General features: G+C 44.7%; 9 protein-coding genes and 1 long non-coding RNA gene across 18 annotated transcripts; 6 read left to right on the top strand and 4 right to left on the bottom strand.

The window, feature by feature from the left end:
- Positions 1-11491: 11491 nt before the first annotated feature.
- LOC116418192 lies at positions 11492-16521 on the bottom strand. The gene is made up of 4 exons (XM_031933284.1): positions 15940-16521; positions 15498-15590; positions 14821-15185; positions 11492-14452 (listed from the first exon to the last, which is right to left on the bottom strand). Exon 4 carries the CDS (start codon positions 13887-13889, stop codon positions 12321-12323), a length of 1569 nt encoding a protein of 522 aa, XP_031789144.1. The 5' UTR covers positions 13890-14452; positions 14821-15185; positions 15498-15590; positions 15940-16521; the 3' UTR covers positions 11492-12320.
- A 17516-nt stretch (positions 16522-34037) lies between these two features.
- LOC100115461 (DNA ligase 1) lies at positions 34038-39212 on the top strand. The gene is made up of 5 exons (XM_001600131.6): positions 34038-34708; positions 35446-36031; positions 36113-36380; positions 36534-36891; positions 38061-39212. Exons 2-5 carry the CDS (start codon positions 35462-35464, stop codon positions 38086-38088), a joined length of 1224 nt encoding a protein of 407 aa, XP_001600181.2. The 5' UTR covers positions 34038-34708; positions 35446-35461; the 3' UTR covers positions 38089-39212.
- A 549-nt stretch (positions 39213-39761) lies between these two features.
- Positions 39762-41562, top strand: LOC100115496 (aprataxin). Of its 4 annotated transcripts, none has more exons than XM_008204993.4 (4): positions 39762-39829; positions 40109-40412; positions 40472-40605; positions 40759-41562. In XM_008204993.4, exons 2-4 carry the CDS (start codon positions 40126-40128, stop codon positions 40917-40919), a joined length of 582 nt encoding a protein of 193 aa, XP_008203215.1. In that variant the 5' UTR covers positions 39762-39829; positions 40109-40125; the 3' UTR covers positions 40920-41562. The 4 variants fall into 4 exon arrangements, with proteins under 4 accessions (XP_008203215.1, XP_032457276.1, XP_008203212.1 ...); XM_032601385.1 differs by having other exon boundaries at positions 39774-39840; XM_008204990.4 differs by having other exon boundaries at positions 39800-40032; positions 40759-41546.
- Positions 40472-252838, bottom strand: LOC100115534 (3-phosphoinositide-dependent protein kinase 1). Of its 3 annotated transcripts, XM_031933242.1 has the most exons (5): positions 252800-252838; positions 174581-174619; positions 45492-45803; positions 43985-45394; positions 40472-43890 (listed from the first exon to the last, which is right to left on the bottom strand). In XM_031933242.1, the coding sequence occupies exons 1-5, from the start codon at positions 252821-252823 to the stop codon at positions 43783-43785; spliced, it is 1893 nt and encodes a 630-aa protein (XP_031789102.1). In that variant the 5' UTR covers positions 252824-252838; the 3' UTR covers positions 40472-43782. The 3 variants fall into 3 exon arrangements, with proteins under 3 accessions (XP_031789102.1, XP_008203217.1, XP_032457275.1); XM_008204995.4 differs by lacking the exons at positions 174581-174619; positions 252800-252838 and adding an exon at positions 54215-54947; XM_032601384.1 differs by lacking the exons at positions 174581-174619; positions 252800-252838 and adding an exon at positions 46052-53529.
- LOC107981405 lies at positions 84741-214900 on the top strand. 2 transcript variants are annotated; one of them, XM_031933278.2, is made up of 5 exons: positions 84741-84828; positions 121730-121861; positions 213505-213853; positions 213932-214163; positions 214253-214900. In XM_031933278.2, the coding sequence occupies exons 4-5, from the start codon at positions 213938-213940 to the stop codon at positions 214498-214500; spliced, it is 474 nt and encodes a 157-aa protein (XP_031789138.1). In that variant the 5' UTR covers positions 84741-84828; positions 121730-121861; positions 213505-213853; positions 213932-213937; the 3' UTR covers positions 214501-214900. The 2 variants fall into 2 exon arrangements, with proteins under 2 accessions (XP_031789138.1, XP_016842768.1); XM_016987279.3 differs by lacking the exons at positions 84741-84828; positions 121730-121861 and adding an exon at positions 202597-202743.
- Positions 94170-96561, bottom strand: LOC103315552 (putative ankyrin repeat protein RF_0381). The gene is made up of 2 exons (XM_008204996.3): positions 96379-96561; positions 94170-96275 (listed from the first exon to the last, which is right to left on the bottom strand). Exon 2 carries the CDS (start codon positions 96090-96092, stop codon positions 95325-95327), a length of 768 nt encoding a protein of 255 aa, XP_008203218.1. The 5' UTR covers positions 96093-96275; positions 96379-96561; the 3' UTR covers positions 94170-95324.
- Positions 217290-223967, top strand: LOC116418094. 2 transcript variants are annotated; one of them, XM_031933245.2, is made up of 5 exons: positions 217290-218876; positions 219855-219980; positions 220105-220367; positions 221091-221317; positions 223885-223967. In XM_031933245.2, exons 2-5 carry the CDS (start codon positions 219878-219880, stop codon positions 223907-223909), a joined length of 618 nt encoding a protein of 205 aa, XP_031789105.1. In that variant the 5' UTR covers positions 217290-218876; positions 219855-219877; the 3' UTR covers positions 223910-223967. The 2 variants fall into 2 exon arrangements, with proteins under 2 accessions (XP_031789105.1, XP_031789103.1); XM_031933243.2 differs by lacking the exon at positions 223885-223967 and having other exon boundaries at positions 221091-222815.
- On the top strand, positions 224340-225918 carry LOC116418179. Its single transcript, XM_031933282.1, has 2 exons — positions 224340-224739; positions 224822-225918. The coding sequence occupies exons 1-2, from the start codon at positions 224488-224490 to the stop codon at positions 224999-225001; spliced, it is 432 nt and encodes a 143-aa protein (XP_031789142.1). The 5' UTR covers positions 224340-224487; the 3' UTR covers positions 225002-225918.
- Positions 234932-237573, bottom strand: LOC116418182. Its single transcript, XR_004228269.1, has 2 exons — positions 236914-237573; positions 234932-236834 (listed from the first exon to the last, which is right to left on the bottom strand). It is a non-coding gene; the product is annotated as an uncharacterized LOC116418182 (long non-coding RNA).
- Positions 247053-249578, top strand: LOC100679399. 2 transcript variants are annotated; one of them, XM_032601387.1, is made up of 5 exons: positions 247053-247524; positions 248055-248253; positions 248394-248464; positions 248605-248844; positions 249113-249578. In XM_032601387.1, exons 1-4 carry the CDS (start codon positions 247406-247408, stop codon positions 248636-248638), a joined length of 423 nt encoding a protein of 140 aa, XP_032457278.1. In that variant the 5' UTR covers positions 247053-247405; the 3' UTR covers positions 248639-248844; positions 249113-249578. The 2 variants fall into 2 exon arrangements, with proteins under 2 accessions (XP_032457278.1, XP_032457277.1); XM_032601386.1 differs by having other exon boundaries at positions 247071-247524; positions 248394-248486.
- Positions 252839-253572: the final 734 nt, after the last annotated feature.

Raw genomic sequence — 253572 nt, 5'->3', positions numbered from 1 at the left:
TCGCGGGTCTCTGCGCCACGAGGACCTCATCGAGCCTGTCGATAATCGATATTTCTCGCACGCAGGCGACTAAACAGGCGTCGATACAGAAGTCAATACGCGCGCGATTCGAACCGCGACTCATTCTCTCACTCTCTCACGCCCTTGTTTTCACCATATCTCTGGCTCTGAGCCGCGTACAACGGCGCCAGTATGAACTGGGCTTATGCTTACGCGCGCAGCTGCTGACTCGTCGTGCTGCTGGCCGTGCGGTTTCCCCCTCTCCGCACTGCCGACTCTCCAGCGCTGCTGCCTCGTGGTCTCGGCGCACTTGCTTCCGTTGGCGGAAGTCAAAGCAGCGCTGCTCGGATCCGGGAGTTGCCGCACTGGTCAGCCGAGTGTGCGATTACGTCGTCTGCTCCGGTGGCTGACGTGCGATGAAGCTGCTGGCCACGACTCCTCTCTCCTCTCGTTACTACTACAATCACCCAAAATATTAGCAATTACTGCCATTGGGGCGACTCCAGTAACGAGAGCGAGGCGAGGATTCTGTGCACAGTGAAGACGAGCTAATCTCGTCACACCCCCTCCCTAAACCGGAAATACCTCGATGTATTTACAGGTTTATCAAAAAAAAAGAAAAAGAAATAACTGTGCGCTGCCCTCGCCGCGCTGCTGCGTACTAGAGCCGCTTAGACTTATTAGTAAGCTTATCCTACGTTTAGTTTCTTACTTAATGTGCGGCGATACTTCTTGGCTGACTGCAATTACCTCTTACTTTTCTCTGACCTCTAATCATCTCGACGCGTTCTACTACGTGAAGCGCGTCCTGGTGAATCGCAGAATGTCTGGCGAAGGATGGCGTCCCTGATATCAGACGGCAATCCTCGTAGCTCCTCCATCAGACGTAGGGTGTCTGAGATAGCTCCAAATACTCCCTCTGAAGCCTCTTCTTGCTCCGAAGTTGATGAGGAAGTAGAGTTGGCAGCTCTCTCGCTCTCTCTCTACGGCTTTGGTCCTCGTACGGCGCGGTGCAGAGTGGCTCTTATTGCGTCGTGGAGGAGACGGCGATTGGACGCGTCCTCTACTTGCTGCTGACCCCAATGTCTCTTTAGCAGTTAACTCTGCCTCCTTTCCCACTGTTCTGTCCACCAAGGGGCTCGCCCAGCGGACCGTCTGACTACTAGATCTTCTACCCTGACCTCGATTCTGCGACGGCCTGACTGTCGTCGACTCTTCGCAGTCCCTTGGTCTTGTGGTTTCTTGACGACGTGACTTCGAGTGCGATCGTCCCTGACGATTGCCGCTCAGGAATTCTCGGTGACGATCTCCGCATCTCGGGCAGTTTACCATATCTACCCCCCGACGTCCACAATTATAGCAAAAGGAGTCGGTTTGCGGCACTTCACACTCGAATACCGAGTGCCCCCAATCCCAGCAATTGAAACAGGCATACGGAGGAGGGTCTATCACTGGACTGGTGGGTATCGACTTGAGGTTGCCGAACTTTACTCCGCCTAATTTTACTTTGAGCGGGGCCGAACCACGACGTCCAGTGGACTGACCTCGGGCGTTCCGCTTATCTTGCCGGTCACCTTCTTTACGCGGGCCTGCTCCACGATCGAGTTGACATGTTGGAGGGATCTCCTTCTCGGGGGTGGGCCCATTGGCCTTGTTAGCGCCCAATTCTCCTCCGATCTGCCGAGATAACTCCTCTTGCACCTCACGACTCTCCCTGGCTTCGACACTTTCATCTCCAGCAGAACCAGGGCTGACCGTCAAGTTCGCCCTACTGGCTGATGATGCTGACGATCGAGGAGTGGCTGAACGGGGGCCGTCTGTGCGGGAGGCTCCGGGGCCTAACGTAAGGGCTCCGATTTCTGCTGCTGACATGCGTCTCGGTGCTCGTACCTCCATCTGGTCGACCCACGATGCCGTAGCCTCTTCCAAGTGAGCCTCCTGCTCTCTCTTCTCTCTCTCTAAATGAAGCCGGCGTTCTTCAGCTTCTTGTCGCCGTCGTTCAGCAGCCGCAAGAAGCTCTCAGCGCAGAACCTCAGCTTCGTCTTCGGATGGAGCTGATTGCGCCACTACCCACGAGGAAGCCTCTAATCGGGCTCTGACCGATTCGGGCGAGACAGTGACGAAGTTGGGTGACGTGACCCCGCAGTCTGGCACATGGCATCCGCGGCTTTGTGTACTACGGCTACGGTACGACCTCGACATCTCGACTGGCTCCAATCTAAAATACAATACAGTACGTCTAAGTATATGTGAACGAAACAAAATGAAAATTTTACAAACACAACGACCACAAGCAGGATACATAACTACCCTTACCACTTCTTCGAACTAGGAGGGATTGGGATTGTTGGTCCGGGTCTTACGAGGAGGAATGTATCTTTTCAAATCCATAGCATGCACCTTCGCTACTTTTCGACTTTTCCCTGCCCCGGCCTCCAATATGTAAACGGTTGGGGACTTCTGTTCTATGATTTTGAACGGTCCCTCGAACTTAGGCGCGAGCTTGGCTGAAAACTTCTCGGCCGCGTTTGACAAATTGTGAGTCCTACGAAGTACCTCGTCTCCTACTGCAAAGGTTGCTATTCTCCGTCCGCGATTATAATATTTCCCCTGAACCTCACGTTCGTTATCGATGTACTTGGCCACCAGCTCGCACAGAGCATCTAATCGTTTCATGCGGTCTCCCCATACTGACGGATCTAAACGATGCTTTGGTTGTCCTGCCTCTACTTCGCGACGTAAGCTTTTCACTGGGGTAGGATTCCGACCGTAATTCAAATAAGCGGGTGAAGTCTTAAGGGTGGATTGCGTCGCGGTATTTATGGCATGGCGGAACTCTGGCAAATGTTTATCCCAATCGCGATGGTCTGACTTTACAAAGGCCGCGATCATGGTCTTCAGAATACGGTGATATGGGGGGGGGGGGTTGTTACGTGAATAACCCCGTACTCGGCTAACGTCTCTGACAGGTGTTTGTTTACGAACTCCGTTCTATTATCAGTCAGGAAGTACTCTGGCGTTTCCCAACGGAACAAAACTAATTCCTCAAATGCTTTGGCGACAGATTTTCCGTCAGCTTTCCTCAAGGGCTTGACCTCGATCCAACGAGTGAAGAGGTCTTGAAATACGAGTAGGTACTTGTTTTGAGACTTGCTTCGCGGGAACTCCATCATGTCGGCGGCCACTACCGACCACGGTCTTTCCACAATTCTTTTTCCCATCAAACCGAGAGGGCTCTGTTGGGAGACCTTGTACTGCTGGCAAATCTGGCACGAATTTACGAGTGAACAAACATCATGGTAAACTCCTGGCCAAAAGTAATCACGTGCGACTCGGTCGTACGTTTTCTCGATCCCCAAATGGCCTGCCGCAATGGCACTATGAGCTGTCTGTAATACTCTCTCTCGCCAGTCCTCTGGCACTACTAACTTCCAACCTTCCTCATTGTTAGCAACAGAATCTAGTAAGGGGTCTCTCTTGTATCTGTACAACTGAACGTTCTCGACTCGCCATTGTGGAAATTTTCTTGGTGCTTCTTCTACTTCTCTTCGCCTCCTAAGATACCACTGATCTGTTATCTCTACTGCTGCCGCAATTTCTGTCTCGAACATCCTCGACAAAGCGTCTGGCACTTGGTGATTGGCTCCTTTGCGATGGAGAATGTCAAAATCCCATTGCTGGATCTCTAAGGACCAGCGTGCTAGGCGTCCTGACGGCTCTTTGAGAGATCGTAGCCATCGCAATGCACTATGATCAGTGATCACAGTAAAGTGATAACCCTCCACGTACGGTCGCAACTTTTTGATGGCCCAAACTAGAGCTAAACACTCCCTCTCGGTCGTGGTGTAGTTGCGTTCGGCTGGTGTCAATACTCTACTAATGTAGACTATAGGATGCTCACCGTCCTCGAATTCTTGCGTCAAAACTGCTCCTATGGCGAAATTACTGGCGTCGCACTGAATGCAGAACGGTTTTATGAAATCAGGGCGCGCTAGTACAGGAGCTTGAGTCAGAGCTTTCTTCAATTTCTCGAAGGCTTCTTGTTGCTCCTGGCCCCATTCCCAGGATTGACCTTTTCGTAACAATTTGACTAAGGGAATCTTCATCTCAGAGTGCTCTGGCATAAACCGAGAATACCATCCTACCATGCCGAGAAACCTACGCAGTTCGCGGATGTTTCGCGGCGCTGGGTAATTAAGTACTGGCGCTACTTTTGCAGGATCTGTCCGCAAACCGTCTCTGTCAAGTATAAATCCGAGATATTTAATCTCCCGTACACAGAAAGCACATTTCTTCGGGTTGATTGTCAATCCGGCGGCTACTAGTTTCTTGAGCACGTATTCGATCCAAACCTTATGCTCCTCGAAAGTTTCCGTAGCAATTACTATGTCATCCAAATAACCGAACACATTAGGAGCGTCCTCTGGAGCAAATAAAGAATCAACGAGTCTTTGTAGAGTCATTGGCGCATTAATAAGCCCAAATGGCATACGAGTCAACTGCCACAAACCGTACCCTGGTACCGCAAAAGCTGTGTACTTTTTGCTGCTCTCTTCCATCTTGATCTGGTAGTAAGCCTGTCGGAGATCGATCTTACTAAGGTACCTGGCGTTTCTCAGTCTGTCTAAAATGGCGTCCATCTGGGGCAACTGATAGCAATCTTTCTTCGTGAGCTTGTTTACGTCAGAATAATCTACGCACAATCTATCTGGTCCATCGCTCTTGGGAGCTAACACCGGCTGACTGCAAAAATCACTGGCAGTTCTCTCAATAATGCCTAGGCGTTCAAGTTCTTTCGCTCCTTGTTGAATGGCTTGTATCTTCTTTGGCGACCTCCTGCGAAACTTCTGTCTTACCGGCGTCGTTGACATCAGATGTATATGGTGCTCTGACAAATCTGTAAAACCCAAAGTGTCTGGCGAATAAACCGGCAGAATATGTTCCACTAGATCGTCAATTTGCTTTCTCTCGTCCTCGTCTAAGTCAGAGATTCCAGCGCATTCTGCAAACACTTGATCGTTTTGAGATGGATTCGTGCAGTTGAACTTTCTCCACTCGCCACCATTCGCTCTCCAAAGGCCTCTATGGTCCGTATCGATCTTAAAGACGTCACAAAAATCTTTACCTAACACTATGTCATGATTGATCTCTTTGACTGCCCGCGCTGTAATTGTGGCATTAATACCGTCTAACTCGAAACGGAGTTTCAAGTATCCCAAGACTGGCGACAACCCCCCTGTAATAGTCTGAATTGACGCACTGGCATTAACAAGTCTTTCTCGAAAACGATTCGCAATCTTCGCACCAACTACCGTTATAACAGCTCCCGGATCGAATAGTGTTCGATGAGCTATCCCTCCGAGGATCACTTGTAAATAATCTCTGTTGTGTATTATTACACCAGCCACTTCCGCCTCTGAATCCGATTGATCTATCAACTGAGCTGATAAAGTCAACGGCGGTCCTTTGACCTGTCGGCAATCGAATTTCTCGGCCTCATAGCCCTCCTCTTCTTCAACCAACGTACCATCTTCCATCAACATGTCTACAGCCACCTCAAGCTTCCCTAACCTCACTTCATCTTCTTCCGTCTCCAACAAATCATGTAACTTCTGCTCCTTATCCCTAACCGGCATTTCTTGGAGTAATTGTTTCGCTTCTATGAGACCTGGCGTCTCCGGCGAAATTTCTCGAATAAACGACTCTGGCTTGGCTTCAAAACGCACTTTCTTCTGTGCTTGACCCCGGGTAATGTCATGTGACACCCCGTCAGGCTGTGCTGCATGAACTTGACTCTCGTCTGAATCCATGACTTCAACGAACTCATCTTCTACTACTCTGAGCCCGAATGGCTTTGAATTAACGGCCGTATCATTCTTGGCATTCGACTCCTTCTTCACTCTATCTTCCACTCTCTGCTTGAGGCTCTCAAGGGACTCCCTTGAAAATTGCGCATCCTGATCAGGTGCTGAGCCTCTCGCCTTCAAAATTTCTTTCGACACACAAAACCCTCTCTTCTTGAACCTATTGGCCTCGACCTCGTAGGAGCGTTCAGATTCACTGCTGGAGTCTGATTGGCTTCCTGTCCACAAGGCGAAAGCCTTCGATATTGGTTCATTTTTTTCCACACGCAACTCTGACTTCTCATCTTCACTGCTAGACAGCTGGGCTGTGACAGCTCCGGCGAATGTCATTTTGTTACTCGGCTGGCGTGTTACGCCGGCTTTGGCAACTGATTTCTTCTCGACTTCTACTCCAACTCTTCCGTTGCCCATGTTTTGCCGGACAGGTATGCTCGGCTTCACAATGGGCTTTAACTTCTCGTACTTTCTGGCTTCAATGTCGCTGAACCGGTGGTTTGCACCAGCATACGTAATCTGCTTGAAACACTCAGCTATCTCCTCGATAGCTGAGCCGACAGTGACTGTCAGCGTTCGCAGACTTCTTTTCATTTCGCTCTTCTTCACGAACTACTGGTTTTAGTGGCAATTTGCCACTATCTCCCCCTCCCAAAACTGACGTACCACCTTGAAAAGAAAGTGATGTACCGGCAGTTTTAACTACTGCAAAGGGGCTAGGACATTGAACGATACGGGAGACATGGCCCCCTGTGATGCTCCCGCCTGACCATTTCCCAACATCTGACGTACGGGCAAACAGTTCTGGCAATTCTGGAATGTAACACCTCCACGACCACAAACCTGACACTGCACCGGATTTGTAAATGCCATTGGGCATTCGTTGGCTCTATGGCCTTTCTGTCTACATTTAAAACACTCCGTCTGTGGGCAACGAGCAGCTCGATGACCGACTTGCTGGCAGTTATAACATGCACCCACGAATTGTCTGCCGACGCTACTAGTCGCGGGTTGGACTGGCTGTTGGGCAGTGTTGCTGGCATTAATAACGTTATTTTGACGATTCGCAAGGTTCTGAGCGTACATACTAGTTGTATTCTGCCGCAACTCACCTTGCTTAGTCGTAGTTGCACTGAAGGCACACGTCTGATGCGACTGTGTTAAAGAAACTGACATAGTGGCTTGAATCTCTGGCTGTGCTGGTATGGCCTGTTGCTTGTCCTGCTTTTTCTTCTGCTGTTTATTTTTATTGTTGGGTTTTGGTGCGTTGTTCGTACTGTCATTTACTCCGGCCACTTCATCTACTTCGTCTACCGCTGCCACGCGAGCTTTTGACATAGGAGTCCAAGCCGCTGTTGGAATTCTTGATTTTTCAACGGGTGGTGGCGGTGTGTATCTCGCGTCGTTCTCCACACCTCTTTCGAATCTTCTGTCGTACTTCTTGACGTCACTGTAAGTTTTTATCTTCTTGTTCCGTAGTGCTTTTCGGTATTCTGGCCTTAATCGTCCCAGTAGTATTTTCAACTGGCGTTTCAAACTTAATGGTTTACGCAGATGTTCAACTATATGGCGGAAATTGGCTATATAGGGAGTTATTTTTTCCCCTTTACCTTGGGTTCTCTGGCGCAATTCGTCCATTATATCGTCTTCATTTAGATCGTAAATGTACTGTTGTCGGAACGCCTTTTTAAACTCGCTCCAGGACTCCAAATCTTTCTTCTCGGTGCTGAACCAAACACTTGCGCTTTTAGAAAGAGTTGTGGGAATAACAGAGAGTAACTCTCTGCTCTTCAAATTTAGACTCTTTCTACAGTCCGCCAATCGAGTTAAATACTCTTCTGGATCGTCACGATTTTCACCACTAAATTTTATGTTCCAATTCTGCACTATCTGGAGTATACTAAGCTTGTGCTCCAATTTATGCGACTTCGTTCGCGATCGTTCCGTTTTACTGTGCTTCTTTGACTTTCGCTTGTTCTTCTTATTCCGATCTCGACTACTGCTCCTACTTCTGCTACTATCTCTGCTAGTCGACGAGTAGTATGAGCTACTCTTGGAACTGCAGTACGAGTCGTCACTGGAACTATTGGCTGAACTACTACTTGAACTGTGGCTCGAGCTACTACAGGAACTGCTGCGCGAACTACTGGCCGATTCACTATTCGAACTGTAGGTGCGACTACGTCTTGACTTCCTTTCGTTTTTCTTCGGCCTCAATACTAGTGGAGCTTTCTTACTCGATGTGGTTTTCGTTTTCTTTTTCGTAGCCTTTACTTTCCTAACTGGTTTATTCGATGATCTCTTGGGAGTTATTACTTCTACCTCACTGACTTCAATATTATTATCGTTATCTTCCTCCCCGTCGCTCTCTCCTTCACTACTGTCACTACTACTCTTGACCACCATTTTGACTGACTTTCGAACTGAGGGGGCAAACGACGACGTTTTAAGACTCGATTTCGGATTCTCCTTAGTCGGCTCGATTTCTTCTTCTAACCATGGTACACCAGTGCTCGGTTGAAATCCCAGGCGTGAGGGCTTCAATTGCTTATCTTTTTTAATGCATGGAGTTTTCGGCAACGGAGAAAGTGGCTTGATTGTTGGACTCTTGCGCGTCGCATCTGTCGGGGTCTTCTTTGTTGCACCCGTAGAGATGTTTGGCGCCGATCGATTACTATCCGAATAAGGTTTAATACCTAAAAAGTTTGTGTAGTCGAGCTAATTGCAGGGCTAATTAACGAATCAGTGGGTTGCGACGTCAAACCTGTAGCTTGGGGCTGTTTATTGACCAACAGGTAAGTGGCTGGGTTAAACGTTGAAAGACCAGTGACGTTATTGGCCGAACCCGTTAAAGCGCCTAGCACTTGCGACGATAACAATTGTTGGAATTGTTGAGCCACTGTGCGGTCTAGAGTTGGTTTAGGTTGCTGACTGCTACTGTTGAATGTTGAGATTGTATTAATTTGTTCAATCGCTGAACTCATGGCTTGATCGAGCGTCTCTTCCGATTCCGACTCTGGCGTATTTATACGGTCCACAAGTAAGTTCTCTGTCGATGCTTGCTTTCTCAGACATGGCTTTCTAACAACCTTCTTGCTTAAGAGAGCTTCTTGTGCTTCTCTAGATAATTCGCCACCGTCATCCCACTCATACCAGGGCACTGAAGCTGCAATACCCGATTGCAGTAGCATAGCGCGAAGTAATCTGTCTTTACGTATTTCACGATTGCCTTCTTTGCTAATTTTCAGTGCTACTAATTTGTCCTCAAGTACCTGGTCGTTCATTCGCCGAATATCGTTGCATATGTTCCGGACCTCGCGGTTTTTCTTCAACTCTTCCATACATTGTTGGTGAGAATCCATCTCTCTGTCCGTCATTACTAATATTCGTTTATGCGTCAGTTCGAATTTAAACTTCTGAATTTAAAAAAAAAAATTTTCAGTCTTCAATCTTCTGTGGTATTATTCTGGCCACGACTGGCAATTGTTTAATTCGTGGAAGTATGTATTTAGCGGGGTTGAGGGCCCCCCCTGGGTGAGCAATAAAATATTTTTATTTACGTACTGACCGCAAGGGAACGTAAAAATTTTAGTATCAGATTAAAAAGGTGTCGCACGTAACTAGCTAAGCCTAAGTTTTCCAATTTAAATCTTCACAGACCGCAATCCTGATAATCTTCCTGAAATTTAAACGAATTCCCACGCGTGGTCCTCTCTAATACAGTCCGCACGTAGCGACTAACCCAATGTAAACAATAACAAGGAAAAATTTTCATACACCTCTCTCGCTGGCGATGAGTCGTGACTACGAAGCAATGCTATGTTGTTCGAAACTTGACGAATATAATCCGGCTATTGATTGCGGTGTTGACTCGACCGCGATTTACCAGGAATAAATAAATTCGTTTAAATTTCTTGGCTACCACAACGAACTAATCGTATTATTGACCACGATTTATTCAAGCAAGGGAGAATTTACACAACAGAAAGAAATTATTTCGAGTAGTTACTAAACGTACAACCAGTTAATCGTCTATATATCCAAGATTTAGATCTCTATATTTGACCCGAGCACGCCCAAAAATTAGTCACGAAATATCACAAAACCAGCATAAAGCAAAAGTTCGAAAAATTTCATTCACCACAATTCACACCATAATATATATTTATATATGATAAAATTATTATGCATATAAATGGTAAATGTTCATACAATACCAAATTATCGCAGTCGACCTCTTCATGGCTTTCTAACAACCTTCACAAAATTTTATTGGTCACGTGTTTCGGCTTATACCACCGAAAAAAGAAAAATCCGTTCAACAACGGACTGCGATGTATTTCCTGACGACCACGTGCATCTATCCTCGAAAATTCTGTCCGCAAATAACCAAGTCGTCGATACCTCAGCAAAATAAAATTTTTGTCGTCTCCACGATTCACGACTAATTTTAAATTACTCCAAAAGAGACTCGAAATTTATTCGCACATCAACAAAAATATTCCTCGATTTGCACAACGGTATGGTTTGAAAATACAGGCATCAATTTCTTTATAACACGTTCCACGTAAAACAACTATTTTTATAGATACAATAATCTACTTTAATTTTAAAACTTTTTTTCATTATGATGAAATTAGTTACCTGATGTAGTACATTTCTTTTTGGAGCAATCTGTTTCAACATTAAGAGACTTGTTTTCTTGAAAAGAAGAGTTGGATTCAGTCGGTGGATTGTTTATTGGAGACCAGTTTTCATTTTCTTGTAGAACCATAAATAGCTTGTTCTTCCATTCTATCACCAGAAGATCGTTATCGAGATCAACTCCATCTTCTTCTAAGAATAAAGATTTGCCATCTATCTTGAATTTTGCACTGGCTGCAGAAATTACATCTCTGACTAATGTGGTTGAGTTTTCCTGTACGATGACAGCAAGTCGGCGCAGCCGATCACGGATGCAAACTTTTATTGGCAGTATCTAATAAGAGAAACAATTTATAATTATAAATAAATTCAATAAACAACTTCTATGATAATATTAATTTTTTGCAAGCGCCACTTTATTTGCTTTCGAGCCATTAATAGAATTCGAAGCATAAATAAAAAATAAATAAAGTGCATGAATAAAAAAGTGTATGTTTATACATATATTGTTATATGTATTATATAAATACAAATGCCTAACAAACATGCATGAAATGATAAAAAATTATAGTTTTGTACATTTTTGTACTAAACAATAGTTTAGAAGATATTGAAAATTCTGTCAGTACGATTAACTTCATAATATCATGTGTCATCTACCTACACTTATTAGTCTATAATAATTGAATGTTTCATTGTAAAAATATTAATAGTTAGTATTAAATCTCAAAGTAGTAGTTATTATTTTTGGTGTTGACAGAGTTTCAATATCAGTAGCTTTTGGAAATAAAAGGACTGAAGGAATAAGGAAGTCTGTGCGAGTGATTTTTATATTGCAGCAGTAAAATTAAGATTAGATACACATCACCAATGATCACAATTTAAAATTGGAATCACATATTTTTTAATACACAATTTATACTCACTATTTTTTTTAAGCCATCGGATCAAATGGCAAATATTTCATCAAGTAAACAGGATAGGATTTCAAGTTGTATGTTGGTAAAGGATCAGGTGATAAAAGGTAGGAATACGGAAAGATACTGAGCCATCGGGATCTATTTTCTGAACCTTTGTATTCTACTTTTTCGTAAACTCCTAACTCTTCGAAGGGAATAATCTCATCGGTCCACCCAACAAAGTAAATGTAATTGAATTTATCATTAATTAATATATATTTTATGTTGCAGATAATAAAGTTTCCAAAAGTATTTTTACCTATGCAAATACTCATATTTTCTGAATATTGTATATTGCAAAAAGTAACATTCTTGGCGACATGTGATATTGTCTTTGAATTGCTCGAAATATAATCATTTATTAATGATGAAATTTCAGTTTCGTATTCGCTTGATATATACGGTATTGCATCTTTGGATTCAACGACAATATCATACTGCCGTTCAAGTGAAGCTTGTAATAATTCGTGCTTTTCTGCTAATGTCATATGTATTTTTTTGAAATTTCTCAAGCTTTCTACTATGCTTTTAAAATAACTATGCTTTGATTCAAATCTAAGCGTCCAAACGTGTTTTAATGGCCCGAATTCGTAAAACAGCTTTGGATAGTGCATGAGGAATTCGTGCTTTGGTCTTAGCGGGTTTGTAAAATATGTGCTTCTTGAATATATATACTCAGATATAATATTCGATAAAATTGCTATTTGATTAAAACTTAATGCTGGTGAACTAACTATACAACATATTTCTCTTAAAAGAAGTAGAAGCTTCCAGACTTCGTCATACGGATCCTTTATTCTATCATATAAAGCCAAGGGAAGAATCAACACTAATCTCTTAAGCTGGCTAGCTGAGCCAGTTAATTTTTTTTTGTTGAATTAATTTTAATATAAGGAATAAAATTCTTAGTTTCGTTACTTAACTTGATTGTGTTCAATCTATAATTTAATAAACCTAAGCGTACCCATTTTTTTTTAATAAAATATGTTATTATCAAATGCAGATCATACGAAACTATTCCCTCGAAAAGGTCATGAGCTACGCATGGAGCTAGACCTGGTCCGGCAACATGAAAATTTTGAAGTTGATTTAATGAAGATTTCATTTTGATACCTTTAACTGGTTTTTTTAAATACTCAGCTTCTGCAGCATGTTTATCGTAATTAGCAATATTTCTTAGTTGCTTTCGATCGAAAGGATTTTCGCGAAAATCTTTGAGCATTATTTCACAATATTGACATATGAACTGCGCAGAGCTAAAGTTCTCTACGTAACCACCAATAGAGTGATTACCTAAGTTATCGCCTATACATGCAGCTATGCTTCCAGTGAATTTCATATGCTCTGAGTTGATAGTAATATTTATACCTTCATTTTCCAATGTATGTAAATCTAAAAGTAAGTTTCTTAAAATTTTTTTCCAACCAAATTTAGTTACGAAGTTGTTATTGCATAACATTATCAACTTGATGTTATCAGTTTTTGATCTAAGAAAAGCCGGTAAATTTAGCAAAGTGACATATACTCCGATCAACTTAAACTTGGATTTTGATGCGCCAAGTGGATTGCATACTTCAAAAGCATCTTGGTAAAAACTTAACTGTACAGTATTATTTTTGTTGAAAAATTCGCTATTTTTTATTACATTCCCATCTTTAACATCAAATAAACCTTGAGCAGTAGTACTTTTTCGTGGATTTATGCAAAATGGTCTAACGTTATCATTCAGCAGCCACGTTTTAATGGTTTCTAGTACGGGTACATAGCTGAAATAACATTGCGTTTCTTTGCCGTCATCATCTAAAATCGGTACTTCAATGGGTTGAATAAAATTGTATTCTTTTTTATAATATTGTTTTCTCGTAAAAGTACTTCTTAAAATACCGTTTTTCGGGTCGTGTGAATTAATAAAGCTATTGAAACTTTTACAAAAAATGCTACTAACATTGTCTTTATCATTGAGATTTGAATGAAAAAGTAATTCAGTAAATTTTGCTTTGCATGAATCAAATACAGAATACATTCCATTCATGACCCCTTGAAGAACGGATTCAGTCGCAAAATGTTTGACTGATAATTGTAGGTATATTTTCGCTAAGTTTTGTATGAGATCTACAACTTCAGTTTCATTTCTTTCACACGATATATATTGCTTGACTTCCCAATTCAACGAATTTACTGTCAATGAATTTGGCGTATTTTCGATATTTTCATCATTACGGTCATGGCTTGATTTATTTTTATCAAAATCGATTGATTGTAAAATTGGAAAATCTGCGTTTTCTAACACATCGTTTGATTTTGCCATTACAATTGTAGAGAACGAATGAGTTCTTAAAACCCCATGCGAATAAAGATCAAGTACGGTGGAATTTTCTAAATATTCTGTACGCAATACATCTTTATGATTCATGTCAATTTCATACATTCATTACTTAATTTCATCATTTTTGGCGGATTATGAGAATCATTAGTAAATTTTCCCGTATCGATTTCAGTAAAAGCATTACGTCGTTTCAAAGGATTCAAAATATTGTTTACATTTAATGATTTTGGAAATACAGATATCTCGAGGCTGCTAATTTGTGAATGTGAAATTTTATTGCAAAACTGCGTTTGACATTTGAATGAATTTCTTTATGTTTTTTAAGCATCAATACACTAGTTCATTTATATTGACATCCACTGTGCTTACAACTATAACAAAAATGAGATCTATGAAATCGTACTAAATGTTTTCTAAAACTCAAATAATTTTTTAAAGCAGTACGACAACCCGTATAGACGCATGTTATCTTATTCACTACAGAACTTCTGTGCACTTTTTGATGGTCATTGTATAATATAATACTTGTGAATACTGAAGTACAGTTATCGCACGCAAACATATTGACTGTATTCGGATATATTTATTAAAGGAAAATGAAAGGATTGTTTACTTTTAAAATATTGCCACTATTATAGTTTGGTCAGGCCAAAGTTGATGTATTGCTAGAAAATTGATTTCATAATATAGACATTGTTTGGCTGTAATTCGAGTAGCAGTTATTAGACGTGCCACAAAATATTGCCATTTTTCTGTCGTGTTTACTTCCTACAAAGATTAGCATATATATAAGACAAAGCTATCTTAAATTGTTGTAATTATAACCAGAATATGAATAATTTATCGAGGTACTCTAACAGTTAATCTTACATATATAGAATAACTAGCAGTTCAACTTATTTTATATGTTGCTCTTTGTAGGAAATAACAACAATGCATTATATTATGCATATATTGAAATGCAATACATCCAAAAATATTGACTATGATTTACATCAAAGGTAAATAATAGAAATAATATGTAAACACTCACCACAGCCATTCTTCTTCGCTTTCGTCACTTGAGGCAATGATCACTGTATCTGCCAAGCTTTCTGGGCTAGAATTTACTTCTCTCTCAGAAATGATACGTGATATTCTATCAAGTACGCATCGCATGGAATATATATTTTGGTCGATGATCAATCTCAAAGTGCTCAAGTTAATTTTCTCTTCAAATTGTATAATCACTCTACTTATTTGTTGTGATATTTTTGAAGCAGCTATGATAACTTCTTGAATATCCTTCAAACCTTGCGTGTCAAATTGGGTTTCAAAATGCAGCTTACTATTTAAGCGTACCAAGTAAGTTTTTTGATTGTCTAAAATATTTATAAAATCATCAACTGTGAAATTCATCTGAAAAAAGTTATTTATTTATGATTTACATACTATACATACATTTATTTCAACATTTTAGCATAGATATTTTGCGTTATTTAAAACAAGTTTTATATTTTCGTTATATAAAACAAATTTGTCTGTAATATTCATTAATTACTTATAGCAATATTCTTTAGAAGAATGTTTACTCTTCTAAAGGATTTTATAAATTAGACGCAATACATAACCTCTTTCGTCGTTATTCGGTTTCGCATGAGTTCACGCTTACATTTTCACGGCGAGTTATTATTAATAAAACATAATAAGATATTATTGGCGTTCATTTACCGTTTACTTGAAGATGATGTATAAATAAATTGCTGATTTGCGTGGATGCTTTCTCGTTCTGGAAAGATTTCGATTCGGGTCCCATTGCTCGATCTGTGAAATCCACCAACTCCGGTAAAGTTCACGAATTCGGGAATTGTACTCGAGAGTCGTCGCGCTACTCTCGGTAAAATCACACCGCTGAGCATGGGAAAAATACCGACGATATAGAGGGACCCCCGCTCAACGTGGTAATGTTACAGTCACATGTCACTTTACGTCGTTGAAGCATGTGATTTCGTACATGAAAATGGCAATCTTCCGCAAAACTTTTTACAGTGCACACAATTTTCGTCGCGCCGCGTACTTCGAAATTCTCTCGCGCCACGTGGCATCAATGAATGCTCGTTCCCGGCGGCCACTAGCTTCACTACGAGTTCTCGACACCATGAGTCTTACTAACCTGGCTACCAATTTCCGCACCACAACTGTTACTTCCTCTCCTCCTGATGATGTCTCGTACTCTAAGAAAAGCGAACTCGCGAAGAACTCTCTCGTGCAGTTAATCAAAACCGGGGGGATCTACTCCCGGTTTCGTGCCCGTTGCCGTCCGGAACTACCATCCCGCGTCGCGGGTCTCTGCGCCACGAGGACCTCATCGAGCCTGTCGATAATCGATATTTCTCGCACGCAGGCGACTAAACAGGCGTCGATACAGAAGTCAATACGCGCGCGATTCGAACCGCGACTCATTCTCTCACTCTCTCACGCCCTTGTTTTCACCATATCTCTGGCTCTGAGCCGCGTACAACGGCGCCAGTATGAACTGGGCTTATGCCCTCTACACATTTATCTCAGATGTTAGCAGGCGCGCCTCCACCGGTTGCCAATCGGGTCTTCTCCCTCCACTCCAAAGCAGTCGGGCCTCGGCATACGTATAGCTATACACTCGGCGCGCGCGCGCAGCTGCTGACTCGTCGTGCTGCTGGCCGTGCGGTTTCCCCCTCTCCGCACTGCCGACTCTCCAGCGCTGCTGCCTCGTGGTCTCGGCGCGCTTGCTTCCGTTGGCGGAAGTCAAAGAAGCGCTGCTCGGATCCGGGAGTTGCCGCACTGGTCAGCCGAGTGTGCGATTGCGTCGTCTGCTCCGGTGGCTGACGTGCGATGAAGCTGCTGGCCACGACTCCTCTCTCCTCTCGTTACTACTACAATCACCCAAAATATTAGCAATTATTGCCATTGGGGCGACTCCAGTAACGAGAGCGAGGCGAGGATTCTGTGCACAGTGAAGACGAGCTAATCTCGTCACAATTAATTATAATAAACAAAAAACGTTTTCTTCGCTAGGTGGCGGGTCACTCAAGGTGTGGAGCACTTTTAAGTGAGGCATTTGATTCTGTTTCTTTATCATCGGGCATACCAATTGATCTGCTGTTCTTTTTAGTAGATGAAAGATCATAATTTTCAGGTGAGGTATTTGATTCTGTTGAATGTGACTCCTGAAACTAAAATAGAATAATCAAGTAACATCAGAAATACGGAAAATAATCTTTGTGAAAAGTTGAACGTAAATCAAACGAAAATATATACATATATTGTAAGTATTTTCGTCCATCGTTGGCATACCATTCGATCTGTTTCTGATTTTTGTATTATTTGCTTTCTCATCAGTTAGTATGTTAAATTGATATTTCTAAAAATAACATAAGTTATTATAATGTATACAAACAGTATTCAATAAGATCTAACAATAATTAACAATCAATACATCGATTGAAGCTGCAATAGACCCCATATCTGACGATACCGTTGACTTTATAAAATCTAATTTCCTGAAACAACAATAGAATTATGCAAACACGTGTTACTATATGATTTGTTTATTTTATTACGTACGAAAACTCTTCAACATGTAGCTAGCCTAAAAATTAGAAGCAATGCTACGACTTTAACCTTGAATTCTGCAAATTGAATCGCAGATGCGCCCCTTTCCGCGTGTTTATTGTAGCTGCTGCACTATACTTATTTGTTCAAATTTGTGTAATAATTTTATACGTACTGTAAAAAATTGATCTCGTACTGAGCTTAACTCAGAAGTCAAATCCTTTTTAAAATCATCGATAATATCCATTATCCAATGATTTTCAATCACCTTATCATTCGACGATTTTTCTTTCATTTAATTTTCGTGTCGGAGAATATTTCCAACGTGTCTTCATACACCATGAGACGAAGATTCTACAAAAATTATTATTCAGATGAAGTAAGTAATTGACACTTATCATTTCGATCATTCATATTCAGACAAAACTTGATTTCGAATTTTGAAAATACGGATTTTTGAAAAACTAGAATCTCATTCTAAATTTACGGATGCATGAAAGGCGTAAGAATTCAAACGTGCTCAGTATGAGCATTCTCTGACATCGGATCATCGTTTGCGTACAAAGAGGCGCGGTTTGCTCTGTATATTTTCATGTTTAGTCGCGTGAGTGCTCCGCGTAACGCCTAATAAGTTGACGATTCGATCGAATCGTTAGAATCAAAGCACGTGTAAGAAGCCCTCTCTTATATTATATCACTACTGCATTATATTATACTTATTAAATTAATTGTTTCTTTCATAATGAGTATTTTATTATGTCTATTGAAATTAAAGATTGGCAATTTTCCTACTTCGACACAACGTAGATAACAAAAACAAAACCGAGATACTCAAAATAACACCTGCCTCAAGGACCGCAAAACGAGCCTCAGATTTCTGAAAACTGCACAGATAAAGTACCTCAATCTATGGATTATGAATTTGATCATGTAAATGTATTGAGTTTACTTTCTAATACGTATTAAATACAAAAATTGAAAACAATTAGTTTTTTCCAATACTATAAATGTATTTTCCATGAAACTTCATCAAATTTTATCAAATTCGTAAGCGTAATAAATGTAAACATTTCTAGGAGATATTGAATGACACTACCGCTTATGACTTTGAGGTTAATTCAATATTCGGCTCATTCAATAATCATCCTTAGAATCTATATTTAATGATGAAGAAAATATTCTAGATGCAGACGATCAGACATTTGATAATGATTTTGCTCAAGACGAGGCTGATAGTTTCGAATGGATGAAAAAGAAAGTGTACTGTAGCGAAGATTTGACACTTGGTGAAGCATTTTATAAAATCATGAATTTTTTTGTGCAAAATAGTTTAACGAAAAAATCTTTTGAACATTTGATCATATTATTGATCTTCATTCTGCCAAAACATAATAATTTTCCGAGAACTAAACATGACTTTATGAAATTATTGTTTTCATTAATACCCTCTTCTCAGATTGTAAAGAAACATCAAATTTGTGAAGATTGCTCGCATTATTTAGGTGTTTTCTCAAAACGGTCTCCAAACAATGTTTACGAGCAGTGTAGCAGTGTCAATACAAACGAGTGTTTGTAGAATACGATCTTAAAGGCGTTCTTCGATCTGCATTTGAAGATAGATATTTACACGAACTAATAGATGAACATAGTAGAAATACTAATCTTAATAAAGACCTTATAACAGATTTCAATTCAGCTGAACAGTATCGAAAGTTAAAACAAGAAGTTCTCACAGGGCGATACCATTTGTGTTTATTATGGAATACTGATGGTGCTTTTGTTTCTAAAAGCTCAAAAGGAGAAATTTGGCCAGTTCAAGGGCAAATTTTGAATGACCCCCCCCCCCCCCCCCCCAAAATACAGAAAGAGCTTTCAATTTTTGTGTGGAATATAGTACATTGTATTGTCCACAATCCAAATATGAACTTTTTATTAAGCTTTTTTCAGTCATTTTGAAAGATTTGTTCGAGAATGGCTTTGATTGGCTTAATCGAACAACAAACACGATAGAATACTCTATAGCTATAGCGCCTATAGCTTCTTTAGATCACCCTGCAAGAGCCGCAGCACAAAATCTAATGAAGTATAATGGAGAATGCGGGTCTACCTTTTGCGAGCATCCAGGTCAAACGTGTGCTACAGGTTTGGATCACAATCGTGTTTTTCCTTTCTTAGATAATAAGCCTCTTTTACGAACTCAAGAAGCAATGATACGACAAGAAGATGACGCAATAACTAATAATTTAGCGCACGTAAAAGGTGTCAAAGGACCAACGAATGCAGCTACAATCCCTTTTTTTAACATCGCAACATCTTTTGTACCTCTGGTTCGATAATACGAATCATGGTAGTCCGTTCTACATTAATAAACAAGATTGTGATATAATTAATAGTCATATATTACAAATTGCACCACCAGATTATATAGCAAGAATACCAAGAATCTTGAAGTATCGAAAGTATTACAAAGCATCAGAAATTCAAGATTTCCTCTTATTTTACTTTCCGGTGATTTTCATAAATATTTTGCCTAAACAATATTACGAAAATTTTTTCTTTTAGTTTATGGTATCAGAATTTTGTTAAAATCAAAAATCAGTACAGATGAAATTAATTTGGCTGATTCGTTGTTAGAGTTATTTGCTTCGCAAGTACACAATCTGTATGGACTAAATAAATGTTCGTTCAACGTTCATCAATTGACACATATGGCTGATGCAGTAAGAAGATGGGGACCTTTGTAGGTTTGGCCTTCGTTTCCATTTGAAGATGCTAATGGGTATTTCAAAAAAATTAATCATGGACCAAATAAGGTAGACATGGAAATAGTTAATACTATTAAAATGTTAAACGCATTATACGCTTTGAGAAGTAGAGTTCGTCCAAATTTCTACAATGAAATCAATCTGGTGAAACGATTCTTGGAGCAGTAAAAAAGATATTTTTGCGCGAAGATGAACTAGGAGAACTCCATTTTTGGATTGTTTTAAACAATTTAACAATAGCATCTGACAATTCTATATTTGTTTATGCAAGAGCAAGAATTCATAATAATATTTTCACATCAAAAATGTATAGAGCGAATAAAAGAAGTAATTCTGTTGTAACTTGGGACAATTTTTTAAAATTTGGAGTGATAGAATTTTTCATTTCCGTAAATAACAACATTTTTGCATGCATACAGGAACTTGTTCAAAACTTAACTGAATATCATATCACCCATGAAACAACCAGAATTTGTTTTTCGAAATTTATAAAGCCTGTACACTTAACACACTGTATTTCAATTATATCGTTGAGTCAAATCGAACATAAATTATTATTTTTACTAGGAAATTTAAGTGCGCTTCGCGCACTCCTTATCATGTCATACTTAACATTTAAATTTTGCTACCTGCTTAGCGCCAACAGTTTGAAGCGTTTGTATGTTATATAATAAAATCCGTATTTCTGATTCGCGTTCCTTAATTCTTGTACCAGGCGACCGATTCTCAATTAAATGCTTTACAACAAAGCCCATCACTTTTTTAAGAGAGGATCCAAGCATGTATGTGTACCTGTGAATTCAGTCAAGAAAAAAGTTGTAAAATAAAGAAAATGTTCAATTAATGTATATATTATACATAATTTATTGTTAAAATGAAATTATGTATGTTTTATACACAATTTGTGTATGCTCATTCCCGCATATAAAATGTACATATTCTATGTATAAGTGATTATGTATAGAGCACAGACAATTTAAATTTTATTTTTTTACAGGGTAATTTTTGTTCCGCTTTTATTTTTGCTTCATTTTTTCACTACACTGAGAAAAATTACCTAATAATCATATAATGTGTACCAAGAAGTAAAGTGGGCTTTTTTAGGCCGAGTGTAAAGTTTGCAGTACGAGTGAATTCGAGGGAGTTTACGAGCCGCAGACGAGTACTGCAACCTCGCGAGGCCAAAAAGTCCTCTTATCCCTTGGTGCACACTATATTTTTTGTAACGCATATACTGATTTCCGCATTTACGCACACACACATGTATACATGATCATATATGAACACACACGCATACGTATACATATATTTGACCATTTTCTTTAAAAAAAATTTTAGCGGGCGTTGCTATACCAGTATAGTAAAAATTGCACTCCGCTTTGACTCGCTGTGTTCCGTCAGTACAAAATTAATGACAGAGCTAAAAAATTTGTCGTAACTCAAATCGATGACAGGAATTCGCCTGATCACTTACTGCCACTAGGGGGCGACTCGTAAACTCCACTCGTAAGTAACGAAAAACTGTTCGGTTAGTATATAAGGAACTTCCAGATCAGAACATTATATATAAATATAAATGCGATTAGTCTAGCGATGCATTGATAGGTTGCCTCATGTGTTATATTAGATTTCGATGTATGTAAAGGACCCCGCAATTTCCTTATGGAAACTGGCTTTCGGCCAAATTTTTTGTAATTTCGGGAAATAATAGTTCTGAACTAGTAGATCAAAAATGTTCATGGGCCCAAAGTCCAAATGTCAATAGTTTAACAGATACAGCTCTTCGAAGTTGAAGTTTTATCATACCCATGCACTGTATGGCTTGTACGAACTTATAATGTTCTTGTTAAAGACAGCTCTGCATACATGTGTGTGTGTGTGTATATACATACATACATACACACATATAATCTCATGCAATGGTACTTATTCGGACACTTTCATATATGAATCGGTACTTATGTGGTCTTTTGCGGACTTATGCACTTTTGCGAACTTATGCACTTATGACTGGCGCATAAGTTAACGGCATTTTACCATACATGGAACGTGACTTATGAAGACACAGAGTGATGATTGCTTTAGTGCAACGGTAGTTGTATGGACATTTTCTCATATGTATAGTGACTTATGATTATATACATACATATACATATAAGTACGTATAAGTCAATGTTCCGGGACATTCCATATGCGTAAGTCAACATTCCAGGACTTTTGGTAGTTTCCGGGACCGTCCCGGATCCCCTATATGTTTAAGACCACTTTCAGGGACCAAACTAGAGTCCATACACAGAGGTATGATTGCTTTAGCACTGTACTTACGAGTTCAACTCTTGAAAAAGGGATCGATTTTGACAAAAGTCCTGAAACATGGGCTTAAAACTTCTATATATACATATACATACAAGGTATTCATTCGAACGTCCTTCTTAGGATAGTCGAACGGAGACCCATCGGTCACTTGCATTTCGAACTTTGTCTCATCCAATAGTCCTTTCCAGGATAATTGGTGAGCTTATTCATCGTGTGCTTGCGAGTTACCGAGGCTATTCATTCGAACGTCCTTCTTAGGATAGTCGAACGGAGATCCATCGGTCACTTGCATTTCGAACTTTGGCTCATCCAATAGTCCTTTTCAGGATAATTGGTGAGCTTATTCATAGTATCAAGCTTCACTTGTAAACAGATCTTTTCATCTCAGTTTAAGTAGTTGGCGCATAGTGCCATCGGTTTCTAACAAACGTCAAATAGCAATCACTAGACGAGATAAGCTTAATCAGCCACCGCTAGCTCTAGATGAAAATTCTAGAATATGCCTTAACTGTAATCGATCAATTATCGATGAAATAGCTTTAATAGATGCCGGTCCAGCTTGTTTGCGATTGAATGTTGTTACCCAAACAGCCTCTCAGACTTCCATTATTTGCAATTCTCAAAATGAAATCCATAGATTATCAGTAGAATGCAGGGTTCAGGTATTTATCAAAAGAAATATTTACATCCCAGATAATGTACGTAGCTGTAGACATCATCTGACTGACAATGGTTGCTTCTTTGACTTTCTGTTACCTGGTTTGCGATCTATTAACAGACCATATATCATTAGAGGTCAACAATTACAAGTTTTTCTCCAAGGAATGAGAAACGTGGCAATTCAAAGGGGTACAGGTATTGACTGCGATAACTTGACCGATGAGGAATTTGCTTGCATGTCACCAATAAATAGACAGCAGTTTGAAAATCTTCTCACTTTCTGTGATCCAGTACTACAGAATAATGGAACATTGAGACATGTAAACAAAAAGTATGTATGTATGTATGTATGCATGATCTACACTCCTATATATTCATATATATACATATATACATGTATGCAGAGCTGTCTTTAACAAGAACATCATAAGTTCGTACAAGCCATACAGTGCATGGACATGATAAAACTTCAACTTCGAAGAGCTGTGTCTGTTAAACTATTGACATTTGGACTTTGGGCCCATGAACATTTTTGATCTACTAGTTCAGAACTATTATTTCCCGAAATTACAAAAAATTTGGCCGAAAGCCAGTTTCCATAAGGAAATTGCGGGGTCCTTAGGATATCATGAAATTCTATGCGATACTTCGACGATTTCGACTTTCGACTTCGAGATTAAATGTTAACAAATAAATAAATGAAAATTTGCCCGCAACACCCAACAAACACAAATAAGAGAAAAAGCACCAACAGACAACAAAATAAAGGGGCCAAAAATATTTTCAAAAAGCTTTAGTATCCATAAACTTTGATATGCGATACAGTAAAAATTGCTATGTAGTATAGTAAAATCTGGTGATCTGAAATGTAACTATACCGTATACTAAAATTTAATATAAGTCGAGTTTGGCTCCTCGTTACTATACAGTATAGTAATTTTTGATGAAAATTGTAGGAATATTTAGTGATATATTTCTTTCCGTATAGTCGTGTACAGCCGCATAGAACTATGTACAACCGAGATCGACCGCGCCCAAAATCTTACTAACTTTTGGTATTGTATCGCCATCGTGAGACACGCGGCTTACATTTACAAATAACATTTTTGTCGTTAGCACTATCGAAAATTACTGCAATTTCTTCAACATAGGAAAGTCAAGCATTTCCTTAGTTGTTTTAAAACTATAGAGAAAAACGTACACATGGATGACATTAAATATGTAATGTGAAGTATTTTTTCTTTAATTAATTCTTTACTGTTATCACTATTTGCATCTTCAATAGAAAAACTTCTGTATTATATCTTCACTGTATGGGACAAGACTACATTAAGGTTCAAAAATAAACTGTGAAATCATTGTTGATCAGATATTATGACTTTATTGAAATCTCCAAACGATCAGGTCCTTGTGTGACTTTCTCTCACAAGTTGTCGCCGAGAACTAACGCTCTACTCATTAAACGCCGCCGAAAACTCGGGCCCGCTAAAACAAAGATGCTTTCCCGAGGACTGCCGAAGGGACTCGAAGCAGTGCGCGCGCTACTCTATATCTATAGCTATACACACGCAATCATATGCCCGCGCGAACGTCTCCCGCCACCCGACTCTCTGGCCTGGCAGTCACAGATCGGCCCTTTAGCCTCTCCGCACTGAAAGTGGCCCTCAAAATCCGCGGAGTAAAACTCCTAGAGGGGGTCGTGGCAATCTAGGAATGATTATAAAATCATTCCTAACCGTATTGGCCTGAAGCCACGAATCGCCTTGTCGATTCGCGTATATAAGAGCCAAATGACGGAGAAACGTTCGCTAAAACTACTAATAGGTAGAATATATTATTGATAAAGAATAAATACGTCGCACTTGCTCTTATTCCTAGCAGTCCTCGGTTACGTCCGGAACATTCACTTTCAGTAATTCAACGTTTAGTTTTAAACCTACTGTTAGAGTTAATGTGGGGTAAGTTAATTGGGGCGATTGGCTCGAGAATTGTCGCGATAATTAAAATGTAATCGTAAAGAAACGAATATCTTTTAGTTGAGGTTTAGATACCGACGACAAACATGCGACAAATTTAGTCCCAGCAGAAAAAGCCAAACAACTTCGCCTAGATTTTCCTCTAAACAACGGACTGAATCGCCGTTTTATCCACCATTGATCCCGTTGAACATCTAGCTGATGCATTTGAACACTCGTTGAATAACTCGAAAGACTTATGTTCAGCTAGTAATCCATATTTAGTCAACAGATTGGTCAATCGGCATGGTTAAGATTTAAACAAGTTGTGAGCTTTCATCAGGACTAGGAGAATATAATAATAGGGAAAACGTTTTTCGCTTAGTTCGTGCGCTTCTAGAAGAGGCGCGCTCTGTTGTTGAAAACCTGCTAGCAACAGATAGCGCCGACACCGATTTTATAATGGAAACGCTCGAACTTCGTTTCGGAAATAAAAGTATTATTTTGGAAAAAGTAGTTTCGGGTTTAAAGCAATTACCTAATGTTGTCTCGTCAATGGACGTTTTAGTTTTTTCAACGAAATTACGCAGTGCCGTAATTGCATTAATTTCTCTAAACAGCATCGGATATTTGCTGAGCCGCGACATATTGAAAGAATTGCTAATGAAATTATCTCCTAGTATGGTCGCCGATTATGGCAGATATATACGAAAAATAGGTTCCTCAGATTCGAACTGTCAGATTTTCTGGATAGTGAAATAAAAAAAGTAGACAGTTTGGTTAGAAAATATTTTCAGATTGATTCATTAACCACTGAAAGTAAACAGAGTATAGATCTCACAGATAAATATGCGCTCGATCTTCTAAAAACAAAAAGCAAAAGAGTTGGAAACGCGTGGGAGACGTGCCTATTATTGAAACGGCAGAATATTATAATTCCAGACAGCAGACCAACCATACAATAACCAAACAAAATTAGACAATAATCCGGATTACGCAGAATTATATTATAGAGAAATGGCCCTGGTAGAAGAATTATCTTAGGCGTTGGCTTTCTTAGTAAGAATAACCTTGTTTCTTTCATTAAAAATAACCCAATTTTAAGCTTATAATGAGTTAATATGCGCGTCGAATGCGATTATAACCTATATAAAGTGCAGCGAAAGAGACAACAAATAAGAACTCCATAAATATTTATGGAAAGTAAGGCAGTATCGACGTCGTCTCGAATTAACGAATTTTTTGTCGTGACTCGTTATTGGGGGTTTTCGAGGTCGCTGAACACGAATATAACGACAGCAATGCTCCCGGAGGTACCTAGTGCTCAGGGTGAATAGTATCAACGTCATCTTCTGGAGTTTTATGGGAATTTGATAGTAATTAAGTGAAATACGTTAAAAAAACCCAATCAATGAGTCTCGACGAAATATGTCGTTATTTTCCGTGAAACTCCAGGAGACGACGTTGATACTGCCAACCCATACTCGAGGAGCGTTGCCGTCGCTATATTCGTGTTCAGCGACCACGAAAACCCCCGAGTAATGAGTTTCGACTAATTATGTTTCAAATTCTAACAAAACTCCAGGAGACGACATTAATACTGTTAAGTAGTAACAAAACTGTACTTTCTCTCATCAATATTTACCGCGTTTTTTTGCTTTGCTGCATTATCATTTACATTTGAGGTCACGTATCTCTTCTTTAAAAACAATATGGGCAAAAATAGCCTTATTCTTGCGTTAAAACGATGTCGCTGTTAGCCAATTATAACCCAATATTCTTGGCTTAGATAAGCTAATTCGACACTTAGAAGCTTATTTTTGGGTTAAAATTGGTTGCGATTTTTACCAGGGGAATCGATTAGTAAAATTAGGATATGCGGTCGAATTACCTGTTAGCACTAGCGGAATCCGTCAATCGTATTTATCTCATTTCGGAGTAATACATGCGAATAAACTGGGGAAATTACGATTAGTTTTTGACACCGCAGCTAAAACCATGGATATAAGTCTAAATGATCAACTCTTATCCGGTCCTGATTTATTAAAGTCTTTACTTGGGGTCCTCATGAGATTTCGACAAAGAGCTATTGGATTGATAGGAGATATAAGAGATATGTTCTTAAAAAAATGAATTTCGATGATCAACAGAGTCAAAGATTTTTGTGGCGCGACAAAGATCATTTGTCCAAACCGAAAGAATTAGCAATGAGTACGGTATTTTTTGGAGCCAAATTATCCCCAGCTACTGCCCTTTACATCAAAGAACAAAACGCCGCGGAATTCAAAACATCTAAACCGGAAGCGGTAGAAAATATTTGTAAAAATTCCTATATGGACGATTTTTTGACTAGTACAAATACCGAGAAAGAGGTCGTAAAGTTAGTTTGAGATGTTATTGAGATTAATCAGGCGGCTGATTTCGCGGTGCATGGATGAGCAAGCAACAGTGAAAGAGTACCGAAAACCGAGTTCGGTCAAATTGATACAACTCCGACGAAAGACGTAGATAAAGACGAGAAAGTACTAGGTCTATTTTGGAATACAAGCACTGATGAGCTAAGTTTTAAAATAGATGACAAACATATTCTGTTCAAGATATTCAACTTCCAAAAGAAATCTACGAAACGCGAATTTTTGCGGATAATCATGTTGATTTTTTGTCCACTATAGATTTGAACCCCATACACTATCCAATCGCGAATACTTATGCAGAAGATATGGATCAGTGGAATCAAGTGGGACGAACAAATTCGGGATGACAAGTTTAACGAATGGAAAGTATGGCTATTCGAAACCTAACCAAGATTACCGAATGTAAGATTTCGCGTTTTTATGGTTATAATCGTTTGATCCAAAACGAGATAAATTTACAAGTATTTTGTGATACAATTAAGAAAACATATTCAGCCGTAGCTTATTGGCGTTTTAGCACACCAGACGAATCTTCTGTTCGATTTTCTTTTATTGCCGCTAAAAGTATAGAGTCCCACCCGTAAAGCCAATGTCCGTTCCTCGATTAGAGCTTCAAGCCGCGGTTCTAGCGTGTAGATTAGCGAAATCTATAGAGCAAGAACACGAATATAAAATCACACAGAGAGTATTTTGGAGCCATAGCATTACGGTATTGTATTGACTAAAATCTGTTACGGCGTTACGGGGTATGGCAGCTAGACGAGGATTGCTACTTATAGTTTATAGCGATGATGGCACGAATTTCAGGGGAGCGAGTAAGGAACTAAAAGACGCAATTCCTAGTTTGAATTGTACAAAGTTACAAGAATATAGTCTCACGAGACAATTTCAGTGTAGTTTCAATCCTCCTTGCACCTCTCACATGGGTGGAGTAGTGGTGAAGATTACCTTACAGGTAACTTTGAACGAACAAATTTTACGCAAAGAAATTCTTGTAACAATTTTTGCTGAAATTGAGCATCTCATAAATTCACGCCTACTGACAATAGTGTCAAACTCTCTCAAATATCTAGAAGCGCTCACTTCCAATTATTTTCTCATTGGTTCTTCATCAAGTTCTATAAATTTTCACGGGCAAATGTTTTTAATTTTAGAAAACAATGGGGCGTTGCGAAACATTTTACAAATTTATTTTGGGCGCGTTGGTTAAAAGAATATGTCCTTACGTAACTTGCTCGCCTGAATTGGATGCAGAAAGAAAACCCGTTCAAACCGGGAGTGTTGTATTAATAGCCGATGATCAAATTCCCAGAAACGTTTGGCGCAAAGCTATTGTAACAAAAGTTTTTCCGAATCAAGATGCTCAAGTACGATCGACAGCAGTCCGGACTACCACTAGACTTCTAATCCTCTCTAGCTTCTAATTCACTCAATATTTAACAAGACTTCTTGATTGTGAAGCATACAACTATTTGGTTTTACACTGTGGTGGAGAATGTATATATTTAATTTTATCATTATTTCCTATATTGATTTGTATAAATTATCCGGAACACGATCACAGTAGCTGCCAGATTTTTACACAAACTCTTTTACCAACATTAAAGTAACGTACTTTACGATTTTCCTGAGAATCATTTATTTTGTCCTGAACATAATTTCTGGCCGCACAGATAATTCGCTGTAACGTTTGCCTAGATACTTTTGCACAGATTTAGCAGGCCCAGAAAAATACGCGTCTACCGAGATTTTCTGCGCAGAATCTGCTTGAAATTCAGACAAAGGTAGAAATGTGATGTGAGATGTAAAGGTTAGTATAATCACCAGCTAATAAATCATTTTCATGCAATTGATACATCAATTTATTACATTTGATACAGTCCTACTCCTCTATCTGTACCAAGTTTATATGATACGCATGCATTGCTCTTGATTTCACTGGGAAATTATTTAAAAAATAATGCTTAAATAGAAATTTTTTACTAAGAAAATAAACAATATATGTTCATTTCTTACGTCTTGAAGAATTTTCGTAATTTTGAGAGAAGAACCCTGTTGTTGCCACTCCACTCCTCACAATGTCACTCCATCCGCCTAAATGTTACCCTATCCGTCAAAAAAATCCATTACAAAATAATATGAATATAAAAAACACCATCACCTACACAAAATCGCAGAAAAAAAAGTAAAAAGGTGCCTAAACCAAATATGTAGTCAGATGTCAGAAATCAAACTGCACCATCTCCGCAGCAGCAGCTACATCAACAAAATACGAACCAGGACGAATTAGACTTGTTTTGTCAAGCAACTACTGTTAAAAAAGGTTCAAAACGTGCATTCGATCAACCCGAAACTCTAGCTCCTCGAAATGTGCACCGAAAACTAAACCTATAGTTTAAGAACTATCAGAGTTTTTCTGAAAAATTATTAACGATAATGCTTAGTAGTGACAGATGATTAAAAAAATGCTTGAATAACACTAATCTGAGTAAACAAATTAATTGATATTGTTTATATTAGCATGACAATTGTCCAAAATGTTTTGCTCGAAATATACTTATTGGAACATTCATTGTGGTTTGTCGAGTATGTGACCTGAGTACCGTCGGTGGATTTTCCGTGGAAGGAGTTTCTCCGTAAAATCTAAGATATGTGCAAATCTACGATAGTATTCGACAGTACAAAACTCGGGTGTTGAAAGTTAAGAATTTCAAATTGAGAGCACACCTACTAGACCATCTGGAATAAGACAATGCGCGCGTGCATCGCTTGCTAAACTTTTTTGCGGAGCAGTTGAAATTTTCTAATTGAAATTTAACATGGGGATCATTAACGAAAACCAGAAAATTTCCATTTTTTGTCTGGAGACGCAATCCAAGAATGTGTTTTGATGGAATCGAAGTATTAGAAAAAAAGAATTGATTTGAGGGCTGGTGGGTTAAAAATGGTTGCCTAAGTCAAAAATTGTTTAGGCTTGAAAATAGTAAAAAATCACAAAGAGTAAGATTTTTTATGAAAATTAGCGATTTATTTTTTCTTTTTTTTAATTGTTTTAACTTTTTTCCGAGCGGTCAATTTTAATCACTCAGAGCTCAAATTAAAGCTCTTTTTACCTACGCAACAATTCCTAAATCATCAGCCCTCAAACTAAAGCTCTCTTCAGATACGTCGATCTTAGTTGAACACATTTTTGGATTACGCTTTTATCCAAGTTGAATCGTGACTAGTTTTCAACTACTGCCCCGCAAAAGTTTGGCAAGCGATCGACGATGCACGCGGGCATTTCCTCGCATTGGAAGGTTTGGAGAACCGAAAAAAAAATGGTCTGGTAGGTGTGTACTCAATTTGAAATTCACAACTTCCAGCACCCGAGTTGCGTACTGTCGGTCGTGGATTTGCACATATATCCTACCTAACAAGCAGAAAATTTGACAGATTCTGGACATTAGCTTCTCAATCTTTTACAAGGTCGTGTTATCGCTAGCTATTATAAGAATCTCATCAGTATAAGAAATAATAGTATCGTTTAGCATATCTCTCAGTATATTGATTGCATAAAGAATAAAAAATAAAGATCCCTAAATGGTACACCAATGGAAATTTCTGCCTTAGAGATAGCTGGTTTCTCTTTTTTGAAATTGCGAAAATTAAAAGAGGGGACGGGCCTGATCTGATCACTCCTTAATTATAATTGACGACATCCCCGAAATTCATGGTTTTATTTCATAGGCTCATAGGCTTCCTAGAATATTACAGGCTTTTAATTTTTGTTTACCCGAAAACTTAAAAAAAATTTGAAACACCGTCTCTCGCAAAATTTGCTATACGCCAACTCTGGTAGGAAATTAACCATTTTGTTTGGTTAACGTGTTAATCAAATGAAGGCATTTTTTCTCAAAATGAATATCTGATTTCCTTATAACATTAGGTTATGCATTTGTGTAGAATTTCGCGGTGTATAGCAAATGACGGTGTAAAATTTATTGTGTAAAAACAATACGTATTAGGGAGTATTGTTATAAATAATTATGTTCGATAAGCATTCATTTATTCATCAAATATACATGCATGATCCAAAGAGTTAATTAGCATTTCTAAATAAATATTTTAATTTCTTGATCAGTCACCATCTTCCTTTATTATCGTTTAATATTGTTGAGAACTTATGATATCAATAACTAAAATTCCTAAAACAGAAACGTAATACTGACGGAAATGGCAACACCTCTGTTACAATAGTGGAAGATCGTTGAATTTAATGTATGCAACTGTATATTTTTGGCTGGAATTTTTTTTTTTTTTTTGTTTTTGTCATATTTTTAAAATTCAAAGTTCTCGCTTGAGATATTGTCCTACAGGTTGCTAAAATTTCCTAAACATTCACTTTGCATTAAATGAAAGTTACCGTAAACATAGTGAAACTTCCCAAATCAGTTCATCATTTTAGGCAGAGTTAGATTTTTAAATTTTATGAAATCCCCACTTGAAATTGTTATATAAAATTTTCATGTGATTTTATTAAATGCTGAAATTATCACTTAAAACATATATTTTTGAATTTATTTGGGGAGTTTCATTACCTAGAAAAGAACTTTCAACAATCAGAAACAGAATTATAGCTATTTAAGAGATTTTTTCAACTCGTAGGGCAGAATCTCGGGTGAGATTATTAATAGAGAATCTTACCAGCTAGACTTAAGAATATGTAGTTTGCCGTGAATAGCTCATTATCAGTGATTGGCCCTAAAAAATATGCTGCTTTCGACTATTACATCAGAATCCACACTCCAGAAAATTGTTGTTCAGACAAATCAAACCTTGTCATGGTACCATAAATAACAAGATTTTGACGTTATGAAAATATTATAAGACATTCAACTGCGACCTCCTTTCGCAAATATTTACATTAGACTAACAAACAAACAAATTTTTGGTTTGTTCTAACTCGGTGCTCTGGAGAGACTAAACTAGAACCATATGTTCTGTAACTTTTACTTATTTATTTTGTTCATCATAACTGTTTATTCCATTAAAATTAAATTAATTGATATCATAACCAGATATGTGTAACTTTTAGTAGTAATGTGTAACTTTGTATACAAAAGAATAATATATAAATATGTTAATTAAATAGCATATATTTTATACCTGGAAAATTAAAGTCGCATCGCGAAATTGCATTACGAAAGACTTGGACATCTCTGGATCACGGTCTACTGTATTTAATATTTGAAAGATTAGAAAAAAGAAGAAAATAATTATTTTGTTTGACGTAAATTGTAACTATGCACGTGAATAATATCTTATTTATAAAAAGCAAACTGACCAAAGCAAAACTTCTGCATTTATGTAACTTACATATTTATCTTAGGTTTTAAAAGACAGTTATTCGATTTTCAGTTTTCGATCGGTTATGCTAGCAGAAGGAAATGCGAATACATATGACTTATGATTGAAAATATTTGAGAAATTTTCGATGATATTCTGCATTATTTGACATCTGGTATGCTTTTTTGTTAAACATTTTTTAACGCCTTGAATTAGATTTCGAGTACTGTGTGTAGTATCCATATTTTTACGGGAATTATCTATCAATGACCAATGCCGTCCAATTGTAAACCCATGGAAATAGCAATTTTTAAAAGTGTGTCTTCTGAAGTCAATAACGCGTTCTCAATTTTCATACAGAATCATGTTTCAAACTTCGCTACTCGCATGTTCAGTGTACAGCGTCATCGTTATCCGCTAATACAGATTGTCCAATATGCTAAGCTGATACAAGTTTAAACTTCTTAATATTTGTTAAAATCTGAATCTGGTATTGTAAAAATCGTAAAACCGCTTGCACTTTCTCCAGACGCTAGATGTATGTCAATAAATTTTATGTTCTTCATTGAAAATTAATTTCCCTCGATAAGCTTGCAACAGAAGAAGAATGAAGATAAAAGAGCGTATAAAATGACAATTTAACTTTTATGTAGCAGATATCAGAATCAGTTTTATAGTAAAATATATATTCACGAAACATCACCGAGTTTAGAGCATAAAATACTTGGGGGGGGGGGGGGGGGGCAAGAAGTAGAATTCGAATTTCAGCATTCAGGAATTCAGGGCTGTTTACATAACAAGATGGATGGTTTCTTCGTATGTTTGAGGTCGGTGAGTACGAAACTTTTTTTCTACTGTAGCATATATTAGAAATAAACCGTGGGGGGGGGGGGGGCGCAGACAAACTCGGTGAATGGCAAAATGCTACGAAAAATGATGATCCTCCATCAATTTTTCATAGAGCTGCTCAAAAATATTGAGTTTGATCGGAACGCGCTGGCGCTCGTGAAATTCTGGTTGAGCGTTGATGATAGAGAGACACCGAGGCGTCAGGCAGCAGCGCGCGGAAGAGCAGCCATTATACGCGGCCACATGCCTGTTGTTACTCGCTTGTTTTCATGAAGGCAGAATCAGATGAACAAAGCCTCGAAAACAAAGCTGCAGTCTGAATGCAGCCGAGAAAACAGATCAGCTCTGGAAAATTGACCATCGCTCTCGACTAACAATTCGCTTTCCCAACTGAATTTTCCAGAAGAAAATGTCAGCATCTTGTACGGTATGCGCCCCACACACCACGAGACCAGTCAGCCGCTGCGTAGCGACAAGTTCAGATCTGTCTTTGTCCCGTCTCGCTAACCAAAGTTATCTGCCAAGCAGTGAGCCTCGTTGACCAGAGGCTGGATTAACCAGGTTGAAACGAGCGAGACGACTCAACGGAAGGTGCAGAATCCGAAAAGCACGCGTTGAAATCCAGAAATCCGTAGAATCCGATCAGGCCAGAAACCGTCCCTGGAGAGAGCGAGAAGAAGGGGCCCGGGAGCCTCTTGCGTGCACAGCCCTGTCATCGACGGCGTCGTTCGCCTCAGCGGCAAGAGCGGCAAGATCGGCTCGACCAATAGAAGCTCGCCTTCGATAGTTGGAGAAGCTACCGCGCGCCAACGGCTGCGTCTCGCTCGGCACAGTCGCGAAAAGACGGCGGCGACTCGGCGAGAGAGCGGAATAACCTCAACGGCTCAACCCCGCGCGCCAGTCCTCCCCGGTGACGAGTAGCGTGCTGGTCTTCAAGTCGCTCGTCAGCTCTCCTCGGCAACAGCAGCAGTCCGATAACTCCATCCATCGCTCTTTTTCGCAATTCGCAGTGCTTCTTCTGCACGAGGCCGAGAGCATCGCTCCGTTCGTCGTTGTCTAGCCAGGTTAGTGCCAAAGAGCTTTGCGGCTTTTTTCCGATGCTTTTTATAAGTAGCGCGACTCCAGCTCGAGCGTTTTTGCCGGCGATCCACGCCGGGAGGTTATAATGCCGGAGAATCGTATCGCGCGTCTCTCCGCGTGGCTGATCGAGCCGTTCGCACGGAAACATTATGGCGAAGAGGACGACAAAGGACGCTCGCGACGCGGGTGCGTGTTCTCGCGGGCGGGAAAAAAGTCACCGCGGTCTTATCGTGCATTGTCCTGGGGGGCGAGTAGAAAATATAAGCTACGGAGCTGATGCGTGTGTGTGATCGCTGCAGAGGGGAGGGGGCAAAACATAAACTCGCGGGAAAGCTTGGTGAAATGTCGCGCTGTGGCGGGAAACTTGCCGAGATGAATTCGCTTGCTTTATATGAGTATTTTATATAAGCGGACGCGAGTGTTTTGTTTTTTAAGATGGCGGTTTGAACTTGTGTATCACCTTTTTTTTAATACACAGAGAGAAAGAGAAATTAGGCTGGTTCAAATTTTCACGTTAACTCATTGGGGTACTGTCGGTGTTGCATATTAAAAAAATGTTGCTTAATCATAATGAAAGCACTCTGGAATTAACTCGACGGTACTCACGATGTACGTTCCAGTTGAAATAATATAGTTTTGTAACATGTAATAAATGAGTAGATACGTTTTTAAAAAATTGTAGCCAATATAGTATACTTAAAAATATATTTTCTCTCAACAGGTGAATTTGGAAAAAAATGCGTCGTCTATCCAGAGGAAAGCAAAGAAAGTCAGAGGCTAACAGTGATGCTGAAGAAGAAGTTAGTGGCTCTGCAAAAACTGATAATGACGAAACTGGATCTGGAAACGACGTAGAAGTATCAAATTCCACAGGAAAGAAGCGCAATGCGAGAGGTCGTGTCAAGACAAGTGAAGAGAATCGAGTAGATGATAAGGAAGAAGCAGAGGGACAAGAAAATGGAAAGCCTGCTAGCAAGAGAAGGAAGAAGGACAGCGATGAAAATGTAGAGAGTGAAAAAGCAGAATCAGATAACGAGACTGAAAGGCCAGTAAACAAAAAAAGAAGAGGCAAACTACAAGACAAAGATAGCAGCAAAGCAGAGTCAGAAGAAGAAGCCGAAAAACCTGTAAACAAAAAGAAGAGGGGCAAACAGGATAAGGACAGCGACGTAAGTTATGAAGAGAAGAAGGACAAAACTGAAGAAAATGGAAAATCGGCCAAAGGTAAAAAGAAGGGTAAAACTGCTCGAAAAGAAGATCCTAAAGAAGCCGAGGATGAGGAGGAAGAAGACGAAGAGGAATATGAAGTAAGTACTTTGAATTTTGACCAAAGCACGCATTCCATGGCTACTAATGCTTGAATTAATTATTATAATTTCGAATTACAGGTTGAAAAAATAATTGATCAGCGTACAATTAAAGGTCGACGTCAATTCCTAGTCAGATGGAAAGGCTACACAGCAGAATCTGATACTTGGGAAGATGATAAAGAATTGAACTGTGACAGGTTGATAGAGGAATTCCTGACTGAACAGGAAGAGAAAGATGACTCGCACGAAGATGACGAAAATGAAAGGACAGACAAAAAGGCCAAGGGCAAAAAACCAGATAAAAAGTCTAAAAAAGCAAAGAAATCTGCTGCCAAAGCTAAAAACGGTAAGCTTTATATCATTAAATGAATACTTCAATATTTGTAATGTCGATACAATTCCATTTTGACAAACAGAAACTTTTTAAAGATATTCTGAAGTACATAATTTATTTAATGATAAAAAAATATGTATTTATGAACTTTAATTTGTTTTTTAGGTTCACCAAAGCAAGCTACTAGGCATAAGGAAAAAGAAAAAGACTCAGATGACGATGATGAAGACGAGGACGATGCAAAAGAATACGAAGTTGAAAAGATCATTGAAGTTCACTTCAAAAAAGATAAAAAACGCGAATTTTTAATAAGGTGGAAAGGATTCTCAGCGACAAGTGATACATGGGAACCGGAAGAAAATTTGAACTGTCCCGAACTTATCAATAAGTTCATGGAGAAATTAGATAAAATAAAGAATATAGAATCAAGGGAGTTAAGAATGAATCCTTCACATACAAAACGCTATACATTAACAATGCATGCAGATAAGAGACAATCTCGGCGCCATGCTGATAAACAGAGGTAAAATATAAATAAAATCAAGAAAATACATTGCTTTAATTATTAGGATGATGACGAAACATGCACTTTGTCATTTGCACCCGCATCGAAACACTTTTTTCTTTCATTTTCTTCGTTTCCTGTTGTTTAAAGACGTTGGTTTTTTCTTAACATTAACTCTCAAATTATTGTACTCTTTCCAAAAACAATGTATTTTGTATATTTGTCACAAAATGTTCTTTTTATTCATTCCAATTGCTGTACCACACTTATGTTCTTACCAATAAATATAATAAATTTTATTAATTTTTTTTATAATATTTCATGACAATTATTCTTTGAATTAACATATACTATTTATTTCCAATACACAACTAAATTTTCAAATATATATTAGATAGTGTTGAAAAAAACCTAAGCTATAACATTTAATACTATTCAATAATAATTCTATACAATGTTATATTTACTAAAATAAAAAATTTGCCATTGCAATATGCTGGATTTAGCAGTAATTAAATTTTACGCTTGCAATAAACTTTTAGCTTTACCATTACTAACCAGCTTTTATTATTGCATTATTAATAACCATCGTTTTAAAGGCAATAAAATATTCCCTTTTTTTAAAACTGAATAAAACGTACAATTACAAACTACTGAATTTAATAATAATATGTAGCCTTTTATACTAGAAAAATATAGCTTGGTTGAATCAAGAAAGTTATATCAGCTATAAAGCCTGTAATGTTTCTGGACAAAATCGTTCGTGATTGAAAAAAAATTTGAGATTAAATTTTTGAAAAATGTTGCTGCTTGAGCAGAAAAAACAATATCACAAATAGATCTGTTTTTTGTATTCTATATACTAATTCAACATATTGTCGCTTTGAACAGAGATTGTATATTTGAACAAATTATAACTTTGAATTATAATATTAACTTTGAACAATATTAGAGTAAAATGAATTTATCCAGACCTTGAGGTATTACATAAATAGGACCATACGATCATAATGGCCTTGACGAATTTATTTTATATAAGAACTTTGAAAATTCTAATTGAAAATAAGCGGTTTTTTAATGTGCTTAACTTTTGAAATATTAATAAAAACATTAAAACACTATGTAACAATTGCTATTAATTCTTTTTATACACAAGGCACATTAAAATGTTGGCTTTCGTTTTTCAGAGTAACCTACCATGAATGCGATGCGTGAAAAGGATGATTAAATGGAAAAAACCAAGAAAAGTTAACGACTTCAAAACTGTTTGCTAAATACAAAGTGCAAATTTGTATTTAATATTAAGTGTTTTATTTTCAATTGTATAAACGTTTTAATCCGTTAATAATAACGTTTATTTTCAAAATGTTCACATATATCATACACCTTGAATGCAAAAGTAAAAAATAGGGCTAAATTTCTTTGAAATTTTTGATAAGTTAAAAATATTTACGCATAAGATAAAGCAAGGAAATATGTAAGTGCGCATATTGTGGCTATACAAACTTTCAATGAAAGTTTACACGACTTGTTCAATTTAAGAAATTAGAATTTTACCCATAAAATGATCAGAAATGTCAAATGTGTCCAAAATCTGCGTTGTGACTTGTCAGTCATATATAAATATTATACATAAATATGCTTATTTACACACATTATAAATCAGTAATGTAATTTATAAGTTAAAGCACTATAAGAGAAAAATTATATTATAAAGTGAATTATATTAATCAAATACTAGGTGCAAAGTTTTCAAAAATGTTTGATGTATCTGTTAACCGATATATTTAATCTATAATTTAATATTCATTTTATATATATTTATATAGACTTATTATTCAAGTTTCACATGACTTTTTCAGTTTGAATGATAATTAAATTTTTAAATAATGGTTTTTAAATGTATGAGACTTGAATAATGATAAATTCTATATAGTTTTGTCTACAAATTGTATTATTCTACATAATATATTTCATAAAATTGGAAATTATATTAATACACTGTAGTGAGTTTTTAAAGTTACACAATCCGCAATTTAAAACTTTCTTTTAAATATATAAATGAAAGTTTTTTTGTAAATTACAAAATAATTTTTTATAATTTTTCAAACAAAATTTTAAAGAATTTTGTTCTTAAATTGTTCAATATAATTGTGGTATTTGTTACTTTACTGAATAAACGCAATGAAAAAAGTGAAACTGATTTAAAATATATAGTGAATTTATTGTTTTATTATATCTCTCATTTTAATTTCGTGCATCATACGGATGCTCGTACAATTGTCTCTGTATACCATCTACATTCTTTTCATAAATTTTGTTTAATTCTTTAAAAGCTATATTGAATGACTAATACATTTATTATTACCTTTCTCTGTCTGTTTTTGACTTGATTTTTTGTTTAAGAGTGCTCCACACCTTGAGTGACCCGCCACCTAGCGAAGAAAACGTTTTTTGTTTATTATAATTAATTGACTAACTTTATCATCGTAAATCGAGTTTCAGTACGCGCAATAAGTATTAAGGAATGTTTGAAAAAAAAATTAAATAATAACGGCTTATTTCGTCGGAAAAAGTAAAATTGTAGTTAGCAAAATGGCCACTGCTTCTTAAAATTTGTCCGACGGAATAAAATATGGATTTAAACTTTTACCTAATAAACTTAATTTTGTAATATTCCTTGATACAGACTACACTTGCTGAAACTCACGAACACCCACTTTTCAACCTTTAAGTTTGTTTAAATTATTAATGGTTATTCAGACGTAACGTGGGGGCGCTGCTAAAAATTCGAACTTCTAGCATAAGTGTGGAGCACTCTTAAATGTTTAAAAGTCGACTTGTGCAAGATGAGACTGTTTTATCGACTGCCAATCATAATAGAACCTATTGACTAATATTATTTTTGCCTCTTGTGTATTAACTAATCTCTGGTATTAATAGGATAAGTATATATGTATGTACGATGTAGGTATATGACAGATTTTAGAACGTTAATAATAAGCATACCTACAGTGAATGCTCTATTGAAAGTTTTTTAAACACATATTTTAGAAGATTTCAAAATGCAAAAGTCGGTCAAAAGTACGAAAAATTAATCTGCTTTAGACTGCGCGCATAGCTTTTTTTATAAATAAATTTCTTTTTCTTTAAAGCTTGGTATATAGGTTATGCTTTCAATATTTTAAATTCATTGAAGGGTAATTGTGAATTCCGAAAACATTTCTTTTCATAGGATTGTCTAAGGCTGCAATGTATAAAGCTTCTTGTGTCAAGCAAAATATTTCAAATCTCAAACCTGGACATTGGTCACTCGGTCTGCTTACCTCGATGAATGATCCTGAATCAAAAGTAGAAGAAGATGATCGCATTGCTGTTATAAAAGACAAGTATCCAAAAGCAAGATTTCACTACCTAGTTTTACCAAAGAAGGATATAAGTACTATCAGTGAAGTAACTAGAGACGATATAGAACTTCTCCAGCATATGGAAAACATTGCAAACAAATTTGTTGATATTCACAAGGATTATGAATTTTTGTTAGTACTGTTTGGTATTTAAAACTACTTCAATCTTAAAACATAATTTTTATTTCCAGAGTTGGTTATCATGCCATTCCAAGTATGCATCGCTTACATCTACATGTAATAAGCACTGACTTTGATAGTCGCTGTTTGAAAACAAAGCAGCATTGGAATTCTTTTACAACGCCATACTTTTTGCCTTCTAAAGGTATGACAAACAAATTGTTAAATTTTCAGTATTTTTTAAATTTTCTTGGACAAAATTTAATATTTTTTATTCAAAATTCAAGTTTTCTATATGTTTTAATGACTTCAGCATGAACATTATTAGTGATAGTAAAATATTTTAATTCTTTTCAAGATGTTCGCAAACAACTTGAAGAAACTGGTGAAATAAAAATTAATGCTAAACAAAAAGAAGAGTGCTTGCTGAGAGAGTTAAAATGTCATAGATGTTCTTATACTTCAAAGACTATGCCAGCTCTTAAAAAGCATATTATTCAACACATTACTCAAAAATAGACTGATTTCAAGTACATTAAGTAAATGAACTTAAGGATATTTATTATTTATTAAATTTTGTACTATGAAAAATAAATATTTTCTTAAAGAACGTTAATTTTTATTGCAATATCATTATATTAGTAAACTATTGGTATAAGGTGATAATAAAAATTAGAAAACAGAGTATTTAATGTTTCAGAAACTTTACTATAAATAAACTCGACATATTATGTATTGATAGGACTTACTCTAATTCATGTTACATAACTACTATGTACAAAGTCTTTATTCCGCGTTACGCTTAACATTAAGTTTCGTATCTTCGCACATTTGTCGCTGCAAGTCTACGTATATTTAGTAATACTGTGGTAATAGTTGAGGCGATCCTTCGCGTTCGAAAACTTTCGTTTAAGTTTTTCTTTTTAAGTATTTCACTCGATGCGAAAATGCGCAAAGAAATTTTACAATTACAATTGTCTACTCCATAATAACTATCGCAATAGCAATTTACTTATACGTGAAAAATATTCAAACTTAAAACCAAATTAGACAATGATGACTTATGATTCAAAACGCAAACATAATTTGATCAACAGATCGATCCAGATAAAAGGAATAGGACAACATACGTTAGTGAAAACGACGGCAACGTGCTAAAAAACTTAACTAGCATTTATACATGAAACATTTGGAAAAAGTATTTGCGGTCTCTCAGTCTTTATTTATATGTGAAAGGCGAAAAAGGCCCGTTTCTCGTATTTTTATAACTGAAAAACAATAGCAAACAAACGTAAAAAAATTATCAGTCAATCATAAATTGCGATTCCCGACGAGAAAAAAAATGTTGGATTTTCTGACGATAAATCTGCTATATATTACATAGGAACTGAAAACCGACGATCTTTTCTTCCGAGAATCTGCAGCAGTAATATAGAGAAACTATACACATTTTTGGCCTTTCACTTTCGCAACAGTTTTCTTTTTAATTTTTTTTTTCACCGTTCGTATCGCTACCACGCAAATATTCCTTCTGGAAAAACTGCTGAAACTCGCATCGCGCCACGTTAAAAATCTCCCATCTTTTCAACTAACAATAAATAATTCTAACTATTAAGCTAACAATTGGCTATATACGTGAAACACTGCGCTCGCGGCCATCGGTCGTGGGAAACTCTCGGAGATAGCCATGTCTCGCATCGTCCCGCTCAAATTCGTCGCGCTGCTCGTGTAAGTTTCGAATCCCCCGCCCGATCCGTGCGCAACCCACCAAAAGCGGTCGATTTAGTGAGTCGCTGGGTCCGGGGACAAAATGCCATCGATGGACATTTTTTCGGGGACGCGCCGACACGAGCAGAACATGCCCTTTGAACGCGAGGAGGCGAGACACGACACTCAGGAATTCTTCGACGAGTCGCGAGGCCGACTTAGCGCTCGTTCAGCGAACAAATACCCTGTTAAGTCTTTCCAAGGGCGCGAGGCAGTTTTCGCTTATTTCCCGACAGTTCTGTTCTCCTATTTTGCTATTTTTTTGCGCGTGCAAGTGCACGCTTCGACTTTTATTTTTTGGAGGCTATTAGGAATATCTGTTTATTCGCATTACGAGGTTTCGCGATCGAGGCAAAGGGAAGGTCGCAGGCCGGCTCTTTGCTTTTTATCGCGCATTTACAGCGGGAGCTTCGACTTTCTCTTTGCGCTTCCATTTTCGCGACACACGATTCTTCTTTATCTCCGCAATCGAGCTCGCATTTTTGCACGACGGAACTTACGCGGCTACGAAAAAATAAATGTGACAAACGAACTGACTATGCTTAGCTTACGAATTGCATTTTCTGTGTCTATACTTTATACACTTGCCTCTATGAAACATATTTACAAATCCATAAATAATGACTTAAACACGAAATATTGTACATTATATAACGGATCTCTCGGCTAACAAATTTACAAAGCGACTTTCGACGATCGCGAAATTTATATAATTATTTACAGATTTATATATTCACGTACATATATACATTACGAAGACGTCGGCGTTGGAGCTCGATTGCGACAAAACAGACACATACATACATACCACACTTTATTCAATCGCACACGCAAATTATTCATAGCTAATGACTACAAATTGGCTAGCGCCGATTTTCTTTGAATACGTTTGAGTTTCTGCTAATGTAACGATTCGATAACGCGCAAATAAATAAGTGAATTCGCTAGGACGACGGTCGAAGGTGAAGGAACGCGCCCACGGGACTACTCCTCTCGTACAGTTACTAAAAGCTATAGACTCAAACGAATTTCGCGCATTCCGTAAAGCTACTTTTGTCCTAATGATAACTCGTATACGTGAGCGCTGCGAAGGAGTAGCGGGCAAACGTCCTGCCTCGAGCGTCGCCGAAATCGCGGGGACCGAAAATTCGCGTCGAAGTATAGAGAACTAAAAATAATTGAATCAGCAAATAGAACTAATGACGGAACACTAAGACGGGTCTTCTGATCCTCTCTCCTTTGAACGAGCTACGGTAATGCTTGGAAAGTCTGCAAGGATGCTTTTCAAACGCTCGGTTGTCGTCTATGTCCGTGTCGGTCCCCTTCCGTTACGAAGTAACTTTCTTATCGAGCTAATATCGTTCTATTTCTCGAAAATTCGCTAAGGAATATTTCATGTCTAAACGGAAAAAAGAGAAGAAAACCACTCGGTAAGTCTCTGGTTTGTCGTACACTTTTTCTACGCTGTACAACGGTGTTCAAAGGCTCCTGATCCTCCCAAAGGTGCAGTAACAACAAGTCGATCTCGGAGCTTTTGAAGAGGCAGTTCGTTCCTGGGTTTGTGGTTTTTTTCTCGGTCTTATCTCTCCTCGTGGTCAACGCGGCAGGGACCAGTTTAGGCGGTCTCCTTGACGTCGTAGTAGTGCACGCGCACCTCCTCGATGGCCTGACACCATTCGAGCGCGTAGCCCTCGGGATCTTCCAGGTAGTACGTGCGGTTGGGCTGCAACGAGATAGACATAGACAATTATCAACGACCGTTCGATCGGAAAGGAATAGAAGTGTCAAAGCGAATCGGAATTAGCGTCAAGACTCACCGTGTGCACGAAGAAGATCTTGAAGTTTTTGGGCTCGACCCTGAGTTCCTTGCTCCAGGGGATCTCCCCCTTGAGCACCATATTGACGGGGTCGACGTAGTAGAGGTGCGGTCCGGTGGTGAGCAGCAGCATACGCCGCCTGGCGAAGAGACCCTTGCGCTTGCTGACGAAGCCCTGCTTGACGATGAGGTTTCCGTCGACGAAGCTGTCCCACTGGTTGTTGGCCTTCTGCTCGTCGAGCCTGCGGGCGATCTCCTCCTGGGTGAGGTCCGAGATGCCGGTCTTCTTCTTGGACTTGTCGAGCTTCAGTCGGCGCTGTTTCTCCCTGCGCTCGGCTCTGCGCCTCTGCTCGTCCTCCTCGAGCTTCCGCTGCTGCTGCTCTTTCTGCTGCTGCTGCTGCTGCTGCTCAGCGCTGCTGGACTCGTCGTCGTCGTCGTCGCTGGGCTCGCCGATGCCGAGCCCGAGGAGTCGGGTGAGCTGCTTGTCGTCGAGGCCGGGCTTGAGGTTGTCGGGCACGCGGTAGTGCGAGCGCAGCTCCTCGTGCTCGGAGGTGCCGGGCAGGTAGGGGTAGATGGCCGGGGGCGTCTGCTCGTGGAGGGTCTCGAAGTCGACGTTGGCGAAGAAGGGGTGGCTGCGGATGCTCGGGTAGCCGGCGCCGTGCTCGTCGCTCGCGCCCAGCCGCTCGCTCGGCTCGAGCTTGAGGAGTTTGCTGACGAGGTCGCGGGCGAGCTCGCAGAAGCCGTCGGGGATCTCGTACTCGAGCGCGAGGATCTTCTGGAAGATGAGGTACTCGCTGCGCGAGCGGAACGGCGGCAGCCCGGCGACCATCTGGTAGATGATGCAGCCGAGGGCCCAGAGGTCGGAGGCGCGCGAGGTGGTCTTGTCGGTGAGCAGCTCGGGCGATACGTACTGGGCGGTGCCGACGAAGGAGTTCCGCCTCTCGCGCCTGTACTTGCCGGAGTTGGTCTTGTCGAGCGCCAGCTGCTCGGGGTCCTCCTTGAGGATCTTGGCGCTGCCGAAGTCGGTGATGAGGACGTGCATGTTCTCGTCGAGCAGGATGTTCTCGGGCTTGAGATCGCGGTGGATGATGCCGAGGCCGTGGAGGTACTCGAGGCCCCGCAGGATCTCCGCCGAGTAGAACTTGGTGCACTCGATGTCGAAGCTGCCGACCTTGTTGATGTAGGGCAGCAGCTCGCCGTTCTTGGCGTAGGATAGAACGAAGTAGAGCCGCTCGAGGTCCTGGAAGGTGCAGAACAGCCGGACGAACGAGTGCTTCGCGCCGGCCAGCATGTTCAGCACCTCCTTCTCGCGCTTCACGTACTCGCTCTTCTTCTCCTTGATGATGTGCCGCTTGTCGCACACCTTGATCGCGTACTCCTTGCTCGTGTGGATGTCCTTCGCGATGTAGACCTGCGCGCGGGGGCAGAAGAACGGGGCGTCGTTAGTTTTCGTGCTGCTGTCACGCGGAGTATAGTAAGCGTGGATGAAAAATAAAAAGTGCGCTCACCGTGGAGAAGCTGCCCTCGCCGATGACCTTGCCGAAGATGAAGTCCTTGGGGGTGCGCTTGTGGGTGGGTACGACGGTGGTCGTCGGGGTGGCGGTGTCGAGGCTCTGCTGCTGCTGGCCAGTCGGGTTGTTGAGCTGCTGCTGAGTAGCCGCAGGGCTGGTGGGCAGTCGGGCCGGGGCGACGATGTCACCCGGAGCCGCGACCACTACCCCGTTCGTCACGTCGTTCGTCGGTGGAGACATTTTGAACACCGGCCCCTCCACCGTTACTGCCGGCTGTGGCGAAGCGGTAAGCGTCTGGTTCGCCACACGCTGAAAGACACAAACAAAACGCTCGATTAGGATCGAAACTCGTACTTATGCGTTATAACATCGCCATAATCGTCACATTGCTTATGCCTATATTTCTAATAATATTTCTAATAATAACACGGCGCTGAGAACTTGTTTGGTCACGCTGACAAGGCTGCGCGCGCGCGCGCGCGTTATCGCGACGACGAGCCTCGAAATCAGTTTGCAAAAAGCGCGCGCTAGCTGCCGAGTATACACAACATACATACCTAGGCGCGCGCGCGCCACACACAAAGAAGGCCTCGGCTCTTTTTCTCGCAATGTGCGTATACCTATACAGGCGCGTATAGAGTCGTCGATTACGAAAGGCGCCGAGATATCCAGGTGGACTGATGCGGAGCGATGCGAGTCGCTCGAGAGAAGACACGACACTAGTCACACTAGTCTCGGCGGCGCGCCGAGAGATCGAGTATAGCTGTATGGAAATAATCAAAAAAGCGTAGCGCGCGCGTGCGAGAGAGGGCAGAGATAGAGGGAGGAGAGGGAGCTTATAGAGCATTACGGCGGCGACGAATAGAGAGAGAGAGAGAGAGAGAGAGAGAGAGAGAGAGAGAGAGAGAGAGAGAGAGAGAGAGAGAGAGAGAGACAGACAGAGAGAGAGACAATAGAGCGAGACGGCATCGCGCATGCCATCGCTCTCGCGCTCGCGGAGCGAGATAAGCGGCGCTTTTCGGCTCTTCTCTCATTTTCGGGGCCGAGCGGACGGCCGACACGCACGATGATAAGGCAGTAAATTCTAATTAAAGCTCGGAAGGAAGCGAACTATGTAGCTGCCGGAGCCGCTATCGTTTTCTACGCGACGCAGTCGTCGCGCTCTTGCGAAACCGAGGCATCGCGGTGTGCAGTGCAAACACGGGGACCTCCTCGAGCTGTCGATTATAAGGCAATTAGATAAGCCTATACCGCGAATCTCGTCATTTGTCGCGGGCAAATATCACGCGCCGCCATGTGCCGACAGCTAATGCGTACGAGGAGGAAAGTACAATTAGACAATGAGGATAAGGTGCTGCAGCGGCGGCAACAGCCAGAAATACTGTTTATTTTTGAAGCTCGCGGGAAAAAGAGAGCGCGAGAGAGGGCCGCACGCGTAACCGCCGAGAGTCTCAATGCCAAACAGCTGTTGCTAGGCCAATAACGCGTAAACAAGACACGCGCTCTCTCTCTCCCACTCGAGGCAGCGACGCTGCCGCGCCAAGCGCGGCTTGATCACACGCGCTCGTGGCCAGCGCTCTTTCTCTCTCGCTCTCCAGCGGCTAAAAGTATAAGTATACGCGCGTGTGCGTGCGTCGCTCGTTCCCGCGTGAGAGAGGAGCTCGTTGCCGACGAATGGAAAGGCGGTGACGGCGGGGTCCGTAAACGACCGCATTCCAGCGGATTTTTTCGTCGAGCGATTGGCCGAAGCCGAAAACTTGTATGGTATAATATGAGACGGATTTTTTCACGCTGATATAATGCTCGCGAAGAAACCCGATCTATATATACGATGAAATTGCGCCTTTTCTTGGCCGATGGAGGAAAAATGAAAATCGAGACGGACGGAAGAGTTATCCATGCGTGCATTCGAAATCGAGGCTGTTTATCGAAGGGGGGGGGGGTTTGCGGCAGGTGGGAGAAGGAGCGCTTGCAGTTTGCACACAGGCGCCAAGGCTGAGCTTCGAAAAGTCGTTCAAAGACGGGAATTGAAAGAAGAAACGAACAGCGCGCGACGCGAAGAGGAGAGAAAAACTGATACGTGCGCGTGTGTCGGTCGTTCTCTTTTTTTCTTCGCCTAGCTCGCGCGCGCGCGCGGATACAAAGTATTTTTAATGGCGTAGTAAAGCAGTCCGTCGAGCGTCTATAAAAAGGCGAGTCTCGAGAATCGGCGGAATGCGACCGACCGAAAGAGAAGAGGAAAAGAGACGTGAGAGTACGGCGGATAGAGAAAGTGAAGGACGGGGGCTGCTGGACACTGGAGCCGGGAAGAAAGTTGCGAAGCGAGCCGCGGGAAAAGCCAAGTATAAAGAGAGAGTATTTGTCCAAGATCCACGTGCAGGGATGCGTCCTCGCAGCTTCCGGTCCTCTGGAAAATCGAAAGTGTCGAAAATTCAAAGTCGGTGCGCGAAAAGCGAAAGGATGACGCGCGCTCGAGGCCACAGGACTGAATGAAGCGGAGACCAATTTTTCGACGCGCGGGAGCAGTGAACCGCGAGGAGGTGGAAACTAAATAACCGAGAGCGAAAAAAACCAATGCGAGAGAGAGAGAGAGAGAGAGAGAGAGAGAGAGAGAGAGAGAGAGAGAGAGAGAGAGAGAGACGAGAAGGACTCGGGAGCAGGGCAATCGCGAGAGAGACCGCGAGCGAGCGGCCAGTAAACCCGAGAGTGCGTTCCTTCATTCCACAGCATGCGGGGTCGACGGCCTGACACGCAATGTAGGCACGCTTGACTTGAGAGAGCAACAGCAGCAGCGCGGAGCCTTGGGGCCCGCCTGCAGAGCATTCCTCGCCGCTGCTCTTTCTCACACTCTAATCTGCAGCAGTAGCGCGGCGGCGAGCGAGCGAGAGAGAGAGAGAGAGCCCTCTCTCCCGCTCGCATATCCTGTCACTTTCCTCCGCAGCGCGCCGTCATCTCCCGCGTATTTCATTCATGAACGGCCGATGCCTCTCGACGCGCATTCCTCGCGATCGTAACGCGCGCTATCTCCCTCCTGCGGATGCATATCATGCGCGAGGATACTCTTTGAATTCGCAACCTGCCTGCGCGGAGAACGGGATTAGGGCAGCTACGACACCTGGACACGTGAAATACCGGCTGAGATGCAAGAGAAGAAGTCATGGGAATGAGGACCCGCGAAAGAGAGTAGAGGCGTGACCCCAAGGGGGGCCTTGTACACAAATACGCGCTCCGAAAGAAAGGCGCCAGTTCTCACGTTTTCTCCCACCCCGAGAGAGCGGACGAGTACTCGGCCGCTCGTTTCTCCGGAATCCATGCCGGGCGACTGCTTTTTTCCCCCTCGCTCTCGCGCGCGACACACTCTTCTTATTCCTCAATTTTTTCCCGTCCACGCCCGCCTTTTCCTCCAATCTGGCCCAGCCCGCTCTCCTCCTCCTCTTAGTCCTTTTTTCGGCCTCCCCCTCCCGCTCGTTTTATGCCTGACTTCGCGTCGCATCGCAGTGTTGGATCTCGTCTGGCGGGCCTGAGGTTACAAATTCCTCTCCCAGAGATCGAGTGAGTGAGTGAGAGAGAGAGAGAGAGAGAGAGAGAGAGAGAGAGAGAGAAGGGACCTCGAGTTATTAGAAGCATAATATACCTAGGGACTCTGAAGATTCTTTCTCTCTCTCTCTCTCTCTCTCTCTCTCTTTGCGGGAGCAGTCAGCTGACGCTGAAGTCTGCGCGACTTCTCGGCGGGAAGACGCTCATACGTGGAATTTCTGCTTCACGGTCGGCGCAGCAGCCGACTCTTCCTTTAATGGCCTGCTCTTCTCGAGTGCACGAGTAAAGAAGAAGACGAATGACGTGCTGCTTTCTAGTCCCACGGGAGGCTGAAGTAAATTCTCCTCGGAACGAATCGATCCTCCTCTCTTCTTTCACTTGGCCGCCGCCGGATTGGTTATCGCTCCGAGAGAATCGGGATTACGAGGTGTTTAGCGATGCTACACCGGCTCCGCTCTCCGCAGCAGGAATTTCGGCGCGCAGGTGTTCACACGGTCCTTCACCTCGAAGCTCTCCTATACATATACAGGGGCACACGCCCCCGTGAAATCGAGTTTTCAAAACTCGCCGTAAATTCCCCTCTCGAGTATACAGGTTACAGGCGCACAAGTGGGCCGGGAAATCCGCGCGTGGCCGAAAAAGGTAGAAAATCGAGAGCTAACGCGCCGTAATGCTTTCCATTCGTTTATTTCCCGCGCGACACAACGAGCGCGCGCGCGCAGCCGAGGGTGACGACGAGACACTGTCTGAGGGTCTAAATTATTGTGAGCGCGGGGAGACGGAGAGCTCACGACGAGAAGCGCTATACGGGAAGTGGGAAGGCCGACGACTTCAATTATAACCGCCGCCTCTCTCTCTCTCTCTCTCTCTCTCGCGCGCGCGCGCGCGCTCTCGCTCCCCCGAATTAAAGGTCGAAGATTATTCCAGTCGTGAATGAAATGTTTTGCATACGCAGACGCTGAAACTCTCGGGACGCGCGCGACGCACTCTCTCCCCTCCGCGCGAGCGACGATCTAAATCCGAACGCAGTCGCACGCGCCTCTGATGCAGCCCCGCGGACTACATTCGCGCCGCGCGACGAGACGCAAATAAACCGCAGGCGTCGAGGCGCGCGATTTTCGCCTCACTCTCTCCGCTAGTTCGGCCATACGGGACGACTTACAATTAGCCTCCTCTCTCCGCGTGTACCATCCGCCGTCGCTGCTTTTTTTATGTCTGCGCGCGATAATGGGGCTGAATAGATTATACACGGAGACGGAAAATCCTGCTGTTGTGTTGTTGATATTATTCCGAGAAATGATAATGTTATAATGCGCTGCGGAGACTCGGAAAAGATGGGAATCTCGCGCCGATAAATATTCATCGGCGCTCGGAGGGTGCATATCTAGTCTTCAATATATTATAATACACTTGTGGCTCTCGAGGAAAAAGAGACTCCGGAGGAGGATCATCGATGGGAAATGCATTTTTATGCGATTGTGCGTGAGGCGACACCGAAAATTTCCCTCAATTTAAAATTCTGAATTCCGAGAGGACTCTGCCGAGGCTCATGCATTAAAGATCCTCCCTTGTTCCGTCCTAATTTGCCCCCTTTCTCGCTTTTTCCTCTCATCAGCGTCTTATACATGCACTCCGCGGCAGGACCGAGCAGAGATGCTAATGGATTTCCTTTATGGACTCCTCTCTTTCGTCCGATTCCCAAGACGATGATGCATCGTTTGTAACGCGAGCAAAAGGCTCTGCCGCCACAGCGACGTGGCGCCATCTGCGGCAAGGCCGAGGAACTCGGGTTTGTTTTGAACGCTCTCGCGCCGCGTGCGTTATACATTACGACAAAGTTCATTGTGATCCGCGACAATTCCTTGGGAGAGAAGGAGCTCGCGAGGCAAAAAAGGAATGTAACGGTTGTTTATTTTGATACGATCACCGCTCTCGCAGGCTTGTATGTATTCAGGTATACGCGCTAGGTGGAAAAAAGCGTGAATCACGCCGCGAGTGACTCACGTGCGGACATACTGAGCCGATGCCGTCATCTAATTTCCAAAATAACATTTAATCATCCTCGCGCGCGGGAGCTGCAGAGGCATCCCGAGCGCCGCGGTATCGAACATTCTCTCATCGCAGGCATGTACAGAGAGAGAGAGAGCAGCGACCCTTAGCATCCAGCGAATTTCCAGCGTGCGGAGGAAGGGCGGCGGCCGCGGATATCCGAAGGAATGCAAATTTCAGCACCAGCAGCAGCCGAGAGGCATATCGATGCGAAGGATTCGCAGCCGAGGAAAATGAAAGAGCCCCTTCTGCGAATACCTACTCCGTATAGAGCAGCACGCCAGAAAGAGAAGGACGGCGAGAAAAAGGGACGCCGCCGCCGCCGCAGCCGCGAGAGGGGAGAGAAGACGCGGCGCGCGCGTCCGAGTAGTAGGGATAGGAAGCGTACATACACACACACACACGCACGCGAGTCTAAAATTAGAAATACCCGTTGGAATGCCAAGCTCTCTCTCTCTCTCTCTCTCTTGCTTGCTCGCGGCTATGTGTGTGTACGGCGTAACGGCTGACTTGCATCCGGGCTGCGGAGACGTCGAACTACAATTTTCCACTGCTGCAGAGAAAAACTCTGTGTGACGAACTCTACTACAGTCTACACAGGCGCTGGCCGATCCCCCACCGAAAGGCCGCCGCCCGTGCGTGCGAGCTAGCTTTTCCCCCGCCGCGCTCCACACGGTCGAGGAAATTCGGCGGGCGTGCGAGCGAGATGGAAAGAATGGGCAAAATATTTGTTGTGAGCGCGCGAGGGAGAGCGAGAGAGAGAGAGAGAGAGACGCCGGCGAGAGAGCGACGCCCCCTGCGCTTAAGGTCGTTGACATTTAAATCTTTAAAGCGCCGCGGGGCACGTCAAAACAGCGAGTGCGTGCGGGCTTGCCCGTGTCATGGGAAAAATCCGCACGTCTGCCGAAAGTTTTCGGAGGCTCTCGGAGCGAAATTTTTTCTCGGCGTATTTCCTGGAAGCTCGGATTCGTTGAACTCGAGAGCGCGCATTTGGGAAAACAAGCAGACACAACAAACGAGGCTTTTACAGTTGCCCCGCGCGCGGGAACGAGTCATTAGGACAAACATTTTCTTAAGACACGCACTTGACACTCGTGCCGAGAGCGGCGATAATCAAAGAAAAGCTTATCTCTATTCTCTATAGTGGTAAAGAGGCGCATTAGCCACTCGCGCTCGGACAGTGCTGTGCTGACACACAGTCGAGAGAAATCAAAGGCGGTGGAGATAATCGGGGACAGGAAACGAGAAAAAAATGTTCCTCTCGGAATTCCGGGCGCGAGCCCCGTATACTCACAGACAAAAAACTTCGTGGGAAAGGTTGGCGCGTAATCAATGAATGAAAAACGCGCTGGGGAGATAGTGACCGGCGGAGATTTTCCGTTTTGTAAGTATCGCTCGCTTCAAAATATTTGTTTCCACTCCGCGGGGTTGATCTCTGTACGGCAAAACATGTTGTTTTCGATTTCACGCAAACCAGTCGCGCCGCTGCAATATACTCGACGCGATCGTCCGGGAAAACTGGTAGAGAGAGTCGAAGTGCAGCAAGTGTAATTTGTTTTCGTTCCGAGAGATTTTTCTAATTAGCCGGGACTCGTGCAATAATTACCCGCGGGGACGGCGAATAATTATTAGCGCGAGCGTTGCACAAGTTGCACCGTGCGAGAATGTCGCGCGCAGAATGTATGCAACTGGTACGTGTTTGCAAATACACAGGGACGCGCGATAAGAAATTAGAGCACTTAGAGGCTGCTGCACTCGCTCGCGCGCGCGCAAACACACTCAGAGTGCTAATAGTTCGCAAAACTCGGCATAAAGCAGCCGATAATTCGCCCTCATTATATCCCCCCGAGTTCCACGAGTGCAATTATCATAGGTAAGAATTCGTTGTGCAGAGGAGAGAACAGTTTGGAGCTGCTGCTGCTCTGCCGTCGAGAGAAGATCGATCGCGAAAGTTTTCCCTCCGTATAGAATAGCAAACTCGCTGCCGTTATACCTATAGCACGCCAGACCTACTGCGCGCTGCGACTGAAGAGCTCCCGGTCGCAGCCTTTCAGCTGCAGCCAGCGGTAACTGCGCAGCAGAATAGTCGACCGCTTGCGGAAAATCTAACGGCGGGCTTGCGTGAACTCGCGCAATTTTCCGCAACCATACGGCTGTGTATGTAAAGGGAGAGAAAGAGGTGAAAGAAAATCGCGCGCGAATCGAAAAAAGCCGTTGAGGACGGGAGAGAGAGAGAGAGAGAGAGAGAGAGAGAGAGAGAGAGAGAGAGAGAGAGAGAGAGAGACGGTCCGATAGTATCATCCGAGCGCGCGCAGATATCTCTCGCACGCGAGTTGTTGTTGTTATTGTCGCGCGCTCCTTTTTGCTCGTCCGCAGGCGATACACACGCATACACATCATGATGATGCGAGAGAGAGAGAGAGAGAGAGAGAGAGAGAGAGAGAGAGAGAGCCGCCGGCACGCACATAACGTTTCTTCGGTCACGCGGCGCTCTCGTGATCGAGCGCTGATCGAGACCGAGATCAAAGATCGACCTGCTGCTATGCAGCGCATCACATCTCGAGGGGCTGGGTTTTTACGCTCTCCGCGCGCTATCTCGCCAGCGGGCCATCGTCCTTTCCGTACATTCGCTCGCACCTATACATACAGGTGCGCGCTGTGCCATATAAGTAGGCGCGGCCTCTTTGCGGAAGCGTCGTCGGCGAGAGCAATTCAACGTACAATGTTCAAATCTTTAATCGTCGAACGCCCGCATGCTGCATTTCCTCCAGCGATCTCTTTTTCTTTTATTCGCGCCAAGCGAGCCTCTGTGCTTAGATGCTTTCTGCAGAGACGCTCCGAGCGAGAGAGAAAACATCTCGATTGTGCAACGACGCTTGTTTTCGCCGAGAGGTATGTATGTACATGTTTATCATGCGTTCCTCGAATGGCGCAACGAAACGGAAAATATTGAAGTTCGCAAAGTATGCGCACGTCATCGCCGATCAATAAACGCATGTGCAGCAGCAGCAGCAGCAGCAGCAGCAGAAGTTTTGCGAGGAGCGGAGCAAAACAAGCGCGCGATAGCAATTGAGGGAGCCAACGTGCGCGCAATATGGCTTCGAGACTCGGATGGAATTCGGCAACTCTCTTACCTTGAATAATTTCTTAAGCCTCCGGTAGCCGCGATGTAATCGCGACACGTACTGCTTGTTGGAATCCAGCTTGACTGCTGCTAGCCACACTGAGCCGAACGAAATCAAACGCGCTGCAGACGATGGCTGCTGCTACTGCTGTTGCCTCGCGGCGACACGTCGGCGCTCGGTCCAGCATCCAGTTTTCCGATCTCGGGGAGCTGCCGTGCCTTCAACCGCCGCCGCTGAGTTTTTCCTCGCCTCTTGTATCTTGTTTATCACTCGTCGACCGATGCGCGCGAGTCAACTCGAGAACTTTGCCAATGCGTGCCGCTGTCAAACAAGCCTGGGAACTCCGGTGTGCTGCTCGTTCTTCGAGAGTAGTCGAAAAGTCCGATGAGTTAGCAGATGCGATGTGGGAGCAGAGCGTTCGTTAAAATCGAGAGAGTCTGATTCGAATCACCTCTGCTGAGAGAACCCTGCTGCGCGCAAAGTCCCTCGACAGTTGTACAGATGAACTTGTATAATACTTCCGAGTCTGTGAGTCCGTCCGAGGGGACGGAGTTGGCGAGCGAGAGCTGTCGAAAACAAAACACCGTGTCCGGGGCCTCGGAGTGCCGTTCGCTTACTGAACTTCTCGTGAGCTCGCGTTCGCATTCTCGGCTCTGGCTCGAGCCCGCGCTTTCGCCCTCGACCCCCCTCTCGCACGGCGGCGCCGCCGCAGCCGCCGCCGCCGCCGCCGCCGCCGCCGTCGTCGTCGTTTCCCGTAGTATACTATAGTAGCGTAGTAGTGTAGTTGTAGTAGGCGCCCCCCTCCGCCGAGCGCGTACTAGTACGAAACTGGTGGGGTCGCCGAGCGCCTCGCTCCGCGCCCCACCAACTTTTCCCCTCCGTCGCCGTACGTTCCTCGCCGTCGTCGTCATCCTCCTCCTCTCTCGCAGCCTCGGCGTGTATACGTACGTACACACGATGTTATATAGCTATAGGCGCGCCGCGAGCGACTCCACTACCGGAGCCGGAGTCGGAGAGCTGCTGCCACCGCTCCTTCGAGCGGACGCGCGCGCTTTTTCTCTCCTCGCTTTCACGCCGTGTGCTGTATATACAGTATCTTCTTCCTTCGCTTGGCTCTCGACGTACAGACGGTCAAAGTCTGCCGCGATCGAGAAGCTCTGATTACCGTGGCGTTAATATTGCTCCCTCCTTTTCGTTCTCCCGCAGATTCAGATTAGATTATCGGCGAAATTTATCCGGCCGAAACTGGATTCCCGAGAATTTGCCCCGTGGCTTGTCGGAAATCGTGCAAACTGCATTTTTGGACGCTTGCGCTCGGCTGTGCAACTACCTGCTGCTGTCGCCGTCGCTGATATATACTTAGTTTGCGCAACGTTGTTTAATAACACGCGGCTGAACTTTTTCCCTCCTAGCCGCGCTACCTTGTATTTTGAAAATAAGCGAAACCTGCTGCAAGATTCTAATTTTATAGCTGGCTTGTTCGAATAATTTTATTATGAAACAAACGCGCGGCGCACGTTGTCAAGAGGCTGCTCTTTCTCTCTCTCTCTCTCTCTCTCTCTCTCTCTCTCTCTCTCTCTCTCTCTCTCTCTCTCTCTCTCACTCACTCTCAGGGTTACGTAATTGAGCTTCAACGCGGGCTTCCGATCGCTGCCTTTTTTACATCCTAACATTTGGGTTCCTGGCATAATGCATTCGTAATGAAGAAGCCATCCTCCGCAGAGACGGAACTTTCTATTTCACGGACAGATAATAATATAATGCCTCGTTTCCAGAGTATTTTCGAACATGACGAGGCCTATCTTTCGACGAATTTCACGCCGAGAAAAAACATTCCATGTAAACAAACAAAATCGCTCCACGAGTTTCTTACTCCCGCGCTATTCTGTACGATTACGTTATCAACTCACGGCGCGTTCGTCGGCTGTCGCCGTGATTAAAAAAAATGTCTCCGGCGATAATCGAATCCACAAACACATCTGCATTTCGCAGATTCGTGAATATCACGCCTAGGTCGTGGAGAGCTGAAGGTTTCTTGTATGCACGCGCGGCGCTTCTTCCCGAAACCTATTTTCCTAAGTAAAACACCCGCTGCAGCAAACATATTTTTTCGAATCCGCTCCCGATGGTCGCAGCCACACTCGGTTGGAAGATTGTTGACGAGCAGAAGCGACGCGTGACTCACGCCTCGAGCCAATATAAAATCGGCCCGGATAATAACTCGCGTGTGCAACAATGCGTATAAATAAAACAGCGAGGAGTTCAAATATTTTGCACGGCGGAGATAAAAGTACACCGTCTCGCTGCGATCGAGCCCTTATTCGAGTACGGGCTGTAAACGTAGTATAGGTACAGCCGCATAGACCGCGCTATAGTCGCCCTCCGTCGAAGGGAGCAAGGACCGCGAGAAGCTCGCGTTCCACCCCGCCGTCTCCTGTATTTTCTCCTCGCCCTCCCCCCCCCCCCTTGCCCGCGGACGGCAGCCCTTCCGCAGCCCTATAGGCGCGTATACTTACACAGGAGTATACGGGCGCCAGGCGCGTTTTTCGCGCTTCCTCCGTTTCTTCTTCTCCCGCTTTCGATCCTTTTTCATGGTGGGGCAAGCGACAGCAGCCGGCCTCTCTCTCTCTCTCTCTCTCTCTCTCTCTCTCTCTCTCTCTCTCTCTCTCTCTCTCTCTCCTCCGCGCTGTTGTTGCTGCAGGTTTTGATGGATTTTCGAGGAAGGCTCGAAGAGCTTATACATGCGCTCGAACACGTACAGGGCCCGCCTGAGGGAAGTGAAACAACAACAACGCTCGCGCCGTGTCTACCGATTTCGTCACGATGCCGTACACTTACTGCGTATAGTTAACTTTTTTCACGATGCGGCACCTGCTCGAGAAGCGTAAATTAGGCTAACGCATAAAAGTGCAGCATCGCTGTATGGTTCTAATTAATATAGTGAATTGAAACTGCGGTGCATGTATAGTTTGCGGATAGAGATACAGCTGATGGTACGGAGGCGGTTTTTCCAGGTAACCCCGCATGGCAAAGTAATAATCGAGACGGGCTATATTTCACCACTGTGAGAGCGGGAAATTTCGCTTCGTTAAAGTCAAAAGTTCGCGGAATGTAAGCGAACGTCAATTAGCGGCTCTCGTTCCCAGAATAACAACAAGTCCTTCTGTCGCATCGATCGGCGTAAATAGCAGCGCTGCAATCCCGAATTTATTGAACCGCGATGTTCCTTCTCGTACTTATAATTAGTGTTAAAAACCCCCGCTGAGCATACTAATTAATTGATATTCAATATATGGCACACGGGCGAATATAGCCGTGGCAAGCATAAAGCCGGAGCAATTAAAAGGAGACTTTTATGTTTTTGTTTGGCGCTTCTCTTGCGACTGGCGCGGCTCACAACTTGGTATTATTGAACCCGCGCGCAGCCAGCGCAGATAACGAAACGAGCGAATAGGATGAAAGAGAGCGCGTCGAAAAAAATAAGCCATCAGAGTCCTCGGGTTTCTTCACACGACGAGGGCCACCCTCGACTTCCCACAGATAATTCTCGATATCTCTCGTTGTTTGGGGTCCCCCCTCTTCTCGGGCCCAAACTGCGCAGTGCACTCGAAGAATGCGCTCTCATCTCGGCCGCGCTCTTAATGCGCCGTTATTTTTTAGGTAACGATAACGATGTTTTTGTTTTTCTTCGTACGGGAGAGCTGCGATGCAGGTCCCGAGGAGTGTGTTTTACGGCGACACGCGCCGTACGTCGTCTGCAGGCATCAGAGAGACGCATCGCGGCTTTATTATTTTTACAACGACGCCGCGCGGCTTTCACTTTTGATTGGAGTTTCGAGTAAACGATTATCGAGCATGGAATCAGCAGGTTGCACGAGGATCCGCTGATCGGCGTCGCGGATTAAAAATCTCGACAGCTGCTGCGCAGAGATGCACAATCAGAGGGAATACCAAATAACGTTTCGTAAGGAAACTTGTATATCGGTATGTACATCCTGGAATACATTAAACGCGCGAATTTCTGGAAAACCCGTTGCATAATTTTCCCAGCAGCCGTTTTCTTGCGAATTTCCGATGCCACCCTTTGGCGGATCGAGTTTCATAACACACAAGCGCGGCGCGCGAAAAACAAGCCGCGTAAAAATAGGCGTTTCATCTGCAGCAGCAGCCGACACATCATCGTCGTCATCAGGAGGACAAGGTGAAATTAATTCGACCAAGATATCGCGTGGAAATAAAGTAGTAAACCTCGATTTCTCATAATCATAACAAAGTCGTTCAACCGAAATGTCTGCGCAACAGCGTCTCGGGGAAGTCACCGCGCGGCGGCTGCCGCTTGCAGCGCGTGAAAGATAATCCTACGTGGAAAAATCGGACGTCACGCGTCAAGCGACAGCAGCAGCAGCAGCAGCAGCAGCAGCAGCAGCAGCAGGAGAATGAGCCATAAAAGCGAGGCTGTGCAGGCAGGGGAAGCCACCTCGGCTTCCACGAAATGGCAGAAGCCCAATAAAGTTGTTTACGCCTCGTCTCTTTCCTGCTGCAGCAGCCCACGTCGTGTCGTATATCTGCAGTCCCAGTTCCACTGTTGCATGCGCGCACACATGTTCGGAAGAGGCGGGCTTTTCGAAATCGGGGAAAAACTTGCGCGCGGCTGTTGCGCTGACACATGCTTAGGCTACTAATTGAGCGCTGACGCGCTGGAAATTCCTGGAGACATAAACACTGCACGCGCGTGAATACGGCCGGACACACACACACGCACACACACACACATATATATATATATATATATATATATATATATATATATATATATATATATATATATATATATATATATATATATATATATATGTATATATATATGCGCCATAAACGGCATCGGCGGAGGACAGCTCGCTGCACCGCCTATAAATAATTCGGAGGAGAGAAAAACAGATGAGTCGCAGGGGGGCCGGGAGGAGGAGCTGGCTAGGCGAAATGCGAATGCGTGCCCCCGGAGAAAGCCGCCGCACAGGCGAGCAACAAGTTTCTCTGCTCGCTCGAAAACAAACACGCGCGCACCACGAGCCTCAGCTCTGACGTCATTAATTGCGCCAATAATGCAATAATCCCATACGAGTCGGTCCGTCGTCGCGCTAATGCTTTGATATGCGACACATTCGGGCTATCGAGACGTTTTAATTGAAATATAAGACCTCCCGACGAAGTGTTTGCCCAATACCGCTGGCGCCGCGCAAAACAAACACGAGCTCCTTCATTTCGATGCGTGACGCGGTGCAGCTCCACTTTTGCTTTCTGTCTCCTATATATACTCTAGAGAAAGCATGCTACTTAGCTATTTAATTCTCAAGGGGCTGAAAATTGCAACCTTTTGCGATAAAAATTAGCGCGATCTTGCATCAGGACAATACAGTAGCGGACTGTTTAAACTCTCGGAGTCTCTGGCTAGCGAAGATGTAGACGCTTTTCTATTTCTCTTTTCGTTATCTCCGAGCCCAGAACGTGCATAGAGGTATTTCAACCCATGCCAAAACTGGCTTTTCTAGGGCGGCCCGTTGCCCCGTAGCCCCCAAAATCTCGATTTCGCCTGTGCTTTTAAGAAGCTTATCGACGAAGAATTATTCAATCTGTTTGCTGAGACTGTGTAACCGCATCGATGAGCTGAAATATCGCGACTTAATTAAAAATGAAATTCTCATCGGTAACAAGCAACTTTATCAAAAAATAAGTCCAGTCAGATTACCAAGCGCGAGATTATATTATGTAGTGTTTGTACATCATTTACCCGAGCTCCGCGTGTGAATTACTTTCGCGATATCATTACGATTAGATATATAGCCTATTGCGATTTTGTCGCTTTGTACAGTTTTCAAGTGATGAGTAAACACCTGACATACATTGAATTTATATATTTTAAACGCTTATTCATTGCAAAGGTATATTATCAATTATGAAATCCTATCGCGCGATGACTCAATAGAAAAGTAAGCCGTTTGCGGACTTCTTGCAGCGCTTTTCCTGCTGATGTGGGTATACGCGTGAGTCAGACTTTTACAGCTTTATTTGTACTGTGCACTGTAGGTAGGTATGCGAGCGTAGTTTACTCCCTTACCTTCGATGGCCCAAGCCGCGCGACAAACAAAGTTATTAAGCCAAAGCCGTCTCGAACCTTCGGCGGCCGCCGAATACTCGTCTGTACGCGGCTTATGGATACAATGTAAGCAGGTATACGGCAACTAATACTCGAATATTCTGGGCTTTACCCATATAGGCCTGTCTGGCATCTGCGAATGTGCATTAAAATTTTATTCCCTATCATTTTCGAAATGAAACTTGTATCTCACGAACGTTGTAATATTCGTTTCGCTCGAGTCCAAGTATTATATGCACGAAAAATGTTTGCGAATTCCTAAAGTGCAAGCGCACTGGTAATCCTCATAATACAAATTGTTTCAGTATAACAGCACATCCTCGTATACAATGTTAGTATTATCCGAAGCTGTTAACAATGTAGTTGATAAGCGCAAAATTTGTTTATCGGGCAGAAATAATAATTTTAATGCATTACTTTGATCCGAGAGGAGTTTTTTCAATTATTTTTTATGCTCGACTGTTGGATTATTCAAGATAATTAACTCTAATCAAAGTTCAAATTATACAAGCGCATTAGCTAATGTAAACGAGTGCCCATAACAATTTCAAACACCTTTCTAAATTAATTAAATTAGGTTATAAACTTACGTACCCGCGTAATTATCTCTATTGAGAATTAATTGAAGAAGGAGAAAAAAAAACTGCTGAAACCTCCATTAAACTAAAATAAAGAGGCCACCCATTAAAAATTTTCGAAACACAGCGAAACGAACGCCTCGCAGTCGTCAACAAAGTGATCCTTCTTTTCCGTATCCTACAATTCCACCGCATCGCAAAGTCATCGCCCACATAATACGTCGGATGATATACAACGTAAGAAGCTCGTGCGCGTGCCGTATTCTAATCGCGCTCACGACTGTATACGACGTACATAGGTGTGGGAGTAGGGAGGGAGGCGTCAGGCAGTCGCTTTTATCGGCGCTTATCAGCAGCGGCGGCGCGCGCGCGCGTGACGTAGCCGGCCGCGCTAATTGCCCCGGCTTGAGAATTGAAATTCCGCGCGTAAACGCCGAGTCTTGGCATCGATGATCACACGCCCGCTCGCTTCTATAATATAATCGCGCTGATATCGGCAAATTCCTCGCGCGCGTGCGAGCGAAGTCTTTTTTTCCAGCAGCGATCTTCGAGCGCTTATTTTTCCTGCGCGCGCCTCGCGAATCTTAAAATAGTCCTCTCGCGGCGCAGATAAGTGCGAGCGCGCGCCTTCTCTCGCTGCTTGTTTGTTTTGTCGAAACAATTAACCTTATAACACACTTTGCTCATTCCGTATGGAGCAGTACTTTATGTGGCGCGATGATTTGCGCGAACCGTTTAGCGCGCTTTTTGCGGTGATTTCCTTGCGTAGGCCGCGGTGAAATTATCAGTTAATGTATGGGCTTTTGCAAGTATCATCGATGATTACTCTATGATAAAAGAGTTTATCGGGTACGCTATTAGAATCGACGACTTATTATCAATTAGCCGCAGTGAAGTTCGATTCTGGAAAGTCATTTGTAATTCAAATCGTAGGAATAAACCTAAACAGAAATGAATCGAACAATATCTGCCTGGTCTGGTGTGCGACAAACGAAATCAGCTTTTTTTGGTTTATTTTGAGCATGAATACGAACTTGCCCAATAAAAATAGGTTTATTCAATTGCAATCAATTCGAATATCAAGTCGAATTACGGTCTCTTGCGACGACATCAGCAGCGATAAAAATCCAGGCAATTTTCTTCCAGCTCATTTTCCCCGATCAACCGCGCATCGCGCCAGCGCGGATTATTTATGAGCAACGACGTCGTACGCGTGTATTGACAAATGTTTGCCCGTCGTCGCTGCTTCTCGTACGGGCGAAAAAATATTTGCCTGCTTCGACAAAGAATTTAAATTCGCTGATACGGCCCGTGACATTGATATTCCGGCGGCGCTGCATATTCCGCCGAAAAAAGTGTCGCTCTCTCCTCCCCTTGCCCCTCGCGCGCCCAAGTACCTGCATATTTTCTTTCCTCGTCCCGCACGAACTCGCGCGTGCACTTGCGGAAACTCTCGCTCGCGAGCGCGGATCGAAAGTTCACGAATCGAGAAGAGTTGAAATAAATTTCGCGACGACGTCGTCGACGGAGTCTCGAATCCGCTGAGCTTGCTGGATTGGAAACACGCACACACTCACACACTCACACACACACACACACACACACACACACACACACACGAAACGCATGCGCCTCGCGAGAAAGATAAACAGCGCTGCGCGAAATTTACGAATGCGAGCGACGCCGCGCGCGACCTTATTCTTATCAAGCGAGGCGCGTGTCACCCCACCCCCAACGCGAGCGTTGCACCTGCGCGGCGATCGAGATTCGCGAGAGGAGAGACTTTCTGCGACAATAACGAGCTGACGCTGCCGCGGCGAACAATGACGGCGACGACAGTTAAACCATAGGCGCCTGGCTGGATTTCGCGAGTATCACGATGATTCGGCGATTCTCCGCGGAGCCGGCGAGCAAACAGCTCTGTTATATACAATGCACATAGGCGCATGCGCGTAGCTATACGTACCGAGCTACCGAGAAATCAGAATGACGCTACACTACTGCGTTATCTTTGCGTATTTCGGAGTAACCTTTTGCAACATGCTTGTAACCGTTTGCTCTAGTCGCGAGGAGGTTGGATAATCGCGGTCATAATTTGTCGAGGCTGTTCATAAACAACACGTGTTTACTCGACCGTCTACTTGATTCGGGCTGATTTTTAATTCGCAATTTTAAACGAAATCATCGGAGTCTGTAAGGGGGAAAGCTATCGTCAACACCTGCAGAAACGTTAGTACAAGATAATACAGCTTTGATAAAAGTCGCACGTGCTACGAACAAAGTATACATACTGATAAAAAATTAATCATGTAAGAGTCCTTTTTTGCGAGGTATATTTAATTAGGACCATCGGAATTTAAAGATTTGCAAAAAAAAAACAAGTCAACAAGCTGGTTTATTATATAGAATACTTTTGATTTTATGGTATAACTTTTATGGTATAGCGTGTTACGTAAATTAAGCTCAACGTTAATTTTGCGTTTTAGCAAATTACAGTCCAGTAGTCACCCATATAATTACGGTATGCGCAACGTATTTCAATTTTGCATACTGCACGCGCGGTTGAAAGAAGAATTGAAAAAAATTAAAATTACCCAACCAATCTCTGCAGAACCACGTATTTTTCGCGAAAAAACAAACAATAGTTTCAGCACGTTGGTGAAATTGATGACGTAAATGACAAAGAAAAGAGCCAGACGGTTATTTACATTGCCGACACGAATGACGGCTATACGTGCATGTAATAATCATATGCAAATACGCGGTAGGCAAATTGAAAAATGTTCCGATTCAGGTGAAAAAAGTCTTGCATACAAATATCACTGTATACGAACTGTAGGTTTATAATACAGAGATTATGTTATGTAAACCGATTATTAAGCTCAGGATAAAAAAAATCGGTTTCATAATTGTTATTGAACGTCTATTGTAAAATGAATGTTTTACCAGATTCTTCATGGTTCTCTGATAATTCGGCAGTAATCAAACTTTGCAGGATTTATATTAAGTGTCTATTGAGATATACAAATTAAAATGTCATGCGACGTTATGTTTCTTTAGTTAACAGTCCAAAAGAGATAGTTTATTTGAACAGGATGTTGTGGTGATAGAGCTCAGAATTAATTTAGTCGCTCCTTAGACTGTTTTTTGACGAACTTACTCACATTTTCTTAAGCTCGTGCTTAATTCTAAAAAATCGTCGCTTGTCTCGAGCTTTATTGTTCTATGCTTGTTTAAATTTGAGTTGTGATTGGCGACAAGATAAAAGAATAAGAAGAACCAAGAACATCATAATAACCTCCAGGGAATCCTAGTCGACACTTAATATTATCATTACAAAATTAGTATTTTTACCCAATTATTTGTTTTCCTTGAAAGAAACGTTTGAATAAACAAAGACTTTGGAGAAGGCGCAAAGAAGCTAATACATATCGTACAATTATACATCGACAAGATTAATCGGAAATAGAGCATTATAGAATAATGTTACAAGGAAAAAGCGCTCGACACGATTCCGCCGGAAAGTCGGTCAAACAAGTTCAGGAACATACAAGCGGCGCCGTCGTAAACGAAACAAAAGAAGCGCCAAGATAACAATATACAGCATAATGGCAAGGAAGTATATATCGTATCTACTTATAAGCCGCACTAGATTGAAAATATTTCGTTTGAGAAGCTCGACTGCGCGTTGTTCCACCTGTGCATACAAGAGCGCGAAATAGAAAGGACACACCTGCCCGGTGAATTTCCACGTTTCGCTCCGCATAATACACTATATACATGCATCGGATCCGATCTCGGAACCGAACTGCTCGCGCCAGCCGAGAGCACAATGGGATGTGTGTGTCGAGCTAATCAGGCTGCAATTAAGTCTTGATGCGTTTGGCAAGCGATTCGCCAGGCGGAACTCTTTATACAACGCACATTACATATAAGGAGGCGTATTTTTGACGGCTGTGTTTTCGGACTGCACGCGCGGACTCTGCCTCTGTTTATAGTCCATATTCGCTTGGGTTTAATCCTTCTGTTTTGCGCGAAGGTTCCGTAATCATAGTGCCGGCCGTACACAGAGCTCGAAAGTAAACATGTTATCGCGCGCGCAAGGTTGAAGAAGAGAATGGGAATGAACGCGCTCGCGGAGCATCAGGTGCTTCTTCTCTCTGTATGAAAAACAATTTTTTCTGATGCTTTATACTTTACGTGTAATGCTTTCTTTGAATAGCTCTGGCTTTTTCATTGTTTGCTTGTAGCTGGTATATGTTATACACTAAAGCTATAACCGGTACCTATATAAAGCGCTCAACGATTCGGTAACAGTGCGACGATTGGATAGACGCTCATTAAATGATATGCTAATATAAAAATTTTAATACACGTTTCCAAAACTTCGTTATCTCTGCACATATAAAAACGTAGCTGCTTGAAATGAATCTTTGATAACATTTCATAACCAGTAGTTTTGCAGTCTTTCTGTTCAAATATTGTCAAGGTGAAGTTGATAAGTGTTAAAAGAGATAAGGTAATCGAGCCGAGCACATTCGTGCACCACTGCTTCCCAGCGTGATCTGAGCGTGGCGATCCCCAATATAGAATTCCATTTGCGGTTCGAATGCGATCGGAATGCATACAACTCTATTACTCGTCGTCTCATGATGCACCCCAAGCGGCCACCTAAATTCGGGCAGCCCCTACCTACGCCAAGGTATGCAATTCGCAGGAGCAGGAGAGTGTAGACAAGCCGGTTATGGGCTGAACTCTCGCAGCCGCCCCATGTGGAACCTGACCATATTGCGCAGCAGGTTTCCAATTTTATCGAGGTAAATCCCTGAACCGTGGGTTGTGGCGGTAAGTATGAAACACAGCAGCGGCGCGGATGAATGATAATAAAGCCAAACTCAAATACAGTAGACTATCCAAACAAAATCGATAAGAGGTAGAAAATAACACTCGGTTTTGCAAGAGTTTCGATCGCTTCCTCGAGCAAGTCTTGACACAGCTGAGCGGATTAGCCGCGCGATATATTTGCGCAAGATCGAGATCTTGCATAACGTAATCTCTCATCGCACGTGGTTATCGATTTCTAGTACATCCAGCGAATCGAATGTTTTTCTGACTCCAACTCACCGAGAATATCCTGCTTTTCACGGCCGATAGGAACTGCGTCATCCTCCCGTACTTTGGATTGCGACAACTCGTCATCTTTGCAAACTCGTCGGCTGCTGACTTCAAAGTTCTGACAAAACGCGGGAAAATGACAATCCAGCGCGGCGTAGCAGCTATAGTGTGCCAAAACGATCGGCGATACTGCGCTCGGTGCACTGAACTATCCCGGCGAGCTGCCGGTCGTATGGCTATTATAGCCGAGAGTTTTATCGTCCAAAAACGTCAAACTCCCGTGACGACGATGACGGCACGTGCGTCGTGCCCTCAGCTTATGTTAGTCCGTTAAGTTCGACAATGGCAATGGTTTTACGCGCGAGTCCGCGGCTTTTCTTTATCGCCGCGCTCACAAGCTCCTATGAGCTGTTTTTCTTTGCATCCGCGTCTAGGAGCGCAACGACGTCACACCGTGAGAGCTAAAAGTCCACCAACCTGCCGCGCGTCCTCTCCTCTCCATTGAGATGCAAAGACGCTCGTTTGTTTCTTCTCCTCGCTGATTTTTTCGCCTGCGGCCGCGCAAAAGAGCCGCACCGAAAGTGGAGTTTTAAAGCGGTTTCTTCAAAATAAGTTTCGCCGGCTCGCGCGCACGTGTGCAGGCGTATACATAAGTACGCGGCGATAGCGGGCGATCGTAAAAAGCTCTTGACGCAAGCGAGGCGTCAACCGCTCGCGCTAATCTTCTCATTAGGATAAGCGTCGCTGGCGTTATTTTTTTCTTTTTCGTTCGCGTGCGCTCCCCTTTCAGCGCTCGGCGAATTCTTTAGCATTCATTAGAGCAATATCAGATAAATTAACGCTGCGCGCGGGCGCAAGCTCCTTTTATTCGCATCGGCACTCGCACGTGATCCGGCATTGTTTCACACTTTGCGCTAATGAGATAAGCCGCTTGAGACGACGAATCTCTCGTCGCTTCTGGGCGTGTGTGTATCATACCCAGTCACGTGAATATGCGCTTTAACGAGCGATCGCGCGCTTCATGAATATTGAGGAGAGTCGTTTTTTCATTATACGCGTTGCTGTAGCGAATAGATTTACATACAAATAAGGAAAAGTTGAATTGTTTCGTTGTTGACAAATAAAACGCGTGAAACTCTGGGACTGCGATAGTATTGGCTGCACAAAGTTTTGGGACGGTTGGACTTTGACGAGGCCAAACAAAAGCGAAGATATTATAAGGTAAAAACTGTTTGAGCTGCTTCTGCTAGTGCCGCACGATGAATGGTTGCTATTTCCTTCTTGAAAAATTCTACACGCACGTTTTAATCGCGTGCAACTGGCTTTGCACATGACCGTACTATATATTCAAGTTATGCTGCGTCACTTGCTTATCGATCGAGAGTGTATATGCAAACATTGATATTGTATTGCACTCGGCAATACAATATCAAGTTTAAACATATTGCATAAACGGAAAACTATGATACGTATTTATAAATTTTGCGAATTCATGCGGTTTACCTCTGATGCCGCAATATTTTTTCAGAGACAAGATTCGTCAACGGATTTTTTAAAATCTCCTCTGCGTATAGCAAGTGGGCGCTTTATATACCCGCAGGGGTAAACGAACTCGGACTATCTCGGGACTTTTTTTATTTCGACCAATTAGTTCAATGCAGTATGCAAATCGGCCCGAAAGGGTTATCCGCCGAATCTTCCTTTTCTCGAATTTAAAATGCCGAGCTGTATCGCCGGCACGGACGACACTGTTGAGATCCGGCGAGCGTAGCCTCTCAATTAAAAATTATGTACGCCGATTGTACGCGCGCCGTTTGAGTCTCGCTGAACTGCTTCGATCGTTCGCTCCTAAATGACGCGCGAAAACTTTGCGCGGCGGAGAATAAAAACGAGAGAGAGAGAGAGAGAGAAAGTATATGCAAAACAAACCGAAGCGTAAACAGCGCTCACGCATCCGCATACCTCGCGCAGTCGAGACGTCCGTCTGATTTACGCACACGTGCAGTCTCGCGCGGGCGCTCTTTTTTCCTCCCTGCCCGCGTTTAATTATTAAATCGCTTATATTACAGCGCAACGCAGCGAGAGCGAGTGAAGCGCGCAATTACGCGCAGGATAAATAAGAGAGCCCGCGCGTATTATAATTCAGCGAGCGAGATATCGGGCCGAAGGCGCGGCGCGGAATAATTAGAGGCGTGAGCGCGCGGCTGAAAATCAAGACAAAGATTGGAGCTCCTCTTTCGCGAGCTGCCGCCATAATCGTATCTTTTCGAGCTACCTCCTCTTTCGGATTACGCGTTTTCGATTGGCTCCGTGGGGGATAATTTTCGGCCGGCTATGAATTATCGCGCGCATAACAGGCCGCACGTGTTTGCCGAGGCGCGGCGAGACAAAACTGCGGGATTATTTGCACGATTATTATATTGTTCGACTTTTCCAACGAATTCGTTATCGCAAACGCCGCGCGCGTACCGAGAGCTTCGAAGGCTTTCTCAGTATATCAATTTTCAAATTGATCGCCTCAGATTTATTACAAGAGCGTGCAATTTCCAGCGCAGCCAGCTCTCTCTCTCTCTCTCTCTCTCTCTCTCTCTCTCTCTCTCGCTCTCGTTATTAATTCGAAGATTTAATCGCGCGCGGAAAAAATGATTTAGCCCAAGGTTAAGCGTCCCTCTCCCACGGAGGAGTGGCTCTCGCACACGCGAGACCTGCGCGGATATAGGTAATAAAGAAATTAATGCAACGTCGTAGCGTAATCAGGATAATATCGGGTGGAATTAAAATACCGTTGGGCAGAAAAGAGTCCGTGCTACGGTCGCACACTGCGGCCCGTTTGGCGCGAGGAACGAAAAAAAGAGACATCTAACAACCTTCGGGCGTGGTATAACCCACGAGCTCGATATCTATCTGGCCAGTTGTCAATTGATTCCGTCCCCTCGGGGGAGTCGCTCTTATCGTCGGTTATTCCCGGCGATAGACAAATGGCTACACGCGTATACGCGCTCGATTTATGAATTTTCATGACTTTGCGCCACTTTGTGGACTCGATAAAAGTCGGTTAATTTCGGGTTTCGAATTTCGTAACGATTTTGAAAGCATCGACGACGCTCCAGCGTGAAAATGCAAAGCAAGTGGTCGCGAAATTCCGTGTGCCGCGGGGGTCATCGGCGCTGCGGACAATCAAGAAAACGTGACGCTCGTTCCTCGCGCGACGCGCGCCGAGTCGAAAATTGCGGAAACGTGAGGGGCGTCGAATTCCGGGTCAACGAGACTTATGTTATAACGCACTGCGCGCGCGCAAACTGTCGAAACATCGGTGCATCGAGCTAAAACGTGATGCATGTGCGCAGGACGTGAAAAACGCGCGCGCACGAGCTGACGCTGGCGGAGGGTCAGCGCGTCTTGTGTTTCGCTGAACTTGTCATTGTCGGCCGATCGAGCCGCCGCCGCCTTCGCCGCCGCCGTCGCCGGGTATATATAGCTAGTGCAAATTGCCCGGGAGGCAACGGAAAGGAGCTTGAATGTCAGCCACGCGCAGAGTTTCGAGTAACGCGCGCTAATACATTATTTTTAAAAAAGAGCTAGGAACGCGCCGGTGAAAACGCGCGGCGCTGATGACCGTAACTATTATTCGCGAGAGTGAAAAACGACTTTTTCACTCGCTCTTGTGTAATTCTCTCCTTCTGATGCGCGCATCGGAATTTTTTTACTTTGTGACTGTGAGTTATGAACCCTTACCGTTGGGCTCTACGCGACAACGGGTCGTAAATCTGGTTTTCAAGAAGCTCTCGTGTAACATTAAAAAGATGTATCTCTCGACTCGTGTTTCGTGTATACCGACCACGAAATCCAAAAAATTACCATTTCTCAAAGTCCATGATGCATACGAGGAATGTTCGGAACAAGAATAATGCATTCGTATCGCAACTCTACGGCCGAGGCGACGTCGCGTTACTCGTGCATTACGACACGACGATTTCCGCGCTAACGAATTTACGAGAGCTAAATTACCGGAGCTTACGAAATCTCGAGCTTTTGTTTATATCTCCTCGCGAAGCCCGAGCGTTCGCGAAGACGAACGAGATCACTCGCGTAAAAAATCAAAGCGACGAGTGACACTTTTAGCTTCACTCGCGTGATTCACCGACTCGCCGCTTTTTTCTCTTACAATCACGGTAAATCAGGTGTGTATATTTTCAACTTTTTTTCTTCTCGAACATAGTGTGGCCTCGCGCACGTGCGGCGCAAATTTTGCACGGCCTTCGCGCGCCGAAAGCCGACAAGCGCTGAGCATCCGGTTCACGCGGGTTAAAACAATCCGAGTTGCGCGAAGTGGAGTTTTTTCGCCTCGAATAACAAACACGCGCTTCTACGCACGGAGCTGCGAGATCTAAACTGCGAGTCTAACGCATACATGCATGGAAACAATCGGCGGTTCATTTAAACACAAATTTTATCGCTATTGCCCGACACGTGCGGCCAATAAAGCCTCCAAGTATGCATGCGCGTATTTTTATGCGCGGAAGGCTCGGCGGAAAAATGATTCGAGCGTCGACAAGAAGTCTCTCGCCCGAGCGCGAGCGGCGGCCAGTGGCGGCGCTCGGGCGAAACAGCGCTACTATACGGCTAAACTCCCACACAGAGCGAGCGCGAGAGATCGCGGGCAAGAAAAGCACGCCGGGAGAATAAAATCGGCCGCAAGTTTCTATAACAAAGTCTCGGCGCTTTTGCCCCGCTCCCGCGCGCGCACACAGAGATGCACACAGAGATCGGCGTATAGCAGCGGCAGCCGGCCGCCGCTCTTTCTTTCACCTACAACTGGATCCGCTCGCGGCGCGCCGCCGCGGCCTTAGAAGGTCGCTAGCTCGCGCTAGCCTTCTTTAGCATCCTGTTCGTGCATTGCTCCTTTTCTACGTAAAGGCCGCGAAGCAGAGCGAGAGGAGGCCTGCCTCGCACCTGCGCAGCTCTCGGTGCACCTTCACTTTGCAGCAGCGCGAGACGTAATGCTTTAATCGCGCGCCGCTGCAGCGATGCTCGACTCGCGTGTGTGCCGCGCACAAGGAGATCGGCAATCAAGGCCGCGCGAGTACACTGACCAGAGTCGCCGATCTCCGGGAATGCAGCCTGATGTATTATATGCTAAACGCGCGTCTGTCTCCGTGTGACGCGCGGCCGGGGCAGAGAGGATATCGTGCATTATTATGGGCTTTTTGCCGAGGCGCGAGGAATGCGAGAGAGTCGATTTTCAGCTCTTTTTGCGAGGCGTTAACGATGCATGATTTATTGTTACCCACCCGGCACGTGTTTACCTTTGCGTTCGTCTCTTTTGCGCCAGCTTTGTTCGACCAGTTCAATTTTGATTGTTCATAATGCAAGCGAGTGCAAAAAGTCCGTGGTCGAATCATCGTCTCTCTCTCTCTCTCTCTCTCTCTCTCTCTCTCTCTCTCTCTCTCTCTCTCTCTCTCTCTCTCTCTTGGACCCGAGCGATAAAAGAGACAAACGACGGGTCGTTTAACGCGATTTAAATAAAACATTAACTTTCGAACTGGATCGTAACGGGGCTCGCTCGCCGGCTCAGGCGTTCTTAGAAGGAGTAGGAGAGGAGAGGGACGCGCCCGGGACTTTATACGTACTTCGCAAGCGAGCGACTTCAGGTTCTTTGAACTTCGTGCAGCGGCCCTTGGAAGTCGAGCGAGTTCAGAGCGGAAAGAGGCCGGGCGAGTCTCTCGCGCTGCGCGGCACAAAGGACGAGTAGAGAGAATGAAGGAGCGCAGGAGTAGCTCCTCTCCGGCTCGCGCCTCGCATCGGGGCTATGCGCGGGGAGGGAAGAAGTTTCGCGCGCGAGAAGGAGAAGTAATGAGCAGCAAATCGGGAGCCAGCGACGCTTGCGGCGTACTCTCTGCGCATCGGAGAGACGAGTGGAATGGAATTAGGGAGGGAAAAACACAAGCGCCGCGCTCAAAGGGAATCTAATGTACGAAAGTGTTTTTACGGCCGCCGCCGGTCTCCGCACAATGCATATCCGCTCGAATTTGCCCGCGCTGCTTATGCAAATCCAGCGCGAGCGAGTGGCCGTTCGGGGGAAAGCAAACGGCGGGATTTTAATTTTCGACCACCTCGTCCACGCTGTACTATATAGTGACGCCGAGATTTCAAAGATATTCGCAGCGCGCAGCCTGCAGTGTCGTAAATCTCGCGCGCGCTCGCAGCAGAGCGAGAGAGAGAGAGAGAGAGAGAGAGAGAGAGAGAGAGAGGGGGGGAGAGCCGCGGAGAGTAATGAAACGGCATTTTTTATGACATCTCATTCAGGCGTAAGTTATGATTTTAACGTCGGCTTAAATCGATGCGACAGTCGGTCTTCAGCGCGGCCCGGGCGCATTTTTCTCGGCGTCATTAGTCTGGTAAATTAAATGACGATGCGAGGGGGCGATATAGGTTTTATTCGAGGAAGAGCCTGCTCGTGTTTCGATAAAAATGTCATCCTCGCGGGCAGTGTCCGATGAGCGATGGCTTTTTTCACTTGCTCGCGCGTGCCTGTATTATAGTGTATATAGTGTTGGTGGAGAGGGAGGGAGAGAGGAGAGGAAGAGCAGGATACGCCACGCGCGACACAAAATAGATACAGAGCGAGATAAGGAAAACTCGAAAGAGATACAGAAATAAAGGAGAGGAAGGAGAAAAAGGGTTGAGAGAGCGGAGGCGAAAGAGAGAGGGAAGCTGCGGCAGCATCGGTGGAGGCGAGCTTGTGTGTGGGCCAGCGGCGGCGGGACGGTTGCTGCTCTCCGATCGCGCAGCGTGAGAGAGGAATGCGGGGATGCATAGCCGGACGATGTTCGAGCGAGAGAGAGAGAGAGAGAGAGAGAGAGAGAGGGAGAGAGAGAGAGGGACCGCGAGCTCTTTTACAGTAGTACGAGAGGGCCGCCGCCACCGCCGCCGTTGCGGAGAGTGGACAGGAGCTGCTGCTGCTCCCTGCTCCTCGCTCCTCGCTGCCTCTCTCCGCGCCGTTCGCGATGCACTTGGCCTTTCGGCGAGTACGGCGCGCGAGATAGCCTCCGTCTGCGGCTTTATGCGGCGAGATATTCCGCGGACGCTGGATATATAGGGCGGGGCCGCTCTCCGGCCGGAGAAATTCTAGCCTCGCTAGTTTTGCTTCTAGTGCGGAATATCGCGGATAAAAGCCTTTTGCAAATAAGCTGTATGACGCAAATGGATTGGAAATGCGACGCGCGCCTATTATCGGGCGAAATATTGCGGTGTAACCGGCCGTTGTACCTTAATTGCAGCTCTAGCGCTGGCTGCGCGATAGCCGCGAGGATAAAAGTGCCGATGGGAAAGAAGCGGGCATAACTAAACAAAATCTAATCCGGGAAAATGCGCCGTACGGCATACACAGTAGCCAAGTCTCGAGTGGATCGAAACACAACGATAAACTGACACTTTTCGCGGCATTTCGCAGTGATAAGCATGATAGCATGATACTTTTATCATTTCGACAGCCATGGAAGCGGCGACAGTTTTTGAAAGTCCGAGTCACACTTGGATTGACTTTTTGAACAGATAAGAAAATGCACTTCCTCATTTGGCCGGTTGAGCAAGAAATCGAGGTAGCCGTTCGAGTGGCGTATAACAATTAGAAATAGTCGAAAGTGCTTGTCGCTGCACTTGTATTTGCGTACTGCCGGGCTTTTTTTAATCTTAATGGCTCAAATTAAGTATATTCTACGAGTCGGGAAAGAGAGCACAGAGAGCAATCGCGCAATCTCGAAAAAACCGGTACTTCCGCGCAGCTCGATTGTCCGTATAACTCGCACACACGCACGCACGCACACACACACACACACACACACACACACACACACACACTCGGGCAGCTGTCGGTCATTGGGTTAGTCATGCTTATCAATACCGAACTCGACAGCGCTCGACTCATCCTCTCCCCCCGCTTGCTCGTCCGCACACAAAACATGTGAATGAAAGCCGCAGCCGAGCATACGCGCGCGAATATACGATTTCCCAATATAAATAGGGAAGGAAGTTACAACGCACACGCGGGATGTAAGACGCTCCGGAGTTAATGAATAGGTCAGCGGCGGGCGAGCGTCGGTCGCAGGAATAACAAACGAGCCACGCCGAGTATACGTGATCGCAGGCGAAATTGCAGGCCCAAGTGATTATTCCGTGAATAAGGGCGGCGTAGCTATGCATACATATACGCATATGCATACAGCGTGCCGCACGTGTGCCGGCTGCAGCTTCGTCGGCGACACGTGTACGGCGCTGTACACATACTAATGCATATAGTGCGGCGTCACGCGATAAAGCCCGCGTATACGCATTCCGCGCCCGCACATGCTTAATAATTCGATTAATCATTCGACAATAAAACGATTAATCGGCCGCCAGAATGTTTGCCATTTCCGAGCCCTCTGCGGCGACGTCGCCTGTTTGCCAAGCGTGGGCGACGCGAGCGTTACTGAGTTGGCTGCTACACATAATACGTATAAAAGACAGCTTTTTTTCCAAGTCGAGAAGGTGTCTCGCGGAATTTTAACTTTCTTCCCGGACTAATGCACTTGGAGAAAGGATATTATTTATCGATACGATTATGTGCGGGTACAGCGCGTCGAGTGCAATACGCCGGACAGATTATTGATCGAGCGGATGAATTATTTCGTAGAAAGTTTCTCGCGGCTATCGACGTGCGATCGCGTCTTATGTTCAGTGTATACAAAAGGCTCGAGAGGCGAGTATTAATATGATGGTATTACAATACGCGAGGCGAGATTTATCGATGGTTCCGGGCTCGGTAATTCTGGCAGTCTATTTGTTACTCCGATTCTCTTCTCTCAATTTTTCGGGAGACAAGTCAAAAGCGCGGCCTCCGCGTCGATAGGTTTTACTTCGAGGCGCACTGATTTTTATGTTCGGACGGAAGTCTTAAAAAATATCACGAGTCCATGATAATGCTGCATATCAGCCTGGCGGCACATGTATTACACTGTTTAACGGGCGTCGCGCACTGAAGTCACGAGTGTGCTTTTTGCAGAAGCTCTGACCTCAGCGAGCTACGCGAATGCAATAAGGCTAACGACAAATAAATTATTCAAACTCGCGCCGATCTACTCAAAGACTCTTTGATAGCATAATCGAGCAGCACAGCGAATACGATTCGTCGCACGCGCGGGAAATTTAAAAATAATCAGCTGCGAAATCAGATGGACGCATCTCCCCTATACGAGTGATAAATTGGTATAGAATGCGCGAGTAACCAAAGCGGGAAGAGATACATAATGCGCGAAGAGGAATAGAGGCGCCTTTCCCCCGGACTGCGATAACACTATACACTACAGCGGCGGCGAACACGTGGAGCGGCGCATATTCGCGTGTTCCACGTGCGTCACGAGCCACGCGCGGCCATCAGGCCATCAACCCCTGCACGAGCGAGCGCTCATAGTCTTTATATCTCCGAAAAAAATGTCTCCGAGCTTAGATGCCGATTCCCGCGGCGGTCTGCTCCTCTCTGTTTATTTATCACCGCGCGCGCCGTCTCCGCTGCATTTCACGGAGCTATTACTTACCTCGATCGAAAATTGCGAACTGCTAGGTACGGCTTGGAGAAAAGAAGGATCGCTTCGAAAGAGACTCAACTCCGGCGGGGAAAAATTCTCCGATCCAGGCCTCCTAATTTTCATCTGCGCTTCCGCCTCAAGCTCAGCTGCTCTCTTCGCTCTCCCGTTATTGCGCCCCACCTATCCGCTCTCGCGACTCGTTATCGCCGCTCCGCAGCGCGTGCGAGGCGATAACTCGGCGGATTTTTCCTGATGCGCGAAAGCTTTTTCTCACTTGCCTTCTTTGAATCAGAGCTCGTGTCGCGCGTGTATAATGTGTATAATATTAGTTAGTACGCAGTCGTAGTTACACACGCAATTACACTCGCGCATTTTCGATGCGCATTACACATGCATACGGATGCGCGCGTGCGACGACCGCAGCACGTGGTTCGCGCGCATGATACGACACACGTCGCGTCATGCGACTTTTTTTCTTATCTATTGTGCTGACGCGCTCTTGTTTTCGAACGCTCCGCACTGCGCGCATTCCGCAGCGATTTTCGCGGCTCCCGATGTATTGTACGCGACTCGCTTTTTTTCTTTAACTTTTGTCAACCGCTACGCGTGTATAGCGTTTCGGAGAAACTCTCCTCGCACAGACGTGTACGCGCGAACGAGGTGCTTGAACTTGCGCGTACGCTCTGTTACAGTCTTTATTGCTATAAAATTAGCTTTTCATTTCTATACTGGTTTAATGCCCCCGCGGATTGGGTTACAGCGTTGGGAAAGTAATTTTAGAAAGTACCCACATGTTGTAGCAGCCGCGAGGTGTTATTGTTTCTAACAACGAGTCCGCGTGTGTATGCAAACACCGTGCTCCGTTGCAATATTCTTCTCTCTCTCTCTCCCTCTCTCAAGCTCGTTTACCGATAAGACACGCGCAAATGTAAAAGGCAAAGACCGCGCCCTCGATACAGCGCTGCGCGCGCCGAGACGAACGAGTTCAATGGACAGCGAGTTATCCAGTCGATTTTTCTATAAATTGCATGTAATTGAAGAACAACCTTGAGCCGCGCCGGGCGCGCGCGGCATTCCTCGCATTCTTCCGCGCTTTACATGCTGGAATTGCGAGTCTGCGCACAGCTCGCGCGCGGCTAGCAACAGGTGAAGTCAGTCGCCGCGCGCTACTGCTACTCTCGAAAGCTGCGTAACTGTAAACGTTTAATCTGCTCGACGAGTTTTGCACTGCAACGTTGCGAGAGCAGGGCGACGAACTGTTTGCGAAAAATCACGATTGAAAAAATTCATCGGCAAAAAGCCCGCGCATAAAGAACGGAGCCGATCGAAATTCAAATTTGAAAAAGGCACAATTCGCCTGGGCCCCCCAGCTCCATCTGCTTAGCCTCAGAGAGAGCGAAGCGATGTACTCAAAAGCGGAAGCAGCGTCATCTTGGCCGAGGCACGCGCACTCTAAGGTCTAAGGCTAAACTAAGTTTGCTTACCCGCGATTCGCGCGCGTGTGTGCATTATAGACTCGACTCAGCGGCGGCGGCGGCGGCGACTGGAAACTCGCAGGAATGCGCGAGCGAAATAAAAGGACGCGAGAGTGGGGTCCAAAGGTGGATGCTGCACGTATGTGTGGAGTGCGCTGCTGCGGAGAGCGAGAAAGATGAAGCGAGTAAGCTAGCGAGAGTGGAATACTGGAATGCGCTCCCAGAGGCCATTTCAGTTCGATGTCCTCCCTTCCTTCCTCTCTCCTTCTCTTATTCTCATCTTAGCCCGCTCGCTTCTTTGCCTTCACCTTCGTCGTCGTCTTCTGCTTCTTCTGCAGCTCTTTCGTCATCTTCCAGCTCGAACGAACAGAAACGAACTTCAGGCTAACGTCCTCTAATTCCGCGCGACGTCTCTCCTCAGACTGCAATTTTTACCTGCGTTTGCTTTTAAAGCTTTTCAATCAAGTCGCGATAAAAACGATTTCATAACATCTCGCATGGAAAAGGGATCGAGTATACGTATATGTTATAATATATATTATTGAATCGTAAATTGGCTTCGCTATTTTACTGCCTGTTTACGTTTTATACTTTTCTCGCGTGTGATCACTTTCCTTTGCTCTTCTGCTATACTCGTATCGCTAATTAAGTTATTACGTAGACAAACTTTTCCTCGAATAAATTGCGTTTCTTATGTACGATGCGCTTCGGCAGATCCTTAACGATCGCGGTTTATGTTTCTCGTCCAATCTGACTTGTTGCTAAAAAAAGAGGAATATCTATTTCGGAGTAGGGCGTAATAGCAACTGGCCCTAATGGAGGATCTGGCGGTACACTTATAAGGCATGAACGCGGTGAGATGACTGCGCGGGATAATTGGAGAAACTGCAATCGCCACTGAAATATATACATACGCACACCTGCAGTTTCTTTAAGTGGATACGCGGGAGAGCATTAATTTCGAATTCCCAACGCCTCATGCCGATCGGATTCTCACGCGGAATTGGCGCATTTGCATGACATCACGCTTTAATCAAACATCAGTGTAGAAGGTTCGCAGGAGGCAAAACCACGACAGGCCTCATGAGCAGCGCAAGCATAACAGCAGCAGCTTCCGAGCTTCTAAGCCTCTCCGCGCCGTGCACAACTCGCTCTCGGTGCAGCAGCTCTCGAGCAAGTGCACAATGGAATCCGGGCCGGCGAGCAGCGCACGCAGGCTCTCTCCCTCGTGCAGACGTCGCGGATAACGGACGTGCCGTTACGGGGCCGCATTCCCCAAAGGCACGCATGCGCGACGCGACACGTTCCATTGTCTTTTGCATTCTTCCCGCTTGCTCAGCGCCGCCTCTCTTGCACTTTTGGAAAAAGCCCCCCTCAAGCTGCGGGGACGCACCTGATAACGCGCGCTCGAGCTTGAATAATTCAAACGTTTTTCGGGCTGCGCGGCTTCCGCGAAATCAGAGAGCCGGGCCCCGAGGGCCGCCCGCGCGAGTGTGCATCTAAACGAGGCCCGCAACTGGATTGGAATTCCACTTGGCCTCCACGAATGCGCGCAAGACCGCCTGCTGAGCGCAGAATGTTCTCCCTCTTCTACCCGCTCGCGCCGCGCGCGGCGTTCCTTTCCTCCCGGCTCCTCCATGCGGTCCCCTCCAGCCGCTGCCGCCGCCGCCGCCGCCGCCACCGCTGCTTTTTCTTTTTATTTATAAAGAAGTTTTCGACCGCGGGGAATTCCGAGTGGCGCTCGCGCGAGAGCAGCCCCGAGTTTGTACTCGAGGCGTAGAGAGGATGAGCGCCAAGCGCGAGAGGTTAATTGCTTCGAAAGGAGACTGTGTGAAAGCGCTCGCGAGGCTCGTGCGAGAATGTAGAGGAATTGATGTAAGCTCCGACGATCTTTATTCATCTACGCGATTATTTAATCTACGATTCGCCGTCAAGTGCGCGCGCACGCGAATAAAATGCTTCTAATTTACGAGCTTCGTTATGCGCCGAACAGCGCGATCGTGCAGATGTCGAAGAACAAATGAGCGGCATATCTACTTCGCGAAGTTGGCCTGCTCGCGGTATAAATTAAGATTTTTCTCGCTTGGCGGCAATTGGCAAAATTTATGGTTTTGCCTTTTAAAGCCATTCATTCGCATCGCGCGCGGATAATTCGTCAGGTTTAATAATTGTGATCGTTTGCCAACATGTTTTTATAGAGAAAGTTATTTCAAGTATGCTTCCTTTTTCATCCTTATAACCGATTTATTGTTCAGGTATGTGTTTAAGAAATATGTTAATTTAAATTTTATCAACTATAATTAAAGAAATCGCAGTGAGTAAAATTGTCGGTCGTAAAATACCCACCTTTTAGGTCTTATCTATTCTATCATCATTATATTGACTTCGATTAATCCAGTATTTACCTCTAGCTAAACGGGTGTGTATCGGATTTCGTTTCGTGAAATGATTACTATTAGAAGCAGCGGAGCAGATTGTTACGGCAAACTTTAGATTTTATCAATTTAAAAAATAATAAAAATTGTTCTCGTGTATACGAAGAATTCCGTTGACAAAATAACATCTCAAGGACTCAAAAAATGATAAGGCACGCACCTGTAAAAATATGTTTTCTCCAGGTATTTTTAATTACAGTATGCAACGACTTTCTAACACGCAAAAAGTGTCCAGGGACAAACTTTTCTAGATGACACGATTTGGATAACACAGTTATCAAAATATAATATATTATATAATATATAATAACAACATCTCAAAATAGTGGAAATTTGTCATCAAAACATTAATCGTTGATTTTAAAAAGGTCACATTCCACCCTTCTTCGTTAATTAACATTCTATACCCATGCACAACTCCCGGAAAATGTTTTAAAGTGATAATCCTGTTGAAAACAAAAGTGAAAAATGTAGCTCTCAACTTAAAAGTATCCTAAGCATCGCATCGGTACAGCAGAGAGGCGTTGTGTAGTGAGCGATTTATTGGAGATCGGTTGGCGGGGCGGGGCGGCGATGCATCAGGCGGAAGCGCCAAAGCCAAGGGAGCCCGCCATAAATTCGCCTGCAAGCGAGAGCGTTGGAAGCGCGAGCGCGCGGCCCGCCTCGGCAGGATATGCTAATGGTCGCTCTCTCCAAGCCCAAGTGTAACGAGCGCCAGTCGCCGCGCGAATGAAAAGAAACCGGAAATCGGCGGGATTCCTGCGCTTTGATGCGTGGTCGCGAAAGCACGCAAGCATCGGCTTACGTGTGTGCGTGCGTGTATAATACCATGCTCGCGCTTTTCTCGGAGAAGCTGCGGCGTTGCCTTTTTTTCTTCCCGCAGGTCCTGCGGCACAAAGTTTCGCTGCTGCTGCTTCTGTTGTTGTTGTTGTTGTTGTTGTTGTTTCGCTTTCGCGACGATACGCATCGTACCGAGAATTCGATTCTTGGTTTTCTCTGTATAACGGTGCGGGCTAACGCGCGGCGGGCTTTCAGCGAAGATGAAATGCGGTATGAAAGCCATTTCCTTCTATCAATGGGATTGGCTCCCATGGCTATATGGAGATCGCGACCGAAACATGTTGTTTACGTGTCGGGTCTTTTCGACGGTTGTCGTAACAACGCGCGCCTGATAAAATTTCTCAAAGAGATCATTTTTTTACAATCTAGAATACAAGTAGAAAGGTGTGATAATTTTGGCTTACGATTTCCGCGGTTTAATTTCAAGCGCTGGCGAGTATTTATCTCGCGTTCGTAAACTTGGTGAAAACTGTTTTGTAAACACAACGCGGGAGCCAGTAAAAAATGTTAACCTCAAAATCTGCATATCCGGAGCTGGATACAACTGCATACACTGTTTCCTGTTTCGCGTCTTTCCATGCGAACGCGAAACGTGCAAGTATACGAAAAGAAAACAAAAGACAACGAGGAAAGTTAACACTTATACCTGTACGCAGCTATACTTTTAAATATTCATCTTTACTTCTGCCGGTGCGGAATTTCACTTTTACGGAGGATCGTAAAGTCCCTCTCCCTCTCGAGGCCAGCGTGAATGCAAAGCCAAGACAAAAACGCCGAGCATCGACGGCAAGCGCTTTCTCATTTATTCAGGCGACTTTGTCGAGGAAATTCACGAAAAATCGCTCCCCGAAACGTGTCTACCTGCGCTGGACAACTAGACCCGCATAAATTCTGCAGGCAAACGGATAAGCTAAGCGACGTTTCGTTTCATAAGACGATCATTGAGAAATACGCGCGGGAAAACCGTCCCCTGAAAACTTTTTCTCGGAACGACGTGGACGACAAAGGACGCACTGTATGATCGTCTTGCGAGCTTTTTGCATGCCACGGATGGCAGGAAAACACGTGGGGAAAAGTGATATCATCGGGAAATTCCGGGCGGCGTTAAATTGCAGAGAAGGGAGGGAAGTTTTGTTCAAATGGAGAATCCGAGAAAAGTTATTGGGGTGACCCACACGCTTCACAAATAAACTTGGAAGGTGAATGCCTGAATGAGGTCATTTTTAAACATCAACAAATAATTCATTTGATTTTAATGTTTATGTCGAGATTCAGCTATTGCAAAAATTCAAATGTCTCTAGACACTGCTAAACGATGTTCACAGAGATAATATTTACGTTCAAAATAAGTTCCCACATCTGTGTAACCTTGCGAAAAACTCGCGATGTTGACTTTAGTTGCCAGCGATTCCAGATAATTTCTCTAGTGGATACCAATTCTTGTATAAATATAGGCTGTCAGACATTTGCCAAATATATGAGCTGAGTGATTTGTAATTAGCACTCGTTTTCAATAAATAATTCATCAGCTCAGTTTTAATTCGCAGAAGTCATTTTTTCTATATTTAGAGAATTATACCCTTGAAAAGTACATGCGATGAATAATAGTATCTAATGAATGGCGTGAATTAAAGAAGCTCAATGAAGCAAACAAAGTCGTTCGCGATCGAAGACGATTATAAAATAATTATTATTATTATACAAGATCATTTCAATCGTCAATATAATATCGCTAGCGTGCTCGGACGAGTGTAACGACTTCGCTTTTATTGGCGCAATTTTATTATTGATTTCAAGACACACCGTGGGCAAATGTTTGTTATTGCCTGCAATCGTCTTTCTTATTTCTATGTTTTTCATTAGTTTCGTACACGTTCGCTACAGCCATTGTGTAACGCTCGGTGTGTTGTTGCACACACAGAATTGACAAGCATTAAATTTTCCTTCCAATCGGCTCTATCCGTGACCGCATATAAGGCAGCTATCTCGCCGAGAAACACTGCGCGAGTCCTACCAGCGTACGCTAAACATTCATTTTAGCGCTAGAGTTTATACCTGCAATTTTCACCTAGCGGGAATCATTGATGGCTTTGTTTTGTTTTCGGTATAAACATCAGCGGACTGTCAAGAGAAGTGCAGTAATGGGCGATGGAAAAAATCTATGAAGAACGCGAATTTCCGTAAACAAAGCCATTTAAGTAAGGACATTCATTTCCGGGATCGCAGTTGGCAGTAAAAGAATTTCTAAATTCGTCCAGTAGCGTCCAGCAGTTGGTTGTGAAATTATTACTGAGAATTACGCGGAACCTGTATGTAGCGCCCGTGTCTTTCGAGCGATACGTAGATTATTCTCCATTACGACGTTTTCTCTTTCTCTTTTTTGTCCGCATACACGAAAAAGGCCGAGTGGAATCACCTTAATTGCGCAATATTGTTCAAACACACAAACAAATAAAGCCGCGTTTGTTTGCTCGGCTGTAACTGTGCTTCGTAAAAGACGATAATTGAGACTGGAGTGCAGGTTCCCGTGTTGCTGCGGAAACGTCGTATTTTTATATATTTTAACGTTCGGTTATTTATATTTTCGAAAAAGTGGATAAGCGAACCGTGACAGTTTGGATAATCCAGATCGAAATTGTGGCAGTCGGGGAACTTCCGAGAACGTCGAGGGGCGACTCTCGCGTACGTGAGACCCATCACGTCGCGTAGGCCCTCCGCGCCACGAGAACAGTTCGTCTTCAGATGCAAATTCTGCGCCTGCGTGTACCTTGGACGGCTCTTCGCCATTAGATTGCTCCTCGAAATTCGATTCCTATCCGAGATAAGGAGTCATTTATATTAACAAACATCCTGCGTCCGGCGCTTTCCAGCAGTTTCCCATCGCGTAACGAGCGATTCGCGCGTCATACTGTGAAACGCGCGCGTACCGTTACACTGCAGCCGCGCGGCGCCTGTGCAGAGAGCGCGTGCTCGGGCGCAAGCTTCCGTCAACTCGTCCTTGCGAAAATTGCAGTGTCCTGTCGGCGGCGCGGAAAACGACCTCGTGAAAAACTCGCGGCAGCGTAACGGGGCTTTCGCAAAGTTCTCGCGCTCTCCGCGTCGGCGAGGAGGAGATTTCCTCGAGAATGTCGGCGTAGCAACAACACTACTGCGACTCGGCTTAACCTCGTTTGGCGGCTTGTTTTGCCAATCCCCGTTTGTGCCCGAGCGCGCCGCGTGTCGCGCAAGGCCGCCGCTGGCTAGAGAATTTGGGCCATGCGTTTCACTGGAAAGGAGCGCTACTTGGAGTCGCGTAACGCTAGCTATATGTGCAGTATACCGCCGCGACGCGCGAAACAACAAAAACATTTCTCTCCGTCTTTCTCTCATGCCATTATATTATTAGTGCGACAGTGCGTACGCCAAGCGTCGCGCGGCCAGGATCTGCGCAGTATGCTGTCTGTATATCTATATCTACCCACCGCGGCTGAAAAAGGTGTACGTGCGGCACCGGACAGGGAATAGGGATGCGTGCGTCGCACTCGCTCCTGTTTGGTGCGCATGGCCTCTTCGGTACATAGCCGACTAAAAAGCACTAAGCTAACAGTTCGCTTATCGCGGACGATTAAAACTGCAAATTACGATAAACGAAGACACAGTTGCCCCCCGCTCTACGTAACTAAGTATTCGTAATTTTGCAAAGTTCGAAGCTAATATACAAATACCTCGCTAAATGTATCGCGTAATTAAAATGTTATTTATAGCGAGCGACATATTAGCTGCGTATACTTTGTAAAATAAAATATAATAGATAATTACAAAGCTGACGAGGGCAACTACTGCACGTCGCCGTCGTTCGTAATTGGATTTTTAAAACATTATTCACGATCAAATGCGTTTCTGCTTTGACTGCGATATCGTGGCGAAAGTATAAAGATAAAAATAAAAATTGGAATCATATTTTGCATAGCGACATAGAGCAGAATGTTGAAATGAAATGAGAAAAAGAGGACGTTATTTCGGAGATACACGGCCTTCAGTGTGGATGGGATGTAGAAAACAAAGTAACAAAGTCCGCGGAGTGGCGGCGGTAAACAAGACAGTGGCCCACATATAGGTATAGAGCCGTCGCAGTAAGAGTGACGAAGAGGGAAATAAGGTCGCAAGTATGAGCCAAGCGCGCCGCTGCATAGAGCCGCGCGCGAAGTAAAAGGAGGAGAGAAGAGGGAGAGAAGAGGGAGAGAAGAGGGAGAGAAGAGGGAGAAATTGCGACGGGGCTTTGTTTGTTGTGTTATTCCCCTCCAGGATTTCGTACCGGCTCTGTGTGAGTCACGGCAATTGCACGAGGCCGCCGGACCTGCCGACCTAGCCTATCTTGAGTAACGGATGCACTGCAGTACAGCAACGGCGCAGTTTACTGCCGCCGCGCCAACTGCTGGGATGTCCGTATGCTTATGTATGCGGTCATTTCGCAATTATCGGTTAGTTTTCTTTTAGTGTTTCATTGAACAACCGAATAAATAAATAGCGATTTTTTAAAGAATAAGGCCTGTAAGTGTAAATGCCCGCTTCAATAGTTTTGATCAACTTGTTTGCATCAAAATGCAAACATACCTATTGTTTTCCTTTAATTTTCAGGGCATATAAGTTTTAGCGAAACATTCCAACGGAAATAACCAATTAAAATTTTATCATATATAGGCTAAACAGATAACCATAAACCTGACTCGAAAGATAAGTTCTTGTCCCGGAGTGCAGTCGTTGCAGCCTCGGCGAGATTGTTTACAGTGTTATGCGCTGACTCGCCGCTGGCCATAAAGCAACTTTGTTATATCCTGCTTTCGATTCGTTTATTGCCTCTCGGCCGCGGGGGGAGTAAAATTAAGCGACTTTTCCTCAAAAGTTAATTGCCAGCGTTATCCCTCGGTAATTGCGCTAGAGCCCTAAAGTCCGAAGCCTCGTTGACTTTTTCCCCGCGAATTCCGACGGGAGGCACCTTGTTTTGCTGCGCTGCTGCAAAAAAATTGCGGAACACACGAGCTCGTATGTAGGATTAAGGCCGCATCGCGCGAATATAGCGTGTGTATAGCCCACGTAAGCCTCTGCTGAAATTTCAGGGATTTTCCAAGTCTCGTCGCCGGGACTATATTCGCGTATACAGCCAGCGATTCTGTGTGTGTAAGTACGTGTTTCGAAAGTCCTTTCTCCGAGCTCGACGCTGGTTTCCTTTCTTATTTCGCAGGAAAAAAGAAAGGCGCCGGATTACGTCAGTACTTACACACGACGGCCGAGAAAGCGCGTCGGCTGCTACGTAGATGCGTCTACGCAGAAATTCTTCAACGAGAGAGCGCGCGACTTTCCGCTCTCGATGCGAGGGTGCCGCATATCGGACTCCATTATCCCCCCGCGCTGCGACCGCGCGTCCTTTCTCAGCCGTGTACGCGCGAGTGTGTGCGCGCGCGTGTGTGTGTGTGCGTGTGTGCGTGTGTGTGTGGCTGCAGCGCCATAAGAACATTGGCAAGGACGAATTTTCTAACGTAACGTAACCTACTTCGAGCGCGCGGCGGCGGCCGATCGTTATTATATCGCTCTCCCGCGAGTACGTGCACACGTATAATGGGCGTATGCACTGCACGCAGAGCAGCAAAATAAAAGCAGTTTACACCTCAGTAAACGCACGAGCAAGTGCGCATAGGTGCGCATAGGTGCGCAGCGGATGTTGAATTCTGTGTCGCTCATCCATAATGGAATCGTAACAAATATTTGACTAATACGCAGCCTTTCTTTGGCGCTGCAGCTAGCGGCGTTAGGTAATCGCCGCCGCCGCTGCAGTGTGATCCCCTTTATACGTTTCTCATTCACCAGCTCGGCGGCGGTGCAGCTATTTCATTTTATCTGCTGCTTGAAATTCCTTTCCAAGCCGAGCGAAAATGTGTCTACATCTCTCTTTGTTGGCTGTAATTTAGGTTTATTTACATTCCTGCCTTGGAGATAAACACCTTTGCGCGTATACCGTTTCGGGAAAAAAAGAGCGACAGCTCGGACGTCAATAATTGGGTCAGCAGAGGATCATCGCCACGGGCGTTCGCAGGTTCAGTCAGCGCCGCCGAGGCTTCGAAACTTGTTGATCTAAGTAGTTTGTTGCCTTCCGAAATAGATCGGCACGAGTCTGTCGGGCCGGCATTAATCATCGGCCGGAGGAAAATACGCCGATGACGCGAAGGAAAACAGAAAACATAATGATTCCGATCTCTCGGCCGGCAATAACGCGCCGAATCACAACAGAAGATAAAGGCGAAATCGGCGCGCAATAGCCTCGAGATTCCTCGGCGGTTTCTAGAACGTTTTGGTTCTCGCGCAAGACAAGCCCGTGCAAGCGCGAATACCATGCGCAGCTTTGAAATTCGCCAAAGTCTCCGTAGCGCAATACACAGCTTCGCGAGCCGCTCGGCGATGTTTGTCTCGAGGCCGCGAGAGAAAGCGTACCGCAAGCACACACTCGCGCACACGGACGGATGCCTAAGCCCGAGCTGTGTGCGGAGTGCCGAGAGATAGAGCGTTGTTTATAGGGAGAAAGAGCGGGAGAGAGAGAGAGAGAGAGAGAGAGAGAGAGAGAGAGAGAGAGAGAGAGAGAGGTCGGGGCCGCGCGCAGCCGAGAGAAACACAAAGAAACACAACGCGCAGAGCCGCGGCGGCGAATGGATTCCTGCAGTTTCATAACTTAGTGACCGACATTCCGCGCGCGGAATTGCACCACTAATAATAATGCCCCTGACGTCATCCGCGCGCGAGCGTTAGTTCGCGAAGAATTTGCGTTTTTCGCGCTCGGTGCGGCGCGTGCGCGTGCATTCAAAACACACAAAGATGTGGACGCGGTTCCTCCCGCGGAACAATCGGTTTGTTTACCTGGCTCAGTCCGCGTGTTCGCGTTTTTCTCGCGCAATCAAGGACCTACTTTGACTTCCAGCTCAGGCAGCCTTTGAGATTTCGATCGGACTCGTCATCGCAGAGAGCGGCGTTGTTGTTGTTGCTGCCGCGGCGACCCACTAACTTTCGATTCGCTGAATTCGAAATTTCACTCTGTATCTATGAGTCACGCAGCTGAAAGTTTCTCTCTCGGTGTGCGCTAAAATCGCGTTTTAATTCGTGACTCGATATAAATTGAAGCTTTATCGCGTCTAAAGTAAAGCAAACATTTTTTCGATGCGACTGACTGACACGTACGGCTCGCGCGCGTCAAAGTTTAATGCACTTTCGGGCAGCACACACAGTGAGAAAGCACAAATTACCGCTCGCGACCGCGGACTTTGATCGCTCGGCAGGAGATATTTATTTTCGTACGCCGCTCTCATTTCGTCAGTCTTCATTATTTTAGAATGATCGAGCTGCACTGAATATTATGTCCTCGTAAACAACGCCTTGATATTGTCGACGCATTTGAACACGTCACTGAAAATAATCCGCGCATAGAACACCGTTTGTTTACCAATCGACGCGGCCGTGTGCTCAATCGTTTTCTCCAGCAGGACTTTCCTTTACATCTTCATTAGTGATATCTCGCGGGGCGAGCGCGTAGCTTTCCCGCGCCAACTACAAGACTATCTCGCGCTCGCGCGGCGACACGTTGCGGCATAGGCGCGTAAATTACTCGCTAGCGGAGAATGCGGTTACATGACAAATGGACGGTTCGCGGGCTCGGCTGCCGTTTCTGGAATTCCAGAAATCTTGCCGAGCGATAAGCCTTTTCCCGCGCCTCGGCGCCGTGTGGGCATTATTCAACCGGGGGAAGCTCCGCGATAATGACGCATAATATAATGCGCGATTTTGCCGATCGCGGAGCCTTGCCGGGCTTTTTCAGTGTGTGCGGATAAGATTGCTAATAATAACGCACGCGTCGAGCTTTGAATTTTCCCGAGCGCGGACCGAGATCTTAATTATGAATATGCGCTAAGCCGTAATTGAAGTCATAAATTCATACGAGGTTAATCTCGGCCTTTTTTCCTCCTTTGTAATGAGGAAAACGAGCTGCTTGTACGCGCGCGAGAGGATTTAGTTTTGTTGGTTTGATAGATACGCACGATAGCGTGCGCTTGATTAAACGCAGGTGATATGCGCGCAAAAATGTTAAATAGCTAATTAATAATATTGTTTTTCAATTATTTATTTGTAAACGATCGCTCAATCCGTTACACGGCCTGAGCGCGTGCTTCGAATACAGTAATTTCTGCGCCGATCAATTACACTTTTATAATGCGCTCGTTATAACTAGCAGCGGATCGCTCCGAGGCGCGCGGACTCTGAGAAAACATATTATAATTTTTTTGCGAAGGCAAACTACATACTTGTATACGCGTGCGGTTATAATAAGATATCGCGGAAAATCGACCTGTTTCGAGCAGTTAGCTTTCGTGTTGGAAAACTACACATCTCAGTAGGAATGTTGCGTACTTTACCGGAAAAAAACCGATCGGGAATATGACAGCTGCTGGACCTAAATGCGCGGCGTATCCAAGAGTTGGAACGATAAGATGCATTAAGCTGCCCGCAATTAGCGTCCATTAAACGCGAATCATCGGCCGGAGATCGTTGAAAAAAAAAAAAAAAAAAAAAAAGGATTCAATACGCTCGTGAAAATAATCAGCAAAGAATGAATCAGCAGAGCAGCAGCAGCGTCGAAGGAATCGAGAGCGCGCCGCTCGGCGAATGGAATGCGGCCTTTTCATTGGTCAATTGAAAATGCCTCTATTTCGCTCGCATAGCTCTCCCCGGCGTCGCGAGCTCGCAATTAGCGGCTCTATATTTAGAAGGGAAAGTCGCGCCGCTTATAAGCGCGCGGCGCGATGCGACAATTGAAAACGCTCGGCTCGCACCTTGCTCCCGATATCCTAAGCGTATATCCCAACGCGTTTTTCAATGAATGCGCGCGCGCCGCCATTCAGGATCGATGCCAGATGCGCGTGTTGCGGCGCGCGTAGGATTTTACGAGCCCGATTCAACCCTCCACGGTACATCAGCGCGCCGGCGATTATGTTACTTTTTACGCTCATGGGAGTTGGCTTTATATGTTTTCGAGCTGCACACTGGGGAGAACGGCTATGCGCGATTAAAGGGTTCAACTGATTCATCAGACATTTTATGGTTCATTACTCTTAGCGCTCGGCGATGTGTTTTATCCAATAAGAAATTGGTATTTTCTGCTTGTTACGGAGCGTTTTTTAAGTTTTTTCGTGTATCTCGAGATCGAGACCACTATACACGGGTGTACAGGCGAATATGATTTTTCTATATGACGATCATTGCAATTTCAGAAGTTCAATCACTGCACATGGAGATTTTACAACTCGGTGAAAACGTTTTTAAAGGAATCATCGCATCGCACGAGAAATGTACGAAGACACAGAGGATTAAACCGCGATATCAGCCGCGTAAAAAATCGCATTTCACTGTGCTCCGATGAACCGGAGAATGACTATTATGAATAGCCCATTGCGAAGTATTTCGCGTATACTTTTAAACCCACGGCTCGCTCAAATAAATAAACAGCCGCTCGTATGCGTTATCACTTGAGAGCACACATCCGCGCAGCGCTCCTTTCTAGGCGCGCGTCAATATATACCAAACTGCGCGCGCGTTACTCAGAAAGCTCCGACGTCAAGGGATAAAAAATTTTGTTATCGAACACAAATCCACTCGACAGCGGCGCGAACGATTAAAGCGTCTATTGAAACAGGAAGCGCATCGTATCGAGGAGCCTCGACGGGAGATAGTGCATCATATTTGCCCCGGCGCTTTGTGTGCCCAGCGAGGCCGTCGGGCATTGCGCGTAAAAAGCGGCCAGAATTCCAAAAACTCGATAAGGAAAAACGAGGCCCGCACGCAGAGAGAGAGAGAGAGAGAGAGAGAGAGAGAGAGAGAGAGAGAGAGAGAGAGAGAGAGAGAGAGAGAGCACACGTACGCGCGTAGGTATTCGCTGGGTCAACACGGCGCGAGGGCAAACGAACTGCGCGCAGCTACTTACTCGCGCTTCCACTGCAGAGATACGGCCGCGGCGTTTCCGGAAAATAGATACTGGACGCGTACACGTATACGAGAGTGCATAATGCGCGCTGTGGATGTGTGGATGTGTGTATAGCACGAGTAGCGCGCGCGTATGTAAACGCTGCGATAAAAGGCGCGACGGCCGTTCATTCATGGAATCGAGCGTCGAGCTTAAGGCGGATCTCCACCGCGGAGATATGCGTCGGGACGTGCAGGCGCGCGGGCTTAACCGTATAAACTTGTCGGAGAGCCTGGCTCGCATTTCGGTCTTTGCATTTTCGCCTCTTTTCCTCGGAATTTCGATTGAGGGCTCCTTGCTGCGGGGTTTACGAGCGGAAAAATAACAGGCTGCGTAAACACACGCGTCCGCGAGCTTCCGACGACGAGGGGGCAAATCCCATGACGTACTTTAGCGTGCCGAGGAACAAGTGGAGGAGTTCCATTAGCCCGCGTATCGTAGGCGTTTCCGTTCGCGCTCCTCTCCCGCGCGATAAAGCCCGCCAATATTGCCACTCGATAAGAGTGTGTGTGTGTACAAGCCGGCCGGCATGCGTGCACTCATGCACTACAAAGTCCCGCGTTTCTCCGACACGTGCGTCAATCAGTTTTTGCGGAAACGCCGGCTCTTATGCAGCGACTAATGCCAACCTATTGACGCTCTCGAGGGAGGAAGAAAGCAAGAAACACACGAAGATATTTGCAATGTAAAGAGCAGATGGAGGAAGGAAAAAATGTCGCTCGCGTGCGCGAACGCCTCTGACGCCATTCGAATGCTAATTGATTCGCGCGAGCGAGCGCGTTATAAAGGGGATAGCCCGTTGCGCGAGGAAAAAAAGAAGCTTTTTACGGCGCTCATCTACACCTACTCTCCGCTGATGTGCGCCTTGCGCGAAGACGGCCGGATATTGGCTTTATTTCTAGATATAATGGAAATGAGCAGTCTATTTTCGAGATCGCGCTTTTATAAATAACCTGTGACAGCTGTGCGTTCGGCGAATCAAAAGCCTCGCTGGGATCTTGAACCTTGAGATAAGAGCCTCATTTATTTCGAAAAAGCAGCGTCTTTTATGAGCGATACTGGAAATGTTCTTTCCCCGTTGGGTCGTATCGCGCTAATTTGATTTATACCGCCGATTAAACCTCCCGCTCTTGCAAACGAAAGTAAATAATAAACAAGCTGCAATCAACGACAATAGCAGCGAAGGCTGGGTATTTATTAATTACTCACACCAGCAGACACGCGCAAAGTTACCTTATCAGCCTTTCAGTTTCAAAAATGTCGACGCTATCAAACTATTTATTGACGCGTGTTAACGACAGGTGCGTTCTTCGATTGTGCTGAATTCCGATCGAGTGAAAAAGACAAGTTCATTTTTTACGCACAACAATATACCCGCTTAATTTCTCTTATCAAAAATACCGAGCGTTTATTTCCTCTCGATGGCTTAATATTTTTTCTCCTTACTGTTATTCCCCAAGTACGATAGAGCATCGGCGTGTGCCTTCAAAGAATATGAAAACAAATTCCCCGACGAGGCGTATTGAAAAAGCCTTGCTCTTTGTTTTTAATGCTGGAAACAATCTGTTTTTGATTCTCGTCATGCGCGTCAATGATTAGCGCCGCAAACAGCGCTGCAGCATCAACATGATTCTACATATATTGTCTAGCCGCGAAAAAACACAGTTTGCTGAATAAATTTCCTATTTTCGTATTAAGGTCGACGACTATTTCTATTTCAGTCGCAAAACATTGTGCAGTGCATGCGTTATATCACTGGCTCTATGATTCACGATCCACGCTAGTATAGAGATCCGACGAGTAGTTAGCGCCGCGATGATGTAACGGAACAATAATGCCTCTACGATCAGCCGATTCTTTCCCCTTTCGAAACCGGCCGAGTATATCATAGTTATTTTGAGAACGAATTACTTTAAGTGCAAACAAATTCTAATCAGGTCTCTTTTCCTTGTCTTGCACGCGCGAGGAATCCGACCTACCTTGACACCGGCTCGTGTCAAAACAAACGATTCGTTTGTTTACTCCGCGAGAACGATCGAAGAGCCGCGCGCGCGTGCATCAAGCTCATGGAAGCCGCCGCGCGTCCTCGCGGATAGCCGAGGAAGGAAAAGAGTAATACGTAATCATAGACACGCGACTCGAGGATAGATCCATCCAGAGTACGCAGCATGAGCGTAAACATCAATTTCGAGAGCGCAACAACGACGAAGAAAGAGAACTGCTGCAGTCCGTATCCGGCTGTGCGAGAAAATCGCTGCGCATTGGTTCGCACAACGAATGTGTAATGCGCAGCGGAACCGCTTACGTAAAGCGCAGATGGTATCGCGAGCGTATATAGAGAGAAATTCTAGTGAATCCCGCGCGGCAGGTTCGCTCTCTCTCTCTCTCTCTCTCTCTCTCTCTAGACTCCCAAGGCCGCTTTTCTGCGCTGCAGTTGCGAAAAAGAGGCGCGCGGAAGGAGGCGAAACTGTTAGACGAGGCTTTGGACGCGTGTCCCTTTGGCCGAGAAAAACGCTAATCGCGAAGGAGAGAAAGAATTTCGCGGCGCGCGGGTTTGTTGGCCGCGGAGGAACGCGAGGAATTTCGTAAATATAAATTGCCGATGCGCGGCTCTGAATGAGGGGAGTGCCGACGCTCTGCGAGAGATGCTGCTGCTGCAGCTATTATGGCCTACGAGCCGTTGATAGAGAGATTGCGCGCCGCGCTCTGCTGAGGCAAAGTCGACGGGAGGGAGAGAGAAAGACGTACGATGGTTTTGTCCGTATGCCGATTTTCAATGAATCGCCAAGCGATTAACAATCTTTTCTCGCCTGACGCTGCGTTTCATTGATAAAAGTACCGTTATCTGATATTTCTTCATCGCTCGCCCTTCGCGGAGTTTCATCAGTGCTCGCAATGCATTTACGCTTCGTTCAGCGGCTTGTGAACTGCGTCGAAGCTTGTTGGTATTTTTGCAGACGTGCGAGCGTATATTGCGGAATACATTACGGATGTTGTACCAAATAATTAATCGAATACGCAACAACAATGGAGGGTCAAACAACCCGCGAAAATAAAATGATCGCGGGCCGCTTAAATTCAGGTGGGAATGAAGGATTGCTTGGACAGGTTTTCCATAGAGAATCGAAAGACTCGGTAGTTTGTAGTTCGTATATTAAGAGAATGCTTGGTGGTCTAGGGTTTTACACTGAAGGTTACATTCGTGGTTGCTCGTCGGGCCCTTTTACAGACCGACGCGCTCGGCCGACGGCGTGCCTCCCTTCCTGCGCCCCTGCGGGCTCAGGTAGGTTAGAACGCTGCCGCCGCCGCTCGCTCGGAGGGCTTCGGAACGCTCCGCTGGGACTCGGGGCTTGAATTTTCCCCGTGACGCACTTCGGCTTTGCGGGGGAGGGGAAGCGTCGCTTGGGCCTCTGATCTCGGGGAGCGCGGAAATGCCTTCTCACATTCATATCGGTGCGAAATTTCTAAAGCGATTGCAAGAAGCTAGTTCTCTCGCTTGACCCGGACGATCGATATGCTCGGCGTTCGGTTATTAAACGATGCTGATTTTCCACGTAATAACTTTATTATTGGATTCGTATTCAAGCGCCGCTGAATTATGCGGCTCAACTGCGTCGTTTGCGTTCGCGACCAGTGATTGATTCGTTAATGGTTTGCAAAGCAAATAAGCTATATACGTGAAAATCCACAACCGAGTGATTCGGTAACAACTAGAGTGCCGGCAGTTGAAAATTTTAATTTAAGGGCACATATATGCCATACCGATTTTTTTTTTTTTTTTTTTTTTTTTTTTTTTTTTGTTACCTTTGAACCATTTAATGCGTGAAAACGCCAGCGTGTATCGCCGATCGCTTGCGAAACTTTTTTGCCGGTCAATTTAAATTCTCTAATGGAAAATTAACGAAAAGCAGCAATAAATTTCAACCTTATGTCTTGAGGTGCAATCCAAAAACGCATATTATTGAAGCATCGCGAAATGAGCGATTTAATACGAGGGCTGGGGGATTAAAAATGGCTGCCTAGGTGAACAGTTGTCTAGGCTTAAAAATACTTCGAATTTTCTCTTTTTAAAAAATTCTTATAACTTTTGAACCAAACGGTCAATTTCAAACGGAACCGGGCTCAAATTAAAGCTCTTTCCTTCTACTTTCGTTTTGAAAATTTAAATCGACATTTCAATTTTTTGGTTAGCTATATTATATGCCTATCAATTATGGCTGTTCATTTTTGACCTTTTTCATTGCCAAGTATATAGCTGAGCAGAAACTTGAAATGTTCGCGATTATTTATGAACATTTTTGTAACAACGGGACCTGGGCGTATAACCTATTAGAAATGGATGTTAAATGAACACAGTTTCGGTTAAAGATTTAATAAAAATATCTTTATTCAAACGGACGAGGAAGGTACGCACCAAATTTCTACCTATTGATATTATTCTTCTAATTTTTTCTTTCATAGCAACCAAATTGCTTATAGAAACCGGTCGCATTCAAAAAGGTATTTGGCCTGTTATTCTTCTAACTCATTGCTATTTATTTAACTTCTTATAGGATTCGCCATCATCATAAATACAAGATTAATAATTCATTATAATTATTGTTTATTATACTAAAATTATAAGTAAAAGCTGCACCGTTGATCGTCGCACATATACATCACTCGAATGCGCATTCGGACAGCAGATGTTGCGGCGTCACGCCATTGTTGTCCGCCAAGCTAACGTTAGCACCGGCGGAGATCATCAGCTGCACCGTCTCCAGACGCTCCTCATCGATGCATCCAGTGGCTCCGCCGATCAACATGAACATCGGCGTACGGCCCAAGTAATCGCGTACGTTGACATCTGCTCCGTACTTCAGCAGTAGTTGAATGCACTCGTACGCTGCGAACCTCGCGGCCACGTGAAGCGGGGTGATATTAGCCGGCTTTCAGCAGCAATTCCACCACCTCTAATCGTTTCTTCGAGTCGGCGGCCTGGTAGTGAACAACTGCATGGTGCAACGGGGCGTGGCCGTACTCGTCCCGCAGCTCAAGATCGGCACCCAATCTGAGAAGCATGGTGACGCACGGTACGCTCAGCGTCTTGGCTGCGATGTGAAGCGGCGTTATGCCGAGGCCGCGCGTGCGTTGGTTGATTTTGGCACCTCTTCTGATAAGAATGGAAATACCTTCGATGTCCTCGCGCACGAAGCCCAAGTGGAGGATTGCCAGGCCATTGCTATCCCGCGCATCGAGATCTGCAAACCAAAAAAATAGCAACGCTAGCTTGCGTCTTTCACTGTCGACCGGGGCGTAGTAATCCTTAAACAGGTTGATCTCGACCCGCGCGCCAAAGCACAGCAGCGCCTCGGCAAACTCGAACTTGCTCAGCTTCAGGGCTATCTCGAAGGCTGACTCTTTGTCATAGTTCACGTCGCTGTGGTAACAATTGTGTTCGAGCAGCATTTTCAAGATGGAGAGACTTCTACCGTTGACCGCGTAGTGAAGGGCGTCGTTCCCTTGGTAAAGGTTATCACGAGCGTTAGGGTTGACGCCGCTCTCAAGAAGTTGCCGCACCTTCACATCATCAGCTTGCCTTATCGCTTTGATCAACATGTTGGAACTTCTTTTTAGGGCTATGTCCCCAGCGGATCCGCCGCTCTTGTTCACTTTATTTTTTATGCTCGTTTTGTTTGTTCTGTTCATGTTGTGTTGAATTGAAAAGCTACTTATCACTGTAATCGATGGCTTCTTTTAAAATTGAATGATTTCACTGGCTCTGCACTCGCGCACTGGCTTTCGTGTCTACTGCTTCCAATCGATGTCTATACTGACTGACCACCGACGAAGTCTTGGATACTTATGGTATAGAGTAGCAAGATCGAGGCCCTTAAACAGGTCAAAAGTTTTATTGCAGAGAGGGGGCAAAGACAAACCACCTCTCCATCTTGCACCGTTTTGCTCTCTCCCTTGCCCCACTTCACCTTATTACCTGGTTTAGTGATGCTTAGGTGTATGACATGCGGTTCGACGGTATTGGTGCGATTAGTCCAGACTTTTACCATCCTTTGTTGATCGGTTGGGACAGTAGGCGGTACGGTGCCCTCTAGACGACTGCACCTTACTGAGAGAGATTCCCGTGCAGTCTGAAGGGACAACCAGGTAGTAAGGTGAAGCGCTCGACCATTACTCTCACGATTTGGCAACGTCGCTAGAGGTTAGGAAGACCGCGCTATTTGAATGGTGCACTAGGTATGCACAAGCGATACTCGGCGCTTTCTATGAACATTTATATTGAAAGATATATACGTTATTTAATATCCCGAATCACTCATATTGCTCAAGCATATACACAAACACAGTTCCTCGGGAGTCAAAGACGACCAAACACGCACTTGACTACAGGCGTACCGCTCTTACTCCCTTAAGGAGGTTCTATCGGTACTGCATTAGCTAGATAAACATACAGAAAATAAATATAAGAGGAAGGAAATTGCGATTAACCATAAGAGCCAATGTAGCCTTCTGAAAATTCATATGAGTGTTTAGAGACACAAACGAACCTGTATGAAAAATTTCAATCATATCTTAATGTCAGTTCTATTACCGATAGAACTTCCTTAAGGGGGCCGGTCGGAGGAGCAGTCAAACGACGCCGCCGCAACGTCAAGTGGCGCTGCGCGCATTGTTTTGACGTAGCATTAGAATTACGTTACAGCAACAGAGCGAGCAGCCATCTTTAATTTATACGCAGTGACCAACTTGATGGCTCATATCGCGTTGTTGAAGTGGTACCTAAATTATTATTTTTACTATTTTTATAACAGTTTTCTTATCAAAATCAGAGCTACTATTAACATGTTATACCTGAAGATAACATAGCTGTTGTAACAGAAATGATATATGCTCAACAGGAATTCAGTTTCAAATATAAAAGTGATGCCGCGCGGAAAGTTGAAGTAATATTTTTCGGAAAAATCTTTCAAAGAAAAAATGAGTCGCACGTAGGATTCATCGACAAACTGCCTATTAATTCGAGCGCTTCGAGCACGTATAATATAATACGGTTGGTATAACAGCCAAGTTTTCAAGCGAGCCCCTCATGCGAGAGCGTTCTCTTATTGTCTCTTCTCAGCGCACCAATAATGCCGAGAGCTCGCAAGTCTCAATTACATCGTACAAAGCATCGCAGTCAGGGGCTTCGCTGCACTTGCTCGCATATAAGGTCCCGCATGGCATACACTCCCCGCTGTACAGCTTTATTCCGTGTAAGAGAATTACGCATGCGAAGCGTCACCCGAGTGCGCGATCAATCTTGGAAATGTTGCGTGCGGCATACGTGCCATTGTTTTGCTCTGGAAATGGAAGTAGGAATCGCGCGGCAGTAGTGTTGTGAAAAGAGTGCAGCACGACGCGTTGAGAAAAGCGTTATGCGATTAGTAGGCTTTTTATCGCAGCGAGCAATGTCAGTGCCAATCGCGCGTACGATATTACTCCCCTGATCTGTAGGAATGTCAGAATTTACATCGAGCAAAGTTACGCGAAATCGAATTGAATTCGCAGACGAAGCCGCAGCGGAGGCAATATTTCTCCCCGTTCGTCTATATACTGCACTGCAACGACGTAATAGTGGGTCGAGTGCGGAACGCGGAAGTAGCGCGGGGCTCGTCAAGCTACACTGCACCGAGAGAGAGAGAGAGAGAGAGAGAGAGAGAGAGAGAGAGAGAGAGAGAAAGAGAGAGAGAGAGAGAGAGAAAGAGAGAGAGAGAGAAAGAGAGAGAGAGAGAGAGAGAGAGAGAGCGCTGCAGGTACAAACACCGCACTGCATGCGCGCAATAAGACGAGACTCGTGAAGCAAAATGGGTCAGTTCCGGCGCGGGGACTCGGATGCTAAAGAACAAACAGATGGCTACCGCTCACGCTCCGTTGTCTAAGTTCTCGTTTTTCGTCTCTGTATGCGCCCGCGGTGCCGTCGTACTCAGTACACAGTGCGCTTATGGGCGGGTGTGTGGTTACGTAACGGCGATCAATGGCTATCGGAATTCCAAGACGCCGGCCGGGGTGACTGTAGCTTCTGTCCCTGGAATGCGCAGTGTAAACAATGGCGTGTCTATTATTGGATCGATGGAACACCTGGTATTTGGATTTTTCTCGCTCCACATAGATACCGCCGGAGCTTTCGAAAGGTTTGAGCTTATTCCACACCGAACTGCGTTTTGCGGATTTGGATTTTCTGTTCTCCGAGCGGAGCATAAAAGTCACTCAGAAGACTCTCCTCCTCGAAGCACGAATAAATATTTGTAATTGTTGTAAGGAGATGCGCGCTCGCTTTGTGATCGTCGCTATCTCTCACTTTGCGTCGTAAATTTCTTTTATCGTCGTTAAATACGTGATTTAGATTATCAGCTCCGACTATATAGGAATTCGGACGAGGTTACGCGGATTGCAATATTCTAAGAACTTCCTCGCCGTAAGTAAAAAGAAATTTATTGCTCGCGCGCCGAGTTGCTTTATTGCAGTACTATAAACCGCGGAGAAACTCTTTTTAAACTTCAATTTGCAAAAGCTCTTATTCAATTTATCCGTCTTCAAGGCAGCCGATAAATCGCTTAAAAGATTTTGCGTAATTTCTTCTTGCCTCTCGAAGTTGACAGTCGAAGCGAAAAAGATTTTTTTTCAATAAAAACGCTGAAACAATAAACGCAGACCTTGAAATAAATCATTCATCAGCGCCACAACGCTTACCTTTTTTTTTTATCGCAACATAACGACTCCACGTGTAAGGTGGTTTCCTTCCGAGCGCATTGTTTTAGCCCGTCAATCGCGCAATAAACATGCCGCACAAACACGCAGTCAAAATCGAAAGAGCACTTGGCCGAGAATCGAGGCGTCTGTCGCGTTACAAACTGAAGCAGGTACGAACGAGACGCGCACAAAGTCCGCAGTCTCGAAAACACATTGTTTCAAGCCCCGGCGAGTCAATGCCAGCCGTTTACGCCAATTAAGTGGGCTAGCGGCCTTTTCTTCCCGCCAGAGCCTAATCCCTTAATAATCGCAGCAAAATTCGCCGACGCGCGACGTATAAAGCCCACTCGAGGCCCCCTCGCGCAGGAAAGCCAAGACAAATCCCGGTTAAGAAGACTGTCCTCATGCCGCCCCAATTAAGGTCCCCGCGTGACTGGAAAAAATGCGGACGCTTGGCTTATTATGCCTCGCTAATTGCTGAAATCGTTTATGCTTCGATGAAAGAACGAGACGAGATGTTTCTTTCACAAGACTTGCGCCGCGATACGCCAGCATTACCACCGCGATGGATTCGCTCGCAGTAAATCAAACGTAATAGAGTATAAAAGAGCCTCGTTAAGATAAAATGATTAGCGAAGAATTTACGGTGATAATAAAATTGGTTACTGCCAAACGCGCGCAGAGACGCGGTTTGCGCGTGATTCGATAATGTGCTTATCGCTTATCCAATCTGAATCGCGCCTAATAAACTGCCCCGACGCGTCGGTTGAAATTTACGAGCCGCGCGCGATCGGGTTCTTTTCGCGGCTAATAAACAAATGCAAACATCCGCGAGTTCGCACGCATCCCACGGAGCGTGTGATTGGAGTGCAGCCGGACGTCCCAAATCAGTCGCTTTAGAATCGCAAAGTGGCCGCGTGTGTGTGTGTGTGTCTCTCTCTCTCTCTCTCTCTCTCTCTCTCTCTCTCTCTCTCTCTCTCGGAGTGCGCACTGCGGCCGTGTGGGTGCGTACGTGTGCACGTCTAGCCGAGACGTAGATACAGTCGATGGGCCTCGGCCCTCGACGGCGCGTCCGACCCAATAACCGCAGGCCAACTACGTACGTGCATGTGTGTGCTGCAGCCGCTGGCTCAGTAGGTCGAGTCGAGCTCGACTACTGCAGGCGGATTCTGCTCTAGTTTCGCTCGCGCGCGGGCTCGTAACAAAGCGAAGAGCGGATATCCACAGACTCGCTCGAGGCCTTCCCGCATCGTGTCTACCTGCGCGCGCTAGAGAGAGAGAGAGAGAGAGAGAGAGAGAGAGCAGGCGCCGGAGATGCTTTCCGCGACGCCAGCTTACAGCGGCGTCTTGTGTACAATTAGTTTCCAGCTCTTATCCCTAGCTCGGAACTTGCAGAATGAATCGCGCGACGAGAAGTTCAAAACAAAGCGTTATTGTCGCGCACGTGCAGCGGCGCATCCGTCTCGAAGGAGAACCTCGAGTTGTTCTTCGAGGTAAAGCGCTCCATCGATTTTCGCGCGCGAGGCTATACTCTCCCCGCCGCCATCACGTGCTGCATCGGCTCGATCTGGAAAGAGCTCCTATATCTGTATTCTTCGTTCCCCTGCCTAGAGAGCGTTGCGTCACTCCGAGATACGCGGCTTTCGTAATGAATCGTTGCGCGCCACGAGCCGTCTAATTTCACCGACTATAGGCGTATAATACGTGTGTGCACGTGGCCCCTGACTCGAGAAATGCGGCTCTTACGATCCGACGAGAGCGAGCTTCGTGCGCGCGATCTGTACGTATAGCCACTATACTGCGGGTTACCCCTCGCTCGCAATTATCGCTGTCGTTTACCCCCGCTCTCTCTCTCTCTCTCTCTCTCTCTCTCTCTCTCTCTCTACCCTCGCTGGCGCCAGGCGCGAGTCGCGTTAACCCGTTTTTGCCTCACGATCAAGCGGCGATTTTGCCGTTTTTGCGCGATCTTTATAACCGACTTTGATTTATTCCCCCGCGGCTGTACGCGCTAAAGCGGACACCTTTACGAGCTCTTACTGCCCCGGCTCCGTGTACTCGCGCGCGCTTATTTTTTCCTCGAATGGCAGTGTAAGGCTTATTATTGCCGTCCGAGCGATTAGCAGCGACGAGTTTTGGAGGAATACCGCTGATATACTACACACATATAGATGCGACGTGACCCTGTTCCACTGGCAGACAAATAGAGCAAGTAAAGTTCAAGCACAGGTAAAGCGGCGCTCGCAAGGCGCGCGCTTTGTTGTTTCTCGCGGTCTAGAATTGAGGTCAGCAGGCGCGTTATTTTTATAATGAAAAAGGTTTATTTATATTATACGCGTGATAATAGCGCATTCCTCTATAATTCAAAAATAGCCGAACGAGGTTAAAGTTTCGCCTAAGTGGAGTAGGTTCGAGGTTTCAAGTTCAGAGACGGAATACGAGACGCTAATAAGTTGAGAGTTCCGACTGCAGTTATTTTTCGATGTCGCGTTGAAGCAGTGTAAGCAGAGCCGTCGCTGCAGCTCTCGCATCGAGGTATATTCTTAGGCACTGAGGAAAGTTACTTTTCCTGCTGGCCCGTTTTTGCACCTGTACAGCATCCCGACCTTCTTTCGAATTCGCGCTCGAGAGAAAACGATGTAATGAGGATCACGTAACGTATCGCTCGTATACGACTGGCCCGTGCACCATTTTCTCTCTCCCATTACTCTAATGAGCACATCGGCAGACCTATAAGTCGCGATATCCGACTTCTTGTTGCAAAGTCTGGCAGACAATCGCTTAACGTCATTATCGGGATTTCTCTCTCCCCTCTTCTCCGCGCAGCGTCTACCCCATAAAAACATGTTTACAACGACGCGGAGGCCATTGTTCCATAAAAACTCTCTCTCTCTCCTCTATCTGCCCGCGCGCGCTGCAGCATGCAGGCCTTATCGTCAAAACAGACGCAGCCAGCGGCTCTTCCGACGCGTCTTCGGCGGCGACCCAATAAACGAGGCACACAATGCGAGCGGACTCGCGGCCAGGTATAGACGCGTAGCCAGAGGTAAAACGTAAGCGTCGGCGTCGGTCAAGCCCCGAAAGTAGGTCAGTCCCAGAGTCGAGAGCTCAGACAGTTACATAACGGCTGGAGGGAGAAAGTACGCGCGCGAGTATAGGCAGTGTGTACGTACCTCCTCTCCCTCCGCCCTCTCCTCTCTGACACTGCGCAGTAGCAGTACCATACAGTGCGCGCGGCTCCCTCCTTCTTTCGAGCTCCGCAGCTATATAGCGTTTCCTTTTGGCCGCGCGCTGCAGTTCTCCCCCACCTCCTCTTCGTATACATATAGTTTGCAGCGAGCGCGAGCGAAGGCCCTTTCTCGCCGAGGCCGTCGCCGCTATGTTTACAAACAAATCCCCCACCGCGCCGTGCGCGCGCAGCCGTCTTTTTCCGCGCTGGGTCGCTGCAAAAGTAGGTAATTTCTTTTTTCCTCGCGGAGCTACCCGCATTGTTCTCGAGGCTTCTGTTGTTGTTGTTGTTGTCGCGTTGTCGTCGAGGCTGCTGTCATTGTCGGTTATTATTGCTGCTTGGCGCGCAGGAATTTTGCCTAACGCGCGATGTTTTTTCGCTCCTTATGAGGCGAATTAGCCATTCGCCGCTGCGAGCTGCATTCGCGCACGTATAGGTGGGCGCTTTACTTAGCCCCGGCGGCCTATATTCTGCCTGTCTGCGTCAAAACATCTATAAATAACGCTTTTTATGCCGCTCGCGGTGCGCTTTCGCGTGCCTTTGCGGTGCATGGGCTTGCACTTGTCTCTATTGGAGCCGACTGCGTGAGCCGGCTCAGACGCGAGTCAGGCGCGTATAATTATATAACGTTTTTGAAAGGGACTAATTGGATGGTTTGTTTTGAAAGCTTGAAGAGAGTAACAACTCATTACGAGCATTAAAATTTATTAGTTGTAGAGTTGTTACCTTTCTGTGGAAAATGCTCGGAAAAATGGGTATCATGCTAGTTCTGAATAATTAATCGTTTTGCATTAATTATTCATCTATTACAACTTGCAGTGCACTAGCATTATAATGTTTTTCTAGAATTGAAGAAAACTATTATGTAGTTGACGATTCGTACTACGGATTCAGTAGTAGCAATAGGCGTTCTCAGCAGGTCAAAGTGCCTCGACGCAATTCCCAGTACAGGTGTATTCTTTTTCAACCTAGCCTCGCTCGCCGAAGTGGAACAAAACGTTTACCAACGTTTAACCCAATGGATAGCCTAGGAACAATACAAACATTTCTGAACGAATAGCGAGCGTCGCAAACGGTGCGCAAAAAGCCCCATCGAGACTCCGCGCGAGAGCCGCGGCGTGCGCGCACGCACTCAAAATTCCAATTACAGGGACCGGCGGAGCTCGTTTGAAATATATATGAAGGCCTCGAAACAACGCAGAGCGTACACTCGACGGAACGCGAATGCATTTTCCAAAAGCCGGCTCGGCCCTTGTTTTTTCCCCTCTCTCCAGGCGTTGCTCAAGAGCTGCCGCCGCGCGCGTTTCGCAACGAGATGCAACTGCAGGCCAAGATCGCGCGCGCTTACTGTGTGTGCGCGCAGGCTCTCGAGGCCAACGCACGGAACCGGAAGTTGTCGCTTGCACTTCTCCTTCGCAAAGGCTCGCTTGTCCAACAAACGGCACGGGGGAGGATTAACGCTCGAGGGGGCCGAAATACTAACAAAGAGCCGTAGCATAAATCGCCGATAAAAATCCGAGCGTGTAATCCTCGGAAATAACGGAGATCCAAGAGCGCGATGTAAACATCGGGGTCACTGACCGATTGGAGCGGTTGATCCCGGGAATCACAGCAGCAGTCTAACTCACGGAGTGTATCCCCGGAGTGCCTGATGCGGCGTCGGGGCAATCGATAACGGCGTTACCGAAGAAGTGCGCGACACGTGCCGGCGAGGGACACACAAGCTGTCTCGGCGAAGGTCCATCCGCACGTGGGCCGCTCGGCAGCTCCGTGGTGTAACGAAACAATTTCAGAATTGGCAAAGAGAATCGGGGCCAAGCTCGGCCTAAAAATCATTTCCTTTATCGGGCCGTCCTCGACACCGTCTTGGCCCTTCCTCTCTCGCGCGGCGCACACAAGTCGCATATGGAAGGTGCAAGTATACTCGGCGAGCGCGCGCGCGCGGCGAGGAGAGACAGTGGCCTAGACAAGTAGGTCGCGGCGCAATTCTGTCCGTGCAGAATATCCCTCCCCCGGCGCGCAAAGCTAGCTCATGGTCTGTTTTTATTGGGCTCTCTTTCTCCCTCCCCTGGCGCGCGCGCGCTCTAGACATCGTTTTTCCTCCGGCGCAGTCTGGCCTCTCTCTCTCTCTCTCTCTCTCTCTCGTGTATAAATGAACACTTACGTAAATAGCAGTGGGCGAGAGAGAGAGAGAGAGAGAGAGAGAGAGAGAGAAAGCGAGCGGTCCTCGATAGACACACTGCTCCGCGCGGCGGCTATAGGTATGCGTCGGCAGCCTCTATTACATAAAGCCTCTGTCTCTGTGTCTAACTCTACCTTTCCGCCCGCCATATGTCATGCACACATCGGCTGTCATGTGCGCGCGCGAAGCGCCCCCCTCGACGCCGCGTGTATGTAAGTTCAATTGTGCTTTGCGCAGCCGTCGCTCTCCGCCGCGCTGTTTTCCCCTTCTATTTATAAGCGCTCTTTAATTAGATAAGAGAGCGCGAGCGCAAGTGTCTGTCTGCGTCTCTAGGAACCGTGGCGAGTAATTTCGTTCTCGGAAAAAAGTCCGAGTGTGCTGCGTAGCTCGAGTACCGCGTGCGTTTGAAAAAATAAATTGTTGGTTTTTCAGCTTATCTACAATTCTGCGAAGAGTTGATCGAGCGTCATTGTTAGCCAATGTAATCGCTCGCGCGCGATTTCGTAACTATGTAGTTTTCATTTTCCGAATTTCCTGCCTTTTGTCGCGGGGCTCGCTGCGAGCAATGGTTTTCTCGTTACTGCACAACAATAATCACCGGGGAGGGCAGGGGGGCAACCAAGGCTGCCCATAGACTTAATGTCTACGGGCAGTGGGAGCACAATGGAAACAGGGGACGAGACAAACTCGGCTTTCACCAAAACTCTGCCTCAACCCGAAATTTACTATAAAATCGGACATGATGATAGCGTGTTACCTCTTTGGAAAGAAATACGACACCCTGCCGGTCTTTCACTCAGAGATTCATGGAACTCGGTGCACTTGGCAGGAAAATAAGCTTATGCTCAGACAGCCAGGCTGCGCTTAAGGCACCTAATGCCCAGAAGACAACATCCAACCTGGTCTGGGACTGCAAGGCGACACTGAATCAACTGGCCAACAACAGCAAAGTCAGATTACTCTGGGTTCAATCAAGGGTAACGAGATCGCCGATAGACACGCCGCTCTGGGAGCTCGAACTCCCCCGATTGGACCGGAGCCTTTTACGGGTGCAGTAAGGTGCCTGCTGGGAGGGGCAATTCGCGAATGAGTGGAGGACGAGCAAACCAGAGAATGGTGAAATATCCAAGGATGTAGACATGCCAAAGCGGTCATAGGAGCATTTCCATGCCTAAGTGCATGAGGTGTACACGCTCCCCCTTCCCTGCACAAATAATAATAAATAATAATAACAGTGATAAATAAATTTCTGTAGAATGAATAACGATCCGCCGTGATTTGCTTCCTCGGCTCTCCTTTCCTTCGAGGCACCTGATGAAGCATCTCCACAACAACGCACGATCATCCGCTGTTTTCGCGGACTTTTGCCCTCGTCTCTCGCGCATACAAAGTTGCGAGAAAGAGAGAAATCTCTGGTGTTGATTTTTTTTATAAATAACACGCGTGAGTCACGCGGTGAGCATCAGCTCTGGCTCTGCGCTCGCGCGATGCCAATGTGCAAAGACGAGAGCCGCCAAGGCGCAACACACGTATTATTGTGCGCGTGTGTGCGCGCGGCTCGTCGTCTCCCGAAATTCGACACCGCTCGTGACTCACGCGCGTATAGAGCAGCGCATCCTAGCGCCCGCGATAACTCCTAGCGCCTGTCGCCGTCGACGCCGACGCCGGGGATTCATCTTAGTCTACGATTACAATTATTCAATTCCGCGAACCTTGCGCTTACTCGTACCTCGTTTTATTTGGAAACCGTTAAATTTTTGCGAGAATTGACGCGGCGATGTCGTCAGACGAGAGTAGCCGTCGATTATCAGGCCGTCGGTGTATACGTAATGAAATCAAAATGGCGGCAAGTGAAAAGAGGTAGCGTCTGGCTCGAAGTACACGTAAGTATCCCGGCGCTCGAGGTGCAGGTAGCACGCCGGTGAGTTATTGCATATTGTCCCTCTCGTATATGCAGCGCGACTCTCTCTCTCTCTCTCTCTCTCTCTTTCTCTCTCTCTCTCATCTGGCCTACTTCCATGTTTTTACCCGCGCCTATATTCCGAATAGTTCTGACACTTGCGGCGCGAACTTTTCGACGAGATCGATATTGGAGAGGTGCCTCTGCCTTTCCATCGCCTTAGACTTGCCCCTATTACGAACTTTGCACTACGCGCAGCTTTGGAAATCGACGCCGCAGTGCAGCGCGCGAAGGAGGTTCGCGTCAAGTTTCGCTCCTTAAATTTTAATTTTCAATCGGTTTTGAAAACTGCGATCTGCATTCGTTCCCATGCGAGCTGATCATGCGCCGTTGAGAGAGCAGGCGAGCGGTTTTTAAATAACTAGGAATGGAAGGCGCGCTTCGCGCGCTCTTGATTCTATCCCTGTCTAATAACTGGTAGAAAATTCACTATAAGTGTTGGGCGGTACACTAACTTCTGCTAATATTTTATAAGCATCTGATAGGTTACCATACCCGCAATACTATTTTAAAATAAATAATTCCCAATGTCGTCGTCATTAAGGTTTGAGTAGTGAATTTGAAGAAAAGTTCAGTATAAGAGTCAGTGAGTTTGTCTATCATTACAATTCAAAGGGCATTGTATGATGATAGACTTAAACTTACTGACTCGGATACTGAACTTTTCTTTAAATTAACCTCTCAAACCTCATCGAGGGTGACTTTGGGCATATAGAGACAGAGTATTATATCTTCATACTTTTCATTCTTTTAATTGCACTTCTCACTGACATTTCAAAAAAACTGAATAATCACACACATTATTACTACTTTTAAATAGGGTTATGGTGCCACTTTTCAATACACATGTTTTAATACTACACTCTTGGTAATGATTAATTTACTAAGGTTTCTTGCTAGTTACATTTCATATATTTTTTCTGCCATCGAGGTTTCCACATTTCATTTTAAACAGCTCAAATATTTCTACCAGGGTTATGACGGTTTTGAGGTTATGAATTTAAAGCGGGCGGTTCTGATCTCGTTGCCTAGACAACCAACCAGCAACCAATCAGAATCCATCATTTTTTTAAGAGAGGAGGATTGCCTCGCTAACTAAATTGCTTAAGTAGCGCTATGTGAATCGCGCGAAATTACGAAGAAGCCGGCGAAGAAAGAAGAAAAGCATAGGAAGATTCCGGTTCTATTTTCGTACCATCTCCTTCGAGTCGCTTTATTTTTAGCGAGAGAGCTATACGCACCGCGATAAGAGAGCGAGGCGTTATTGTAATACGCCGCGCGGAGCAGCTGCGCGTCTTTACAACCAATCAATGTCAAAGGTGATACCGATGCAAATAAGCCGAGCGATAACATTTGGATACCTAGAGCTCTCCTGCAGTGTTTGCGCGCAAACCTGTCGCGCGACCGATCGGAGGGAAAAAATCATGGCTGCGGACGAGATGTTTGACGGTTTTTAATATTCACGAGGGACGCGAGCGATGCCTAAACACAGTCGAAGCACGGGGATTTTCAATTCAGAGAGGGCCAGGAAAGTCAGCATAGTCAAGGGCCGCGCGCGCAGCTTCCGCAGCCGGGGCTCGGAGATAATCGCAGTGAATACACATCGAGCGGATTACTCATCGGCGTATCAATATTGACTCGCGCTCGCGGCAATTTGCATCGGCGGCTGTTATCCGGCAAATATTTTTGTCCGCAGAGTCCAGCGCCAATGTCCCCGTGTTTACGCGATCGGAGAGTGCGTTAGCTTCAATTGATCACAACTCGTAGATAGCGACGCCTCGAGCGCGGATAAAATCGCACATCCGTCTCGAGGAGTCCCGATACAGCTGCGTATGCGAGTACGTGTCGGAGATGGCGAGCCAAAACGAAAGAATCGCTCGTCGGTTACGCAGCCGCGCGGCGGCAAAAACAGCGCAACGGAAGCTGTTCGAGCGCGAAGGGAAAGCTCGACGAGTTCCCGACCTAGGCAACAACGAAAAGGGAGAGATAGAGAGGGGGGCTATTCCATTTCTCGGCTGACTGCGGCGACACGAATGCGATTTGGCACGCGAGGGATCGACTATTTGCATGTCGAACGGTAGACTCCGCAGCCGCGGAGAGAGGACATAGGCGCCCGCTAAGGCTTCTCTATTATTGGCTAACTGGCGGCGCGCCGGGTTACCGTGTCAGCCCGTCTGCGGCGCGTCCCGACGCTCCGCACTCTTTTATGCGCCTAATACCTACACTCTCTCTCTCTCTCTCTCTCTCTCTCTCTCTCTCTCTCTCGCGCGCGCGCGCGCGCGCTGCACGTGTTCCCTCGGATCCCCGAATTCTCCCTTCGCCATTCTCGCGCGCTCTACGGCCTCTTGCTGAAATAGCCCCGGCGGCGGCGCGCACTTCAACCTTCCCTATATCTTCGCGCTCGCGAGTACACACTGCACGCACTTTCTTCGCGCTTGCTATCTCCCTCCGCCGCGTGTCTCGTCTCGGCGCTTATGTTTGCTCTTGCGTCCCAGACGCGGACAGAGAGAAAGATCTGATTTATTATGTACGAGGGGAGCGCGGCGTTTTGAGCGATTGTTTTCTTTTCCATCTGCGCGCTCTCTGCACTGTTTTTCGGCGTCGCTGCGCATCTGCAGATAATGCGGGGATTATCTTTCGGGAGAACACCTCCCGCGATAAGATAAAATTGCCTTTTAAACAGATGCGCGTTATTTACCAGAGGTACCAGCTTCGCTATCTAGATATAAGATAATGAGCGAGTGTAGTGACGGGGTGCACTCGTCGCACGTGCTGCTGCTGCTCTCCGCGATAAATTAGACACGTGTGTTTATACTGCTGCCTTTCACAACACGAGGACGCCATATTTGCTCGTTTTGTCGGAACAATAAATAACCAAGCGTCGTTCGGCAATAAAGTTTACGCCTTTACCCGTTTTATCGCCTCGCCGCGGTCAAGGTCATTTTGACGTGTCGCGGTATCAGGTGCGCGCGCGAATCAATCATCCAGGAGAAGAGAGGCTCGCATTGCAAGTCGTTTCGAAAAGTTGCGTAAAAGCCCGCGCTAACGACAGCCTCTTCCGAGAAAAGCAGAAGTGCGCAGCGGAGAGTCAACTGCGCTCGATAATTCGACGGATATCCACTTGTAGGCTCCGCGCGTCGATCGCGCTCGAGAAGCCCGTCCGGCGTCATCGAGCTCGCGCTGATGCGTGTTTTCGTACAAAAGCAGGTGAGTCGATAAGGAACGAAGCGGCGATTATAGACCGGCCGATAAGCTATCTCTCTGGCCAACGGATTCCAGCTTCGCGGCGGGTCTTATTGACTTCCTGCGCGTCGAGCCCGATGTACACAGCCGTCTGCTGCATTTGCTCTTCTCGCTGCAGTCTTATCAACGGTAAACAGCGCAGTCCTCTCTGCACACAGGCGCATCGGGTCGGAAATTTCGGCGCTCGCGGAGCCGATGACCGATTGAGCGCTAGAGAGTCCTCTGATTCATCCCCGCGAAATCTCCGACTCACTCGACATTTCCACGACTTGTTTTCATCGTCGGCTTCTCACGATTATGTTTTGCGGCGGCACCACTCAGATTTTTTTCCTCGCACTCGCTGATCTCGCTCTCTGTTCGTCCAAGCCACTTGTTCGCCGAATGCAGCTTGCGAAACGGGGATTTTTTCTTTCTCGTCACTGCAGCCTGGCTTGGTGTGTACGGCTGCGCTGACGGTAAGCGTTGCACTTCGACTTACATAAGGCATATGCTCTCGCGGTATTCAAAACAACAACCACAACAACACGCGGACGTAAACAAGTGGGATGTATAATGATTGGAGGTGAAAATGCTTAATGGACGGCTTAGAAAGTTTGTCCATTTTTCCTTCCGTTTCTAGGTCACGTTGTGATAATGCGCAAAGAGTGTCGTCACTCGCTCGGCGTAAATACGCATACGCATCATATTAGAACTATTGAATATCGAGCAATAAAAAGTAAACGATCAATCAAAGTTCCGTTAAGAAGCAATAAGTGTAGGCATGCAGAAAAAAAGTGTCGGCGCGATTGAGAGTCGGTCTTTGAAGCAGAAGTCACATTCACACGCGCGCCGACGAGCCGTACCGTAAAAGCCAATAGCGCGCGCTCTCGCGCGAGGATGAAAACAAGGATGTTTACTAGTATAGTGGCTGGGTCGTCCGGTTTATAATGGACGTAAACTCGATCGTATAACCGTGCGCGGAGAGAGAGAGAGAGAGAGAGAGAGAGAGAGAGAGAGAGAGAGAGTGCACACGCCGCGGGCGTGCATAAGATAAAGCGACGAAAAAAATACGCCGGCAAAGATGAGTGTTGATTCTCTGCTATGGCGCGCGCGAGTGTTGTTGCTGCGCGTTATACGATTCCGCGCGATGTTACGGCCGCGGCCGAGGGGATGCGCCCGTTGTAAAGCCGTCTTCGAACGCATTCGTCGCGCTCTGCCAGTGTTATACGAGGGGCAATCGCGAGAGAAATTTTCGAGTAAAAAATACGCACAGAGATCAGGCGAGGTGAGTAATGATAAACACGCCGCCGTGCGCGCGTGATTATTCATTGACGGTTTCGAGTGCGCGACTGCGGTGAAAATCGTCGTGCGCGGAAAATTTATGTCGATTAATCACTCGAGACGCGGGAGTATCGCGGCTCTTACAATCACGCTCGGGCTTGTGGCGTGCATGTTTCCCGCATCTGCGGGGCCTGGCAGAGAGCGTTCACAACGCTCTCGAGTTTTCGCCAAGCGGTCCCTCGCTTTATTGCCTCACCGCAATAAAGCGATCCGCCGCGCGCGCGTTCCCTAATCCCCCAGACGAGGCAGTCCCCGGATTTTCGGCAGCCGAGCGGTCTGTCGCCTATTGCACTTAAAGCAATAAAACGATCGGCCGCGCGCGCTCGATAATCTTCGGAATTCTCAAAAAAGCAGGCGCGCCACTCATCCGCTAAAGTGCCCAAGCTATCCCTTCCCTTCGGGCCTCATGAGCGAGACCGACGTCTTCCCTCCGAGGCCTGAAGTGTGGCTTCGCTGGGGGCACTCATCACTCTCGCTCGAACCAGAGACTTGCACAGACCTAGGCCCTCCTGCCTGTCCTGCGGTCTGCGTTCTGCCGAGCCAAGCAAAGTTTGATATCAGTATTTCCAAGCTCTCTAAATAAATACAAAGTTCAATCGAACACAGGTGTCCAAATTCTCCCTACCTCACCTCTACAAGCGCTTGGAGACTAAAGGCTTTTCGTGAAAAAACTCGCCCGTGTTTACCTGCAGCTCAAATGTGGGTCGACGTGCAGCGGACGGTATTCACGAATCGTGTAACTACGATCGTTAAGGCGAACGAAAACAGAAAAGAGATACATAAAAACCGGCCGCAGACATCACAAAAAAGTCTAATTCCAGACGGACGCGAAAACTTTCTCGGAAGCTTTCCTGCGCGCCCGCGTGGTATACCAGTATACACCGAAATAAATTTAGCGGGAAAAACTGGACTCTCGGGCGAGAGCTTTCTCGCCGACCGAGCAATTCCGCGAACACGCGGTGAAACCGACTTTATAGAATAAGTCATTTGCATATATGCGCTCCGAACGAGTACGTACCAGCTTTAGCCGCGATTGAAGCCGATAAGAAAGCTGTTTAATTAGCCATTGAGTACATAGACGAGCGGCATGAAAAGCCCCGGCTCTGCGTGTTCGGTAAACGTGTAATTTATTTTTACAATCGACAGCGCCGCTGGAAAAGTACACTCGTATGTATTTTTACTTCGTACGGCTTTTCAAGGTAGTTTCAGCCGTGCATTAGCTGTAATTGCGCCGGTGCTCGTTTGACAAAAGAAATTCCGGCCTAAGAGAGCCGTCCATAAATCATTGTCGTCATCCGGGAATAAACTCTCCGTTATGCAGATATCGGGAAAAACCTTCGTCGATTGGTAAGGGTCGAGGAACTCGTTGTTAATGCGACTTATTCCGCGGCGCGATTATCGGCTATTTCTCATGCTCGATGAGCGCCGCGAGGAGATAACATCGGCGCATCGCCGCGCGATAACAAAGTAGGCGCCGGCAATGTTTTGAACAGCTGGCTCTCGGAAAATCTAGGCGAGGAATCTCGCGCAGCTGCGCTACGTCGCGTGTGAAGCCTTGGTGAAGCATCGGGCTCTCGAATCGCGCCGGAGCTAGTATAGGTGATTCCCTGAACATGTCCTCGGTTCGTCGGCGCAGATAAGCCGAGTCGCTCATCGGACGTATAAGTCTCGGGCGGCTGACCGCACTTATCGCTGCGGGACGGGATATGTCAATATTTTCAGAGACTCGTCTGTTAATCGTTTCACAGATCTGCCGTAATGTGCTCAACCGATGCGTCCCGTCCCGTCCCCTCGCTATTTCGTTACGAAATCGTGATATATTTGTCGTAATCTGGTTAATTTTCCGACGGAATCGCGCAAGATCGTATCGTTGTGCGTGTAGATGTGGTACTTGTGGCTGTAATCGCGCAATGAAGATTAGAGCATTCTTTTTAGTCGTGGCAATGCATAACCGAGCCATGGTTTTCAAATCGACGTTTGCCAGTCGCGATAGTTTGGAGCATTTAAGCGGTCGGTTTTTCTTTCCTCGAGCGATTGTGACGGATGCAAAATTAAGTGTGTTCGATGGCATAATTTGCAAATACGAAAATAGGCGACTTCATTAGCTTTCAATACAGCTCGGCGGCGACAATCGCGTCTACGAGGAAAAGCGGCTCACGATAATTTAAATTGAGCAATGAAGAATACATTGCGACTCTTATTTAATTTCCTCCTCGGTTACAGGTGTTGTTTATTCGTTGTGCGATTGTGGATAATTAAAAAAAGAGCGTAATATATCGTACGAGGAAAAAGTGCCGCGGATAATTGTGTTAAATTGCTAACGTTGTACATAGAGCGTATAGTGTTTACATGTGCCTTCAACGGGGTTTCCTCTATTTGAGGAAAAAGAAGGTAAAACTCGAATTTTGAGGCTTCCTTTTTGAAGCGTATCTCTCGCGCGAAAGATGATAAAACACTATAATCCTATAGCTGTCTACTGAAAAAACAAAGTGCTATAAGCTATAAATAGAGTCGAAAATGTCACTCGATAATGAACTCGACATTAAGGCGCCGACGGTAAATCAGCCGCCGCGGCGACGCACGTTTCTAATCATAGTTAAACATTCTATTATCCATAACAAATTACCCGCTTGTAAATGATAAAAATGCCGAAGTTTCTCTAGTCTAGTGTTTTTCATTAGGCGCGCACCGCGAGCCGTGCGTGTCACTCTACTGAAAGTAATGATAATCGCCGGTGATTTATGCCAGAGAAAATGACATTTAACATTGGTAAATAAGCGCGCGCCAGCTCGACGGAACGAGGGAGCAAAGTGCAGGTACACGCGCGGACCGCGTCTCATTCCAAGCGGCGATATAGTAATGTGCCATCGGCAGAACGTCCTAACAGGTTTCACCGCTGGACAATCCCTATACGAACAACTGCGCTCATTTTGCTTTCCTCGTTCGCCGACGGGATACCGTTACTGTTTACTATATGCCACTCGCTGCATTCCGAGAGGCTCTTCGTGCATTATTTTTACTAATCCGTGTGCTCGTTTTATTTGTTTTTCTATTTTATTTTAGAGCAGGTTTTATGCGGAATGTTAATGGTAATTGCGCGTACCGTGTTTTATCAGTGGTTTGGAGAGTAAATAAAAAAAAAAATAATAATACAAGTAAGGTAGTACAAATACTATCTACGCTCCAGTGAACATAGATTAACTCAACGACAATTTTAAGAATTTTAAATCCTTTTTCATTAAATATTGTTGCATTGTTTTATGAGTCACAAGCAGTTGTAGTATGAGCAGCCAAACAAGGCAGTTTCAGCGTTGGTGCCACACCGCTATATCTGTAGACTCTGCTCGTATAATTGTCATGAGGAAAATGAAAACCTATTTTCACAAGAATTAAGGCGGTGACGAAAAGGAAGAATCAATACTGCTCTGTTTCATACTTGATATCTTGCGGTTCACTGCTCCTGTACGCGTAAGATTAAGATTGAGTTTCAGTTAAACTTGGAACAGTGGAACAGTATGTTTAAAATTAAAATATTTAGAGATTACAGCTTTTACAATTTCAATAAATTTTGATTTAAAAAGGTCGAGATTTCCACAAGAGTAGGATAATGATGATCAAGTTCAAGTGGAAAAGTCAGAAAGAAGAGGTCCTTTTCATTTGGAATTTCGTTGAGGACCAGCCATCTGGGATTCGTGTTATTAAAATGTTTACTCGAACCATACAGACAACCTGCGTCAAAAGCCGACTAGCTCGCAATAACATCGCGAGGAAGCGCGAGCGGAGATAGTGAAATATTTTTCTCGATTCCCAGTCGCAACGTTCGCATATAGCGAATCCAATCCTTTCTCTTTTGTTTTCCATTCTCCTACTGCCGGGCTTCCTCTTTGTGCCTGGCCGTTCATATACATATAACAAACACAGCGCGGCTAGGGCATAACACACGGCTGCAGAGCCGCTGCGAGCCGAGCGCGATATGGAACAAGCGCGGCCGCGCGACCGTTATGTTTGCCTCGCGAGTGCTCTAGGATCGCACGGTATTTAACGGTAAAAGGATATACGCGCGCGATAAGGATACGCGTTTGTTTATAGACCTGCGAATTTCGAAATAGCTGTCCGGCTGAACTTTTTCGGCAGCCGGCAACTGGTGTGGCGTGTGCATATAGCTATATATAAATACGGAATAATCTAAAAAGTCCGCCCAGACATTCTAGATAGCCCGCTTTGCGCTATACTTCCGCGCGATAGCGATTTTTTCTTCCGAAAAGTTTTGCTTCGAGTTTCGCCCTGTTGCGATCTTGTTCCGTTCTGTACACCCGTCTGATTAAAAATCAATATCACAAAGCGCGCTTTGAGTGATGTTCTAACGAAACGTAAATACGGGCGTACGTGGATCTGTAATTTTGTCGCAGTACGACCCCTCGGGGGAAGGAAATTACGTTTTAATTATTTTCAGAAATGAGCCCTTCGATAATAACGACCACATGACGTCGTCAACCCCTTTCAGGCCTGCCTCGCAGCACTCGCAACCGAGTGACCAACTAATGAAAACAGAAACATATGCGAATTTGAATATTTGAATTATTTGTACAATTTCCAGATGATTACTGTCGCAGCATGTAATTTCCTGGCGTAATTAGCGAGAGCGCCGGCAAATGCATCGCGCGGCTAATAACACTACTCGCGAAGGACGAAGATTTTCTTATTTCGACACGTTACCCTATACCAAGCGCGTTCTCCTTCTGTCGTCGCGTGGAAAACAAAGCAATTTGATCCGAGGAATGTCGCGGACACGGGCGCGAGTGAGCGTCCATACACCTGCTATACTCTCGAGCCGGTCTTTTGACATTCCACGTAATCACGCGGTAAAATTCCTCGGTTTACATAAAGAGCGAATAATTTACGCGAACGCAAAAAGTCCTTTATCGCGCCGTAAAAGTAATGACGCCGAGCGTAAACCGATTCGAAAAAAGCGCGCCTCTAATTTTCACCGCATTGCATCCCAGTCAAACGGCCCGATAAAGGGCTGCGCTTCTTTGCATAACGCCGCGAGAATAGAAAAAACAAACAACGGCCCCGAGGCCGCGCGCCTTCGAGCCGGCTAAGTAGGGGAAATATGAGAGGGAAAAGGAAAGCGCCGCCGAGATATGCTGTATACAGGCGGCGGTGAAAAACCGTGCCGCGGAGAAACGTCCTTGCCAGACACGCGCCGCGGAGATACCAGCGCTGATCGCTCTCTCGCGTCGTGTATATTATAATATAATATTATGTGCGTAGCCGCTGTCCCTTTGGTCTTGGACATATCGCGAATCGTTTATGCTAAATCTGTTCCATCTGTTCCGCGGACTTTCACGGGAAAAGTGAAATAGACTGATTTTACAGTTTTTAATTACAAATAGAATGGTTTCCAGCTATTTTCATTGTCGCGACGATTACGCTCGTTTGTGACGAGGAAGAAAAAGAGAAATTCAATAGGCAGTGAGGTAAAGAGTTGAATTATCAAAACGTTGTTAATTGCGCTAGTAATTGAGCTCCCCCAGAGTGTCGGCGCAATCAACGGCTCGTTATGCAGCTCTCCCGCGCGCAGTCATAAGCCGATCGTCGTAACGACTGCAGCGGCGGCGCGCGCGATAGATACGTGTATAGCGTATACGCGCGTATTATAAACAAGACTGCAGCAGCGGCTGTATACACCTATACACCAGCCCCGCGTGCACTTGGCAGCTCGACTCTGCATTTGCATAATTGCACCGGCTACTAGCTCAATTTTCCCGCCGTAATTCATTTTTTACGGCGCTTAGACCTGCTCATACTAGTCCCGCGGGTGGCTCTTACACATCCTCCTTTTTCCTCGCGGCCCTCTTCGCGCTCGCCGTGTACTCGCTTTTTCCGCACCGACGGCCTTTCGCACCGCGATGTGTTATAGCACCTCGGCGACGACGTCTTTTCGGCGCGCCCGCTAAAACGGACGTTTCCGCGAGTTTACGAGCCCCGGGAGCCGCGCGCGTACTTTTATGGATCATGAATTTCTTTCTCTCTCGCGCTCCCGCGCGGCTGCTTTCTCCTTTCGAGCTCCTTATTTTAGGCGCGATGCAGATCTCCCCTCGCGCGCGCGCGAGCGAGAAAATTTACGCGCCTAGCGCGATTTACGACGCGCGTCTATGTATAGACGGGAGCGGACGCGCTTATAGGCCGTTTTGCGCGGACTTTGTTCACACTCTCGAGGGCTGATCATGTTTCTTTTTCGAGCCCGATAATTATCCGCCAACGCGCGCTATTTATCCCGGCGTTCGGAGCTTGATTGCGACGAGGCGCGCACTTATGCGAGCCTGTATTCGCCTCTGGAAAAAGCGCGCAATACGAAAACAAAAACAAAGCCTCGATAGCGATACTCCGCCTGAGACGCCTGGACGGGCGCAGATAAGATACCTATACGCTGCGCCTATACGCGGCGGCGTCGTGGCTCCGCATATTTACATCCAATGCAAACACAATCACTTTCCCCGAGGCGCACTTCTCTTATCGCTTTTCCACGAAGTCGCGCGCGCGAAATTTCGACCTCTGGACGCAATTTCTTTATCGCGGAACGGAAAACAAGCGCAGGCGAGGAAACTTTTTCGAGCTTTATACGATCCGGAAAGACCGCGCATTGTCGTTGCACAGGCTTTCCTCATTCGCGCGCGCGAATATAATCAGCCACGCCGGAGCCAGCTAATTGATTTTGCGCTTTGGCTTATTCTCGGAAAACAATTTGTCGAACGCTTTTCACTCTTATCGCGCCGCTTAGTGTCACGACTCCGAATTACTGTTATTCGAGCGATGCAGACACGCTCTATCACGAGGAGCGAGAACAACAGCCGTTTACCGGAATACGCGCGTATACGGTCTTTTATTTCAATGGCCGCGCTCGTTCAGCGAAACAATCGGCTTTCTCGCGATCCTTATCAGCGCTATACAAACACGTCGGCCTATTTTTTTCCGTCAAAGGAAATGACGCGCAGTTGAGCGATCCGATTGCCGTATCGGATCGATCGCGCACGTGCGCCACGGGCAGAGGAAACCCGAGGAAAAAGAAAACACCGCGACCGGTCTCTCCGTTTGACGACTTGCTCGAGAGCCGGCTTTTTCCGAGATTTTCGACGCGCCCGCTTTTCCGCCGCCGCCGAGTATAAGCTTTACACATGCAGAGGGAGAAAGATGAGATAGCGTTAAGCGCGCGTGCAGGGCGTTTCAACGCGTCGCGCGTTATGCTTTTTTTATTCCCGCTTAGCGCCGAGAGAACGAGGCCGATTGCAGTAAAACGCCTCGAAAACGCTCTTTACGACGTTTGTATACGAGACTGCCGGCTTTCTCTACCCGCTGAATACAAATTCTGCAGTCGAGTTCCAGCGAACGGCGCGTTGTTTGTAAACGCGACACTTGTCGACGAGGAACTCGCGGCGCGAACAGAACGGCCATTGTTAACTGAAAATTCTTCCACGCGTGCACTGCAGGCTCGACTTATTTTACAGGATGAACTTTGGAAATTCGACCGAGTCTTTTTAATGCGGTACTTTGTGTGAATAACGAATGATTGATTCGAACGCTGAATTCACGAGTTCAGTCTTCCGGCAAGTGGCATGGGTACACACACTCGACGCTTTATTTTTCCGAGATAACAAAGTTCGAATAACCGCTCGAAATTTATACGATCGACTGTGTGCTCTAACTTTAGACGTATAGGCCGTGTCGGACGAGCATCCGAGTGAAATAGCGGACGTCACGGCAGCTGCGAAAACATCGGCGAGAAAAAACCCTAGCTATAGATATACCCGCGCAATGAACGCTCGGAGGTGATAAGTAAACGTCTCAATAAGGCAAACAGGGATCCTGCAGAGATAATCGAGTAGAATATTTCAGAAACTGTAAAGGCGGCAAAGCCAGCGCAATCTATCAATTTCAAAGAGCGGCCAAAATCGACTGACCTTCAATATAAAGCCCGCCGAAAACACTCGGCTCGGCGGCCGAATGCCATAGTGTGTATATGTTATACAAAAACACCGTCGTTTCGCGCACTTCCAATTCCACGAATGTATCAATCTCGCGCGCAAACCGACACAGGCGAAACGCAAATAAAATGGCTTTAAAACTATTAGCGAAATCGTAAAGCGCCGCGTCTCCGGCATACGCGCCAGCGATACCAATGTACATATGCGAAACGGTGTTTTTTGTGATCGACGGAAATCCCGCATCGCGCAATAAAACGAGATGAGGACCAGCGATCGACCAAGTTTCATATTTGCGCGCGTGTATACACATACAGCTATACGCGTATAACGTATGCATGAGGTGCGTGTGATCGGCCATTTTTCGCGGGCAGTGGAAAAATGTCTGACGCGCGGCGTGGAGACTCGCGTCAATTTTATATTATAGAGGTGTCGGTTAATGCGTGAAACGCTCGTTTCGCTCTCGCATCGCATTTCGCTATCCATGTACGCGAGGGAATTCATTCTTGCCGCTTCGCCGTCATCAATCTTTTATGCTCGGAAATGACGCCGGTACCTCTGACGAGATATATAGATAACTGATTTCGCGAGCTCTCTCTCTCTCTCTCTCTCTCTCTCTCTCTCTCTCTCTCTCCCTGTGACGATCGTCACGCGGCTTTTGAGTCGGCGCATTTTTTGCGTAACTTTTTATCGCCTCGATATTTACCGAGTGATTGATGCTTCGATAGTAATCTTGATAATTGAAAAAAGCCTCCGGACGTCTTTGTAATTTCTGTATGGGTAAGACACCGGGACGAAAGGATTATTTCTTCAGTCAATCGCGCGTAACCGGGTAACATTTGAAGCGACATACTTACTTGCTAGAATAGGGGACCTGGCCTTACTTTCGCTGTATCGAGGATTACAAAACGATTCTATAAATACAAAGTGCGAAATAACTCGCAGCAGTGTATGCGTGACTTTTTCAATGCCTAAAGCGTTTACTCGAGACATGCGAGTAATCGAAAGCTCCATATTAAAAACTGCAAAGAGTGCATAAATGCAGCAGAGTTGAAAAGAGTTTTCCTCAAAGACCATAAATCCACGGCATGTGAGATCGAAAATAGACGATCGACCGGCCGTAGAGGGGAAAAAATCGTAATTGATGTCAAGGATTCGTGTGCGTGTCTAGTGTCTCTCCTTTTCTTTCTATTTATTCGTACACTCTGCGAAATTACAATTTCCGATCGATCGTTCAATGCGCAGACGAACGAGAGGCGATTTGTTTTCGAGCTATTTTTGCATAATACCCCCGCAAAAAACCGCCGAGACATGCTGAATTTCCATTTCCGCTGATAATTCCAGTAGGTTCGATCTTGACATTGAAGCGGCGAAAAAATTTGAAAATCGAATTGAGTAATCGGCTGTTTGTTCAGCTCTCAACTCGTCCGAACGTATGTACGTATCACGTGCGCTGCTGCGACTGGCGCCTCGCATACCATTTGACGCAAAAGCCTACGTCGATGCGGCGTTTTAATGCGATGCACCGAAAACAAGGCTGGAAATTCATGCGGAGGCGCTTCATTAGGAATACAACAGTGCCGGGCAAATGAAAAGAAAATTTCTTTCTTTTCAGCAGGCGACTTTGGAAATTTTATTCGTGCACGTTTCGTATGTACGAATGGAATTTCCTTCATCGCTCGAGCCACTCGTTCTCGAGAGAGTGTTAAAGCAGAGGAGCTATTTTGGCGTTACGCTCGTAACACGTGAAGAGCATTCGAGAATCCGTATACGTGTTTCGGATTATTGAGAGCTATCGGAGCAGCGCCCGCTCGTAACACGTGTCTTATTTTCGCTTAATTATTATTTGAGTTTATTTTTAATTTTATGTGGGCCGCATTATCGCGACTCGATGAATATTCATGACGGGCGGCCGCGCATCGACGGTTACGATCCTGATGAACTTGTGCAATGACGCGGGTTATAATAATATCACATTGTTCAATAGCATAATAAAATATTAAACGTTCTTCCTGTGTAAGCAAAGCCGATATAGCAGCACGAGTTATTTTATCGCCGCGCGCGAATAAAGTGTTTCATCGAAAGTGCTATACGAGCTTGTTTGTCTTTTTATGTGCACAGCCGGAGAAAGTTTTCAAATAGAGAGCGCGCGCGCCGCGCGATGTTTTGATCCTTGTTATGTATTTGTTTGCGTATCTTAACCAACTTACACAACGAGTACATTTTTCTTGCACTTTTTAGTCCGATCGCGAGTTTTTCTTTGCTTTTTACTGTACGCGGAAACTTTATGAAACAATAACGTCTGCGCGTAATGAAAAACTTAATGCGTTTGTTTATCTTTGAAATACACGCGAACTGCATAAACATCTCGCACTCATCACAACATTGAGCGATACGAGGCGTGCGGGCATCAATTTAATAAAATTGCAACAATTACTTGTTTTGCACCGCTTTATCCGCGCGTTATTATGACATAAAATCTAGGAAAACAATTTTATACGACGACGTAGCAGTGTATAGACTCTCGCGCTTTCTCGCGTTCCATATACGCAAGCTTGTTAGTATAGTCGACTTTACGACTCAATGAGTTGAAACTACTGGTTCATTCCGGAGTCATTCGACTGAAAATGAGCCTAAAAAACTCGTCAGCATGGGACGCTCACTTCACGTTTGTACTTGTTTCAGTTTCTCGAAATTAAGAGAAGATTCTGCGATCTACAGCATTATAACGAGGCGAAAATTTTCCACAGTCATCCGAGGAACCTTCGTTGAGGCGCATTTAACATCAATTGATATTATTGAATCTTCATCGAAACGGTAAGTAGCAATTGACGCGCATAATCCGACATAACGACCGCATCAAAGCGTTTCACATTTCCAACAAGAACGAGCCAGATGCACGCGACCGATATAAATCAGCCGCTCGCGACAGCCGAACGAATTTCCCCGAGTGCGAATGGTCGCAGTTTCGATCACATCTTACTAATGCATGAAATTCGACAAATATCATAAGCCTGCCAAGTGTGCGTCTCCAAGATTTCCTCGGCTTGAATAATTCAGCGCCATGCGTGAATGAATAAAAAACAATCGAAAGTAGGCGGCGATAAAAAAGGAAAATATCGATCGCCGATGATTTATGCGCGTGCACACGCGAGCAGGGCCGGGGGCAATCTGCACCCTCTTCGGATCGAGCCTAGAAAATTAAAAGTCTCTCGGAGAGATATGCGGTATAATCCGTTTCTCCGGCGTGCTTTCACGATTCGAATACCCTCCGCGCGTGCAGTATTGTGTTGATTTTCCGAGCAATAATTCTGCCGGCGCGCATTCATCATTTTTTCCTTTCACGTTGTGCTTTTCCCTGCTACACGCTTAGCGGCTGCGCGTTTTCCTTCGACCCCTTTTCCGGGGGTATCGATTTAGCTTTGGTGATTGATTCATGCTACGCTTTGACATTTTTTTTTCGTATTCAATTATTAAAATGAAATTCGCACGATTCTACAGCGTTTTTATCCTAGCTGTAGAGGAAGAACAAGTCGCAGAAAACTTTTAAAGGCTTTATTCACTGTTTTAATATTGTGATTCGTTTGCAAGCTCTCATCCAACTGACTCGCATCAAAGGGCTCCGTTTTTCACGTCCCGAGAAAAACAAAGAAACTGTTGATCTTTCATGGCAACGCATTTCCCTCCCCGGCAACCCACGCGCCAAATCGTCACTCGCGTAATCGAGTCCGGCGAGTACACATTGTAGCGAGTGTCGTCCGCAACAGATGTCACGTTGAAAATATTGAAGCCCTTTCGGTAGAGCGAAGCGGTTGTTAATATATGCCGGTCTCCCGCTTGACACACATGCAGAGATAATGACCATTTTCGTCGAATCCTAGTTATCGCTCGTTTGTTAATCTCTTTTCCGTACGTCGTCGCTTCCTGCCTCCGAAAAAGTTGACGCTCTCGAGCCGATGTAGGTGCACGCTTTGGTATCAAGAAGACAAATGTGAAAATAATTAAAATAATTAAAAGGAAGTTCGAAGGCGCGCGCGGTCCGGGCGGCGAAATTACTGTAATCCAAGGAGAAAAGAAGCCTCTTCGCGCTAGCTGTTGTTGTTGTGTCGGCTCTCACTATAACCAGCAATTATACCCGCAGTAGACTAGACGATTTCACCTGCTGCGCGTAACACGCAGTTTCCGTTGTTGGGCTTTTATCCGGGATCTGTGCTCGTGCGGCAGATACCGTTTTCTCGGAAGGAGGAGGAGTCGGCGGCTGTACACACTCGCTGGCGACAGGTGGAGATATTTCGCTTCGGTGTGACGTGGGCGAAAATTGCGCTGCGCTTGGATTTATTGTGATGAACTTGCAAATTTTGAGCGCTGCATGTAGCTGCGTTTATTCTTTAAAACAATCCGAACCGTTTGGCTGATTTATCGAGGTGAATGATAGCGCGCGTGTTACATTAAATTTGGGAGAAGAGCCGGCCGGATTCGGGGAAGCGATAAACGCGCGAGAGCATTTCGCATGCAGCCAATTCGACACAAAGTATCAATTATGGGCCGCGAAACGCGGCTTCGAAGAAGCAACCTCGGCGTTTAATAACGAAATCCGCGTAAATCATCGCGTCGAATAGCGTCGGCGGCTTGTTTTTGTTTCGCACGCATATAGCTTGTAGAGAGGCCGGACCGTGAAAAGCTCGGCAGCTGAACTTTACGACATGCGAAGCGAGATTTTTCGCCAATATTAAGCGGACTGACATAATTAATCGGAAAAAAGTCAAAAAGCGCCATAAAATGCGCGCCTCGAGGGGCAAAAAAGACCGGGCGACCGCACTTGCTCGCGCGAGGGAGTAGCAGATCGTGTGCAGTAGACGAGGCTGCAGCGCGCGGGGAGATGGACGACTGGTCGGGAGAGAGGACTTAAAACAAGAATGAAATGAGGCTGAAAGGAGCTCGAGGATGGAGGTGGAACAAAGAGGAAGGAAGGGCGAAGGAGAAATAGAGAAATGAAGAGGAGCAAAGAGGAAATTCCAGAGCTGGTCATCGCTCTTTCTTTGTTGGGCGCGCGCAGACTCTCCGCTGCACTGCGCGCGTGGGATCCGCGCGAATTTTCACGGCGATCTATACCGAGAGAGCGAATCAATGGACCAACCCTTGCTCGCGTCCTCGCTTCTTGCCTCACTGAATATCCTTTTCCCAAGCTGTACGTACGTTTCTTCCCGCCTCCCAAGTGAAATTGTCTAATTCACTGTATGTGATAACTCTAATAATCGGCTTATGAGCCTGAGTTTTGCTGTATCGTGGATTCGCCACCGTTACGTCAGAGGAGGTTCGAAAATAAACAGCGGGTCCAATCAATTTCGCCTAATTTAACCGCGCTAATAGGCTTTTCTGATGCTCGCTTATTTAACATTCGAGTCGCGACTGCTGCTTATTAGGCTGAATAATTCGAGTCGATGTACTTCGGCGACGCTTTTTTCTTCGGCTTGGCGCACAATATTATGTGCTCGTCTGGAAATATACTTAATACAGTTAATGGAGGTAAACGAGCTTTCAGACAACGCCGCCCGTAAGGCAGAGATCTTATCTCCCGTATACGTATACGAGAGATTGCATTCTCCAGTTAAAAATACGATACGGAACCGCCTGCATGCGCCGAAATCAGAGCAGTGCCGAGTCGAGGGCTTGGAATCTCTCTCGAGGAATGACGAAGTCGAAAAAGTGTCGTACAAGTGGCCGAAGAGTACGGGAGAGAGAGAGAGAGAGAGAGAGAGAGAGAGAGAGAGAGAGAGAGAGGAAGAGAAAGAGGTCCGTTCTCACTGTCTCTCTCTCTCTCTCTCTCTCTCTCTCTCTCTCTCAGCAGCAGCAGCATGAGCGATGGGACTCGCGTGGATGCGCAGTCTCGGCGTTTATTAACCTGTTACGCCGTGTTAAATTGGCTGAGAATGAAGCGCGTTCGCGTCAAACTTTCGGGTCGCTCTTGCACCGTGTGCTCAATATAACTGTCGCGGATGCTGCGATGAGAACTGCGGCGCCGATAAGCTTCTCAGGATCGGCTGTAAAGCGAGTTAAATTCGTATAATGAAGCCATTATGGCATCAGAGGGCATCGGGAGCGCGGGCGTAAAAGAGCCTTCCCTATCCTCCCGCGCGCTGTAGCGTCAGGTTCTTTGTCTCTCTCTCTCTCTCTCTCTCTCTCTCTCTCTCTCTCTCTCTCTCTCTCTCTCTCTCACTCTCCACGCTCGCGCGCGGAGCTCGTTTATGCGCGTCGGTGGTCCACGGAGCGCGGGAACTGCGTAGGTATACGCGAGCGAGGGGAAGGGGCTCGGGGGGCCCATCCAGTCCTCTCCCTCACTCTCGTGAATGAACCAGCTCCGAGGCTACAACTATACCTGCGCCTCCGGCGTCCTCATAATCGGAGCGGCGCTTTTGACTCTCCGATTTCGGGGCCCCGACGAGAGGAGAGGAAGCTGGCAGCGCGCGCAGTAACGGCCCCCGGTTTCGTAGTATTTCGCTCCTGCGCGATGCCGGGCCCTTGGCCGCCGTCGCGACGGTTGCGGAGAGAAGAAGGTATACGCGGCAGAGGGAATTTGTTGATGTTTTGCTGCACTCTCTTTTGAGGGCGAAGACGCCGAGCGGCCGAGGCCTTGCCGCGAATTTCATTTCAACGATATGGCTTAAGAAGAGTTAACCTTCCGTTTACTGCGGCCTTGGATTCGCCAGCCCGGCGGCGATGCTCGAAATTTTATTTCACGCGCTTTGGAATCCGAGGCGTCTATTGCGGAATTGCCAAGTCAGAGGTTTTGCTTCTTGCGCATTGCTCTCAAGGACATGCGCGAACTGCCTCTCGGATCGCTATACTGAAAAGCCAACTAGCGCCTATACGGGTCGGGCTGTGGCTTTATTGACTTCAAAACCTCATCGCGATTTATACGACGACACACGCGTAACGCGCGGACTCTTCCCACCACCGACCCCCGGTTATCTCCGTCGAATTTTCAAAAAATCAAATCGTCCTATTAATCGGCGAAATGAACACGGTTACACCTCATTACAGCGGCTCGATGCATCTGCAATAAAGCAGCGAGCGAAGTGGAGGCTCCTATAGGAATCGAGCTGCTCCACATGCTTAATTTAAGCGGTTCCCGAAGCCCCGCGCGATTCGCCCGCACACGCGAAAAGGCGGGAGCGTCGATCGGCAAACGAGCGCGCGGATAGAGGAGTAAAATGAAGGAAGAAAAAAAGGCGGACGAGGGAAGAAGAAAACACGCGCTATCGGTTCGCCCTCGTCTCTTATTCATCTCGTTGATTCTCCTTCCACGAATCGAGCGGCCCACGCGTGCACAGCGCCGAGAGCTGCTCTCCGCGGCGCTCCTTTTTTTCCTCCTCGTGAATTTTTCTACGTCTAATGCGTTCTTCGAATTTTTTTGTCCGCATACACACGCGGCTACCGCCTCGCCTTTTATCTCTCCTTCTCTCTCTCTCTCTCTCTCTCTCTCTCTCTCTCTCTCTCTTCTCGCTCTCGAGTATATTTACTTTCGGCAGGTTTCTCCAGAGCGCTCTCGGCTGTATGCGCGCGAGCGTAGGTATACACATTCGTAATTGCTTTACGAGCTCGTTTTCATCAGGAGCGCGTATACGCTATAGCGGCGTGTGAATGGGAAAGAGGCTTTTCCCGCGTCGCGCCCGATCGGCGTAATGAGGTGTGAAACGCTCGGAGGAATTCATTACACGCGACGCGCGAGCTCTTTCTCTTCGAGGCAATAAAATTCAGCTCTCAGGCTGTTTTTCTATTGTTTTCCATACGCTACGCTGGCGTGATGCGGTGCATACACCTGTTTGTTTGTCTATCGGAGGGTGTTTTCCTCTCGTTTGACTGTGAAATTCGTGGCTTTATCTGGACGATTTGGCCCGACATGGTGAATAGGCGTCATGGGTTTGTTTACAGGCGGCTGTGCCTCGCGTCATGCGAATACACGAGCACTATGTAAATCATATACCTTAACTTTCACCTTGAATTTCGCATATTTTCTGAGCTCCTATTGCTGCGCTAACGCTTTAGTACTCGCTGGCGGCCTCGTCGCTGCGGTTTCGCACTGTGGACTTGTTTCTAGTTATTACTAGAATTGATAAACACAACGCGCGGTTAGTGTACATTGTTGCTAAATTACAGTAAGGTGGCTTTATGGTAGTTTATCAGCAGAAAGATGCAATCCCAAATACTTCTACAATTATTTCTTAGAATTTTCAATAAAAGTCTATAATATGTATCCCTATATAAAAAAGTCATGACCGGATGAAGTGAAGCCAAGAATGCATCAATATGATTGGCTCGTGTAGTGCGCATGCGTCAAAAGTATTGTTAGAATTTTTTGATTTGTTATTGATTTCTAAAATTGATTCTAATATTGAAAATGTAATATAATACTATAATACATATCAAATTATAATTTGTGTATTTATAATATTCTAGAGACATTCTACTCTCGAGACTATATATTCTATTCTCGAGACATAACCTTAAAATTTTAAAAGGAAGTTGGCGATGAAACCGCGGCAATTTTGAAATTTATATGAGCGCGAAATGAATCATATATTGTAAAGTTAATGAAATTATAGTCTACTACAGTGCGCGCAGCGCACTGCGCCACGTCTAGTAATGATTAAAATTGATTGCGACATTTTTGTGGCATCAAATTATTCAAGCACATACGTCATATACGAAATATTTACTGTAAAATAATATATATTAGTATACATATTTTATTCAAAATTCGCACATCAGTTCGCAAAAATTATATTGCATAACATATTTTTTGCAATCATGAAAAACAAATGAATTCCCTGTCAATAATTTGTACGAATTATATACCTGTGATTGTTTATAGAACTATCTACAATCTCGAAAGCAGGATAGCACTCAAGAAATACTCAAGAATAAATAATATAACATTTTTTCGTTGCCAATTCGTCCAAAAACCGCCATAATTTCACTTAAATCAAATTATAATACAATTTAATCAATACTGAATAACGGCGCAAAGTGGACGGATTTTCAGTCGAGGCGACAATTTCATCTGCTTTCATCGGGAGAAGGTTAATTATCAAGCCTCGTTAAATTCGCTAATTATTATCTGACACAGTCAGGCGAATAATGGAATATAATTACTCGGCTTTGGGAGAGAAAAAAGGCTCAATTTGCAAATGCAAACGCCCGCTCGAGAGACTTCGCGAAGCATGTATACTGTATACACAGCATCGAAGCTGGAGATTACAATAAAGCAGCAATTCCGAGGATGTCAACGTGCGTTATTCATCGTTCGTGAGCAGCGTTCCGCGGCGACTGCCGAAAATTAAAATAAAACTCCGATTCCGAGGCCGGAAGCGTGCATGGGATAAACTGCACCGCTACAATAAAAATCACTTTAAATTCAACGTGAGCCGACTCCCGGAGAGGAGAGAGGGAGAGAGAGAGAGAGAGAGAGGGAGAGAGGGAGAGAGAGAGAGAGAGAGAGAGAGGGAGAGAGGGAGAGAGAGAGAGAGAGAGAGAGAGAGAGAGAGAGCGGGCAAGCTCGAGCGAGGAACAACAGTAGATAAGGAAAAAAAGTCCCGCAAACTGACGAATTTCGCAAAAAGTCGCGGCTGGAATTCGGAAACGAGGCACGCGTGCGCGATTCGGGATAAGAGCGCGTGCTTTATTATGCATGGCATTTTCGAGCCATTATTGTGCGCGGACGCTAGCTAACTGCGGGAGCGAGAGAGAGAGAGAGAGAGAGAGAGAGAGAGAGAGAGAGAGAGAGAGAGAGAGAGAGAGAGAGAGAGAGAGAAAGAGAGAGAGAGAGAGAGAGAGAGAGAGAAGGAAAAAAGCGGCCCGACGGCTAATTGCACTATAGCTGACGCCTCGTAATTGGCTGGCTGCCAAGCCGTCTTATTATTTCGCAATAATAATTGTTTCGCGCTATGCGTTACGCAACGAGCGACTCCGCGTCGCTTTTCCTTTAGCGCCGCGCTGCGCGCCGGCTTTTCCGCTAGCGATTCTCATAATCGCTCACGCATCGAAAAGACCTCCGGTTTTCCCGTTTCTTTTTCATTTAGATTTTTACTTCCTCCTAGAGGATGCATTGTATAGTCAATTTTTGAGTTTCGTCAAAACTTCTAGAAAATACTTTTTGGTGTGTTAGAAGTTCAAATCACGTGTTTTTAGAAAATGTCCGTATATGGATGTGTGTGTGTGTTTCTGTGTTTGTGTGTGTATACCGTAATATTTCTGGAACTACTCGGTCAATATCAATAAAATTTGACATGCATATATATTTTTGGATTCTGAATTCGGGAAAAACATTTATTTTTTATTTTTCTAACTATTTTTTTATGGCCAATTTTGGATTTTTTAAAAACACTATTTTGCGTTTTTTTCAATCATCCCATCGTTACAAACAATTCAGCTAATATGCATTTGAAAGAGAATACAATTACCTACTTTTCCCCTTTTGGTCCCCGGGATGGACCACTTTGTTCGGCAGTTAAAATGAAAAAGGTGATTTTTTTTTAAATTCATATCTCTGAAACTAAACATCATAACCTCACGAAAAAAATTATCACGTGTCAAACTATATCCCATTAAAATTTCAAGTGATTTGATTACTTATTTTTTCAGTAAAAAATCGAAAACTGGAAAAAATGAGTTTTTTTGTGCCTCGATAACGGAAATAAAAAGGCTTTATTTTTGTTTGAAAATTTTTTGATTCCTCATATCTCTAAAACAATGCAGTCAAATGCTTTAAAATTTGAATTGGTGATTTACCATAAAAAAGCTATCTGCTGCTAAAATTTTAAACGATTTCGCCGAGCGGTTCTCAAGTAAAGAGTTAAAATGTAAAAACTGATTTTTCTTAAAACTGTTTCTTCCTCTTATAGGGGTGTCGTTGCATGTCGTTAAAGTCCCTCCCTATTAATTTATGTCAAAATGATGACTTTTTGGTAATATATTGAATTCAAATTATATTTCATTAACATATATTGTATGTTTATTAAAACAATACATTTAAAATGTTTGAATTATAATTTTAAACTTTTTCGACGATTTCATCCGTTTCAGATCCACAAGATTTGGAACCTGATAATTTGATTGATTTGGTATTCGGAGTTCTGATATACGACACTGTGTATGAATAATGCAAATGGTGAATCAACGTTCTAAAAGAAGTGGTGTAGAGTAAAAAAATTAAGTCTCAAGACATTCACTTGTTTTTTTTTATTAGAAAAATAATAAAATATACATTTCTCTTTTGTTTATAGTCTTTGTTGTACATAATACACTAGTTTTATTATTGAAAGTTTATCAATATGATTATGTATAATTAAAGAGGAATGGGAATGAGTCGTTGGGTTTTTGAAATAAGAAACCCATCAATTTCGCGGAAAATTGAGCGGAAAAAAAGCAATTTGAGTCGTCACATAAAGTTTGATCATGACAATGAGAAACAAACATGCAGAACATGTGGTAAACAAGTGCGTAATCTATATAAACATGAGCAAGATGTGCACTCTTCTAAAAGGATGAGGTGCGAAAAGTGTAAAAAATATATAAGGAGTGGATCAATGAAACGGCACGTTGCTACTTGTGGTTCTAGTGAATAATCGTTTTTTTTCACTTGTGTCACAGCGCCGCATGATCGATCGTTCGTTCATTAAAAATTGATTACCATCGGCGTCGTTAAATTTAGATTAGAATGGGAAAAAGTAGGCCTTAGGTAACCACGCACAGCGCACGCGCGTTTAAGTAATACCCGTGCGCGCTTCTGCCGACGCCACATACGTGCGGCGCGATATTCCCCGAAAAAAGCAAGCGAAGAAACCCAAGTCGAGCAGCCTCCGCTATGCAGCCGCGAAACCGAAGACATTTCCGTCTTCCAACTGCATATAATATACATTATCATAGCACGCGCAGACGCTAGTCACGCGTGCTGGGAAGAAAAAACGGAAGTGTACACACACGTGCCTCGCGCCAAACATTCGGACGAACTTTTATCGAGGCGGATATCACTTTTCGCGAGTTTCGTCTACGCGCTCGCGCGGACTTTGCCGTGTCTGGCCTTGAGGAAGATATTGTATCCCTCCGAGCTCGCAGCCTCCTTATCTCGCCGTGAACGCGTGTGCATACGTTTCGTCTAGACGTGATATTGAGACGAAGACGATTACACGAGCCGTAAGCTTTCGGCTCTTTTGTCTCCTGCGACGATGCGGCGAGTCGGGCACTTTCTAGTCTTGCACGCGCGGCTTTGACTTCGTGCGCGCTGGCACGCGAAGCATCTCTTTTTGTGCGCCCGCGGTGCTCTACTGAAGTATAGAACACAACATTCCGATGAGATCCAATCGAAAGGCTCGAGCAAGAGAGAGAGAGAGAGAGAGAGAGAGAGAGAGAGAGAGAGAGAGAGAGAGAGAGAGAGAGAGAGAGAGAGAGAGCTCCTTTCGTCGCTACATTGATTTCACATTGAAGAGTGTGTCGAAAGTCCGTTCAATTATTGCTGCGCAGTTCTTTTTACCGCCGATCCGTGACTGCGGAAGGGATTCGGATTCTGGACCAGTGCACCTTTCGCTATTTCAATAACCGCAATAACCGCCTTTGTTCGTGCGGTTTTATGAATAGCAATTGATGAAGTATTTCGTAATCCCTTTCCTTACACTGGATCTTTGTTTGGATATTTCGTGTATGAAATTATGACTGTGTGTGTGGCCGCAAGGACGTACTTTGCTCTTGACAAAGAAAATATTTGCCCGAAGAAATGATAAGCTGTTAGATAATATCTGAAAAGAGATCCCTTTGAAGTCTAGTCGTATCAAAGATTGATTATTGCGACGCTTTATATAATCTCATACGTTAATTGCCAATCTTTGATAATCGTTCGAGTAGTATTATTTAGCCCCTGCTTGAATTTCATATTTAATTCATGTATAATAGATTTTGAACTTTTTGCTTAAGACGCTGTTATTGAAGATTGTCGTTCAAATAAATGAAACACTATGAATTTTCCGTTGATCGTGCAAAAAACTTCGCAATTTAGTAGTATTATAAAAAGGAAATTAAAAAAAATTAATACTATAGAATTGTGAATTTGGCTCATATTAGTAGTTATATTTGAAATTCTAAATTGCATTCCTTTTTGTAAAAGAGGCTCATCAAATATTTTTTTACCAACGAATGGCTCGAATATACTTGATATTTTTAAAATAGTAACCTATTCTACGGTGACCTTATTGCATTGTTTAATTATCATGCAATTATTACTCGACATTTGGAAAATTATGGGGCTTGGTTTGTTGACGGTTTTGGCCAGCAGATACCGCTACTTAGATGTATGGTATGATCCTCCCGGTCCTTGACCCACGACTTTTCGAAAACTTGTTAAAAGCTGAGGTATAGCGACCATCTGTGCGACAATGCACATATTGCACGCTGAGTCTTTCCGCTCTGTCATCCAACACTACCGTACCAAAGCTTTAAACCTGCAGTGTACAGTACCTTTTTCAAATATAGCAATAATTTTAAAAGCCATAAGCCTGCTTTATTCTCTAAATGAAAATTGTTTGCATAAGCTCGCAAAAAATACAGTTTGCAATTCTTTGCAACATGGCTCTAGAATGTCGGGTAATTAAAGCAAGTTCAAGGCGCGAAAACAGTCGTAATAAGCCAGACGGTGAAGATTGAGAAGAAAAAATTCTCGGCTGAACAATAAGGCTCCTAGACGGAGTAAAACTTCTTATACAATGATAATACAGAATTCTGGCGCATCTGAAAAGCGCGAATAAAACGCCGAATAATTATTATCGGCCTGTCACAGCTAGAGAGAGGAGATAAAGTGCGCAGTATCTTCTGTCATTAGCGTCATTGTTACGATAGGCGTTACGCGATCGAGAGACTTGGCCAGTAGCGTCACCAGCACTGACTGATGCTGTTAAATAACGATAATGAAAAAAAGCCGAGAGAAACGAGTAGGCAGAACAAAACAAACCGCACGAGAGCTGGGATATATATGCTATATAGGATACATAGGAGAGGCAAAGAAATTAGTTTCATCACTGCGCGCGCGAGCAATAACTGCGTAGTTGTCGAGCGCGCATTTGTCGGTACTTACGTATATACGCAAGAGCAAAGATTGATGTCACGGGCCCGGCCGTGCCGCGCTCTTGGCCTGGTTCCCATTTGAAAACGCTGCCCGCGCGAGCGCTGCGTTGTCGCTGTGCTGCCGCGCTGCATATAAGTCTCTCTGCGTGTACAGGCCCTTTTCAATTGCAGCGCGCTCGACACTTGATATTGTTTATTTACCTTGCGGGATTGTCGCGAACGGCCATCCCGCTCAGACGAGAGTAAGCATACGCACGCGCGGTTACGTGATTTGTGTGGAAGAATGTTTCTTATGGTATGCCGAACGTGCGTGTGCATTCAATTTTGTTTTGTTATTTTACCGATAATCGCTTGTTGTTTTTGAGGTTTGGGTGCATGCGATGGAGAATCGCGAAATGTTTGTGTAAAAATGCACTGGCACGTGAATAAACTACTTTGTCATTCTCCTCTACAGGTAATATTTATCAAGGGCTGTTATTGTTTCATGCGGCAATTTTTTGCATAAGCTTCAACATATTATACAATGACTGAACATTTTATCATCACAAAGGTTTTTCTGAGCAGGAAGAACATCGTTATCTTTTGTACATTAAAAATGTGCTAAATTTGTCTGTGACGTCGAACCTTCCGAATGACTTTTGCTGTGACGCCGTTCAAATATAAATTATAGATTATTTGTTTTAAGCTTTGCGTACGTAATACTCGGCGTAATACCTTTTAGTGTCTCGGTGTTATCCGCGTTGTCGATGCCTGACTTTCATTACAAAACTAACTCCAAGCTTTATTGTTTATATACACACTTAGCAATTAGTAGTATGACTTTGTCAACAATAGTACACGGCTGCGGGCTTTGAAAAACTTTAAATACTTAGCATGCGTAATCTCGAGGGCAATAAAAATAAACTAGAATGAATTATCTTCATAAGGAGGCGTTTTTCGCCCAAGAGAGCTGTATATTTTTTCAAACTCGATTTCAGAGCTTTATAACTATTAAGGGGATGTTGTCCCAAAAAAGACTGTTTTTCAATTACATAAAACTTGTTAAATCAAGTTTGCAAATGAAAAACCGAGTCTCTGGCGCCGTAGTGTTAAGTTTAATGAATCGCTCTACCGAAAGAAAATTACGATCGAACTTGCTGTTTTTCTAGAAGTTTGGAAATACAAAATACCCCGTGGCGGATTTGTGAAGCTTTTGCGCCGACATTACCCTTAACCTCTGATAAAAATAATTAGAGTGAATACACTTGTATAAATGGAATGTACAATCATTATTTTGTGTAGCTTCATATGTGCAGCTTGTTTAACAATGCATATTTCACAAATATAAAGTTTAAATTAAAAAGGCATGCATATCTTGACTAGTGCAGTGTCAGTAGAACCTCCTTAATTTGAAAGTCGCCACATACACGCTCCGAGAGGTAATTAAAGATTCAGAAGGTACACCATAAAGATAAATGTAGCAGGAAAGCGAGATAATTGAAGAACAACAAACTGTCCGTATCTTTGTCTTCGGGTTAATGAACAAAAAGTTTAATTGGCGACGCACGTGTACGCGCTTGCGGTAATATTTATATTTATCCAAAGCATTAATTGTACGTATACACTGGTCCGCACGTGCGAGTTTTATCAGCGAGTAGTATCTCCGAGCAGTGCAAATAACGCAATAACTTATTTAGCTTAGGAAATATGGAGAAGGCGGTTGCGTCTACAATAAAGAATCCCACATTGAAATACCGCACGAGTGCTCGTAAAGTAGCAGGGGGCTGAGAGAGAGAGAGAGAGAGAGAGAGAGAGAGAGAGAGAGAGAGAGAGAGAGAGAGAGAGCGTGTTTTGTCATAATTCGGAGGCCGCTCAGACAGAATTTAACACACCTATAACTATCATCGGGACAGTATACATCTCTTATAATCGAATAAATTTCGAAGCGCGCCGCGTAAACAGGGCAATAATGGTCCGAGATCACGAGGCTCGAATAAAAATCCGCTCGGCGCAGGCAGATGCACAACAAAGCCCGGCTCGCTCGCGCGCAATAAAAAGAAACGCGCGCAACACCTGACGAAAAACGACGAAAGAGCGGCGCGGCGTCGCGCGAAGACGTATAATGCCGCTCGTTACTCTCTCCTCTTTTTGCCCTCTCTCGGGCCGGTAAAGACCTATATAGCGTACGCGCGCATGCACCGGGCCTCGAAATGATGCTGCAGCGGCGGCAGATGATGACGAAGGAGTGAGCTGCAGCGCGTGCAGCACGCGTGCGGGTAGCGTGTGCCGATTTTTCAGGTGGGGGAGCGCCGGCACGCTCCAGGTGGCGATGAATCTTCGAGGAAAAAAGCCGCAGCCGGTCGCAGGAGCAAGCGAGAGAGCGGGAGAGGGAGAGTAAATAAGAAAGATTAACACGAGGAATACATAAAGGAAGGCCGGGGGAGGAATCGTAATCTCCGGTCTGCGCAGGCGGGAGCAGGTGTTGGGGAGCGCGCGCTCCTCGATTAATACAGTTGCCGTAAAAAGTCCGGTCAATCAGAGCGAGGCTCTAACGACCTATTAACGAGAGAGCGTGCGCCACGATTATTTCGGAAGTCAGAATCGAGTGCAGCGCTTTGCGGACAAACTGTGCAGAATATTGACAAATGAGTTACATTGAGCCGGATAACTATAGGACAAGGGTCCCCTAACACTGAGTGAAAAAAAGCCGAAAAAATTCTTTCTGGTTTTGATTGACAGATTGTAGTTTTTGGAATAATCATACAAATTGGAATGGACTTTTAATCGAGTCATTATTTCATACTACACGTGGGGAAGCTTGGTTTTAGCATGTAACTTACAAACAGCTGATTTTATGCTGAGCAGATAACAAAGCAGACAATTGAGGTCTCATTTTCTTTCTATTTTTTAACAAACTTGTAAATTTATGAACACTGTAAGGAGAGTTTTCCCACGCGAACACCGGTTTAAACTTTTTGCTTTATCTCGATCGTATTATAAAGCCGTATTTTGTCAAGGAAATTTGACCAAAATCACTGCCGGTCTGGTAGTTCTGGTAGTTCGGATTGGCGCGTCGATCGAGGTGTGGAGCACTCTTAAAAAGACATTAACGCTCTCGGATTTCGGCTCTCCGCGTCATTTTTCCCTCTTTTATTTTCGTCACGCCGGCGCGGGAGTGTATGGCACAAGGAACTGTCCCGAGCAAAAAGGATGCGAGGAGCAGGAGGAGGAGGAGGAGGCAATGCATCAGCAGCCGAGCTAGTGTATATAGTCCGAGTGATATTCGGGGGGCTGCTGCGCGCGCGCTCGAGTCCGGGCAACATCTGTCCGGCAGGTGCGTTGCCTCCGCCGCCGCCGCCGCGACGAGGATCTATATATACGAGTACTCGCTAGTCGCCTTTTCAGGGGTCTTTGTGCCTTGCAGTCTTGCGGCCGGGCGCATCGACCCGCAGGACGCACATGACCCTTCTCCTCTTCCTCCGCTGCTGCTGCGCAGTTCGTATATAATCCCGCCTCGCGCGCGGCTGCTGCGGGCGAAATCGTACGGGTGCATGCCGATACTCGCTCGTGGGCCAGTTTAAAGGGGTTAACGCTCCTCTTGTTTTGCTCTTTTCCCGAGCTCTCTGCGGTTGGCACTTTTATTGACTTGACGGACCTGCAGCGTGTAATTTCTCGGCCTCGTAATTGCATATATAATATGCAAACGAGTTAGTATTATGTCCCGATTCGACTCCGGCCCTTATTATATTCGGCGATAAAGCCCTGCCATCTTGGCAGCTTTGGCCGAGACGATGCGAAACTGTCTCTGCAAGCACATACCCTGTCATCCCGATGTTCAACGCAGATAAGTGTCGAATTAATTCGAGCTGCCTCATTATAGAATGTATGAAATAACAATTTCTGGGCTGCTAATGACTTCAGATCTCCGCGGGATAAGTCTCATAATTATGTCCGAAGGGGGTTGAAAGTGATACGGCCAGTTGATACGAGCAACATCTGCCCAGGGAGGTGGCAGGTTCTCAATCTGCATAATTGCGGCGCAGAATCGCTGCTTATCGTTACGTTAAAGCTTCGGCACGAGTGAATTGTTAACGCAATTTCCAAACGCGTACGTATGCTAAATCGTAAATATTTAATTTCCCGTGATTAACTGGCATTTCGCCATCTCTCTGTACAGACGTGCGCGATCGTTTAATTGTCCGCGTCATACAGCGCGGATTTGCAAATCCAAAGCTGTGTAGCGGCGCAAACAACCTATACCCGCGACTATAAACGTGCGAAAAGAGGAAGGAAGAGGGCATAAGAATCAAGCCAGGCAGCTACTGTATTCCATCATAATGCGCGGCTTTGCCTTCGACGAAGGAGAGACGCGGCGTTGTTCTCCTTCGCTGATGTATCTCGGCGATGCATCGCGATAAAATATATAAGAGTCGCTTTTATAAACGATGCTAATCGAACAAATCGCCGCCGCGCCGGCTCGAGTTTGTATGCAGAGCCGCGGCAAGTGCGTAATTGCGCTTGTGTAATTGCAGATACCGTCGCTGTTTATATCATTTGCATTCGTAATAAGAGTCGCGCGCGAGGGCTGTATTTCTGGAAAACTCGTACTCATATATAATTGCGGGCTTTATATGCCAGCGCGCGCGGTTTCCTCTGTTATTTTCAGATTTGCATGCGCCATCAATTATACGAACGGTAAACGATACATAGAGTAGCCGATACTCCGCTAATTCTGATGACTTGATTGCGCGGCAAACGTTTAACGCGCTCGCTCCGGGTCCATTCGCACTTGTTGCTTTGCGCCGATTATTCGCTCGAGGTGCGATAACGCAACTATTTCGTGATTTGTGCGTCGAGAAAGCCGAGGTAGGCCGGCATTTACGACACTCTCTATCCCCACGCGCTCAGCCGCGAGCCTTCGAGAAAAAAAGCTCGAAACCTAACGCTTTCACTCGGAACTGTGTCATAATTCGTTCGCGCTCGACGCGCGTGCGAATATCGCCCACGCTTATCGCCGAACAATATTCCCCGCGTGTAATGCAGCCACCCACCGCCCAGCGATCGCGTACACGTCGCGCTTTCTATAATAATTCAATTTTCATTTTCCCACAGAGAGCGACGAAAGACGCGATAAAAACAGTTTCGCAAGAGATAGCTGATGCAGCGAAGCTCGAGCGAATGCACCGCGAGACTTCCGCTCGGTGAAAGTCGGCCGGCGTTTTTTAAGTACGAGACGCGTGGTATGTACGCAGAGAGTCTCTAGCGAAGGCTAGACGCCGCTGAGACTGCGTCGTTCTGCCTTCCCGTCTCTTTCTCTCGAGTCTCTGTGTATGAGTGGGTGCCGCCAGCTCGAGAGGATCCCCAGGAGAGAGGGAACTGCGCCTTGCAACGAGAAAACGGAAGCGTTTTTATTATGCAGTGCCCGGGAGGTGAAACGCATCTGGTCATTAAGAAAATTTGTTGTATTATCGCGCATTTGTCGTCTTGCTAATAATATAATCAGCGATGAACAAATGGAAAGATTTCCGTTTATCGTTTATGAACGCAGTAGAATCTATGGTCGGGCGCGTGCTTTCATCGCTTTTCTCATATTCACGCTGCGGTAGATAATTATTCAGTTATTTTGTCATAAAAAAATATCAATTCTTTGTAACTTCGTTAGAAAGAAGAATCTGTGTCTAATTTGAAAAACACTAAATAATAATACCGCCCATGCCAATACACTGAGAATGGCCAAGGCGTCTGCATTCGATATGCTAAAGTCGTTTAACGTTCTCCTGCCGTCCTTATTATTTTTACAACAGGAAATCCTATATGTATGCATGTTATTCTAATGCGTCATTTCGAGGGTACATTTGTATAATTTTATCATGCCGTGTTCAAAACAATGTAAATTAAACTTTTGCCGTTTCCAAAAGACGGTTTGCATAATGCTCCGCGGTTTGTAATGCATTCGCCTATCGCATTATTCAAGTTTTATAATTAATGAGGAAAGAGAGAGTGTGTGTACCTTCTTATGAAAATACATTCGTTTAATTAAAAATGAAACCGGAAACATTCGATCCGCAATACTTTATCTGATCCTTTTTTGTACCAATTAGTGCTACGGAAGATTTTAGCCGCGACTGCATTATTCATCGCCATGAGAAAAAAATCGTGTGAATCCGAGAGAATTTTTCTCATTAGGATGCCGTTCAAAATCCCATTTCACTGGATGTGTAAAAATTAACATAAGCAGAATCGAGATAGGACTTTGGATGCTTTCAAATGGTATATACGATTCAATTGATATTAGTCTGAGTTGTGTATTTCCCCAGCCCCAGTCCCGTATACGATGATAAAAAGTCTTACGACAGTATTATAAACCGTCGTAATATCAAGTGGCCGGGCAAGGTCGCCGGTAATTTCTTTGCTTTTCGAAATCAATGAAGCGCCGAGCACTCGAGACTCGAGCCGGCTGAGCACAATGGGATAAAGCGCACCACACGCCATACCGGGAATCGTCGAAGGATGTATCCCGTCCTCGTAAATTTTTCGTACGCATCCGAGAGCTACACGGGCGTATTATATCCACGAGCAGTATTAGCCAAAGTTCGGAGCTCGTCACGTAACGACGTCCGCGCGGGCCCGGGCTTCCGCTCAAAGCTTAAGCGTCTTTTATGCGGTTATAAAAAGAGATAAAAAGGGCGAGGCTCCCTCGGCGAGAGAAAGCCAGAAGGGAAATGTTTGTTGCGTCATATAACAAGGAGTCGTGGCCCGGCGCTCTGTGTGTTGTGAGGTCCTTCGAAAAATCAACGGGTGTATAACACGCGTGTACCTTTGCGCGCTCTCTCTCTCTCTCTCTCTCTCTCTCTCTCTCGTAAAGCCTTCATAAAGGCCGGGGATTCAAGCGGGCCCTTTGCGGTGCGCGATGCAGTGCGCTTATGAATTTTATTGCTTTAAAAGCCCGGTCCTTGTCTGCCTCTTCAATTCTCCGATGATTTACCGAACTAGCTGCAGCACGCGCATAATAGAAACGATGCCGACAATAGTGGTCCGCCGGGACAACTGGGACCAGCGCAATAATTAGGGGAATTAGCATTCGAGGAATTTCCAGGCAGTTGCGTTTGTCATCGCGACCGCCTGTGTACGTTACACGCGGACGATCGTTTTGTCGAAATTAAAAAGCGGCCGCTAATTAGGAAAAAAGCTGCGAGACGAGGCTAATGTTTCCTGCAATTTTCGCGTCTGCCTCCGCAGAGGGCGCGAAACCGGCGCGGGAAAATTAAAAGTAACGACGACACTCAAGCTTGGAGAGATAGCGCAGGATAAACGCGCGGCGACTCGAGTTCAGCTCGTATACAGGCCGCGAGCAAGACACGCGGATTTTTAGTGAGCGCGTATAAATTTTTTCTCGCGCGCAGTCCCTCGTCGTATATATACTATACAAGAGGCGAGGTCAACGACGCGGAGCCACGCGAGCGCAGCGCTCGTGGATCACAAAGCGCGAGCCCGAAAAAAGAGACGCGAAGAAAAGGAGCGCGCGAGCTGGAGAGAGGAGGAAGGAAAAAAGAGAAGCGAAGAAGGATGCCGGATAGAGAGCGAGTGAGAGACGAGGACGGAAGGGGAGGAAGAAGGTTACGAGTTCGGGCAACATCTGCCGGGTGCAACAATCTCGAACACCTGCCGTCTGGTAGTCGCGTGCGCGACGCTCCGTCTATACTCTCTGCCACCCCAAGAAAGAGAGGGAATCTTATTGCAGCCAGCCTGTGCGTGTACGACGTGCAATAGGTTATTCGGAAAAAGGAGACGAACCTCGTCGCTCCATTTCCAGAGGATTAGCCTCGTTACTTTTACGCGCGACTCGGCTGAGAGCCGATTTACTGCGGTTTTTATACCGTTTCACGATGCGCCGAATGGCATCGACGCGCGGCCTGATTCTGTGGTGATTGCTTCAGTGTTTTACGAGTCTTTCATTAAAACGGCCTCTCAATCGATTGGCATTAATCGTTATCTACTCGCAAGGTACAATGCACTGCGACGATGAGAAAAGCCGTTCGTTAATATTCCCGACCTAGCATAGAATCTTCGGAGAGCCTTCTTGACTAGATTTTTGACGCGCGCGGTGTACGGCAGCTCTCAAGGCGTGTATGAGTCATATACGTACGCGCACCTCGAGGGTCCGCGCAAAAAGCGGCCTTGAATGGCTCCGCGGAGCAGCAGCTCGACGACGTCGGCGAGAGGCTCAGGCTGCCATTGTTGCGCATAGAGAGATTTTTCTACCGGTCGCCTTATGTGGTATAGGGGGCCACAAGCCGGGGCAGTTTCTTCCTCGGCCCAATTTGACGGTAATTTCATCGTGCTATGTATGGGAGGGAGCGAGAAGTAGGTCCGATTTCGAGCTGAAAATTAACGCGCACTCACTTAAAATCACATTAATGGCGCACGCTCGATCGATCCGCTTTACGATTACCGCCGATTTATGGATCTTTTAGGAATTGCTGGCTGTGAAGGAGGATTAGTCCGATTCTGGGTGTGCGGTGCGTTGAACGTTATTTTCGGGGGGCAGATTTCGTAACAATCCTGACATTCGAAGGAAAACAAGTTTCGCGCGACAAGCAGTTATGCATACCAGTAAAACCCAGATTATTTTAACGTCGTCGATTTGTTAATAGGCTAGCAAAACTGGCGAAACTCGGCTCCGCGAGCTAAAACAGCGAATGTGGCGCAGGAATTCACGCAGCGCAGCTGTCATCGGACGCCGAAAACACAGGCCCTCATTAACGCGATTGTTTTCGCAACTCGTCATAAGGAGCGCGAGTATAAATGGAACGAGGGCTGATGCACACGTGCAGCGTGTTTACGTTCTCGTGCGGCCAGAGAGCGAGTCGTTGTTTACGCGTCGGTGCTGCCTCGCGAGGGCGTGTACGCAGTTGCGGGGAATGTGTGTCGCATCCTTGCGACGTTCGGAGAGGAAAAGTCTGCTTAGCTCGGACAAGTGTATATGGGAGAGATCTTTGAGGAAAAGTCTCGACCATGTCTCGTATGCAGGGTACGGAGCAGTGCTGCATTGACGTCAGCAATGGTATAAACACGGCTTTGGAACAGTGCAGGCGATGCCATTGTTGACTTTATATAATAGGAAGAAAAATAGAAAAAGAGGTGCACTCGGAGGTCAACCAGAGAAAGGAGTCACCCGACACGTACGAGTGTAGTGAGCAAGTCAAGTGAGTAAAAACCGTCGTCAGCGCTTATTCATCCCTCCGATAAACCACTTAAGAGTCCGCGGCAGCAGCAAAAAAAGCCCCAACCCTCAAAGTGTTTTGTTGATTCTCGGCGAGTCAGCGCTATTAGTCACTCGGAGGGGCGGCGGTCTATTAAATTAAACCGTTAGAAATTTTTCTTCGTATCCGCCAAAGACGCTTCCAATCCACTCGGGAGCGTATCAGCCTCTCCCAGCCCGGCTTTCTCCTTCTCTTTCTCTCTTTTATTGGGCGCTCGCGCATCAGCAGCGCAGCACACAGACGGCGCTGCTTTATTTTTAGCAACATTATTCAGGCCAGGTGGCACCGATTTAGCCGAGGGCAAGGTATTATTGGGCGGTGTATTATTGCTGCGAGAGAGGGCCGAGCCGCGGCAACAACGCCAATCGGAGAGACGCGGTTCTCGCTCTCTTTCCTCTCATTCTCGCGGTCGCAGAGAGCAGACGTGAGTCAGAGTGACGCGTCGCCCGATACAATCTTGCAGCGCGTCTTAAAAAAGATCCTCCTCAACGCCTCTTGTTACGACTCTCTTATGACATCGGAATTCCAATTTTTTCCCTCGTTCACGTTCGGGCCGCCTCTCGCTCGTCTTTTTACTCACTTGGGCGCCGCCGCCGCCGCCGCCGTCGTCGAGCGTAATGGGACCGTCGCACGCTTTACGCCAATTATACGCGCGAAACGAAGCGTAAGCGCGGAATCCGCCTCTGACCGACTGCTTTGCAGCTGTACGGGTACTATCCGAACGGGGAGCAAATTTATTCGGAAAATCGCTAATTTTAGACTCGGCCTTTTGATTGTCGGCTCGCGCCTCGCGATTTCTTCGATCTACGAGTCATCTCAAATGAAAAGAGGAACTTGGCCGGTGATGAATTGCGTTAAATCGTCGGTCCCGCAGTACAAGTTCAAACCCTCGCGCTCCGAAGGGCAATAAAGCTCGCTAGATCTGCGCCCGAATCGACTCTGACACTGGGCACACACTGGCGCGAGACTGAAAGGGTTAGCCGACAGCGCCAACATCACTCCCGTCAACAAACACGCACGCACGCTCAGCGAGATCGAATTCGGGAACCCCTGGCTCCGTACTCTTCGGAGAAGCTTCATCGGCTCGTGAGGGGCTGCCTGAATACACACGCGCGCTCTGCACCTAATCCATCGCCCACGCGCGCGCGCGTTGTGGGCTATTTATGGCCTCGGTCGCGCTGATGTATTTAGAAAGCGCTTTATCTGGCCGGGCCGAGGTGGCGGTGACGACCATGTGGGCATGACTCAACCGTCCGTGTAAACGGCATTAGCGTTCCGTTGCGCAGCCTTTCTTCCTTCCTTCCTTCCTTCCTCCGATGCAGACTGCAGTCGCGCACGCATACTGTATGCAGCAGTATACTACGCAGGCTGTTACGGCTCGCACGTGCGCGGAGTGTTTCACGCCCTTTAATTGCCCCGCGGCTCGCGCAATTAATCGGAGTCTGCTCCTTATACACCCCTCACGCTCGTGTTAGTCGGCCGTATCTCGCGCGATTTTCGAGCGAGAGGACTTTTTTGCCGGCCGCGCCGTGCTGTATTGCTATTGTTTTTGCTAATGCAAGCATCCCGCAGGGGGATTTTCGCGTTAGCGCGCGGAAGGCTTAACGGGCAACAGGTGATATTTATTAGTCGGGCTCGTTATATGCTTCCGCGAGCTCTTGCTACGGCCACTCGATCTGCAAGTAAATGGACTTTTTATTGCTAGTTTTAATAGAACAATTAAAATGCTAATGCGCGGCAGCGGCTCTTCCGTCGCGCATTATCAATGTATTAATGAGCGGGGAACTTGAATTAATGCGCGCGCCTCCCCAGTGGGCTGCTGCTGCTTCAGATTGTCTGAGCTCGTGCTTTATGGGCAAATTATACGCTCCTGCATGCGCATTTATTGCAGAAAGGTGTTAATTGCGTGCAGGGGCTCTGTGTGATCGAGCGGCGCTTTGCAACGACGAGCGTTTCGCTCATTCGAAACGTAGTTTGGACAGATCGCGACCTGTTCCGATGCGCGCACTCGAGCCCGGCTAAAAGCCACACACACACGCGGTCTTATCGCTAATAGTCTCCCTCTTGAATTACAGACTATACACGACGTGCTCAAAGCGGCGCGACAGTCGTCGGGCGGAAACGAGCCCGTCGTATGCGCGATGCTGTCCCACAGCGCACACGCACACATGGAGAGGCACGAGGAGGGAGCCCGGAAACTCGGGCATGCAAATATTTAAAGTATCTCGACGACAGCGGCGGCCGAAAAAAGCGTCATCATCAAGATCAATGATTCTTCCTCTCTCTCTCTCTCTCTCTCTCTCTCTCTCTCTCTCTCTCTCTCTCTCTCTCTCTCTCTCTCCCACTCGGTCGAGGCCGGCGGCTGCTTGAGCCCTCTCTCCTCGAGCGGCTCCAAGTGGGCAAACGTCCTCGAGCATCCTCGACTCTCCGATGCGGCGCTGCACCGAAAAAAGGCCTGCGCCGCCGTAAGTATATAACACACATCGCACACACATAACATACACGAGGCGCCGTCGCCGTGTCAAAACTCCTTCTCTTTCGAGCGACGGACGAAAAAAATTCCTTCCAACAGTCCCGAGGCGATACCGCCGAGCTTTCACACGCTGGGCGTATTAGGGAGCAATGAGTCACTCCATTCATGCCAGCCAGCGAGTGTAAGCGTGCAGCAGCAGCAGTAGTAGTAGTAGTAGTACTCGGCACCGCCGTCGGCGACGTTCCCGATGATTACGCAACGTCGAAGGGTAGCGGGATTCGTATGCGCGTGCAGGAGTACAGGGAAGAGTTTTGAAACTTTTGAGTGCTAGCGCGCATTCTACTCCAAAGAGTTTAAATTTAGCTGTCGTCGCTTTTTTTTTAAATCGCCTCTGCCAAAGAGTTACATATAATAGGTCTCGTGCAAAACGTTCTAACGAAAATACGAGACACGCGCGAGATTGATAGCCGCGATATTTCAGAATATAAGAGCAGTCCCGGAGGCTCGCTCGAGTATCCAAAAATCGGGTTAATGCGCCATTCGTCAGAGCACACGCCCGGAAGTCGTAATTAAAAAGGATCAGAGAGCGATGCGGAGACTCTTTCGGGTTGATCTCGATCGAGGAGCGCGACGCACGTGTATACGGCTGTACGGGATCGTGCCGGAAGCGGAGGATGTTGTAAAAGTCACTGGTTTGGTAATTAAGAGCTGTAGTGTGCCGTAAGCCGTAAGCTTGTATAGCAGCTTCTTTTTGAGCCGCGGACTCGTTCCGATTCCTCAGATGTTGTCGAAGTTACCGTTTATTTCTCTCCGCAGCGGAGAGCCTGATTTGTTGACGTCGATTTTACTGTGGCGCGCTTTCTGCCTTGCGAACCGCTTTTTTGAGTTGTTTATCGCGGAGTTAAAATTAGTAAATGCGCACTTTTGAGAGAAGTTTCGAGTGACTTTGATTTGAAGGAAGCTTTAGAGGTTTTTTCATCCGAAAAAGAATAGATTAATTGGATTTTCGCTTGCAAGAAAATCTGAACAGTAACCTGATTTTATTTACGGATGTAACTGCAGTTGATTAGATAATATGGCTGGTTCATGTTTTTACGAATGATCATGAGAAGTAAATTTGCAAATAATGCTTAGAAATGATCACGCGCCGTTGACGTGAATATGAAATAAATACACGCACTTGTTTTTACCGAAGCACGTTACTCAGTGTCAGATGAGAAAGAACACACGATACAGCAAAACAAAGCGATTTTAAGTTGTACGGCCGCTACAACTCTTACGAGTTGAAACATAATTTGAAGTGCGCATTCGAGTTAGTGAGATTGCGCTTTATTAGATCAGTTGCTCCAGACTAGAACTCGTTTAACCAAATTTCCCATAAAAATTGCCTAGTTTTATGAAGACATATTTCAATGTACACGCACGTGAATTCAAGTTTTCCAACTTTTAGAATGAATGAGATTTGAGATTGTACTGAAAAAGGTTGCACGAAATTATTTTCTAATTAATTCGTCGACATTCTAGAAGACTCGCGGCGTTCCTCTTACTTCGGTATTCCCAACTAAGTGTTTTCCGCAGGATCAAAATATCGCGCCCGCTATCCGAAATAAAATAAATCGAAAAGAATCGACGAAATTCCGCAAAACGCTTAAAAACAACTGCTATCTAAATAGCCAAGCAATAAGCTAACTGAAAACACGGAAAAAACCTCGAAACCGATCCCGCACGAAAGGACGGCAATTATTGAAAATCACAAACTAATCGCCGGCAGCAAAAAAAAGAGGAGAAGGAGAATCCGATAAGGGTGTACACGCGCGCATACATAAAGAGCCGAACGCCAGATAAGCCAAGTATCAGAACGAGAGCAATGGGAATACCAGACATCAGTGACCCGCCGGACTCAAATAGCCGGGCAATAACACGCGCTCTCGCGAGTGCTCGCTGTTTACAACCTGTCCGAAAATTACTGGCGCGCTCCCGGCCTTCGCTGCCATTGCCATTGCCGCTCATGCTCATTGCCGAACTCGCCGCTCGTTGGCCATTCCGCGCGCGATCTCTTATATAGACTCTCGCGGATGCTGATGGTAGGAAAGGAGAAAGCGAGGAGGCCGGCGGAAAAAAAAAACAGAAAAATCAGCGCAGGCGCTGACACGTGCCGGGCAATCGCTGATACAAATCGAGAGCTGAACGCACGAGCAAAAAAGCTGTTTGTTTGTCGCGTATGGAGCTTTTAGACACGCTGACGCGTCGTTGTTTTCTCCGTCGCGCGCATTTCGTTTTTTACGCGCGTGGTATTGTGCCGATGACGATTTTCGTGGGTCGATGCGCCTTTCGTGCGGATGCCTCGAGTTTGTATTTTAGCGGCAATTTATTGTCTCCCTATGTTTTTCTTTCGAAATTGTTAATAGAGCCGTCTTGCCGTTCTTTGGCCGATTCCGATTAATGGAAATTTGTTATAATTTCATTAATAAATTTAGACGGAAGCACTTTTCGCATATTTCGAATTGGAAATCATAGATCATAGATCGTGTTAGCGTGGGCCTGACCAAACTCCGCCCACTTCTACTTGTGCTAATTGGCACGGGAAATTGAAATTTCTTAATTGCCCTGCGAATTTTGCATATTCAAAGAGCCTGCGATGCAATCGTCTTAATTAAAACACTGCGAGAGATAATATACAAGTTGGGGCCGCTGCAGCTATCAGTAAAATAGCAGAATCTCATACCGATGCCTAATTTCGAGCACTAAATTCAGTTAATTCGTAATCTTTACTGCCTCTTACTTTCCCAACATTAAATAAGCATGATATACGTTGCCTTCTCCCTCTAATGCGCAGTATCTCTTCATTACTGGAAACGACACCGACGAAAGTGGCGCGTATCAGCCGAGCGCCGGATCCGGCGAAAGCATCTCCGATTATTGCCGCGAACGTTTGTTTCTATTTTTATTCAGGAAAGTTGCGCCCTAATAAAGCACTAAAAGCAACGCCATTACCTTTATATACTCCGCGCAGCATCGAAAAGCCACGGAACACACCCTCCGATATTCCACCCCCCTGCGTGAGCGCTCTTCTCCTCGATTCTCCGTCGCTCTTATTTTTCTCGAATCTACCTTTTTCTCCGACAGCTTCGGAATCGCGCGTGAAATACGACATTCAAAAACGGATTTGAGAGCTTTGGTACATAGCATCACCGAGTCCACCTATATATAAAAGGTCCTGTGACATTTCGTTCCGAGCCATAAGCCGCAGAAGGCGCGACGTTATAGTTAGGCTCGCTGTATATTCGTTGTACGAATTACGAAGCAGTAAAATCGAGTGACTAGACGTTATTCCCATCCAGTGGGTTACATATGATGTGCGCGTGGGAAAAGGGCGAGCAAAGTGAATTTCAGAATCGCGTACGACATTCGGACTCTTGTTTTGCAACAGGTTTATGCGGTCGACTGTTCTGTCAACAAGCAGTGTCTCATTGCTGCGGCGGAGATCCCCAAGCTTTTGTGCATCACCACGACCACATGTGGGCTTGCTCATTGCCGATCGAGAGTAAACAATATCAGCGGAGAACGGCGGGAAATTCCATTTTCCAAGGAAAGTCAAACATCTTTCGGAACAACTTATCTCTCGTCTGATGTTTGTTGCCGAGAATAATAAACGGAGCTTGCGAGCTGGTGCCGCGAAGAGAAAGGCAAAAATTCCGTGGATAAACGAAACGTATTTATTTATCACCTTGTAATTTATGCACACTACGTACCTACACTCTTGGGGTTTTACGCAGAAGTTTCGTGTTTACCGTTTACTTATCCAAACAACGTTTTAGTGAGAATTATTGAAGACATTTTCTGCTTGTTGAATTTCTATATTTGTCAGATTAGGCCTGCGATGACGCTGTGCAAACCGCATTTGCTATTCTTATCCGTTGACGCGACTTACGCACTGAATCATTCGCGGTACACATAAACTTCGCCATATTTACAGTGATATGAAAATAATGGCGTATTATTAAGATCTGCGCGCAACATACAATTATTTCAATAATACGGAGAATAAACAAAATACAGTAGCGCATAAAACAACTAAATATATCATTATCATTAGCAATGGCGATGGAAGGAGAGGAGACGCGGCAAAAACCCGACGAGTTTAACGAGTGAAGCCGTTTTTGATGTTAACGACCCTGCCGTTTCATCCACTTATCCCATATGTTTATTTATGTCGTGATCGTGAAATCAGAAGCAGTAGGTACATGACACGTGTACTGCCGCCGCGGGAGCGACACGCGGCAATAAAATTACCGGGTGGAAAAGTTTGCGTAACTATGAGTATCGACTCTCTGTTGCGCGGCGCGCGCACGCGTGGGGAAAAAGCGCGCGGAAAAGGAGAGGAAAAGACAGCTCGAAAGAGCTATTTAAAGTGACGCGTCATAAATCTCGGCGAAGGCGGCGGGTGTAGAGTTATAAAAACGCTAATTAGAAGCGGCAATAAAAGCCGGCTCTCGTGTGCGCTGTCGAGGGTCCGCCGCCGCGTCTAATCCGTGCACCGTCGTCGTGCGGCTTTTTCTTTCTCTTTCTATTGCATGTACCCGTTCTCTGCACGCGGGAAGCTGTTCTAGCGAAATGGATTTTGGACTCTCCGAGGTTCTGGCTAGCGAAGGTAGGTGGCGCATGGGCGATTTCACGTTTCCCTCAGCGGAATCCGCGCGAAGAATGTATGCATAGCGATGAGTCTTATCTATGCCAAAAGTGCCTTGTTGTATAGGCCCGTACTCGAGTTGCTTATGCTGTAACTGCCTGAGCCTATATTGCTAATGTAATAATTATGTTTTTTGGTCTCCGCATGTTAACAAAATAGTGTTGACTCCCTCACTGCTGTTTACCTTATTTATTAGGCACGGCTGCGACACTGAAGTGCCTTTTTGCTTCCTCCTAGAGAAAGTTTTGTAATAGTAAAATTTTTAATTTCGTCAAAACTTCTAGAAAATACTTTTTGGTGTGTTAGAAGTTCAAATCAAGTGTTTTTAGAACATGTCCGTATGGATGTGTGTGTGTGTGTGTGTGTGTGTGTGTGTATGTATACCGTAATATTTCTGGAACTACTCCGTCAATATCAATAAAATTTGACATGCATATATATTTTTGGATTCTGAATTCGGGAAAAACAGTTATTTTTTATTTTCTCAACTATATTTTTTTATGGCCAGTTTTTGATTTTTGAAAAACACTGTTTGCGTTTTTTCAATCATCCCATTGTTACAAACAATTCAGCTATAAAGAATTTGAAAGAGAATAAAATTACCTGCTTTTCCTCGTTTGGTGCTCGGGATCGACCGCTTTGTTCGTCAGATATAATGAAAAAGGTGATTTTTTTTTTAAATTCATGTCTCTGAAACTAAACATATCGATGGGTCACATGTCAAACTATATCCTATTAAAATTTCAAGTTATTTGACTATAAGTATTTTTTCAAAAAACAATGTAGTCAAATGCTTCAAAATTTGAATTGGTGATTTACCATAAAAAAGCTATCTGCTGCTAAAATTTTAAACGATTTCGTCGAGCGGTTTTCAACTAAAGATCAAAAATGTAAAAATCGATTTCTCGAAAATTTCGCGAGCGACCTATCTAATGAATAGCCTGTTGTTTTGATGGTTAGGTTGGTTAGGAACACATGTAACAATTGACGGCAGTGTTCGTATCCTATAATAAAAAACAGAGGGGTCTGCAAACTTTTGGACAATGAACCAGCCAAAACTTATATATTAAATTATGTAACAAAAACCGCCTCATAAATTAGCAGGCAGATATTATACTGTATATTAAAACAATATTTTATTTATTGGACCTATGAATTTAGTTGGAGGAAGCTACGTGCCAATGAATTGGCAGCGGTTTTTATATTGCTAATGTGTTCAGAGATGCGATCGACATTTTGAGCGCGGATAGAGTCGGGTATACACAATAGTTGCCTGCGTGTACGACTGCGGGGCAGTTTGGATTTAATTTGGCTTCGACTAATTTTTATTTGCTGTAGCTGTGTGGATAACTCAAGAGCAATATAAAAGAGTGTACACACGCGAAGCATATTAAAAGAATGCCCTCCTCGAGCAGTCTCGAGAGTAACTACACACAGTCTCCCCATTTCCGAGCAAAAGGGTTGTCTAACGTTCTGGCAGTTTGGATGAAAAGTCGACGAGTCCGCCTGTACAGAGCTACAGGGAAATATTAATCGCGAAGACAGAAGGGTAGGAGCTGCTTGCGAGCGGTGTAATTCTGAGGCAGCGAGATAAGATATAGGATTTATTGCTCGATTGTAGCAACTGCTGCCGCGCACGGGGCTGGCTGTCTCTTAAGGGCATTAGCATTTGTAATGCGAACGCCTGGCATTTGCATTCGCTACTTCGGCGCGGCTATCAAACATTATAATGCGTTTTATTGCCCTCCCCGCATAGAGTCTGCGCGACGCTGCTGGGCTTATTTATGCGCTCTGATTTTCCCATCATTTCGCGATCAATGCGATATTGTAGACGTATTTTCTTGTATGTATACCAACATCGATACCAATTCGACTTTGATCGATCCAACACAATTTTGCACATCGGTTTCGAAGAGAATTTCAGCCGCTCGCAAAAGTTTGCGCGCAACTTCTGCAAACCGCATCTTCAATCCATCCTGCCATGCCATAACTTACGGAATCAAGCGCAAATTACAGGCTGCACGATTCGCGGCGAGCGGCGGCGCACATACTTTGCCCGCGAGAAGGAGCGAAGAACTCGCTCGAAAATAAAAAAGCGACGAAGCATATAGAGAGAGGGGGGGGGGGAGGAGGCGCGAGCAATGTAACGGAACGGAACTGCACGTATATAGTACGAGAGTAGCGCGGGAATATACGAGGCCGTCTCGCTCGCGCTCTCGCGGTCGCGGCGGCGGCGGCGGCGTAAGGCACTGTATACTATACACTACTCGTGCAGCGGAGAGCGCGTGGGTCGCATCGAGTGGAGAGCGAGTGAGGGGTCCGTCCATTCATGCTCTCTCTCTCTCTCTCTCTCTCTCTCTCTCTCTCTCTCTCTCTCGCTCGCCCGCTCGGTTGCGAAAGAGCCCATTCATGGATTCGCCGCCGCCGCGACCGCGATATCGCCCGCGTTTGCTCCACTACTACTACGACTACTACTACTACTACTGCCGCTGCCGCTGCTGCTCTTGAGTATACGTATGAGTGTGTACGACCACGCGATATCTCTTCTTGTTTTCATTTTCAGAGTTACGTACGCGCTGGCGCGCGTCTGTGTGCAGCAGCGAGCGCGACTTTTTCCGGTCGTTATCGCTGAATTACACTTCTGTGCGCGCGTGTGCGCTTTGATATCGCGCGACTGCGTACTCCATATACGGGGAGTCACCGAGAGCGACTAATGGCCTTTTTCGCAGGGAATCCCAGTATATTTCTAAAAATAAAAGTGACGCTTTTCAATTGCAGTTTATCGCGCGACTTGTCGCTCGAGTCGGTATGTCATGTTTGCGCTGTGACGGATATTTCGGTTCGGACGACGCTTGACTCTATTTCCTCGCACGAAATTTGCTGTGAAATTGCTATGACTTCGTAGATATCTTCTTCGCAAATTGAAGTTCCATCTAGTTGAAAAGTTAACGGGTACCTCGCAAAGAAACGGTATCCCGCGTCCGCCACGATGACTCGTCGCTCTGACCTGCACTCGCGCGAAAAAAAAGTCCGCACTGTATAATCCAAGAGCGGCAGTTCCTCGGAAGCTTTTAGCCGCGGTTCAATCTTCGATTAATCATACAAGCTGCATCCTCTGCAATGAAAAAACTCTTCCTCGAAATCCTGTTTGCTTCGCCGTACATCCGGTCGTGCATTATGCAGTCGCGCGCCGCTTCAAGGTAGCGAGCGCTGCAATCCTACGGACGGCCGATAAATCATACCTGCCGCGAGTGGGAAATATGCCTGAAAATGGAGCAAGCGCAGCGGCTGCACTCTGGCGTGGGCGGCGATTGCAGCTCCAGCAGCCGGAGTCGATACGCGTACACATACTCGCGCAGAGGTGAGATAATAAGTGTCCCGCGTTGACACCCACGCTCTCTCGTGCGCGGCCTATAGGTGCGGTGTTTACTTTAATTCAAGCAACGCCGCACAGCTCCCCCGCGCAGGTATTAGTCACGCGCGTCGTGTGCGCACACGCGCACACAGGTATGATATGCAGACACGCTGAAAGTGCAGCGGAAGGTGCCACCCGGGTGAGCGTAACGAGAGGAACGCCCTCTTGCTCTGTCTCTCCCGTGTGGGTGTGAAGGTAACCTTATATGTGCATAGTGGAAGTCAACTCTCTCGGCTGCTGCAGCTCGTTCGCACGCTTTCCGCCGCGCGAGATCCGTGTAAGTCCGTTGTGGAGAATCGAATTCGAAACTGCATGCAGTTTCAGAAGATATAAGGGTTATTCCAACTTGATATCTTTTACTCGCGAACGTACGATTTCCTTGGGAACTTTAATGGCTGAATTTTTCGGAAGAAAAAAAACGGACGTCAAACGTGTGTTTAAATAGATAATAACTTGAGCAATGATTTAGAGTTGCTGCCGCAGACACATATATTGTGTTCCAATTTAGAAGTCGTAGGTGGCACGTGCGAATTGAATATGGATGAGGTCTTTTTTTAATTTTTGGCAACCCGATCGATAAATTAAGTCAGTCGACCAAGATAGCCTTCTCGTGTGCGCATAAGAGAAATCAGCGAAAAGCGTAGCTAAAATCGCGCAAATCTCGTTGAAATATACACGAACACAATCATCACACGAGTGATTTTCGTGACTTCAAAAATAGAAGGCTTCGCGTGGAACCGCGGTTGTCTCTACGTGTCGACCTTTCGAGCGAGCGTCGGAGGCACGAAACTTTATGAATGAACTATTCTATTTTGAAAAGCGCGAGTCACACAATAGTCAAGTCATTACACATGACTTTCAAAACAATATTTTGCAGATATGGCACAACGAGAAGTTGAAGAGATGAAGAGGTCGCAAATGTTATCGCTTCGCAAGTTCGAAAATCATCGTCACGCAACATTTTTCGATCGTATCAAATATAGTGAACAAAGTTCTCATTCAATGTGAGTCATATGCGCGACAGTTAGCTCGAAGGAAACTATACTTATATAAAAGAAAAATCCGTATATAAAAGAGTTATGACCGGATGTCGTGAAGCCAAGACAGACGTTTCTCATTGGCTCATGCCGGGCGCATGCGTTTAAGTCAGGTTCAAGCTCTAGTTTGTAAAGAAATTGACTAGCAAAGATAGCATCTCAGTACCTCATCAGAGTACCTGACGCACATCACGAAAAAGTCAATCTCGCTACCGAGAAAGCCAAACAACGCGTATTCGTTCGCCTTATACCGCTGAGTCGCCCGCGAGCGAGCTCTGTTTTAATAACCAATAAAGTCGATGACGTCAAGCACGTGCGCTCTACGTCAGGTTAACTGTTTACAACACGCTCGCGTCTATGCGTATGCAGACATGGACACACGCGGCACTTGCACACGTGCGTGTATACAAGAGAAGCGCATTAAAAGGCGCTATGGAAGTGAGATTCGCGGGGGACGGATGCGCGCGCGCGTGTGTAGGTATGTCCGGAGCGCTGTGCGTGTGGGTGACTCGCGAGGGAAGCCGGAAGCGAGCGAGGGGGACAGCATCGGGCCCCGGGAAAGGAGGATCCTCCTACGCGCTCTCTACTCCTCTCGCGCTTGCAGCTGTACACTTTTTAATGCTGACTGCGTGCCCATTGAGGAATAATGCGCTGCTCTCCGCTGTCGCCTGTCGCCCGTGTCTAGGATCACGTCGAGTTTCGGCTTGTTCGGCTTTCAAGTTTTTTTTTCTCTTCTTTCGAGCTCGCGTGTTGCAATTTCGCGTGGTTCTCTTGGTGGATGGGTTGGTCAGCTATATCTCTCGGCCGGCTTCTACCGTTTCATCGTTTACGAGCCGTTTACGAGGTGGCATAAATTCTCGAGGAATGAAACTCATTATACGTCAATTTCGCCTTTATCGTTTTGTTATTTTGTGTTTTATATCAGTTTCCTCAATAAAAAATAAGCGGCTGCAGTGTTTGTAAATAATTTTTTGTTTTTCGGGGATCAAACACGGGAGAGAAAGAAAGAAAAAAAATTGCTTGCACAAATATATTTCGAGCTGTTAAGTAATTTTGCCACGCGCGGCAGTTTCCCGAGACCAGGTTTAGTCTGCGTTATTTTCAAACTAATGCTTTATTTTTGGCGAATCTCTTGGGCTGTAAATATCGTCGTCTACTTACACTTTTATGGTATTGTCTAACTGACGTCAATAATGCGAGAATGAACAAATAAACTACGTCAAGATTTTTAACGACGCCTTACGCGCGCGAAGAAGCTTTTGTTTGTTTTAACGTTCGGTTTCCTTAAAATACACTGCGTGTAAAGATAACTCTACTGCTGTATAGTGTTATTAGCAGCAATGGATCAGTTTCTTCTTGGTTGGACGTGAATTCGGGGCTTTCCAAACGATTAGCGCTATGTTTAACTTGAGGCATAATTAAAATCTGGGAAAATCCACAAAATGTAACTAATGACCCTGTTTCATTTTTTCAAACATAAATTATGGCTTAAGAAAGTCTACTCGGCAAAGCAATAAATTTCGCAAGATTATGAAAGTTTAAACTTTGAATAGTCAGGGATAACCGCGGTTTGACAAACCAAAGCCAAGGTATGCTCTCAATGGAGAGTTACAAAAATACACTTGAATGGATCGATCTAAATATAGAATGTATATAAAAGTCCGGAGTGATTCATAGAAAATTCTTGAGGATTTACAACAGCTCAACCATACAGCCATTACTCGTGTATCGTTCAAAAATAACAAGCTCGCACAAATACATTTTCAGAGAATCCAATTTTTTATCCAGCTGTTTTCAACTGCTGCTGCTTTGCCGAAAGCGAACAATGAAGCGAATTCATAATTCCAGACTTTCCGGAAAAGCGAGAGCTAACAATATACACAAACACATTTTCGAGCGCGGGCCCAAGGCGCTTTTTGCCCCATTGTCCGCGAGGCAGGAAGCATTTTATTAAAGCGTTTCTTCGAACGGATCATTTATCAGGCCGAACGAACCGTTTGTCATGCAAATGATTAACGTCGTTATTATTAACCGTCGGCTAGATCGCCGAGCGTCTATTTCCAACTCGGCGCCAAGAACAATTACTCAGACAATATTCTTTTATCAGCAATCCAGAAAATATCGCGCGCTGTCAACGCTTCGCGGAATTACAAGCCGAGCAACACGTGTACGTTATGCAGACCGGCTTCGCGGCGAGATTTACAAAGCTTCAGCATCAACAACACCCTCATCCAGCTTTCCCAGAACCCGCAGATTTTCTCGCGCGGCGGCGGCGAGTCCCTCGTATAAAGGAGGCGCCTAATGCGCCTTCGCAACGGCTCTTAGCTCCCGCATAATTTCGCTTTCTCACGCCTCATGTGAAAAACAGATCTCTCTTTCTCTCTCTCTCTCTCTCTCTCTCTCTCTCTCTCTCTCTCTCTCTCTCTCTCTCTCTCTCTCTCACTCGCGGACCTTCTTAGAAGAGCGTGTCTGCGTACACGTCGGAGTCTAGAGAGCGTCGTTTGTGAGCGAGACTATACGGGACCAACGTTAAAAGTACATCAAGATTTATGTGCGTAGTGCTTGACTTTTATACTTCAAACGAAGCCCTTCTTTTGAGAAAGGAATCCTTCTCTTCTTCGACGTCCGCACCGCGGAAGTGCCTTCAATTTATATCATGTCGATTTAGTTTGTTCTCAAATCAATGACATCTAAGTAGGCCCCTTTAAATCAGTTCAGATCGATACGGTACTCCAAACGAGCGCCGGCGATGACGTCAACAGTCCTTATTCGGGGCTTTAACTGGCCGACTTTTTTCATTTCGCGTGGCTTGCTCCCGATCGCTTTTCAAGCGCGCGACGTTCATACGGCGTAAATTAATGACAGCTCGCCGTGTATTCGCAAGGAAACTTCATTATTATTATACAGGCGTTGAGAAATGCACCTGCGAAGTGCGCTCCAAGAACGGCCAGTCCTTGTCCAAGTAACCTCATTGCGAGGACTCTTCGCCTGCTGGCTTCGCGTAGGCATCGTGTAATCCAACTTTCTTGTTTGCTCGAAAACGCTTCGAGTGATCGATGTCCCCCGCGCAGAGTCCACCAAAGCGTAAAATTGAACATTTTAACTAGATTACGTACAGGCTGAAAACGCGCGAAACCGTCGAAATATCCGATTTCAAAGCTGTCGGCGCGTTGCGGAGCGGAGTCTTCCGAAGCAGCGCAGAAGAAACTCGCTGACCAGAGCATTTCCCCGAAAGTCATCGCGAACTTCCAAGGGATTCTGCGACGATAAACGCTCCCGCAAAAAGCTCCATCCCAGCGAGTGATAGCTAGATAACAGCTCGCTCTCGAGTGCATCCCGCGCGCACAAGTTGCTCCATTGCTCCAGAACGAGATTACGGCTAAAAAAAGCTCTCATCTCGGTTTCCTTTCCCAATGTCCATCCCGTCAGCTGACTCATGAAAATACTCGCGTTGTTTTTCACACGACGGACGGACAGGTGCAGCAGCAGCCTCCTTTAGCCGCGGCATCATCGTCATCGGCCCCTCCACTCCGCTCTTCCGCGCGCGACGAAGATCCTCCGGCGGGCCGTGTTAATTGCTCCTAATTCGTCCCTCGGATTCCAGCGGATTTATTCTCGAGAGAGGGAGAGAGTGTCTGGCTCTCGAGACGCAGGCATCAAGAGCAAGGCAGAGCAAGGCGGACCGATGCACTCGAAATAGTCCCGCCTACGCGCACGAGTGTGCGTGTACGCGCATCCGCTCCGACGTGCGTTTACAGCGCCGGGAAGGTGACGCAATCGACGCAACTATCGTCGCCGCCGCCGGAGTCTTCGCCGGCCAGCGGCGCGATTCTACGAAAGAGCTCCCCAGACAGGAAGTCGATGGAAATAAAGAAGGCGCGCCGAGAGGCGAGAGATAGAGCGAGGGAGAGAGAGAGAGAGAGAGAGAGAGAGAGAGAGAGAGAGAGAGAGAGAGAGAGAGAGAAAGAGAGAGAGAGAGAGAGAGAGAGAGAGAGAAAAAACGAAAGTGAGAGGTGGAAAAAGGATGAATGCGGATTCAAATGCTGAGACGTAATACCTTTTGTACTAGCCACCGATGCTCCTGCAGCATCTCTCCGAGCTTCCAGAGCGGCTGGGTACTTCGTTTGAAAGTTAAATTGAGCGTTTTGAAAATCGACTGGTGCTTTCATTGGCCGGCTATTACATTGTGCGCGCGCGCTTCTTTTTCGGAGCCCCGAGTTGCGGCGCATCGTTGCGTAAACACGCCGGCAAGATGCACCGAGAATACGAGTGTCAAGGTGAGGAGCGATTGTCAATATTTTCTTTTTTGTAGTTTCGCCTTTGTTGCCGCTGCTACCGCTTCGTAGTTACTTTGACGCGATATACTTTGACGGATGGGTCGTTGACTTCTGCTTTTCGGAACCTTGGGATACGCGCAACAATGAGCTTTTCAGATGATACGCTTCGAAGAAAATATCAAAGTGTTTACTCCGCAATTTATTTTTGCAGCGCCATTATTGCTCGGCTTTTTCCACCTCGAGAGGTCATTGCCTGCGCGTAACGAATCGTGTTGTGTTTTTAAATGGATTTTCGCCTCCGCAAGTTTCCAGAGTGGGCTCGTTAAGTCCCTCTCGAATCCGGTGCCTTTGTTGTGATTCGAAGCACTCGCGCAAGAATGATGCTCGTGAATTGTCGAAATTATCATAGAATCAGTAAAATTTCATGGTAATGCGCTGAATATGATTCACGAGATGGAATAGCAGCTTTTTCGTACCTAATCAGTAGGCGGTAAAATTCCGAGCCGACAGCGATTGCTAAGATTCCTCAAGTGAAAATGTCGTCTGTGCAGGTGTTGTGACACATCAACAAGCATGTAAATACGATAGCAAACATTTTCGCGAGCCCAAGTTGAGAGTCGCTGACGGCACGGCGAAAATCGTCGCCGGGCATTGTCCGCGCGCACTTCCTTATTACGCCGGGCGTCGGTGGCAAAGAGCGGCTCTTTTGTGTGTCATTCTAGGCGAATCGGTCATTTGCGAACGCGCAAAGTCACGCCACCGTCCTGCTGCAAAGAGCGAAAAATTCTCCTCGTCCTCGTGGTTACGAGAGCTGCGACAGCCCGCCCCCGCGCAGCTCCGTATAGTGCCCAAACCGAGTTGGCCGCGGGGCGCTTTTCAACGTTTCCCACGAAAAGGGACGCGCGACGAAAGGGAAAAGAGACTTTCGCGTTATACTCGCGCGCTCCGGAAAGTTTAAGGAAAGTCCCTGAGCGGCCGTCGCTCTTTTTCAATGGAAAAACCACTTCACACGCCGGATATCCCTTTTGATTGTGCTGCGCTGATTCAAAGAATGTCTTCGAGTTCGTACACTGTTAATTTGCATGCTGCGATATGCTCCGAGCGTGTTATTATGTCGACGTCTCTTGTTTTTGTTACAAACTGTGTAAAGTTCCTTGTCTCGTTCGGATACGCGCAGCATTATTTTTATTCCAGTGAACAGTACGTACGTATTATTATACCGAAGCGGATAAACGATGAATTAAATTAAAATGAATTTTCAGCATTTCGGAGGAATCATACTGTACGGTTTGAAGAAGCGTTTCGTCACACTGTGTTTTACCCAATTCGTTATGCAAAGGTAAATGTTTAAACAATACATTTGTCTGATAAATTGAAAGGCTTATTAATATTTATGAGCCGCGCACGCGTCAGCATGAATGAACCCTTACGATAAGGCGGAAATTACTGTAAATTTGCAAACGAATAATTATTGAAACAGCAGGTTCCCACGCTCGCGCGACATCTGTTCAATTAATGTCGATGAAAAAAGTTCACTGCGTTGTCGAATAATAATCCGCGAAACAATGTATCGCAACGCAAATAAAATACGAATATTTTTAAAGAATAAATATTCGTTGATAGGCTATATACGTTTTGCATAAATATTAAAATTAAACTGGTATGGTTTAAAAAAACGGGTCCATCGTTTACTTAAAAAGTATATCCCGCCATTACTTTAGAGTTTATAGTAATTTTTGCTGAAGTTATAGCAAATTTCATTACGTCATTTCTCTCAGTATAGAAATTCGTTTCGGAGTATTCCCAGTAATTTCAGATCAATCTCATTTTAACACATGTTGCCCAGAAATTCTGCCCAGAAATAGGGTCAATTTTCTGCCAGGGCGTGTTCGCCATTTCTGCACGTAAAAAAATTCAATTAATACTGATACTTATTTTCTATAGCTGGGAAATTTTACAATGCTACATTATTGCTGTTTGACACCCCGCCCTCGTATGTGCCACCAACCCTCCCCTGCATGCTACACCCCATCCATCCTACACCAGGTATATAAGGTCACAAATTTTTAGTTTCCATCAATCCAAGGTTAGCTTTTGAAAAGTGCTGAGCATTTTAAAAAAGCTGCCAACATGGACTCCTTTAAGCAACTGATGACCGCCATGGGCGTTTACCACCAAGGCATCGACTTCATTCGCGAACTACCCGTTGAACTATCCCAAATCATTTTATCCAAACTAGACACCCAATCCCTGCTCAATGCTGCTCAAGTCTCCCGAAAATGGCTGGCCATTTCAAAATCCACATCTTCTTTAAGACAACGCGTCCGCCGCCACATTCGCCGCCGAACCCGAAAACTTGCTCAAGTCCTTCCTCCACCACCAAGCAAACAATCTTCTACCAGAGTACTTCATAAACCCATGCCATACATCCCTCAAACTAAAATCCCATATCCCACTATTTTGGACACTATCAAAAGTCCAACATCAAAATATACACAAACGAAAAAATTACTTAGACTGTAGAGAAAAATGTTTAAAAATTATGTACAACGATCGTATGTCCTGAGGAAAACAACAAATGTGCTATATAGCTCTAAGCATGACTTTTAGTATGATAACATTTTTATTAAAGTGTTTTTTTTTGTTTTAATAGCTTATATTTATCCATATTTATTAACTAGTTTACAATTATAAATTAATGTCTGCAAATTCGTATACAGCTCTTCACAGGGTCATCACATATAGGTAATACAATTACCTGCGCAAGTCTATAACTCAAAGGTTGAGTTGAGGAGTTAGCATTTCTTAATATTCGCATGTCTATAATAAATTTATGCTATTTTGGCAATTAGACGTTCACAGACCTATGAATGTTTTATCTACCATCTCTATTCCATGATTAATTCTTATGTAGTGTACCAAGTGTACACGGAAAGATAAATACAGTTTTCTTGGAAAAAATAGTATGAAAACATAGGAATAGTAAACAAAAGTCGTCTACTATGCAGTATTTATAAAAATATACAGATGAGCAAGCTTTTTCCATGACACATTGTTTTGTGGCTACCCCATATTGGCGCCAGGAGCTTTAAAAAAAAAGAGACCGAGTAAATACTTTTAATGTTCCGGGGAGAGCAGAGATGCTCGCGAGGGAGAACAACCGATGAAAGTTTTTATGTACGCCGCGGGAGCAAGCGCCGACAAAAATGCCAACGAACGAGATGATAGAGTCGCGCCTTCTCGGGCGTATAACATTTTCTAACGCGCCCGCGCACGGGGGAGCTTTAGTGGCACTCGAGATGAGACAGTTTTCATCTGGACTTTCGTCTGGTGTCACGCGCGTGGAGTTTAATCGGTCGTGTGCTTCATTAGGTCACAGAATATCGCTCGAAAGAAGATCGGAGCGGTTCTTTATATCCTTCTTTACTTCTGCTGCTCCCCTCGCTTTATGACGAATGTGAAGCACGTCTCTTGCTGAGGATAATCAGTTGATACGGAAATGTTACGAGTGATGCTTTTGAGAAATTTATATTAACAAAGTAAGATCACAGCATCAATACTAAAGTACAGATATTTATTTTGCACCATTGAACTCGCAGGCGGTCATGACTGCGCATGACTCATTGGGGCGTGACCGTCATATCTGCGTAGTTTTGTCGGGCTGCGTCCTTGGACACACGCAAAACTGATTTGCTACATAATGCGAAAGTGTTAGGCTAAATTAGTTGGGAATACTAAGGCCGTAGACTCCAATTTCCAGCGGACCGACGAACAACAAGCTTTCGAAGCGTTGGGATACGCGAGATGTGCTGCCAAACGTATTTTCTCAATAACCGCTCGTGATAAACAAATCTCTGATTATAATTCGGTTGCTCGTGCAGCGCTCCAGAAATTCGCAACACTGATGACTCGCAACATTCCTGCCGAGCTAATATAATTGAGTTCAGCTATCGAGCTATCACCCAAATAGATTATTATAGCCGTAGCATTGCATTCCTCTCCGCACATTCTCGCAGCCCGTATCGCGTGTCCTCCAAATATTCGCATCGACATCGCATTTCTTCTGCGCATTAGCTCCCAGTGTTAGCAAAAGTCAGCTGCAGCGGCAACATTGTAGTATAGTAACTCATTCTTCTTCTCCATCAGCACCGCCTCTATTCCGTCTCTCTCTTTTTCTGCGTAAACAGCGCGCAACCTGTCCCTGCACTGCACTGCAGCCGAGCGATCCATTTTCCCGTAAAAAGACGCGCTCTCTAGCGGCCCGTTTGAATGGACGCGCGAAGAATGAAGCGAAAGAGCAGGGCGGCCTGCAGCGAGGAAAAAAGAGAGAAAGGTCGAGAGCGCGGCGTATAATGCCGCCGGAAATTGACGTTTCCATTGCATAATGGCGTGCTTCCGCTTCCCCTTCGAAAGAGAGGAATGACTTTGTCCGTCCGCTATAATACACGAGAGAGAGAGAGAGAGAGAGAGAGAGAGAGAGAGAGAGAGAGAGAGAGAGAGAGAGAGAGAGAGCAGCGCGCGACACACAAATGCCGGCGCGTTGCAGCAGCCGCTGAACGCATATCGCTTTTTCCGTTCACCACCAGTTACGGAGACTTGACTTTCTCACTTATCGCTCCTCCTTATTCTTTTCCTCTGCTGCTGTTTGCGCCTATGCGCGAGACGCACTTTTCCGCTCGTTTTATATACTCGTGCACGCTTTTACGACCGCACATCCTCGATGAGCGCAGGAAGTTTTACGCTTTATTGATGATCATTTTAATCGAATAATAACGATGCTCCTCAGTATTCATAAAGTATGATACACTCGAGGAGCATCCGAGGCAATTTAAAATTTCCCGGACCCACTTGCGACGCTGCGGGTGAGTTATGAAGTATGCAAACTCAAGACGCCCCCGTCGAGATAAAGTTCCCGGAGCTTCTTCTCCGGAAGTTATCCAATCTAGATGGCTTTTGTGCTATTATTAAACGCTTATACACGTAGCTTCGAATTCCCCGCATTTCGTGCATCGCTAACTGGTGTCCATCCTGGTGGATGCGAATCGGGGAGAGATCAAGAGCTCGAGCGAGCCAAATTTTTACAAGACGACAGCCTAAGCAATCTCCGCCCATAAAGATTCACGACGTTTCGTAAAGACAATTTATCAATCTGCGCCCGAGCGGGACTTTATCGGAGTAAGAACATAACGACAAATGATTCGATAAACGCGAACGAAGGGCTCGCTCAAAGAGGTAATTCAGCCTTATCTGCCGCTGCGCTCGACGGAGAGCTGCGACTTCATACGAGCAAAAACATTCGTATGCACCATTTGTCCGAGTGATGCGTCCTCTCTCCGACTCTGGCGTGCGGGCACTTTTTGCGAGACGTAACTGTATAACTGTAAAATTCAGAGGAAACGGCGCTCCTCGAGCTTAACGACTGAAGCTCGCGAGGCGCACACGAGCCGTCCATTTCCTTTGACGAATCGTCCGCCGGAAGTCCTCGACTGCATTCGCATTACCAGACCCCTGCGATTCGCATTCGAATAACCTCTCTCTGGCTGGCTTTTAACTCTCCGACCGCGTGTCTCTTTACTGGCCTCTTCTCATTCAGCCGAAGATGTGAATAATCAAATGACCAGGTACCCTTTTCACCGGGAATGCCGACCGCGGCTCTTCCAAAGCTTTGCTCCCTCGCGCGATTACTTTCGGCGCAAGCACGAGAATGTCTCGGCTCTGGGAACTTGTATAATACCCTGGGAAAACCTTTGCCCGTATACGCAGCGGTGTTTTCTTTTCACACGTCGATGCGGTTCCAGAGATCACCGGCGAGATCACGGCGCTGATATAGCGATGAGTGTTCTCGAGTCGAGTATCGTCGCGTAGTGTGTGCACAGCTTTGAATTCGAAAACGGACCGTCGACCTTTTTCCATTATTTTCTCACGCATTTTCGTACGTTTCCTGCGCAAAAAATACCTTTGGTTACTTTCCACCGGCTAATAATATCGGCGACGGCCTAGACAAATTTTCCGTTGACTATTAATGTATTCTGCGCACTGCTCGCTCGTCTCGTTTTTAGCGAACCAATTTGCGTGTCACCAGAATCGGCGGGTCTGAGGCCAATTTTCAGTGAAAAATAACGCGCCTCTGTAAAAAATAATTAGATGGAAATTTTCACCGACGAAACTAGACGTTCGACGCAAATTTCGGCTCGATACATCCGCTGAACAGTCGTCCGCACGAGGTACGTCGACGCGCGTTCCCTCCGTCTGCGAAGTGGGAGAGAAAAGGCCGCCCCCAGGGGAGCTCGTCTGTTTCGAAAATTACACACAAAAGGATCGCTCTCGAAATTCACCTCTAGGTGTGCTGCGCCAGCGCGACTTTCTTCGGCTGTGTACACATATACCTGGTGCACGTATACCCAAGGGATTGACGCTACGCTCCCGTGTCTAGTTTCTGTTGCTGCTCTAATACGCGGAAATCGCTCGTGGTTTGCGATGATTTTGAGAGGGAGAGAAGAGCGTGTTTAACACTTTTCGTCCAAATCGCTGCGAGGATCATTGGCGAAAATCAGACTGCTGGTTTCGCGGGATCGTTGTTTCCGTTCCCGTAGTTTATTCGTTGCGCAAACGAGATGAATTTTAGTAAGAATCTAGCTATCCTTACACAAGCTTCGTGTTTTCGAGTTGCGCAAAGCTGCGCAAAAGCTCGGGAAGCAGAATTGCGAAAAACGACGCGCGCTGATGTATACGTAAGCTTCCGAGCGTGTCGTACTGAAATAAGCGTTGCCTAATTAACCAAAGATGTATACTGGCGAAAACTTCACATCAGAAGCGCACGCGCGTCTCGTGTTTTTACCGAGAATCAATATTTGCAGTTTTAGCGAGAAATGTCGTAACGTCTTCCTGGTATATTGCAAAATTTATTCATAAACGCGAATCAAGCGCATAGCTACGCGAACTGAAACAAAATAGCAGGTGAGTGACTCGCTCGGACGCGCAGGAGGAAAACAGCCCGACGCGATGAACGAGCGAGCATAGGAGCGAGGCAGGGGCGCCGAGATTTAAAGGACGCGAGGCGGGCAAAAAATGCAAGCTGTGAGCCGAGCGCGGAGAAGGCCAAGGGGGAGAGGAGGAAGAGAGCTTCATTAGCACGACAACCGCGAGCGAGCGTTCCAGCCGGCCGACGTCAATGCGCTACCACTGACGTCATTGACCGACTCCTTTCGCGGAACGTTATAAAGACGCGCGCCTCGTCCTGCACGCACATGTACGCACACGGATGGGGAGCGAGAAGTAGCTTCTCTTCTCCCTCTCGCGCTCGCACGTGTCCAGTCATCCAAAACTCATTCGCTGCGCGGGAATGCTGTACCTGCGGTTTTTCTACAGTTAGCGCTGCTATCATGCGAATTAAGCGTTAGAGGGGAAGGATTCCTGTCCTTTGCGAGTTCTAAAAATAGAGAAGCCCATTTTTTCTCGTAGAAAGTCCCTGAAACGCGTCCATCGAGGCGAGTCCACTGACGTCAGAGGATCGCCGCTGGGCTCAGGGCCGCTTTCTGGCTAAGTGGAACACGCTTCCTGGAATTTCGCGACGTAATGTTTACTCTGGCGGTACGCTCTCGCGCGTGCGCGCGCGAAACGAAGGCGTCGAACGAAGAGAAGCCGTAGAGCGATGTGCGTAGATTGCGCCCCCGCGCGGTATCGATGACGCGGCGCAGTGAAACGTCACATTCCGTCGTTTCTCTTTAATCCGACTGCTCCTCTGCTTGTATCACCTTGCTGTGCACAACACGCGCGAAAGACACGGCAAAACAGGACTATTTATAGTCAACAGCGCGGGCACATACTTATTTCCTCGGGAGGGAGTGCGGAACACACGCACAGAACGTGCACACGCGCCGAGTGAGTAGAGAGAAGACACGCAATAAACGCTCGTGCAGGGAGAGAGAGAGGGAGAGAGAGAGAGAGAGAGAGAGAGAGAGAGAGAGAGAGAGAGAGACGTAGTCGAGACGATGACGACTAATGCAAGTCATATCAGGCGGGAAAGAAGAACAAAAGGAAGCCCCTGGCTGACTGTTTATGAGATGGGGGTATTTGTTCAGCCACGACAAGGAGTCACGAGCACACACCCTCTCGTTTGTTATGTATATGTTGTACAGGCCAGCTTTCTTGCGAAATACGGAATGAATCGGTTGACCCAGCTGTTACCCGCAGGCTTGATGAAACGATCATACTTCGGTTTCTTTTTATGCCTTTATATCGATTCCATGGAGAACCAACATTTGTTCTCGACAAGAGCGTAATGATAATGCGCAACTAAACGTCTTACGTATACAATGTTATACGCACCTAAATTTGCGCAACGCCAATCAATTAAATCGACGCTTAAGACGTCGAGTATAACTCGCGCGATTTCCGATTACAAGTACGTACGTACGTGTGATGCAAACGCCAGGGGCCGTAATGGGGAACAAAAAAATTAGAATAACCCACGTATTTTCTGTTATATATCTGTGCATTAGCTAAAAGGACGATTCCATACTTGACACACACTCGCGGACCAGATTTATATAGTTGCACACGAGAGAGCCTGTCTCTGTGAGTCACGAGTCAGCGCGTGTTGTATACTTATTACACACGGATACACACGCATTATTGCATGGTCGAATGGGACTATTCTGCAAAAATTGCGTATCGGTGCCACATGAGTCAGACAAGTAACGAACGCACGCAACAACTGCCCTACTATATACTTCACACGATGCACATCCACGCGGACTGCATAAGAGGCTAATCTGGATTATGCATCTAGACGGGGATGATGGTCGCATTTGTGAATTATGCGGCTAATGCAAAATATACGAGCCGCGCGTGGTTAGATTTCTAGATAACGCCGGCTCTCGCTCTTAATGACAGCCCCGCCGATTCGGAACGACGTAATTAGAGCTTTTAGAATTCGAATCGTGTTTGTAGATTATAATTATACGCTAAGTGACGCTCCGCCAACGCCGCGTAGCTTTCCCGCATAGGTGTGTCGATAGTGTGTGTGTCGGCGATTTTTGCAACCATCGCGCGATAAGCGAGGAATTTCGAGGAAAGAAAAGTCAGAATATAGACGCGTATGAAAGTTGGACGGGGCACGAGATAGAGGGGGAGAAACCTTGGCTATCTTCGGTTCGAGAGCAACGGATGTGCTTATTATACCCACATATACGCAACTCGCGCGATGGGAGTTTTCCGAAGACGATGATAAGGCAATCTGCCCCGACTTTAGCCGATAAATGCGGGACGACGGACGGCGTGGAATCGCCCGCGCCGGGATTTTCACTCCATCTTTCTCTCTCTCTCTCTCTCTCTCTCTCTCTCTCTCTCTCTCTCTCTCTCTCGAGTCTTATTTTCTTTGCTTTACTGATGCGTTTAGCGATCCCGCTGAAATGGGAAACTTTTTCTCCGACGGGGGCGAGTCTGGAGAATCAAAGCTCGTTATACTAGCACGTCCGCGCGTTTATTTGCATCATCGTGAATATTGAATTTATCAAGCAAAATAAACTCAATCGATTTTAGAGTAAAAATATCATAATTTATTATATCAGAAAGAATACAAGTTGTAGGAAAAATGTTCGCGCAGAGCAGACTCGAGAGGTAGAGGTCTTCCCTCGTCGAGTGCTAGGGCTGAACTGAGGGCTGCACATGCAGAGGACTGCAGCTTAGATGCATATTTCGCCAGCATATAAAAAAAAGGTCCGGAAGCATTTTATTGCACATCTGGACACATCCTAATCCGCGGACCGGGGACGGCGCGTCTCGAAACGGTCAGCGTGCGAAAGGTTTATTGCATTACCTGGGTGTGGGGGTTTTCCCTCAATAGCAAAATGCTTAAAATATAAAGCCGTGCTCGTGCACGTATTTCTCAACAGTGAATAGCGATTCTGCGTATGCGGATATTCATATAGCACCTCCAATGTTTAGCGTCTTATTTATCGATTGCATTATACCTATGCCCAATGATTTATGGACTCGTAATCCGATGGAGAACCTATGAGATTGGGTGACTCGCACATTGTTCGTTCGTTATGTCACTTCGCGTATATCGCACTTCGCGGAGGTATTTCGGAAAGTAAAAGCCGCGCGAGCTCGCGTAATTCATCTCTTTCGAATTTAGAGAGTTGATATCGCGCACATCGCCAGTTGGAATTAGCTTTCTTCGACGTGATTAATTATTACGAGCACGTCCAATTACCGCGCGTGCGCGTGCGTGCCCCTGTCACCTGTCGTAAACACCTCGGAAAATTGCGAGTCGCCTATTTATAACTCGCGAAAATGAATTATGAGCGTGAATGATGAGGAGCGCAGAAAAACAACGCCGGCGTTCAGCGCAAACGAACAGCATCGCGACGACGCGCGCCGCGTTTTACGAACGCGGAGGTTCGGAGTTCATTTATCCGAGGCGGTTATGGTAGAGAGTGGGCCCGCTTCCGAGAGCCATCATTATTGTATTGTGTAAACAGGCTCCCCGCAAGAGGAAGCGAGCGCTAAAGAGATGCGCGAAAGCCTCGCAGCGCTGCGATCTCAAATTACAAGCGTCGCGTCCCCGGCATTCGCGCTGTACACACGACGCGTCTGCTTTTAGATCAAAACCCGCGGAGCCTTCGAAATAGCCTGTAATAACCATAACCATTTCCTATACGTATACGCGTACACCTCGCAAACATATTTATTTTCCGCTTGTCGAACCGCGCGCGCGCAGTACAGCCTTCGCGCATGCGCTACGCGCCTAATTTAACGAGGTCATAGACTCGGCGCTCGTACTGCGCATATAGTACCGCGCGCACCATATGAAAATTTATCTTTCGCGACGTTTCGCGCCGCGAGCCATAAGTAGAGACGCGAAAAAGAAAACGCCCACGCGCGCGAGCGGAACTGTCAGTCAAACGCGCGGCCCGCACGTATATGCGTGCGCCTTATTTCGCAACTACGCCCGCGGCGCACATTCTAAAATACACCGCGCACAGCGATGTATGTATGATGTATATAGAAGAATCTCTCTCTCGAGAAAAAAGGTCCGCCGACCACAACAAACCTTGTTTGCCGGTCGTCGAACCGACGGCGGCGCTCGATGCAAGCGCGCATGCGTGACGCGCGTAATTTGAGCGCGTAGGAGAAGCGCGCGCGCGCGACGAAAAGACGACGTTCCGGAAGAACGAGACGGGAGAGTGGAGCGTTGCACGCGAGGAGCGGACGAAGGGGAGAGAAAAAACACTGGAGGATGAGCGGACGCTCGAGGTTTACGCGTATGTAGGTGAGAAGAGGACGCGACAACAACGGCGACGCGATCCAGCACGTGTCCTGACCTTAAAAGAGTCACTACACTATCGTACACATGCGCGCACAAAAGACCCGCATGGGACAAACGAGGCGTCAAAGAGCTTCTGCGAGTCTGACACGACAATAATAATACCGCGCGTATACTCGACGTGCTTCTCTCTCTCTCTTTCTCTCTCTCTCTCTCTCTCTCTCTCTCTCTCTCTCTCTCGCGGCAATGGGACGCTCGGAGAAAAGCCATTCCCATGGAAAAAACTGCGTCTTGTTTGTGCGCGCGGCAATAAGAGGAAAAAGTCGCGGTCGAGGTGGCTGTTGCTTGCGCTGCTGCTGCGGCTTTCGCGGGTTTCATGGCCGTCGTATATGGGCTCGACGTCACTGCACTCTGCGCGCGCGCACGACTGTAAACAAGCCGCGCGTATGCAGTATATGTGCACGCGTTTGGGCGGCGCGCGCGCGGGAACGAAAACGGCCGGTCAATGGTATTATATTATGCGTTCGTGTCTGCGTATAGGTATGCGTACACGCGGCCGTGGGAATCGCGCAATTGCCGCGGCGAGACTTTACGCTATGGTATATGGTTAGTATGCTGAGGGCAATTGTCACGGCCGTAGAAGCGGTCTACGACTGCTCTTTTGTGTCGTTATGTCTTGTGTATTCTGGATTTCTAAAATATAAATAGTACGTTTCATGGGGGTCGTGAGCTTACACGTGTGATCGGAGTTCACGGATGCGTGGGAGGACAAAGCTGGAGATTGTTATGTAAATGTTTGTGGCGCGAGGTGTAGGTATGGTCACCTAAGATTGGGTATTATCGCTTGCTTTGATAAACGGTGGATCCTTTTGTTTGGGACCTCCAAACGTTATGGAGGTAAACGTTCGAAAGAGTGTGGTCACGGAGAGTCGCGTTATATATTATGCGTATATTCTACTGAAAATTATTTGATGTAAGAAAGTGTAATAATAAGAAATACATGGAATTTTGAACTTTTTTGCTTTATTCTATGACGTTTCATAACACTTTCTTATATACTTTCTTAAAGTTTATTTTATAATGCTCTCGTTATTATACCTATACGTTTTATAACCATTTATGACACATTCTTATACATCATATTGCATGCGTAATTTTTCGCCTGACAGTCAATAAAGTAATTTTAACAAAAACGATTTCTCACATAACATTACGTTTAACACGCTTTCTTATGTTTATTGATCGCATTATCACTATTACTTTGATGAAAAATCAAATTTTTGAAATAGATGTAACAAAATATAAAAAACGTAATCATCAAAATAATTATTTATAATATCAAAATAATGTATAAATACCATCATAGCAGAGGTAAATAAAATATGATAAATATACATAAGTCAGAAATCGAACACATTATCTTTTACAATTTGTAGCATTTTCTTACATTTTATTAAAACATCTTACTTATGACTTTTTTGTTTCATCACAAAAGCTAGGTACTTAACGTAAAAGTAACTGTTCGAATATCTTTTTTGCAATATAAAAAATTTAGTTACTATAAAGTCACTACGTATTACATAATATATTTACGCTTTAGAATAAGACCCACTCTGTTACAGACATTTTTAACAAGCTTACCAAAAAATTATCTTTAAAGGTACATTATATCAATGTTATCCTTGACAGTACATCAATCCATGTTGTTATATTATTATGCTACGAGTAAAGAGTGCGGATCGCTAATACATTCTGATGATATCTGACTTGTCAAATATTTTCAGATAAGATAATTATCCGCGCTCAAACTTATTGTTACACCTAAGGTACAACTAATCTAAGAAAAATCTAGTATATAAAAAATATCGTCCATAAACTTTTCTTTGAGGTAGAGCGTTCGTGTACATATTCTACCAGAAAAGTTGCCATTTCAGGCACACCATCAATGATACTTTGGCGTTCATATTTTCAGATTGTCGTGATTCTACGCGCGCTTCGAGCCGATTCCTGCCGACTGTTCTATACTGTTTGTACAGTGCGGCCAGGCGACTCTAGCACGCATCACATCTCTATATTATATTGAAAGCAAAGAAGAAATCGTGCCTCGTAACCGCGGCGTAATATAGCGGTACACCGTCGTCGCAAGCCTCTAGGACAAAAATCAAAAAATCATCAGCTTGGACGACGCACGGAGAGTATTGGTTGCAAACAAACCTTGAGCGCGAAAAGCGCGACATACAAATAGCAATATCGCCTTGAGCTTTCCCAGGTGTAATCTTCGAGACTGTTGACTCTCGCGGGCCGCGTTCATCAGAAAAGGGGCGCAAACAAAGGCAGCATCGATCGCCGAAAGATCGAGCACCGATAAGCGCGCGGACCTTTTTTCAAAACAAAACGCCGCCCCGTATATGCCCGGCTTTCCGAACGAGCGTCTTCGCCCGCGGAGGCTCGCGGGGCAGATGTGATGCCGGACGTCGTTTCCTCTCGCTACAGGTACATTACGACGGCGGAAACGCACTCGAGCACCGCGCACTGGCACCGTTGGCTCTGCCCCACTTTTTATTCTCTCAGCTCGCGCGCTCATTGTCGTCCTCGTCGTCGTTATAACGGCGCGTGAAGCTCTTTCTCGCTTTCTTCCTTTGTGCGCGCTCGCTCGCTGGCGCAGACCCTGCGCAGACCCTGCGCGGATCTTGCTCTTCTCGATTTAAGTCGAGTCGTGTGCGCGCGACGTACACGACGTAAGAGAAAAGCTGCACGCTCGAGGTGAGAATCGAGAGCGTCTCGCGTACCTGTACAAGGCCGATATACGAAATAAAGGATAAATGTATGAGGGACGAAAGAAAGGAAGCCGCGCGTGTGCGTGTGTATTCACGTACGAATATCGGCTGTCGTCTGCTCATTTGCGGCGCGATTTCGAAGCGGGAAAGAGAGCGAGCGCTGTGCGGTACTTATTGTGAGAATTTTCGCTGTGAAAACTGCACGCATCACAATGAAGCGAAGAATCAGACGGAGTGAGAGAGACAGAGAGAGAGAGAGAGAGAGAGAGAGAGAGAGAGAGAGAGAGGGAGGGGTTGCAACCTGTGTGTGCAGCGTATGTATTGCGCAGAGTGTGTACCGCGCCGAAAGAGAATGAGAATCGAGAGATGCATTCGCGAAATGTACTCGTCGTAATATACGCATGCAGGAGATTCTGACGTTTTGTTTTTGCTGGAATTCAAGATGCTCGCGCGTTCGAAAATAAGGGAGAGAATTATAGTTGACTGTGTTATGCTGTTATGCAATGGTTATGGTTTTAATTTTGATTCACATCTACATTCAGAATCGTTTGCTTGTGCCAAACGCTGTAATTTGCAGCAGTTATCTGTAGTCATAGTAACGATTTTCCTCTCTTAAAAAAGTGATGGGCTTTGTTTTGATGTTTTTAATTGATAAATAATCGGTCGCTTGGTACAATAATTGAGGTGCGCAAATGAGAAATGCGAATTTTATTACATAACCTACAAACGCTTCAAACTGTTGGTGCTCAGCAGGCGGCAAAATTTAAATTCTATTAATGACATGATAAGAAGGTATGCGTGAAGCGCACTTGTAGATTTCCTAGTACAATAATATCGCAGAACGAACAGCAGGCATCAGTTATATTACCAGTGGCTCAAGAAGCAGGCCTAATCAGGCAGTTTTGGCATATAGGTATAATGCCTATGCGCCACCTATCTTCGCTAGCTAAAGACAGTAAACATCTGGAATGTCCAAAGCTCCAAAACTATTATTATATTTATTCAATACTATTTCAATGGTTCAAACAAAATACTTATTTTTAAAATCTTCAAAATAACAAGTCAAGAGTAAATCGGACTATCTTCTACACTTTTATCAGAATTTAAACTCGTTATTTTAATTATTCAATGATTTTATAAAGATAGACCACGACCTCCGTAAAGTATTGATCTCAACGTAGTACTATCAAATGAAATATTCACACGTTTGGGGGTTGGTTAAAAATATAACAGAGCAGAATTTAATTTGATTCATTTGCGACGTTACCATATTGATTTCCAATGCATCTGACTTACTCTATTTAAGTGCGTTTGGTAGTATCAATAATTTGGTCTGATTTTTGTTAATCATTCTAATGAGAGTTAACTGTACCCTTAATTTGTTGTCCTGAAAAACTGAGTTCAATGTGTAATCGAAAAAAAGGAATCTTTCAATCTCGAATGCATATTTTTGTAATCGTGAATTCCATCAATAAAGCTTTCCCTATAATTAATTAAATTATTTCTACAAAAATACATTCGCGTATATTCTTCTTGCGTAATGTCCTCGTTTACGACTTGGAAGCAGGATAAAAAGAAACAAAGTACCGTAAGAGGAAAAAATAATTCGAGTTTTATAAGGTGCGAGAAAGGCGTTACGGCATAGTGCGCGCAAGACGATAGCGCGCTTTTTATTTCTCTTTACCCGCATGTGCGCTTGGACGAAATGCTTTATCTTTACAACTATTCGAACGTGATTTTTCCCCCTTCTCGGGGTTATCTCCGCGCGCCGGCAACCGGCTTATGCTCGCATTCTGCGAGGATTAAGGCTGACGACATTCCCAGGTTTAATAAATGTCGAGGTAAATGACGGGAATTAGTCCAATATGTCTTCACAGAAGAGCAGAGTGCGCTAGCAATAATTCAGGCTGCTGCATCGCGCGTAATTAAAATTACTCGGCGCGTCATACTTTATACGTCAGGGCGTCACTCTCCCTCTCTCTCTCTCTCTCTCTCTCTCTCTCTCTCTCTCTCTCTCTCTCTCTCTCTCTCTCTCTCCCTTGATCTCCTGCGCCGCGCAGCAGGAGGAAAAGGAGACGCGCGTCCAGAATTGCGCAAGTCGTCGTAAATTCCTCCGAGTGCAAGATTGCCGAAACACTCGATGAACGTTCTTCGGCTTTTTTACGGCGACGATGTTCCGCGCTCGCGCTATATCGTTCGTCGAAAAACTTTATGCTAGGAATGTTACGACGACCTTCCACTCACCTTTAGCGGCGAACTCTCCGAATTTTTACTGCGGATGCTCTGAAAACAAAAGTGCACATTTTTAAATTTAGCTTCGTTCGATCGACCGTTATTATATTATTAGTATAGATAGCAGTATGACATTGATCTCGATAGAAATTGTATGGGTATACGGCATAAAATTATATTGGCTCTTCGGATTACGACGACGAACGAAAATTATATAGGTACGCATACGGCTCACGTGCCAATGTGCGAGAGAAAAGTCATACTTATGTAATTGACGTGTCCAAATGTTGAAGTGCCAATTAACGGTAACAGTAACCGACTTAGGTCCTGTGTGTGGCAGGACTTATGTCGCAAGTAAAACCCCAAAAGTACTTATAATTAAATCGTACAATGTCGCGTGAGGATTAAGTTCGTAGGTAGGGATAATCGGCACTCGGCGAAGGGTCGCCTCATTATAGATAATGGCGAAGGGGTTGAAATTCAAGAGTTATAGACCCTTCTGGTCTGAAACCGTATACATTATACATCTTGCTTTATGGGTATCCTATACTTCGCCGCGTTATATTGTAGAATCTATATCGAGAACAAGGAACAACAATTTGAAATACTTTTATATGTTTTTTTTTTAATAACAACTATTATGATGATGGAAAAATGTTTGCCAGTCTCGTCGATTTTTTTGAGGTGATTATTATTAAATTATTTTAGAAATATATTTCAAATTTTTTCTTTTTTCAGTATTGGATGTTTTGAACCTGCTGCACAAACTCGCAAAATCAGGGGTTAGGTCGTTAATTACCATAAGCATTTACAATGTGTATTACCCATATATACAATAAAAAGCCATCTGACAATATTCAGCACAAGTGAATTAAAATGGAAATTTCAAGCTTATTCAACCTTAGAATTATAATTCATCTTCAAGTAATACTATCTAAGTAAACAATTGAACCGGAAAAATATGGAAAAAATGCTGCTTAAATACTAGAAATCTTAGTAAACGAATTAATAGATATTGTTTATTATTAATAGATAAAACTGTTATTAATAGATCAAACTGAGCTCAAAATATACTGGTTGGAACAGTCATTCTGGCTTGACGGTGAGACAAAAATGTTGCATTCTGCTTGGTCGCAAACGGTACTTTGGTCCCAAATCTTAAATCAGCCAATTAAACCGATCGCATAAAGAATTTCATTAAAACTTATTCATCAGTAGGTTTAATATACTGATCAATAAACATCAATACCTTTTGATTCATAATTCAGTAACTTTAAAAGAATTTACATCAGGTTAAGGTTTTGCATTTTAGAAGATATTCTAATAGCTTCTGAACTATAAATTAAAACATATTGATATGTACTCTTTGGAAATGCCAAGAGCTAATAAATAAGTGAGAATAAAATTTATTATGAGATCAATTAAATTGGCCGATTTAAGATTTTAGCCCTAATCATTGATGCCAAGCAAAGTGTCAAATTTTTATCTTCTGACCTCGACAAGCAACAATGAATGTTCCAATGAGCACATTTTGTGTTTAGTTATATTAGACAAGACAATTTGCACTAAAGTCAATATCGATTTAATTGTTTACTTAGATACGAGTCGAATTTAATACATTGAAGTATTAATCAAATCAAACTAAATTATTGGCGTCTCTCTACCTTTGCCAGAATTTCCAGCAGTTTTTGCCAGAGTACCGTCACCTGTGGATGTAGTTTCTGCGCAGAATCTAGGATATATTTTGCTCACCCTGCAGAAAATTTGACGGATTCAGGGCACTATAGCTCTTCATTTTATAATTATAGCATGCTCGCACAATAATAATGACGTTGTCAGAGTAGCGATAATGATGCATGAAACGAGGCAGAGCGGAGGCAGAAGTAGAGCAAACAGCGAAATGCTCTGCGCTTGCGATTACAATCGTAGTGTTAATAATTGCGCTAATAGCATCGCGATAATCGGAATAGGGATGGAAAGCAGCGGCGGAGATAAGTAAATAAAAAGAATGACCATTAGCATAATAATGTGCAATTCAAAGTCGAGATAACTGTGAACGTCTTGATTGCTCTAGAGATCGAAATATTAAGTATTATTTCATTCGTATATAAATTTTCCTAAATATCGATGATGCGAAATTAAAAGGATTGTTATTGAAGAAGGCTTTGACATCGCTCTGAGAAAGAGTGCCATCGCAGTAAGCAATTTTGATTCAGCAACAACAAGTAGAAAATTTGACGCTTCCGTCTTCAAGTTAACGATTCAAAGTGACAAAGTCGGAACTATTGATGAAGTGAATCGTTTCATTACACAAGCGTACATAATCATGCGTACAAACATTACATCTCTGATGTAAGGTCAAAATAAATTGCAACAACAATAAAAACAAACAAATTAGAACCTTTAAATGCGTTCAAGGATTAGATGACGACGATCGAGTTCGGAAGGAAAAACTTCCGTCCATAAATCGACGCGTCTGATGAACGGCGGCAAAATAAGTCAGAATGTAATAAGCGCACGTAACCGTCCTTCGGGCACGCGAAAGAGCCACATTTTTTCCACTGCGCGTCAGCTCTCGCGTGATCACGTTTGATTCCCGCATCGCGCAAACAACGCGCGGTGCAACGTTCGACTTTGTTCCGGCTTGGATTTTCCCCGTCGAACTCTCTCTTTGGCGGTCAATCGCGGCGACGAAAATAAACAATGCATCGACAGCGCAGCGGCGATGTTGTCGCTCCGCTTCTCTTCCTCTCGCACTCGCGCCAGCGCACACATTTACGCATGTATGTACACGCGCTCGAGACAATAATAAGTTATCTGCTCAGCTCGTCGTAAATCGAGCCGGCGGACAATTCAATTGACGCCGAGACGCGATAAGCGGCTAGACCTCGCCGGCGATAAGAGCGCGGCTTTCGGACTTTACGATGTGATTCCGAATATCACGCCCTCGTTTTGAGCGATGCTTTTTCATCCTCTCGATCGAGCCGGTTCGTTGTCTCGCGGACCTTCGTGAACGAAATTCGTCGTCTAAGTTGTTGCGCGAGAGCTTGACAAGGTGTGCCGGGAGATTTCCGATAAATCCGAGTGGAATTATTCGCGGCGCGCGAGGGATACATCTGGGAAAAGTTCCTTTGTTCTGCGCTCGCTCGCTTTATCGAGGACTTTCGATAGGACGCGACGTAAACTGAAATCTCCTCTTCCGAGAACGTCGTTTTTATGGAGAGAAAATTCTGGGTATACGGCTATTACTCGCGTCTGTGTTTGTTTAGACGCTGTCAAACAAATCTTGCGTGTGATCCGAATATCTTTGTCATTAGTCAAGTTGGCCGTGTAATCATTGCATCGAATGCGTATACTTTAAGCGCAATAATCCGGATTTGCGTTTTTAACAGAGGCGCAAGGTAAAAATTCCAATCGGGATGAGGTATTTACTTTGCAAACAAATAAATTACTCTCGGGTGATTCGTCAAACCTTATCGACGCATTGTCAGGCGCGAGCATGACTTAATTGTTTGGGTGTTTTACTTCGGATCTTCGCGAAAAACAAATCGAATACGTGTCGCAATGGATGATGGATGCGTGCGCTGTCGTCTCAATCAGAGCTAATGAAATTGAAAAATTTATCAACGATGCGGAATGTAAACAAACCGAGACTATCTTCTCAGAGACACTGTGAACTTGCAATATTGTCAAGCTCTCATTCATCCCTAGAATTAATAGGCCAATATCAGTAATCGAGAGTAAGCGTAAAAAAGATTTGTTGTACGCGAAATTTGCAACGGCAGCAGCATCGACAGCTTGCACGAGGGACAAAGACAGTTGCGAGACTCTCACTCTCAGTTATATGGACACGCGCTAAAGAGCGACACGCCTCGAATTTCGAATCCGTCAAGCTCGAGATTTATTCATTCTCGGAAAGCGTCGTATTTTAAAGTTTTTTACTGCCGCGAGCTTTGCGTTCGTTAATCTGCAGCGCAGAGCCCGCGCGCGCGAATAACCGACGTAGGGCCGAGAGGAGATCGTAAACGAGCCCCGACGCCTCCGTTCTCTCTCTCTCTCTCTCTCTCTCTCTCTCTCTCTCTCTCTCTTTCGCTCTTTCGCTCTTTCTTTCCTTCGCGGTCGTGTTGCGGTAGGCCCGAGACCGAGGGATCCTCTCTCGCGCCGCCGAGCCGGAGCGTTACGTTACGCACGCGGCTTATTCCTTTACGCTCATAACGAACAGGTATACGAGGAGTGTCGACGCGCAACAGGATACTGCCGCACACTGGCCGCGTGCAGCGTCGGAGGAGATAAAGATGATTTATCGTTGTTCAACAATAAAGTCAGATGAACGCGCAGAAGTCATCAAGACGTTACAAATTAAACACGTGGAAAAAACGCGGACGAGTCGACTGTGCGCACGGGCAGCCTTGCCCGAAACTAAAGCTCGCGCGCAGTGTTTTCGTCGGGAGTAGAGAGGAATGTGCGACTACTCGGAGCGATAAATTACCCCCAAAGCTGCAAATTAAGTAAATATAAAAGTCGAAAAGTTAATGGCTTTATGAGTAACGGCTTTATTTGGTTTGCAATTATTGACAGAAGGCTGCAATGGATTTTTGAATATCCGCGTGTATATTTGGAGCACTGGAACGACCGAATAAGACTGCCCGAGCGAGACGTGTTATCGGTCTTGCTAAAATAGGCATCATTATTTTAGAAAGCTTTTTAAAGTAGTTTTATTGCTTATTGAAATCAGGGAGTCAAATATTTTTAGTTTCGATGCCGTTAGCTCATGCAGTAATTGAAAATTACTCGACTCGACAATTTTTTCCTTTGAGCTTCAGACGCGCGGCAAAACGTCGAAGTTCGCATGCTTCAAAGATTATTTTAGCCTGATTAAGAGTCTCTTAGGTGCGCGGACGAACGAAGAAAAGAAGTTTATAAATTTCAAACTCCGCCTAGATGTGCGGATTCTGAAGTGCGCATAAAGTCGCGGGCGGGGTAGACGGATTGAAGTACAAACATAACGTGTATGCTCTTTGAGCGCGCGGAGTGTACGCGGCGTATTCACGTGTATTATGGCGCTGTGGCGCAGCCTTTGATCTATTGATCACGAGTCGTGAATGATAAAACCGAAAGTGAACTTTAAAAATGAAGGTTAAAAATGAATGGACTTGTGGGAAAAGTATTTAAGCGCGATATTCTCTCGAGAGGCTTCTTTCACCTCGTATTTCCTCGGACAAGTGACTCATGAATATGAATGCGAGAAGCAAGTTTAATAATGAGCCAGCTTTTTAGCGAGCCGAACGACCGTTATTATTTCAAGAAAAAGTGCACGCGAACCTCGTCGTGTCAAGATTAATTAATTGCGTATCGATCCACTCGAAGTGCAGCATATATCCGTCGTAAAATTCTCACAGATGCCGGCCAATGGCACTCAAAAGATACGCACTTGGATTCGTACACACACCGCGGCTATCTTTGTCGGATAGAAGGTGAACAGCAACCTCTCTATCGTCCCACAACGCCAACGCACCGAGTCAAAAGGCAAACAATCGAAAGTGCGCAGCGGAGAAGCAAGTGTATGCGGCCGACTGGCCGAGGAAACAAAGACGCTCTCGTTCGAGCGGATGCTGAGCGCGCCGTGTACAAATACAGAGAGAGAGAGAGAGAGAGAGAGAGAGAGAGAGAGAGAGAGAGAGAGAGAGAGAGAGAGAGAGAGAGAGAGAGAGAGAGAGAGAGAGAGAGACGTTCGCGACTCACAACAAACTGCGGGCTGGAATCCGTTCCGCGAAAGGAACGGGACGGCAGAGCGGGAACGCCGCGCGCGAAACCGAAAACAGAGCTAAGGATGCCTCCTCGCGCGGCTGCTGCTGCTGCTGCTCGAAGGTCAGACGAAGTAATGCCTTTTGATTGGCGAGTGGCGGCAGCCGGCGCATCACCGGCGCGTCTAATGGAGCCCCCGGCTATTTATACTTTAATTGAATTTCCGTTGAAAAGCAGCATGCTGTCGGCGTGCGGTTATGCTCGTACTTCGAGCCGGTGAACCGGGCCGCGCTCGGCAGCGTGAGGAAGCGCAGCAGTCGAAGACGAAAAGGATGTATAGTCTGCCGCGGCGGTATTAATATCTTCTCGGGCACACTTCGCGTAGCCGGTTGTCATACTTCTCTGGGGGCCGGTGAACCGAAGACCGCGTGAAGAAGTGCGCTCAAGGACGAAAGGGACGCGGCTATTGTGTTGCGAGAGCGTGAAGGTGCGCACGAACGCAAAGTTCCGAGGCGCGAGGGCTAATTACGGGCTGCGTGTGTGGCTCTCGACTTCGAAAGAAGTTGTCGAAATCTAAGTAATAATATTTGCGAATGTTTTTTTCGCGCATTCACAATGCCGACGAATTAGGGCTGCGATGATGATCTTCTCTTCGAGTTCGAGTTCCGCGGAATATCTCGCGCGCGGGTCATTATACTTCTTTGTGTGCTCGGAGCGTTTCGAAAGCGCGAGAGATTAGTTGGCGCTTTGAAATGCGGGCAATTTGAAGTGAGGGTTCCGTTGAAATGTGTAATGAAGCTTAATGACTCGACGATTTCAAAAATCGCGTAATTATTTACTTCCATGCCACTGCCGTGCGTTATTAGGATGTTTACCTATGTGCTGCGGCGCTGAATGTAAATACTCAAATTGCCGTTGCATGCGCCTATACTTGAACGAAAACAGTGTGCGGCTAGACCGAGTGACCGAAATTGCAGTTTACGGGTCAAGGGCGCAGCTCGGCGTCAGCTGCGCGAACGCAAATCGAAGACGTTGTTTCCGCTAACGAGTCTGCAAGAGGGGACTGAGGGAGTCATCATGCGCGTCGAAATCATAACGCTCGTTCGGCGTAACAAAGCCGTCTGCGAGCCGGCTGGATGACTTATTCTCTTATATTCGCGCAGGCTGCCATGACCTTCCGTAAAGCCCAGACAGACTAAGCGTGCGCGCCTATGCTAGATCCCTTCTCTCCCCGACGCCGCGAAAAGGGGGACGGAAAAAAACTAGTTCAACAGCACCGATTCGAAATTCGGCGCTCGACAGTCTTACACGCGACTTACACAAGCATCAAGCGGCCAGACAGCGGCGGCGGCGAGGCCAATGAGTGTGACTAACCTTGGCGCGTCGACGGCGCGCAAAAAGCGCGTCCGCGAAAGAAAAGCGTGAGAAGAAAGCGAAGACAAAGAAAGGAGGGAGTCTCGCATATAAACGCCGGCGGCACATCGATATCTCGGAAGGAGAGAGAGAGAGAGAGAGAGAGAGAGAGAGAGAGAGAGAGAGGGGGAGTGAGATTCGCGTAAAAATATTTATTGAGTGCTTACGCGCCGCTGAAAGAGAAGAGCCGCAAAGGCGGCGAGCAAAGGAGAGAAGGAGAGAAGGAGAGAAGGAGAGGCGAACACATCGCGCTCGCGCGAGATAGAAAGAAAGGGGATACACGCGCAGGGGAGAGGAGGGAGCCGCGTCGATGTGTTAGTGGTCGATCGGCGGCCCATCCCGTGTGTCTGGCCTATGACCCTGAGACGTTCTCGGTATACGGGAGTAGGCGAGAGCGCGAGAGAGTCGTTAAATGGGCAGCGCAGACTTCCTGTGAAGCGCGAGCGCGGTGTCGTTGGCCCTAGTGCGTGTCAGAAGGTCGCAGGTGACAAAGCCGGCGCGCGAGCGACGAGAGTATAGGGGGCCTTGAACAGGGACAGGGACTCTTTTCGTGTTATACGCACTGCGTTATAAAGCGGTAGCCGCCGCAAACACAAACACGGCGCGACGAGCTCCGGTAATGCAGGAGAAACGAGAGCTCGGGGGAAGAACCGGTTGTTGCGCGGCTGCAGGTCTGCCGTCGTAGTATACCTACATCAGCGCGCTCGCGGAGAATTAGCTGTATAGAAATTGATAAGCGTGGGGAATTGCGCGCGGCGTCTAGGCTCGGCCCGAGGGAGCGAAAAATAATAGCCGACTCCGATGAACAGCCGCTGAAAAGAAGCTAATTGTGCGGTAACTCGCTCTATCGCGCCCGCTGATGAAGCTCCGGCGGTCAGTGCAGCGCGGTTGAATGACTGGCTATCAGCGATTGCTGTTCCCATTTCCGACGTCTGACTCCAATAACCAGCTCGCGCTGGAGCAGCGAAAATATTTCGAAAACGAGCCGCTCCGATCGGGAAGAAACGAGGCTCGCAGCCGAAATTGGCAAAAGGACGAAAAGGAGGGGGGGGGGGGGGAGGGGCGCACGCAGAAAGAGGCCGAAAAAGAAATTAAAAAGCGCAAGGAGCAGGGGATACACAAGGAAATAGGGCAGAGCGAAGGGAGAAGAAATAAACGGGTCGCCGTGGCGGAACGAGAGCGAGGGATAAAAGGAGAGCGCGGCAAAGAAAAGAAGAGCGCAGCCAGCAGCAGTAAGTATAGTAGTAGTGGTAGTGCGCTAGACATAGTAGGACGAAGAGCGGCCCCGGGCAAAAAGGAGCAGCGCGCACACACGCACGTCGCGCGTTCAAAGGTGCCAAACGGCGCGCGGGAGAGCGCGGAGCCGATAATAACGCGTGCGCTCGCGGTTGGTTGATTTACATGGCAGCAGCCGATCGGGGAGAGATTTTTTTGTAAACAAAGTCTCGAATTCCACGAGTAGCGCCAGACCAATAAATATCCTTAATTCGCGAGCGGCGGCCGATGTGATGTATATTCTCGGAATCCGAGACCCAAGAGAGAGAGAGAGAGAGAGAGAGAGAGAGAGAGAGACGGAGAAGGGGCCCCTGACTATCTCTTTCTCTCTATCTATCTCATTTCTTCCGCTAGCATGTGTACGAGAGACCGGGCCCCCGCCCGACAAAGAACATAATCCGCGCGCGCTGCCGAAAGTCCGACAATGTCTGGCAAACCTGCGCTCTGACACGCAGCGATATGGGTCCGAGCCAAGTGGGCCTTCGCCGGATTAAAAGCGAAATGATCGGCGCGGCGAGGAGAGATCTGGCTCCCTCTCTCTCTCTCTCTCTCTCTCTCTCTCTCTCTCTCTCTCTCTCTCTGTGTGTGTGTTTGTTTACACGCCGAGGGACTTTTTCGATCCTTTTCCCCGGCTCTCGCTAATTAATCTTGATGAGCCCGTAGATTTCGGCACGTAAGGCAGCTCTGCCCGGCGACGGAATAAATTTAAACGACGACTCGCTGCTGATCTATTGCCATTTCGAATCTCGACGACTATTTTTAGAGACGGAGCAAAGGGACCGCGAGTGCCTAGAACCATTAACGATCGCATTATTAATTTTATCGGCGATCGGATAGTACGCGGCAACCTTTATTACATCCTACGCGACAAACGTCCTCCAGACAGAGCGCGATTAAAAGTATAGCTGCGCGTGACTCAAAGGGTGTGTCTGCTTGTGCGACGAGCATGTGACGTGTGACGTGGAATGCCGTGCGTCCTTGATTATTACGGGAATTCGACTTTAATCATTACCGGGAATCGGCGAATTCAACTTTAACGCGCGGAGGGCTCCGAGAAGTTCGATTGACCTCGACCTTTTTACTGGGAGTTATCGTAAATTCATCGAAGAATTTTAAACACTCTGGGCGCTCGAGCGGCTCGAGCGAGTGATTTCAGCGATGCGAATACTCGAGATAATTCAGTTATTTCAACTATCCCGAGGATCTGTGCGCGTAACAGCGCCGATGATTGATTAAATTACGCAATTCAGAATCAAGTTGAAGGACCATCAGCTGCGCAGAAAGCAGCTGATGGTCCTTCAACTGCGAAAAGCTGTTTGAAAAATGAGCCTGCAATTTTCCCCGCCGACAGCTTAATCGAGCATTGCCATCTCGCGCCCGCGATATAATCATATGCCTAATGCGCCTCATTTATCTTGCCGCGAATTTAAACTAAACTAACAGTCGATCATCGGGCTTAATCAACTCGGCGCTAATTATGTTTCACCCTTGTTTTTAATCATCCCCTATACGGGATAGATACGGGCGCGCAGCTGTACTCGCAAGCGATCAACGCTGATCCAAGCCGCGCACTTATGCAGCGTCGTAGGCCAGCAGAGCGGCAGGCGAAACTATTTCCACATTTCGTCCGGGAAATTAGCCCTAAGTATAGTCCAGGCCCTCGCGTCGCTCGGCCTCATTACGACTCGTATCGATCTTATCGCTCTCACGCGGAGCGATTCCGAGAGTCGAGCTGGCATCAGTAGGATTTGCACAAGCGACAGCACTGTGCAGCTCCCGCGGCGCTGATTGTTATTCCGCTGCTTTTGAAGAAGCCTGCGCCGTCTTTTCTTGTTTTTTCTTCTATATGTATTATCGTTATTATCCGCCTCGACCGCATATCCGCCGTAAAACGAAGTTTTGCATACTAGACTTCAAAGCTCGTCTGCCGGGGCCTATCCTGCAGCAGGGGGGGAAATGAAGACAGCTGCTTGCAGGCACCTGCGCTCTGGTCATCCTCGTAAAGCGCGCTTTTTATTCGCTCCTCTCTCCGCGTCGTCGGGCCGATGCGATTTTCGCCGTCGAATCTTTATGGAAACGGGCTTCGGAACGGAGAAAAGGGCCGCGGGAGAGGGGAGGGAAGCAGCGTCCTTCGGAGATAAAAAAATCATACTCGTGAGAATGGGCTCTCTCGCTCTCTCTCTCTCTCTCTCTCTCTCTCTCTCTCTCTCTCTCTCTCTCTCTCTCTCTTTCCTAATCATCCTTAAACGCGCGCGTCGCTCTTCAAAACTTCGGCGGCTCTTCTTCAAATCCCATTGTGCGGCCCTCTTTGTTTCTCGGTCGTTGGCTCCCCGCGTATTCGCGCGCGCGCGCCGGCGGGATTCGTTTTCTCCGCGGCGCTTTCTGTCCGCTCGGAGAAGAAAAAGGAAGGAGGAAGGACCGCGCGTCGACTGTGGGAAGAGCGCATGGAAGCGCGGAACGCGGGAAGGGACGGCTGCGCAGTGGTGTGGGGCCAGACAGGCGAGAAGGGTGCCGTGAAAGGATCGCACACATCTGTACACGCATTTACAGAGGCAGGACTGCAAGGGCGCGATCCCTGCGTCTGACTGCCAAGGGATAAAACTGCTCTCTCCTTCTCATCTAGCTGCAAGAGTTCGCTCAGCGCCGCGCGCGGAAGAGTGAATCGCTGTTCTCGCTCTTTTTCGCGGCTTATTCGAGTGCAGTTGTTGTTCAGTTGTTGTGGCGGCGGCGTAGGCTGCTTCTTTTTTCATCTCCTTCCGACGAATCGAATCCCGTAATCGCCACCGCCTTTGTACTTTTCAATTTTCCCTCACCTCCGAGGCGCCGCCTCCGCGGTTTACTTCGTTAAACCCTTTATTTCCCGCCAGCGCCGCCCTCGCCGACGAGAGCTTTTACTTTTGAGTCTGCGCGCGCCCTGTTTTATGTTTATTCGACAGCATACTGTCTTTTGTGAACAGCCAAGTGCAGCTTTGCCTTTCTTTTTCCTCCTCCTCGTGAGCGCGATATTGCCCCCGAGTCGAGTGCAGCACTCGGATGTTTGCCCTACGCAAACAAGCGTTGCATCATTTATTTGCACGCGCGCGCGAGAATCAAAAGAAAAGTGTAGCCGCGCTGTACAATGCCCGATTCAATAAGGCACGATGAATGTTACAGCGGCTCGCGGTATGGGTTTCTAAAAATACACCGCGGCGCACCTCCGAAAGATGGAGACGTATACGCGGAATCGGATACAAAAGAAGCAGGTAACCCGCGCGGCATTTGAAAGATCGGCAAAAAAAGAGGTATAAGGCAGACGGAGAGAGACAGATCGTGCGGATGGATGAAATATACAGTGAAAGTCGTCGCCGCTATACGTATAGAGAACAAGCGATCCGCGAGCGATCGGGTCAATATTTCGCCTCGAAAAACTAACCAATCTATTCATGCGTACAACAGGCGGCGTGTGAACTCGCGGATAGTCGGGACGTATGCTAGAGCAATTATAGACAGACACAAGTATACAAGCACATAGAGCGAAAAGGTCGGAGAAACGAGCCGACAGCTTCTTTGGCGGTCCAGCAGGTAGTGCGCGCCTTAATTAACATCCTCCGAGACGAGAGAGATGCTAATTCCGAAACCGTTATTGCGATGCTTATAACGCCGGAGAGGACTTTTACGCGATTTGCGAGAATACTACCGGCGGACGCTTTGGCGTATATACACGCGGCGGATTTGCGTTGTTTCGTCGCGCGGATCTTCCGCACTGTTTATCTTTGTTCGGTGAGCTTGTTTTTTTTTTGTTTTTTTTTTGCCACGTGAACGTGATTCATTAATCGGCTTACGCTTGATATATATCTACGGTCTCGGACGTATTTTGCTATGGACGCGGGATTGGTTTAAGCATTATACCTGATGATTTAAAATAATTAGGAAATGTGGATTATCCCGTGTATGTGTATTTTGGATTATAACGTATTGCCGGAGAGCTTGTGATAGGTGGTATTAAAATATTCACAGTATTGGAGAATCTACGACTCGCATTTCATATACATTAATGGAGCCACAAAGCACCACTTTTCAATTCATCAGATCAGAAAAATGCCTTTTTGGACACACATTATAATGAAGATTAACATAAAGATATTTTAGAAGTGCAAAAAATTATAAATTCAAAAATCAATGCCGTTTCGATAATAAACAATCGTAATTCCTCATTATACTAATATACTCATTTTGATGAGTTAAAAAATTTATTTTTAATGGTAAAAAACACGAATAATTTTGTGCTTTTTTAAAATGGAAGTTATTGAATTGGTCGAAACTAATATGAATTTTAATAATACAGACATGAAAAAAATGTACTATCTTCTTATAATTTGTGAAAGTAAATGAATGGTAATATATCCTGAAAGATTCAAATTTATAAAATTTCTGTTCTCAAAAGTGCAATGAATATTCTTATTCAAATAAGCAAACATCTCCGTCTGAAATAATGAGAAAAACATTCTATGACGGACACGTTTTTACCATCTGAATTTTTCAGGTACTCTAAAACATTAAAAACATGAAAATATCGTCAGAAGACAAGACAAGGTACGTTGAGAAAATGAGAACAGACTCCGAAAAAAAAAATCACGCCAAGATTTCACTCCGCTACTGTGAGGCAATCACTAAAGTATTGGTTTCTTTTTCGAGAATGCCGAACATACATTTTTTGCTATCAACAACGTTTTCATCGGAGGTAACGAGACATCAATTTTTTTGTAACTATGCATTCCCAGAACAGATTTTACTTCGCGCGCTTGCGTGATCCGTACGTTATTCGCCCGCTGTATATGCTAATAGAAATTTGCTCTCTCTCTCTCTCTCTCTCTCTCTCTCTCTCTCTCTCTCTCTCTCTCGTGAATCCTTTCACTTTCATCATTTTAATTATATAATAAGACCGCTGTAAGATATTCATCCTGTTAAAGTGGCTTTAATGAGCCCATAAAGGCCCGTACGTTATGTACTCTTTTCAAAAAGCGAAAATCCCCGGCCATTAGGACTTTGTAAATAATAAACGAAATGAAAACGAAATAAATCCGAACGCGCGCCCGCGTTTCAAAGTAGCCGCTCAAACTCATCTCGCTTGCGGTCGTATACGAGTACCTGTGCAGCATTATACAGTCATAGCTAGTTGTATGGGGTATACAGGCGCTGAAACAAGTGATCGAACAATGTCGGCGCGTCTGGTCCACTTGTCCCGTCAGGGTGTCTACGGCAAAAAAGGGGCCCGCGCGACAATTGGCCTCTCTCTCTCTCTCTCTCTCTCTCTCTCTCTCTCTCTCTCTCTCTCTCTCTCGCTCTCTGTCGCTCTCGCGTCGGAGCTGCAGAGCCGCAGTCAAGCATCTGCAGCAGCAGGCAAAACACCGCAGACGGCCGCAACGGTAATTGCAAAGCAAACGGCCAGATGATAAATGAAAGTCGGGCCGCTGCAACGACGGCGGCGGCGGCTGCACTAAGAATAGCTAGCACGCGCGCCGTGGCGCTGGCTAGGCCGTCTATTTCTAGCCGAGGCATATAACCTTGTTTTTAACGATTGTTGCTCTCTCTCTCTCTCTCTCTCTCTCTCTCTCTCTTTCTCTCGCGCGCGCGCGCGCGCTAGCCGCGCTGCAGTCGCATATACGCCGAGCCGTAACACTCGCCGCGTGGATTTGCCGAGCGAGAGAGAAAGGCCTCGCGGGGGGCGAGAGATGCACTGCGGAGACTAGGCCAGTGTAGAAGGACGCCGAAGCTGCGGTGTCTGCGAGATCCGAGAGCCGCACACGTGCAAATTTCTATCGAGCTTCTGACCTATTTCGGGAGGAGAAACCGAAGGGATTTTCGCCCCCTCTTATATTTTCCCGGAGAATGATTCCGTTGGATTTTCCGGAGCCACCCCCGCGAGGGAAGGATGAGACATTCCGCGAGCGATCCACGTGGATATTCGTTTTTTCCCTCGCTCGTTTGCTCTTCCCCTCTCTCTCTCTCTCTCTCTCTCTCTCTCTCTCTCTCTCTCTCGCTCTTTCCGTTTTCCGACCAGACACTCGAACAATAAGAAGGAAAAAGTATCGAATGTGTGATGCAGACCGCACGGCTGAGACTTTTGGAATGAAAGCTTTTTCCTTGGCAGCGTACGCGGCGCTCTGATTTTTTCATGATTTCTCGGAGCGGATTTTCTCCGCTTTCGAGTTATCTCATAAATATCTTCATAATAGTAAGTACGATTTGGGCAATCGATCAACCAATGCCACTCGCAGAAAGTAAACAACAACAGTAGCGGACTGTATCAGTTTGGCTGGCTTGCATCGCTTCCGCTTGGAAAATTTGTTCGGTTGTATAGACAGATCGGATACCAACTCGGCTCGCCGCAACAACAAGGATTTTTCCGCAACCACACTGGCCGAAAACAGCATGTATGGTGCATAACAAATGCTAAGGCTATTTTTGTATATACCTGCGCAATCTTCAAGGTCAATGCATATCGATGCTCATCACCTTCGCGCTGCGTGTAAACAAAATCTTAGCAATCGCTCTTCTATTTGAGTCGTACGCGAGAGTTGCGCATTGCGCAACTCGACTCGACTCTAAGGCTTTAAAAAACTGACTGATTTGAATTGCGACAAGCTTATCAGGACGTAAGGAATGACGAAGAAAATTCTTACCTATAAAAACGGCTTTTTCTTCCACGTGTGTACCTTTTTTTTTTGACCAGTTCTTAAATACTAGCGACTCAAGACGAGCTTCGTGCGCAGTTGTAGCAAGGAGGGCGAAACCAGCAGGTCAAACAAGGCAGTTTTAGTATGGGTGGCAGACCACTATATCTAGATTCGGCGCTCATATCATTACGAGCGGGATGAAAAACGTCCATGCGCCACCTATTTTCACCTTTCAGAAAGACGGAGAGAAAAGAAGGGCTCGCAAAAAGCCGTTTTGTTTCAATATTTATATCGCCCTAGCAGTCCGCACGTACGTTATGTACATCAGAATTAAGTTTTATTCAAAATACGGCAATACAACGAAATATATCCCTTTCTATCACCTTTTCTCAATTTTCACTTTTTGAGATTAGGAATTCAAACATACGCAGACATTCCGAAGTAAAACGAATAGCCAATTAGATAACGAATAGAATGATTACTATGTCCTTTTTAGAGAAGGATAGCATGTATAGCAGTATACAGCTTCTTTTTTATCCTCCCAGAGTGAACCATATTCTAAGAATATACTTATCAGGCTGCGTCCACTGCAATAACCGTATACGCTCCTCACGTTTTAATTTTTTAATTTTTAAGGTCAAGTAGAGTTAGTAGAAAGCTTTTATTTGAGGTTAGAAACTTATACATTTAAGTTTCATAGGATATGTCGTGCACTGCCTGAAGTCGTAAAATTGTAAATATCAGCAACTTTTGAACACAATAATACGATACCATCCTAATATCTCATTTCTTCAAGTATTATTGCCTTAATTATAAAATTTAAAATACAACTTCGAATTTAAAATCGAATTGCAAACGCGCCCTTTTTTAACTGATCAATCAGACGACAAATACTTAGAAGTCCTTCAAGATGGAGCGATCGCAACTTTTAGGTAGAATATAACGCGAGAGAAAACATCCTTCCGCAGAATTTTCTCGTCGAGAAAGACTAGAAGAGTTTCCCTTGAAACTGAAAAATATCCGGAAAAAGTTGTGCAAAGCTCCTTCTGCAAGCGACAAACATCAAAACTGACGCTTTGAAAGCGAACATTATTTTGATTAAATCATATTCGTTCGTTAGCTCTGAATTCCTTCGCAAGATTCCGAGACGATAAGCAAATTTCTCCAAGTACAATCCCACTTATTTAAATTGCCGCGCATATTTCCCCGGCTTAATTGGCTTTCGCTAATACACTGCAACGCGCCAAGGCCGATTCCGCATAGCACGAATGCATCGCGAGTCGCCTGGCGCAAATACTTATATATAGGGCCGCGGCTGTTTTCAAAACATCGCCTGCAAAATAAACCCACCAGCCCAGACATTCAAGTTCACGAAGCGAAATATTAAAAAACACGTTTTAATTTAATGGCCATTCGAGAAGCGCGCATCAGAGCGTCGCGCAGCTCCGCAACAAGAGACAGCGCGACGCGTCCCCTCCTGCCTCGTTCTACTGGTGTAAGTAGAAACAGTCGTTTCGATTGCGTCCATATAGATCTACAGACTTCTGCAGCGCGTCAACGCGACCCCATACCAAAACACTCTCCCCCCCCCCCTCTTCTGAGGGCATTATATGCAAGTCATAGAAGAACAGCCGGTGCCTAAAACAAAGTTGCGTCGAAATATATAATCGAGCCAGAAGAGAAAAAAGAGAGACAACACGGCCGCCAGGCGTCCAAACAAGCCGAAGACCCTGACCATTGAACCCTGTGCTTCCCCTTCTGCCCTCTTCTCGCTCTCGAGGTTACGGCGCGCATAAAACGCGGCAGCTCGCGTCCGCACAATGTATACGGCGTCGGCTGCGCAACAAAATAACAAAAGTAACGAGCCAGGAAAATGGCAAAACGCTCGATGCCTCTTTCTCTCTCGCGCGCCTTGGCATTGTGCGTGCGGCACACAGCGCACACTTCTCGCTAAGCAGACGACGCGAAGAAGAAGATGAAGAAGTGATGGAGGGGGCACTCGCCGGAGAGGGGGAAAAGAAGGGCGCGCGACTCGTCGTACATATATCGAGCAGCGCTTCGGGGAAGAAGGGGCAATAACCAGCGTCGTCGGCGCGGCAGACTGGCTGCAGCCCTCCTGTTTGTAAACACAGCCGCGCTACCTACTTTCCGATGCAAGCGAGGCCCCGGCTGCGCCGCTGCTGTCTCGCTCTTGCACATCATATGCGCCTGTTTTCGAAGCGACGGCGCCAGCTCATCCTCGCTATCCGCTTTTCTCTCGCTGCTGCTGCTGCCGCTGCATCAAAAAGCAGAGCGCGCAGCTGTCCACGCTCGTCTCGCTCGCTCCACGCTGTATACGAGTGTCCCTGTTTCCCCGTCTGGCCTGCTCGTGTAACTGCGCAGTAGCGCGGCCAAAAATTTTCCGAGCCTGTTAGCTTTCCGACTCTCTCCCGGCCACGACATGCCGAATATGCGCCGTGATTTCGCGCGAAATCAGACTGCGTGTATTCTCCCTCACTCCGACTCTCTTTTTTACGTGCTCCAAACGTTTTGTCCTCATTTTTAACCTGCGAGCCCAGTTTTTGCGCAATTTGCTCCACCAGCTCGCGATTCACCTGTCTGTGTGCCTTCGACTTTTGTTTTTTGCAGGCGTACACGCTGCGAATGCGTGGGTTCATTTTTTATTTCTACTCGTCGCGCAGTTTCGTCGATGTAACTCCTCCCTCCGTTTTTTACTCCGGCGCTCGTTGAAAAGGGAGAACCGGCTCGAGCGGAGGATGCGGGACTTGTTGAATTTGGGAAAAAGCGATTTTAATCGGGGGATTTGCAGAGGCGTACAAGGTTTTCGCACGATGATTTTATTGCATTTTCGTCTCTCCTTTTATTTCCCCAGGATTTTCCGCCATGGCTGCCATGTTTCGAACCAACGAGGGGGCTTTCGGAGAGAGGGGGCGAGTGCCATGGAATACATGACGCTTAAACTCTTTCGCTCGTGGCACGATAAAAATTACACGCTCTGCTCTCTCCGTGTAAAATAGTGAAATTTCACTGATTGATAGTGCATATGCGCTAATTTATACAGTGAAAAGTATGCAACTGCCAAATAGTGACTATTCACTGAATGAATTAGTGAAACGGTCACTGCTTAAATCAGTGAAAATGTCGGATTTTAAATCGATTAGAAATGTACACTGAGGAACAAAAAAATTAATTTCTTTCTTTGTTTAATTTATTTTAGACTTATTATTATAAATTTGTATTAATTTGGTATGAATATTCTATTATTTAGAAACAAAGAAATTAAATTAAATTTTTTGTCGGCGGCGGGAATCGATCCTGGGTCATCAGCGTGGTAGTCATGCGTGCTATCCGTTTACCTAAACTGAACTATTACGTTCAAAATTTCAGATCTGATATATTAAGTACTTCAACATGTATAAACTAAAATTAATAACGAATAACGGCAATCCATAAATAATAGCATAGTATACCTCGAGCTTCGGTTTTTATGCGCAGCACATACTTAGAAAGAAAGCAAGCGGAGGTGATAATTTTTCATCTAAAAACAAAACCTCAACTCCACCTACCCCATAAGCACCGAGAGCTCTTCAATTGGAGGTTATATTTTCGAACGATTGCTTCACGAATAAATAAATGCCTCAAGTATGCAGCTATCTAGTACGCTACATAGTTTTTCGTGTCTAGGCGTGAGAATCCCTCGTAAATGCTGTCTAGGTGTTCGGGGTCGGCGATAACGGACTCTAGAAAGTGCGCTCCGTAGATTTTTGTAAAAGGCTTACTTGTAGACGTCATTCTCTAGCTTTATGGAGTTGTAGGAAGGGCGCATCGTTTTGAAAACAAAAAACGGAATCCTAACCTCAAAATAAAAAAAAATTTAATTTACTACTCGAATGGAAATTCGATGTTCGAGAATCAGATTCACTTATTCAAAAGTAAAATTTTCACTTGACAAAATAGTATTTATGTTAGCGTTTCACTGATTAGAATAGTCATATTTTCACTGTTCTAAAAGTTAAATTGAATCTTGGTGTCAAAATAGTGATTTTCTCACCATTTCAACAGTGAAAAATGCGTTCACTGCATAAATAGTGAAGATTTTCACTGTTTTACACGGAGAGAGTGTATAATCGAATTAGAATTTTCGGGCGCGCAAGAGATTGCCGAGGGAAAAAGTTGGGATTGCGATTCGAGAGGATGAATTTAGATGCTAATACTTTGCGAGGCGGTTGGGACGATGAATATTCGATGGGCGATGATAAAAAATTGCATCCAGATATTCTACGATAAATGAAAACAAAAATTATAACGTTTCCATGCGAATATCATAGCAACAGCTCCGACCCGCCACTGTCAAACGCCGTCATCTCTATCACGTCTCCGCTGTAAAATTACACGAAAAATCAAGTGGCGGACAGCACAATATCGAGAGCGTGATGTTGGAGACGTGTAAAGCGTAATTTCGATCGGTGATCTCCCGCCAACCGCGCTCCAACCGCCAGCGCTACTAGGTATATGCCGCCGTGAATCGGGTGTGAGTTACTGGCTGTATCGAACGCCGAAGTAACGGCAGCGGCGGCGGCGGCGGCGGCAGCGACGGCAGCGACGAGGGTGGTCGACGCTTTTCGCTCGGATCCAGGGCCGGACGCAGAGCTTGTAACGTTACATTACCCCGCGCCAGTGCAGCGCTGCGACGAGCTTCTCTTTTTCGCTGCAGCCGATTGAATTTTTCTCTCCCGCGCGTCTCGGATACGTTATGCAACAGTCGTCTTCTTTTACGGATACTCGATTTTCGGTACCGGACAATTTTGAAATTAATGCTTGGAACGAGAATGAGAATTTAAAAAAATTAACTGTTATATAGGCATTATAATATTAGTACTTAGAATTTTTTGAAAGTTGCAGGTTCGATTTTTCATTAATATCGAGTGTTGATCAAGCACAGTAATTGTGATTATTTTTTCAGTAAGCGTATGATTAAATATATTTTGCGTCGTAAAGAGTGATGTTTGCTCACGATACGGTTTCACGATAACGTATTTACCCACAGCAAGAAAAATGAGACATGATTAATCAAAATTAGTCAAAACTTTCGTGTATGCAGCTCGCGTAAGCCCGTCTTCGAGCTTCTGCATAAACGCATATTCCGGCGAGCGCACGCGCCGGCTGACGCATTTTGATTTCAGATGTCCCGAAACGTGTTCCTGCGTGTCATTATCTTGACTTTTTTCATCAACACGAGCCTCCCCTCGCAGCGGGCAAAAAGTATCAGACATATCTCAAATGTGTTCTGCCAGAAGGAGGCCAGGGGTGCAGTTCACCCTATACCGCCACACCATGTCACATCGTAGCCGCAGAATTGTCGTATATTTTAAGTACACCGCAGATTAGATAGAGGATATTCTTGGTATTATGTAAATAGAGGGTTGTATTTCAAGGAACACGAAAATCATAATCGCGTGTGCATGCCGGGAATTAGGGGTTCAAAGCGACATTCATATTTTTGAAGAAAAAAAACGCAATTTGTCTGTTACTACTGAAATTGTTCAAATAGTACACTCGACTTCATATCATTCTATTTGAAGTGCACTTGTTTTTAGAAATGAATACAGCAGTCTGATTGGATATATTCAAGCCGAACGAACTGCGGCTCGCAAATAAAGTAATTTCGGCGACACCCGATAAGTTCATTATCAAAAACTCGAGAGCCCTTCTACCTTGTCGGCTACCCGATCTCTCCTCTTCCTCTCCTTCTCTATATCGAAACACGCGCGGCGACTCCGAAATAGGTACGACAGAACTTGCGCGGCAGAATAAGGAGGCGCAAACGAGGTGCATGCGAAAGAGCGAACGAGGAAAAGAGGGGCCGAATGAGCGGTGCACAAAACGAGCGAGATGAAAAAAAGGAGTGTCTGCGTATAATACGAAAAAAAATTAATCTCCAGCGAAGGAAGCAGAAAGGAAAGCGTGCGCCTCACAGGCGGTGCCGCCGGCCCTGCCCGTCGCGTCGATGGGAATCGCGGGAGATCCCGAGGAAAGTCGCGCGGGGCAAAGGGAGCGTTCGTTCGTTCGCGCGCGCACGCCAGTCAGGGATCAATGGACGCTACCCTACGGGGCACTACACTCGCGCTCCCCCCTCCTGCCCTTCCGCCGCGCCGGCGGCACTTCTTCCCTCCCCGCTCCACGCCACGCACACGTTTTCGTACAACGCTGTAGGTAGATATACGTATGTTCGTACTATACGACTCGAGCGCGTAGTATACTACGTCGTCACTGCTGCAGCTTGACCCCTCCACACGTTCCCTCCCGCCGCCGCATCCCTCTCGCGCCGACGCGTCACTTCCCCTCGCGCGATTCTCGCCCCGCCAGGCCGAATAACGGCGGGAGCCCCCACATCCAGGGTCATCCGGCCAATCGCGGAGCAGCTGCAGTTGGCGCGCGCGGGAAACCGCGCCGCGTCGCTGCAACGTGCCCGGGTGCACGGGCGTGTGTGGCGTCTTCTCTCTCTCTCTCTCTCTCTCTCTCTCTCTCTCTCTCTCTCTCTCTCTCTCTCGCTCCTCGTCGCGGCGCGCCGGTTTCTCGGGCTACGACCCGGAGAGGAGAGCCGAGCGAGCTGCTGCGTATAATGACATTTTCGGGGTGCTCTGAACTCCCTGGGTGTCCTTGTCTCTCCTCGTTTCTCTTACTTCTCTCGTTTTTATTTTGCCATCGGAGAGGAGGAGAGCCGGGCGTATATTGACGATGGCAGACGCTGCCCGCCCCGCGTCTTTGCTGCAGAAAAACAGTTGCTTTTATTCGTAATTCGCTTTTGGTACGACGAGATCGAGTTGCCGGTGAAAAACAAGTTTCGTTTATAGCGCTCGGATTTAAATACCGGGTCGATTCTCTGTTTACTAACGAATCGTTTATAAAAATATGCACGGTTAATTGATTGACAGCAATTTTAAGCGTTGTATACGATATGCAACATCCGCGAATTAGTCGCACACTCGGATATTTTTACTACAGCGGTCCACCGTGTCGAGTGTTCTTCGCGTTTCGTTTAAATGATTTTTAACGATCATTGCAATTAAAATATTTCGGGATATCACGGTCGGTTTGACTGCTTGGCTACTAATATAATTGAATTGTAATACGTATATGATTAGAAATATCACTCATGTTTCGCCGGTTATTTATATATACTAGGAATAAAGGCGCGCTTCGCGCGCTCTTGATTCTATCTCTATCTAATAACACTGGTAGAAAATCTATTATAAGTGTTGTGCGGCACACTAACGTCTGCTAATATTTTATAAGCATGTAACATGTTAATAAATCCCTCAAAACTATTTTTTAATAAATATATTAATAATGCTCAATGTCGTCATCATTGGTTCGAATAGTGAATTTGAAGAAAAGTTCAGTATAAGAGTCAGTGGGTTTGTCTATCGTTACAATGCCATTTATTTGCATTATAAAAAAGCTATACAACTGAAATTTTACACAGATACTTACTATGCTACCTAGAAAACATGTAACCTACATGATTATGATTTAACTGTTTTCATTCATATTTTCACATCGAGGCCCATATGAATTTTTTAATTTAGCGTATCAAATTTTTCTTGCAGACAGTTACACAGAAACTACCATCTCTAGCACATTGTATTTCTGATTTCCAGTGTATTTTTACATGAAAAAAGTGATAAGTATTTTAGCTTTTTTGTCAAGGCATTAATTAGAATTTTGACTTTTAACAGTTGTGAGAGATTTTGAGACCGATACCTGTTACTCCATTTTTGCATTTTTTCTCATTCGAAAACTAACAAGTCTAGAAAGCTCATATTTTGCATATAGATTTCTTTTGTGATCGTGGAAAGATATTTAAAGTTGAATCAACGTTAACTGAAATAATTTTGTGTTCGACTACAACACCCATGATAATTATTTAGTCGTATAGCATGAGTTTGCATTCACATCAGTGTTGTAGTCGAACACAAAAGTATTTCAGTTAACGTTGATTCAACTTTAAATATCTTTCCACAATCACAAAAGTAATCTATATGCATTTATCACTTTCTCCATGTAAAAATATGCTAGAAACCAGAAATACAATGTGCTAGAGATAGTAGTTTCTGCGTAACTGGCTATAAGTAAAATTTGACCTGCTCAATTAAAAAATTCGCATGAGCCTGGATGTGAAAATATGAACGAAAACAGTTTAAAAATCAGAATCATCTAGGTTACATATTTCTAGGTAACATAGGAAGTGGCAGTGTCATATTTTAGTTGTCTAGTAGCCTTTTTACAATTCAAAGAGCATTGTATAATGATAGACTTAAACTTACTGACTCGGATACTGAACTTTTTTTTAAATTCACCTCTCAAACCTCACCGGGGCGACTTTCGGCACAGAGACACAGTATATCTTCAAACTCTTTATTCTTTTAATTGAACTTCTCACTGACATTTAAAAAAAAACTAAATAATATTCACACACTTTATTACTACTTCAAATAGGGTTAGGGATAATACTACACACTCTTAGTAATGATTAATTTTTACTAAAATTTCTTGCTAGTTATATTACATATATTTTATCTGTTATCAAGGTTTCCACATTTCATTTTAAACACCTTAAACATTTCTACCAGGGTTATGAGTTATGACTGTTTTGAGGGTTATGAATTTAAAGCGTGGTTCTGATCTCGTTGCCTAGGCAACCAACCAGCAACCAATTAGAATCACGTATTAAATGCTTCACAACAAAGGCCATCATTTTTTTAAGAGAGGACATCGAGTCCATAGACCATATAATGGAAAATGAGAGAAGAGATAAAACGAGCGGGCCAGCCGTTCAACGTCTGGATGTTTACGTCCTCCGGTTTTTAATTTCGTGAAGTAAAGGACTCTTCTCTCCCCGACTTTTTTCCCCGCCCCCCGCTTTATTTGCTCGGCGTCCTTTATTTTCCCATCCATTTTTTCCGCAATATTCACTTTTCCACTTTTCTCATTTTCGCCAGATCGATCCAGCTCGAGAATCTGGTATGCTCTCTCCCTCCATCGCCGTCCATTGACGCTTCTCTGTCTTGCGAGCGTTTGTTTTTCGTCCTCAATGAATTTCCCATTATTCTTCAGCCGCCTTTTCAAGTCTGGCCTCCCCTCTTCATTATTACACTCGCGTGTATAGTGCGACTTTTCCATTCCACACACTCGCGCGCTTTTTCTTCTTCGCGCCTTTTCCGCTAGTTATTTTTCTCGCTCTCCGCCCATACTCCCGCTCGTTCTCCATCCGTTTTGACAAGCTCTTTTTACAACTTCTTATAGGCCGCGCGAGGCGTCACAATTCGCTGCGCGTCGATCTCCGCCGTAGAAATTTAACGAAGCGACGATAATTAAGACAGGAAACTATATCCTCCGACGAACGCATCTTACCGGTCCGGTGTGCGCGAAATTTCATTTTATTATACGCGCGCACGGGCGGTGCTGCTGCTGTCGGACCGGGAGAAAAAGTTTATGCACAAGCGACGAAGAGTAGAGTAAACGAGAAAGAGAGCGAAGAAGGGGAGGCGAAAAGGCGAAGGCACTGACTCGCGCGCGACGTATAGTGTTTGGGGCGCCGTTGGAGCATACATATACCATCGGAGGTTTTCGAGGATAGCACTCTTCCATAGCGCATATACATTTCAGAAACAAGAAGCCTCGCTCCCTCAACGCCGCTGAATATGGAGGGGCAGTGTTTTCGCAAAGTTAATCTCGATTTAACGTCTTAGTGGAGAAATTATTTTTGGGGGGCGAACGAAACAGAGAGACTATTAAGACTCTACGTTCCCATGCGACTCTACATCTTTTTTTTCGTGGTGCGCTGTATTATAGTGTTTGAAAGTAGCGTAGTATGTGTATGAGCGTAGTATCAGTTTGGGCTCGATTTCACTTTTTATCAGACACTCCCTTCCAGTACGGATGGAACTGAAGGTGGAAGTATTTCTAGGGATGAAAATTTAGGGGACCTCTTCAAACTTTTTGCATTTGCAGACTACGAGGTATTCTCAGTTTCCATCGAGAGCGTTTTAGTCAGTTTCCTTTTCTCTACTGCGATGTATAAAATATTTGATGAGTTCGCCTGATGATGCGATTTTGCAAGATTAATCAAAGTTTTTCTCGTAGTTCTGACATTTTTATTTTCAACAAATGTGTTCTAATTTTGAGAGTACAGCAAAAAGTGTTTGGATACAGTTTTTCCAGGCACTGTTATGCATACATGCAGCGCGTCGGCAAAAAAAAATTAAAAACATATTGAAGTGTTATCAGTTTTTACACGTACGTATGCATGGTGATCTAGTTCACGGATGTTTCTTTCCATTGTTCCATTTAAGAGGTGGACAAAAAGGAATTACCACAATGGAAAGAGTTGTTTATTAATTATTCATGAGATGATTGTTATTGAGCTTACTTAAGAAGAAAATGTTAGTAATGGTGTTCTGATTACGAAAAGTAAAAAATAAACAAAAGCTGCGCATATTTGCATTTTTTATCATGGATGTTGCGTCATTGCTTCATTATTATGTAATTTCAGCATCCGACAGCAAAAAATGTACGTAATAGTAGCTGAAAGTGATGATTTTTTTAAATGTTTGAAGATAATCAACTGTGTACGCAGATTCACCAGATATACCTATACTATATCCTTAGTTATTTTTATATCATTTGGCGGGAAAGGAATATTTCTGGCCACCAGATGGCAGGAGCTAATGGGCGATCGGTTTCTCTGCTGATCGAGTAGAATTCTTCTTTGAACTTATACTTTGCATAACCTGAGGCATCACCTTTACATAAACCTTTTTCCTTAACGCGAAAGATTTCGTACAATAATTCGACGCATTAAATGCGTTGTTCATAAAATAAATCAAATGTATTTTTCTTATTTATTCATGTCATTCAAGAGACAACTTTATACAGAACAAATTCTGACCACACGTCATTTATGTATATGCATTCTTGAAGCTGTCTTTTATAAATTCCAAATATTGTTTTTCCGTGAAAATATTTCTAAAAATAATTGATGTACCGATTTGTGTTTCAAAAATAAGGCATATCAATTCTCCAAAATTCAATTGGTTCTAAGTGAGTGTATGGTTGAATTACATACCAAAGAGCCGATTATATTAATCCGAATGAAAAGAAAACAGAATTGTTGAAAATGGCTGAAAAGTAGCAACATTCCGACATTTGACGACCTTACCCTATTTTAAATTGCTTAGAATATTTGACAGAAACAAGCATTTTAAACGATTTTGTTTAAATTGAAGCTCTTATGCACATTTGTAGCTTAAAGTTGGAGAAAAATGAATGCCCCGCTAGTAACTAATTAATCAGCGTGTAATATAGACTACTTTTTTGTAATAATGGTGATTGGCTTGTAACTTTTTGTTGGTATTTTGAATATCCTTATACCTAAGCCTTTTTTTGAGAAAGCTATTAAAGATCAACCATCTATAAAGGAAAAACTGCGATTAGACTTAAATTGAAGCTCTAAGAGCTAACTTCAGAATGTTAGCAAAGAATATTATTTAATAATTGAACAAATTAGTTTCTACGCGCTTATAGCGCGTATTGCTTAGAATATAGTCATCTACAAAAGGCAGATAGCCATTTCTTAGTATCTAATTGAAGTGTTCCAACCGCAATTTAAAGCATTATAGGTAAGCAACTTCAAAGTGTCATCCGTGCATTGATGCGCAGGTTGGAAGATCAGTACTAAATAAAGGAGAATCATAAACAGTATCATTGACTTTTTTGAAAAAGCACTGAATTTGTAAATTTTAACGCTAAAATTGAAAGCGCGAAAAGCGTGCATAAATGTAACGTGTATGTACCACCAATTATTAACAATTATATTAACAATTATTTGAATAAAAAATTTATATAATAAGAAAAGACATACATGTATCATAACAACAATTACTAATAAATAGAAATCAACTTAAAACTACTATTTACGCAAATATTTGTGATATATTATTAAAACGTATGTGTTAAAAGAGCAAAGGCACATAATACCATGCGCCGCGTATACAGGCTGTCGATTGCAGGGCGCCTCAACCCTCTAAGTGTCATCCATCCCAAATTTTAAAAATGTTGACAGGATCTCTCATAGTCTTATTCTCTTTCTGATTATCATAGTCTTTTGCTAAGAAAGTTTCTCCTTTAGTAAAATAATTGAGAGTCAATAGTATATTGTGCAACTAGGGGGGGGGGGAAGGGCTATTTCTAACGAGGGTGAGATTTGAGCACGAATTCGAGTCGAGGGTGCCGCACGAGACAAGTAATATTTTATCTATTGAAACTATAAAAAGTTGGAGGAAGTTACGTGCCAAAGAATTGGCAGCGATTTTTTTCTTCTTCCTCTCTTTTCGATGTGTTTTTGCGGTTTGTTTTCGAATGCGCGATGTCGATGAATGGACGGTCGAGGAAAGATAGACTTTATTCTTATTTACGCGGCTTTACTTATTACTGAAGTGTAGAGCTAGAGATTTTGTGTATTAGGTGTATTATTTTTTCTCTATTTTTCTCTTTAGAAGATGTGAATGTTTTTCAGGGAATTGATGTATGTTGATTATAAAATAAATGGTTGAAAATTGTTAGCGATATTATTTTATTAATATTTTGTCAAACTATATTTCTCGTTATATTGACAAATGTAAGCATATGAGCAATATTATATTTTCTTATAGTCAATAGAACTATTTTGTCAATATACTTATCCTATCGAATACTATTTTTAAAGAGGTTCCTATTCGTATTCATATTTTATTAATATTTTGTCAAATTATGTTCTTACACGAATACTTACATTTAATAGCAACAATATTGTATGTATAATATTTTGTCGATCTATACTTATCCTACTTATTACAATCGCAAACGGCTAATCTGTTTTAATACCGATTTTGTAGAGCTAGATCGGCGACGTTGGCTATGCGGTTGTTGGGAGACGCTTGGACTGAATGAAGTTTGGCTTGTGTCGTTAGAGATGGAAGAGTCGTTGAAGATGACGATGCTTCGGTTGGGGTTATTTGCTGTCAGTCGCTGAGGGTGCATTGGACGGTAAGAAGTTCGGCTGGTGTCGAAAGAGGTAGAAGAGACGTGGAAGGTGGAAATGCTTCGGTTGGAGGTACTTGGGGAATGGATTGTGGATTGGTTAAAAGAGCGAACATTTTCTTTGAATCGAATATGGTGGCGGATTTTTCGGCGTAGTGGTCGTAGTGGTTAATGTTTTTAAATATATGCGAAATTTAAGCGTTCTACTTATAATAGTTTTTAAATGAGCCATAATAAAATTGTGAAAAAAGTAATCGAAATCATTAAGAATTTGATTTTGCTTTCTTTTAAAAACTATCATACGTAGAGGGCTAAAATGTTGCATCTTAATTTGTACTAATTTAATATATTGAGTTGAATTCATTCAAGCTGATATGATTTTGACTCTCATGTATAAACCTACCTGAATATTTTGGCGAAAAGCCGAACAAAGACGGTTAAGTCAAAACTGACATGGCAGTCTATTTTTAAATAATCTAACAAGTCTCTATGCAAAAGACATCAAACTTCAATATCATGGATTTAGCATGATTATGAGAGATTTCGCCGTTGATAGTAACTGGCTCGCATACTGATGAAAGTGAAATATCTGTGCAAGTCACTCATTAATGCGCACCTTAAAAATTATATTTACCCTTCAAAAAACATTCTAGATGAATTAATACGGTACACTAAGACTTTTTGTCTAATTTAAATGCGAAAAGTAGTAACAAGCGTCCGATTGTAACTATTTTCTATTTTTCACTTCACTTGCAAGTTCTTGCGCAGTGCGAAGTATTTAAAAATCTGTCGAAAATGGCGCGTCTATTGGGCAGTCACGTAAAAACTGTGTAACTTTTGTACCAAGGTATAAGTTAAAGTATTTCTGGTAAGTACGTATCTTAAACTGGCGTAGATATACTTTTGCGTACAATAGTTGTACGTGAATACAGACTGTGTGCGCATTTTGTTTTCCAAGAAAAGATGATTCATAAAATATTAATATAATTATATAGGTACACATCCTCAGTTATATGTTGTGAGTATAGCTTCCGTGTACATGCAGTCTTATTTAGGTATCATTGATTCGTTTTTCTACCGTTCCTCGAAGCGCGGATTCCGTTGAACAGAGCAACATCGATCACCTTTATAAATTAACTAGTTATCTTACAATGTTGGCTCCAAGTAGATATAAGTCGTTCTACGAGAAGTCGGACACTTTGCGGTCGAAAAATCGAGCTCTTGAAATGTTGAAGGCACACTCACCAGACCAAGTTTTTTTTACATAAGCTTGGACATACAATATCAAAGATCAAGATTAAGATTTCGGGCTTAGCTGTTCATTAATAAAGGCTATTTTTGGCAATTCGTTATTGGCCCGTAACTTTTTGTTGGCATATAGGGTTTGAAGGTGGCATCCATGTTTTTTACATATTGTATGCCCAAGTGCATGTAAAAAGCTTGGCCTAGTGAGTGTGCTGTAAAAATTGCAAGAGCTCGATTTTTCGACTGCAAAGTGTCCGGCTTCTCGTAAAATGGCTCATATATTCCTTTCATTATAAACACTTCATAAACTACTAGACCTACTGCATCAGCTCTATATATTTCAGTACGTATAGAAGATGAATAACACGTCGTCGAAAATACGTTACTCACGCAGAAGTATAAAAAAAGAACATCCACGTCCAGAATGTAGGCCTAACCAGATCTGAAAATTTACGTACAAATTAGATCCCCGGCGTTCAACGTGTACATCTCGGATCACTCGGATTCCACGCATGCAGCCGTCCTCAAATGGAGCAAAACGTGTAACTTTTTCTAGACCAGCGCGGATAATGCGAAAATTCGTGACTGTTGGCACGCGGGCAATTTGAATCCATCCCGTTACAGCCCTATTTTCGTGGAACGCATACAGATAGCCGAGAAGCAGCATAGCTATGTATGGTTCGGCAAAAGAAGGAGAAGAAGAAGAAGACTTTAGGATGAGCGGAATGATCGATGGTCTGGCGATATTGCCAACGACATATGAAGTAGCATCAGGCTGCTTTGGCAGCCGCTCCTGCACAATGGGGCGCGCGCACTGTTTCTCTCTTTCTCCCGCCACCCTCGACGGGCGCATCCCTATTACATTTTTTTTCGTTCTTAATACGCATTATCGACACGCGCTTCCCGCCGCCGAAAGAATAAGAGCTCAAACAGCAAAGTGCTCTCAGCGCGACGAGAGGAGAATTAACGAGCGCCGCGAGCAAACTTCCTTCATTTTCCCTTAATTTTTTTCTCTCGTCCGGTTTCCCGGGTCTTATATTACCGATTACGCCTGCTTCCAGCGATGCGCCGCAAACTTTTGTTTGCGGGACACTTATTGTACTTTTCCCGTGTGTGTGTGTGTCGCGCGTTATTTTATACGTGAACGTCTCTGTAGACTTTTGGGGGAAGTTCTCGGTCAAGCCTCGTCATTTTTCACGGAAGCGAGCTTTTTTGTGTGCGCGGGACGATACAGCTGCGCGCGTATATAATACGAATGTGTGTATGTATAAGCGAACCGTCGCTTTTTTATACGAATATACACACGCACACACGAGGCATCGCAGGATTGATGATCGGCCAGGGCGAAACAAGGCCGGCAGCTGGTTTTTCCCAACGAGCAAATTTTCCGGAATCTTTTTCTCTTCTTTTTCTCGGGTGATCCGTCTCCCTTCGGTATAATAACGCGCGGGAAATTCACGGAATAATCTGCGTGTGCCAGGGTAGTTAGAGGACGCTCGAATTAAAAGTAAAACTCGCATTTGGCGGCTGCAAGCTGCTGGAAGCGCTGAATTATAGAATATCCCGAGGAGGTGGCACAGTCGGTCCTCCTTTTTTGCAGCCGCAGCCGTCTCCCTGCACGCCGTCCGTCGCTCTCGCTTTTCTCGCTTTTCCCGGCGGCGGGGCTTACTTTCGGAATTTGGTAATGAATCGAATTCGAAGTGGCGTATTCCGCTCACGCGCTGAGTTATGCGTTTTCCACGAGGAAATTTACGAGCGCGTCGTTATGAGCCGAGAAGGTGCGGATGGACGTGCGAAGGAGGGCGAATTGCTCTCTTTCTCCATAGCGATTCCTTGGGAAAAATATATAACTCGCCGTTTCGAATCGCATCCTCAATGTGTTTTCCGCGCCTGGTATTTTGCGATTTCGGGACAAATTGCCTCCCACGCATACTGTGCTCGATTTCTCAGAGGTGTGATTAACAATTCGTTCGTCGTCAATTAATTCGCAAAGTCACGCGTGCGTTTTCCCTCCCAAGATGCGCCAACACAGTGGGCTGCAGTTTAGCGGGCGAGCGGCGTCAATCGCGGCTCGTTAAAAATACGTCGGTGGCGGCGAGCGATCGGCTTCTTTGATCTAGCTCAAAGGTGCGCGCCGGCCACTTAGAGCCGCTCGCGCTAATAGACGCGCGAAAATCAAAATGGCGTTAGGGGCGCGCGCGTAAAATGGTAGACGCGCGTCGGCACGTCGGCAGCGGCGGGAAAATCGAGTGCCTCGCGTCGAGTGGCTTTGAGGAACTTCGGAAAGCGAGAGCGGGAGAGAGAGACGAGCGAAGGGCGCCGCGGGACATCAAGAGGTGGAAGTCGCACGCAAGGGACAAAGACTGTGTACGCGTTGGGCGGCGGCGGCGGCGACGGCGACGGCGACGCAGGGGGTGGAGAAGGGTACATAAGTTTGATGCAAAGGGAGAGGAAAACGTGATCGGCGTACGACTCGCATAGGCGTGTGTATAGAGAGTTGAGGGTCCGCCGCCGATCGGCGAAAGCAAGACGGAAAGTCCGCTTTCATTCCGCTGAGCTACTATCTGATCAGAGAGGCCTCTCACGAATCGAGTGATTTATTCCTGCTCATTCCTCGGGATTATTATACACATATAGCCAGCTGCTTCCCGACGCTCGACTCCCCGAGAGCCAAGGAAAGCATGCGCGTACGTACGTCAATGAGTCATAAAAGCGGGATCTTTTGCTCCTCCGTATATGTCCTGGACTCCCACTCTCTTTCTCTCTCTCTCTCTCTCTCTCTCTCTCTCTCTCTCTCTCTCTCTCTCTCTCTCTCTCTCTCTGGTCGACAACCACCCCGAGATCGGCTCTTGCCATCCTCCGCCGACTGCCCTGTCGACTGCTCCGATGCCACTGATATCCGCCCGTACAAGCCCGTCAATGGCTTCATAAACACGTCCGAGCTCCTCCTCGTTCGCCCAGAATGTAGCGGAGAACGGACGATCCACCCCCGCGGGTTATTGTTACTTTACTGTGTGCTCGACATCTTATTTCGACCTCGTAAATGCGTTAATTTTTCCGTTGCCACTGATGCCTCCACCCGTTGAGAGTATTGGAACTTTAGTTACAGCACGACAGCATACCTGTGCATCTTTCGTAGTGTATTAGGACATTTTCCTCAATCCGTCGATTTTCGAGGTCAGCAGATGACGAATTTCCGAAATAGGAGAACACAGGCCGATTCTTTTTTGTTTATTAATTTATACAATGTTTGAAAAACCATTCGATTTTTCGTTCTTGGACAACTTTTACACAACAGCATTATGTTATTATTAATGGTAGAAATGCTGAAATATAATAGTGTTATAAACGTTTTAACTTAGCACCTACACCTGCAAAATTATATCGATAAGTAAGTGTTTCTAGATAAAAAGATTTTCAGCATTATTTTTGCTTATTTTTAATCCGTGAACAGTAAAATTGGAGGATTATTGACTTCAGACTTTTTATTAAAAATAAGTCATCCCTCAAAGTTACAGGATTATAATGTATATACATCCTCATGATTAGACATTTTTAGCTATAAAGAACATACGACCGCTTACTCTTCCAGTTCATATACAACGCGAGATTGAAAAATATTAATTATCTCAGCCTATTTACTTCGCCGAGGGGCTACAAAAGAGAGTATAGACTCGCATTCGCGCCTGTATCGTGAAAAAAGCTTCGATAAAAACGAGTAATGGCCCCGTCGTTTGGTCAAAGATATAAATCAGCAAAGGCGGAGAAAAGGCGGAGAAAAGGCGAGGGAGATCGCATAAAATTTTGACGCTGCTGTAATTCGGCGCGAGCCTCCTTTTTTTCATCGTACGAGACACCCGAGCGCCTGAAAATTTCAAGGTCACGCTTCGAAGTTCCATCCCCCTCGTGTCCGTATGAAGATAGAATCGAGGGAGTAGAGGTGACCTTATGGTCGCATGGCTCGTTCGATTTTGCGCGCCCAGACATTTTTCGCCGAAATCGCCATAAAAAAGCGGATTTTACTTTTCGCCGTATCGAGCGCCAGAGGAAAAAGTGGGAAAGCCGAGAGATTCCGTGCGATACGCTGGGGGCTGAAAGTTAACTTTGCTATAAGGCGTTGTAATACTGTACTAGACTACTGGTCATTTCGAGGGAATATAGAACTGGTTGCCCATTATAAGGGGAGTACGCAGCAGTTAAATTTTTATTGAATCGAGTGTCCAATGCAAGATAAAATTTCTCCTGGCGACCCTCATTATTCAGCGTCGATTGTTCCGATAACTTTTTATATGGGATCACGAGTTCGAATGAAATTTAATTCCAAGTCAAAGTTAAACGAGAAACGTTCTTCAACCTTCACAATAAAATCAGTCATGATTAACTGTTTTTATTTCAGACAACAGTATTTTCGTCTGATATCGGTATTCAAATCATCCTAAAACTAATGATCAGCATCGGTAACGACGTGAAAATAATTAGCATTAAGCTACTCCAATCAGCACATCGTAGACGAACTTTGGCGTAAAATTTTCCAGCAAGGGGAAAAAAGTGAAATAAAAACGACTGCAGCAGCCGCAGAGTAGAACTTGTCGGTTGCGTAAAAAGGGGTCGCTCGGGGCTCCGGTTTCACGAAAGGGGAGATAAAAAACAGGTGAAAAGCTGAAAAATGGGTCAGCCCTTGCGCGGTACAACCTCCGCCCGCCGCACAGACACATTGCCGCCGACATCGCTCGCGAATGGAGTAACGGGTGAATGAGAGCACGGAGCGAGCGAAGAGCAGACGATGAAAAAAAGGGAGAAAGAGACACACCGTGTTCCCCAATTGCAAACTGTACGGCGACTCTGTCCGTGCTCGGTGCTCCGAGGGGGGGAAGGGAGAGAGAGTCGGCGTGCCGTGGACGCAGGAGAAAGAAGGAGCGCGCCCGTGATGGGGCGAGAAGAGGGGGCTGCGCAAAAGGCGAGGGGATGAGAGCGAGAGAGAGAGAGAGAGAGAGAGAGAGAGAGAGAGAGAGAGAGAGAGAGAGAGAGAGAGAGAGAGAGAGTTGGCGGTAGAGGGTGAGGCCAGACGGAGGCTATTGATCCGGCAGGATTCACCTCCAACGAGAGCGCTAGTGGGATAGGCTCGGTCTCCAATTTCGCCGGTTTCAATCTCATGCTACTCGCGACGACGCCGACGTTGACGACGACGCTGCCACCGACGCTACTCGTACACACGTATATAATATATACGTATCTCCACAATCGTCCGGCAGCGAGAGAGAAAGAGAGAGAGAGAGAGGAGAGAGAGAGAGCACCCGCACCTATATTCATCGACCGGCACACGGCTTCTTCGGCATTTTTAATTAATTCGCGCGAGCACCATCCCGCAACCACTGCGGCCTCTTCGGGAAATTGAATATCGCAACCCCTGTCGCTCTCTCTCTCTCTCTCTCTCTCTCTCTCTGCCTCTGTCATCGAAACGTCATCCGCGGAGAGGGAGAGCGAACGTTTTTTTGCACTTTAGTTTTCGCGCCTGGTATAGTGTACGCGTATATACATAGTACCGCGTCTGTTCCGTCAGAGTTCGATTTAATGTTTTGTGTATACAGCCGGCTCGGGGAGCACGTTACATCGAGCTTTTCAAGGGGACGTTGAACCGTCGCGCCGCCGTGCGATTTTCGTCGGGGGAGTCTGTCTTTATTGTAATGCTTTCAAAGCAATTATTTCGATGCGTTGTTCTGTTTTTAATTAACTTATTTAATATTTTACGTGAATTCACGATTTAATTTTTCATTTTTTCATCATTTTTTTTCTGACTTCTCCCTGGTAGAAATCGGAATAGTTTCAATGGCCAGCAAACTAGTTTATGACTAAGATTAAGGGGGCATACCACCTTTGAAATTAAAATCAAAAATTTTCATTAAAAATGTATAAATACTTATATAAATGAACCAAATTTTTATTACTATTCTTAGACATAATTACCTTTATTTTGATGGTTTTAGACCTTCTATATACCTCTATAATACCTACGTATAGTAGGGAGTCCATAATTCACTTACCGTAAGATTCCAAAGGAACAAATGGCCCAAATGAGCTCTAACTCCAGGATATTGTTTAAAAGTATATTAGTTATGGCATGAATGAGGGGATTTGGTTTAAATTTCATAGAAAAAGTTTTATGAGCATATTACTGATTTTTTTATCAATTTTTGATTAATTTTAAAATAACTATCATGTAACTTTTTTTCTTAATGAAAATTTTTTATTTTAATTTTAAAGGTGGTGTGCCCCCTTAATGCGAGAAAAATGTACTATTAAAATTGGTCAAAAATTACGTAGGACATGGGCATTTTCAATATAGGAAATCGATGTTATTTTTGGTTAAATATGAAATAGCCAGGAATTGCAAATGTAGAAAAGGCATGATTATGACCCTCGTTTAAATGCCCAGTAAATGCCAAAGACATTTTTTTTTTAAATAACGAGCATTTTCTGCCTAATTTTTGGTGAATTTTTTGTGTAATTAAAAGCACCTAATACCACTATTTTTCTGTTCAATAATATCCGTAACGTCACAATTAAGGTGACGCCGAAGCAAAAAAGAAAGAGTCGTGCAGCTCAGTAGGTAATTGAGTGCGTGGTAAGGTAGTTCAAAAATGGTAATTAAAAACAAATCTACATTACCGACTTATTGTCGAAAACCCTATGCAGAATAAGACAGTAGCGCCCTACGTTTTATGGATGCACAGAAAACTATTTTCATCGTCATGAACGATCTACCACAAAATCACCGTGATTTTCTGAGCTTGTTCTCGTTGCCTTGAATTACTGGGTAATTCATACACCATCAAACAATTTTTCAAGCAAGAACTCAGTATAAAAACTGAACGAAAATGGCTTTTTTTTTAATTCTGAGCCAATTATGAATTTTGTTATAACTAAGCGTGAAATGCAATGCATAAAAAATATATTATTTTTTATTTGTAAAAAAATTTTAATTTGATTATATAATATTAGGAATAAACGTATAGATAATCATAAACGTTTCAGAAGAACAATAGTTTGTTAACTAAGTTTTCTGCGTATCTTCGTCAATAGACTAATTTGTATAAACTATTGTATCCGTCAAGGCCTTTTTTAGTAATAATAATATAGTTTGATGATAAAACAACTTTTATATAAGATTTTCTATTACGACGCAATCACAAGAATACATTAAAAAATGTAACTAAGAATCATAATTTTGTAATTAAAAAACATTGATATTCGCTTACACATTGCATTTATCGCTTAGTTGTGGTGACGCATCAACAAGTCGGTGTCAGTCTTTGCTTTGTTTTGTCTCTCGATTATGTCGGAGGAAATAGTTTTTTATATAAACAGATCAACATTGTTGATGGAATTATTATGTATGATTAATGGACTTTCTTACTATCGTTTCTCAAATTGTCATTGTATATTTGTCACAAATCATTCTTTTCATATCCTCTCAAATGAACGCTTCTTCGTAACACATATTACGGAGATCTATGTTGTATGAAGGTGCTTTTTTCTTGTAAAGGAGCATCAAATAATGCCGAGAGCATTAGAGTCGTTCACACAAAGTGTGCCCACAAGACTTAAGAATGAGTTATTCTATAATTATATTGAACTATTTAAATATCAAAGAAATGTTATCGGATTATGAATTTTAAGTTTTGCATCAACTGAAAGTTAAATTAATATTGTAGAAGCTTATATTATTTACTAATGGATATGTGTCTAGTGTGAAACTACTCAGCTAATTTTGCTATAAATTCCGATTAGGGCCTTTATTTTTCTGTACGATGGTGCCGTTAATATTACAAAATAACCAAACGGCAAGCCAAACTGCAAAGGTTGATTTTTTTTGATAGCAAAAAAGTGCGGTCTACGTTCGAACGTCATTGTTATTTATAATTCTAATGATACATATACATTGTAAACGTTTGAAACCATTCAAATTGTTTGCTTGGTGTGAGAATATTTCGTGAGTCGGCTTATTTTTGTTTGCCGACAATCACATCAATATTTCTAAATTACACCGAAATCGATCACAGTTTCTTTTCAAAAATAACATTTATTATAAATATATTACAACCGTTACTGCTTATAGATGCACGAGCATCTGCGCAAAACACAGTCTTTGATTAGCTAAGAGCTATATAAAGATCTGAACCTAGTTACTTTGCAACTTGGTTTTATAGAAAATAAGACAAATTATTGTACAATATAAATTCAAGAACATCTGAGCACAGCAGTCTTTGATTAGCTAAAAGCTATATAAAGATCTTATATTAGTTGTTTTGCAACTTGTTTATATGTATAGAAAATAAGACAAATATACAATAACAATTTGAGAAACGATAGTAAGAAAGTCCATAAATCATACATAATAATTCCATCAACAATGTTGATCTGTTTATATAAAAAACTATTTTCTCCGACATAATCGAGAGACAAAACAAAGCAAAGACTGACACCGACTTGTTGATGCGTCACCACAACTAAGCGATAAATGCAATGTATAAGCGAATATCAATGTTTTTTAATTACAAAATTATGATTCTTAGTTACATTTTTTAATGTATTCTTGTGATTGCGTCGTAATAGAAAATCTTATATAAAAGTTGTTTTATCATCAAACTATATTATTATTACTAAAAAAGGCCTTGACGGATACAATAGTTTATACAAATTAGTCTATTGACGAAGATACGCAGAAAACTTAGTTAACAAACTATTGTTCTTCTGAAACGTTTATGTTTATCTATACGTTTATTCCTAATATTATATAATCAAATTAAAATTTTTTTACAAATAAAAAATAATATATTTTTTATGCATTGCATTTCACGCTTAGTTATAACAAAATTCATAATTGGCTCAGAATTAAAAAAAAAAGCCATTTTCGTTCAGTTTTTATACTGAGTTATTGCTTGAAAAATTGTTTGATGGTGTATGAATTACCCAGTAATTCAAGGCAACGAGAACAAGCTCAGAAAATCACGGTGATTTTGTGGTAGATCATTCATGACAGTGAAAATAGTTTTCTGTGCATCCATAAAACGTAGGGCGCTACTGTCTTATTCTGCATAGGGTTTTCGACAATAAGTACAGTCGGTAATGCAGATTTGTTTTTAATTGCCATTTTTGAACTACCTTACCACGCACTCAATTACCTACTGAGCTGTACGACTCTTTCTTTTTTACTTCGGCGTCACCTTATCAGCAGGATCCTCCAAATATTGTCGATATCTTCTCATTGTACTTTATTTTATCACTTTTCAAGAACAACCCATACAAGAAAATAAAAACAAACAAACCGTATTTTCTAACTGTAAAAATGAACACTTCTTTTTGACAGGTATATCCTTAAAATGAGGTCGATATCCCCTTAATATATCAGTTGTTTTTTAATTTTTAAGAGATTTTTAAAGCAACATGTACAAACATTATTTATTTTACACTATTGTGTAGTAATAGCACTAAATTATATTTTTATTCATTTATTTATTTTAGTTGAACAAGGCTCGGACAAAGCAGGTATCTCGACAAGAAGCAATGACGTAAACGATCATGAAAACCTTACAGAACCAGAATCATCGCCACGAAAAGAATTGTCTCCAGTGCTAAGTGGTTCAAAACATCACCGTAGAGCTAAAAAAAGAACAAGTACTGAAATGAGCAGAACCTCAAAGAAATTACAAAATAGAAGTAATGTGGAAAGAGTAAGAAAGAACCACAATCAAAAAAGAAAAAAAATTAAAAGAAATTAGTTGATTATGATTCAGATGATTTTAAGACTATTATAACAAATAAGAAGAAATATGAAGTATGGGCGCAAACTGAAGAGGAATCATCGAAACCGGTATAAAAATCGTCATATATGTGTATGCTTTTTTGATGCTTTAATGGTCACATTTATTTTTGAATTATAATATTATAGGAGAAAATGATACATTTGCGGTATGGAGTCTCTTTGCGGTACAAAGTATGGGGCAAAATACGAGATCAACCGTCGCCTTCACTCTTCTGTCGAAGGTTAGCTCATGCTCTATGGGGAACATACACTTTGATAAACCGAGCAATCGACTTGGAAAAAATTAAAGATAAAATGTTAGATGGTCGGGAGAGTCCACGAAAGCAGCTTACGCCTGTTAAAAGTACCGTGGTAAAAAGTAAAGAAATAAAGTATTTATATATGTTTTAGAGAAATAATGTTAACAGTTTTTACTGAAGTATAATAACATTCCTTTTTGTATTTCAGAATGTTATATTGATTATCTTAAGCTGAATAATTGCATTCCAAAGAAAATGGAGAAAAAAGCAAAACAAAAATTATTGAATAAATGGTCTACCTATTTGAGTAAATATATCAATTATCTACGATCCAACCACGTTGAACAGTCTTCTAATGAAGATGATGAGGATGAGGAGAAAGGAAGCCATGACGAGGATGAGAAGAAAGGAATCCATGATGAATCAAATGAGAGTCACAGCGATATAGATAATTAGATGTTAATAGTTAATTAAGCGTGTAAGCGCGAAAAAAGGCTAAAAGAACATGTACATAGCTATAAATTTAATCACGTAATTTTAGTACGTATTTTTAATACGTACATTTTAGATAAACAGCAGTCCTAAATCGTTACGTGCGTAATTACGTAATTTTATTACAGAATAAAATTACGTACCACAAATACTTAATTATTTTCAACAGGGATTGTACACTAAGCAACAGAAAAGAAAATCCTTAACAGATTTGACGAATACTTGTAAGTGTGATATTCAGTTTCTTGTTATTATATTCTCTGCTTTTATTTTATATTTCAAAAAACTAATCCCAATGTAAATCATATTTTCATGTAGCTAATTTACCTATTAGAAATAAATCCAAATGTTATACGCAAACAAATTATGATTTTCAGGATGTTGTTATTGGTGAGTGATTATCATTTTCCTTGACTTAATATCAAACAATTTGAATTTTGATTTGTGACGAGACACGAGTCTCGCACATATAAATATACATGAGGACGGCCGTGATAAACATAAACATGCACAACGCGCGAATACACACGATGCGAAATGGGCGCGCGCTCGCAACATTCACAAGGCGAGTCCGCACGAAGCGAAGCGAGCGCGCGCGCAACAACCGCAAGGCGAGTCCGCACGAGCGCGAAGCGCGACAGCCGTCAAACAGCTCAGCAACACCCCCCTTACCCCAGCCCGCAAATATTGAATATATATAATAAAAAAAATACTAGTCGATGTATTTTTAATTGCACATTACAAATAATCTATTTATTGTAATTGAACCTCCGTAGTTTTTTAATTAAAAATAAAAAAAGAAATGTGCTATATGTACCTTGGAAAAATACGTTTTTCTCAAGAAATATTGTGTTTACCGATATTCTATCAACGTTAAAAAATTGAACCCTAGCTATTTGTAATTGAGACACTGCTAAATATTGCAAAAAAAGCATTTATTTATAAAAAAATCTAAAAAATCACTTTTGAGAAATTTAACATACAGCACCAACGTATTGCGCATGCGCAAACCACTCCGAGTGCGTCAGCGGTCAGCGTGTGGCAGGCAAAGCGAGCAGCTGTTCTGCAGTGGAGAAAATACTTAGTGCTGCTGGCTGCACTTTGTGCTTAAAGTTGTTGCTACATAAATATCCCAAAAAATCTCAAGACTTGTACTTGTTTATGTAGCAACAACTTTTATTAACTTGTTGAAATATCTTAGAAATTAGAATATCAGCATTAAAAGAATTCATGTTTTCATATTTCACTTATGTATATTTAAGATTTCAAGATATTTAATATACTAAAATATATTCTCATGAATAAAATTGTTGCATTACAATCTATCATAAACAAGTAAGTGTATATACACATGTATAATACAGAAACTGCAAACAAATCCAATCATAATTTAAAATATAAAATACATTACAAAGACTAAGATATAATATAAAATATGTTGTTAATCATGGAAGTTCCTATTGATACACATAACACAGCTTTTGAAACATTGTGACATTATTTTAATTGTACTCGAATTAATGTACTTTAATAATTGTTTATATGACACTTTCTTATTCTTTATGTCTTGATACTGCCTTTGGTAAGAATATAAAAAAAAATAGTGGCACAAGATTTTATTACGTTTCGTCAATATTGTCTTTAGAAAAGAAAAACTTTGTTTTATGTTTTAGAACAAGAACAAAAAAGATAAATCGAGTTTAAATTGAATTCATTCCAATAGCAAATCATTATAAAAACTAAAACCACCTAAATAAGATAAATAAATATACAACTTTCAACTTGACTGACAATTTCTTTTTAAAAGACTTTCTTTTTGTTGACTTAAATTAGATAATTTAATCAAACTTGATGGTCATCTCAAATAAGATGATCATCTCGCCTGCAAGAATAACGGGGAGGATTATGGCAAAGAAGCAGCCAGAATATAGGATGGCTCTTGCCACAGACTTGAGCTAGTAGAGTAAAAGCATGAGTATTCTTATGATGATTGTGAGTTCCTTGTACACGTTCAACAGCGGTTTCATCATCAAGAATAGCTTGGAATTGATATATTAGAATTGCAATTACAAGCATTCCAAATAATGATGATTCGAGAACTAGTATCACACAGTGTAAACTGAAACAAAAAAATATAATTTTGTAGCAATCATCAAAGATCGTTGTAATACTAGTAATTTAAAATGCATGTTTCTTGTCACAGTTATTTATCGAAAAGCTATTATTCTTTGCAAATAATTTTTAACTAGAAATTAAGCAACTCTGAAAATCAGTACTTACATGCGACTCTGTTTTATTGCAATGTCATTGCTGCACTGTGGATAATCAAATACCCAAGACACGATTACTAAGGCTATCGCGTATAAAGCTAGAGTACCGACATACACTAAAAATGGTATGAAATATTTTTGATTTCTTTCACCAACACAATTGTTTATCCTGAAAAGTAGGAGGAAAGAGATAAGTATTCCAATACTACCCATCCACAGTGAATATGCATGATTAATCAATCGTACCAGGGACAATGATGATCCATTCTCCTAATGCACCTTTTACAAATCCTACAATGATGTGCCCTAAGTGGTCTGTAAGTCTCACACCTAGTGCACACAGTCCAGTCATTTCTCATCACAATCATCTCCACCAGAACTTCCTGTATGAATAACCGAAAAGTCCATCCTTGATTGCGGCAATGGCACAACCCCTGGATCGCTGCATACTGCTTTCAGATGCGACATCATCAGCATCAGCACAAAGTGCAGCCAGCAGCACTAAGTATTTTCTCCACTGCAGAACAGCTGCTCGCTTTGCCTGCCACACGCTGACCGCTGACGCACTCGGAGTGGTTTGCGCATGCGCAATACGTTGGTGCTGTATGTTAAATTTCTCAAAAGTGATTTTTTAGATTTTTTTATAAATAAATGCTTTTTTTGCAATATTTAGCAGTGTCTCAATTACAAATAGCTAGGGTTCAATTTTTTAACGTTGATAGAATATCGGTAAACACAATATTTCTTGAGAAAAACGTATTTTTCCAAGGTACATATAGCACATTTCTTTTTTTATTTTTAATTAAAAAACTACGGAGGTTCAATTACAATAAATAGATTATTTGTAATGTGCAATTAAAAATACATCGACTAGTATTTTTTTTATTATATATATTCAATATTTGCGGGCTGGGGTAAGGGGGGTCTCAGCAACGGCGCGCCAGGCGGCGCGAGCGGCGTACACGCTCAGACGTATCCACACCGCGCGCCTTTATAAGGCGGACAGCGCAACACGGTAGACAGTTCACTCGAGCTCCACTCCAGGTAGCATCGTGCGCACACGTTACTACAGGGAACAGCGAGAGATAGATCTGCACCGACGAAGTCGTCTCGTGAGCACACGTGACGACTTGGTAGATGAACCGAAACCCGTATCTCCGAACCGCGAAACTCCGAATTGCCGTCGTGAGCACACGAGGCAACCCGGAACACCCGAGCGACATCGAGCCTCGTCTACGTGAGCACACGTGACGATACCCGGTGCCACCGTAAAAATCCTAACCAACAAAGCCAGCCTTACGCCGACATCTCACGACTCGCTTTACCTCTGTGCGCACACAGGATAAAGAGAGGAACGAGACGAGCGACGAAGATTTGTGGAGCCGTGCGCACACGACTTCATAAATCCGAGGGATACCCTCAAAATCCCGTTACACTATCCTGGCCGCTACTGTACGCACACAGGGCGGTCGAGATTGTTGTTACGTAAGTCACCCGGATCGGTGTAGCCGTGCGCACACGACTCCACCGTACCGAATGAAATCCTAACCTTCAAACCCATCACCGATCCGCCATACCGTCACCGTACCGAAACACCGTAGCCGTAACCACCGACGCATTGTTGTAGCGAAGTCGCGTAGATATTTTCGTAAATTGTTGACAGCGCTAGTTTAAACAATTCTGTTGGCGAGTCTTCGCGCCGCTTGCCGTCTATAGTAGACTACAGGGCTAATCTAGCGCCACCATGCGGGCAGCGCTAGGTATTCACGCGTGCTCTGCAAAGTACTCACTCTCCTGCCGACCGCTCTCGAAGCAACAGCTCCGTCGCCCGAGTTATATATATAAGAAGAAAATAAAGAGAGTTATAACAGAATATTAGAGCCTTGTTTAATTACGAGTTCTCCTCACCAACCATCCAACTAGGATTACTCTAACAGGTTGTGAGCCAGCTCGCTGGAATAGAGGAAGAACCGAGAAGAAGACGACTCAGAAGTTTTTATTTTTATCTTTGTTCAGAGGAAAATAAATCAGACGTATCAGAGGTCTAGAGGACAAATTTCAGAAGAAAACGTAAGTACAAGCTTTTGTAAGGTGTAGTCAGAGTAGTAATCAGATATAGCAAAAGAAAGTTTAATTTTTGATCGGTTTCGGGAGTGTGTTGTGTTACCGCATCGACAAGAAAAATGACAGTTGCGTAAAGAATAGTAGGAAAAGACAGTGCGGTGTCTTAATAATTACAGAATAGATCAGAAGGTTATAGAAAATCAAAAGTCTTAACACGAGACAAAAGCGCGCGACAACGAAACGCACGAGAGCTCGCCGGCAAAAGCCTGCACGAGCCGATTCCGGGAATCGGGGGGAGGTGAGCCGCGACTAGCGACGCTGTCAGAGTCGAGCGCACGGTTTGTTGTGCTCTCTTTCTCTCTCTCTCTCTCTCTCTCTCTCTCTCTCTCTCTCTCTCTCTCGGAATCAAAACAAATTTTACACGCACGGATTTTTCTCGTAAATTTTTTTTTCTCCTTTTTGAGTTTCAAAATATATGGTCTAATCAGAATCAGACGTAACGGATTAGATTGGCTATCGGTGTATATATGTAATAAATAAAATCAGAGAAAAATAATTCCAGTTATATCGTTCTCACTCCTATTCAGAATGTCAGAGTTATTCGAGTAAATCAAAAAGCTTCAATTTTTTGTTGGCTTATTAGTGTTCAGATGCACTCGAATAAATTTTAAAAACACGCCTTGATAGAAATTTCAATGAAACGGCGGTGCAGTGAATTTGAATTTCTATAAAATTTAAAATTATCAAAAGATAATTACACTTTCTTTCGTGATTTCTTGGACGACATACGCGTGTGCGATCGCCCCCTCGCAAATTATTAAGTGAATTGCGTTCGTTTACTTAGACTGGGAGGGAGCACGTGTGTGGCGTCCGGGAGGCACGGTGCTAGTGCTTGATTTTCAAGCTTGGTTTGACTTCCAGTGCGGTCTAACTTGGCAGAAATCAAAGAAAACTGTCAGAGTGAGCATTCTAACTTTATTTCAGAGGAAAAGAACATCAGAAGCGTTATGTCTGATTGGAGTCTTTCAGACCCATTACCATCAAATGAGAAAGAGGTGGCCAACGAAGGCAACGAAAATCAAGTGGACGATCATTTGAATATCCACCAAGGTACAAAGTGTTTTTAAATCAGAATATAAACAATTAATTCAGAATCAGAAGTTAGGCCTAAAATTCAGAGTTCAAATAATAAATAAAAATTGAATGCTAATCAGAGAAATTGTTTATAATACAGATTCAGATATAGAAGGGTATACACCCCCGGGTACACCCCCAAAAAGAGATATGGAGGGAAAGTCTCAACCTACTGACTCACAAATGGAGTGGAGAATGGATAATCTGGAGAATGCTCTCGAGAGACACTCCGATATACTCGACAATCATGCTGAAATAATCAGAGATCAAACAGTAGCCATACTCGATATGAAGGAAAATATTGACAACCTAAACACCGTCATACAGAAACTCACAGAACAAATAGGAAAATTAACTTCAGAGGTAATTATCCACCCTGCCAGTTCCACACTCAGAGACATAAGTGAGACAGAGTTTAGTAACAATATCAATTCAACAAACTTATCAGACGGAACAAGCGCATTAGGCGACCTCAGCAGAGCTTGTAATGAACTCAGACGATCTATTGCCCTAAACGCAACTAATTCAAAAATAAACATAAAGAGAAATTATAAATTAACAAAAAAAGTACCACTTAACATTTGGTTAGACAATATAAATGCTGAATTAAAAGCTAATAATCTTGCAGACATACTTGACGATTCTCAACAATCAGACGTTTCAGAGACAGTAATAGAAAGACAAAACAGAAAAGACCAAGTCAGAGACATTCTAATAAGTCGCGTAGATGATTATTACCATAATAAGATTTTACAAATAAAAGACCCATTAGAAATAGTGATTAAAATCAAAGAGTTCAGACGAGCAGAGGCCAATGTTACCGATTCTTCAGTCAGAGAAAAATTATATAGTCTCAAAATGAACAATAGAGAATCAGTAAACGAATTTTGCGATCGTTTTGACTCTATTATCAGAGATTTTGAAAATTGTATTACCAAAACACCTCTGACGGAGGAAGAGATAAGATCGGCCTTCTTTCAAGCTGTTAGTATAAAATTTAAAGAAATCAGATCGGCCAATATTATCAGACTTCAAGCAACCAAATCAGAGATGAGCCTTGATGACATAAAAACTTTGATACTACAGCTGGAATCAGACAGACGCAAATCAGACGGTCAGCCTTCAGACAACAGGCAAAAAATTGCAGCTAAACAGGCGATAATCATAGACAAGTGTTATCGCTGCAATAAGGTGGGACACAGAGCAGCCTTTTGTCCTCTTAAAGAGTACAATCTATGGTACTGCTTTTATTACCAGGCTGTAGCTCCACACAAAGGGGATAATTGTCCAAATAAGGACAATCCCAAAGATGGGTATGTAAAATCTTATACATATAACAACACAAACACACAACACAAACACAACAGTAATAACTTCAGAGGTAGAGGTAACAGAGGAAGGGGTGGTTATAATAATGTCAGAGGTAGTGGAAATAATGTAAGAAGGGGATCTTTCAAACGCAAGGTCCATATACAAACACCAGGCCGAAATCAGAAGAAGGGATACAAGGTCAAAGCGATGCTAACAGGTAACAACACACATATAATTAATAAAACACCTACAAAACTAGTACTTATTGCGGACTCTGGCGCAACAGAGCATATAGTAAATAAGAGCATAATTTTAAGTAACTTCAGAAAAAGTTCAGGCGAATATATCAGAAGTGCAAATAAAAATAAATCTGCAAACATCTCTATAGACGGCAAAGGAGATTTAATTTTAAAATCAGAATCAAATGAGAATAACAAAATAATTTTGACAAATGTAATTTCTGCCAAAAATATTTCAGACAATCTGATCTCTCTCAGACGTTTTGCAGACGTAGGTTTGAGTATTTATTTGGATAATAAAATACTTAAAATCTACGATAAAAATTCAGACGAAGAGTATTTAGCTGGGACGTATGAAAAGCCAAACTGGATAATTTCTTTAAACGTAGCAAAACATGAACAATCAGATGAGCAACAAGAAGTCTACGATAAGTATTCATGCACGGCTAACATAGTCTCGGTAGACGAGTTCTTGCAGCAATCTCAGTCAGATATCAAGGATCTTGAGGATCAAAACGAATCAGATGAAACTAACGCATCAGAGGGAACTCAGATGAATCCGACTGAGATTGGGAGGGAGAAGCAGCAAGAACGAACTGTACAAGAATCAAATTCATCTAGTCAGAGAGAAGTTTGTGATACAAACTTAGATGAACAAATTCTGAACAGGAAAATCCTAAACATAGACGACTCGTCAGACGAAATGCTGAAATATCTACAAAACAATGTGAACAACAAATCAGATAGATAAGAAAAGAAGCTGAACGAAGGAATGCTGTGGCATATCAAATTAGGTCACGCTTCTCTGCAATATTTACTATTGCTACAAAAGTCAGAAGATAAACTCAGAAAGGTAAAATTCGACAAGTCCATTACAGACTGCGAAGTTTGCGTCCTAGCAAAAATGGAAAACCTGTCGTTCTCAGAAGTCAGAGTCAGAGCAACAAGGCCATTAGAAAGGATACACACAGACACAATGGGACCAATTAAACCAGTCTCGTATCCTGGGGAAAATAAATTCATAATAGGATTTATAGATGATTACACCAGATTTGCCAAAGCATACTCTACTAAACACGAAAGTGTCAAGCGATGGAACAAACGCTTCTCAGAAGTTGCTTTGGAACTTGGACTAGAAAAGGACATAAATGAACCATGTCTGTTCACGTGGAGATTACAAAATCAGATGGTAGTATTACTGCTATATGTAGACGACATCATTCTAGCAGGCAACAATCAGACGAAACTAAAACAGATAAAAGAAAAATTATGTTCTACCTTTCAGATGAAAGACTTAGGAGAACCTAAATTATTTTTAGGCATGAAAATAACCAGAGACAGAGATCAGAAAATATTAAAACTGTCACAATCAGAGTACATAGAGAAATGTCTTGAACGTTTCAATATGAAAGATAGTAAGCCACAGAAAACACCTATGGTTACAAGACAGGTTCGAAAAAGAGAACTCATAAATTCAGAAGAAGCTCAGATAGCAACTCATGCACCGTATAGGGAAGCTATAGGAAGCTTACTATATCTGGCAGGTGCCACCAGACCTGATATTGCATTTGCAGTAAACTTTCTATCAAGAAAACAGCTGTCACCCACTGAAAGTGACTGGAAGGAAGTAAAAAGGATTTTCAGATACCTCAGAGGAACCTCAGAAATAGGTTTGATTTTCAGGGCAGAAAATGAGTATATGGAAGCAATGACAGACGCTAGCTTTAGAGATTGTGAAGATTCATCTTCAACTGGAGGATATGTAATAAAATTGTATGGCGACTCAATTATGTGGAGAAGCTATAAACAAGTTTACGTATCACTCTCTACCTGCCAAGCTGAGTACTTGGCAATGAGCAATGCTTGCCAAGAAATTGTATCGTTGGATAAAGCTATCAGAGATATAACAGGGAAAACTATGTATCCTGTTACCCTGTGGTGCGATAACAAATCTGCAGGGGACTGCACTCAGATGGAAGGAAATCACAAGTTGAAAAACTTTGATGATGATCTGGAAACAATTCAGAGAAAACTACAAATCAGAGAAAAGACAGGTAGTAAAAGTCACATGGCAGAAACACACGGAGACTACATAAAACAGTGTGTCCTAAAGGGACAAATCAGAGTTAAATGGATATCTACTACCGACAATGTGGCAGAGATTATGACTAAACCTCTGCCTAATGATACTCATAAATACCTCAGAGATAAAATATTGAACATAGAAATTCACACTTAATTATAATTTTCAGAGTTTTATTTATATATATATATATATATATATATATATATATATATCAGACGAATAAGAATTTTTGTACATATTTCAGATACAGGAAACCAAGGAGAAACTAATTCATAGTAAAGTTCAGAGAATAAAAAAAAAAAAAAAAAAAAAACGCAGACGTACAGGAGGACAAGCGCCCCGAAGGGAGGGAGTGTTGGCGAGTCTTCGCGCCGCTTGCCGTCTATAGTAGACTACAGGGCTAATCTAGCGCCACCATGCGGGCAGCGCTAGGTATTCACGCGTGCTCTGCAAAGTACTCACTCTCCTGCCGACCGCTCTCGAAGCAACAGCTCCGTCGCCCGAGTTATATATATAAGAAGAAAATAAAGAGAGTTATAACAGAATATTAGAGCCTTGTTTAAATACGAGTTCTCCTCACCAACCATCCAACTAGGATTACTCTAACAAATTCCATTTGTAAAGGCGAAATATTCTTAACCAAGCGCATAATTGATTTCTGTTTCAGACGGGATTTAACAACTGATTTCCAATTACTATTATCTACTTAAGGAAATATATTTTGTTAACATTAAAAAAACATAAGAACAGACTCTTTTATTGCCCCTTTCCCCAATCCAGATCCTGGAACCGACTGACTGTCCAAATCCTGGGGAAAGTTGAACCGTTACAGATTAATTAATTTATTATGTTTGTAGATTATCTGATGTATTTAGCGGATTCTGTAGATGAAATACATGCAAAACAAACAAATAACACTGACGAAATAGCAAGCATTAATACATTATTTTTAAAGCAAAGTATAAATGAAAATGTCATAGCTAACCAAAAACAGCTTGCTGATAAGTATTCTTACGTTTTACCATTTTCAACGGTTCAGAGTTTTCAAGAATTTGATGAAAAACTACAGGATAGCAAATCAAGTTTACGCTCAGATGTTGTAAGTATTTATGATTAGTTTGCGAATAATGAAAATTATTAGTTGAAACTTTAAAATAAAATTGTTTTTTTCTTGTATTTAGAAAAACATGCTTTTGTCTGGTCTTGATTCCAACCTTGTAATATCAAAGTGCATGGTAAATATGCTAAAAATGGTCTTGTCAAGAGAAGTTGCGATGCAATATACAGCAGTAAAAGAAGTCAAGGATAAAAATGTTATGATGAATACCAATTTTTATTCTTGTATATCAGGTATACTTTAATGATATACTCTAATTTATTTTTTTGTTTTATTTTATAAACATTGTAACGAGGTGCGAAATCGGGTAGATTCGCGCATCGTTGAAACGCGACGTTACGCAAGCGCGAGGCAAGATTCGGGGCCTCGCGTATAAGTCGCGGTCCGTCGGACAAGGAGATAGCTTCCGGCCATAGGTGCGAACGCGTCAGCTCTCGTGTGTGAGACTGACGGCATCGAGCGACGACCGATAGCGTGCGAGAGAGAGAGAGAGAGAGAGAGAGAGAGAGAGAGAGAGAGAGAGAGAGAGAGAGAGTGTGTGTGAGATCGCGAGAAGAAGACGTCCAAGTCAACTCCAGCTACGAGAAGCAAGGACGACCCGGCCTGTCGATCAGCGGCCAAACGAGAGGACGTCGGCTCCAGCGAGTGAGCCAACAACACCACCGGCGTAGAGTGTGTGTGAGTGTGTGGTGCGCGCCTACCGAGAACGGCGAATTCCTACTATAAAACTATTTTGTTTTTCTACCAGGGCTGTTGAAATATTTTTACCTTTGAAATTAATTTCACGCTTAATCTGAGCTTGCAGTGGTTTACAAAAATTTTTACGCTTGCAGGGTAATGCTGCGAATTTTTTGCAATAATCTTTTGTGCAAAAAAATTTTAAAATTATGTTAAATCCACAAGATCAGTTTATCCCCAGCGTTATTCAGTTAATCATCGATTATGACAATGACTGAACAAAGAATTTGCGATAGTGTGCATACTAATTCAGCTGATGGACAAATAAAACTAGTCTTGAGGGATCAGCATTTTTTATAAAAAAATTGTATATTTATCCACCATTTAGTCTGTATAATTTTGTAAACCCCATGAAACCTATATAATTTCTGTAATTTTCGACACTATGTAATAATTGAGCAAAAAAACAAAAAAAAAGTTCATTTCCCGCCAAAAAACTAGTGTTATCTTGCGATATCAACCAAATTTTCCTTCTGAATCCAATTCCGAAGATTCCAGAGAAGTAATGCAATAAATCAATCAAGCGGAAGTAGCCTTTCTTATAATACACTACAGTGCACATTGTTTCGTTATCTACTTCTCTTATTCTGTCCATTATTTGGAGATACGTCATCACACCAGCTCTTCCCGTCCTCATTTTCTCAAGATTTATCGACGGCATCCCGATCAACGGGAAGCTCGCGATTCCATTATCATCTACTCCGCAGCCAGCGCGGCTATTTTCCAGATCTCACTGCATAAGTCTCGATCGTATATTTCAGCCATGCCGCGCGCGTTATTAATTAAAAAGGCGGAAAACAGCGCGCGGTGCGCGAAACAACGAGCAAAGTAGAAAAGAGCTGCAGGAGCAGTGCACCGACTTAAAGGTGCTTTACAACGAAAATTAATCCGATGTAAAATGTTAAGTTATATGTAAAAAATGAGTATATGAAATGTGGTTTAAAAATGTATCTTTATTGGCGTTTTAAAGTTGGAAGAATGTCGTGCTCTCGATCAGAGCTACAGAGTGACTGGGCCCCTCCATTGTATGGGGGTCCTTAAGTATCCACACGTTATCTACGGGGATGTTTAGCTTTGCGGTAGATAATTCTTAGGAAGTTAAAAGTCGCTATAACAGAGAGTTATCGATGATTGTTATTTAGTCGACTTCTAGAGAATGAACTCGACCGAATATCGAATTCATTTTACAACTGAGAAGTCGGCACAGATATTAAAGGTACATTTGATACGAAGAATTCGGCTCTAGCTTCGCGTATAAAATATCCCGCGAGTCGAGACAAACATTAAATTCTTAAAAAACACGTGCGCGTGTTCAAGCAGTGGCGGAAAGGCCGGGACAGGTTTATAACTGGCTGAAAAGCTCGGACCTTCATTTCCTGCAGCGGTGCCGGAATCCTCGGCGGCGAGTAACCTGCGAGCGCGCCAAGAGAGAGAGAGAGAGAGAGAGAGAGAGAGAGAGAGAGAGAGAGAGAGAGAGAGAGAGAGAGAGAGAGAGAGAGCCGCAACACGAAAGAAAAGGATGAACCAACGGAGAGCCGCTCTGTATTGAGGTTTAAGAGACATAATAAGGTAGGAAGAGGGAGAGCGAGTAAAGCTTCGGACAGAGCTCAAAGGACGACGTAATCCAAGCGCGGATCTCCGCGACGTAATATACTGGAAGTTGCGCCGTGAGTTTGTTTGAGCCTTAAAGTTTAAGGGCTCGGCGAACGCATGAACTCTTGGGTCCGGCCCTGCCTCCGCCGGCGCGTAATGTTACGAAATGAGCCGGTTTTACAGGCAGTAAAATGTTGATTGGAATCCCGGCGATGGTGAGCGCGGCATACCTGCAGCAGGGTTCATGCGATGCGTGCGCCTGCCGCCGTGTATACGCAGCACTGCTGCTGTATACGTATACCTATGTAGCTGCACGCGGCCCTTTGGAATTCGCGCGCGGGAACAGGTTCGGAGTTTCGCGAGAAGGGGCAGAATTAAGAAGGCGACGGAGAGTATCTTTAAATTGTGTCGGATTGTTTGAATAAAAAAAAATAAATAAATAAAAAGTAATTGGTAATCCCAATTTTTGATTGACTGGTGAGTGAAAAATAGTGTTTCAATTAATTTTGCAATGCGAATAATTTTGCGCACAGCATCTGCGTCAGAGTACCAATTTGCAAGCGCGAATCGTATTTCGAAATTAGAAAAGCTTCCCGGATTCTTATTCTGGATAATCCGAATTCCAGTAAATTGACTCGGAGGTTTTGAATTTCTGATGTAATACAAATCAATGGCACCCAGTTGCCGAACTCCGCGCCAGTGGTATTATGACGAAAGCATCATCGACTTTTTATTTCCAGTCGATCGCGAAAAACCGAAAGGACGGGTCGCTTTTGTCCCGGCGGGAAAAATGAGAGTATGAATAATAGCGCGTATTAGCCGAGAAAATGAGATAAATGAAGGTAGAAAGAAGATCGGGAGAGGACGAAAGCGAGGCGCGCGTGGGACGCGGAATACAGCATCCGATGGATGAGCGGAATCCAGTCCCGCGTCTCCCTCGGCTACGAACGTATATACCTATATACGCATGCACGCGCGCCGTGGCGGCAGGGATGAGGCGCAGGGCTCGCTTTTTCGCGATGCATTCCCGACGTGCCCCTTCGCTCGCAGCAGAATGAGAGAGAGAGAGAGAGAGAGAGAGAGAGAGAGGCTCGAAGGGATGCGCGGGTATGTGCACGTGTGCATGCCCGGGAGTACACACGTGCGCAATGTGCGCGGCGGTGGTGAGCTGCGCGCTCGCTCGATCCTGACCTAGCTCAACCCTCGGCGTATAGTGAGCGTAAATATAACCCGTACACCCCGGCAGATGCGCGCGTGCACGGCACATTGTCCCCCTCCATGCTCCGCCGTCTCTCTCTCCTCGTGTGTAATATGGCTGCGCCGCGTCCTTTGCTTATTATCCGGCTTCCTTTTTGCTGCCGTTGCTCGTTTTCGCTTCGGAGGTATCACGCATTTTGATAAACAGATGTACCACGGGAGATGAGGGACAATTCTATTAAATCAGAGGACTACCGTCGGATTCTCATTGCGTAGCATCCAGAAAAACTCGCAGATAAACGAGGAGTGAGAGAGGAGGACTTTGCTTCGAGCGTAAAAATACACCATACATTATCTAAATTTCCCTCGCCACGCGCTCCATACACTCTCTTCTGCGAGAACATCGATTTATTTCCTATTCCCGTCGCTCTTCCCTCTTAACTTTTACGCCTCCCCCTCGGCGCTCGCGCGCGACTCCCGCTCGTTTTTCTCTCCTTTGTATTCCATCTTCGATTCGGCTCGGCCGCGCGCACGCCGCTATAAACAGCAGCTCGTATACAGCCTACTTCTGCATTCTCCGGCTCTCGCCCCTCGTTGATCTTTCTTCTTTCGAATTCCAGGCTGTGCGCGCCGCCGCCACCCGAGGGGGCCGGGCCAGCCCTGCAAGTATTCGCGAAATGCGGAGCGCAGGACACGCCGCTCGCATACACGCGTACGGTGCGCCGTGCCCCGATATTCCGCGCGTTACGGCTAGAGAACGAAAGCTTTATCGAGTGGCTTGACGTGACGATTCGCTCGTAAAATTTGCACGCCCCCGCGAATTCCTAATTGAGCCGCGGCAAAATACGGAGAAAGTACGGTGCCACCGGGGGAAAAGTAGCAACAGACGCACTGGACATCAGAAGGATAAGAGGAGGCGGACGTACGCGCGCGGAAAAAGGCTACGCTAGGACATCTTTACGAGTGCTCCGGGCTGCTCTTACCCGAGCTTTCTCTCGCTGCGGCTTCTCCATGCATACTTTTTACCGAGGAAAAGTCTGGCGACTCGCCGAACGAATGCTCGCGGCCGCGCGCGACGGAAGCCTCCCCCCCCGCATGAAGTACGACTTTAATCCACTAACGCCCGACAATTGCATTAGAAGGACCCCGCTCTGTGCGCTCGCGTAACTTCAAAATCAAAGTTCCCGCGCGCGATGTGAAAGCTCCGCTGCAAAAACTCGTCGCTGGCGCGATAGTATCCTTGGAAGGATCCGAGCGGGACGGGCGATGGGAGGGAGATAATTTTCTCGATTAGATGCGATCCGAGTTACGAGATAGGACACGATCGTTTGTACAGAGCTTTCTGGAGCTTCCCCCGCGGCTCGGCTGCGGAGTCCTGATGAAGCTGTATAGCGGATAGTATCAGACAGTGTTCATTTTCGAAAGTGGGTCGGGCGCGCTGGATTTTGGATTTGCTTTATACGATGTTCCGAGCTTATGCGACCTTTTTTATCTGACTGCGCTTGCTTTTCCGAGTTTAATTCTGGTAGTGTTCTGGATGAATGGTTCCCCAATTTCTGTAGTTCTGATTGTAGGTAATGATGTGAATTGTATTAACACGTGACAATTTGTCTTCAGACAGGAATTCATAATTTTAACATTGTCGGAATTTAAGCAATTATGATCGTATTATACTGAAAGTTTATACATCTCCGGTATGTTGACCTAATAACGAATAGAAGCGAGACTCACTCTTTAAATGACGAATAGCACTAGAGCAGAATGATAGAACATATATATATATATCGGAAACGGCATTAATTATGGAGAAATTTATACTTCTAGGATAATCGAACGACAATGTAAACAAAGAATCGATCATCATTGTACTAGTACAATATTTCATTTGGCGCACGACAAAACTGATATGTGGACTCAAATTGATGATTCACATTTGAGCGGGCAACTAATGACGGATCCATAATTAGTTTTCATTGAACAATCTTCTGTTAGCATCAGATTTTATACGTGATATTCGACAGTGAATAGAATCACAAGTCATTAGCGCAAACATTACCGAAACTCTGTTAGCACACGAGCATTGATAGCTTACGTAGTCCGGGCGCTGCGGGTGCCTTTCCATTTGAAACAAAATAATTTACTGGTAATAAAAGATTCTTCTTGTATATTCGGACCCGCAGGATTCGAATCCGAAGGACTTTTTTTGTTAAATGGATAGAAGATTGCTTAAATCGCGATTGTTTCAAAAATATGATTGATTTTTTAACTTGGTGCTCAAACAAATTTGATTCCAATTCTTCGTACATCGGTTCTAATACATATTTTCTCGTATAATGCACTGTTTATCCTTAAAAAATCGTTAAACTTCCATGATTTTCTAGAACAAAAGTGAATGAAACAATGTTCGATCCTACAATTAACAAAAAAGACCACCTTTGCTCGGAGCTTTTTGGAATCAAGTCGCACAGGATGTGCACGTGTGTTCAAAAAATTCCAATCTTTATCACTGTCGCGACCAATCAACTGGAACAATTATTTACACACGCGAGTATCCCTTCAACACTTCGCTCGGCAACGTGAAAAATGTATTTACCTTCGGCGATAAAACCGTAATTTACGAAGCACAGCACTGCAGTCGATCAGCATTGAGCGCGCAAGTTACAAATAAACAGCGCGGGCCGAGTTATTTCAATTTTATTATTCTTTAAGTGGTCCCCCGACCCCTCGGCGAGATGAACTCGAGCGTGTCTTCGGCCATCGACAAACAAACTTTCGGAACATACGCGCTCCAAATAGCTCTTTCCCCATTAAAGCCCAAATTTTGGGCGGAAAGGCGGCAGTGCACGTATCGTGCGATCTCACGGAGTTGGGAGGAAAAAATCGAGTATAAACAACGCGATAAATTAGCCCGAGCTTTCATACACGAAACGGGATAAGGAACAGCCGCAACGATGACGACGCGTGAGGCGCGGAAAAAGAAAACGCCATAAATTCATCCTGTCGGCCCGCGCGCGGGGGGGCTTCTCCGATGATGTTTATAAGGGCCTGCTTTTTCCTCTCTTTCTCTCCGACTTTATCCCCGCGCGATGCAGCTCTCGTTTCGAAGAGAAAAGCGGGGGCTTGCTCGATGAAGTCGGTGTGTGAGCCGTAGTACCCGAGAGAAGAGAGTGGAAAATGTAGTCAGGTTCGCTTGACTGACCCATTCGTCTCGGGATTATTTCGTTCCTCTCCGCAGTTCGCCTTCGGGTTGCTTATCGCGATCGTATCTGCTCGTGTGCCACTGACTCTGATGGCTTCGATCTGCTCCTGAAATTTATCCGCGATTGAATCGCCATCGAAATATCTCACTCTCGCTTTCTACCTTGCGCGCGTGTACTATGTATTATACAGAATCGCTTTTCCGATCGCTTTTTCATGTTGACAGGCAGACGTGAGTGGATTTTCCGTAAATCCCCGGCTTAAGTTTGCAACTTTAGGGTGAGCTGATGGCCGAGCTCGCTATACCTCCTGCTGCGTAACGTGTGCACGCGTGTATTTGTTGATAGAGGCAGCCCAACAAAATTTAAAGGGATAAGCCTGAGGGGCAGTATATGTGGAAGCGCTATCGATTTCGGACTTGAAAGGCTGAAAATCTGCTTGTGGAGATTTGGTTGAGCCCTTTTTTATTATACGGCGAAGCTAAGACTCATACGATGAACGGCAGTCAAACGTTTGATTTCCGAATATTTTTTGCCTGATTCAGCGAAGGTCTTACTGCCGATTTGCTTGAGATACAGGGGTAAAACCACTGCTCAAATTCATAATTTTTTTTCACACTATATATACGTCTTGTTGAGAAAATTTATAGCACACCAACATCCATTATTAAGCAGTAAAAATGTAAACAGTGTCACGGACGAGCACCAGGCTCTTCGTCGGCACATCCAGTGGTACCATCGACGATGCAGGCGTATCGTCAGCGAGGTAAGCCGCCACCTGAGAGAAATGCAAGGTATGCATCTCCACCCGCGCGACCGCTCGCCGTCGACGACAGAGCGGACAGATCACCGGCGACCACCAAACTGGACGGAGCTGCCTTTTTGGGACTAATACACGATCTTGTTCTCCATCTCTGCCTTTTTCTCTCTGGGAGCACCCACCCATTCCGTGACAACAGATATAGATCCTAATTTTCTCTAAACGCACAATATCTCTTCCCCGTATTCGCTGTGAACATAGACTGTGGCGTCCTCGAAATGGTTTCTTTTCCACGTTAAATCTTATGGGCGAAAAATAGTTCGTGCGGCCGCCGTGGGCGTGATTGGTTTCTCTCTCCATAAGACCGTGTGTAAAATTGACATCAGCGCCAGCCCTCCCGTCCAACGAGACGCACACAGCGAATACCATCCCACTGAGTGTTGTACGGCGCTTGAATAACGTTTTCGAAAATGCTTGATGGCTTCTGAATAATTGAACGAATACAAGTTTAAAAATTTTCGACAATTATAGTTCCTGCAAAATTCAGGACGAAAACTTTTGAAGCCCCTCCAACACGACGCCGTGAATCATTACTCGTGAAGGGGAAAGACGAGAAAACGGACCGAATACATTTGAAAATTTCAAAGGAGAAAAATTAAAGCTCATTTTCCGCGTGACGGGCTGAAATCGAAGAGACATACCCGCTCGAATATAGAATAGACGAAGCTGTAACGGCGCGTACGGCGAAAGATGCAGCAGAAGCGCACCGCGCGTCTTCTCTCGTCGCGTAAGGTTGATAAATGAGCTCGAGTCTACAATGGGGACAGTCCCGTGAAAAATCGTGGAAACCGGCGAAAGACGGAGGGGGACGTGCGCTCGACTGAGCTATATGCAGTATGAATTTTTTATGAAAACGCCCGGACGACGCGCGAATGAATCTCCGGAACGTTAGCACCTGGAGTCGAACGTCAATCTTCACTCCATTATTCCTCCTAGCTCCCTCTCTCCGTCGTCTATATATGTAGAGGATCTTCCCTCTCTCGCTTCCATTCCATCCATTCAATGGCTCGGCCCGATTGACGGAAACCTGAAAAGCTGCGGGCTCGCGTACTCGGTATCGATTGGCCGCTGACCCAAATTTCGGGGATACGTTCCACCCCAAATATCTCGGCATATAATGTGCAGCGCGCGAGCGCCAGACGCCGCGTGTTACACAGAAAGAGAGAGAGAGAGAGAGAGAGAGAGAGAGAGAGAGAGAGAGAGAGAGAGAGAGAGAGAGAGAGAGAAACCGTGCGCAAGGGAGGCAGAGAGAACAAAAGGCGAGGTGAAAAATCGGGTGACCCCAATCTCCGATCGAGCGGACGCCCTCTTCACCTTTCGCGCAGACGACATCCTCCCTCTCGTATTGTGCGCTCGGGCTTGACCCTGTATACGGTATTTTTCCTCGCGTCCCTCGTCCATTCTTACACGCGTCTCGAGCACGAGATCTCGCTCTCGGACACGTATAGAAACTCGCTTCGGTGTGCGAGTTGTCCGAAGAAGGATTCGGAGCTGTTCCCGCGCGCGGAAATCGCCGGTGAAAAGCGGCACACGCCGCTTTTCTTCCGGATAGATTGGGAGGATGATCGCGCTTAATGCACGCGCCGGCCGGGACTCGAACAATGCGAAATGCTCGCTCGAACTTAACGCTGGGATATCGGTGAGGAATGACGTGGATCGGGTATAATACGGTATACGTATGGTTGAGAAATAGCTTTTTCGGATTCGAGCCGAGTCTCGGATATAATGCAATCTTTTCCTCTAATCGACGGATACGCATCTTCGGGAGCTTGTTGTTAATGGATGCGCTTACGGCTGATGGATTAACGATTGCGTGAAGTGTGCGCACGCATCAGCCCTCGAGATTGTAGACGGAAAAGTCGGCTAATAAAATATCCGAATTGCCGGCTTTCCTCGCTTGCAATCAATTGCAGGAGTCGTGCGGTATTTGCCAGTGAAAAATGATCTTCCTTCTGATGGGAAACTCGAAGAAAAGCTTATTCAAGCTAATTATTATGGGGAACTCATTTTAAACGCGGTGAATTCATGTGCCGATGTATTCGAATGTAGGCGAGCACGTTGGAGCCACTCGGTGTAACACATTTCTGTAAATATTGAAACGGTCCGCGAAGGGTTAGAACGCGAACGCGAGGGATTCGTGACCCGAGGTTAGTAAATCAGGAGACAAGCACATACGAAGAACGGTGACGAACTCTGATCCACCCGGTAATATCTGTTGAGTGGACAAAAGCCTTCCCTATACTCTGAGGTGGAAGACCCACCAGAGGAGAGCTGCTCGTGTGTTGGAGGAGGTGAGTAGGGTCTATCCAATATGCACGCCCCGCACACTTAGGTAAACCACGCAGCTATTAGACTGATGTGTGAGGTACTACAATCTCACCATGAATCTACGACCAGATGAGCCACCTAAGAACAGGGTACTACCATCCTGCACCGTTGACACAAGTGATGGGGGGATGGGGATGGGAGAGGATGTTCTAATAAAGAGTCAAAATTATTTATATTTTGTAAAGAGTTATTCATTTATACTTTTAATAATCATTTGTAAGTGATGCTGGATCTCAGCCTACAGGAGATGGAGTGGACTGCACACATACTCTTCGAGAGCCTGGGGCTCATGGACTACTAGGTATGATAGAGACCGGAGCAAGCAGCGAGTACTACCATTCGCACGTTAAGGTGTAATTTCATGGGACGCTCCTTTTCTAGCGTCAGCGTAAAAAATTCTAGTTTTATCATTGCGCATGCGCGTGGTCTGACGCTACTTTTTGACGCTGCTTTTCAAAAGAAGCTCAACATTTTGGGCTTTTTCAATCGCAAATAGCATCAAGAGTAAACAGTTTTCTTTAAATTGTTAAATAAAATTATTTTGATACAAATAAGTTGTTGCCATGTAAGATGTCAACGAGGAACAACATAAAGTGAGTTTAGCTAAAATGAGTTTATTGAAATATTTCTATTTAACTTTGAATATTAAATTTAGAGGTTCTGTTTACATCTGAGGCAAAGTACCTTTGATGGATTGCTACAAATATCATTTGTATTTTGTTATGAAATTAAGTAAACTTATAGATAAATTAAGCTACTTTTAGTATTACACCTGTGCCTTTTGTGAAGTAACACTTGTGGATGATGTTTTTGAGCATCTTTGCTCCGTTTTAGAAGATCAGATATTTACTACTGTTCATGAAGACAAAAATGGAAAATTTTATCCTGTATTGGGTAAGTGCAATTAAAAGCAGAGTTATGTCAATATATAAACACTGATTTATTTATTGTATTAAAAGTATATCGTTTGCAAAAATATTTTCATAAAATTGTAGTTAGATTGTATATATTTTCATAAAATTGTAGTTTAAATTGTAAATAGCGAGTTGCTATAGCTTGTCTCTCATCTTTATTCTTAAATAATAAAAGACAATATACCTGTATATAAATACATAAATAAATATTATTTTATTCTAGAAAATAAGGAGTTGATGCTGGTCCCAGCAATAGTTGATGGCAACATGATGGTTTTAATGCTGTGCACTTAATACTTTTTTTAGACTTTTTTTTTAGATTTTTAGACTTATTATTTCTATATATTGTATTGTAGATGAAGGAAAAAAGGCAAGACAGACGTGTGATAACAATGCAAGGAAAGGATCCGCAGGCAACAAAAGTAAAAGTGCAAAGAAACGCAAATCTAATCAGTTAGATGACAACGAGGTTGAAATTCTTATCGCAGAAATTGAGAAACGACCTTCTCTGTGGAACTATGCAATTCCATTGCAGCAGCGTACAAAGCAAATCAAAGCTACTTTATTGGAGGAAGTATCAGAAAAGCTAAATGGTATGTAGTTATCATATTATTCAATTTTTTTATAGCAAATATTTAATTTAACTACTTTTTATAGGTTAATTGAATGCACATGAAGTGCAATTAAAATTCAAGTCTCTCAAGGACACTTTAAGAAAAATTATCCTGCATGAGCAACAGGCCAGTGGTTCTGCGAGGCAGGATGAAGAACCGAAGTGGAAGTATTATCAACTTCTAAGCTTCTTACGTGACTCGTGTTTACTTCAAAACAAGTGAGTATAAGCAACAATTGTTTTTTCTAAATATATTTGTAAGCGTACTTTTCAAACATATTGAATTTGATTATTTTGTAGTACTAGATCTAAATCCCTGAAACATCAATGGATGAGTCCATGGATGCATCGACTGTTGCAGAATCTGAAGAGCATCCATCAGGCTACGGTTCAGATAATGGTAATCCAACAACTAAAGTTGCTCTTTTTTAATTTAGGGTGGTTATGTTACCTTCGAAGGCCAAAATCTATGAATATCATTGTTTAGCTACCACAGAGTCTATTTGATTTTGCACTTCGAAGAGAACTTATATCTTCAAACATATATGTATATAGGTATAAAAGTTCTCTTCAACAACAAAGCTTCACAAGTTTCATGCACAATGTTGCTTACTGTCGTATTTCCAATTAAGTATTCATAGCTTAATGTATTATATGAATCGCCAGTTGATAATACTCTACAAAATGTTTAATACAAAATTAAACTTATTTTTCATATAGATTTATTAATTACAATATTTATTTACTTATACTGACCTTAATGTAATGAGTAACCTTGCAGATGCTTTGATGGGCATTCGAACCGCGAATTGCTTAGTAATTAAGGGATACACTTTTTGCAAAATCTTGTCAAATTGACGCTTGGTCATACGTATGTATGCCAAGAACTTTTCATCGTCGTTTATAGAAAGAGTTGGAAAAATTGATTCATAGAACCCATGGCGGTATCGTAACGCATATATTGGATGCTTCCAGTAACGTTTTTTTGTATAATTTCTTTTTTTATAACATCTCTATCTCATAAGCAGCAAGAAAAGCTAATACGGATTTAAGCTTACGTGTTTTTCTTCTCTTTGCCCCTTGAATTAATAATTCGCATTCATAATGCCACTTCCTTTTCTCGTAAAGAAACATTTTCAATATTATTATTTTAACCTCAACTCCAAAACGACGCTTCTAACCTCCAAAATGACACTTGACGCTGTACTTTGCCGCGTACGCTGCCGCTCGACGCTTTTGCATTCGACGCTATACCGCTCAACGCTGCTGCGTTAACGCTACCGCTTGACGCAAAAATAATTCAGAATTTCGAATTTCCCGCGCTCTTATTTGACGCTGACGCTAGAAAAGAGCGTCCCATGAAATTACACCTTTACTGAATTGAGAGCCAGATCATTAATATGCTCTGCTGCTGGCTCCGGGGCTCCTTATATACCCGAGTTGCTCCCTCTCTCCTGTGTTACATGCGCGTGCGCCACCTACCCGCGCGTAGGTAGACTATTTACATTTGGCTACTAGCGCCACTCGGTCGATAACTTGCCTACGCCAGGCAAGTTATCTGTTGCTGTTCTTTTATCCCCGGGCTGGGCCTGCCGTCACAATATAGACTACGCTCTAATTACTGAATGGGTACAAATTTGATGAGAGAAAAAAGACAATGACGAGTATTCAAATATTTCACATTACGTTCATCTGTTAATTATTCTTGTAAATCGAGAGGTGGGGCTGTCGTGTCCCCTTAATCTAATTAGAGTTTAGAGATCGTTTTCTATCTTTGAAATAATCAGGAAAGCTTATTGATTTATGCGATCTAATGTAATAATAACATGTCTCGCTGCATATTACAGCCGTGTAATGACGAAGAAGCTATATTAGAACTAAATGAGTTGAAGCTAAGTGGAACGAAGCGCGTTACATTTTAAGAGAATGTAATAATCTTGAGTAGTTTGAGACGATAAAAGTTTTTCACTTAAAAATTGTAAATGAAAAAAGTAATTTTAAATATAGCAATCACTCTTAATTGAAAACGAAGCATAAAACCCCAATTCATCAATAACTTCAACTTTTCATTCGACGAAAACTCTAGAGACACATTTTAAAAATAAATGCTCGTACATACATAATATCAATCTTCTAACATCGTAACAGCACCAATGAATTCATCTCCCTAGATTTGATGGATTTCCCAATCTAGCGGATACATAACCGTTTGCTAATAATAATGCGAATACGCACAGCCGCTCGTCAATGCATCATTTTTATATACCCACTCGGCGATACAGTCTGCAGTAATCGTCGCAGGCTATGAGGCCGAAAAAAAATTATTACGAGCGCGATAAACGATGATAAAATGAAAGACAAAAGACCGTGAAAGAAATGGGGCCGATACGCCGCCTACGCGTTTGTCAAACGAACGCAGATATAAGGCTCCGGAATTGCCCTCTCTCGCGTCCTAAAAGTTCGATGACGACGAGCTTTATTGCCGCTCGTAGCCGGCGTCGATCATGAACAACAGATTTTATGTTCAATTACGGACTGTCTGCGCTCGCGGTTTAGTAACCATAAAACTCGGTTTATACATTTTTTCGTCGCGTCGCCCCGAGACACCGGACCCTTCGCATCCTACAGCCGGATCAAAGACACTCTATCTTTCCTTATTCGAATCTCGATCGGATTATTTCACACACCTTATCGTGCACTCGTGTATTTGCCGAGGGGCTCTTTCGGGATCATCGGGAGTCGTCCTCAATAGGCGCCGGCTGACAAAGAGCTAATGATTTATAATGGAAAACGCGCAGTCGCGGGGATGCGCTCGTAATTGAGGTTGGGTAAATATAGGCTTGTGAGCCGTTTAATGATGTCAACCGACGCTCGAAATCCGTCAATGGAGTATACTCGTATACGTGTGCAGGCCTATCCTTTCTCTCCATGATCTCTTGGACAAACGGCATAAATACTGTTTTTAGCAGAAGCCAAACCGTGTGATCAGCTTATTTTATGTAACGTAGGAAAAGAAGGGAGCTGCCGAGAGGTGCAGATAGTATTAGAGAAGCGTTACTATAATTCAAGAGAGATTTCAGAGGATCTCACGTTCAGCCCTGCGCATAAATCACGATTTCAAGCCGTGTGTGTGTGTGCTTTGCGATTTTTTTAATCCCCCGGCTTTTGATTTCCTAAATCTTCCACAGACTTCTTTATGTGCGTGACGAAATTCTTATTCATTGATCCTCTGATCTTATGCTATAATCTTCTACAACAGTATTTCTAAATACACTGTGCAGTCGAAAAAAAAAAATAGCCGTCTCCTGAACTTCGTCGGCGACAGAAAGCGGAGACACCCCTTATTTCAACTTCGCTCTGCAGCCGCCGTAAAGTATACAACCTTCTAGAAGTAAAATTGGCCCCGAGCATAACATAGAGGCACAAGGTTGGGGTCGAAGAAAGTTAGGGTCAAGGGTTCGATCCTCAGCACTTTTTTTTCTCGCAAAAGGGGAGGAAAGTGTATAACGCGTGTACGTACACGCAACGAGCAGTTTCTCCGTTTCGCGCACGCCTATACACTCCTCTGCATGTTTGCTAATTGTCCTAAGCAAACGGCATTTGAATACACCGCCCGAATAAATCTCCATCGAGCGCAGAGCCAGAGAGAGAGAGAGAGAGAGAGAGAGAGAGAGAGAGAGAGAGAGAGAGAGAGAGAGAGAGAGAGAGAGAGAGAGAGAGAGAGAGAGAGAGAGAGAGAGAGAGAGAGAGAGAGAGAGAGAGAGAGAGAGAGAGAGAGAGAGAGATACGTATCCCTTGTTCTCATTAGCATAAACACGGGGATATAAGTGTTATTACGTAGGGAAATCAGGCGGCACGCGATAAGATCCGCCGGAGAGAAGCGGAACAAACGACTCTCCGGCGGGAATTCCCCGGCGAGTGACAAAGGGCGGGAAAATATAAATCGGTCGGCCTAATCGCGTCGCCGCATCGCGTGATAGCTCTCCAGCGGTCGCTCTCCACTCGCACGCGCCGTCGAAATCGCGAGCTGTACTTCGCCGTGAAAAAAGGGCGGGAAAAATCAAGATAAATCGGTGTGGATGGAAAGACCGCGAGCCGATAAAAACGCGCAGATAAACACGCCGCATCGAGCTGGATGGGGGGCGGGAATCCGCGAGAAATAATAGGAGACGCACGCGGTGCGCCGCTGAGAGAGCGCCACCGACCACCGCGCGCGGCCGCGACTAACGGAAGGGTGTACTTACTAGATACGGCATAGTATCTCGCGTGCGCGCGCGCGCCCGGCGAGTTTATCGACCAGTGACGTCAGCCAGCCCCTCCCCACCGCGGGGACTACGTCACGTTACGCGCGCCAGCCAGGGCCGTAGCCGCGGGGAGAGTGAGCCAGCGTTGTACTCTTCCCGGAATCGTAATTCCTGCAGCATTGCTCGCGGCGATTATGCGTGTCAATATTTTGTCAATCACCGCGGCGATGATTGCCGTGCGTGATACTGCACGTCGCTGCTTCGGGGAAGCCATGCAACTTTTTACCGGCTTTCCGGGAAGGGAGTGATTGCGCGTCGCTTATTTAGAGGGAGCTTTCGCTCGCGTTTTTTTCCCGCGAGACATCTGCGCGCGTGATTGTTCAGATCGAAGTATCGACAGGAAATTGCGCGGTGAAATAAAGCCGGAAGTGCGACGGCATTGGAAAAAATTATCCAAGTCCCGCGCACGTGTACGTGCACTTTCTCATGAATATTTCGAACTAATGATTTCTGTGAATAAATGACAGGCGTACGTCGAGTCGCATCGAAGCAGACGTGTAACGAGGGGTGTAAGCCGCGCACCTGCGATGCACGTGCTCGCGGAGTTTTCAGTACTTACCGTATGAACTTCGCCTGTGCCTGCCAGCACAGAGCTTCCGTAGAATAAGATGGAGGCGAATTCGAGGGAAAGACTTGTAAAGGAGTGGAAATCATGAGAAATAGATGTTTCCGGCGCGTGGGCGGCCACGTGTTTCATCCGCGAAGTTCAATTTCGGTTTGCGAAGGAAAACGCAATCCTGATGCAGGACTCCCCGACGCTGAGATTTCTCAAAATGATGAAATCTTATGCAAAGGTATTATCTATGTGGATAAATTGGCATTCTGCCTTTTTATTACCGAAATGCTGATGGATGATAAACTATCACTCTTTAAAAAATTCTAGAAGGCAGCGAAGCGCGAATTCCCAAACCTCGTAAAAAAGCGCAACATCGACGAAAACCCACGCAACAAAAGGCAAAACGCAGAAGACAAAACTGCGCAGATCGAGCTCTGGAATTCCCGAGCTCGCGGTATACTGCTTAGAAGAACGCGATGGGAAAATTCCTGATCCGGCAAAAAATGGCGGGAAAATCCGCACGCGGACGGCGAAGCTCGAGTACGCAGGGCTTCGGTCGAAAAAGCGGACGTCGATGGAAGTTTCATGGGGCGGAAAGCCAAGAAAAAGGGCAACGCGGCACGAGAGTTTGAAAATACGAGTCGGCCCGCGACTGCTTTTTTTTGTTTTTGCGCGGCGCATCGAGAAATGCAGCGCGACAAAATCGAGGCTATGCCTCGGGGCGGCCGCATAGCCCAGTTACACAGTCCTGCGCCGCCCTCGTGAGCCCGTGAAAGTTGGAGTATTGATCCTCTCAACGAGAGTGCCTACTGCTACTACTACCGGCGCGTAGGTGGAACTCCTACCGCAGCCTTCCTACTACGCTTCGAGCCTCCCACCACCGGACCGCGTTACATCTCTTCCGCTCTCGACCTCGATTTTCCACCCCTCTGCGAGTTCCCCGCCGGCCGTCGGCCACGGCCCTTTCCTCCCCTGCGCTTCTTTCTCCCAGCCCTCGGCGGCTTCTCTCGTCTTTTCTCGTCCCTTCTTTGCCGCCTCGAGCAAGCCTCCGGCCGTCGCGACTTTTCGCCCACTTCGCAGAAATCGCATAATCCTCGCAGGCGCCGCGCGAATCTTTTCTCAGCGTCTTCGTTGCCATACACCAACCCAACTGCAAGTTCATTATCTCCTGATTACAATTATATTATATGCGCGAGTGTAGCGGAGGAGAGCACGCGGCCCAGATGTACCCTCCTTTCGAGCGGCATCGATGCATTCATGCCCGTGTGTATCCGATAAGTCCGTCGGGAGTCGTTATTCTCATCTCCTGACGCGTTATACGAGCCGACAGGTCGGATGCTTCCTTCATCGGCCGCGCGCTGGCTTATTTATCGAGCGATCGATATGCAACGGTTTAAAAATTCAACGCCATTTACGGCTCGCTTTAATGTCGTTATTGCTCTCGCTCACGGAATATGGGCTATATATATATATATATATATATGGGCTATATATATATATATATATATCCGCGCCCGGATCTTGCTCGCTCTTTCTGCGCGCGTGTGGATGGCGAAGATGATGTGCCGCGATTTTTGCGTGTGCGTGAAATTTCTAGAACTCTCGAACTGGGACGGTACATCGATTTCTGGAGTCTTCGCGCAATTTCGATTGCGCCGAACGCGTGGTTGAATTATTCAAAGTGCTTTTTATTATTCAGAATTCAAAACGATTTTATTTTTGGCAACTCAAAGGGACAACAAATAGAGTTGTACACTTTATTGTATATTCTTAGCGAAAATAAACTGTCCTGTGGTTGACTTATTTAATAGCGTATTTATTTGACCCTTCACGAAGATATAACTACTGAGATATTTACGTTTTGTGAACCGTCTGACTGAATATAGTCAATATCTACTTGTAGTACGAAATTTCGACTATTTTAACAAGCTGTCTAGAAATACTAAATATTGCTCGAAATCTTTTTGTTATAAGCACACATTTATGGAATCATATAAAAGGTAGATAATCTTACGACAAAATACCGATATTTCACACTCGAATACGCCGAGTAAACGCCCCTCGAACGTTTGCTATCAAGGTAACCGCTTTGTTACCGACTCCAAGTACTTGGAACGTATACTGTGCGAGAGACCTCGGCAAAAACAAATCATTTGTCAACATCAGTAAAAAGTGGGGTAACGCGCGTCTTTTCAGCTTAGCGAAACGGAGAAAATACGTTACCGCCCATGTGCGGATGCTTCCATATGTTTTACGCTCTATCGAAATCGTTTATTTATCTAGGAATCATCGCGTTACAAATGTTTGCATAATTTTATCGACAGCAACTATAAATTAATATTGTTGTTATTATAACGCAAATAAATAATAACGGCATAGTATTAATAGTATAATGTATCATAAAAAGATAATCGAAATAGGTCTACTGCCGTTGCGAAGAAAAATGAGGACAGAAGTATTGCGTCGGATGACGAGGCCGCCATCCACGATGGCTTTGGGAGCTCATCGACTATTTATTCAGGGGAAAGACTTCTTAGGCGCCGTTTTTTTCTAAGGCGACACGTGGAATGTGGGCCAGAACGCGCGCGACAGCTCTAGAGACGGGAAAACACACGTAGTGGGCTATTTTCGTGCCAGACAGCCGCGCCGCGTGATCAAGACGATTAGAGAGGAAGCGAGGGAGCGAGACAGGGAGAATTAAGGAAAGAGGTATCGAGAAAGATTGAGAGAATGAGAGTTTGGTGAAGAGTTTGCACGAGATTTACGAGCACGCTGTGCTTTCAAGCAGGATGAAAAATAAGTAATAAAATGTGTGTTAATTTTTAATATGAGAATTGATCAAATACTCGCAATTGCTAGTGGCCTATCGTTTTTGTTACAAAGGTGTTCCCAGTTCGTCATTTCATACATATAGTTTGTTGTTTATGAAATATAAATAATAGATTGATTACTCTTCATTCCGCACGGGAGCTAGCCAAGCGTATTTTTAGACAAATATTTTGGTTGCAGACGATTTCTCATTACGCATTGATTCTCCAAGTGGGCTCTCTCGCTCTTCGCTCGATGCACGCGCGAGTGTCGGCGGAAAAAGTTAGGGAAGACAGATCGGAGCGTGCGAAGGAGCGTGCGAAGGAGGGAGCCAACAAGCCGACAAGAGAGATAGAGAGACGGACAGCCAGACGAGTGCATCCTCGAGTAGCAAAATTAGAGTGCGAGTCACGGAATTATTTGCGTTTATGTAATTCTAGTAATTCGACGCGACGCGCCGCGCTATATACTGCATAACGATATACGCCGAAGACGTATCGCGACAGACCGCCAAGCGACGGAGACCGAGAGATCGAGGCTTTGAGTTACAAACTGCTTAGCTCTTCATTTTTAGATCGCATTCTTCTCACCGCGCGATGCGCTGGGATTCGGCCTGACAGTGTGAGCCGCTGGCGAGGATTACTTTTAAATGGGGCGATTTTTCAATCCCCTTTGCCGACTAATGTATTCGAATTTTCCTCCTTCTGGCAGCGATGATTTATCTGTTTTAAAAATCGGCGCTGATTTTAACATATGCCTTCCTCTCTCGTGCGACCACGCAACGCTTGTTAAGAGTTACGTATTGAAAGTCTGAAAAATGACAGTATGGGTCACGTTTGCAGAATATTAGATATTGTGGAATGCTTGCAGTCTTATTTTGCCAAATCATTATTGATTCGATAAAAGCTTACTCGGTCGAACTATTTTTTAGTACATAACTGAAAATATAAATTTCGATTCTAGTGTAACAAGCTATTCGTTTAACAAGCTGTTTCGTTTAAATGCTTTAATAATTTTATATGTGACGGCCCATGCACCAGAGGATGAGCCACGCCATTTTGACTAGCATGTGCATGCTTACCGTTACAATGAAGATTTGCCAAAATATACTTGTTAGCTTGTCACTGCCTGTAAGGTGAATTTGTGATTCATTCAACTTCCCAAATTCGCGACCTGAAAATGGTGACAAAAACGTGCCATCTCGCATTCCTTTATATTTATACACGCTTCGCACATCATTTAACTTGTAGTTTTATATATAGGTTCGAGTTTCAAGGGAGTATGCCAGCACTGTATGTTTAACGAGCAATTTTCAAAATGTGCAGAAAAGCGTCACACAGAAATTGGATAGTAAAGCCTTTAAAATAAAAGCTGAGTAAATTGCACCATTGTAACAAAATAAATTCGAAACGTCAGTCTCAGTTAGACGGCTCATGCTTACCTGTTGTGTAACGATAATATAGTGAAACATATATAATATAGTGAACATCACGTGCAGAGCCGCCCCCCGCGCGTGTCTCTCCGACTTTACACGGTGTAAATAACGACTCTTATCCCCTAAAAAATCTGTACAAGTACCCGCGACTGCGCGGATACCATGTAACCTCTTTCGACTGCGTTTTCCCCTGCGAGTCGTTTCCAGCATCGTGCACGCACTCTATTTGCAAAAAAGTATACAGTCTCGCTCTCGAACAACGCGTGTACACATGCACAATTCCTGCATCGCATCAGAAAAACACAGCGGGATGAAGCCGTGAAAAGAAGGAAAAGTCTCCGGTTCGTTCGACGAGCGGCGGAAGTCGCGGGCTGCACCGATTGACCCAGTGAAAAAGCGGAGCTCGGCCACACACCCGCACACACAAGAGACTTGTCGAATGGCTGTAGGTGCAGGTAGCGGACCGTGGCCCCGGCTATATATATATATATATATATATATATATATATATATATATATATATATGTGTACAGTAGCACGCGACGTCGCGTGTCCACACCTGCGCCCCCTCCTCATCCCCCGACTCGACCCGTGGGCTATAGTCCGCAACGTCGGTCAGCTCTCGAGCGGCCTCATGTCTCTGCACCGACCCTCTACTCCACTCGCCCACTTTCCACTTTCGCTCGTGCGGCTCATACGCGATCGCTGCTGGCTTTATGTTTTTTGCGATCTGCACACCATTCATATTTCCCTCACTACTTTGGCCTACATAGTGTGCAGTATGGGACTGCGTATGCCTCGAAATAGCTGTTGAAGCTGCGTCGTGTTGAAATATTTACGTGCGAGTGCGAGAGTGATGATGGTTTTCGTAAAGTTCCATCTTATCACGTCTAACCATCAAGTTTCGCCTGAAGGCTTTCTTTATAAAATTTAAGTCACTGTATAATTATGAAACTATTAAAATGTATGATTCGTCTAATAAACTAGGCAACTGCATAAATACACTCTAAACTTGAAATAATGATGTTTCACAACGACAGTGTACATAGGCCGTTTTTCTGCGGTGATACGCATGTACATTTTTCAAACCGTTGCATGCTTATCACTGATAAAAAATAAAAAAGAATGCATAAGACTGGGCGTGAAATTTCATTATTTCAAATTTAAATAATGCATGTGTGCGTACACGTTCGTAAATAAAGAGAAATTCAGGCAAAAGGGCATTATTTAGTAGCGAGCCGAAGGAACGTTTAAAACTGGCGCAATTTTTTTCTCTCAAAGCGTCCAGCCCATAATTCGAGCTGCGGAGTCCGGTATAGGTGTACACTGTGCAGAAGCATTAGCTCGGAAAGCGCGGGCTCCTCTCTCGGCTTTGCCACCTTACACCTGCGCCCAGTGGCCCTGTAGCGGCGTCACGTGTGCGTGAGCTCGTCCAGCTGCAGATCCGATCTCTTCTCTTCACAATACCTCGAAACCCGGACAATTGCGGCCGCATCGATGGCAAAGATCGCATCTCTGCGTGTAGCCGCGGCTCGCGTGCGCTTGTTATTTTTCAGCAATTAGCGCGGCACTGCAGTTTCTCCGCGCTGCAGTTGGTGCAGGCTCGCGCACCTTTATTTCACGTGCGTGCGACAATGAACGTCGGGGTCAGTTCGCGTGTGGCGCAGGATGTACGGGACAGATATGAAAAAACACACTGGAATATATAACGTGCCGAATAATGGATGCGGCGCAGGGCCGCACGATGGACGCGGGCAGAGATGCAGCTGCATCTTTGCGCCGACGGCACACGCGTGGATCGAATCGGCGCCGCTGCAACTTGTGCCAGATGCTCAATTGAAAAAGTGAAAAGGCGAATTAATTTGAAAGGTAAAAAATATCGTTCTACGCCAACTGTATGCCTCAGCGCAAGATCTCGCAGTTCGATACAACTTTATTGGTTTTAAAAAGATGCGCATTGTTTTAATCAACAAGTCGCATAATCACTCGCGCGCGCATTCGAAAAACGCGAGAGAAGAGAAAAAAGCGCACGCAACACGCTCCTGAACAAGTTTATCGGGAATCAGCGAGAGGAGGAGCGTATAAAGCGAGCATCGTCGCCTAGTTTCCCGGCAGATTAGCAGAAAGTTTCGCGCGCGGGCGGCTATGCTCGGAAACAGTGCTATCTGCGCTCTGGCGGCCCTCGCTGCCTCGATGTCTTTCGGGATTGGCGGTGTGCTATCCTTGTTCCTCGACGGCTCATTGAAACTCGCGGGCGTCACCAAGTAAGTATAATAAGAAGAAACGCTCGTGTCTATTCTAACTATACGCTCTTTCGCTCTTTCGCTCTTTCGAGATTTAGATTTTAGATTTAATTGTTTTTTTATTGTTGTACATTGTATTGTACATATACAATTATAGTATATTATAAAAAGAATAAAAATTTTGTGTAAGGGTGCTAGTGCGTGTGAAGAGTGTGAAATGGAATGAAGTGAAATGAGATGAATGAGAATGTGTGTATGTTTGTGTGATGTTTATGTGTTTTCCAGATTGAAGAAGTAATTTTTAGCTGCTTATTTAAAGTGTGATATGGATAGTGTGTTGCGAAGATGAGATGGAAGGCTATTCCAGAGGTAGGAGGCGCTGATGAAAAATGAATTCTTCAGCGTCTCCGTCTTGAAGGACGGGATGTCCGAGAGAGAGAGAGAGAGAGAGAGAGAGAGAGAGAGAGAGAGAGAGAGAGAGAGAGAGAGAGAGAGAGAGAGAGAGAGAGAGAGTTAATTATCACGAGGCTGTAAAATTAATGAAATTTCAGTGTAAAAACAATGCAGCTGCTGAACCAACTGTGCAACGAGTCGCAAGACAATAAGGCAATGAATCGCGATGCGTGCTACGGCTGCTTCTTCCGAGCGGCCAGTCATCAGTCCGGATATCCGCTCTTGCTCTCGATGGCCAATTGCGCCAATAACTACTTGAACAACACAAACTACGGACACTGTACGCAGTATCTCAGCGTAAGTTTATCTTTCGTGTAATGGGTTGCACTCAAGTTATGTACGATACGTATTATTTCGGTCAATATTGCTGACACGATTCGTGCATGTTTGCATCTGTGCGTATCTAATATTCAGATTACATTTGAATTCGCTTTCAGAATGCTACGACGGCTATCAGCAACGGCGTGAATCCAACTTTGGTGTACTGTTCGTTTCTCGAGTGCGTCAGGCAAGTCAATAAAGACAATCTGGTCAGTATTGTTCATCTTTGAAGGAAAAGAACACAATATTATATGTATCATACAATTTTATTCTATTATGTGTGCACATTCGATTTGCAAAATAAATTGTTTTTTAAATAACGCACAGAGTACACCTACGGAAATTCAACCACGAATGTTAGCTTTAAGAAGTGCAGCTCCACTTTCACGCATCTGGGCCGTCTCTCACAAAAGCAACGTTGTGTGTATTATTAAAGAAATAAGTATTGAATCTAATACTGTCAGACCTGGAGCCGAACCTATAAATCCAAGAAGTGGTGATGCATAGGATAGAAATGTGCTGGGAACTTTTGATGTATATACTTTATTGTTAGTGTAAATAATAGTTGTAAGTACGGTTTGTAGAAATGAACGTTTTTTTTTCTATTTTGACTGTGTTTCATAAGTAGACTAACAATTTAGAATTCCAAGCTTTAGTCCATATTAAAATGATCAACTTAATCCAATATTTTCTTTAATTTTTAATTTCTTCCATAACTTATCTTATGAAAATCTAAGTAAAACTATTTTTTTAACACAATTCTAATAACAATAAAAATCTTGCACAAAAACACCATAAATTGTTGGAAGTTTTTCAAGATTGTTGCACTCTCCAGATACGCGAGTGCGTTCTAGAAGCCGCTCGCCTGATGCCCGGCTTTAGCGGCACGAGTCTGCACCTGGCCCAACTCTTCGTCAACACGACTGCGTGCGTCCTGGCAAAAACCCGATGTTCCGAGCCCAATCCTATAACCGGCGCGTCTCGCGACGACTCATGGAAGGTCGGCGCCTCCTTCAACACGCTCCTCGTCAATTCTGACTACGACATCAACATTGTACGATTGCCTTACGCCACACTAACCCCCGACGAATGCCACAAGTACAGAAATGTCGAAGTTGCCAGTTGGCCCACTGTACAGTGTTAATTATCGTGGTATTCAATGCGTGAGGCCAACTTCTTCTTGAATTTGGCAAGAATAAGATCGGTATTGCAAAAATGGCAAAAATAAGTGAAATGGTTGTTTTGAAAATGTATAGCTATATAGAATGTATATATGAATATAAGATTTAACTATGAAGAAATTTTCTTATTTAGCATAAGATTAATTTTCCTACCTGAATTTAATTTTCGATAATTCTAAAATGATTTCGAATGCAAAGGTTACACTACTTCGATACTTTTATATGGGAAGGTATGTTATTATAGCTGTAAACTATAAAGCCGTGAAATTAACTATTAGAAAATTTCACGCGTTACTAGTAAGTTTTTCGAAATCTAGAACAGGTTTAAACTACACTGAAAATCTGAAATTAAGTAACATCAAAACTACGCGGGCTACTCACATTCCATTGAAAGAATGTGCTTTCATATAACTACAGATTCTCTTCGAAATGTTTAAATATATATTTTTTACGAAACGGTAACGTAATTATGCTTTAGTAAAGGAACCGTATGGTGAACACTCGAAATTTCAAGTTTGTCGTTTGCTATAAATGAACAATCGTTAGAGAATAAATAACAAAAAAATAATATAATAGTTCATCCATGAATATTTTTGTTCGCGAACACAGCTTCCGCTTCACAGAATTTGTCATAAAAATAATTACATGGTTAAGGCTGTTTATAAGAGAGAATTGCCTACGAATTAAGATACCGTGTCGGTGTGTCACATGACACGGTTGACACAATTTACACAGTGCAAGTATACCTGAATAGGTCAAAGAGCACGCGACGGAGTAGTTCAATGTCGACAGCTCTACGCAGCAATCGAAACTTGCCGCAAGTGCACAGGCCAAGTCCTCGAGAATACATGCACTTTAAAAGATAAATGAAAATCGAATCGGGGACACTACGTCAGCATCCGTCGAGTCGTAAAAAAGCGTTCACGTGGACGCGCGTGGCTCGCGCATCACCCTCCGGTGTCGCATGTGCAAGCACTGCAAGCGCGTATATCTATACGCGCACATATTGCAGCATGTGTCGTCTCCTGCGCAGCAGGACGACACGAGCAAAGCTCCCGGTTCGCCGGGTGGTGGGTTTATTTGCGGATTTTCAACCTCCGTCTGCAGCAAATGACGCAATGACTGACGTAGCGATGGAGCGCGTAGGCATGTGACGCCGCGGCGCAGGTGACGCGCTGGCTACGTCGTTATAGGTATAGGCCAAGCAATAGAGCTTCAAATGATTGATTTTTTTACATAAAACCTACTTGCAAACCGCCTATACCATCACGTGCAGGACAGTCCATAGTTTATTCCCACTATGTTTCTTACTCAAAAACGTCATTTGTTAATTTTTTATAAACAATTATTATCAAAAAATCGCTTTTTTTTCGTTTTTTTATTATAAAATGTAAACTATTGAAGCAATATTAATAGTGTCAACAGATGAATTGTAGAGAATTGAATTACGAAGAGAATGAGAGGTGGATCGACACGATTGGACAATTAGAACCGGAGACAACCCGGAAAAGCCGGAAAATTTAGCGTTTTATTAAAAAATTCATAACTCCGCCATTTTTTAATATTAAGAACTGAAATTTTGCACAGTAGTAGCTATTCATGTCTACTTTATGTGTGCAAAACCTGGGCACTGTCGGATTAGTAGTTTTTGCACAATTCCCGTTTGAATTTTTTTTTGCAATATTTTCGCGGAGGGCTGGATGCGTTTGAGGTCGTTCGATTGAAATTTAGAAAACGGATTTGGAAACGTAGACGTGAACAGCAACGAAAGGTCTATTCTGATTTTTCAACAAAACGCGTTTAAGTGGGTGAAACACTATTGCGAACATGAGCAAAAACGGCTGAACGCGCGAGAGCGGTCGAGTGGCGGGGGACCGGTCCGGATCGGTCCGGAGCTTATTCTTCCATCACTCATAAAATCTGAGTCAAGAATCGAATACCTCAGTTTTCGATACCCTAACATACAAAAAAAAAAAAAAAATCAATCAAATATCAGCAGTAGACGCTGAGATAATTAATTGAAAAGAATTATAAGTTGCGCGCAGCGCGCGCGTATTACTATATATACATTCGCCCTCAGCTCCGGACCGATCCCCCGCCACTCGACCGCTCTCGCGCGTTCAGCCGTTTTTGCTCATGTTCGCAATAGTGTTTCACCCACTTAAACGCGTTCTGTTGAAAAATCAGAATAGACCTTTCGTTGCTGTTCACGTCTACGTTTCCAAATCCGTTTTCTAAATTTCAATCGGACGACCTCAAACGCATCCAGCCCTCCGCGAAAATATTGCAAAAAAAAATTCAAACGGGAATTGTGCAAAAACTACTAATCCGACAATGCCCATGTTTTGCACACATAAAGTAGACATGAATAGCTACTACTGTGCAAAATTTCAGTTCTTAATATTAAAAAATGGCGGAGTTATGAATTTTTTAATAAAACGCTAAATTTTCCGGCTTTTCCGGGTTGTCTCCGGTTCTAATTGTCCAATCGTGTCGATCCACCTCTCATTCTCTTCGTAATTCAATTCTCTACAATTCATCTGTTGACACTATTAATATTGCTTCAATAGTTTACATTTTATAATAAAAAAACGAAAAAAAGCGATTTTTTGATAATAATTGTTTATAAAAAATTAACAAATGACGTTTTTGAGTAAGAAACATAGTGGGAATAAACTATGGACTGTCCTGCACGTGATGGTATAGGCGGTTTGCAAGTAGGTTTTATGTCAAGGATATCTCTCTATTGCTTGGCCCAGTAGAGGGACGATCGAGCTCTCCTTCGATGCCGGAGAGCAGCGCGAGCTTTAATTCGCGACCGATAGCTATGCCTGACGTCATCGGTCGCCTGACGTCACAGTCTGCAGCGGCGGCGGCGGCGGCTGAGGCGACGCAACGGCCAACGAACTATGCTCTCACGCTCCTTGTCTATAGGTACACGCCGCCGCAGCGAGTCTGCGCATTATGCAACCGAGCCAGTCCGCTGTATTTTTGCACTTTCCGTTTTTAGATATATGCTTGCCTTTTCGTTATGACGAGCCGCTGACACCGCGAGGAGAGAGGATCGACGACCAGGGATACCCGCACGGCTGCTGCCCTAGCCCTGCATCTCTGCTGCAGTTTTCGTTGAGGTTAGGGCGCATACCCAACCAACGCTCATCTCGAGTCTCGGGCAATACTTATGAATAAAAACGTGGGAGGAGGGCTCGGTTTGATTGGCCGGGGATGAGGAATTGAAAATAAGAGCACTTGGCAAGCTTCGAAAAAAAAGGCATCGGCACAAGCGGACTGCTGCAGGCTGAATATGAAATTGGCGCAAGGTGTCATGTTTTTTTGCTTACCGGCAAGGTGGGTAAGCTCGTCATGCCTCACGACGACGGACAGAGTCCTCGTGGAGCGGCGGCCGGATTATCCGTCGGAGAGACAAGCCGCGTCGCGGTCGTGCACAACGACGACTAGATACTCCCGGCCGACGCAACAAGACACATACGGGCAGTTCTCGTATATGCTCGCGCTGTCGAGGAGCTTTATTTCGATGGCTAACTGTACAGCGAACCGTCGGGACGAAATTTTATTCTCCGATCGACCGTGTTCTATATAACGCGACGGTGGTGCGCGCGGTAGACTTTTGGACGAAATTTCGTAGAGCAGTCGATTCGACGAGCCCTCGTATAGCGCAGCCTGGCGACATCTTTCGGCAGACTGACGAAACTCCTCTTGAAACTGTAATACCAGTATAGTATACCAATACCAACGCTGTACATCCTTGATCCTACATCCCTACATGTGACGATGTGATGTGACATGTCATACCGGCAACCGCTAGGCGCTACCTTGCTAAAAATAATCATAAGAAGTCGATAGAAAAAAATTTCTATTGATTTTTTGGCTAAATCTGTGGAAGTAGTAATAGAAAAAATTGAAATTATGTTTACGGAATCATAATAAAACGTACAGCTATTTCTTCGATTGTATAATAATTTTTATAAAAAATTAGCTTGTTTGATTCTAATGTAAGAAGGCAAAAACCATTTAACTATTTGTGAAAAATCTAGCTCGTGTGTCGTGGGGTTCCGACAAACTTAATATTGCTAATAGATAGATAGACTCGCTA

This window comes from Nasonia vitripennis (assembly GCF_009193385.2).
Source record: "Nasonia vitripennis strain AsymCx chromosome 1 unlocalized genomic scaffold, Nvit_psr_1.1 chr1_random0009, whole genome shotgun sequence".
In the NCBI taxonomy this organism is placed as follows: Eukaryota; Metazoa; Arthropoda; class Insecta; order Hymenoptera; family Pteromalidae; genus Nasonia; species Nasonia vitripennis.
The sequence above is the reverse complement of the archived record's forward strand: the minus strand, read 5'-3'. Positions and strand labels throughout refer to the sequence as shown.

What these genes read in the sequence shown, in the direction of transcription:
- LOC100115534 (XM_031933242.1), bottom strand. Translation starts at nt 252,823, where the DNA reads ATGACGAGCTTACCCACCTTGCCG. An exon ending in CGAGCTTACCCACCTTGCCG is followed by an intron (nt 174,620 to 252,799) that starts GTAAGCAAAAAA and finishes TTTTGTTTTCAG; the next exon opens with AGCATCCGCAGTAAAAATTC. An exon ending in CGGAGAGTTCGCCGCTAAAG is followed by an intron (nt 45,804 to 174,580) that starts GTGAGTGGAAGG and finishes TGTGTCTTTCAG; the next exon opens with CGTGTGGCGAACCAGACGCT.
- LOC116418179 (XM_031933282.1), top strand. Translation starts at nt 224,488, where the DNA reads ATGTTTGTAGATTATCTGATGTATTTAGCGGATTCTGTAGATGAAATA. An exon ending in CAAGTTTACGCTCAGATGTT is followed by an intron (nt 224,740 to 224,821) that starts GTAAGTATTTAT and finishes TCTTGTATTTAG; the next exon opens with AAAAACATGCTTTTGTCTGG.
- LOC107981405 (XM_031933278.2), top strand. Translation starts at nt 213,938, where the DNA reads ATGATACATTTGCGGTATGGAGTCTCTTTGCGGTACAAAGTATGGGGC. An exon ending in TAAAAGTACCGTGGTAAAAA is followed by an intron (nt 214,164 to 214,252) that starts GTAAAGAAATAA and finishes TTTGTATTTCAG; the next exon opens with AATGTTATATTGATTATCTT.
- LOC116418094 (XM_031933243.2), top strand. Translation starts at nt 219,878, where the DNA reads ATGTCTGATTGGAGTCTTTCAGACCCATTACCATCAAATGAGAAAGAG. An exon ending in TCATTTGAATATCCACCAAG is followed by an intron (nt 219,981 to 220,104) that starts GTACAAAGTGTT and finishes TTTATAATACAG; the next exon opens with ATTCAGATATAGAAGGGTAT. An exon ending in TAGGAAAATTAACTTCAGAG is followed by an intron (nt 220,368 to 221,090) that starts GTAATTATCCAC and finishes TTGATACTACAG; the next exon opens with CTGGAATCAGACAGACGCAA.
- LOC100115461 (XM_001600131.6), top strand. Translation starts at nt 35,462, where the DNA reads ATGCGTCGTCTATCCAGAGGAAAGCAAAGAAAGTCAGAGGCTAACAGT. An exon ending in TGCTGCCAAAGCTAAAAACG is followed by an intron (nt 36,381 to 36,533) that starts GTAAGCTTTATA and finishes TTTGTTTTTTAG; the next exon opens with GTTCACCAAAGCAAGCTACT. An exon ending in CGCCATGCTGATAAACAGAG is followed by an intron (nt 36,892 to 38,060) that starts GTAAAATATAAA and finishes TTCGTTTTTCAG; the next exon opens with AGTAACCTACCATGAATGCG.
- LOC103315552 (XM_008204996.3), bottom strand. Translation starts at nt 96,092, where the DNA reads ATGAACAGAACAAACAAAACGAGCATAAAAAATAAAGTGAACAAGAGC.
- LOC100115496 (XM_001600156.5), top strand. An exon ending in CACAAGGATTATGAATTTTT is followed by an intron (nt 40,413 to 40,471) that starts GTTAGTACTGTT and finishes TTTTATTTCCAG; the next exon opens with AGTTGGTTATCATGCCATTC. An exon ending in ATACTTTTTGCCTTCTAAAG is followed by an intron (nt 40,606 to 40,758) that starts GTATGACAAACA and finishes ATTCTTTTCAAG; the next exon opens with ATGTTCGCAAACAACTTGAA.
- LOC116418192 (XM_031933284.1), bottom strand. Translation starts at nt 13,889, where the DNA reads ATGTATGAAATTGACATGAATCATAAAGATGTATTGCGTACAGAATAT.
- LOC100679399 (XM_032601386.1), top strand. Translation starts at nt 247,406, where the DNA reads ATGCTCGGAAACAGTGCTATCTGCGCTCTGGCGGCCCTCGCTGCCTCG. An exon ending in AAACTCGCGGGCGTCACCAA is followed by an intron (nt 247,525 to 248,054) that starts GTAAGTATAATA and finishes ATGAAATTTCAG; the next exon opens with TGTAAAAACAATGCAGCTGC. An exon ending in AAGTCAATAAAGACAATCTG is followed by an intron (nt 248,487 to 248,604) that starts GTCAGTATTGTT and finishes AATAACGCACAG; the next exon opens with AGTACACCTACGGAAATTCA.